The 263,402-nt window shown below is 40.5% G+C and overlaps 1 protein-coding gene and 2 long non-coding RNA genes across 6 annotated transcripts; 2 read left to right on the top strand and 1 right to left on the bottom strand.

The window, feature by feature from the left end:
* The first annotated feature begins 29,238 nt into the window (after nt 1-29,238).
* MAP2K6 (mitogen-activated protein kinase kinase 6) lies at nt 29,239-158,614 on the top strand. 3 transcript variants are annotated; one of them, XM_055240934.2, is made up of 12 exons: nt 29,239-29,575; nt 121,776-121,842; nt 132,650-132,698; nt 133,294-133,407; nt 135,122-135,241; nt 136,079-136,195; nt 136,857-136,908; nt 139,474-139,601; nt 140,862-140,939; nt 142,518-142,657; nt 152,407-152,452; nt 157,961-158,614. In XM_055240934.2, exons 1-12 carry the CDS (start codon nt 29,560-29,562, stop codon nt 158,036-158,038), a joined length of 1,005 nt encoding a protein of 334 aa, XP_055096909.1. In that variant the 5' UTR covers nt 29,239-29,559; the 3' UTR covers nt 158,039-158,614. The 3 variants fall into 3 exon arrangements, with proteins under 3 accessions (XP_055096909.1, XP_055096911.1, XP_063473600.1); XM_055240936.2 differs by lacking the exon at nt 29,239-29,575 and adding an exon at nt 118,042-118,389; XM_063617530.1 differs by lacking the exons at nt 29,239-29,575; nt 121,776-121,842; nt 132,650-132,698 and adding an exon at nt 132,942-133,091.
* On the bottom strand, nt 87,538-99,544 carry LOC134732438 (uncharacterized). 2 transcript variants are annotated; one of them, XR_010115601.1, is made up of 3 exons: nt 99,489-99,544; nt 99,007-99,107; nt 87,538-91,355 (listed from the first exon to the last, which is right to left on the bottom strand). It is a non-coding gene; the product is annotated as an uncharacterized lncRNA (long non-coding RNA). The 2 variants fall into 2 exon arrangements; XR_010115600.1 differs by having other exon boundaries at nt 89,713-91,355; nt 99,284-99,531.
* A 31,756-nt stretch (nt 158,615-190,370) lies between the features above and the next one.
* On the top strand, nt 190,371-234,845 carry LOC134732437 (uncharacterized). Its single transcript, XR_010115599.1, has 5 exons — nt 190,371-190,600; nt 192,803-192,900; nt 210,374-210,527; nt 228,412-228,518; nt 234,610-234,845. It is a non-coding gene; the product is annotated as an uncharacterized lncRNA (long non-coding RNA).
* Nucleotides 234,846-263,402: the final 28,557 nt, after the last annotated feature.

Here is a 263,402-nt window from a genome sequence, read left to right as displayed (position 1 = left end):
GAGTAGAACTTCCAACTCATGGCTTCATCAGGATAATAGAAATTAGTGGTTATAAATGATACAACTTTATATAGTTTAGTACACATTTAATTTATGCATATAGGCTGGGCTCAGTGGCTCACACCTGTAATCCCAGGTGTGATTACAGCTAAAGATGTAACCATGAATTGTAACCATTGCACTCAACAAGCTAAAAATGTTGAGAACACATTTTGTTCCCAATAGTCTAGTTAGAGGGAAAGGCTCTTTGGAGGAGAATGGCAAATAGATTTGGACAGGAAGTCAGATTATGACAAGTCTTATATACCATGCTGAAGAGTTTGAATTCTCACTGCAGGTGTAGGTGTGTAAGATGATGAGCCACTGGAACATAGCTTTACATTGCCATTTATAGTACGTTTGCATTGCAGAAGCTCCACAGATAACAGATGGGGACTGGGTGACAAGAAAGGGCCCCTGAAGTAGTATCCCTTCACTTCCTCTAATTCCTCTCAATCTGCAATGCAATCCTTGAGCCTCACAAATCAATTCCTCTGTACTACAGCCGTGCATTCTCTTTATGGCATGCATCGTACTCTATTGTGCTTATTTATTTATGCACTTGTGTCCTTAGCTAGATTGTAAATTTTTGAAGGCAGATGCCATATTGCACTCACTTTTGTACACTCAGGATCTAGCCTGACCTCTAGAAGATAGTAAGTATTCAATAAATTCATCATTGCATGCATCCAGTAATCATTTGGTGAGTTTCTACTACGTGTTTCCTAGGAACTGCTATAAGCACTGAGTGTATGACAGTGAACAAAATAAAGAAAAATCCATACCCTCATGGACTTTGCATACTAATTCAGAGAGACACCCAATAAATAAGCAGGTAAATAAATAAATAAATGAGTAAAATTTTAGTATATCAGATAGTAATAAGGGTTACAATAAAAAAGAAATGAGGCAGAAGAGCAGAGAGTGCAATTTGAAATAGGATGGCCAGAGAAAGCTTCACTATGAAGGAGACATTAGAACACAGACTTGAAAATTGAGAGCTCAAGCTTTACGCTATCTTAGGCGAAAGATTGTAGGCCAAAGGAATTGACAAAGGAAAGATCGGAAAGAGGACAGTGCTGGCTGGGCGTGGTGGCTCTTGCCTGTAATCCCAGCACTTTGGGAGGCTGAGGCAAGTGGATCACGAGGTCAGGAGTTCGAGACCAGCCTGGCCAACACAGTGAAACCCCATCTCTACTAAAAATACAAAAATTAGCCGGGCGTGGTGGCCCACGCCTGTAGTCCCAGCTACTCGGGAGGCTGAGGCAGGAGAATTGCTTGAACCTGGGAGCTGCAGTGAGCCGAGATCGCCCCACTGCACACCAGCCCGGGCGACAGTGTGAGACTTTGTCTCAAAGAAAAAAAAAAAAAAAAAAAAGAAAGAGGACAGTGCCAGGTTTTCAAGGAGTAGCAAAGAGGCCAGTGTGGCTGCAACAGTGAGTCCTGTAAGGCTGCTTTGAAGATCTGGTAATGATTTTAGCTTTTATCCGGAGTGGAACGGGAAGCCATTGGAGGGTTTTGAGCAGAGGAGTGCATAATCCAAATGACTAATTCAACATAATAACTTTGGCAGCCGTTCAGGAAGAGTCTGAAGAAGAACACATATTCTTCTGGGCAAGAAGAGGTTGTTTGGACCAGTGTGGATGTGGAGAGACGTGCTGAATAGTTTATATAGTTTGAAAGTGGTTTTAACAGGATTTCTGGCCAGGTGTGGTGGCTTGCACCTGGAATCTCAGCACTTCAGGAGGCCAAGACTGGCGGATCACGAGGTCAGGAGATCAAGACCATTCTGGCTAACACGGTGAAACCAAACCCCGTCTCTATTAAAAATACAAAAAAATTAGCCAGGCGTGGTGGCGGGTGCCTGTAATCCCAGCTACTGAGGCAGGAGAATGGTGTGAACCCAGGAGGCGGAGCTTGCAGTGAGCCGAGATCGCGCCACTGCACTTCAGCCTGGGCGACAGAGTGAGATTCCGTCTCAAAAAACAAAAACAAAAACAAAAAACAAAACAAAACAAAAAAACAGGATTACTAATGGCTAAATGGGACAGTGAGAGGGGTGCAGAGTGTCTCTAAGTTTTAGCATGAGCAACTAGAAACATGGAGTTGCTATTTACTCAGATAAATTGGGTGACCATTTAATTAACTGTCAAATTACAACTGTTGAGAATGAAAAGGGATGCCATACACTTGGGAAAACACCTGTAATCCAGGACTGTCTTAGAAAACTTCTTCACCCTTGGGCTGTGGTTCTCAATCAGAGGTGACTTTGCCTGCAATGGGACATTTAGCAACATCTGAAGATATTTTTGGTTGCCATGACTAGGGGGCTGCAGAGCACAGTCCTCTAAAACAAAGAATTATCTGGCACAAAATGTCGATAGCGCTGAGGCTGAGAAACTCTGCCCTAGAACTAGGAAAGAGAATGAGAGGCCTAGGTTTGCTGAAATGAATGGAGATAAAGATCATTAAAATTGAAGAGAGAAATTACAAGGATGCTTATTCTTCATTCATTGATCATTTCTACCCAGCATACTTTCAAAAAGATATGAGGCCATTTACCAAAAAAGGCATCTAGTCATGAATGTAGCAAAGTATTGATTAAGCAATTATACATTTGGAATAATTTATAGAGCCAATCAGTCTTAAGATTACAACTAGGGAAGGCTGGGTGTGGTGGCTCACACCTGTAATCCCAGCACTTTGGGAGGCCAAGGTGGGCAGATCACCAGGTCAGGAGATTGAGACCATCCTGGCTAATATGGTGAAACCCCGTCTCTAGTAAAAATACAAAAATTAGCCAGGCATGGTGGCACGTTCCTGTAGTCCCAGCTACTCGGGAGGCTGAGGCAGGAGAATTGACTGAACCTGGGAGGCGGAGGTTGCAGTGAGCCGAGATTGTGCCACTGCACTCCAGCCTGGGCGACGGAGCGAGACTCTGTCTCAAAAAAAAAAAAAAAAGGTTACAACTAGGGTTTTACTGGGAACCTCACTCACTTTCCTTCTTTCCTTCCTTATTTTTTATTGCATAAAAATCACATAACATAAAATTTACCACCTTAACCATTTTTAAGTATACAGTACAGTAGTGTTAACTATGTGCACATTGTTGTACAACGCATGTCTAGAAGTTTGTCTTGCAAAACCAAAACTCTATACTCATCGAACAATTCCCTTTTTTCCTATGCCTAGTCTCTGTAAATTACCATTATACTTCTGATTTCTATGAATTTGACTACTTTAGATACCTCATATAAGTGAAATCATACTGCATTTGTCTTTTTGTGACTGGTTTATTTCACTTAATATCCTCACAGTTCATTCATGTTGAGATATGTGACAGGATTTTATTCCTTTTTAAGGCTGAATCAAATCCCAATTGTATGTATATACATTTTCTTTATCTACTCATCTCTAGATGGACATTTAGGTTGCTTCCACCTCTTGGCTATCCGGAGTAATACGGCAATGAATATGGGCATGCAAATATCTCTTTAACATCTGTTTTCAATTCTTTTGAATATATACCCAGAAGTGGGATTGCTGAATCATATGGCAATTCTATTTTTAATTTTTGAAGGAAACTCCACACTGTTTTCCATAGTGGCTACACACTTTTACATTCTCATCAACAGTAGACAAGAGATCCAATTGGTCAACGTCATCACTAACAATTATTATTTTCTGTTTTTTTTTTTATAGAGGCTATCCTAATAGATGTGAGGTGGTATCTCATTGTGGTTTTGTTTTGCATCACTTAATTGTGGTTTTGTTTTGCATCAGCTGTCTTTTCTTTTGCCAAAGGCTCAGTTCACCTACAGTATCATTAGTTCTGATAGCTTCTTGGATTCCCAAAGTATATAGAAAAGGGGGCTAAGGGTAACTTTAAGCAAAATGATTGCCATGATCACCACGCCTCTAAATAGAGTGATCTGAAATTGGTTTTACAATCAAAGTTTTTCCTATCAGTGACAAGTGGGTAAACCTCTCAGGAATAATAAGATCATCAAGTCAGATGCCCAAACTCATTCTTTTTTTTTTTTTTTTTTTGAGACAGAGTCTCATTCTGTCGCCCAGTCTGGGGTGCAATGGTGCGATCTTGGCTCACTGCAACCTCTGCCTCCTGGGTTCAAATGATTCTCTTGCCTCAGCCTCCCGAGTAGGTGGGACTACAGGCATACACCACCACACCTGGCTAATTTTTGTATTTTTAGTAGAGATGGGGTTTCACCATGTTGGCCAGGCTGGTCAGGAACACCTGACCTCAGGTGATCTGCTTGCCACCTCGACTTCCCAAAGTGCTGGGATTACAGGCATGAGCCACCATGCCCGGCGCCCAAACTTATTCTTATCCCCACTTCATCTTCCCTGCAAAGCAGAATGAATGAATGGGTGTGTGAATGAATAAGTAAATGAATACATGAATGAATAAATAAATGACAACACTATTAACAATGGTAGCAGAATTCAAGAGACTGATTACCAGATCTCTGAAACTATCCTTTTCTTCTTTATCTGCTTGGACCATCTGTGAAGTTATAACTGAAACCTCACAATAGCTGACCTCAAAGCTCTCTTTTAGTCTCAGTTTAGGTGCTTGTATTTTTTTTTTTATTTTTATTTTTTTTGAGATGGCGTCTCACTCTGTCGCCCAGGCTGGAGTGCAATGGTGCAACTCAGCTCACTGCAACCTCCGCCTCCCGGGTTCAAGCAATTCTCCTGCCTCAGTCTCCCGAGTAGCTGGGATTACAGGTGCCCGCCACCATGCCTGGATAATTTTTGCATTTTTAGTAGAGACGGGGTTTCACCATGTTGGCCAGGCTAGTCTCAAACTTCTGACCTCAGGTGATCCACCTGCTTCAGCCTCCCAAAGTGCTGGGATTACAGGTGTGAGCCACCGCGCCCGGCCAGGTCCTCGTGTTTTTATCCCCCTCTCCTTTGTTTTCTCCAACCAAATTCAGTCATTGAATAAGACAACTCCAACAGTTGGATATACCTGATTGAACACGGTAGTACGTTAGCTGCTGGAATCTGAGATTGGCATGCCGGCTAACTATTAGCTATAAAGCAAATTATTTATTTTATTTATTTAATTTTTTGAGATAGAGTTGCACTCTTGTTGCCCAGGCTGGAGTTCAGTGGCGTGATCTTGGCCCACTACAACCTCCATTTCTCGGCTTCGAGGAATTCTCCTGCCCCAGCTTCCTCAGTAGCTCGGATTACAGGCACGTGCCACCACACTGAACTAATTTTTGTATTTTTAATAAAGACATGGTTTCATCATGTGGGCCAGGCTGGTCTCGAACTCCTGAGCTCAGGTGATCCGCCCACCTCAGACTCCCAAAGGGCTGGAATTATAGGCGTGAGCCACTGCACCTGGCCAGATTTTTTTTTCTGGTAGAAATTTCATGAAGGCTTAGATCGGCACCTGCCCCTTCCTCCTCCTAGCTTATGCTGAGGTACACGAGAGCATTTACGGTCATTACATAACATGGTACAAAGCAGGGGTAGGGTGTTTACACATGTGGAACTCTGCCGTGCATCTGGAATGTGACAGAGACGAGTTTAGGCAGAACTGTGCCCCCAAAGATAGGAGAACTTCAGGGGAAGTTGGTGGAGAGAGTAATCAACCAAGCTCTGTGTTCTGTTCATTCGGGTTAGATTTTATGAAAAAGAAAGAGAGCTATAAAATATCTGTGCTTCTTGGCAATACATGGGTTTCTGTATTTGATTATTAGTCGGGGGGCTATGAAAATGTTAACATGAATACTATTTCTATGTATGCTGCATGTATTCTACAGCACAACACCACTGGCACAATTACAGAGCAAACAACTCCATGTAAACATTAAAGGGAAAAACAGAAGGAACAAAGATAACGTGGCTACTTTTGAACTTTGGAATCTCCCGCGTTGCTATTGCATGCTTAACAGCATGCGATCATCTTGGGTAGAGTCATGAGGGTCCAAATGTGTGGCAATTCCACCCTCAGCCCGACACATCCACTCAAAGGAAAACAAAATAAGCAAAATGGCTATCATGTGCCAAAAGGATTAATATGTCATCCTTACTGGACCCTTTTCCTTACTTCCATTTGAAGATATCAGGTGGCTCATTGCAGTCACACACTGATTCATGTTCCCATCCTGAAACTCAGACACAAGATAAACAGATCAACTGAATACCTGTTTTTCCAAGAATGAAAGATACTCATGTTCAGAAGCTGAGGTCCAGATCCTGCTTTCCCTCCATCTTCCCCAACACTCACTGTTTAATTACAGTTTGTCGATGCTTGTTAAGAACTGCCTACATCCACTTTTGGAATCTCAGAATAAAATTCACATACACCGTGGGCATACTTCCTGAGAGTCATTGTGGAGATGCTGTAAACCTAGCACATTTCATTATCTAAATGTGACAACATGAAAATAATATTTTTTTTTTTGCATTTGTAACATTCAAGAATGCTCATAACCTTCGGGGAAATAGGTCTTTGTTCCTGAGTATTACAAATGAATTGCATAAATTGTCTGTTCCGATGAATACGGAAATAGAACTAAGAGTGTGTACATATAGCATCTTGAAAAATGATTTCATATTACTTGTTATTCTGCTTCCAAAGCATTATACAAAATTGATTGAAGAGGAAACTGGAATAGAATACCATCCAGCACGGATGAAGGTTTCTGCTTAGTTCTTCATCCCCCTCACGACATTTGTAAAGTGCAGTTATTATTGTTATGTATTATTATTTTTATTTCAATAAGTTTTCGGGGGAACAGGTGGTGTTTGGTTACATGAATAAGTTCTTTTTAGTGCTGATTTCTGAGATTTTGATGAACCCGTCACCTGGGCAGTGTACACTGTAGCCATATATAGTCTTTTATCTGTCACCCGCCTCCCACCCTTTCCCGAGTCCCCAAAGTCCATTTTATCATTATTATGCCTTTGTGTCTTCATAGCTTAGCCCCCACTTACGAGTGAGAACATACAATGTTTAATTTTCCATTCCTGAGTTACTTCACTTAGAATAATGGTCTCCAATTCCATCCCAGTTGCTGCAAATAAAGTGCTGTTTTTAAGACACAAAGCTCAGTTCATTTTCTGGAAGGCACCCCAATAGATTATTTGCTCAGCTCTTGCTGCAGAAACTTTTTTTTTTTCTTTGAAGGAATCTCAGTCACTGTGAACATGAAATCTTAAAAATACTTAATTTTCGGCTGGGCTTGGTGGCTCATGCCTGTAATCCCAGCACTTTGGGAGGCTGAGGCGGGTGGATCATGAGGTCAGGAGTTTGAGAACAGCCTGGCTAACATAGTGAAATCCCATCTCTACTAAAAATACAAAAAATCAGTCGGGCGTGGTGGCGGGCACCTGTAATCCTAGCTACTTGAGAGGCTGAGGCAGGAGAATCACTTGAACTCGGGAGGCGGAGGTTGCAGCGAGCCGAGATTGCACCACTGCACTCCAGCCAGGGCGACAGTGCGAGACTCCGTCTCCAAAAAAAAAAAATTAATTTTCTTCACTTGGGATCTACTCAAAACTAGCATTGATCATAAATTTCTAAAAAATGCACTATTTGAAAGTTAAAGTTAGATTAAAATTAAAAGATTTAAATTAAAAGGGGTTAAATGTAACATTTTTAGTCAAGTCAGAAATTTAACTTTAGAATCTATAAGAACCCAAGAATATGATAAAAATATTACGGAAAGAAAGCAATGGAGCATGCTACCTGTAGGTTGGGCTTTAAAGTCTTTTTGAATATATTAAAGCTTCAATATAAGTCTATCAATATCTTTTTGAAATCCTGCAGATTCTTACAGGATGGCTTTCACATCTGGCTTTCTCTTAATATTGATAAAGGAAGAAGAGTTATTTTCTATGTATGTTTTTTAATTCATTATGATGAAAGGTAAATATTTCAGCTAATACAAAATTATCTAATTTTTCTGTGTTTTCTGGTTCTTCTTACCTCTAATCCCAAACAATCCATGCGGATCATTCTGGATAGATAATAAACAATTATTTTAAACACAAATTCAATGAATAAATCTTTAATAAGAATTTCTCCATTTTTAAATAATAATAAAATATCCTTAATACATGCCTAAACCCGTCTGTTATTTATTCATCAGGTAACCAGGCCACTAGGGAAAACATATTTTGATGATTTTAAAAATATGCCTAACAGCTAGGTGCAGTGGCACACACCTGTAGTTCCAGCTACTCTGGAGGCTGAGGCTGGAGGATTGCTTGAGCCTAGGCGTGTGAGACCAGCCTGGGCTACATAGCAAGACCCCTATCTCTAAAAAATAAATAAATACATACAATGCCTAACATAAATTTTTTAACTGAACTAATTGGTTAATTAACAAGTTAACCAGTAAAAAGGCAGCAAACATTGGTAATGGTTACAAGGAAAAAACTAATAAAAAGGTAATGGGGTAGCACACGGTGGTTCATGCCTGTAATCCCAGCACTTTGGGAGGCCAAGGCAGGCGGATCACTTGAGGTCAAGGGTTCAAGACCAGCCTGGCCAACATGGCAAAACTCTGTCTCTATTAAAAATGCAAAAAATTAGCCAGCTGTGGTGGCAGGCGCCTGTAGTCCCAGCTGCTCAGGAGACTGAGGCAGGAGAATCGCTTGAACCTGGGAGGCGAAAGTTGCAGTGAGCCAAGATCGTGCCACCACATTCTAGCCCGGGCAACTCAGTCTCAAAAGAAAAAAAAAGTTAATGGGTGTAAGAAATATATAGCCAGAATAAATAAAATGGAAGAATGTTGAATCTTAAGGTCCTAATGTACTCAAATGGTTGGAAAGACCAAAATAATGTCATCTATATCTGTATCTATCTATCTACTATATATATATATATATATGCAAATATGTGTGTGTGTGTGTATATATATATACATACATATATATATATATAGAGAGAGAGAGCGTTTTTTGAGACAGAGTCTTGCTCTGTTGCCCGGGCTGGAGTGCAGCGGTGCAGTCTCAGCTCACTACAACCTCCATCTCCCGGGTTCAAGCGATTCTCCCGCCTCAGACTCCTGGGTAGCTAAGATTACAGGCACCCGCTACAATCCTCCGCTAATTTTTGTATTTTGGTAGAGACGGGGTTTCAGCATGTTGGCCAGGCTGGTCTTGAACTCCTGACCTCAGGTGATCCTCCCGCCTCGGTCTCCCAAAGTGCTGGGATTACAAGCGTGAGCCACCACGCCTGGCCAGTATATTTTTTTTAACGGGGAAACACGTCATAAACACCCATCCTTGAAGCTGGACAACTCTTACCATCTCTCATTAACCACCACTACGCCCCCTGCCGTTCACTTTGTTAATCTACGACATTATATAGCCAAGGGCCTATATAACGCACGCCCAGGCTATTCAGCTGTCTTTAAATCCATTCCACACTGTGGAATGGAATTGTTTTCTCCAGATGGCCTCCATTTCATCTTCACAAGCATCCAACAGTGTTTTGATTCCACTCAATTAAAAAAAAAAAATCTTCTCCCTTTCCCTTTCATTAGACTAAGCATTTCTATTAATATTTCCTCACATTGGTGTTAACAGTTCTCTAATTTCAGAGCTTTCTTATCTCTGGTCTTAAAATATTTTCTTTTATCTGCCGGGCACGGTGGCTTATGCCTGTAATCCCAGCACTTTGGGAGGCTGAGGCAGACGGATCACTTGAGGTCAGCAGTTTGAGACCAGCCTGACCAAGATAGTGAAACCCTGTCTCTACTAAAATTACAAAAATTAAGCTGTGTGTGGTGGTGCACGCCTGCAATCCCAGGTACTCAGGAGGCTGAGGCTGGAGAATCGCTTGAACCTGGGAGGTGGAAGTTGCAGTGAGCCGAGATCGGGTCACTGCACTCCAGTCTGGGGGACAGAGTGAGACTCCATCTCAAAAAAAAAAAAAAGATTTTCTTTTATCATTTGGTAGGACACATGTTCTTACATCCCAGTTTTCTTCTATATCAAATACTATATCTTTGTTCTCAAGAAAGGAGCCAATGCGTGGAAATTTAATACCAATAATAATAGCCAAAACCTCAATAGCTAATAGCTCTTAAGCACATAGGCACCAGGCACTATTTTGTACCCAGCACTCTTTTTAGTGCTTTAAGTGTAATGAATTCACTTAATCTTCTCAACCACGCCATGAGGTAGGTACTATTATCATCAACTTTTTGCAGGTGGGGAAGCTGAGGCATAGAAAGTGATTTGCTTAGTTTGACATGACAGAACTAGCAATTTGGGAGCTGGGAGTCCAACCCAGGCAGTGTGGCTTCAGAGCCTGTGCTTTGATCCCCTCACAACTATGGCCAAACTATATAGCTATAGTGTAGTCAAATTACATCTATGGACAACTGAAGAAGATAATGGAAACCAGAATGGGTGATGGAAGCAAGTGCCAGCATTGTGTCAATTTATCTGCTTCTATGGAGTACAGTACAGGAAAATAAAATCTTCCAAGCATATATTCTTGCCATTTGACACTTTACTATATCTCTACCAAAGTCTTCAAAATGGAAAAGCGGAGCTCCAAATTCACATTCGCTTGAATTTTTATTGTATATAATGCTTCACAGTATTTACAGCCTAAATCACAATGAATAGTATCTGGTCAGCTGAACCGTCTTAAGTCTTAACCATCATCTAATGGTTCAGCTGAATGAAAACAATGATGATCATAAGTGGAGCTGAAATAACAAAGAAGCTCATTTACTCTGAGATATGAGGCAGGGACAATTACTTCCCATGAAATGAACCTAATTTTTTCCCTTAATCTGAAATTGATTACTTTGCTTTTTTGGTATATTAATTTGGTGTTTAAGGTATAAATTCCAAGAAGATCAAATACACTTTAAACTATCTGAGACTCTTATTTTTCTTTGTTAATATCTGACCATATCTACTAATTTACATGAAATAGTTGCTTGTAATTTAATATGATATACTGTCATCTGGATATTTGCTACTTTTTCCAGCCTAAACTGGGTTCAATAAAGCACTTGACTTTAAGAAATGCTCATTGTATCTAATCTTCTAATTTTTTTTTTTTTGAGATGGAGTCTAGTTCTGTTCCCCGGGCTGGAGGGCAGTGGCTCAATAATGGCTCACTCTAACCTCCTCCTCCCAGGTTCAAGCAATTCTCCTGCCTCAGCGTCCCGAGTAGCTGAGACTATAGGCACGTGCCACCACACCTGGCTAATCTTTGTATTTTTAGTATAGATGGGTTTTACCATGTTGACCAGGCTGGTCTTGAACTCCTGACCTCAAGTGATTCTCTGCCTCAACTTCCCAAAGTGCTGGGGTTACAGGCGTGAGCCACCATGCCTGACTTGACTCTTTTATTTACATAAACTTTAAAAAAGATGTTATTTGTAATTGACACATAGTAATAGTACATGTTTATGGGAAACTGTGTGATGTTTCGATACATGTGTACATTGTATAATGATCAAATCAGGGTAGTTAGCATGTCAAGCACCTCAGATCTTTATCATTTCTTTATGATGATAACTTTCAAGATCCTATTTTATAGCTATCTTGAAATATATACTATATTAACCTTAAAGATATGTAGGATAGGTATTAAATACTAATATCCCTTCCCAAATCATATGTGAATGGGAGAAAAAACTAGCAAGCAGCCTTAGAATAATTTTTTTATGCAACATTTGTAACAAATGGTGTTTTAACATTTGTTATAATAAATGGGTTTCAAACATAACATACGAAATATTTTATTTAGAAGGACACTTGAAAATCACTATCAGCCAATAAATTCCATATTTTAGAGTTACCTACTGCCCTTCAAAAAACCATGGCTATTGGTTATGTAAAGACTTGAATGTAAAATAACTAAACTTCTTTGTAGAACACAAGATTTATGTGTCTGGGCTGTGAGATGTACTAATATGTTTGTAACATCCAAATAGCTTAATCTTATTTTAATCATATTTTTAAAACACTTTTTTCTCTGATACTTAATTTTAAATATAACAGAATAGTCAGTAATGATTTTAGTTTCATTTTACCTCGATATTACTTCTAGATCAACATTATATAAAATCAGGCCACTTCAAATTGTGACAATGAGGATTCTCAGTTTGCAGATTAAAACAGTGCCTTTAGCCTACCAAATGAAAATCCGAATCAACTTGACTCCTCCAGTGTTGATGAACAGATCAACAGTATCTATAGATAAAGGAATAAATAGAGCAATGTAATTTACATTGAGGGTGCCATTTTGCTTACATTTTGTGAGTTTTAGTAATTTTATTTTATTTATTTATTTATTTTGAGATGGAGTCTTGCTGTGTCACCCAGGCTGGAGTACAGTGGTATAGTCTCGACTCACTGCAACCTCTGCCTCCTGGGTTCAAACAATTCTCTGGCCTCAGCCTCCCTAGTAGCTGGGATTACAGGTGCCCGTGACCACACCTAGCTAATTTTTATATTTTTAGTAGAGATGGAGTTTCACCATGTTGGCCAGACTGGTCTCAAACTCCTGACCTCGTGATCTGCCCTCCTCAGCCTCCCAAAGTGCTGGGATTACAGGCATGAACCACTGCGGCCGGCCGAGTTTTAGTAATTTTTAAAGTCCTAGCTAAGTAAGTAGTTAGATGTCATAAGCAATGTATATTTGCTGTTTGATACTTTACTATCTCTATCAAAGTCTTTAAAACACAAAACTGGGACCTAAAATTAGTAGTACCACACTTTCTTTCTTGATTCTGTAAGAATCAAATATATATTGTGGACTGACTTCAGTTTCCCTAGCTTCAAACTGGGAGGCACTTTGGTTGGCTACCTCATTAAGATGGGGTCAGAATGAACGCAGGCATGCCTTGTTTTATTGTGCTTTGCTTGTTGCACTTTGAAGATATGGCATTTTTTTTTTTTAACAAATTAAGGTTTGTGGCAACCCTGAGTGGAGCAATTCTATTGGCATCATTTTTCCAACAGCATATGCTCACTTCGTGTCCCTACGTCACAGTTTGGTAATTCTTGCAATGTTTAAAGCTTTCTATTCTTATATCTGTTGCAGTGATCTATGATCAGTGATTTTTGATGTTATCATTGTAATTTTGGGGGGACATCTTGAACCACCCCAGTATAAGACATTGAACTTAATCATAAAAGTTATGTGTGTTCTGATGGCTCCACCAACCCACTGGCCATTCCAGTCTCCTCTCTGTTTCCTCTAGCTTCACTATTCCCTGAGACACGATGGTATTCAAATTTGGTCAGTTAAGAACCCTATCATAGCCTGTAAGTGTTCAAGTGAAAGGAAGAGTTGCAGATCTGTCATTTTAAATCAAACCCTAGGGGCTGGACACTGTGGCTCAGGCCTGTAATCCCAGCACTTTGGGAGGCCAAGGCGGGTGGATCACCTGAGATCAGGAGTTGAAGACCAGCCTGGCCAACATGGCAATACCCTGTCTCTACTAAAAATATAAAAAATTAGCTGGGCATGGTGTAGCGTGCCTATAATCCCGGCTACTAGGGAGGCTGAGGCAGGAGAATCACTTGAACCAGGGAGGCAGAGGTTGCAGTGAGCCAAGATCGCACCATTGCACTCCAGCCTGGGCAACAAGAGAGAAACTCCATCTCAAAAACAAAACAAAATAAAATAAAATAATAAATAAATAAAAACCTAGAAATAATTAAACGTAGTAAGGAAGGCATGTTGAAAGCTGAAGTAGAGCAAAAGCTAGGCTTCCTGCACCAAACAGTTACCCAAGTTGTAAACGCAAAGGTAAAGTTCTCGAAGCACATTAAAAGTGCTACCTACTCCAGTTCCAGTGAACAAGCGAATGATAAAAAAGTGAGTGGTTCACGCCTGTAATCCTGGCACTTTGAGAGGCTGAGGCGGGTAGATCACTTGAAGCCAGGAGTTCGAGACCAGCCTGACCAACATGGTGAAACCCTATCTCTACTATAAATACAAAAAAAAATAGCCGGGTGTGGTGGTGCATGCCTGTAGTCTCAGCTACTTGGGAGGCTGAGGCAGGAGAATTGCTTGAACCTGGGAGGCCGAGGTTGCAGTGAGCCAAGATCATGCCACTGCACTCCAGCCTGGGCAACAGAGTGAGACTCCATCTCAAAAAAAAAAAAAAAAAAAAGAAGAAGTGAAACAGCCTGACTGCTGATGTGAAGATAGTCTCTGAGTGATCTAGATAGAAGATCAAACCAGCCATAGCACTCCCTTAAGGCAAAGCCCAATCCAGAGCAAAGCACTAACTCTCTTGGATTCTATAAAAACTGAGACAGGTGAGGAAGCTGAAGAAGAAAACTTTGAAGCTTTAAGAGGTTGGTCCATAAGATTTAAAGAAAGGAGCCATCTCCATAACACAAAACTGCAAGATGAAACAGCAAAGGCTGATACAGAAGCTGCCATAAGTTATCCAGACCATCTAGCTAAGATCATTGATGAAGATGGCTACACCAAACAACAGATTTTTTTGAATAGATGAAACAGCCTTCTATTGGAAGAAGATGCCATCTAAGACTTTCATAGCAAGAAAGGTGAAGTCAATGCCTGGCTTCAAAGCTTCAAAGAACAGGCTGACACTCTTGTTAGGGGCTAAAGCAGCTGGTGACTTAGGTTGATGCCAGTGCTTCGTTACCATTCTGAAAATCCTAGGGCCTTAAGAATTATGCTAGGGTTGGGTGCGGTGGCTCATGCCTGTAATTCTAACACTTTAGGAGGCTGAGGTGAGTGGATCACTTGAGCCCAGGAGTTTGAGACCAGCCTGGGCAACATGTTGAAACCCTGCCTCTACAAAAAAAACAAAAACAAAAATTAGCCAGGCATGGGTGGTGGCATGCACCTGTAGTCCCAGCTACTTGGGAGGCTGAGGTGAGAGGATCACTTGAGCCCAGGACGTTGAGGCTGCAGTGAGTTGTGATCACACCAGAGTGAGTCTGTCTCAGAGAGAGAGAGAGAGAGAGAGAGGGAGAGAATTATGCTAAATTTACTCAGCTTGGACTCTATTAATGGAACAACAAATCCTGGATGACAGACAGCACATCTGTTTATGGCATGGATTACTGAATATTTTAAATCCATTGTTGAGATCTACTGCTCAATAAAATATTTTTTTCAAAATATTACTGCTCATTGACGATGCACCTGGTCACCCAAGAGTGCTGATGGAGATGTACAGAGATGAGTGTTGTTTGCATGCCTGCTAACACAACATGCATTTTGCAGCCCACGGATCAAAAAGTGATTTTGACTTTTTAGTCTTATTATTTAAAGAATACATTTTGATGGCTACAGGTGCTATAGATAGTGATTCTTCTGATAAATCTGGACAAAGTAAGTACATTGGAATCCTTCCAGAAAGCCTTCATCATTCTAGCTGGCATTAAGAACATTCATGACTCATGGGAGGAGGTGAAAACATCAACATGAACAGGAGTTTGAAAGAAGTTGATTCCAACTCTCATGGATGACTTTGAGGGGTTCAAGACTTCAGTAGAGGAAATAATTTCAGGTGTAGTGGAAATATGGAGAACTAGAATGAGATGTGAATTCCGAAGATGGGACTGAATTGCTGCAATCTCACGATCAAACTTGAATGGTTAAGGAGTTGCTTCCTCTGGAGGAGCAAAGAAAAGTGTGTTCTTGAGATGCAACCTATTGTTAGTGAAGATGCTGTGAACATTGTTGAAATGACAACAAAGGATTTAGAATATTACATCCACTTAGTTAATAAAGCAGCAACAGGGCTTGAGGGCATTGACTTCAATTTCGAAAGAAGTTTCACTTTGGGTAAAATGCTACCAAACAGCATGGCATGCCACAGAGAAGTCTTTCATCAAAAGAAGCCTATTGAGGTGACACATTTCATTGTTGTCTTCTTTTAAGAAATTGCCACAGCCACCTCAACCTTCAGCAACCACGACTTTGATCAGTAAGCAGCCACCAACATCAAGGCAAGACTGTCCAGCTGCAAAAAAGATTATGACTTGCTGAAGACTCAGGTGCTCATTAGCATTTTTCAGCACCAAAGTATTTTTTTTGTGCTGGGCATGGTGGGTCACTCCTGTAATCCAAGCCAGTCTGGAGGCTGAAGCGGGAGGATTGCTTGAGCCCAGGAGTTTGAGGCTGCAGTGAGCTATGACCATGCCACTGCACTCCAGCCTGGGTAACAGAGCGAAAGCCCATCTCTAAAGAGTAAAAGGGCTGGGCGTGGTGGCTCACACCTGTAATCCTAGCACTTTGGGAGGTCCAAGCGGGTGGATCATCTGAGGTCAGGAGTTCGAGACCAGCCTGGCCAACCTGGCGAAATCCCGTCTCTACTAAAAAATGCAAAAAATTAGCTGGGCATGGTGGCACACGCATGTAGTCCCAGCTACTCAGGAGGCTGAGGCAGGAGAATCTCTTGAACCTGGGAGGCAGAGGTTGCAGTGAGCCAAGATCGCACTGTTGCACTGTAGCCTGGGCGACAGAGTGAGACTCCGTCTCAAGGAAAAAAAAAAGTATTTTAAAATTAATGTATATACTTTTTTATGAGCACAATTCTATAGTGTCAACATAACTTTTATATGCACTGGGAAACCAAAAAACTCGTGTGACTCACTTTATTGCAATATTTGCTTTACTGCAGTGGTCTGAAACCAAACCCTCAATAGCTCTGAGGTATGCTTGCATTACGACGTTCACAAATCCTTTAAAAATATTTTACATAGCATATTTTAAATAACTACTGTTAGAAGCCCCTATTGTACAAAACAATGGATTTTTTTTTTTTTCATGGAGTCTCACTCTGTCGCCCAGGCTGGAGTACAGTGGTGTGATCTCAGATCACTGCAACCTCTGCCGCCAGGGTTCAAGTGATTCTCTTGCTTCAGCCTCTTGAGTAGCTGGGAAGACAGGTGCCCGCCACCACGCCCAGCTATTTTTTCTATTTTAGTAGATACGGGGTTTCACCACCTTGGCCAGGCTGGTCTTGAATTTCTGACCTTGTGATCCACCCACCTTGGCCTCCCAAAGCACTGGAATTACAGGCATGAGCCACCGCGCCCGGCCCCGAAGCAATGAATTTTTAAAAGTTAAAAGCCAGGCATTATATTTTTTCTTAAAGGATTATCTGAGTATTAACAAAATTCATCCAGATGTCTATTGGAAACCTGTATAATCCTAGATCTCATAAAAATAAGTTTAAGAAAATTATGCACAAAATTTCCTACATTTTTCTTTGAAATTTCCACAAGCATCCCAAAATTTATTCATCATGCCAGATGGTGTTACCACACTCCACACAGTTTCTTTATATATAGTAGCATCCGATTTGGCAATATGCCCCCAAAAGTGTTTAATAAATTCATTTTGATATTTATTTGGGTCAAAAAACAAACCAGAACCAAAAGAATAAACAAAGACCTATAAAATGGACATCTTCAGTTATCTTCAGCAAACATGCAGGGTTTCTAGGTTCTCTTCATTTTCCATCTAAATGCCAGTAAGTTAAGGCTGCCAGAAAGGGGTTCCAGGACACACTTCCAAAGAATTCTGGTGGCCGTAAAGTACAATCTAATGTCTCTGCCGTTTTACTTCTTATACTGCCTGATACAGAATCATTAACAAATGTACAGTATGTAGCTCATGCTGCCACGCTGCAAGGTTAGCCATAATCCTTATGGATAATAGGAAGCCCAATTTATACAACGCCATTAGTGTTCATTATACTCTCAAATAGCTACTTTCCAATACTATACAGCCACATAATACTGATAAAATACTAACCAATTGTGTGATATGTTAATTAAAAAACATTTAGAACTAGGCTGGGTGCAGTGGCTCATGCCTGTAATCTCAGCACTTTGGGAGGCTGAGGTGGGCAGATTGCTTGAGCCCAGGAGTTTGAGACCCGTCTGGGCAACATGATGAAACTCCGATTCTACAAAAAATATATATATATATAAATTAGCCAGGTGTGGTAATGTGCATCTGTAGTCCCAGCTACTTGGGAAGCTGAGGTGGGAGGATCACCTGAGCCCAGGAGGTCAAGGCTGCAGTGAGCTATGATTGCACCACTGCACTCCAGTCTGGGCAATAAAGTGAGACCCCGTCTCAAACAAAACAAAAAAAATGAAACAAAAATCCCAACAAATAAAACTGATTGGTTTTTTGACTTTGGTCTACAGATACAATTATTAGTCTACCAATCTCAAAAGAGAATAAATATTTAAAAATCAGTAGTATTTTCTACTTATCTGCCATATATTGTTAATTATAAAACATTCACTCTAGATGCAAATCCAAATGGAACAGCTTAAGAACAAGTTTATTTGTTATATTGACTATCTGATTATTTCTACACAATTGGAGTTCAGACAACTTCATTTTCTGTGGACTTTTAAACTTTTTCTATAACTTACATATGTCACTTACCTAAAAAATTTCCCAGAATATTTTATAGTTTTTTAAAAAGTGCAGTAGTTCAGTATGACCTGAATTATTCAGGTCTGTGACTGAAGCTGAGAACCATCTATTAATATCAATGTAAACAGACCAAGGAGCCTTGAAGGTCACAACACTTTGTCCTATATCAGTGTTTCTAACTCATCCTCAAATAGTACAGCATTTATTGAATTGTCACAGTGTATTGGCCAAGGTACAGAGTGTTAAGGAGATAAACAGATTTGCTGTGGACTTTGTAAGTGCTGAATTGAGCTTGTCCCATTAACAACTAATATAAAATGAGCCAGAATGTTGCTAGACGACTCTTAGCCTGAAAAGGATACATTTCCAGGGCACTTAGGAAAAGTTACCTAGCTTAATACTAGATTAGATCGTTTAAAGTAAGGAAGTAGGAATCAGAAGATACATTTTTACATCTGCGGTCAAGATGGTTTCAAATCACGGATTTTTCCATCTTGCGAAAGTAAAGCACCCTGAGGTGATGATGACAAACTGGGCTGTTGAACAACCCATTTCACAGCGTCATTGTAAGGATAAAATGATATGGTGTGTGTGGAAAGAGACCGTAAACTGTAAAATATTACAAAAATGTTATTAACATTACTCATGGTGTATAGCAGGGTTTCTCAGAATTTTAAGCTTCTCTGACCAGAAATCATACTTTTGCATTTTTGTAACGTATACCCTATCATTATTGTAAGTCTTAAGAAAAGGCTTAAGACTTAAGACTTAAAAAAATGAAACATAATAAACTGAGGTGCTTCCCTCTTATTTCTTTTGGTCCCTGAGATTAAAAAGCAGATTTGCGAGATATGTCTTTTACAGCTGGCATTTCTTAGGCTGAATTCTGTATTTTGACTTTTCCTAGTCTCTCTCCAAATACATAGACCTACTACTTAAAGGTATCAGGACTTGGACATCCTGAGAGATAGGTAAGAAAAGTAAAATAGGTGGAAAGTCAGATATATACTCAAGGAAAACTGAGAAATCCTTTTGTCTGTTTATAAAATTTTATTTATTTATTTTATTAACTTTTTTTTTTTTTTTAAATAGAGACAGGGGCTCGCCATATTGCCCAGGCTGGTCTCGAATCCCTGGGCTCAAGCAATCCTTCCACCTCGATCTCCCAAAGTGTTGGGAACACAGACATGAGCTACCACACCTGGCCAATCCTTTTTTCTTACGTTGTAAGATTCATGACTTATAATGCATTTATGAGTAACTGGAGTTTATGGAAACATGTAGTCAAGACCAGTCTGTAAAGCAGGGATCTACACATTTATCCTGTAAAGGACCAGACAGTAAATATTTTAGACTTTAGGGGCCGGATGCTCTCTGTTGCTAATATTCAACTCTAGGGAAATACAAAAACAGCCATAGACAATACTTAAATGGATGGGCATAGCTGTGTTTCAGTAAAACTTTACTTATGGCAGGGCATGGTGGCTCATACCTGTAATCCCAGCACTTTGGGAGGCCACGGCGGGTAGATCAGCTGAGGTCAGCCTGGCCAAGATGGTGAAACCCTGTCTGTACTAAAAATACAAAAATTAGTTGGGCATGGTGGTGGGCACCTGTAATCCCAGCCACTTGGGAGGCTGAGGCAGGAGAATCGCTTGAACCTGGGAAGCCGAAGTTGCAGTGAGCTAAGATCGCGCCATTACACTCCAGCCTGGGTGACAGAGCAAGACTAAAAAAACAAACAAACAAACAAAAACAAAAAAGGATTTACTTATAATAAGAGCCGGCGGGCTGGATTTGGACCATAGGCCACAATTTGACAACCCCCATTCTAAAGGAATTCTCTCTGCTCCCTCTATAACTTAATAAATGTTCACTACACACCCCTCATGTCACTGGGCATCCATCAATCACCCGGAGCCCTCTGTAGTATATTACCTTTGAAAGCCGAAGTGGTAGCCACAGTGAGATTCTTCAATTCTTTAAGTTTGAAAAAGAAAGTACAGTATAAACACGAGGTTATGAAGACGTCCTCTCGGGGAGAAGGGGTAAAGCGAGAAACTAGGACTCTGGGTGACCAATGTGCAATTCTTTCTCAATCACCCTGTATAAGACAAGCCAGTTATTACTTAAATATGAAACTGATTAGGTGAGTTACAAAGGAGTTCCAAACCTAAGTGTAACTGGAACTTTACAGACAGAGCACAGCCATTTATTTGGCATTCTGTAGAGCTCTGGTGTCTTCAGATTTTCTGAAGCCAGGCAGGGCAGGACCAGCAGAAAATGAGTGAGTGTGGTAAGAAAGAGAAAAATACACACAGTTGTGTGGTATGTGTATATATATTTCCATATATATATATATATATATATATATATATATATATATATATATAGTTGGCTCTCCATATACAAGGATTCAACCAACTGTGGATCAAAAATACTCAGAAAAAATTTCCATCTGTACTGAACATGTACAGACTTTTTTCTCTTGTCATTATCCTCTAAACAATATAGTCTCACAACTATTAACATAGCATTTACATTGTATTAGGTACTATACATAATCTAGAGATGATTGAATGTATATGGGAATATGTGTGTAGGTTATATGCAAATACTATGTCATTTTGCATCAGACATCAATCGATTTTGGTATTTGAGGGAGGCCATGGAACCAAACCCATGGATACCAAGGGACAACTGTATAAGGAAAGAGAAAATGATTGATTAGAGTAGAAGAGAAAAATATATGCTGTTTGTGAGATTAGACACCATTCCAATTTTCTCTCTTAACAGAACTTGAAATTTTTTGTGTGCCCTGTATTACTCAATCTAATGATTCAGCGTAGTTCACTACTTGCCAGTGCTTTAACACACAGATGATATGCTGACACTTTTAAAGAGTGAATGCTAGGCTGGAATAATGTCTATTCTTACTTTCCCAGAACCTACATCTTGTAGTCAATTGGCTCATGCTAACATGCCTGTCCAAGATGCAATGTGGTTTTGAGGAAAAGGTTGTAACAGCATCACACTGGGGCTCTAAATGGCTATTTAATTACTAAGAAATGTTGAACATTCAGTTTATACATTTTTTAATTCAATGAGAATGTCATCCAATAAGAACTCTACATAGTTCGTTGGCATTTCCATAAGATATATTAGGCACTGTTAATTATAAAGATTTGTTGACAGTAATTTGAAAATCTAGAATCGTACTGGGAGTTTCAAGAAAGTATTAGCCAAAATGTTTTTAATAAGATATTATAATTAAATACAAATTCTTAGGCCGGGTGTGGTGACTCACGCATGTAATCCAGCACTTTGGGAGGCCGAGGCGGGTGGATCACGAGGTCAAGAGATCTGGACCATCCTGGCCAATATGGGGAAACACTGTCTCTACTAAAAATACAAAAAAATTAGCTGGACGTGATGGCGTGCACCTGTAGTCTCAGCTACGCGGGAAGCTGAGTCAGGAGAATCGCTTGAACCCAGGAGGCGGAGGTTTCAGTGAGCTGAGATCACACTACTGCACTCCAGCCTGGCAACAGAGCGAGACTCCAAAAAAAAAAGAAATTCTTCTTCTTAGCAAATCTTTATGCTGGTGTTTCTTTAACTTTTAACAAAGAAGGCTAAGATAAGCTAACAGATAATCAACCTATTTTAGATGAATTCATTCAGTAGATAATACATCCATGCAAACATCAGATAAATATTGGTTGAGCACATATTATCTGCATGACAAATGCCGGACCTGGGGCTACATGATGTTGATGAAACCGTCCCTGCTTAAGCTTAGAGTCAAGAGCCAAATACAGACCAGCAAGGTCTTCCCAGAGGAGTAGGTTAGGAAGGTGCAAGGAACACACCATTTTGTAGAAAAGGTAAAATTTGTAGTCAAGTAATGCTACCGAGAGATAATATCAGATATATGGCACATAAGAGCTAATGGGTGCCACCAGAATTTAAAAGGGTGGATACTCCTTAACGGGACAGAGGGATGTGATCAAGGACATCTTCATGGAAGAGATGACCTAGAACCTCAAATGAAGAACAGAGTTTAGAAAACAAAGATGGCAGTGGAGGCCAGAAAAAGGCAAAGTCATAGAGCAAAGTCATTGGACGGTATGTACTAAGGTATAGAAGTGGTGCTATGTCAATTCATGGCTCAGTGGGATAAGTAATCCTGTTTGGACTGGATTGCTTAAACAAAGGAATCCTATGGTGGAGGAATGAGAGATAAGGCTGAACAGCTATAGCCAGCCATATAGTAAGTTGAATCATACTGAGATTTCTAGAATTTCTGGTGGCAATCATAGTTCATTGTGACACTTTAGTGCAGTTAAAAAAAAAAAACTGTACTTAAAAATATTTAACCATCTCAACTTGCCATCCAGTCCCTTAAATGAATCCTCCACCTGCTTCTCCCCCATATACTTCACTATAGATAACACACCTGTATATGCAATGATTTTCTAGAGTCTGGAAAAGTAGATATTTAGACTTGAGTTCTTAGCTTGAACTTTGGTAGCTTCCTTTCTCTTGTTTCTGACATCTAGTAGACACTGTTGGAAAACATTCATAAATGTCATGTGCAGATTTGCATTACTACTTCGAAGGCAGTATTTCAAATTGTAATATGAGTATTTCTTGTCTCATCTTTTTTAAAATTTTTTTATTTATTGTTAATTTTTTATTTTTTATTTTTTATTTTTTTGAGACAGAGTCTCGCTCTGTCACCCATGCTGGAGTGCATGGCGCAATCTCGGCTCACTGCAAGCTCTGCCTCCCGGGTTCATGCCATTCTCCTGCCTCAGCCTCCTGAGTAGCTGGGACTACAGGAGCCCACCACCACGCCCGGCTAATTTTTCTGTATTTTCAGTAGAGACAGAGTTTCACCATGTTAGTCAGGATGATCTCGATCTCCTGACCTCGTGATCCGCCCGCCTCGGCCCCCCGAAGTGCTGGGATTACAGGCGTGAGCCACCGCGCCCAGCCTGTCTCATCTCTTAAGAGACGTTGTTATGAGAGTCATCAGTGGCTTGCCAAAGCAAGGGATCAGGAAGATGTTTAGCCAATGTATAAAATAGAATGTGTGATCACAATTCCCCTCTCTCTTTAAATCATTAATGGTTTTAATCAAACAGGTGAGTTGGGTTTAGAGACCTGGAATGTTAAAACTGGAAGAGGCCTTAGTCTGAGTCTCCTTATTTTATAGTGGAACTAAAAGAGGCCCAGAAAGGTAAAATGACTTGCCTTAGGAGACACAGCTAACTTTTTCTACAGCCAGAATTAGAATCCAAATATCTTAGATTCTAGTGTTTTTCCTATGTCAAAATATCCCATTACTAAATCTCATTAGCTTTAAATTAACTTAAAAGTAGAGCATTTAGGCCAGGCGAGGTGGTTCATGCCTGTAATCCCAGCACGTTGGGAGGCTGAGGAGGGCGGATCACCTGAGGTCAGGAGTTCGAGACTAGCCTGGCCAACATGGTGAAATCCTGTCTCTACTAAAAATACAAAATAAGCTGGGCATGGTGGTGCACACCTATAATCCCAACTACTCAGGAGGCTGAGGCAGCAGAATTACTTGAACTTGGGATGCAGAGGTTGCAGAGAGCCGAGACTGCACCACTGCACTCTAGCCTGGGCAAAAAGAGTGAAGCTCCATCTCACAAAAAAAAAAAAAAGTAGAGTGTCTAGTAACTTTCCATGGTACGTAGCAGGGTTTCTCAAACTCAGCACACTATTGACATCTGGACCAGATAATGCTTTGTTGTGGGGGCTTTCTGTATGCTACAGTATGATTACCAGTATCCCCGTATACCAGTATACCCATTAGATCCCAGTATCACACTCTCTCTCCCTATTGTGATAACTCAAAATATTTCTAGACTTGCCAAACATCTCTTGGGAGGCAAGATTACCCCCAGTTGAGAAACACTGATATTCAGATATTAAGTCACAGGTACTGTTCCCGGCCTGTGGAATATATGTGACACCTCCCCGACCTCCTCCTCCCTGCATATGCCCCTAGAATAATTCCTTCAGATGCCAGTCTGACCTAACCTAAGGGCCTCCTTCCAAGGATCTCACACCTTGAACCTGACAGCACAAGGCTCTTTCCAGGTGAGGTGCTCAAGTTTCCCTGCCAGTGATAACTCCCTTGTTGGAATCCAGGGTGATGTGTTACAGAGGGTGGCTGAGAAAGCCCAAAGGACGTGCCCGCTAAGTCTTCAAGGACAGGTCAGAAGGAACTAGAAAGAAACTGGAAAAGTCTTGCTAGACAGAGAGCGTGTACCAGGCTGAGTGCGGTGGCTCACGCCTGCAATCCCATCACTTTGGGAGGCCGAGGTGGGTGGATCACTTGAGGTCAGGAGTTCAAGACCAGCCTGGCCAACACGGTGAAACTCGTTCTCTACTAAAAATACAAAAATTAGCTGGATGTGGTGGTGCATACCTGTAATCCCAGCTACTCGGGAGGTTGAGGCAGGAGAATTGCTTGAACCTGGGAGGTGGAGGTTGCAGTGAGCAAAGATTGTGCCACTGCAACAGAGCGAGACTGTCTCAAAAAAAAAAAAAAAAAGAGAGAGAGAGCGAGCATGAGAGCATGTACCTAATGGCAAGGAGTGAGAAAACCTGCCTTCTCCTGACTCAAATGTCAACATACGATGAGAAATGAAGCTGGAGAGAAAGCAGGGCCCAGGTCTTGAGGAACCAATTATACCATGCCATGGAGTTTGGAATAGATCCTGAGGATATTTAGAAGCTGAGAGGAGAGTGCATCTGACTTGCATTTTAGAAAGATCTGAAGTACAGAAAATGACAAAGATTGGTGCCTGTAATCCCAGCACTTTTGGAGGCTGAGGCAGAAGGATTGCTAGAAGCCGGGACTTTGAGACCAGCCTGGGCAACGTAGCAACTCTATCTCTACAATAAAAAATAACAAAAATTAGCTGGGCATGGTAGCTCACGCTTGCAGTCCCAGCTACTTGGGAGGCCGAGGCGGGAGGATCTCTTGAGCCCAGGAGTTTGAAGCTGCAGTGACCTATGATCAGGCCGCTGCACTAAAGCTTGGAAGACAAAGCAAGACCCTTGTCCCTAAAAACAAACAAACATAGCCGGGCTTGGTGGCATCCACCTATAATCCCAGCTACTCTGGAGGTTGAGGTGGGAGAATCTGGGAGGCGGAGGCTGCAGTGAGCTGAGATCTTGCCACTGCACTCCAGGCTGGGTGACAGAGTGAGACTCTGTCTCAAAAAATTAAAACAAACAAACACAAACAAAAAGATGGGGGAGGCCAGGCGTGGTGTCTCACGTCTGTAATCCCAGCACTTTGGGAAGCCAAGGTGGGTGGATCACTTGAGGTCGGGAGTTTGAGACCAGCCTGACCAACACGGTGAAACACCGTCTCTATTAAAAATGCAAAAATTAGCTGGGTGTGGTGGCGGGCGCCTTTAATATCAGCCATTCGGGAAGCTAAGGCAGGAAAATCGCTTGAACCTGGGAGGCGGAGGTTGCAGGGAGCCGAGATCGCGCCACTGCACTCCAGCCTGGGTGACGGAGCGAGGACTCATCTCAAAAAAAAAAAAAAAAAAAAAAAGATGGGGGATTTAAAACAGAAGCATGGGCCACCTGAAGATAAACACTTGATGTGCATATAAAAGGAGAGTCTCGCCAGAATTCACTCTTGCCTTCTTACGCCACAATGGGGAGGATTCTCCTCCTAGTAAAAATGATACCACGAAGACTGGCAAGAAGAAGAGCACGGGTACCTCCTCTTCCACCACCCACGTATGTGGGAGAGGAAACCTTTGAACACCAAGGCAGGAAGAAGAACTTTTTCTTCTGGGAACTAAGACTTCACAGAGAGGTTGAGTTCCCTGTCATCCCAATTTCCTACTTGAAATTCAGGATACATTTTTCCCAGAAAGAAATATGATACAAAATTTTGCTATTTTAAAATAGACGATTCAGCCAATTTATGGATGACAGGTGTTTTGTGTATGCATGTGTGCTTGTGTGTGTATATTAGCTGTTGAACATATTGTTGGTGCTACGGGAAAATGAATTGCAGACTGACTTTCAAGCTACAATCCATTCGCCAGCTGTGGACTCTGTACGCCTATGCAGAGAAAGTAAGAGCAGTAATGACACTGGCAAAATGCACCAGACAAGTTGTGATTAGAACTTTTCCATAAAGAAGGGAGTCTGGGGCTACTTTTTTTTGTTTGTTTTTTTGAGACGGAGTCTGGCTCTGTCGCCCAGGCTGGAGTGCAGTGGCGCGCTCTCGGCTTACTGCAAGCTCCGCCTCCCGGGTTCACGCCATTCTCCTGCCTCAGTCTCTCCGAGTAGCTGGGACTACAGGCGCCCGCCACCACGCCCGGCTAATTTTTTTGTATTTTTAGTAGAGACGGGGTTTCACCGTGGTCTCGATCTCCTGACCTCGTGATCCGCCCGCCTCAGGCCTCCCAAAGTGCTGGGATTACAAGCGTGAGCCACCGCGCCTGGCCGGGAGTCTGGGGCTACTTAAGAGCAATGCAGCTGACCACATAAAATGCAAATTAAAGCAAGCTCTAGGTGGCTGTTCAGGCCCTGCCTGGGCTAAGCCAGTTTACAGAAAGCTCCAGTAGCTATCCCAGGGCCTGGCTCCATCAGTGTTTGGGAAAGTGAACTAGATTTTCACACATATGTCTCCTGGTTAAATGAGACTTAGGAAACCATGCTGGTTTGAGGGGGTGCTGAGCTTGTGTGTATAAGGTAGGAGGGAAGGGACAACATGGATTAGCCTAGAAGGACAGTCAAAGAGTTAGAAAGTCCTTGCACCTGTGTTCATAGATCAGCAATGCCTTCCTCTTAGGGGCAGAAGCTAATTTGGAGATTAGATTGCCTTGACTAATTCTCAAGAATGTCAGTAAAGGGGACCAACTTAAGTAAATTAATGTTAGTCCCACAACCTATTGCATATTTAAGATTTGATCCGCAGATTTGCAGCTGAAATAAGACGGCTTCCTTCCCTCTAATGCATCCCTTATGCAGATGGTCCTGGCTTCCAGCATTCTAAATACAATTCCAACAGTTTTCATTAGTAATCATCAAATCTAGCTGAATCTTCTTTCAAAGTGCCTCTTTTTGCCTTTCATTACTGACCTGACCTATCTCTAGCCTCTCCCAGTTCCAACCCACCTTGATTGCTGAGGGCAAATTTACTTTCTTAAAACAATGCTTGGATTAATTTACGCCCCTTTCAAGACCCTTTCACCTCCCCGCAAGTACCTGCAGAATAAAGTCCAAACCTCTGGCCCACCTCTTAAGGCCCGGCGGAGTCCTCACCTGTAAATTCCCCCCGCCCTCACCACTTCTGCACACAAGGCAACAAGGTCTCCTTGGCATCCTCTGAGTAAGGTTGTCCTTATTTCTGCCACGGTGCTTTGTCCACACCTCCTTGAATTCCTCAATTCCTCCCTCTCTGTCTTAAAAGAACATTTCTGAGTCTGTCTGCTCCAAGAAGCAGAAGTCTGAGCTCATTTTTGCCCATGCCCTGCTCACTCCTCTCCATTCCTTGCAGTGAATTGTTCTAAGCATCTCTGGCTTCCTTGTGAAAAAGGTGATGCTGTTCTCCACCAGGGTGCTGTCTACCCGCTATGTGTGAGCGGTACAGAATGAATGAACACTCCAGGACCCTAGAAAGGTGCCTGGCACATCCTGGACACTCAACAAATATCTGTTAATTTTAATGAATAAATTCAAGATATTCGACTGCATTCATTTTCCATCCACTTTCCCCCTAGGCCAGGGACTCTTCTCCCAGGTGAGAAAAAATCATCTAGATACCTTAATTTTGATAAAGTTAACTTTGACGTATAAAAAGCAGAACTTCCTCTGTAACCCTGTGAGAAATGAGAAGCCTCCAATCTTCCCCACACCTACCCCCTATTGAGTTTCGGGTTCCTTGGAAATAACTGACCTGGATCGTTTCTGACAAAGTAAAACTTTGCATCTTCTTACAGAGCAAAGGTAACCTTACCTCCAGCCAGCCAAATCATCCATACATTTTCATACTAGAAAAAAAATGTTTTTAAAAATGGAGGTGTGGCCGGGCGCGGTGGCTCACGCCTGTAATCCCAGCACTTCGGGAGGCCGAGGTGGGTGGATCACAAGGTCAGGAGTTCGAGACCAGCCTGGCCAAATGTTGACACCCCGTCTCTGCTAAAAATACAAAAAAAATTAGCCGGGCGTGGTGGCACATGCCTGTAATCCCAGCTACTTGGGAGGTTGAGGCAGGAGAATTGCTTGAACCCGGGAGGCAGAGGTTGCAGTGAGCTGAGATCGCGCCACTGCATTCCAGCCTGGGCGACAGTGCGAGACTCCGTCTCAAAAAAACAAAACAAAACAAAACAAAACAAAAAAACCCAAACAAACAAAAAACGGAGGTGTGAGGGTAAAACGTCTACGGGCCAGAACAGCACAACAGGTGTTGAGCTGCAAAATTAACACACTAAACTCCCAAACAGACCTTCTAGACAAGCCAAAAGCTCTTTAGCTAACCTAATATTCTTTAGCTGTTGTTTCAGAGGCTTTTCGAGAACAAAACTGCCGCCCCGTCTTGGCCTTGCCGCTTTTCACCCATCACTCTACTGAGTGTGTGTCTGGCTTGTTTATCTGGACGCAATCTTTGTCGCACCCAGTTATCTCGCTCAGCGACCGGGGCAACCACGTTTCCTTAAATCAGAGCTCCGTGGACTCCGCCGGAGAACTACATTACCCAGCGGCCTTCGCGCCCTTCGCAGGAAGGACGTCTGCGCACTAAGATACTCAGTTCCAAGTTTGGAGCTTTTAGCTGCCAGCCCTGGCCCATCATGTAGCTGCAGCACAGCCTTCCCTAACGTTGCAACTGGGGGAAAAATCACTTTCCAGTCTGTTTTGCAAGGTGTGCATTTCCATCTTGATTCCCTGAAAGTCCATCTGCTGCATCGGTCAAGAGAAACTCCACTTGCATGAAGATTGCACGCCTGCAGCTTGCATCTTTGTTGCAAAACTAGCTACAGAAGAGAAGCAAGGCAAAGTCTTTTGTGCTCCCCTCCCCCATCAAAGGAAAGGGGAAAATGTCTCAGTCGAAAGGTAAGAGGCTATTTGCATTAGTTGCAAAAATGCAAAGGGTTGTGCATGCATTTATGAATGCATGGATGCAATTTTCGCCTGGCGAGTGCATTTTTAAGTTTGAGGTTTTCCACAGCTCAGTTGCATTTCCTGTTTAGTATGTGTCTTTTTTTGCAGACACAGAGAGTTCCTGTAAGGCAGGGCTTGCAGTTCAGCTGTGCATTGACGTTATTTGCATTCTTCTGCTAGGATTACTGAGCTCTTTTTGCCTTTTGCACAGTCAGGAGAGACAGAGCAGGTTGGTAGCGTCTAAATGTGCAAGGCTTTATATAATTGTAAAATTCTTTACTATGCACACATATTATAAGTAATTTTGTATGCAACAGGAATAGAAACTTTTAAAAACTCTATAGGTGAAGATGAAAGGTAAAACTTGAGTTAAACTACTGGGAAATTAATGTAATCTTATATTCTTTGGGGAATAGACCGTTGCGGTGCCAGTATTTAGCTAAATTTCCATTGATATCGCCTTGAACATTAGGTAACTTTTGATTTTTAAAGGAAGTAAAGGTGAAGGGTGAATAACAGTATATCACAAAAAAGGAGACAAGTCTTGCTCTTCTGAGATTTTGCGCTTTACACCAATTACTTATTGGCTCGCAAAATTTAGAAGCAGCAGTGAAGACCTCAAGTTTTATGTCTGCCCATTTGGGAGATGCTTTGCATCTTGGGGGAAAATATTGGGGGTAAAACTGTACTTTTAAGCATTACAGCAGTGTGAAGGGACTGCACTGTTTCATTGACAAGCATAATGAAATATTTTAAGTGTGTAACTGCGTGTATTTAGTCAGCTATAATAGGTTGGAAGTTCACGTTATGGTTGTTTTCTTTATGTTCTTTTATTTTCTTTTCTTAATTTTTGTTTTTCAACACAGTTGTATTTTGCAGGCTTAATGTCACCCTGGGAAGGGGATTTAAAACATTCCTGATATGACATCAAAGAGCAGACTAGGTGCTGTCAGGTGCCCCTGGGACCCCAAGTCACTTGTTTCAGAACAATTGTTTCTTTACCATGGAGAAAGCATATGCCATATAAGAAGTATGGAATGATGAAGAGAGGCGTTAGATACTATTGAATTAGGCTACCCGGGGCACTATTTGAGTAAGACATGGTGAAATTAAAGGGTCTAACAAGCTTTTTGCCACTTTTTTGGGAGGGTGTGTGGGGAGTTGTTGCACCGCTTTTTAATTCTACCTGATGGGAGTCATATATCTCAGCAGCCCAAGAAGGAAGTAGTAATCTCAAGCATTCAAAGTAGCCCTCTGCTTTTCTTTGAGTACTAGGGGAGAATGGAAATCTGAAAAGTTAAGAGTGCTGAAGAACCTAGGAACTGACATATCAGGTGGAGATGTTCTTTAAGTAGGGAAAATCTAAAAATCTCCTTATTCAGTAGAGAAATAATAGTTCAGAAGAGGCAGTCCATGCTTTGATGTATTAAAGAGATGGCATTTAGTTACTTTGTATTTGGTAAACATTTGCTCATTCATTCAATTCAGTTTAATATATGTGTAATATATTGTGATATGCATGTATATACATATGTATGTATGTATATATATATGCATGTATATGTATGTATTGTGTGTGTATGTGTGCACATGATTTGGGGACACACAAAAATATTTAAAATGAAGTTTTTCCTTCAGGTTGGTGAAAACAAGAATGTAAGGAAATCATTATAATACAAGATAATAGGACAGGTATTGAAGAGAAATGGTGCTATTGGAGTTTAAAAATGGAAGTGATTTATCTATTTGGGGGATAGTCAGGAAGGTTTATGAAGAAGGTGGTGTTTACTGTGATCTTAACTTTGGACTTTAGGGTCTAAACTAAATCAGGCTCCTTTTTGCATACTTTTGGGCTCACTATGCACGTAGCTTCCTCTTAGTAGAGCCAGTTTTTGAGTTGAGAAGCCAAAGGAGATATTAGCACTGCACTCTTCCCTATGGATGTGTTTACAATGGATCAGGTATTGGTGGTCCTTCAAATCAATTCCCATTTACCCAGATGAGTTTTCTTAATTGGATTCTGCTTGGAAAGTACATCTGGAATGAACATGGGGTTCTTGTCCAAAAGGAAAATTATTGGTAGAAAGAAGTGGGTGATCATTTTAGAAATGGCAAAAGAGCCAGCCGCCTTGGCCTGGACTTTAAATGTGGAATTGGCCTTATTCAGCTACGCTATTCTCAAATGGCCAAAATACTTTTTGCAGTACCAAACTTCTTTTTTAATATTCTAACCAAAGAAATGGGAGGAAAAGTGAAAGGTGGATACAATCTCATAGTATTGAAGAATTTAACAACATGTTCAATTCAAGGACCTTTACGAACTTTCTAGATCACTGTAATTCGGTTTAACAGACCTCTAATTTAAGGCACAGCAGAGGCAAAGGAATTATAGACTCCCTGGAAGCTGGAAGGACTGGGTTACTGCTCCACAGCCTTACCAACAGTGAGATTCCGAGAAAGAATTTCTTAAAAAGAAATTTTGTTTTCCACAGTTGTAACTTTAGGTGGTATGCTTTTCAGCTTGTTTATATTAGCTGTCTGGGGTTGAGTTGACATTTTTCAAATATTAAAGCAGTAGAATGCCTTTTGAGGAAATCTGAAATGTATGTTAACAGGAAGGGCACCCAGAAAGTGCAGGAATTCCTGCACACTACAGGAAGACAAGCTACAGGAAAAATGTGTCATCTACACTACCCGGGAGAGAAAAACTATTGTTATCAGCCATAATGATCTTCGGAGGGAGGGAGAGAAAGAGGGAGGTAGGCAGATCTGGCAACCCCCAGTTCACCTGAAAATATACAAAAAGTTTGACCCTGTTAAAATACACTTTTCTCACTTCTCCTCCTATTCACCTTTAAAAAAATATTAGTTTATTTTAGTTTTAGAGAGCAATAAGTAAATCATGTAAGAAATGCCTATAGGAGGCACAATTCAGAAGCATATAGCAGAGTGGTAGGAAAGGTCTTAACTCTACTGGGGTTCTTTGCTTCTGTAATTCATTCCACCCTGGGAAATGAAATGTGTAAATTTCTTGTTCTCTATAAATTCCTTTGTTAGGTTGTACCAGACGGACTTGTCATGCTTAGCCTGTAATCTGAGCCAGTATGTTTTATAACCCCGTACATCTCAGGACACAAAATCGGAATAGGTAGCTTGGGTTTCCTGAACTTGCTTTGTGTTAGTATTGCATTCAGTTCTTTAGAGCATGCGGCGTGTTAACTGTAGGGGGCTTCAGGGGTCTCTGGGTGGTAAATTTAATGTTGGAGAAAGGAGTTGAGATTCTCTTGTCTTTGTTTTTCACAGATTAGTGTTGCTTTAATGACTCCCCAGTATTTTAAAATCTGAAAGATCTACAAGGAATATTTTTAAAACTTAAAAGAAATTTCATAAATAACCCTTGTTCATTATAGAAACATTTCATAGAAAAGGAAAAATAAGAATGACTAGTTACTGCAGTCTACACTTTGGCATTTATTCTCTTGGACTTTTGTTTCTATCTATGTGTATGAAGCATCCAAAATGTGTGTAAAACTAAGTCTATTTCGTTACCTCTTGTTTCACTTACCAATATATGGCAAAATATTCCCAAGTTTATCTATTCCTACATTCATAGTATCCTCTTCCATTGTATTTATTTAAATGGAATCTTAATGTTTATTAACTTTCACTATTATGAATATTTCTGTGATGATCATACCAGTTCATACATTATCATGCGTACTATGCCCTTAGATTAAATTCCAGGGAGCAAAACCACAGGCTATGAATGTCCAGTTCTTCTTCACTCTCCATTCTCTTTTCTTCCTTCTGAAAATAGCTTTTTATTATTGCCAAAAAAAAAGACATATGCTAATCAAAAAATTCAAACCAAAGATAAATTCACAATAAGAATATAAAACTCACTCAAAGTCATACCACCCAGAGCTAATTACTGTTCGTTTTTTGGGTACTACCTCCGTATTTGTATGTACATGTTATTTTACATACTATATATTGTATTTTGTAACTTGCTTTTTTATACTCTACCATATATTTTGAATATCTTTCTGTAGTAGTACACATAAGGTTACCTATTTTTTAACAACTGTGGATTTTAATTTGTAAGAATGTAGCCGTTTACTTAATGTCACATTGAGTTTTCAAATAGTTTCCAATTTTTTTGCACAGCTATACACAGTGCTGTAAGGAATACCTGGAACAGACATCTTTATACATTTGCCCAGTTATTTCTTTAGGATGATTCCTAGAAGTGGAAGTCCTGGGTCAAAGGGCATGTATAGATATATTGCTAAATTGCCTTCCATAGAGGTAACACTAATTCTTATTTCTACCAATAATATTTAGATGTGCCCATTCTCTCCTTTCAAGCATTATGGTAACTATTGCCAAGTAAATTGCTCTTCAGGAAGATGGTACCTTTCTTCATCCTGGGTATAACAATTTGAAAAAATCTTTGGCAGTTTGCTGGAAGCTATTAATATTCTACTCTAATATTATTGGTGATAAGGCAGTTGCATTTTTCACTTTTTTTGACATTTGTGTTTCATATGCCCAAATTTCTTTTTTTCTCATGAAATATATCCTTAAAATTTTAATTTGGGTGGCCGGGTGCGGCTCACACCTGTAACCCAACTTTGGGAGGCCGAGGCAAGTGGATCACCTGAGGTCAGGAGTTCAAGACCAGCCTGGTCAACATGGTGAAACCCTGTCTCCACTAAAAATACAAAAATTAGCTAGGCGTGGTGGTGCACACCTGTAATCCCAGCTTCTTGGGAGGCTGAGGCAGGACAATCGTTTGAACCTGGGAGGTGGAGGTTGCAGTGAGCAGAGATCGTGCCACTGCACTCCAGCCTGGGTGACAGAGCCAGACTTCATCTCAAAAAAAAAAATTAATTAAATGGGGATCAAATTATTTTCAAAGTTAGCCAGAACATAACAATATTGTAGAGGTTAGGTAATCATGGACTGATAGTTGGGTTCTGTGTATCTAAACAATTTAATTCCTTGATGAGTTCTAATTTTAATTTTAACCTAATGTCTTAAGCTGCTATCACATATTTTATAAACTCATTTTGTTCATGTAGTCTATAGCTATCCAGACCTGTATGAAAATAATAAGAAAAATGTAGTGATCTGATTAAATTCCAGTCTGAGAAATAGCTTACTTTTGGGCATTCCTGCATTTTCAGTTATCTTTTCAGGCAAAATTAGTTTTTCTTTAGTTTTATAAATAATTCTTACATAGCACCTGGTTGTGTTATATGCACTGTTGCAGAGAAATTTAATCTAATTTTTTTTAGCTTCATGTGCAATGCCTAATCACAAAAGGTGGTTGACTTAAATTTCCTAGATTTGTTAAAATAATTCAGTCTAGAATCTTTAAGGTTCTTGTTGAGAATCAATTTTAATGACCTCACAAGTAATATAAGTCAGTCAGACTTCACATATGCTTAACATAGCCTTAATAAATGTGCCTATTTTTGCATCCTGATATTAAGTGATGGAATTTAGAGCTATGAAAAGTTTTATAGTCCAATCACCTCATTTTACAAATAAGCTAACTGAGGCCTTGGAAGTGAGTGACTTTCCTGAAGGCAGTAGAGGTGGAGTCCCAGGTAGAAGTTAGATCTACAGATTCTCCGTCCGTAAGTTCTTTTCACTAAACCACACACGAACACTAGTAATCCACATTTATAAATTTTTTTTTTCTTCAGAATCTTTGGTATATTTCACATTTTTAGCTTTGCTTGTTTTTGTGGGGAGCAGGCTGGCAAGGGGGAGCTGATGGTATAATCAGCAGGGGTTATTTTTCTGTGTCCAAGAAACGGTGACATGTGAATCATGGTGGTGGGGTTTCTTACCAGTTCGCTGCCAAAGGGTATTTTGCAAATGCTCTCATTTTGATTCCCGGTGTCTACATAGTACAGCTGCAAGTTTTAACCACTGTAATGGTTGTTTGCCTTTTATGGACTGTCTTGTTTGAAAGCCCTTGCTGGGTAACTAAACTTTTTCTTATATGTCTTTACATCTCTGACTCTTATAGTATTGTCCTTATAAATAATAGGTGCTCAAAAAATGTCTGACAATGAAAGTATTTTTCATCAGTAGGGATAAGCTCTCATTTGCTCCTAAGTTTTATGAAGATTTAGGGTAATTGAATTATAATGCAATTTTCTTCTTGTGCTTCTTCTTTGTTTGCAGTGATATTCCCATTATGTATTTGCTTAATCATTTGGAAGTTGCAAGAACAGCATGAAAAGCAACTTATAATGGCTGGCGAAGTGTCATTTCTCCTACCTAAGCCTTCTGAACAGATTTAAAGTTTGCACGATTCTCTGCTAACTTTCTTTTTAAAAAATATGAGAAGATGAATTGTCCAAAGAATCCCATCCAACAGAATTGAGGTGATTTCTCCATCCTGTGCCGGTTTTAGGAGGTGGTTTTTAAGTCTATGAGGCCTCTGAAGGATTGTCAGAGACAAAGTTTTTTTTTTTTTTTTTTTTGAGACCGAGTCTCGCTGTGTCGCGCAGGCTGTAGTGCAGTGGTGCGATCTCAGCTCACTGCAACCTCCGCCTCCTGGGTTCACGCCATTCTCCTGCCTCAGCCTCCCGAGTAGCTGGGATTACAAGTGCCTGCCGCCACAACGCCTGGCTGATTTTTTTTTGTATTTTGAGTAGAGACGGGGTTTCACTGTGTTAGCCAGGATGGTTTCGATCTCCTGACCTTGTGATCCACCCGCCTCGGCCTCCCAAAGTGCTGGGATTACAGGCGTGAGCCACCGTGCCCGGCCCAGAGACAGTGTTTTTAATAGCTGGCTGTCCTCTAACAAAACAGGGAACTCTGCAAGGATCACCTCCCAGCGAAATGATTCTTCACTTCCTCCTTGACCACCTCCACTGCCTCTGCCCAGCCCCTTCCTCCCTGGCTTGTTCCGCACTCTGTCTCCTTTGATGGTCTTCCTGAATTGGCCCCTGCGGTTCAGTATGTAGTCCATAATCTCCCTCTTTCTGAGTTGAAGAAGATATTCAGGTTATAATCCCCACACAATGAAGTCTATCAGAAATCATCGTAATTTTTTTTTGTTTGTTTTTTTGAGATGCAGTCTTGCTCTGTCGCCCAGACTGGAGTGCCGTGGTGCAACCTCAGCTCACTGCAACCTCTGACTCCCAGTTTCAAGCATTTCTCCTGCCTCAGCCTCCCAAGTAGCTGGGGTTACAGGCGCCCACCACCACACCAGGCTACTTTTTGTATTTTTAGTAGAGACAGAGATTCATCATGTTGGCCAGGCTGGTCTCAAACTCCTGACCTCCGGTGATCCACCCGCCTTGGCCTCCCGAAGCGCTGGGATTACAGGCATGAGCCATCACGCCTGGCCAAATCATCGTAATTTAGTCAGCTCCACTCTGAGTTGAAGCATTAAATAAGCATTTGCAGCATCCCTGTCATCTGTTTTACCTTCTGGTCTGTACATCCCTCCTTAAGTCAGATCCTTGAGATCAGTCTTCTTCGGACAGACCATTAGCCCCAGATGGAGCTGCTGATCACGACCCTCCCTGTACCACAAGGCTGTTGTCATCATCACTTACCCTACGCCAGTTACTATTCATATAGTATGTTTTAGGATGTCCCATAAACACTATGGAGAAAGGTGATGTTATCCTTAATTTACGAGTGAGGAAATCAATTGTTGTTAACCAATTTGCCCATGGCTGGATAGCCAGTCAGTGGCAGAGGCAGGATGGATGTCTGACTGGAGGGCCCGTGCAGCAAACTGCAGCTCCTGGGCCAAATCTAGCTTCAGCTGGTTTTTGTTTGTTTGTTTGTTTGTTTTTTTGAGATGGAGTTTTGCTCTCGTTGCCCAACTGGGAGTGCAATGGCGCGATCTTGGCTCATTGCAGTCGCCACCTCCTGGATTCAAGCGATCCTCCTGCCTCAGCCTCCCGAGTAGCTGGGATTACAGGTGTGCACCACCACACCCAGCTAATTTTTTGTATTTTTAGTAGAGACAGGGTTTCACCGTGTTGGCCAGGATGATCTCGATCTCTTGACCTTGTGATCCGTCCGCCTTGGCCTCCCAAAGTGCTGGGATTACAGGTGTGAGCCACCGCGCCTGGCCAAGCCTCAGCTGTTTTTAAGTACAGCCCATGAGCGAAGATGGTTTTCTCATTTTTAAATGATTGAAGAAAAATCAAAATCAATATTTCATGACACATGAAAATGATACAAAATTCAAATTCAGCATCCACAAACAAAGTTCTATTGGAACACAGCTATGGTCATTCATTTATATGTTTTCCATGGCTGCTCTTTGCTCTACAGCTGTCGAGTTGAGTAGTTGCACCAGAGCCCCTATGTCCCACAAAGCCAAAAATATTTACTATCTGGTCCCTTGCAGAAAATGTTTGTTGACCCTTTCCTTTATGACTTTATTCCATTGAATACTGGGGTCTCTTCATGACAGAGCTCCCAGAAACATTCCTCTCTGGCTTTAATTGGAAGTTGTTAACCTGGATAACTACTAGTCTGCTGCTCAGCCAGAGACCTCTTGGGCCCAGCCCACAGGAAATGTCTGAGTGGTGTCTCTCCTACTTATAAGAATTGTAGGTCATTGCTCATTTCCTCTGAACTAAGTTACCCGTCTCCTTTTGCCCGTCCTGGGGTCTTTTCCCCTTAGTTGTGTTCTTCCTGTTTGCTTTATATTTCTTTTCTTTTTTTCTTCCCTTCGATGAGAAGCTGCTTATTAATTCTTCCCTGAGACTCTTCATTCTCCCCTTATTGATCCCACATTTCTTTAGAAAGTATTAGGTTGGTGCAAAAGTAATATTATTTTTTGCCATCACTTTTCATGGCAAAAACCACAATTACTTTTGCACCGACCTAAGAAATCAAAAATAACTCTCCTGCTACCACCATTGCCTGGCTTGTTGGTTATCATCATGACCCAGCTCAGAGGTTCCATCATTTCTTTTGTGTAAATGTGAAAGCCTCCCTGCATGGGACCAGAGAGGTTTCCAGTTATCAACTCCTGCAAAGTTTAGAGCTGTTTTCTTACATTAACCTCCTAACCCTGGGTGGGCAATTTTCTTTTGAGGATGAATATTCTTTGTGCTCACAGAGTCGCTTACATCATGGATATTGGGTATATTTAGGAGAGAAGGTTTTGATAGAGGGTCTGAAAATGAAGGGAGGTGAAAGCTACATGTAGACAGAGGAGCTCTGGTAGAATGAGCCCAGATTTGTTCACCACATCCAGAATGATGTAAATTTAAGTCACGTACAAAGAAGTGCTAATTTCTACCATCCCAGATGGTATCACTGCTGTGATTCTTTCTGTGCTCCAGATACTGTGCTTAGTGATGAATGTGAATTATATCATTTACTCTCACTATGGATCAGTGAGGTGATATCCCATTTTGTAGATCAGCAAACTGAGGCCGGAGAGGTTAAGAACTTGCCTCAGTTACCAAACTATCTGCCACGATAGTGGCAGAGCAGAGGTTTTAGCCAAGGCCTGTCTGACCTGAGAATCTGAGCTCCTGGCTACTCCACTTGAGACGTCACTCCAAAATAAGGTATGAAATCCATTACACAAAAGACATGGTCGAAGAATGAAAAACGAATGTATTCTGTAAGAATTTGGATAGATTTGGGCATACTAGGGCCAAGTATGGTAATTAAGAAGGGCTGACCTGTGTCTAGCTATTTATAGGTTCTTTTTGACATGTCCCTTTATATGTCTTTTGATCACAGAGGACAGAGTCTGACTCATTTTGACTCTTAAGGTTGAGTTCCAAGTAGAAACTGCCCATTGGTTCAAGGAGGCTGATTACAATTGGCCCACTGATAGTTATTGGCCTGGATATACAGGAAGGTTATGTTAAAATGTAGGTAACAAATATTGCTTCCATTTGCTGTTCTGTAGGTTGTGTCACACAGAAACTAAGCCGACTCAAACCTTGTGTGTTTCCTTACACATGTAAGTTAAATTGTATTAAAACAGTAACAAGAATGTGGCCAATGTGGCAGCATACCTAAGTGTGGGGATTCTGCAGCCCTTTTTTGGCTTAGTGACTTTTTTTCTTCCTGGTTGTTTCTATGTAAATGTAACAATTTCCTTGAAGCGATGAATGAACCCACATCTCCAATGTTTTCCTCTTGTACTGGACAGAGTGGAGGAAACTGGAATTGCCTGTTTTTGTGGCAGAGGAGGTAGATGGGGATGGAAATGAATTTCCTTTTAAAGCAATGAATTTTTTTTTTTTTTTTTTTTGAGACGCTGTCTAGCTCTGTCACCCAGGCTGGAGTACAGTGGTGCTATCTCAGCTCACTGCAACCTCCACCTCCAGGGTTCAAGTGATTCTCCTGCCTCAGCCTCCCAAGTAGCTGGGATTACAGGCGCCCACCACCACACCCAGCTACTTTTTGTATTTTTAGTAGAGACGGGGCTTCACTGTGTTGGCCAGGCTGGTGTCGAGCTCCTGACCTCATGATTCGCCCGCCTCGGCCTCCCAAAGTGCTGGGATTACAAGCATGAGCCACCGCACCCGGCCTAAACCAGTGAATTCTTTCTCGGGTTTCTCTCCAGCCAAAGCAGAACAGCTATACCTATGCCTCAGTTGTTTTTCATGATCCCATGCCGAAGCTGTGGAAATAGATGGTCTGGTTGTTGAGTGACAAGTTATTTATTCCCTTCCTTTATTCTCCCTCCTCCAATTTCAAATGGGATGAGAGGAGATAGCCATAAGTGTAGGGCTAGAATCTGAAGAATCAGTGGGAACAGAATAGTTAAGAGTATGGAAATTATTTTGAAGTAAATGTAGAGATAACCTTTTTGTGATATTTGTAAACCTTGCGAGGCAGTCTTCACAGTTTATTTACCCCTTCTTGTACCCTAAACACCATTGCCATTTGAAAAAAAAAATATCACAAACTCTGGATATACCTAAAAAGAGAACTTGGATAAGGAGTTTGTTGAGATCAATTCGACAAAGTTTTTTTATTTGTTTATTTGCTTTTCTCATTCAGGGTCTTCTATGTGGCCCAGTCTGGCCTCAACTCTTGGGCTCAAACATCCTCCTGTGTAGCTGGGATTACAGGCAGTGCCACTGTTCCCGGCTCAGTGAATACATTTTTGATCTATTGTTATGTTTAAGGCATCATGCTGGGTGGAAATAGACAGAAATGCATTTCACTTTACTCTTCCACTGATTAGCCATGTGGCCTTGGAAAATCTACTTAACCTCTAGCTTCGGTTTCCTCACCTTCTAAATAAAAAGACTGACACTCATTCACGAGGTCTTTATGAAGATTAAGCAAGGTCATATATGTAATATGCTTTGGCCAGTGCTTGGCATTCGTTTATTCAACAAATATTTATTGAGTGCACTTTATGTTTGAGGTACTTAGCTATAGTACTCTCTCTATAAACATACATTTGCTTCACTCTTCCTTTCCTTCCAGCCCTTAAGGAGCTTATTGTCTAGGAGGAGGTAAGAAAAGCATAAAAATGTGTAGAATCTAAATTGGAATCCTAGATTAGCTTAAAGGAGGTACTATTGAGTAGGAAAGTCCTATGAATAAGAGAGAGATCAGGAAAGTGTTGACAGGTGTGGAGGTATCAATGTGATTTTTAGAATCAATGAGGAAATTAGATCCAACATAGGTACGGGAAGGACTCTTGACTTCTGGTATCCAGTGGCACAATAGAACAATAAAATGGAGCAATTCTTTAGAAGGATTTAAAAAAAAAAAGAAAATGCCCCAGCAAAATATCCGAAGCTTAAGAGACCTTACTTGTGTTTTCTAAGAACTTCCTTTTTCTTACCAAGATTAATACTGTAGCTATTGCTTGTGATTGCAATAGGTGAATAAATGGAATATATCATATCTCATACTTTTAGGTGTTTTTTGGATTGTGGAAACTCCAGGAAATCTAGAGGTTAATAGTTAAACAAGTATATCATATCAACCAGGTTTATAGACACACTGTAATTATATAAGCAATCTGTTGGTTCAATAATCAACGTCTAGCTGGGTCAGGGAATATTTTCCAGAGCTTGGCCACAGCTGTAATTTTCATTTTTTATAACCTGCTAACATGCCAACCTGCCTTTTCCATTTCTTTTTGTTTTTCTCGAATGATCTGAAATCAGTGTAAGAGAAGGAAACCTGTTCAATGTACTTTTGAATTCTCATTTTATTTACCTCAAGTAAAATAGTGTTCTGGAAAGTTCTTTGTATTACCAAATTGACTTTCTCAAGCATGATATTGGATATTAGCAAGGGAGCTCATCATTTATTTTCTATTTTTAATTTCAGAAAAATACAGTTCTAAGAGATAAAAAGATAAACATATAAAAATAAAAAGGAAGATAAAAATACAGGATAAAAGATAAAATATTTAATACAATTAATAGATTAAAAACATTTTTTCTTTTATTATTTTGGTTTCAAAAACAGAGTGACATAAAGCTCTGGGGCTCACAGTGGGCTGTTTCTCTGTGAACCTAGCACTTAATCACCTTCTTTCCCTCAATAACTCCATTCAAACAGAGTCAGTACAGTGTGAAGGAGGTGAACTGAGTCACCCCTACTTAGATTCACATAAGCCACAGGGCAGTTTTGGCCTCACTTTGCTATGTGGTTAAAGATAACATATGACCCAGCCAGGTAGAAGACCTGTCAGCCATATCATCTCATTCAAGTGGCCTGCAAAGTCTTCTTGCTTGGGACTTTGTTCCTGAATGAGCCTCTATTTTTCTAAGGAAAGTAGAGGAAAACAATGCAGATTTAATTCTGAAACTGGTTTAAGAATGGGATTGAGAAATTTTGATATATTCAGTCTAGAATAATTGTTTTCCATCCCGAGTTTCATTCTTTCTTTTTGATATAACCCTATCTAAGGACAAGATAGCTAGTCAGTGTTAAGCAAGACATGGGAGGTAGAGGACTAGCTGTTTCTGGATTGCATTTAACAAGCATTATAGAACAACCAAATAAATTATCTGTACCTCGCTCTGTGCTAGATTGATACAAAAATGAATAGAATCCTCTTACTACCCTCAAGAAGCTCATATTCTAGTGGGATGTCTATGTTTGCTAGAGCTACTGTGACAAAGTACCACAGATGGGGTGGCTTAAACCACGGAAATTAATTGTCTCGTAGTTCTGGAGGCCAGAGGTCCAAGATCAAGTTGGCGGCAGGGTTGGTTCCTTCTGAAGGCCATAAGGAAAAATCTGTTTTGTGCTTCTTCCCTGGCTTCTGGTGTTTGCTGGCAATCTCTGCATTTCTTCCCCTGTATACTCATAGCCCAGACTTTGCCTTCATGTTCACATGGCATTCTGCCTGTCTGTGTCTGTATCCAAATTTCCCCTTTTTATAAGGAAGCCAGTCATATTAAAGTTAGGGCCCACCCTACTCCAGTATGACATCATCTGTCATCAAGTAAGGTCCCATTCAGAGATGCTGAGGGTTAGCTGAGGGTTAGGACTTCAGTATATTAATTTTAGGAGGACATAGTTCAACCCGTAACATGGCAGGCAAACATGGTCAGCAAACTAATGCTACTCTGTGTGAAATGCATGTAAGTTTTGGTATAAGATACGAGTAGGATACCAAAGAAGGTGGGTGCGTAATTCAGCCTGGGAAGATCAGGAGTCTGTTGGTAGAGGAAGGACCTTAAGTTGGTATAGCAGAACTTGCAGTGTGGTTCTCAGGAGAATAAGGAAGTAAAACAAGAGACTTCCCATCTGGTCCTTGAACGGACAGACTACCTGCCCTTTCTTCTGTTTTTTTTTTTGTTTTGTTTTTTGTTTTTTGTTTTTAATTGTTAATGACAGACTGGATGGTTCTAAACTGGGGTATGTTAAATTAGAGAACACACACACACACACACCCCACATGATGTTGTTGTATTGATTCCCAAAACTGAATTTGTGTTTAGTGGTAATGAGACCGACACAACACTCCCTGTGGTTGTCACAGGCAGCTTTGATGTATAGATACAGGGACAGGACTTGGTGGTTGGGAGAAAGGATCATGCTTCCCATTGTAACATGGTCCTAGTCCTATTGGGACAAAGTTTCAGAGGGAGAGAGTGGGCTGGGCTGGTGGCTCGTGCCTGTAAACCCCAGTCAGGCTGGAGGCTGAGACAGAAAGATCACTTGAGGCTAGGAGTTTTGAGACCAGCCTGGGCAACATAGTGAGACCCTGTCTCTACAAAAAGTGAAAAAAAAAAAATTAGCCGGGCATGGTGATGCGTGCCTATAGCCCTAGATGCTTGGGAGGCTAAGGTGGGAGGATCACTTGAGCCCAGAAGTTCAAGTTTGCAATGATCATTCCACTGCACTCCAGCCTGGGCAACAGGGAGAGTGAGAGGGAGAGAGAGAGAGAGAGAGAGAGTAAGAACCAAGCCATGGCAAAGCTTATTTTTAGATAAGGCCTGTCAGTCTTAAAAAAAAAAGTATTCACGTGTTACCAAGCTCTTGCAACATTGATTATTAACAAAGGTCTTTTCAACTATGTGTATATTTCCTAGAGCTAATATGCAGCTTTATTTTCTTTATGTGATCTGGGTACCTTTAGTATAAAATTATGAGTAAAATATCAGGAGCTGTTTCAGTAAGAAAGGACACTAAGGAAAGAAATTATTAGGCATGTTGTGTGAGGTGGTTGGGGGTCAGGTCAGTGGAAAGGAACTTTTCCAGCTGAGAATCGATGTCCATCATCCATCAGATTATCCTCCTGGGGTGTTGATGGCAGCAGGCTTCAAGTGTGGGGGCCAGGTGGGCAACCCAGAGAAAGTCACAGGAAGGTGAGGCTGGGACGTGGGGCCTGGGCATCCCTTGGAGCTAGATGGAGGGAGAGTCGTGGGACAGGTGATCCGAATAACAAAAGAACAGGTGAGCAGCAGAGGCTCAGCAGAAAGTCAAGAATTAGATGAGTCAACGTGGAAGGGGAAGAAAGAAAAAATAGGCCGGGCACAGTGGCTCATGCCTTTAATCCCAGCACTTTGGGAGGCTGAGGCGGGTAAATCACTTGAGGTCAGGAGTTCGAGACCAGCCTGGCCACCATGGTGGAACCCCGTCTCTACTAAAAACATATTAAAAAAGAAAATTAGCCAGGCGTGGTGGCACATGCCTGTAATCTCAGCTACTCTGGAGGCTGAGGCATGAGAATCACTTGAACCTGGGAGATGGAGGTTGCAGTGAGCCAAGATCACGCCACTGCACTCCAGCCTGGGTGACAGAGCGAGACTCTGTCAAAAAGAAAAAAAAAAGAAAGAAAGAATAAAATAGAGAAGCCAATTGGAAACCAGGAATCAGAGAGTGAAAAGATTCAAACTCATGTGAGTTTTTATTCCATATTAGTTCTGCCTGTAAGAAATGATTATACATCTCTGATTCTTTCAGCTTCAGCAGCAATCTTTGTTCATCCAGCTATTATGTGAAGATGTATTCATAAGAAGCCTGAGTAGGTAGGGTGTAGAAGGACACACAGAAAAAGAGCAACAGAAACTAGTTTGGGGCTTGTTTCAAACAAGCCCAGACTTATCTTCCATGCTGAGTACCTGTACACAGCTCTCTAAGTGGGACCAGTGGAGTCAGAGGAAAACAGGAAGCAGTGAATCAGCTGGACTGTCAAGCCACTTCGTTTAAGACAGAAACCAGCTACTGGTTTTCTCTGTCAGGTTAGAGGGAGCACACAGTCTAATGTGAACAAGCAAACCTGAGCTCTAAACTTCTACGTTCAAGGCAAAGCTGGATAGAAGAAACACAAGTGCTAGAGGAAGGGTTATACGCTATTCTGCTCTAACAATGTATCAGGGGGATATAGAGCGACTCACTCAGTCTTTGGGAAAGCATTTAGCCCGTATCAAGAACCTGGACAATTTTCATACCCTTTGATCCAGCATTTTTATTTATGAGAATCTAGTCTATAAAAGTGATTATTGAGTGCTTACTGTGTGCAAGGCTTTGTGATAAACACTTTATTAATTAGGTCTAATCCTTCTCAAAACCTGGGCAGTAGGCAATATTTATCTTCTTTTTACAAAGGAGGAAGTTGCAACTTTTGTGCACAACTTGTCTCAGATTATACTGTTAATGGGTGCAGAGCTGGGATTTGAATCTAGTTTATTTAAATACTAAAGTTCATGCTTCTTTCTATACCACTGCTGTGTCCAAACAGTGAAAAATAGAAACACCCTTATTGTATAATATACAATTATACTATATTGTATATTATACATATAATTATATCATAATTATATATAATAATTATAATAGTAAGGGGATAGCTTAAGTTATCCAATACTCATTTGATGTAATAGGTTGTAAGCAGAGGGCAGTACCATTAATGGCAAGATGCCTGTGACCCAGGAGGAATGGATATAAATGTATCTGGAGTGTGATTACAAATAAGTGCATGTGTTTGTGTATTTATGTGTATTTTGTTTTACCTTAAGTAAGAGTCTGCGTTAAGGAGAATTTCATGGAGTCCAGTTGCAGGAGGTACAGCTAGGCCTGGTAGGAGCTAAGTAAGGCATTCTCTGACTCCCTCCCTCTTTCTTTATCCAGTCAATCCCCTCCCTTTGCAGGGTCCCTCATTCGGCTTTTCTCTGAGGGTCTTCTCTGCTTTCTGCCTTCCTTGTGGACCAGGCTTTTTGCTCACTCATCAATCGACATGCACATAGTTTAAAAGACTCACCTTCTGTGACTTTCTTGCATCTGTATGATGTGTAGTTGTTTCAGGACCTACCATATTTTGGCTACTTACACTTTCTGGTCTGAGATTACATTCTCTGTCTTTCAGAAAAAAAGAGAAAAATGGGATAATGTGATGAGGAGTGGCTGCTGGATTGGCTGGATCTGAGTCAGGTGTTCACCCCTTTGCATATGGGGCGTTACCCCATGGCTCACTACCCACTTGGAGGTGCTGTAGATCCAGCTTATCTGGGTAGGGGTCACAGAAGGAACAGTCAAATGGCTGATGTTGTATGCAGATTGAAAGGAAATGCATTAAGCAAATGAAAGGAACAGATATGGCTGGTTAGACTGATATTTAAATGAAGCTTTGTAGTGTTGTGATCCGTAGCGTTTTACATCATTCTTTTAATACAAACTCTGTATAAGGTTACATACTATTAATCATTAAGAACTTGGCTTTTACTCCAGAAATACCATTTAACCCAGCAATCCCATTACTGAGTATATACCCAAAGGAATGTAAATCACTCTATTATGAAGACACATGCACACGTATGTTTATTGCGGCACCATTCACAATAGCAAAGACTTGGAACCAACCCAAATGCCCATCAATGATAGACTGGATAAAGAAAATGTGGCACACATACACCACGGAATAACTATGCAGCCATAAAAAGGAATGAGATCATGTCCTTTGCAGGGACATGAATGAAGCTGGAAACCATCATCCTCAGCAAACTAACACAGGAACAGAAAACCAAACACCGCATGTTCTCACTTATAAGTGGGAGCTGAACAATGAGAACGCATGGACCCAGGGAGAGGAAAAACACACATCGGGGCCTGTCGGGAGGGGTGGGGGAGGGAGAGCATCAGGACAAATAGCTAATGCATGTGGGGCTTAATAACTAGGTGATGGGTTGATGGGTGCAGCAAACCACCATTGCACACGTTTACCTATGTAACAAACCTGCAAGTTCTGCACATGTATCCTGGAACGTAAAATTAAAAAAAAAAAGATTTTGGTTATTACAGATGCATCTCCTTGGATTTGCTTATATTCTTTGTGAGGGGAGGAGACTCAGACCATATATGCTATGATTTGTTCTGTTGCTGTTTACCTTTATAACAAGCCCAGTGGAACAGTAAAAAGGGCTACAATACCCTCTGGTGAACAAACTGAGGCAATGCTCTTGAACAAAGAGAACCAGAAAAGGCACACTGATGCTCTCTAATGGTTAAGTGACAAGTACAAGCTTAATTGTCCAATGATGAGACAGTTGCCCAATTATATGTGGTACAAAGAATCAGGGCAAGAGATATCAGGCAAAATCTAAAGACGAGACTTCAGAATCGTGGAATATTACACGTAGAAGGGACATTGGAAATCAGCTAGGCCAACCACCTCATTTTATACATGCAGCAATTATGACCGAGAGAGATTAAGTAACTGGAAAGGCCAAGGTTGCGGCAAGCCAAGTATGGAACACAGATCTTGTAAAACTCATGCCTGGGCTGTTGTTAGGATCTCAGTGCGTCTTGAAGCTAAGTTAGACTTTGACTCTCTGGGGAGCCCTTATAGTCTTCCTATAAAGACAGAAACTAACTGCTGAGGCTTAAGATATAAAACAAACAAGAACACCAGGCATGGTGGAAATCAGGACCTCTGTTTATTCAGTCGGTCATCTGCTGATTGAGTGGGTCTGTTCAATCGTGCATGTAGCCGTTCCTCTATTTATTAATTCCTTGGACATGTATTAGCTGCTTCACTGTGTGGTTCACTGCTAGGCATGGAGAGTGTAAAGAGAGATGATTCCTACTTTCCAGAAACTCACATTCTAATGGGGGACAGATGTCTTTGCCAATATTTGTGATGTAATGATACCTCAAAGGGAAAGTGATTATTAACTGCTTGGATCTTGAAAGGTGAATGGGAGAATCAAGGATTGGGAGTGGACAGTCAAAGCAGACACAGCTTTGGTCTGTTGGGCAGGGTGAAATGACACGAGTTTCTAGAAAATTCTGAAGTTCTTTATGGTTGGGATGTAGGGGTCACCTAACAGACCCGTGAGAGATGAGAAAGGAGAAATAGACAGGACCCAGGGTACAGAAGGCCTTGCAGTTGAGAAGGCATTCATTGCTTGACTTCAATATACTATGAAGTGCTGCCGAGAGAGGGTTTCTTCCAGCAGCTAGATTAGCATCATTTTGTATTTTAGACTCAACTATGCATCTATGTCCCTTAGCAACAGGTTTTTGTTAATATTCTGAGCTCAGAATGGAATGGATAGCCAAATTGGCTTTGAAGAGCTTTCCTCTGGCAAATCTACCCCTAAAAGATACCAACCTTTACAGAGAAGAGAGTTTGCACGGGTTGATTAGTACTGGATGTAGTTTTCTTTAACTACCATTTGATGACTCAACTCATAATGACATTTTGTTGGCATTTCTCCAACTTGCACTTGCCTCTGTTCAACAGGGCATGCCTTGAGGTCTGATTATACGGTTTTCATTCATACGACATGTCTCCCCCTCTGCTTTTTGTTTTTTAGCTAAGTAACTTAACGTTCCTGCCTGCCAAGAACGAGGGAGCTTGCTGGCTCTCCCCATTGGCCTCTTCCATGAGGTCATGCGAGTGCTGCTCACTCACACTTGAGTGCCTGCCACTCTGGAGGTTTTACAGAACAGAAAACTCAGCCTCTGTGTTCTAGAACTGGAGCTTCTGGGCCTTTGGAAGTCAGTCTTAATCTCTGAAACGGGAGAGTGCTCCAGGGTTCCAGAGTCTTACAAAAGTGCAGGAAAATGCACCGAGGTTTTGATAAAATCAAAGCCACACCTACCGTAGGCTCTTCCAAATTTCATAAGCAGTTCACATTATTTTTTATTTTTCCACTTTCTTTTTTTTAATCTTGAAATTTCCGAAGTCTGTATCCACAGCCTTGCATAGTTCTTAGCAACAAACTTAGCAACAAATCAGAGAAAAAAATCAGTTATCTATATTTTTAACAAGATCTGTGATCTCCTCCACATCCTCTAACCGCCTTGGGCCTCAGTTTTTTCGTCTGTAACTGGACGGTCACTACATACTATTATTTAAAGAATTACCTAATTTGATTAGGAAAATCCATTAAGGCCAAAAAATGTGAATACAGAGATATGGTACAAAAGCAAAAGTGTAAAATTAAGACGGGTGAATGCTAGCGGATGAAATATCTCAAACATTTTACCTTTCCTGCACTCCAGCTGGGCTCAAGGATATCATCCATGCTTTTGTTTTTGGTCGAAGCTTGAAAAAATGAATGACTTAAACCATATTCTAATAGTAACCTGAATTTATATATAAAACCGACCCATGTTTGTTTTCCAAAATGCATTTTTCCATTTTCACTCTGCTAGGAATAAAAGATAAACAATGGAGATAGAGGAGGAATGGCCTTTGGATAAGAATTGTAAATGCGGCCGGGCGCCGTGGCTCAGCCTGTAATACCAGCACTTTGGGAGTCTGAGGCAGGCGGATCATGAGGTCAGGAGTTCGAGACCAGCCTGGCCAATATGGTGAAACCCCGTCTCTACTAAAAATACAAAAATTAGCCAGGTGTGGTGGCACATGCCTGTAGTCCCAGCTACTCAGGAGGCTGAGGCAGGAGAATTGCTTGAACCCGGGAGGTGGAGGTGGCACTAAGCCGAGATCACGCCATTGCACTCCAGCCTGGGTGACAGAGTAAAACTCCGTCTCAAAAAAAAAAAAAAAAAAAGAAAAAGAAAAAAAGAAAGAGTTGTAAATGGTAGAATGTAAGATAAGAAAGGTTGTGAAGTTTTCAAGGAAAGAACAGCACTGGCTTTGTGAGTTGGTTTAGATCTGATGTTCGTAAAAGTTAAAAAAAAAATTTCTTTTCTTTTTTAGACAAAGTCTTGCTCTGTCGCCCAGGCTGCAGTGCAGTGACGTGATCTCGGCTAGCTGCAACCTCCACCGGGTTCGAGTGATTCTCCCGCCTCAGCCTCCTGAGTAGCTGGGATTATAGGCACCTGCCACCATGCCTGGCTAATTTTTATATTTTTAGTAGAGATGGGGTTTCGCCACGTTGGCTAGGCTGACTTCGAACTTTTGACTTCAGGTGATCTGCCCTCCATGGCCTCCCAAAGTGCTGGGATTACAGGCATGAGCCACTGTGCCCAGCCAAAAAAACAATAATTTCAAATATATTCCAATCATTTGGAATCGATTTAAAATAAAAAAAACAAATGTGCTGCCAGCATTAGATTGTTAGACTGCAAACAACACTTTAAAAGAAGTGAACAGCTGTCACACTTCTCTGTCCTCTGTAGAGATTTAGCTTTGGAAAGATAACAAGTTTGTAAATTGAGATCTCATCTAAATTCCATCCTTTTTCTGGAGCTTCTGCCATCCTAATCCCTCCCCCTCCAAGAGCACAGCCCTTTGATTTACTTGATCCAAAGAACTTTTACTTCCTTTCGCTCACTGTTGGATATGCTAATAGGCAGGGTTAAATGAAAATTGATGAAGAAATACTATAATTATGTTTTATAATAGTGATTGTACAGTAAATATTTTTGATATAGTTTTACAAAAATACCTATATGGGAGTTTGTGCTTTGGTTATTTAAACCTTGGAAAGAATTGTAAGAATTTAAGAATTTTCTATCTTGTTTACAATGTTTTATCATCAGATTCAGGCTCGGTGCCTGGCACATAGTAGCTGGTCAACAAGTACCTTTAGAATAAATAAATTATTTTTATCAGTATCCAGGGCGAGCCTTATGCAAACTTGTAAAGTGGACTAAGTTGGTTTTTGCTAAATTCATCCTCCCTTTTCTAGTCTTTCCTCTTTCTTCTTCTCGTAGGAGAATATCTTGTCACACCTGCAGAATCCTCATGTGTCCTCTATATAGTTGACCCTGAACAACGTGAGGATTAGGGACACTGACCCCCCTGTGCAGCTGAAACTTTGCATATAATTTTTTTCTCTCTCTTTTTTTTTCTTTTCTTTTTCTTTTTTTTTTTTTTTAGACACTGTCTCACTCTGTCACCCAGGCTGCTGGAGTACAATGGTATGATCTCGATTCACTGCAACCTCCATCTCCCAGGTTCAAGTGATTCTTCTGCCTCAGCCTCCCAAGTAGCTGGGACTACAGGTTCCTGCCACCAAGCCCGGCTAATTTATTTTTATTTTTAGTAGAGACAGGGTTTCACCATGTAGGCCAGGCTGGTCTCAAACTTCTGACCTCAGGCGATCCTCCTGCCTTGGCCTCCCAAAGTGCTGGGATTACAGGCGTGAGCCACCGTGCCCGCCTGTATATAACTTTTGGCTCCCCTAAAACTTAAGTATCAATAGCCTACTGTTGACCAGAAGCCTTACCAATAACACACACAATTGATTAACATATATTTTGTATGTTATGTGTATTATGTACTATGTTATTACAATAACCTAAGCTAGAGAAAAGAAAATGATATTAAGAAAATCATCAGGAAGAGAAAATATATTTACTAAGTGGAAATGGATCATCCTCATGGTCTTCACATTGAGTAGACTAAGGAGGAGGAGGAAGAAGAGGGGTTGGTTTTGCTTTCTTGGGGTGGCAGGGGTGGAGAGGAAGGCAGGAGAGGCAGACGCATTTGGTGAAACTTATATTGAAAAAAAATCCACGTATAAGTGAACTTGTGCAGTTCAAACCCTTGATGTTCAAGGGCCAACTGTATATGTATATATTTTTATTGTGGTTAAACACACATAATGCAAAATTCACCATTTTAATTATTTTAGAGTATACAATTCAGTGGCCTTTTGTTTATTCACAAGGTTGTGCAATCATCACCACTATCTAATTCCAAAACACTATCATCATCACAGAAGGAAGCCCTGTACTTATTAAGCTGTTGCTCTTCAACCCTTCTTCCTGCAGTCCCTGGAAGCCACTAATCTACTTTCTGTCTCTTTGGATTCACCTATTCTAGAGATTCCTATAAATGGAATTATACAATGTGTGGCCTTTTGTGTGTGACTTCTACCACTTGGCAAAAAGTCTTCAAGGTTCATCCATGTTGTAGCATGTATCAGTGGTTCATTCATTTTATAGCTGAATAATAATTCTGTTGCATTGCTTTACCACATTTTTCTCTTTATATTTCCTATGAAAACCTGGCATCTAGAGAGCCGCTGAAAAAGTAGCAAATAAATTACACATAAGTTTAGCTAATAGAAAGTGAGTTGAGAACTCATCCAGGGGAATGTGCATTGCTCCTGTGGTGAAATCTCAGGGATGAGGAAACCTTTCCGAGGGGGACAGGAGACTTTCTGGTGCCACATGAATGGCTGACTTGTTGTAAAGCTAAGTCTACCAATAGCTATGGGACTGGAAAAAGCATTGCATTGAGTAGGTGGTCACACAGGTTTTGATTCTTGTTTAGATGTTAACTAATTGGGTTGCCTGCATTTCCCTGGGTCCAGTGTTTCTGCTTGCTGTTTTGGTTACCTTGGGTTTGGCTTTCTATCAGGCCTTCCGCTAAGCTCATTTACCTGTATTATCTCATTTAATCTTCACAAAAATTATATGGAAGGCATAGAAGACTAAATACAATAGCTGAAGTTTTACTTTTAGTGAATTGTGAGGGAGAGATTCAAACTCATGTCTGACTCTCTTTAGCCTGAGCTCATAATCACTGTATGGTAGGAGCTGGCAAACTGTGAATCTCTGCATTTTTTTGTACGTCCTCTGAGCTAAAATTGTTGATACTTTTCTTTTTTTTCTTTTTAAGATGTGGTTTTGCTCTGTCACCCAGGCTGTAATGCAGTGGCACCATCTTGGCTCACTTGGCCTCCCAGGCTCAAGCCATCCTACCACCTCAGCCTCCCAAGTAGCTAGGACTACAGGTGCACCACCACACTGGGCTAATTTTTATTTTATTTTTGTAGAAATGGGGTCTTACTATGTTGCCCAGGCTGATCTTGAACTCCTAGGCTCAAGAGATCTTTTCACCTTAGCCTCCCAAAGTGTTGGGATTGCAGGCATGAGCCACCATGCCCAACTGGTACATTTTAAAATGCTTTACACAAGTCAAAAGAATATTTTATGAACCTGAAAATTACATGGAGTTTAAGTTTCAGTGTCTATAAATAAAGTTTTATTGGAACACAGCCCTACTTGCATAGCTCTGTGTTTGTACTGCAATGATAGAGTTGAGTTATTGGCACAGAAACTCTTTGGTTCAAAAGCTCTAAATATTTACTATCTGGCCCTTTAAAGAACAAATTTGCTGGTTATCATTCATAAAATGGAGGCAGAGAAAGAATTAAGTCATTCCTCAGGTCCCTTTCAACTTAAATGTTCTGAGAATTGCAGAGAAAATTGCTTACATCTTCTGTTTTCCTATGAGGTCTCCATCTCTCCCTGCCCTCTCTCATTCTCAACAGTTGAGTTTGCCTCTTTTCTTAAAAAGATTGAGTCTATCTAAAATAGATGCCTCATCTCCAGCCATACATCCATACCCTGACTTCCCATCTCTCTCTCTGTATGTGTCCTTTCATCAATTCTCGATTTCCTCTATTCTGAGAAATAGCAATATTATCATTTATTAGATGCCCGAGATTTCTAGCATTCTATAGAGTTGTGAAGAAGGTTCAGAGATGATAAATGTAAGGTCAGGCTTATTATTTCCATTTCTGGAATGAGAGAGTTGAAGGTTGGGGAGGTCAAATTGCTTTTCTAGGATGTGTCAATTAGTAAGTTGTGGTGCCAGAGTTTGAACACGTCTTTCTGATCACAGGGACTTTACTTCTCTTGTCTGATGTTATCTTTGCGCTCTGTGTACCTAAAGTCATCTCCTCCACACCACACTCCACCCTGTTCTTCTGTGTATGTCCTCTTGATTTCTTCCCTTCTTTTTCTAATCATCTTTTCTTTTGGTATTAAGTTTGCCTCCTGAGAACAACATTCCCTTAGGCCAGCTCCTCTTCTAGCTAAAATAGCTACTTTAGCTACTAAGAATAGGAATAGCATTTCTTGAGCCATTACATTCACACAGCAGACACTGTGCTAAATACTGTATAAGTGTTGTCTCATTTAAATTTCATAATAGTTTTACGAAGTTGCTACTATTATTACCATTAAAAAGGGGGGAAACCAAGGCTTGGAAAGAAATTATCTTTCCAGAATAAGAAAGAATAATTTCTTGGTAAGAAATTATCCAAGGGCATATAGTTGGAAAGAGGCTGAATAGAGACTTGAACCCTCTGTACTTTTTTTTTTTTTTTTGAGATGGAGTCTTGCTCTGTCACCCATGCTGGAGTGCAGTGGCATGATCTTGGCTCACTGCAACTTCCACCTCCTGGGTTCAAGTGATTCTACCATCTCAGCCTCTAGAGTAGCTGAGATTACAGGTATCTACCACCACACCTGGCTAATTTTTGTATTTTTAGTAGAGACAGGGTTTCGCTGTGTTGGCCAGGCTGGTCTTGAACTCCTGACCTTAGGTGATCTGCCTGCCTTGGCCTCACAAAATGCTGGGATTACAAGCATAAGCCACCACGTCTGGCCTAGACTTGAACCCTCTGTACTTTCCAATCAGTATGCCTTACTTCCCTATCCCTACCCCAGCCTCACTCCATATAACTCATCTCCTGTTGTGAGTTACAGTGGTCCCCTCTGGCTTCTTCCTTTTCAATACCACCCATTCTGTTCTACATCTCATAGTCTGACACCTACTTTCTCTATAATACTGACATTGCGTTCACAGCTCACCTGTGACTTCTTTTATCATTTCTTTTCACTTTAGAGAACTTCTTTTAGCCATTTTTTTTAAAACAGTAGATCTGCTGGTGAAAAATTCTAGAGTTGTTCTTTATCTGACAATTTCTTGATTTTTCCTTCATTTCTGAAGGGTATTTTCTCTGGATATAGAATTCTGGGTTGACAGGTTTTTTTGTGTGTGTTTTCTTTTTTTTTCACATGAAAAATGTGCTGAATCCTTCTAGCCTCCATTGTTTCTGATTAGAAATCTATTGTTACTCAACTTATTTTCTCTGATACATAATACACTGTTTCTTTCTGGCTCCTTTCAAGATTCTTTTCTTTAGTTTTCTGGTTACTATTATATGTTTTCATTAAATGTCTTTGAGTTTATCCTGTTTGGAGTTTGCACAGCATGAATCCATAGGGGCACATGTGTGAGTGTGTATATATGTGTGTGTGTGTCATATAATATATACCTTTCTCAAATGTCAGCCATTACATTCATGTGTTACGTGCCTATAGGTATACTAAAAATATGGCATTATACACTTATGGGGCCACCATTGTATATGTAGTCTGTCACTGACTGAAATGTCATGATGTGGGGTGTGACTGTATTTTTTTTTTAAATTTTTTAGTCCCTCAATTAACCAGTGAAGATTGTATTTCTTTGAATACTTTTCAGCCTCAAATTCTTTCTCTTCTTTTGAGATTTCAAATGTTGTATCTGTTGTTATAGTTTCATATGTCCCTGGATATTTTTTTTTTCAGGTCTATTTTCTCTCTATTTTTCAAACTGGGTAATTTCTATTAATCTGTCTTCAAATTTATTGATTCTCTGCTTTGTATCTTCCATTCTGCTTGAGACCATCCATTGAGTTTTTAAATTTTGGTTGTTGTATTTTTCTAGTTCTAAATTTTCCATTTGGTTCTTCTTTATATATGCGATTTCTTTGCTGAGATGTCCTCTTGTTATTTGTTTCAGGCATATTCAAATGCTTGTTGAAGCATTTTTGTGATGGCTGCCTTAAAATTCTTGTCAGGTAATTCTCACTTCTGTGTCATTTCAATGTTGATTGTTTTTCTTATTCAGTTTGAGATGTTCCTATTTCTTGGTATGACAAGTGACTTTTGATTGAAATCTGGACATTTTGTGATATCTGATTCTTACTTAATTCTTATGATTCTTACCTAAACCTTATGATTTAGAAGATCTCTTCTGACACTAACCTGGTGGGTGAAAGAGGGTGCTGCCTCCTTACTGCCAGGTGGGTGTAGACATCTAGATTCTCCACAGGGCCTCTGTTGACACCTGGAGAGAAGGGACTCCCTGTTACTGATAGGTGGGGGTGCTTCAGCCTTCCTCCTAGGCCTCCACTGACAGTTCTCTGGCTGGGAGGGCGAAAGGCACTTGGTTTCTACTCCCCATCTGGCCTCTACTGATGCTGTAGAGAGGGTGGTTTTGCTACCACTGAACGGTGGTAGAGGTCTTGATTTTTGCTAGGTCTTATCTGACACTCCCCCTGTGGGGAGAGGAAGTAACTTTCTTCTGGACATTTTCTTTGATTTGTGCTATCTGTATTTATTGAAAATCCATTTAGTTACCTTTTTATAAACACAGTGCTATTCTTACTTTCCTGTTAGTTTCGTTATTCCTTCTGTTACCTCTTGGCTCCTTCTTCATCTTCTACCTCCCAAATGTGGACCCTTCCCAGAATGGCTTTTCACTTGAGGTATGCTGTTGCTCTAAGAGCACTTCACTGTTTCCAGACCTCTGGATTTTACCTGTCATCATGGCAACTTCCAGATCTTGCTCCCTAGACCTTGCCTCTCCTTGGATCCTTAATCCTGATGGTCTCCCTCCTTGAAAGACACTTCTGACTTCATCTGCCACCACTTCATACTTGATAACTATAACAAAAAATGCAGTTGTTTTGCTTTCTTTATCCCAATTTTGTTTCCTTCTCAATTTCCCAGCCTGTGTCCATAATAGCATTGTTTTCATAAGCCTGTGGACATTAAATCATCTGGTTTCTTTCTTTTCATTCACAATATATATCACACAGTGAACCACAGGGATGGAAGGGGGAAATCCAAAAGTAACTAAATTGCAGTTCAGTGGTACAGAAAGACAAACCTAGTTCCCTTTGTCCCTTTGTCTTTCAACATGCATTACCTAAGGTGTGTATTTAGGGCAAAAAGCACAAGTTAAGTCTGGTTCTGCCAATTGTAAGCTGTGTAACCTTGAATACTTAACTTCAGTAATCTCAGTTTCCCCATCTGTAATGGGGAGATGATGATAATAGCAACTGCAGAGGTTTGATTCAAGGATGAAATAAGATTATTTATGTTTTTAATACCTAAACATATCTGGCATCTAGTAGAGATTCAATAATTCTAGCTCTTGGTCTTGTATTAATATAAAACAGTATTTTCCATCCTATTGCTCAGTCCCAAACCCCAGAATTTTCCTGCTTGATTTTCCAAGGTGTTTTATTGTCTCTTCCCACCCAGACCATCCAGTTTATATTCAGCTTATTTTTCACACCCTAACATGTATTCTTTCCTCTAGTCAGCCTCTTATCTTTATTTACCTTGAATTTATTGTACCTCTCTCATACCTTATGTTTATTCTTAGAATGACCATTCCCCCTCCGTCCCCTTCAAATCCCATCCATGCATTTGTCAGGCCTCAGCACAAGTGCTAGAGTCTTCTGTGGCTGTTCCCTCCTGTCCTGATCTCTTCCTCTGTGAACTTCCTTTGAACATGGAATAACCAAGCCATAGACCATGGCAGTGTAAGGCGCCATGGAGCCTGTGTAGTTCTTCCCATTTGGCCAGGTTACAAGCTTCAGGAAGGTTATCCAACCTGTTTGTGGTACTGTTAGACCCTGCCCTCTCTACATCATATAAAATATTCTCTGAATCCTATACACTTTGTTATATTATTGACCATTCAGTTGATAAAAATCTGAGTGGTTATTCTACGGTAGTTCTCTGACGTAGTTACTGAAGAAAGAAAGATGGGTAAGGACCAATTTTATGTACTTGCATAAAGTTTGTGCCCTAGGTTGCCACACTTGTCTTACCCTAATCCTTGCCCTGGTAAGACTTTCACTTGTCTTGGGAGCTCATCACTGGGGTTTAGGGTAAAGGGGTTGACTGACACTCTCAAAACCGAGGAAAGCACAGTGGCCACGGTAGAGATTCCGATAACACAGAGAAAGTAGTGATAAGTTGGTGGGGGCGGGGGGAAGGGAAATTAAGAAAGATTCACAAAGGAAGGGCTTTTTGAGCTGAATTTTGAAGGATAAGAGTTCTCCAGAAAGAGAAATGCATTTTAGTCATGGTGATAAGCCTGGGAAAAGCAAAGGAGGCATAAACGTGTCCTGTGTGGGGTGTCAGTTTGTTGCCACAACTGGGATGTGTCTGGGTGTATTGTTCTTAGGATATTGAAGGACAAGAGATGATGAAGGGAATGACCAAAACTAGATTTTTAAAGATTATTTCACTAAAAAGTCCATGCTCTTCTTCTAACATCCCATTCTGCTTCCATTTAAAAGGTCTGAGTAGGATTGGTCCTAAAATATTTTAGATGATCTAATCTCCTAGGTTTGTGTTTCTGTACCATTGAACTACAATTTGGTTACTTTTGGGATTTCTCCCTTTCATCCCTGTGGTTCACTGTGCGATATATATTGTGAATGGAAAGGTTGAATGGAGTCAGGAGGTTTAGTGGCACCTCACTGGGAGGTTTTGGGACAGAGCGGGGTACTCTGCTGGTCCTGGTTGATTTCTTGGCCTTGAGGATGATTTCTGGGTCAATGAGTTTTTTTGTTAAAAGAAATGGATTCTTGCCGATTTTGGCAAGAAAAAGAATCCATCAAAAGAATTTGGGGTAGCTCACTCCACAGGGCCAGAGAACTAGAATCAGAGGTAATCCAGCTGGAGTGAAGCCCCGAAGCATATCAAAGGAAGGGGTCTGGTGCAATATAACACAGCTACCGTCAGTTCAACAAAACTGCTGCCAATAAAGCCTCCCCAACTGGATGGAGCTCCTGCTATCATTGTCAAGTCCCAAAATGGATCCTTTGCAGCCCCTCCATGTCTGCATCACTGGGGACTGATTCTGAGGTTGCAGTGGTTGCCCAGGGCCCACACTTTAGCTGCAATGAATGCTGGGAGATGAGTATCCAGCACTTTTAGCTTCTATAAGGAATGGCAGACTCTGCCTCAAGAGGTGGAAGAGTCACCAAACATAGAAGGGAATGAAGATGGCAGATGCATGACAAACGTCCACTGAATTCTCCAAGTTGGCTATTGCATACATGCCACTAACTTTCATTCACTGGAGACTTACGGGAAATCCAAATCACATTTTCTTTTCTTTTTCTTTTTATTTTTTGAGACGGAGACTCACTCTTGTCACCCAGGCTGGAGTGCAGTGGCACGATTTTGGCTCACTGCAACCTCCGCCACCCAGGTTCAAGCGATTCTCCTGCCTCAGCCTCCCAAGTAGCTGAGATTACAAGTGTGCGCCACCACGCCCGGCTAATTTTTGTATTTTCAGTAGAGACGGGGTTTCACCATGGTGGCCAGGCTGGTCTCAAACTCCTGACCTCAGGTGATCTGCCCACCTCGGCCTCCCAAAGTGCTGAGATTACAGGCATGAGCCACCACACCGGCCCCAAAGTACATTTTCATCAGAAAGAAATTTTACCAACTCCAAGCTAGAGGAAGGAAACTTGACTCAGGGAAGTTAAGGAGTGGAGAGAAAACTCTTGGGTCTTAGATTACTTCCTGACCTCAAAAGCAAAAGGGCTGGCTCAGCCTTAGCTAAATCTGTCTGTCAGTAGGCTAATTCTGGTTCATTTAACAAAAATGAAATTGTAAATGTGGACAGCCCTGCCTTGATTTGTGAACAATTTTCAGAAATCAAAGATCAAATCATGGATAAATGTTGTTTGGTTCATATTAAAAAGTTAACAAAGAAGAATACATATTTTTCTTGTTTTGTAGATGGGAAAACTTCTGCATATTTAAAGGAAGTAACTTGTTTTGGGGTTACATGACTACCAGGTGGTGAACCCAAGGCTAGGACCCAATCTCTCCATTTTATTTTATTTTTTAATATTCTTCTCACTGAACCATGAGTATTTCCCTATAAGAATTCTCTTTGGGTAACAAATGAATTGTTTCTAAAGACTGCGTCATTCAGAATACTAAAAGAGCTCCTGATTTATGTGTAATAATTGGGTTGACGGGACATACACACTAACTTTATGTCTCATTAATAGTTATTTAGATGAGAGATATGGTGTATTTCTCTAATCTGGCTTGGAAAAGTAAAGCTTGTGCAGGTCTCTTTTTCTTGTTTTGAGATATTTATACTATGAGCTTCAGTTTCAAATGTATCAATCTTAGGTTTAGTTCAAATTTACTTCAATTTATTAACATATGTATTGAACACTGCATAAGGAATCAAATGGGTACACATACACCTAAGGAGTTAAGGGTTTTAAGCGAGCAAAGAAGTGCTTGTTTTATACCCTGCAATAAAGGTATTTTGGGTATGCAGCATGTTGTTTTACCAGCTGCTACCTTAGCATTATATTTACTTTTATTGCTGTAGTCTCTTCCAGTGATTAATGGACACCGGGATGGGGGAGGGTAGATCTATCATTTGGCCTAAGAATATCAAGAATCAAGCCAATAATTGACAGTTTTCCATTAAGCAACAGAATTCTAGCATTCTGCTAGGGAATGGGAATACAATACAAGGATACAGCCTGGATTTACATTAGTCAACAAGTTTTCTGAGTGACACACACAAAGCCTAAGCTATACTAAATGTTAAGAGATTGAATTGCTGGATTAAGAATCAGGTTACTCGGGCTAAATCAGAAGTAGGAGGACTGGCTGAGCTGAGTCATTTTCTGTACCTCAGTTTCTCCACCAATGTTGATAGATATTTACTGTATTCCAGAACTCTCATGTGTATCAGCTCATTGCTCCTTCACTACTAACCTATTAGGTCTGTGTTGTTTCTTCCTTTCACAGGTGAGGAAACCAAAGTTCAGGGAGGTTGAGTAATTTTCTCTGAAGTCACAGAAGTAGTTAATTGCAGAGTCGGGATGCCAACTTCGATCAGGGGCACTCCAGAGCCACTCAGTCTCCTTACTTCTGCTTACCCTGCCTTTTGGGTGTCATTTGAGTACCCCCCACAGACGCCAAAGTACATGCATGAACGCCTCCTCCACCCTTTTACAATTGCTGTGCTTTGAGCTTATTGCAGAATGGGTACTGGAAAACACAATTGCTAGACTTAAGAATAAGGCTTTTTTTTTTTTTTTAAGATATTGAATTATGCAGTTATCTGAAGTGGTCATTCATTGGATATTTGTAACAGGTTTGATGTTGTGGGCGATTTATATAACTTGTATTTTATTATGACCTTTGTTTCTTTTCTTTTTTTTTTTTTTGAGACGGAGTTTCACTCTTGTTGCCCAGGCTGGAGTACAATGGCACGATCTCAGCTCACTGCAACTTCCGCCTCCCAGGTTCAAGCAATTCTCCTGCCTCAGCCTCCCTAGTAGCTGGGATTACAGGCATGCGCCACCATGCCTGGCTAATTTTTTGTATTTTTAGTAGAGACGGGGTTTCACTATGTTGGCCAAGCTGGTTTCGAACTCCTGACCTCAGGTGATCCACCCGCCTCGGCCTCCCAAAGTGTTGGAATTACAGGCGTGAGCCACCACGCCCAGCCTAACCTTTGTTTCTTACATACGAAATAGTTTCATGTAGAAGTACGTTTGGGAATTGGATTTTTTTAATGTCATTTTTATATTTTTGAGATGGAGTCTTGCTCTGTCGCCCCGAGTGGAGTGCAGTGGCATGATCTCGGTTTACTGCAACCTCTGCCTCCAAGGTTCAAGTGATTCTCCAGCCTCAGCCCCCCAAGTAGCTGGAATTACAGGCACCCACCACCATGCCTCGCTAATTTTTGTATTTTTAGTGGAGTTGGGGTTTTACCATGTTGACCAGGCTGGTCTTGAACTCCTGACCTCAAGTGATCTGCCCATCTAGGCCTCCCAAAGTGCTGGGATTACAGGCGTGAGCCACCGTGCCTGGCTAGGAATTGGAATTTGATGATTGCATGGAAGTCAGTTGAGTAAAAGGCATTGGAGGAGGAAGGAGATGAAGAAAGAAAGAAATAGAGCAATGGCTCAGTTTGGGCCATTGGGGCATTCAGAAGGGTGAGTGAGCATTAGCGGACCAGGGAAGAGACGGTTAATGAAGGTGTACTAGGAGTGAGCAGGAGCTGAGGGATGCTTATTCCTAGCGGGGAGCCCGTGCTGGGGAGACTTGCTAAAGGAGAGACTGGGCTGAGTCCAGGGGAGTGCAGAACTGCCAGACTGTTGAGGTCAGTTGGCAAACAGGGCTGTTTCAACCCGAAATTGAGAGGCTGCATCTGGAATAGAGCAGAAAGAGGACTGAGCCGCTCTTGGGGTAGAGATGAAGGGAAGTAAGCCTGTTAGCCTGGGACTGAAACAGGGAGGCATCTTTAAATGCCTCTTCCATCAATAAACCCTGATAAACTCACCTAAATATTGTTACAGTGTTTCCCTAATTTGTCTTGTTGTTTCTAATTTATATCCCCAGGACTCCTTACCCCACTAGCAATGGCTCAATTATCTAGCCCTGTAGGGAAATATTGTAATATGGTTTTTTTTTTTTCAAATTCAAGTTTAGCTTTCTGAGTGCAGAGGCCTAATTTGACTCTGTTTTTCACTGGACTCTTTCTAAAAAATCACTGTCTTTTTTTTCTTGTCACTTAAATGTAATCTAACTTTTTATTTAGGAAACACAGTCATTTTGCTGGTCTGCAGTGCATGGAGAGCCCATTAAAGGTTGCTAAGGTGCGGACCTTTCTGTTCCCAGCCCGGGGTTGGAGGTCTGTGGTTCCCCCATTGCTGTCTTGCTGCTTGCTGCCGAGTCTGCCCATCACTGCCCTGGCCTCACTCCCAGTTGCAGCCGGCCCTGGCCAAGGCTCTTTTCATTCTTCATTGTATTTTCTTTCTGCTTTTTTTCTCAGCCACATCTCCGCTCTTGACCCCCTGTGGCTCACTCTTTTAGCCATCCCCAGGTAATGAGAAGTCTCCTTCTCCCTGGTCAGTGAACTGATTGTTTGCAGGGCCGGATGTCCTCCTGCTGCTTTGACTCATCCTGGCGCTTTGCAGCATTGCTCAGAGGATTTGTCTTCATTGCTGGAGGTGGAGTTGCCTTTCCTTTTTCGCCCCTCTTTTCTTCTGTCCTTGGGATTCATGGCATTTCCACACACTGAAGTTGTTAAAAATAAAGGCTCCCTTGACAACGGAGGTGTTAGTAGGTGTAGGGCTGGCTGGGTGTAGCTGTTGCAGGTGATCAGCCATGTGTGACGTGCCAAGGTTAAGGGCAAAGGCCGGCACTCCCGGGTTACAGTCTTTGAAAGGGATACTACCTATCTTTCGATGACAGTGGTGAAAAGTTGTAAAGGAGCCTGTTTTTGTCTTTCTTTTAGCATTATGAAGGGCATGGATTTTGGAGCCAGACTACCTGGGTTCAAATCCCTGCGCTTCCACTTACTAGCTGTGTAGTCTTAGGCAAATTACTTAACATCTCTGTTTTTTAATCTGTAAAATGGGGATGATACTGGTATCCATGACATAGAGTTAATATTAGTATTATATGTTATATAATATACATCATATAAATGTTACATGTAATATATAGTACATAAACTATACATAGATAGTTAATATAGGTAAAGGCTTTAAAAAAGAGGTGGTACACAGCAAGCAGGTGCTGTGGAAGAGTTTACTGTTATTTTTCTTTGCTTTGCAGAAGTTTTTTTTGGGTGGGGAGGTATATTTGAGTTAAACGCAGGGATGATTATTACTCTTCAGAGTCTTCTGAGGTGTCGGTTGTCATTTCTATCTTTATTTATTTATTCAGAGATGGAGTCTCACTCTGTCACCCAGGCTGGAGTGCAGTGGCGCGATCTTGGCTCACTGCAACCTCCGCCTCCCAGGTTCAAGTGATTCTCCTGTGTCAGCTTTCCAAGTAGCTGGGACTACAGGTGTGCATTACCACACCTGGCTAATTTTTTTTTTAATTTTTATAATTTTAGTACAGATAGTGTTTCACCATGTTGGCCAGGCTGGTCTCGAACTCCTGACCTCAGGTGATCCACCTGCCTCGGCCTGCCAAAGTGCTGGGATTTCAGGCCTAAGCCACCACACCTGGCCTTTCTATTCTTATTTTAAAGATACAGCATTTTACAAGCACTAGACACTGCATGAGTGCATGTAGTTTCATTTACTCAAAATGTAGTTTCATTTACTCAAAAATGAATCACAGTAAAGTACTTGGCTTGACTCTGAGTCTGAGGCAGTAGCATCCGAAAAGGTTGGTCTCCAAGTTGCCTGGCCAGGAGGTAACCAGATGGTGCACCTGCACCCTCCCCTTGGACCAGCAAAAATTGCTCCTGTTTCCACAAGTGCTTTCTTTCTTGATGCAGAGACCCTTGGGTTTGGGATGAAGCCTTAGAGGTCATGCCCTGTCCCAGCCGTCATCCATGCTTTGCCTCTCTGAAACATTCTGGAAGTAGGACGTGGGAGGTCAAACTTATGATTCACATTTGGGGCAACGAATGTCTTTTCCTTGAGACATTTTTAAGACTTGTACTTCATGATAAAATGGAGCTAGAAAGTGGGGACAGTTTTTTTTTTTTTTTAGTTTATTCATTAAACACATCTCATGAGTATACTTTTTGCCAGTTGCTAAAAATATAAATAAGACCCTGCCCTCAGAGTAGTTACAGTCTAGACAGTAGCGTTTTGTAAACAGAAATATGTAATAAAATATAAGAAGAGCACTATGATAGAAAGTATTTATGACACATGCAGACACACAAAAAGGAGGGTTGTGTTTCATCTTTGAGTGAAATGGGATGGGTGGAGGTGAATCCTGAAAATGTTTATGGAAGAGATTTTATGTGAGCTGGATCCAGAGCATTGAGTAGGTTTGCATGAGTCAGACAGGGAAAGGAAACATACTCTAGACAGAGAAAACAGCGTGAATAAGGGCACAGAACCTCAGCGCATCCTGGAGATCTGAGATTTGCAAGAATTTGTCATGGCTGAAGTGAAGGCAAACAATTAGAGTTAACAATAGTGAATGGTCAGGGGCTATCAGTGGTGTGCTCAAGCTGGCTTGTGTCTGGCTTATGGGAGCTGGTTATTAAATAGCCAGTCATTCTGCAAGCCGGTTGCAAACCGGTGGTAGCTGGAGATCAACAGTGGTGGAAATATTTGCACCATGGAAATCAGCAAATGCTACATATTAGGGCCTTCTCTCCCCACCCCACAAACCAAAGAGCTGCTTTAGCAGCAGATCACTGATTGTGATTCCTTGTATGCGACTCCAGAAATTATTTTAGGACTCTTCAGTGCAGGCGATGAGAAGTGAATGTGGAAAGGTTGGCAGGGAAGAAACATGGTCAGGTTTGTAATCTAGAAAGACAGCTCTGTGTTTTTGGTCTTGCCCTTCAGCAAAGAGACCCAAGAGGGAGACTTGCATGCAGGAGGTTTACTGGGGAGTGTTCTTGGGACGAGCATTTGAGGGGACACTAACAAAGCAGGTTTAGGCATAAGGAGGAGTTGAATGAGGAACCAGCTGTAACAGATTCACCTGGTCCTACAGGGAAGCTTTGGAGGTGGAGTGGCCCTATCCAGAGAGGCAGAGAGGTCAGGCCTTTATACCCCTGTGCTGAGCATGACTGGATACAGGCTGCCGCTGTATCCAGGGGCACATAACCATAGTGAAGTGGTTCTCTTTCCCTGAGGGCAGTTCCTGGAGAAGGCTCAGCAACTAGAGGAGAGAGTGCCTCAGGCTGAAGGTGATTTTGGTGGTGCACTCCAGCATCCACTGCACACCGCTGGCAGTTTGGAGAATGTATGAGATCCCTGGAGGTGGGTGGCAAGGAGGCTGGTGGGAGTGTATTGTAATAGTCCATGTTGAAGATGATGAAGGCCTGAGCTAAAGTAGCAGTGGTGGGGATGGAGGCAGTAGGAATGCGGCAACAAGGGTGTAGGTAGAATCTATGGACAAGTTCCCCTAACACAGTGCTTCGCAACTGAGGGTGGGAGGTTACCCCTAGGGTACACTTACAACATCTGGAAGCAGTTTAGCTTTTCATAACTGGGGTGGAGGGAGGGTGTTACTGGCATCTAGTGTGTACAGGCCGGGGATGCTGCTGAGTATTTTATACTGCACAGGACTGTCCCCACAATAAGAATGGGCAAACTCAAAATGTCAGTAGTACTGAATTTGACACATTCTGCCCTAATGATATTAGGAGTAAGGGAAAGGAAGTATAAGATGCCTACCTTCTCTGTTCCTGCCTTGGATGTCTGAGTATTGAATCCACAATTCATTACCAGATAGCTAAAGGGAAGATAATAATTTACAGGTGGATAGAGAAGAGAAGAACTTTCGTCCTGTAAGCAAATGCTTATCACATTGTTTTTAAAGCCCTACCTGCCTCATAGGAAAATTTCAAGAAATCTAGATAGCAGTAGATTCGCATGTCTTTCCCACTGTCTTCCTTCCAGAAGATTAAAGTGGAGCTTCATTTCTATTTAAAAACACAGAGATAGATGCAGGTGAAAGCAAGCAAATCATAAGACAGATGAGGGGCTCTTACGATAGCCTCGGTTTTTTGCTACTGTAGTAAAAATTTTGCAAAGAAGTAGTAGAACTATGGGGATAATTTTAAAATGGATTGTTTAGGTTTTAGCAAAGTAGTAAAGCAGATGATGATGATTAAATTTAATTAGGCAAAAGCAGAAGTTGATTAGGGCGATGAGAATTTAGGTCGTACCAAAGCATAATATAAAATGTCTTTGTGTCTTAACATTGGCATATTCTATTATAGTCAGTTGGTGACGACTTTGGTGCTGTCTTTCATTTGGCCGAAAGCTGGTTATTGCATGGAGTGACAGCCTCAGCCAGGTGCTCTGTGATGTCCCTGTCATAGCTAAGAAGCCAACACCATTTAAGCGTTGGGACGAAGTGACTCATGGAGACACTTTGCCTTTTGCTGGGAATTGCCTGATGATGCAGAGCAGGAGTTTGGCAGGAACAGGAGTGCAGATTTCTGGGATAGGCCCTAGTGGGAGGAGAATAAAAGGGAGATGCATTAATTCCTGGCATGACAAACCACATGATAGAACTAGAGCAGTGGTCTGAAAACTTTTTCTGTGAAAGGCCACATAGTAAATATTTAAAATTTTGCAGGCCATATAGTCTCTGTGGCAACTCTGCTGCTGTGAAGGCAGGCAGATGACAGGCAAATGAATCCAAGTGCTGTATTCCAGTAGAACTTTATTTACCAAAAGAGGTGGTGGGCCAGATTTGGCCCTTGGACGGTAGCTTGCTGTTAGGTGTACTTGAAAAAATGATTTTGCTGCACTGTTTAAGGAAGGTGTGGACATGGAGATGTAGGTTCAACTGTAAGATTGATGATTAAGGGGGTCAAACACATTCATTTTCTTTCCTTTATTTTGGCCTCTTTCTCCTGCTCACCTCTCTCCTTTTAAGTAATTTAGAATGCATATGTATGCATATATATATTTGAATTGCTTATTGATTGATAATTATTTTTCTGTTCTTTTTTGGAAGTCTTGAATAGTTGGAGAAACCTTTTCTAGTCTTCTCTTTTAGCCCTTTGTAAATGCAATTTAGCAATTTCTGTCTTGGGTATAGTTCTTAGTTACATTTTCTTCTACTTACCATTGACCTTGGGTGTAAATTACAATCAAAAGACATCTCAGTGCCCAGGCTCAGTTTGGAACAATTAATCAGAACTCCAAGGATAGCCCAGGCATCATTATATTTTAAAGCTTCCCGGGGGATTCCAATGTGCAGCCAAGGCTGAGAATCACTTCCTTGGATTTAAAGAAGAAAGAAAAGTCCTGAACATTTGCTTTAGATGTTGGAATAAAGAAGGAAAATTTACCTGTGTAGGTAACCATTTATGGCCCTCCAGTTATAGCCACAAACATAGGAGTTTTCAGATTTTAAAGGCTACTTTCAGAGAAACGTATTTCCTAGTGACACGGTCAAAAACTCTTTGTTGTGGTTTGGTAGGAGCAATAAAAGAAATATCAGGAAGCTATTGGGATTTGACTGATGTCTGTGTTTCTAGTCAGAAGTGCTTTCTCCATCAGTGAGTGTGGTGACAGCCTGTGAGCTTTGTGAAAGCTTCCAGGTTCCAGTGATTAAGCCATTACTCCTAGAAGCCAGTCTTACCAGAGAAAATGATCAGGGTAGATGTTCTCACTGTGTCCGGAGGGCATAGCCTTCTAACATTATCATGGGTGCATACATAATTGATGATATTTCTTTCTTTCTTTTTTTGAGACCGAGTCTTGCTCTGTTGCCCAGGCTGGAGTGCAGTGGTATGATCTGGGCTCACTGCAACCTCCACCTCCCAGGTTCAAGTGATTCTCCTGCCTCAGCCTCCTGAGTAGCTGGGACTACAGGCATGCATCACCATGCCCAGCTAATTTTTGTGTTTTTTTTTTTTTTTTTTTTTTTTTTAGCAGAGATGGGGTTTCACTATGTTGACCACGCTGGTCTTGAACTCCTGACCTCGTGATCCACCCACCTCTGCCTCCAAAACTGCTGGGATTACAGGTGTGGGCCACCATGCCCAGCCTAATTGATGATATTTCTTAGAGATAACCTATTTGGCTAAGCTAAAGGTAATTTTTGTTATTAAGGCAACATAGGACAATTCAAAAGGTAAATTCAAGGACTGTTTGATAAAAATATGTGGAAATTCATTTGAAGATATAGACGTGGGTATAATAATATTTTGCAAGTAGGAACATTTTAAAGTGATCTTCTGGCATTTTGCTTACAAACGTGGTTCTTTTCGTTTTACAAATAGAAGGTCTAATCTTACGACACTGAATTGCTCAAGTATTTAATAGGCTAAATTTCAAAGACTTAGTGCTTTCCTTCCTAAGCAAGAGTTAGAGAGTCATTATTACTATTATTTTTTTTTTGGTGGAGGGGAGGTAAGGGTACAATGTTCTGAAGAATTTTCCAGCTAGGAGCAAACTATTTTTAATGCCTATTGCAACTTCTCAAGCGCCATTATATTGGAGATATGAGAGTTGCTTCATTTAGTAAGGGATAATGGAAAGAGATTAGGATTCTGTCCACTGCATGTAAACAAACACCCAACAAAAGTGGTTGCAACAATAGGGATTTATTACACCCTTTATGAAGATAACTGGATTTATACTGTTCCAGGGCTGGTTAATTCAGTAGTTTAGCCATGCCCTGGTGAGGGATGGTATCCCTGCAATTCCTGATTACCTGACTTTTTCTTTCTGGTCACAGGAGGGCTACTGTAGCTCTAAATATCATGATGTAATATGACAACATCAAAAGGCAGGAAGAGAGGACAGTATTTCTCCCCTGAGTCTCATTATTTATAATCAGGAAGGAAAATCTTTCCAGGAGCTCCCAGCCGACTTTCTCTTAGGTTTTGAACCTGGAGCCCAAAGCTATGCCACTTTTTCATTCTCAAACCTGTCCTGTCAAAGGGGGGCATTATGGTTGGCATAAACTAGGAATTAGCAAACTTTTTCTGCAAACGATGAGATGGTGAGTATTTGAGGTGTTGTGGGCCACATACGGTCTCTGCATATTCTTGTTCGTTCTTTTTTTTCCCCCCTTAATCCTGTAAAAATACAAAAATCATTTTTTGGAACTTAAGTTCTAAAAATCGATTTGTTTAGTTATAGCATGACCAACCCTACAGATATGCCTGGGACTGAGTGGGTTCCTGAACTTTCAGTTTTTTTTTTTGTTTATTTTTTTTTATTTTTTTTTTAAGACAGAGTTTTGCTCTTGTTGCCCAGGATGGAGTGCAATGGTGCGATCTTGGCTCACTGCAAACTCCGCCTCCCGGGTTCAAGCGATTTTTCTGCCTCAGCCTCCTGAGTAGCTGGGATTACAGACGCATGCCACAACGCCTGGCTAATTTTTGTATTTTTAATAAAGACGTGGTTTCACCATGTTGGCCAGGCTGGTCTCGAACTCCTGACCTCAGTAGATCCGCCCGCATCGGCCTCCCAAAGTGCTGGGATTACAGGCGTGAGCCACTGCACCTGGCCTGGCCTTTCAGTATTAAACCCAGAAACATCCAGAGCAAACTGGGTGTAGTTGATCATCCTGTTTAGTGGAACTTCTAGGAACCTGGCTGTGGCTGGTCTGGAGGGGTGAGTGCCTATGCTTCGGGCTTCTTTGACGGAAAATAACAGCTGTGTCTTGAGATGTCTCTTCTGTTCCATTACAGAGAAGAAACTTGATTAGGGATGGCCTGGGGTTTGTGTTGAGTCTTATTTTAAAGGAAGGCAATTTTTTGTCTTTAGAACTTCAGGAAATCATTGATTCTAGAAAATGGCTTGAATTAACCTTCTCCTTTGTAATTATCAGATATTGAAACTCATTAGAGTTTGGTCTACTCAGAGCTACCCAACTGTGATGTTCATAAAGTGGATGGTAATTGGAGGGTGAGGTGTTGTTGCGTAGAGATTTGCTTGACTGGACCAATTGTTTTCTCAGTGGGGTCTAGGCATCTCGGGTGATGTCTGCCCTAAGTGATTTTTCCCCGCTGGTCTGTTACCACTAAACCCTGTTATTTCTACCCAGAGATGTCTCCCCACCTAGCCTTCCTCCTTCATTCTAGTTAATTGCTTTCTTTTGGGTACTGACCATTTCATGAGTACTCTTACCCCACCTGCCCTTATATAGAGACATTTTTCATCACTCTACGAATCCCTCCCCTGCACTGATGCTGAGTATCTTTCTACAACTCATCTATCCCCACTTTTCTACTTTAAAGTTGTCCCTGCTGCTTGCTTTCGACACTTCCATTTGACTGATAAACGCCAGCTTCTTAGCTTGGACGCTCTAACCTGACCTACTGCTTCACGGTCGCGCATACGGAATCCTCTCACAACCCACATTTTTGCATATGCTGTTCCCTTCTAGAACATCTCCTTTTCCTTGTGGAACCATCCTTTCTGACCTAAATCAAATATCTTCTCTGTGAGACTTCCTCAGCAAGAGTTCCTACCCCAGAGAGACCTCAGCATCTCTCTACAATGGTGGTTTCTTCTATTGAAGGATGCAGCTTGGGATTTAGCAGATCAAGGCATGGCCCCCTGCTAGTCCTTCTAATTACCTTTGTGCATTAATAGGAAGCATTTGAGGAAGGACTGCCACTGCCAGCACCATTACACTATTTTCCCTGTCTTATCTGATGCCTGTGGACACGTTTATCCCCCAGGTTGAGTGGTATTTACCTGGAAATCTTCAGCGTTTGGCCCACCGTTGGTATTTGTATGAATGTCTGAATGAACAAAGGAGCTCAAGTTGGAATTTTCATAGGGGATCCTCTTCTTATTAAAGTCTGTCCTTCCCTGGGGGCTTGCTACTCCAAGTATCGTCCCTGGACTTGCAGACCAGCAGCCTGGCAGCATCAGGGAGCTTGTTAGAAATGCAGGATTTCAGCCGGGTGCGGTGGCTCACACCTGTAATCCCAGCTCTCTGGGAGGCCAAGGCAGGAAGATCACTTGAGCTAAAAACAAGCAAACAAAAACCAGCTGGGCATGGTGGCCTGTGCCTGTAGTCTCAGCTATCCAGGAGGCTGAGGCTGGAGGATTACTTGAGCCCAGGAGATAGAGGCTGTGGTGACCTATGATCACACTACTCCAGCCTGGGTAACAGAGCGAGATGCTGTCTCAAAACAAAAACAAAAACAAAACAAAACAAAAAAGGCAGGATCTCCAATCTCACCTCAAAGCTGCTGCATCAGGATCTGTATTCTAGCAATGTCTGCAGAAGATTCATGTGCACATTAAAGTTTGGGAAGCACTGCTCTAGGCTGGTCTCAAATTATGGCCCATTACTACCTATAACACAATACCTTAGAATTCAGTGAGTCCTAACAAAATGGCAACTGGCTTTCTTCCTTCCTTCCTTCTGTCCCTCCTTCTTTCTTTCATTTTTTTCTTGGAGGCAGAATCTTGCTCTGTCGCCCAGGCTGGAGTGCAATGGTGCCATCTCGGCTCACTGCAACCTCTGCTTTCTGGGTTCCAGTGATTCTCGTGCCTGAGCCTCCCAAGTAGCTGGGACTACAGGTGCCCGCCACCACGCCTGGCTAATTTTTGTACTTTTAGTAGAGATGGGGTTTCACCATCTTGGCCAGGCTGGTCTCAAACTCCTGTCCTCAAGTGATCTGCCTGCCTCGGCCTCCCAAAGTGCTGGGATGCCAGGCGTGAGCCACTGCACCCTGCCACTCCTTCTTTCTTAAAATGGACATTCAAGGACCTACCCTCTACCTACTGAATCAGAATCCCAGTGGGGAGGGCCACTGTATTTTAAACAAATACCTCAGGAGATTCTTATCACCCTGAAGTATAAGGACCACATTCCAGGGCACATTTTAACTCTTTAGTTGTCTCTGATTTTCCCCAAAACCGTGGACTGAAGATGCTCACCTTCAAAATTAGTGTTAACTCTGTTGTGGTCTATACCCGTCTACCTTTCCAGTTTCCCTGTTGCTGTTAATAGTACTGTCGTTCTCCTACTGTCCTTAGATTTCCACCTGGCTTTCATTCCCATTATTGAAATACTCTTACCTTGTGCAGTGTCTCCAAGTTTCAGGAAAGAAAAGAAGAAGTTTCTGTTAGTATCTGTGGCCTTTTCTAGGCCTATTTCTTTGCAGGTGTTACTTTCCTGTCAAGTTCATGGTGTGTCGCCCCTGTCCCCGTTCTCTGTTGTAGTCTGCCTTCTCTTCCCACTTCTCCACCAAAACTCTTCTCTCAAAAGTCACCAGGGACTTCCTTATTTTCAAATTCACTGACCTTTTGGAGCACATTAAAGCAAATCTCTTAGAGGTTGGCAATCTTATAAAAAAATTTGTATTTGGTTCTAACCTCCTTTGCTGGTGTGCAAAGTTGAACATGAATAGCAACCTCTAAGCCAGAGAGAAATTGGATCTTACTGTGTCTTTACTTGCCAGCCCCCAGGGTAGGAAAGTAGTTGGTCACTGAAAGTTTTTATACTTAAAAACGTGTTTTACAAATTCAGGTTTACTGTGATTTTTTTTAACCATTAAGCTAGTTATTTTAATTTCTAATTCCTTTGATTACTGAATTCCTTCAGGCAAATAATTGCCTGTACTTTTCTTGTGATGGTTAATATTATGTAGTTGATTCTAACTAGAATTTTCCCTTGTTTTCTGGAATGCACCCATATTCAAAGTAACTAAATAAGTCATTATCTTTCCTTTGAGAATATGTGAACTAAATCTTTACAATTCAAGGAAAAGAGAAGAACTTAGATTAAAAGGAAATAGAATAAGAAATACATACACTGGGAATCATGCCTGTAATCCCAGAACTTTGGGAGGCCAAGGCAGGTGGATCACCTGAGGTCAGGAGTTCGACACCAGCCTGGCCAACATGGTAAAACCCTGTCTTTACTAAAAATACAAAAATTAGCCAGATGTGGTGGTGCGTGCCTATAGTCCCAGCTGCTCGGGTGGCTGAGGCAGGAGAATCGCTTGAACCCGAAAGGCGGAGGTTGCAGTGAGCCGAGACTGCACCACTGCACTCCAGCCCGGGCAACAGCAAGACTCCGTTTCAAAAAAAAAAAAAAAAAAAAAAAAAGAGGAAAAAAGAAATACACAAGAAATACACAGATCGCAAGGTGTCTTTCTTAAAAAAAAAATATTTTGTTTCCTTCCTCCCTGCCTCCTTCCCTCCCTTCCTCTTTTTCTTCCTTCCTCCCTTTCCTTCATCCTCCTTCTGCCTTCCCTTTCTCCTTCCCTTTTTCTTTCCTTTTCCCCTCCTTCCTCCCTCCTTTCCTCTTTTTCTTCCCTCCCTCCCTCCCTCCCTCTCTCACTTTATTCTTTCCTTTTACCCTCCTTCTCTCCCTTCCTCCCTTCGTCTTTTCTTTCCTCCTTTCTTTCTTTTTACATATTCATCAGACACATCCCAGACAGCACATTAGGCTCTGGGGATAGAGCAATGAAACAAAAGTGGCCCCTTGCCTTTGAGATGCTTCCAGCTTAGCATGGGGCAGTCCTGTCATCAAATAAACATAACAGATTGCTAAACATACAGTGAAAGTCAGGGTCCAGTGGCGAGGGGAGGGTGTCATGAAGGTGGGGTACATGGAGAAAGGGTAGAAACTCATATTAGAAGGACAGGTTCTTGAGCTGAATGCCAAAAGTTTGCACCATTAGGAAGACGGAGGTATTTAAGGCACTGCAGATACATGAGCAAGACGCAGAGATGTGAGATTACCTGGTGCAGCTGAAGGAGTATTGAGAGATGAGGCTGGGGCAAGCAAGGGGGAACGTGTTGGGATTTTAATGTGGGAAGTAGCATGAACATATGTCTGTGATGGAGGACAGTGGATAGGAGAAGTGCAGTCCTCAAAAATGAGAGATCAGTAAGAAAACCAGTGCAAAAGTCTAGCTAAGACTTGTTAGACCAGGGCATAGTATTTTGTTGTTGTTGGGATAGGGTCCCACTGTGTCACCCTGGAATGCAGTGGCATGATCATGGCTCACTGCAGCCTGGACCTCCTGGGTGCAAGTGATCCTCCCACCTCGGCCTCCCAAGTAGCTGGAACTACAGGGGTGTGCCATCATGCTTGGTTAATTTTGGTGTTTTTGTAGAGAGGGGATGTCCCCATGTTACTCAGGCTGATTTTGAATTCCTCGGCTCAAGAGATCCACCCTCCTTGGCCTCCCAAGGTGCTGGGATTACAGGCCTGAGCCACCATACCTGGTCGGGGTGCAGTATTAAGAAGTGACGTAGAGTGGTAGAAACCTGGAGAATAGGTTGCCATGGGTGAGCCGCACAGGGAAAGAATAGGCTGAAGACAGAATCAACTTTTGATCAGGAGGAGTGAAGGAAGAGCTCCTTAGAGAAGTAGGATGTGATACAGATTCAAAACACTCACTATCCCTTTCTGACTAACAAGAAAGTCCTTTTTCTACTATAAAAAGCATATAGTAAAAGATGTGAGTGGTATTCTCTTCTTCCTTTGCCTTCTGGAGTAACAGCAAAATGACTCCCCTTTCAACATGACAGCTGTTGAAATGATTGAAAGAAAACTCTCATGATTTTCCTTAATCTCTTCCTCCCTGGTTTATGTACTCCTGGGTGTCCTCACTGCCCTGTATGTGACATGGTTTCTAAACCACTCACCTGCCCTGTGAACATAGCCAGCAGCACGTGGTCCCGATGCAATGGAAAGAATGAGGGCAGTGACTGGCCCTGTCTTCATCCTTTTCTCCTTCAGCGGAGATTTATTTCTTCCAATTTCTGCAGCCAACTCTGTGGGAGTTGTTGGGTTGGTGAACCCGAGGGGTGGAAGAGACAGCTCTGGGACCACTGAATAGCCTAGCTTTGTTTAGGGGCATGTTTTCCTGACTGTTTATGGTGCCTGACAGGGTCGTTTTTGTTCTGGGGAGAGCTCATTTGATAAAGCAGGCTGCTGAGAAAGCTGTGGGGCTCCACTTTTTCTGGGGATATCTCCAAGGCCCCCCAGAGAGCTGCAATTTAGCATCCCGCAGGCACCCCTTGCTCACGGAGGTCATCTGAGGCCCTTTGCATCCTTGTCCCAAGTCTAACTCAGATAGTGGAGGGGAGAGAAACTGTTGCCAAACTCACCAGCTTAGTAGTCAGGAAGGAGTTCAGGCCAGCAAGATTCCATTTTAATCGTCAATCACACATTACCAAATAAAAAAGAAAGAAAAAGCTGCAGCTGTGTGCCACTCTTCATAACTTTTCCTCCGTGGTTGGCAGTCAGATTGCTTTCTTTTGCAGAAAACACGATGTCAGGTTTAGTCAGAATTTATGTGTAGAAATTCGCAAGGAGGCAGTTTGGAAAGGAAGGTGAAATTAGTGAGGTTTTAGTTCGCACTTGGGACGAATTACAGACATTCGGGATGGTGGCATGCAAAAGTATGCTGCATTTTCCTTCTCAGCACCCCCTGCTTCATCTCATAGCCCTGGGCACAGTGCAGAATCCTTCACAGGCAGGGTTTAAATATAGCAAGGCACAACACTGGCCATAGAGGACACGAGAACCTCTACCTCAGTTAGCAGGGAACAGGTTAGCACTTCCTCTATCCAGGGGATGGACTCTGGTCAGCTGACTGGTGTGGCACGTACATTCTTCCGAGAGTAAAGAGATGCTTGGCTGGTCTCTGTGGGCTCCAGCACATGCAGTCCCTCCACAAAACGACAAGAGAACACAGTGTGCTACTGAACGCCACTAGATCTGTATTGAGCCATCTACGTTTTCCTCTAGAGCCCTGACAAAGGTGGTTTTTCAAGTGAATTCTAGACCAGCCATCTAAGGAGCTTTAGGTTCAAGTCCCACTTCCACCCCATTTGAGTTGGATGGCCTTGGGTCACCTTCTCAACCACTCAGAACTACAGTTTCTTCTTCAATATGTGTATAGGCCATGGATATTTTTGCCCTGCATACGTGACCCTGTGTGATTAAGTCTCGGCCTCATTTCTGGGCCTCTCCTGCACTGTTATCCTTTTTCACACTCTGGGCTTCAGCTAGACGTTCTGCAAAGCCCTTGGATTTTCCACCTTCATGCTCTTGTTCTTGCTGCTTTCCTTCCCCTTGCCCTTAGAATGCCCTTTTCTCCATATTTGCCTTTAAGAAGTCATGTTTTTGGCCGGGCGCGGTGGCTCACGCCTGTAATCCCAGCACTTTGGGAGGCCGAGGCGGGCGGATCACGAGGTCAGGAGATCGAGACCATTCTGGTCAACACAGTGAAACCCCATCTGAAAGAGGACCAGCAATGACTTGTCTTTTTTGTTTTTTGTTTTTTTTGCCTTTCATGGACAGCACGCAGGGTGCTCGCTGGCTGATAAATCCATATGGTCAGGATTGGCTGACCCCTTCATGTCTTAGGTGGTAATGGGAGATGTATTTGACGCTGCTGCCCCTGCTGACCTGTGGGTGCACCAGCCACTGGGGCGCCTCCATGAGTCACAGTGTTAGAGGCTTATGGCTAAGAAACTGATTTGAAGTGTGTGAACGTGTGCCAAGAAAAAATGATTCGGCTTTTGTTATTTTATAATGTTCAGATAATCAATATGAAGCATTTTTTTTACATTTTGCTTTCATGGACATATATGTTTGTGTGTATATATATATGTGTGTATATATATGTATGTATTCACTATATAATAGTGAATGTATGTATATTATTCACTAATATACGTGTGTGTGTATATATATACACACACATATATATGCACACACACACACACATATATGTATATATACACACGCAATCTTGGCTCACTGCAACCTCCACCTCCCACGTTCAAGCGATTCTCCTGTCTCAGCCCCCAGAGTAGCTATATATGTATATACACACACACACACGTATATACATACATACACATACACATATGTATATATACACACACACATATATATACACACACATACATATATGTATATTAGTGAATCTACTTAGAAAGAATTTTATTTTGAAACTAAGCTATAACCAGCAATTTGGGAGGCTGAGGTGGGTGGATCACCTGAGGTCAGGAGTTCAAGACCAGCTGGCCAACGTGGTGAAACCCCATCTCTACTAAAAATACAAAAAATTAGCCAGGCATGGTGGCGTGTGCCTGTAATCCCAGCTACTCTGGGGGCTGAGACGGGAGAATTGCTTGAACCTGGGAGGCGGAGGTTGCAGTGAGCCGAGATTGTGCCATTGCACTCCAGCTATACATTGCATAGGCTCACCAATGCAACAAAACCAGCTTATTGATTGATAAATAAATATTTAAAATATTGTGTGTTTTTATTTTGTTTTATTTTTTAATTTATTTACTTATTTTTTTGAGACGGAGTCTCACTCTGTTGCTCAGGCTGGAGTGCACTGGCGTGATCTCGGCTCACTGCAGCCTCTGCTTCCTGGGTTCAAGCGATTCTCCTGCCTCAGCCTCCTGAGTAGCTGGGATTACAGTGTCTGGGTCTTAGGTTCCTCATCTGTCAAATGGAGACAGTAATAGTTGATTACATGATTTTCATGAAGATTAAATGAGTTATTGCACTTTTAGTATAGTGCTTTCTCCTTATCAACACTCACTACTTATTTTTATTTTTTATTTTTTACTTTTGAGACACAGTCTTGCTCTATTGTCCAGGCTGGAGTTCGAGTCCAGGCTGGAGGGCAGAGGCGCAATTTTGGCTCACTGCAACCTCCACCTCCCAGGTTCACATGATTCTCCTGCCTCAGCCTCTTGAGTAGCTGGGACTACAGGCGTGCGCTACCACGCCTGGCTAATTTTTGTATTTTTAGTAGAGATGGGGTTTCAGTATGTTGCCCAAGCTGGTCTCAAACTCCTGACCTCAAGTGATCTGCCCATCTCGGTGCCCCAAAGTGCTGAGATTACAGGTGTGAGCCGCCACTACTTATTTTTGTAAGATGTCCTTTTATCTTTGCTAGATTGTGTACTTATTTATTTATTTGAGACAGAGTCTCGCTTTGTTGCCCCGGCTGGAGTGCAGTGGTGCGATCTCGGCTCACTGCAACCTCTGCCTCCCGGGTTCAAGCAATTCTCCTGCTTCGGCCTCCCGAGTAGCTGGGATTACAGGCATGTGCCACCAGGCCTGGCTAATTTTTGTATTTATAGTAGAGACGGGGTTTCACCATGTTGTTCAGGCTGGTCTAGAAACTCCTGACCTTGTGATCCCTCCGCCTCAGCCTCCCAAAGTGCTGGGATTACAGGCATGAGCCACTGCATCCGACCAGATTGTGTATTTAACAGAATACATATTTTCTTTATTTTTACAGACCCCCACAGAGCCTGATGCATAATAGCTCCTTGATAATATTTGTTGAATGAATGAATGATAGCTATTTTAATGGTCAGAGCCACCTGGACTCATTTGAGTTGCAATCTATGCAATACGAGATTGGACCATATCCAGGCAAGAATTCCAGATTCATCCTGTCCTTGTCGGTACCCTAGTTGGGTTAACTGAAATGACTGCCTGGAACACAAAGTCTTTAATAAAATGATATTACTATGCTCTACAAATCTATAAGTTACGGCCTGCCCTCATTTCCCTTATTTAAATTTTTCCTGTCTTCTTGCATTTTGTATCAAAAGCAACCTAAGTTTAATAACTTAAGCAAAGGTAAACATTTCTTCCTTTTGCTTTAAGATTCCCAGTGTATGTGTATTCAGTCAGCAAACGTTTGTGAAGCGACCTACTGTACACTTGGCAGCAGGCTGAAAGACAGAAGGCCACCTCCTGATGCATCCTCATTGCTGATTTTGTTAATGGTAGAGGTGACAAGATAGGGGATGCAGAGGAGGGATTTGCCCTTCCTGGTGATGTTTTGTTTTTTTCTTTTTTTTTTTGGAAACAAAGTTTTGCTCTTGTTGTCCAGGCTGGAATACAGTGGTGCAGTCTCGGCTCACTGCAACCCCTGCCTCCCGAGTTCAAGAGATTCTCCTGCCTCAGCCTCCCAAGTAGCTGGGATTACAGGCCTGCGCCACCATGCCTAGCTGATGTTTTGTATTTAGTAGAGATGGGGTCTCACCATGTTGGCTAGGCTGCTCTCAAACTACTGACCTCAGGTGATCTGCCCGCCTTGGCCTCTCAAAGTGCTGGGATTACAGGCATGAGCCACTGCACCCAGCCCTGGTGATGCTTTTTAGTGCCTCTAATTCTTCTGAGCCTTTTCTTCCACTTCTTAGAAATATATAGACCTCCGGTTGGGCATAGTGGCTCACGCCTGTAATCCCAGCACTTTGGGAGGCCAAGGTGGGCGGATTACCTGAGGCCAGTAGTTTGAGACCAGCCTAGCCAACATGGTGAGACTCTGTCTCTCCTAAAAAAAAAAAAAAAATGCAAAAATTAGCCAAGCGTGGTGGCAAACACCTGTAGTCCCAGCTACTCGGGAGGCTGAGGCAGAAGAATAGCTTGAACCAGGAGGCAGAGGTTGCAGTGAGCCAAGAGCAAGCCACTACTCCAGCCTGGGTGACAGAGGAGGACTCTGTCTCAAAAAAAAAAAAAAAAAGAAATATATAAATATATAGACCTCCTCTTTCCACTCCCTTCCTCTAGTAGCTTGTCCATTATCTTCTCTTCCTCGATGGAAAAGCATATTGTAAATTAAAGAAGTCAAAAACGCAAGAAGGTATTCTGTATTGTTACTTTTACTATGATCTCCGTTTTCCCAGAAAGTGTGTAGACCCTCCTTATCATCCCTCAGCTCTATTCTTTGGCCCATTCCTTTCTGGAATTTGTTTCTCAAGCCATCGGCACTGCATCCCCTCCAGTGGTTTGAAACTGGGCAAGACCTTGCATTCCGAAGCAAAAGTGGAAATCGGATGCTCTTAGCAATCCCTGTGAATGCGGGGAAATCCCGTGGCAGTTTCTTACAGAAACAGGTTATACTGGGTGGATGGGTTTAAAGCATTATTCACAGGACTAATTGTATGACTTGGAGCAGCCTCGGTTTCCTCATCTTTCCTCATTTTTCCTCATAAAATGACTTCTACTCACTTAAGGCTTGTTCCAGGTTCAGAGATCTAGGATTCACTTATGTTATCAGTTAAATAGGTTTTTGTTGGGCTGATGTTGGAGGCTCCCTATTGAAATATTGTGTATCTGAGAAATATATACAGAGCTAAACAATCAGATTAACGAGTGAACTTTTGATGTGCCATCTGTTTATTATGGTGGTTCTACCATGAAATCTGTTGCAAAGATAATACTAACAAACCAGAAAAGTGCATCTTAATATTTACATGGATTACAATAAGAATTGGTAATGGCTCATGAACTGGTAATCTCACTGGCCCCCATTCTATCCTTCTGGTTAATGCTTTACTTGAAGCTGAGTTTTGTTCCACCAATTATTTCTTCATACCTGCATCCTAGGCAGTAATAAAGGGGTCCCTATATAAGGCAAAGAATACGGAATTAAGTAACTGAGGTACCATATATGAATAGGTACAAGAAGAGACTGGAACATGTTAGAATTTGTGTTTTGATATTTTTCAGGGAGAACTCTTGGGATGATGTTTTACCTAATACTTAATGATATCTGACTGGTCTGCTCTGCAGGGAACACAGCCATGTGGTGCTCATTGGCTGCTGTTTGTTAGGACGTGGGCCATCTGTAGCCAGGAAGGGTTGAGATAATCAGGAGGGGGAAAGTGGGAGGAGAATGGGTTGTATGGAGCTGTGAAATGCCATTGTGGTGAGTTTCCTTTCATTGTGTATTGATTTGGGTTTTCTAGAGGACGGCTCTGGACTGAGTCTTTTTCCATTTTCACTGTTGCTAGGTTGACTGTTAAGTAATGCTTTTAGACTTCTTGGTGAGACAACTGAGAACATCCTGGAACTACCATACTATAAAAATGTTAATGTGTACATATCTATGTATAATAGTAACTCCCAAATCTCAGTTTTTATTCAGTCTTTTCCTTGAAGCTTAAGACTTGAGTAAGCAGTTGTTTGCTGGATTTCTTTTCTTAGTTTCGTGGGTTTTTTTGTTGTTGTTGTTGTTGTTAGACAGAGTCTCGCTCTGTCACCCAGGCTGGAGTGCAGTGGCATGTGATTTCAGCTCACTGCAACAACCTCCACCTCCCAGGTTCAAGCGATTCTCATGCCTCAGCCTCCCAAGTAGCTGGGATTACAGGCGTGTGCCACCACGCCCAGCTAATTTTTGTATTTTTAGTAGAGACGAGGTTTCACCATGTTGGCTAGACTGGTCTCGAACTCCTGACCTCAAGTGATCCACCTTCCTTGGCCTCCCAAAGTGCTGGAATTACAGGCATGAGCCATCGCAACTGGCCTTGGATTTCTTTACCTGGATGGTGCCTGAATCTTAACCTGTTTCAGCCCAAGTGCACCCCTTCCCACATTCCTAGATTGCTTCTCCTGTGATGGCGTTTTCAGTTGTTACCTGCTATTTCCCTAGAAGGACCTTTAGTGTAATTCAGAGTTCCTTCTCCCCATCTCTACCATCACTAATCCAATCCAGGCCCTTCTCATCCCTCATTTGAGCCTCTGCTGTAATCTCTCAATGAGTTTTCCTGACTCCAGTCTCATCCTCTATTTGACCCACTCTCCATCTGCCACCAGAATGACTAAGGAAGTAATTCAACAACCATTTATGAGCCAATTACTCTTTTCAGGGCTGGGATAACATAGCCAACGAATCACTGTTTCTGCTCTCGCAAAACTTAGTTCCTAGTACTGAAGGCCAATAAAGCCGTGTACGCAAACATAACTAATGTGTTTATAAACTGTTGTAAAGGAAACAAACAAGGATTTGAGGTGGAGGATGAAAGAGAAGGTATACTTTGCATAGGGTTGATGAACAAGGGCTCTCCTTGATGATGACATCGAAGCTGAGTTCGAAAAGGTGCGAAGAAACTAGAAGAGGAATGAAGGGAGCCAGGGGTGTCCAAGGGAGAGAATACAGTTATGGGTTCTTAGTTTCTGTTTCTGGTTGGGCCAGTAAAGCCCCTTCATCATCCCTCTTTTCTGCTTATCACTAGAGACAGAAACTAAAAACCATGGTTTCAGGCTGCAAAAAGCCCAAAACAAAACAAAACAGAACAACAACAACAACAACAACAACAACAACAACAACAACAGGCAGGTTGGACAAGCAATCTAGACAGAATGAACAGTTTGCAAAGACTCCGAGATGTGTAAGAGCTTATTTGTTTCAAAGAACTGAACACTAGAAGAAAGTGATTAATGCACAGAGCAATTGAAGAAGTCATAGGAGATGGGATCAGAAAAATGGGCAAGAATCGTGTTACAGAGGCCCTTGTGGTCTGCAGTAGAGAGTGCAGGACCTATTTTCTAGGGGAGGATAGATCCCACTTTCTTGTAATTGTGGAAATGAGATCCCTGTTTTCTTGCTGGCTGTCAGTTGAGGACTGTTGCTAGGTTCTAGAGGCCACATGCATTCCTTGAGTTCTGTCCCCTTCCTTCATCTTAAAAGCCTGCAAGGCTGGTCAAGTTCTTCTCACATTGCATCTCTCTAACCAACCCCTCTACCTTCCTCTTCCACTTTTAAGGACTATTTTGAGCCCGCTCAAAATATCCAAGTAATCCTGATCAATCGTTAACTTTAATCATTTCTGCAAAGATCGTTTTGTCATGGAAGGTAACATATTCACAGAATCTGGGAAGTAGGGCATGGACAGCTTTGAGAGTGGAGTGGATATTATTCTGCCTACCACAAAGGTAGAGTCAAATGAGAAAAGTATCTATAGGGGGCCAGGTGCGGTGGTGCACACCTGTAATCCCAGTGCTTTGGGAGGCTGAGGTGGGTGGATCACGAGGCGGGCGGATCACGAGATCAGGAGTTCGAGACCAGCCTGGCCAACACGGCATGGTATTTTCCGTGTCTATGAAAAATACAAAAAATTAGCCAGGCATGGTGGTAGATGCCTGTAATCCCAGCTACTTGGGAGGCTGAGGCAGGAGAATTGCTTGAACCCGGGAAGTAGAGGTTACAGTGAGCCGAGATCACTCCACTGCACCCCAGCCTGGGGGCAATGGAGTGAGACTCCATCTCAAAAAAATAAATAAGTAAATAAAGAGAAAAGTATCTATAGGGGTGGTTGATGACCTTGACAAGAGCTTTTTCGGACATATGATGGCAAAGGAGAGCCATATCATGGCTGGTGGAGCAATGAAAGGGGAAGTTAGAAAGTAGAAACAGTGGGCCTGGCATGGTGGCTCACGCCTGTAATCCCAGCACTTTGGGAGGCTGAGGCGGGTGGATCATTTGAGTCCAGGAGTTTAAGACCAACCTGGGCAACATGGTGAAACCCCATCTCTACAAAAAAAATCCAAAACGTTAGCTGGGCATGGTGGTGTGTGCCTGTAGTCCTGGCTACTCAGGAGGCTAAGGTGGGAGGATCCCTTGAGCCCAGGAGGTAGAGTTTGCAGTGAGCCTCATCACACCATTGCACTCCAGCCTGGATGACAGAGTGAGACCCTGTTGCAAAAAGAAAACCATAAAGTAGAAACAATGTAGTGTGTAGACAACTCTTTAGATAACTTGGATTATGGCTGGAGGGGATGTGGAATGAAATGAAGCATTTTTTTAGGCAAATACAAACGATGTTTGCTGATAAGAATAAACCAGGCAAAAGTAGCATGATGATGATACTTGGAGCATCACTAAGATGAGGCCCTGGAATCCTTCATCCAGGGAGGATAGATGCTTCTTCCATCAGGGAAGGGAGGAAACCCTGCAAGGAAGCACTGGAATCTTTCCTAGGACAAGAGTGGATGAATCCAGAGCCAGCAGAGAGCTTGACCTTTAATGGGAGGGACATGCCCCCTTGTGTATAGAAGGGAAGATGGAGGATTTGGATGCTTTGTGACATTGTGATGGGAGATAAGTGAAGTGCCATCTCATGGCTTTTATTTTGTCAATGAAGTATGAAGCAGGGCATCATCTAACAGAACTGTGACCATACCAACCTTGCTTCAAACTCCTCAACGGCACTACCTGCTTACCTCTGTTTTTGTTTCCTGGTGCTGTCTGCCTAGAACTTGACACTACCTCCTCACGCATTCTGCCTAGCCCTCTGGACACACCACACCTCTTTGCTTTTGATGGTGTGTTTGCTTATGGCCTTTACCAGAATGCCTTGCCTCTTCTCACTTTCCCTTTTACCATCTCCCATCCCCACCTCCCAATGCACACTCCTTTTCCAGGAACCAGCCTTGAAACACACCCTCACCCTGGCTGTTTGTAGGGGCAGAGGCCATGGTGCGTTCATTGTGAAATTCACAGCACCTAGGACGGTGTCTGCACATAGGAAGAGCTCAGTATATGTTTTTCAATATAATAACTTCATTGCAGGTAAATTAATTGATTGAGCATGTATCTCAAACTATCAAAATAGGGTAGGAAAAAAATGAAATGTATTAAGTGGAAAAGAACTGTTGTTATACTCTTTGCTGACTTGGTGTAATTTCATTTTGCTCACTCTCAACCACCAGCTTTCAGTGGCCTCAAGCATTCAAAATGTCAGCTTTACAAAGTCATGAAATCAACCTAAGCATCCATCAGTGGTTGACTGGATAAAGAAAGTGTGATATATATATATATATATATATATATATATATATATATATATGCCATGGAATACTATACAGCCATAGAAGAGAACGGAAGTATGCCTTTTGTAGCAACATGGATGGAGCTGGAGGCCATTATCCTAAGTGAAGTAACTCAGGGACAGAAAATAAAATACTGCATGTTCTCACTTATATGCTGGAGCTAAACAGTGCGCACATAAAGATGGAAATAATAGACACTGGGGACTCCAGAAAAGGGGAGAGTGGAAAGTGGGTAAGGATTAAAAATATTACCTACTAGGCACAGTGTTCACTATTTTGGTGATGGGTACACTGGAAGCCCAAACCTCATCATTATGCAATACACCTGTGTAACAAACCAGCACATGTACCCTTGAATCTAAAATAATAGAATACAATAAAATAAAGGAAAACAAAAAAAAACCCAAAATAGCAAATAAAAAATTCCATAAATAAGCAATTCATATGTTAAAAAACACAACAAAGTGTCAACTTTAAATCTGTATTATTCTGTAGGCTGTAAAGTCTGTGAGAGAAAAGATTATGGTTTAGCCCTCCTTGTATTGTCAGTGCTTGACACAAATATAAAGCCTGTAGAAAGTATTAAAATGTTTAGATGAATGTTTTCGTATGATTTAAAAATTACTATCTGTTTCTAGAAGCTGCAGTGTCTAGCACATCTTCCCCCCAGGGATGTCCTTCTGTTCTCTGATTGGCCTTTAGAGAAAGTGGTCTGATACCACCCTGATTTTTATCTCTTTATTCATTTCAGAGGCCTTGGGTTATTCTGAGCATGTTGATTTCAAGTCCTGTAAAACTGAGTGACTTAATATATCGTTCTTCAACTTGGTGTTTTTAAAGAGCCAAACATATTCACACATGCTACAAATGCATGCTAGCTCTGCATTTGGTTACTTGATGAGTTCAATAGAAGCCCAAATCTCAGCATTAAGCAACATACTCCCTGTTACAAGGCCGCACAGGTACCCCCGAATCTAAAAAAAAGTTTAACATTAACAATAATAAATTACAAATAAATACGCATCGTTACAAGCAAGATTTGTAGTGCAGTAGGTCCTTGAATAATGCCATTTCATTCAACATTGTTTTATTATAGTGTTGATGAGAAAACAAAGTCAGTTCCCAACCAGGGCCGCTGTCTGTGTGGAGTTTGTAATTCTGCCCGTGTCTGCAAGGGTAACCTCTGGGCACTCAGGGTTCCTCTTACATCTCAAAGATGTGCATGTGGATTAGTGGACGTGTCTGCATCGTCCCCATCTAAGTGAGTGTGGGTGAGGGTGGGTGCACCCTGAGGCGGGATGGCATCCTGTCCAGGTTGGGTCCCAGCTCAGTACTCTGAGCTACTGGGATAAGATCTGGCCACCTTGAACTGGAGTAATTAGCAACATCATTATCTTACTTGTTTTATTCTTTTTTTTTTTTTTTTTTTGAAATGGAGTTTCACTCTATTGCTCGGGCTGGGGTACAGTAGTATGGCCTTGGCTCCCTGCAGCCTCTACTCCCTGGGCTCAAGCAATCCTTCCGCCTCAGCCTCCTAAGTAGCTGGGACCACAGGCATGCGCCACTATGCCCATCTAATTTCTGTATTTTTTGTATTTTCAGTAGAGATGGGGTTTCACCGTGTTTTCCAGGCTGGTCTCGAACTCCTGGACTCAAGTGATCCACACACCTCGGCCTCCCAAAGTGCTGGGATTACAAGCATGAGCCAATGAGCCTGGCCTATTCATCTTTCTTAAATGTATGCACGGCCCACTTTCATTTCAGTGTTTAATATTAGATGTGTCTTGGTCTTTATTTAGAAATCTGGTTATTTTTTGTGATCAGAAATATGCCACAGGAAACTTATTCTTGTTTATATTAATTAGCCTGTGGTAAAATTGATTTCATTACATGTTGTTTTGCTTAAAGTCACAGTTTTCAAGAAACTGTTGAAAATGTTAAGTGAGTACTTAACTGTATTTTGAGTGGAATAATTTGCAACTGAAAAAAGTTTACAAAAATAGGATTAATTCCTGCAGAAAATGTTCACAATAAAATGCCAAGGGATAAAAGTGGTATTAAAAATTATATACACAGTATGGTCTCAATTTTATGAGAAAATTCTATATCTATGTAAGCATATGTAGTTACAGGTTTGTGTACAAAAATGGCTGTAAAGTAATACATCAAAATACTAATAGCAGTTTTGCCTGGTTAGTGGAATTTGGGTAATTTCAGCTTTCTTCCTTATACCTTTCTTTATTTTCTAAATTTTATGATAAATATCTTCTTTTTGAACTTAGGAAATTATGGTATTTATTTTTAAAAGTACATTTTTTTTTAAGCATCAGTGGTAAAATTACTTTTGTCCCCCTCCAGTGTTGAAAAGTGCAAGAAATTGGGAGTCCTAGGTTTGAAATGTTTTTAGCTAAGAGGACTAGAGAATGGCAGTTAATGTACATCAATGATTATTGATCCAGGAGACACTTTGGAGTTGACTTAAAATGTAAAAATATGTTCAGCGTTCAATATATCTATTTTCAAGGTGTTATTGATCAGATCTGTTTGGTTTCATCACCTCTGTCAGATGTTCCAGTGGTTTCTTAGGAGAGCCTCCCTCTACCCTGGTATGTGTGATCGTAAGCCAGACTTTCTGAATGCAGCTTAATGCCCAAGACCAAAATAGACTAATGAGTCACTTGGACATATTCTGAATCAAAGATTTAAAAACCAAAGCATGCAAATAAATGCTCCTAATGCCTTAGCTCAGAGTAAACATCAGTTAATTTTAATTTTAGGGCTAGCCAAATGGCTATTGCTCAAGGCGGCCAGAGTAATGTTAATGTGAAGAGCTGGCTCCGTATGGGCAAGGACTACATGTTTTGGTGTGTTACGGTATTTATGGTATGCTATTTCATTTTAATTAATTTTGCATATTCTCTATGATACTAACACAATGTTGGGCATATGCAAAGTGCTGAGTCAATGACAGAGACCAGAGCAGAGGAGAGTAATATAAAGTACTGATTGATGAGGATGTCATAGGTTGGCTGAGACTGCCCTGCTTCGTGGCTTTTGTCTTGGTTTAATCTTTAATAGTATCCTCTTTTACTCTCAAAAGTCTTTCATTTGGATGATCGTTTTATAGGGCCACTTTTTGACTGAGGTGGCTGAGTAAAATCTTCTAGATTCCATGCATTCATCTCTGCCCGAACAGCAGTTGTCTGCCTGGCAAAAATGTAAGAGCCACACCCAAAAGCACATGCTTTTTAATGCTCCCTCTCTCCTTCTTACCCTGCATAATGGCTGCAGTAGATGCTTTTGTACTAAGCCTTTTCAGATAGATTAAATAGAACTGTTGAAGAAGCCCTAGAGGATTAAAGCTCTGGACAAGTTGATCTCTTTCTATGACCACAGCTGTTCCAGATGGTGGTAATACTTCTAGGACCCTGAATGCTGCATTTGGGGCCAACGGGATGAAATCCCAAGGGCACATTGAAACTGACAAGCTGCCTTGACATTTGCTCTTTAGCTCCTAAGCCATGGATTCACTTCTTCTTTATGGCAGTTTGCACTTCTGTTTCCTTTATTCCTTCAGGGACTCCTGCTCCATCCCCTTTTTTCTTTAGAAGAATGAGAATTTAAAAGGCAGCATGTCTAATTCGCTGAGGATTCAGTGCCCCTTAATTGCCTTAGAAGCCTGAAAAGTCAGGCTCTAGGAACAAGCTCAAAGAGGACTGAAATTGAGACAAACATTTGTATTTTGACAAAGCCTGTGCAGTCTTCTGATTCCTGCCCTCGAAGCAGAGTGTAATAAATGAGATTGCGAAAACACTTGTATTTTCTGAATTAGGGTTTAAGTTCCTGGAAACCTCTTGTTCTTGTTCAACTTAAGATTGAAATCTGTGTTTGTTTAAAATGAAAATGGTTCTAAACTTTTCTTGGGTCACTGAGCCCTCTGAGAAAATGATGACTGAGGATTTTCTCCTCTCACGTGTGTACACGCAAAGAACATTTTATATATAATTTCAGAAGTTTTATGTTGCCTATTCCACTCTGGATTGTGGGTTAATATAGGAGATAGTTTGTTGCCTTTCCCATAACCATGTTCTGTAGCCTGCATTCCTTCTTCCTATGAGAAACCTTATTATCTTCAGGCGGCTCACCCTCCTCCATGGGATGGTGTGTTTGAGAGGGGGCCCTGGCGTCTGGTCCCAGGGGTGGTGGGGATGGCGGAGAATGATGGGTCTAAACCAATCATGATGGTCCCCTGTCTCCTTTGCTAGAGACTGGTTCAGCCATGGGTATGTGATACATTTCTCACAAATAAGAGGAGTGTAATCCTGCCGGGTAGCTTTGGAGCAACGTTTCATCACTCTTAAGATGAGAACCATGCAGTAGTATGGATGAAGCAATCTCGAAACCCTTTTTAGGTGTGTAATAAGGTTGAACAAATGAGAAAAGGCAGAAATAGCCCTATGGAGTGGACTGGAATTGGCATATTGGTGTGAATTGAATTTATGATTTCTAAAATATGCAAGAGTGAATGCATATATGTGTGTTTATGTGCAGATGTATGTATATGTATATTTATAAATATGTGTGAAGACATATATATGTATAGGTATACATACAGTCATATATTTCCTAGCTCTGCCTGTTAAAAGGACCAAGAAGAAATGATATCCCAATAACAATGAGAACACCTGGTACGCAGATTTTGACACCATTCTTCACTAAAAAACCCCTCGAAAACAAAACCAAAAAACCAAGCTTCCTTGCAGAAATTCCAGGGCTGGGGCGTGAATCAAGGTGATACTGGAATCGCAGATTGTGTTTCTCAGGCTAGTCTCCTAACTAAGCCTTTAACAGGCCAATCCAGTCTTCAGTTAAGCTGGATGCTTGTGAATGAGGAGGTATATGAGAAAACTCATGGAGTCCCTACTCATACACTCATTGCTGCACCTCCTTTGACATATATCAATCCCTGGGTCTGAAGCAATGTTGTGTGGGATACTACACTGGTAGATTAGGCATTCTTATGTTCTCAAATAGTGGCACTTGCAGAGACCCTAAAGGCAGAGAAAGCAAACCCAAAACTGGAGTACATGTCAATTTATGTAAGCATGAATTTCTATCTCCCCTCTCCTTTTTGGGGTGGAAGTGGTCTGTTATGATCAGCCTTTCCCCAAGGGCCTGGCTGATATTGGTGAAGGTGCTATAGAGATTGGCATGTCCCTCTGCTATTGGTTGGCTGGACCATTCAGCAGTGGTAATAGCTAGGTCATTGCTAAGAGAAAGCCCACAATGCCGAGCCCACATACAGCCTTTATCCTGCCACCTGAGCCATCTCATCCATGGGGCCATTGTGCTAGCACTGGGTGTCTGAGAAGAAGACTCTGGCTGACATCCACAGGGGAGTCATGCATTCAACCAGCCACCACTGGATCTTCTCATTCACATGGCTTGAGTGACAAGGCAGATTGTCACAGCCTGCTGCTGCTGAGTCCTCTCCTGCTTTGGACCACATTTCTGCCGTCTGCTAACTGAATATAGAGCTTGAAATAGGGAATTGCATGAAAGAGACTTATTTGTCAATGTGATCCCAAGGTGTAGGAGGGACGAGGGGGGATGAAATAGGGAAGGAAGGAAAGCCAGTACAGCGGTCATTCTAGGGACAACTGATGTTCGATCCCATCAGATCTTCTAGGAGACTCATGAAATTTATCTCAGCACTGTAAGGAACTAGTGGGGTTATCGTCTCCTGTCCATCATTGTTCATTGGTCACAGCTGGTCCCACATGTTTTAGCTCCCAGGTTGTGCATGTCAGCTGTCCCAGAAGCTTCCTTCAGGTGTCGGAGAAGTCTGAGGGCAGGAGTCCAGAGATAGAAGGCATCTGGTACAGCCAAAGATGAGGTGCTATCAAGTTGCACCTGTTTGGAAGTTGGTTGGAACCTCTGCTGGATTGGAAAGCCACATCGGGGACTGAAGTGGGAGGTGAGAGGAGATAAATTAGGAGTGTTACATAACTTGTATCCCATGCACACACTACACTCCAAAGGGTCTAATGAGGAAAATGCAGGCTTTGAGCAAGCCACACCTAGCTCCACTCTTATCTAGTTGTAATACTTTGGTTTATTTACCTGACTATTCTAAAGTTCAGTTTCTCATCTGCACAATGAGGATATCAACTCATTATGCAACTGGGAGAGTTAGCAGATGTGACATCTGTTAAGTTCCTGCTTTGGGCCTAGTATGACTATGCAAAGTAGCAGATGCACAGATAACTTTCTAGTCTTGTAGGTGGAAGGGAAGGGAAGGAGATAGTAGACGAGGGACGGGTTCATAGGAAGAGGGCATTGGACAAAAATGCCGGAAAAAGAACTCTTCATAGACAGAGAGCGGTTTGCATGTGTTACAGGGAGAGAGGACAGGTAAAGGTGTTAAAGGTGGCAAGATTAGTATGGTCAAAGTAGAGTCCAGACCAAGATTGGGTGTGTTCCGGGAAACAGCGGGACTTCCATTTGAGTACCTTGTAGTTATTTCTTAGGAGTGGACACAGAAGACAGCACAGCTGGGGTAGGCGCTTGAATGCCAGTTTGAATAGTTTGAATTATACTTGGTAGGCAGCGTGGAAGGAGCTATAGACAACTTCTCCAAAGACTGGGAATTCAACCAAAGAGGCCAGTTTGCTTTCTAGTTTCCCCATTCCCTCAGCTCATTCAGGCCATGCAGGAAGTTACCATTGCATATGTGTCCTTCTTGTAGCCTCTGGGGATATCACTGTGTAACTTAATCATTCCAGAAGAGACATATGGGAAGATGGGGGTGGACAGGAGTAGGGGGCTGGCTCTCATTCATATTTTACTTTCTTTCTTTTTTTGAGACGGAGTTTCACCCTTGTTGCCCAGGCTGGAGTGCAGTGGCTCAATCTCAGCTCATTGCAACCTCTGCCTCCCAGGTTCAAGTGATTATCCTGGCTCAGCCTCCTGAGTAGCTGGGATTGCAGGCGCCTGCCACCATGCCCAGCTAATTTTTTGTATTTTTAGTAGAGATGGGGTTTCATCATGTTGGCCAGGTTGGTCTCGAACTCCTGACCTCAGGTGATCTACTCACTTCGGCCTCCCAAAGTGCAGGGATTACAGGCATGAGCCACGGTGCCCGGCGTCATATTTTACTTTCAAGGTGTAGTGTATAGTGCCCAGCGCTAACTAACGTATAGTAAGTATTGAGTAAATATTTGAGGAGAGGATGAGTGAATCAAAGTGCTATGTATTTATTTCTTCCAGTTCTCTTCTTGATGGCACTGTTAGCTTACGTGGCTCCTTGGGTAAGACATTTGCCTGCCTTGTGCCAGAGCCAGCCATGAGCTAGCACAGGGGCGAACTTCTCTTAGGTTCTGAGGTTGAAGACTTTGGACAGGTTTTGAGCTTAGATGCATATTGAACGTGTGTGTCTCCATTTTTCTTTCTAGGTCTGATGTGGCTGTGTTTCAGCCTGTGCTTATACAGTATTCAATTCACTGAAAAATAATGTGGTTGTGTAAACACTCAGAAGGAAGTGTGGTGTGACCGGTGATCACAGCTTCTGCCAGAATATCTAGAACAGGATGCATTCTGCGACGAAAGAGATGACTACAATAGCTGTAGCTATTTATTTTATAAAAAAAAAAATTCTTAGCCCTAGTTCATGGCCTACTTCTTCCAAGCAGTGCAGGTCAAGCATCCCTAATCTGAAAAGCTCCAAAATGTGAAACTTTTTGAGCACCAACATGATGCCACAAGTGAAAAATGCCACACTCGGGTACTTAACACAAAGTTTGCTTCGTGTGCAAAATTATTTAAAATAATTGTATAAAATTACCTTCAAGCTATGTGTAAAAGGGTATCTGTGAAACATAAATAAACTTTATGTTTAGACTTGGGTTTCATCCCCAAAATATCTCATTATGCATGTACAAATATTCCAAAGTAAAAAAAAAAATTCAAAACACTTCTGGTCCCAAGCATTTCAGACAAAGTATACTCAATCTGTATTAAATGTAACAAAATTTCAGTAACATGACAGAATCTGAGCAATGACTTGGAGGCTTATGTCACTGATTTTACCTTACTGTGTGGATATTTGGGGAGCTGAGCCCAGGAAATGTACTTTTCCTTTTGTTCTTTTTTTTTTTTTTTTTTTTTTTTTTGAGACAGAGTCTCGCTCTGTTGCTCAGGCTGGAGTGCAATGGTGCGATCTCAGCTCACTGCAACCTCTCCTGGGTTCCTCCTGCCTCCAAGCAATTCTCCTGCCTCAGCCTCCCGAATAGCTGGGATTGCAGGCACACACCACCATGCCTGGCTAATTTTTGTATCTTTAGTAGAGGCGGGATTTCACCATGTTGGCCAAGCTGGTCTCGAACTCCTGACCTCAAGTGATCCACCCGGCTTGGCCTCCCAACTCTGGCTGCAGAGTTACTTAGCTCTTGGCTCTTTCACAGTATAAAGGGATTTGGAGAATTAATCTGATATTCCCAGGTTGAATGTTTTTTTATTTGTTCATAAAATTTAAGCAAAAAGTATTTTTAAAAATCTTCCAGCAATTCAGGGGCTTATATTCTGGAGAGTCGAGCATTCTAAAGAACGTAGCATCATTTCCTAGAATTTTGCATCGGTACCCTGAGCTCCTTCATGTTCTTTCACTTTCGTTCCCCAGCACATGAAACACTATGGCAGCAACCCGTATTGCTCGTGGCTACCTCTATGTCCCTCCTTTTTTTTCACAGGACATTCCGTTCTTCTCAGCAGCCGTAACCTGTTTGCCACTTGGCAAGCACGGGGAACAGGACTCTCCACATAGTCTTACCCCGGGGACTAGTTTCAGCTTTTCAGAGAGCAAAGCTTCTGGTCCAACAGCATTTGGAAATTGAGACAATTGAGGAGAAGTAGTAATGTGTTTAACTGCAGAGAATGTAGCCTTTGGCATACAAGGAGGAAGCTGTCTTGGCATCTGTCATTAGAGCCACTGGGTATTTTGGAAAAAGCCCATTTCGTTCTTCCTCTTTTTGGATCCCGAAACAAGAGGCTATAGTGCCATCAGGAATATAGAGATTGGGAAGCATGGGAATGATTCAAGTAACCTTCTGAAGAAAGCGTACACCTCCAGGGTAGCTAAACAAGCAGAATGCTTGTTGGGGAAGCAAAATCATCTGAAAACAACCTGAATTTGGAGATAATTTAATGGTAGGATGGAAAAGCAGTACTTCTAGCTTGGTTTGGGATTCAGACCTGGATGGGAATACCAACTGTTAGAACTTAAGAAAAGAATGTTAGCATCTAAACCTTAGTTTCTGAACCTGTGAAATGAGAGAATAATAGTTCATTTTTTTCCTTTTGAAAGATGTTTAAATTGTGGTAAAATACAACAACATAGAATTATCATCTTAATCATTATAGTATAATTCAGTGGCATTAAGTACATCCACATTGGTATGCATCTGTCTCCAGAACTCTTTTTTGATTTTATAAAATTGAAAATCCACACTCATTAAACAGTAACTCCCCAATATTTTCCCCCTCCTCCAGCCCCTAGTAGCCATCACTTTACTTTCTGTCTGTATGAATTTGACTACTCCAGGTACCTTGTTTAAGTGGAATCATACAGTATTTGTCATTCTATGACTGGCTTATTTTACTTAGCATAATGTCTCCAAGGTTCATCCATGTTGTAGCATGTGTCAGAATTCCCTTTCTTTTTAAGGCTGAATCATCTTCCATCATCTGTGTGTCGTCTGTATCTACCATATTTTGTGTATCTATTTACCTGTCAGCGGACACTTGGGTTGCTTCCACCTTTTGGCAATTGTGAATAATACTGCCATGAACATGGGTGTACAAATATCTCCTTGAGACCGTGTGTTAGTTTGCTAGGGCTGTCATAAAAGAGTCCCTAGACTGAGTAACTTAAATAACAGAAATTTATTTTCTCATAATTCTGCAGGCTAGGCATCTGAGATCAAGGTGTTATTAGGATTAATTTCTTCTGAGGCCTCTCCCCTTGGCTTATAAATGACTGTCCCTCTCTATATCTTCAAGTGATCTTTCGTGTGTGTGCGTCTGTGTGTCCATGTCCAAATTTCCTCTTCATACAAGGACACCATTCATATTAGATGAGGACCCATCCTAAATACCATATTTTAATGTAGCTACCTCTTTAAAAAGGTATTTCCAAATAAAATGATGTTCTGAGGTACTGGGAGTTAAGATTTCATAAATTTTGTGGGAATACAATTTGGCCCATAATACCCCACTTTCAATTCTTTCGGATATATCCCTAGAAGTGGAGTTGCTAGATTATATGGTAATCCTATTTTTAATTTTTTTTAAAGGACATAGTTCATTTTTATAGGGTGGCTGTGAGATTTAAATGCCTGTAAAAGTTCTAATGTAGGGTTGGCCCCAGAAAAAGTTGACTTCAGTTAGCTGTATGAACGGTAAAGTTAACTATTCTGATCCCTGTGTTTTTAGACAAAGAAATTGAGTCCACAAAAGTTAGGCAACTTATGTCTTCAAGTTTCTGGTTAGCATCAGATTCAGAAAAAGAACCTAGGTTTTGGCAATGTCAGGACTGTTGATACCATCATGCACCGTTTCTTTTCAGTCCTTCGTAGACTGTTCAGTTATTTGCTATTAACTATTTTCTGGCTTTTATGGTACGTGATTTATTACTTATTTTTTTAAACTTAGTTTTCTGAATAGGTACTATATTCACTTGGTTCAAAAATTGCGAAAGTTTATGAAGATTTACGGTCGAATGTCCTTCTCTTATGTTTATCCACAAGCAACAGTGTGCCTTCCCCATAACCAGCTGATATTACCAGTTTCTAATGTGGTCTTCCAAAGATATTTTATGCATGTATAAGCAACTCCATTTGTGTATTTTTTTGCCATTTTCTTATACAAATCGTAATTTATAGTCTTCTGCATCTTATTTCACTTCATGTATTTTGGAGATTGTACCACGTCAATACATAGAAAGACTTCCACATTCTTTTTTTGGCTCCATAGCATTCCATTGTGTGAATGCCCTGTTCCTCATTTAGCCATCTCCCGTTGTTAGACAGTTGTTATTACAGACAATGCTGTGTTTAAAAAACTTGTACATACATCATTTTGCATGAGTGGGAGATGTTATATCTTTAGTATGTATTCCTAGTGGTAGAATTGCTGGGACAAAAGGACTATGCATTCATAAGACAGATTTTTGCCAAGCTTTCCTTCAAAGGACTTTACCAATTTATATTTTCACTATCATCTTATGGAACTTTTAATGATGAGGAGAAATTCCTATATTAGACCAGGCCCTAATTTATTAATCTAGTGATGACTGTCTTCATGAGGGCTTGGCAGGAGTCAAAGCAAAAATCAGAGGACATCCCCATAGATCAGGAACAACATAAGGATGTCTTTTCTTGCCATCTGTGTTAAACATTGTACTGCTAGACAAGAAAATGAAATCAGAAGGATCCACGCTGGAAAAGAAGAAGTAAGATGATCTCTGTTTGTAGATAACACAATCTTATATATAGAAAATTCTAAGGAACCCACTAAGAAAACTATTAGAACTTACAAGCAAGTTCAGCAAGGGTGCAGGATACAAGATTAACATACAAAAATCAATTGTATTTTTATACACTAGCTGTGATCAATTTGTAAATAAAATATGGCGAAACAATTTCCTTTATAATGGCCTCAAAAAGAATAAAGTACCTTGGAATAAATTTAACGAAAGAAATGCAAATCTTATACTCTGAAAGCTATACTGTTGAAAGATTATTAAAGAAGATCTAAATAAATGCAAAGGCATATCATGTTCATGAGTCAAAAGACTTAATATGGTTAAGATGGCAGTAGTTTCCAAATTGATCTAAAGATTAAATGCAATTCTCATGAGACTTTCAGCTGACTTCTTTGCAGAAATTGATAGGCTAATCCTAAAATTCATAAGATAATTTAAAGGCCTCAGAATAGCCAAAACTACCTTGGAAAAGAATGAACGTGGAGGAATCACACTTCCTGATTTCAAAACCTACTGCAAAGCTACAGTAATCAACACAGTGTGATGCTGGATTAAGGATAGACATAGACAAATGGAATAGAATCGAAAGTCCATAAATAAATCCTTGCATTTACAATCAGTTGATTTTTGACAAGAGTGCCAAGACAATTCAGGGGGGAAGGAGTAGTCTTTTCAACAAATGTTGCTTGGACTGCTGGATATACATATGTAAAAGAATGAATTTTGACCCTTACCTCCCACCATATACAAAAACTACTTCACAATGAACCAAATATTTAAATATAAGAGCTAAACATGTAATACTCTTGGAAGAAAACATAGGTGTAAATTGTCACAACCTTGGATTAGTCAATGGTTTCTTAGATATAATAGCAAAACTGTAAGCACCTATGAAAATATAGATAAGCTAGATTTCATCAAAATTAAAAATTTTTCTGTGGCAAGGATACAGTCAGGAAAGTGAAAAGACAACTGACAGAATGGGAGAAAATATTTATAAATTGTGTATCTGATAAAGGATCTGTATGTAGACCATGTAAAGAACCTTTCATTTAATACTAAAAAGATAACTAAAAAAATGAGTGAAGGATTTGAACAGACATTTTACCAAAGAAGATCTATAAATGGCCAATAAATACATGAAATTATGTTCAACATCAATGATTATCAGGGAAATGCAAATCAAAACCCCAGTGAGATCTACTTCACATGTAGGATGGCTATTGCAACAAAAACAGAAAATAACAAGTGTAGGTGAGGATGTGGAGAAATTAGAACTCTTTACATTGCTGATGGGAATGTAACATGGTGTAGTTGCTTTGAGAAACAGGTTGGCAGGTTCAGGAAAGGTTAAATACAAAGTTACTGTTGGACCCAGCAATTTCACTCATAGGTATATACCCAAGAGAATTAAAAACATATGCTCACTCAAAAAACTTGTACATGAATGTACTTAGCAGCATTATTTATAATAGCCAAAAAGTGGAAACAATACATATCTGCCCATCAACTGATGAATGAATAAATAAAAGATGGCACAGGTATTCTATACAGTGGAATATTTTCAGCAATAGGAAGGAAGAATTACTGATACAAGCTACAACACAGATGAACTTTGAAAATATTTTGCAAAGTGAAAGGAGCCAGTCACAAAAGTGCACATATTGTATAATTTCATTATATGAAATATCTAGAATAGGCAAATCTGTGGAGACGGAAAGTAGGCTAGTAGTTGCCAGGGGCTAGAGGGAGGGGTGGTGTTGAAGGAAAAGAGGGAGTGACTGATAATGGGTATGGTGTTGTTTATGTAGGTGATAAAAATGTTCTAAAATGGATTGTGATGATGGTTGCACGACTCCGAATATTCTAAAAGCCATTGAATTGTACAATTTAAATAGGTGAAATACATGTTAAATAGGTGAATAGGTAAATTATATCTCAATAAAGCTATTTTAATAAGAATCAGAGTGCAAAAGTAATATCATGGACCAACTCTGAAATTAATAATTCAAACTCTTAAGTAGCAAACATTCTAAAATTTCTAGAAAAGTATCCCATACTCACATCTCATACTCACATGTGTCTGCTGAGACTCGTGGGTAGTTCTTGAGATGGGAACGACTTCTGAGTCATTTTTTTTTCAGGTTTTAGGATGAGCAACTTTGGAATGGAGGAGGCCTTTAGAAGAAAGAAGGAAGTTTTAGTTCATGCCTGCAATTCAGCCTTGCAGAGTTGTTTGCCTGTTTCAATTTTCTCTTGTCTCTATGGAACACCGACTACTTCTTCAGAAGCTTATACACTGTTAGAGTACTGGGTAAAATTTCATTTGAAACTACGGGAACTCCTTTGCTGACCTATTGTGGCTGTTCCGAATGTTTCTTGGCTTCATGTTGCCTAGGACCCCATGGGAAATCTTGGCAGAACACCCTGTTATACATCTATACTGAGTGCCTCTCTCGGCTTCCCTTCACATCGGATTTTTCTCTTTGTCACCCCCTTTTGCCCCTCTTCCTTCTTGTCTTAAAGAGAGACATCCTTCACTCCTGTCTCTGAGGCTACCTGTCTCCTGTGTTCTTGATCCCACGTTGTCCCTTGGGACACTGCTTCATCATTTCTGTGTACCTCTCTGGCCTCTTTTGACCCTTTCCCTCATGGGCTTTTTTTCTTGGCTTGACAGTTGCTCAAATTTCCCATCTTTTTTTTTAGAAAGTAGTAACAAATGTACAAAAAGTCCCAAGCATCAAAACTTTCCTTAGATGTTTATGTCTTTCTCAATAGACTACAATCTTTATTTTCTCACAGTCAACTTTTTTTTGAAAAGTCTGTGTATTTTCCTATTTCCATTTATGTAAACTTTGAATGAAGAGACCAGAGTTACAAAGCAAAGAGCCTTGTGCTAAAATTAAGTCTAGAACATATCATACTTGGAAGCATTCTGCACGTGAAGGAGAAGTGCGGTGGCCACAAGGAGGAGAAGGCATTTTCTAAATTGTTTTTCCAAGTTGTGGTACTTGAAGCCCAACAACTGTAATTAGACTCATATTCTGGCTACAGGGCTGGATGCAGTGAGAGTGTTATTTGGTGTCCCACTTTGTTTGTTTATATTTTAGGCATTGGAGAATGGGCCAGTTTCTTGGGGGAGAAAGTACCGTTCTTGAGATTAAGAGATGGAAGTTCTCCCTGTACAGAAAATGCCCTGAGAGAGTCATCAAGATGTATTTGGTTAAGTGTGTTCATTTCATTTTGAATGTTAAGGTTTCTGGCACGAAGCCAGATTTCAGAGTCTCAGTGATCTTGAGTGTTTAGTCTAGTCTGAGACTGATGAGTGTTCTACCAGGAAGTGAGAAGCATCAGGTTGAGAATATCATTGGGATAAGGAGAGCAGGGAATCCATTAAGGGACTAAGAGCCCTTTACTTTGATATTGAGAGGGGACATTGCCACACATAACACAAACAGCACTGATCTTGCTCAGCATCTGCAAATAAGGATCACAGACACAACTTTTCAAATAGTCACTTCAGCCTTACCCTTCTGCTAAAGTAATTTATGTCAAGTAGGGAATAGGCTTTTCAATGTCATCCATACCCCCTGCTTAGGGTAGGGGCATTCGTTTGTAAACACACCACAGAGCTATTGAAGAATACAAAACTTGGTGACCTTATCTGTAAAGCTGGTGTGGTACCCTTCTCAAACACCAGAGCACCGTTTAGTGAGAAAATTAGCTAGTCAATTGCCCAAATGTTTTCCATTTTAGCATCAGGGGAACCAAAGTCCAGGAAGGTGAAAATACACTGGGCAAAGGTCGTGGCAATTTAGTTTTTTGATTGAGTCTGGATCTCCCTTGATAGACCTTCGTGTCGAAACAGTTTCTAGTAAACAGTTTTATAACCTGCCTGTGTGATCCAGAAGAGCCTGGACATGTGAGTAGAAAGCCTGTACAGTGGCTTTAGTCCTGGACTTTTTCCTTTGGATACCAGAATTTATATATAGCCCTGACATAGTTCAGCAATAATCCTTACACGAGCTAGTGGAAACAGACTTGTGACGAAGAGTAATTTCAGCTGAGGGACTAAATACAATTATATGGGAAAGCCGACTGCTTACATCTGTACAAGCTCTGTGTATTTGGACAAGGTCCTTGAAACAGAGGAAGTAATACCCTATGCAGCTGTAGTGATCATTAAATTAAGCAATTCGTGTGAAATGCTGAGAACTGTGCCTTACATGTAACACATACGCAATAAATTCTAGGTGCTATTATTATTCTCGTGAGCAGCCACTTGTTAATAAGAAGGTACCTGCCAGAAACAGCAGTGTAGCTGACTGGTAACTTGCAGCGTTCATTTATCCCAGACATATCACAGCATATATTGATTCGCTCCTTTAATGCCACCAAGGTAGATATTGGTTTTCCCATTTTAAGGGTGGGGCTTAGACTAATAACATCCCAAGTTTTCACTGCTAATAAGGGGCTTGGTGCTTTCCCAGTAGGTCTCTTTTTCACAGGGTCTTGTTGTGTTGTTTTCCAATTTACTACATATAACTTTGTTGACTTTAAAATCATCTGACTTTGTATAGATATGAGTGGGTACTTCCTTCAGTCTTTAATTCTGCTTCCCAATAATAAAGACTTGTGAGAATTTCCATCAATAATATTTACTTAAAATCAATCCAATAAAAAGCTACAACTTTAAGAAAATCTTATGAAATTACTGTATCCAGGAAATATTATAAATTATCTCCTCGTATTTTTGATTAGCCATTAAAATCAGTTTGGGAATTAAAGAGCTTCTGTATAGCAAAAGAAACTAACAATAGCGTAAACAGACAATCTACAGAATGGGAGAAAATATTCTCAAACAACGCATCCAACAAAGGTTTAATATCTAAAATCTATAAGAAACTTAAATCAACAAGCAGAAAACAAATAACCTCATTAAAAAGTGGGCAAAAGACATGAACAGACACTTCTCAAAAGAAGACATACAAAAAAATGCTCAGCATCACTAATCGTCAGAGAAATGCAACCAATACCACGAAGAGACAGTCAGAATGGTTATTATTAAAAAGTCAAAAAACGAGATGCTGGTGAGGCTGTAGAGAAGAAGAAATGCTTATACATTATTAGTGGGAACGTAAATTAGTTCAGCCACTCTGGAGACTAGTTTGAGAATGTCCCCAAGAACTTAAAACAGAGCTACCATTTGACCTAGCAATCCCATTACTGGGTATATATCCAAAAGAAAAAAATGGTTCTACCAAAAAGACACATGCCCACATATGTTCCTTGCAGCACTGTTCACAGTAGTAAAGACATGGACTCAACCTAAATGCCCATCAATAATAGACTGGATAAAGAAAGTGTGGTACATATACACCACGAAATACTATTCAGCCATAAAAAAGAACAAAATCATGTCCTTTGCAGGAACATGGATGCAAGCAAGTCAGTGCAGGAACAGAAAAGCAAGTACTGCATGCTGTCACTTAGAAGTGGGAGCTAAACACTTATGTCCACTTGGGTACTCGTGGACATAAAGATGGCAACAATAGACCCTGGAGACTAGTAGAAGGGGGAAGGAGGGAGGGGAGAAAGGGTTGAATAACTAACTGTTGGATACTGTATTCACTACCTGGGTGATGAGATCAGTCCAAACCTCAGCATCATAAAATATACCCATGTAACAAACCTGCCCATGTACCTCCTGAATCTAAAATAAAAACTGCAGTTATAGAAATAAAATAAGGCTGAGTGTGGTGGCTCATGCCTGTAATCCCAGCACTTTGGGAGGTTGTGGTGGGTGGATCACCTGAGGTCAGGAGTTCGAGACCAGCCTGACCAATATGGTGAAACCCCGTCTCTAGTAAAAATACAAAATTAGCCAGGTATGGTGGTGCATGCCTGTAATCCCAGCTACTCAGGAGGCTGAGGCAGGAGAATCACTTGAACCCGGGAGATGGAGGTTGCAGTGAGCTGAGATTGCGCCATTGCACGCTAGCCTGGGCAACAAGAGTGAAACTCTGTCTCAAAAAAAAAAAAGGAAAAATTAAATAAGTTTGGGAACATTGCATAGGTTACAGTGTATATGAGACTACATGGAACATATTTACTCTAATACATTTCACCCACATTTCTGTGATCACATAGGTGGAACATGGTTCTGGTACAATAGAGAATTTATATACTTTTTCTTGTGCTCAGTCTTTGCGATTAACTGATTTAGATATTTCAAGGTGACCTGCCTGGAAAAACTTCCAGACTTATTACCTAAGACTACAGAACTCCACTTCTTTTGACACCCTGAGTTATGGCATTGCCTGAAGCAATATTTGTTAATTACGGTAATGATTATCTCTTCAGGAGTTAAAAACTCAGAGTTTAAATCTTTCTGTAGGACTGTGGAATTTTCACTTTAAGGGTTACGTGAGGATCTTAACTAGTTACTATTGAAATGAGTACACTTGCATGAACCAAACTACAGTACTTTGAAAATAAGTTGTTTGCTTTTGTAGATTAGCGTTCTCTTTTTTAGAAAATCTCAGATTTAAATTTTATGATTTTCTTGAAGCAATTTCTTTGTCTTTGCTTTTTAATTGGGCATCCTGAACCCCTAGCCAGAAGTGTCACCAGTGGGAAATGCACTAAGCCAGGAAAGTATGTAGCCAAACAAAAGGCAAAGGCCACTGTGTTCTTTTGCTAGGCTATGGTTTGCAAAACATGACTCTCACAAACGTACAGCTTCTCTGGAAAGAAAGGTAACTAGACATTGCAGAAACAGCCATGGGGCAAAGGATTAAACTGAGGTTTTCAAGGTTGCAGGGTTTGAGTTACAGGGTAAAGAATCTTGCCATACATTTTCTATTATTTTGGCCGCGGTTTCTTTACCCTCTTGTTTCTTGTTGGCAGGGAACATGAAGAGTTTCAGAATTCATGAGGAATTTCAGGCCTGGGGAAAGGGCTGCATTTCTTCCTTATGCTTTTTCTTCCAAGATGGCATTGAGTTAGAAAGACCTGGAAGGGGGTCAGCATCTCCTCCTTCCTTGCTCCACTGAAGAGCAGGAGGGACTCGTCTGCTAATATCCATTCTTTATAGTTTGCAGTTAATTTCTCAACTTTGGTTGTTTTGCCTTCTTATATTGTCAAATGGAGACTCTGTAGATGTTTCTTGAGTCCAGGGATTAGCCAGTTCTTTGTTTCTCTCGCCACTGGCAATGCAGGATCACAAGATGCTTCTGAGGGCCAAATGCTACAGCAGTTAAGAAGGCAAGAGAGTGAAAGTGGGGTAGGGAAAGGAAGAGAAGAGCATGGGAAAAGTAAGAAATACATTTGTTAGAGAATGTGGCAATGTGGGTGTGGCAGGAAGGATGCTGCATTATTTCAATAACTGTTGAAAGAAAATTTGACAAAATTCATTGTCCATTTCTGATAGCAGCATATTGTTCAATAATTTTCTGTAGCTGCTGTAATAAATTACCACAAACTTGATGGTTTAAAACACCAGAATTTTTTTTTTTAAGTTTTGTTTTACATTCAGGGGTACATGTGCAGGTTTGTTATATAGGTAGACTTGTGTCATGGGGGTTCGTTGTACAGATATTTCATTACGCAAGTGTTAAGCCTAGTACCCATTAGTTATTTTTCCTGATCCTCTCCCTCCCCCTCCTTCCACCCTCTGATGGGCCCCAGTGTGTTTTGTTCCCTCTGTGTGTCCATGTGTTCTCATTTAGTTCTGATTTATATAAGTGAGAACATGAGATATCTGGTTTTCTCTTCCTGTATTAGTTTGCTGAAGATAATATCCTCCAGCTCCACCCATATTCCTGCAAAGGATGTGATCTCGTTCTTTTTTATGGCTGCATAGTATTTCATGGTGTATATGTACCACACTGTCTTTTTTCCTTCCTTCCTTCCTTCCTTCCTTCCTTCCTTCCTTCCTTCCTTCCTTCCTCCCCCACTTCCTCCCCCCCTCCTTTCTTTCTTTCTTTCCTTCTTTCTTTTTTTGATGGAGTCTCACTCTATCACCCAGGCTGGAGTGCAATGGCACGATCTTGGCTCACTGCAACCTCTGTCTCCAGGGTTCAAGCGATTCTCCTGCCTCAGCCTCCCGAGTAGCTGGGATTACAGGCACGTGCCACCACACCTGGCTAATTTTTGTATTTTTAGTAGAGACGTGGTTTCACCATGTTGGCCAGGCTGGTCTCGAACTCCTGACCTCAGCTATTCTGCCCGCCTCGACTTCCCAAAGTGCTGGGATTACAGTTGTGAGCCACCATGCCCAGCCCACATTTTCTTATCCAGTCTATCATTGATGGGCATTTGGATTGATTCCATGTCTCTGCTATCGTGAATAAGTGCTGCAGTGAACATATACGTGTATGTGTCTTTATGGTAGAATGATTTCTATTCCTCTGGATATAGACCCAATAATGGCATTGCTGGGTCAAATGGTAGTTCTGTTTTTAGCTCTTTGAGGAATAGCCATACTGCTTTCCACAATAGTTGAACTAAGTTACACTCCCACCAACAATGTATAAGCGTTCCTTTTTCTCTGCAACCTCGCTGGCATCTGTTGTTATTATTATTATTTTTCCCTTTTGCATAATAGCCTTTCAGACTGGTCTGAGATGTTATTTCACTGTGGTTTTAATGATCAGTGATGAGCTTTGTTTCACATGCTTGTTGGCCACACGTATCTCTTTTTTTGAAAAGTGTCTGTTTGTGTCCTTTGCCCACTTTTTAATGGGGCTGTTTACTTTTTTCTTGTAAATGTGTTGAAGTTCCTTATAGATGCTGGATATGAGACCTCTGTCAGATGCATAGTCTGCAAAAATTTTTTCCCATTCTGTAGGTTGTCTGTTTATTCATAATTTCTTTAGCTGTGCAGATGCTCTTTAGTTTAATTAGATCCCATTTGTCAATTTTTGCTTTTATTGCAGTTGCTTTTGGCATCTTCATTATGAAATCTTTGCCCATTCCTATGGCTGAGTGGTATTGCCTAGGTTGTCTTCCAGGGTTTTTATAGTTTTGGGTTTTACATTTAAATCTTTAATCCCTCTGGAGTTGGTTTTTGTATATGGTATAAGGAAGGGATCCAGTTTCAACCTTCTGCATATAGCTAGCTAGTTATTCCAGCACATTTTATTGGATAGGGAGTCCTTTCCCCAGTGTTTGTTTTTGTCCACTTTGTCGAAGATCAGATGGTTGTAGGTGTGCAGCCTTATTTCTGGACCCTGTATTCTGTCCCATTAAAACACCAGAAATTTTTTCTCTGACATCTGGAGGCCAGAAGTCTACAGTGAAGGTGTTGGCGTGTCAGGCTCCCTCCAGAGGCTCTGGGAGAGAATCCATGCCTGTGGTGGCTGCTGGCCTTTGGCATTCCTTAGATTGCAGCTGCATCACCGGAGTCTCTGACTCAGCCTCTCTTTCTCCTCTCTGCATGTGTCTACTCTCCCTCTGCCCCTCTGTGGAAGGACACTTCTGATTGCATTTAAGTCCCACCTGGATAATTTAGGATAATCTTCTCATCTCAAAATCCTTAATTTAATCATATCTGCAAAAAGTTATCATGATAACATTCATAGGTTGCATGGATTAGGATATGGGCGTGTCCTTGGGAACCGTCTCAGCCTAGCCCTCTCAGTAAAATGTAAATAGTGAAATACCTCCTCAACATGAGAAAAATCATTCAGTTGGTCTATTCAGCTGAATCCAAAGCCAGCATCATTTTTTTTAATTGTGAAAAGCAAGAAAGAGTTCTCTTAAAGTGAGGATCAAATGAAGATGTCTACATGAATATTTCATATGTTTTTTAGACACGTCAGCCAATGAACTTATTATACAAAAGAATAAGAGGCTTAAATATTAAAAAGTTGCATACAATTCATTTGGAAACAAGTAGACAGATTAATAGGTGATAATGGAAGAACTATCCGGCCATTGGGGAAGCGGAAAGAATGTTTTTACCTTATGAAAATGCAGAGAACATGAAAGAATGTAAAAATTTAAAATTTTATATAACCAAAAAGGAAAAAAAAACAGCGTATGTGTTTGTGTGTGTGTGTGTGTGTTGCAACACTAACTACAAAAGGGGCAATGCCTTCTTTTACAAAGAAAACAACAATAATAATAACCTGTTATAAAAATGAGCAGATGACTTGAACAGGGAGTTCACAGAAAAATGAATACAGATGACAGTGGATATATAAAAAATACTCAGCTGCAGCCGGGCATGCTGTCTCATGCCTGTAATCCCAGCACTTTGGGAGGCTGAGGCAGGCAGATCACCTGAGGTCAGGAGTTTGAGATCAGCCTGGCCAACATGGCGAAACCCTGTCTCTACTAAAGATACAAAAATAAGGCGAGCATGGTAGTGTACGTCTATAAAAGGAGAATTTCTTGAACCCGGGAGGCAGAGGTTGCAATGAGCTGAGATCGTGCCATTGCAGTGCAGCCTGGGCGACAGAGTAAGACTCCGTCTCAAGAAAAAAAAAAAATATATATATATATCTATATATATACTCAGTTTCATTAAATATTTTAAAAATGTGATTCAAAACAATGAGACACCCCTTGTACCCTTGTACCTATCAGATTGACAGAGATGAAAATGTTAATTACCAAGTGTTGCTGAGGGATTATTCATTTATATTTATTCATTTTTCCTTTTTTCATTAAGAGTTTAAGTTAGCTTGCTAGGTTGCATAAAATTAAGCAATTTGGCGTAAATTAAAAGTAAGTGAGGCCACCTACAAAGTAGTCTTGCCAAACAACCTGATCAAGTTGAATCTGATCAATTTCTAACCAACAGAGGGATGTGTGAGTCAATAATAAGGGATAAGAGCAGCAGAATCCAGTGGAAAAAACTACAGGACACATGGCCAGCATTTCTTCAACAAAATAATTGCATGAAGTTGCAGGAGGAGAGGAAAGGGAGAGGCAAAAAGAAATGGAGGGAGGTCAGGTGCAGTGGCTCACACCTGTAATCCCAGCACATTGGGAGGCCAAGGCAGGCAGATCACCTGAGGCTGAGAGTTTGAGACCAGCCTGGCCAACATGACGAAACCTCATCTCTACTAAAAATACAAAAATTAGCTGGGCATGGTGGCACATGCCTGTAATCTCAGCTACTTGGGAGGCTGGGGCACGAAAATCGCTTGTACCCAGGAGGCAGAGGTTGCTGTGAGCCAAGGTCGTGCCACTGCACTCCGGCCTGGGTGACAAAGTGAGACTCTGTTTTTTAAAAAAAAAGAAAGAAAGAAAGAAACAAAATGAAGGGAGAGCCCCTTCATTAAAAGGGAACTAAGAAACTTAACTGCTTATGAGGCATGGTCCTAATTTTGATCTTGATTCAAACATACAGTAATTTAAAATTATTTGAGATTTTTGTGAGACAATTAGAATTTTGAACACTGAGCAGATATTAAGAAATTATTTAAGTGTGATAATGCTGTTACGGTTACTATTTTTTCAATAGTCAGTTTCTTTTAGGGATATTTGGTGAAGAGTATCTGGATGAAATAATTTGATGCCTGGGAAAGAGGTTGGGATATAGACTAAACAAAGTGTCCATGAGTCAATATTGTTGAAGCTGGGGAAATGCATATACAACGGTTGATTATAACTACTTTGTTTATTTTCTCCTATGCAGTGATTTGTTGCTTAATGATGGGGATAAGTTCTGAGAAACATTGTTAGGTGATTTTGTCGTTGTGTGAACATCATCGAATGTACTTACATAAACCTCAGTGGCACAGCCTACTACACACCTGGGCTATATGATATGGCCTATTGCTCCCAGGATACAAACTGGGACAGCGTGTGACTGTGCTGAAAACTGTAGGCTCTTGTAACAAAATGGCCAATATTTGTGTATGTCAACATAGAAAAGGTATAGTAAAATATGGTATAAAATATAAAAAATGGTTCACCTGTGTAGGGCACTTACCATGAATGGGGCTTCCAGGACTGGAAGTTGCTCTGGGTGAGTCAGTGAAGGAGTGGTGGGTGAATGTGAAGGCCTCACATTACAGTACATGACTGTAGACATTATAAACACTGTACAGGCTACACTGAGTTTATAAATATACTTTTCTTTCTTCAACAATAAATGAACCTTAGCTTATAACTTTTTAACTTTCTAAACTTTGTAATTTTTTTAAAACTTCTGGCTCTTTTATAATAACACTCTACTTAAAACACAAACGTATAGTTGTGCAAAAATATTTTCTTTTTTATATCATTATTCTCTAAGCTTTTTGTAGATTAAAATTATTTTAATTTTTACTTTTAAACTTTTTAAAAAACCAAGACACAAATACACCTATCAGCCTTGGCCTACACAGGGTCAGAATCATCAATATCACTGTCTTCCACCTCCACATTCTGTCCCAGGTCTTCAGGGGATAATAACATGCATGGAACTGTCATCTCCTGTGATAACGATGCCTTCTCCCGGAATACCTGCTGAAGACACTGCCTGAGGCTGTTTTACAGTTAACTTAAAAAAAATAAGTAGAAGGAGTACACTCTAAAATAACAATACAAAGTATAATATAGTAAATATATAAATTGGTAACATAGTCATTATCATTATCAAATATTATGTACTGTACATAATTGTGTGTGCTGTACTTTTATATGACTGGTAGTGCAGTAGATTTGTTTACACCCATAGCACTACAAACATGTGTGTAATGAATTGCACTATGACATTATGATGGCTACCATGTCACCAGGTGATAGTTGACCTAAACATCATTATGCAGTGTATGCCTGCATTTAAAATGTCCTATAATAAAATGTTATTAAAAGAATGGATAAAACAGAAACGAAGTAGACCTGCAAAAAAAACAGTGATGCAGAAATGAATATGAATATAATTCCTAGTTTAGCTCTAAGCTTTTTAGCCATTAATCCAAGGAAGGAAACATCATTCTCATTTGCTGTAGGCAGGAATTGATCAATTATGCAGGAGAAGCCAATTCTTTCTGCTACTGATACACATTTTTTTTTTCCCCTGAGTCTTTATAAAGAGAATGTTATGTAGGGATAATGCAAAACATCCTCAGGGACATGCATTCCAGAGGCCTCTTTGTAAGGTGCACTAATGTGTACCCCAACAAGGGCCAGTGGCATCGGGATAGAATGCAGCTCCAAAGAAATCAGATGGAGCTGGGTGGGAGGCAGAATAAACCCTGTACTGATAGCATTCTAGGGGAGGGGTTGCAGATGAAGCACTTTCCTTTGTTTTTTTATTACCCCTTAGTCTTCAAGCAGCTGGTTGAATTAAAGTTACTATCTTGGAGTTTCCTTTGGTTAAAAGGAAGGTGATCAGAGTGCTAATAAAATTGTGGACCGGGCGCGGTGGCTCACGCCTATAATCCCAGTACTTTGGGAGGCTGAGGCGAGTGGATCACCTGAGGTCAGGAATTTGAGACCAGCCTGGCCAACATGGCAAAACCCCGTTTCTACTAAAAATACAAAATCAGCCGGGCATGGTGGCGCACGTCTGTAATCCCAACTACTCGGGAAGCTGAGATAGGAGAATCACTTGAACCTGGGAGGTGGATGTTGCGGTGAGACGAGATGGCGCCATTGCACTCCAGCCTGGGCAACAAGAGCGAAACTCTGTCTAGAAAAAAAACCAAAAACCAAAACAAAACAAAAACCCAAAATCGTGGTCTTGGACCAGAGGAAAAAAAGAATCCATTACTTCCACATAAAAAAAAAAAAATTCACCCCTCTTATTCACTATGCCACTTTTTAAACTATTAAAACAGAATTTTCTGTGATTCTGTTACTATTTAAGAACATCTTTATATATTGGTAAATTTCTTTTTTTTTTTTGAGATGGAGTGTCGCTCTTGTTGCCCAAGCTGGAGTGCGGTGGTGAGATTTCGGCTCACAGCCTCCACCTCCCAGGTTCAAGTGATTCTCCTGCGTCAGCCTCCCAAGTAGCTGGGACTACAGGCGCCCACCAACACGCCCAGCTAATTTTTAAATTTTTAATAGAGACAGGGTTTCACCATGTTGGCCAGGCTGGTCTCAAACTCCTGACCTCAGGTGATCCACTCGCCTCAGCCTCCCAAAGTGCTGGAATTACAGGCTTGAGCTACTGCACCTGGCTATTTTGGTAAATTTCAAACATATTCAAAAGTAGACTGTGTAACTGCCAGGTATCTAGCACTCAGCTTTGACAATGACCAACTCATGGCCAATCTTATTTAATCTGTATCTCCATCCCCCACCTTGCCTTTTTTTTGAAGCAAATTCTAGAATAATATCATTTCACTCGTAAACATTTCAGTATTATCTCTAAAAAAAAAATATGTATTTTTTAAAACCTAACCAAAACCCAGCGTGTATTTTGAAAAGCTCGAGCACGCCACTAAATTTCTTTGCAACCCGTTGCCATATTTTTATTTTAAAGTGATGTTTTTAACACCCTTATGACTACATTTCCTTTAGATCAATGCTAATGAGTGAAGCAGCCCATAAATGAGGGAGGAGATCAACTGAGACAGTCGGAGTTCCCTACTGCCTGCCTCCTGCCTTCTCCCTGGGCCTAGAACATAACTCAGGGCATTGCCTGTGATTTGCTTTTAGGTTCTTTTAAGAACATGTTAGTCAACACCAAATTGTTAACATGACATAAAAGGTCTACTAGGATTTTTTTTAGCTTTAATCACGTGAAGCTGTAAGAAAACCCATTTGAGCACTTTTATTCTCTTAACGTGGGGCCATTTCCCAATTAGCAGGTGGACAGGCTGGCTCATTCTCCTCTGACAGGAACGTAATTCTTTGTGTCCTTCACCGATTCTTCAAAATGTTCTTAGCTTGGCTGGCTGCCTTCCCTTCTTTTTTTTTTTTTTTTTTTTTTTTGAGAGGGAGTCTCGCTCTGTCTCCCAGGCTGGAGTGCAGTGGTGCGATCTTGGCTCACTGCAACCTCCGCCTCCCGGGTTCCAGCGATTCTCTCGCCTCAGCCTCCGGTGTAGCTGGGATTACAGGCGTGTGCCCCACACCTGGCTAATTTTTTGTATTTTTAGTAGAGATGGGGTTTCACCATGTTGGCCAGGCTGGTCTCGAACTCCTGACCTAAGGTGATCCACCCACCTCAGCCTCCCAAAGTGCTGGCATTACAGGCATAAGCCACCTCACCTGGCCACCTTCTTTCATTCTTCTTGTTTCCCTGTCTGTCTCAGGCAACTTTCTACCTCTCTGTTTGTCATTCCCAGATCTACACATTTCCTCCTGTCCCTCTCTTAAGCTCCATTTGCCTGCTTGAATTCTGCCATGTGTCCCTGCAGCATCTTGTACTGAATACATCTGAATTGGAACTCATGATCTGTCCTTTCCCCACTGGCCACCCCCACTGACCTGACTTTCCTCTTTCACTTAACTTCATTTAGGGGTGGAAAAGCCAGATGACGAGCATCATTTTTACTGCCACTACTACTACTAGTAGCAATACTTCTACTATTACTATTACTGCTACTACTAATACTTAGCTTCTGTTCCTTTGTTCCTCTTATGCAGTGAGTGACCAGAGCCTATAGATTTTGCCTCTGCAAAATTCAAGCAGCTTATTTGTGAGCCAGATTGCTGTGGTCTCTATCTCTTATTTTTGGGTCTAGTGCTTAAACTCTGTACATAGGTAAGAAGAGATGGGCCCTGACTTCAAAGGGCTTACATTTTTAGTGGAAGACATGGATGAACAGATGGGTTCACTTAATCAGCATGGGAAGGTTCAGGGTACTGTGGCAACACAGAGTATTGTATTGGGGACTTTCATGGAAGACTTCCTGGAGAAAAACATACTTGAGCTGAGTGTCGCAGTTGACTGGGGAAAACAGGTAATAACAACATTCTGAGGAAAATAAGAGCAAAGACCTGGAGGCATAAAACATCAAGGCATGACAGTATGTGGGTTTATGCACGAGTGTGTGTGTAGCACAGTTTCAAAACATCCTGATATTAGATCAGTTCACCTTGTTACATCTTTTTTTTTTTTTCCGAAGCATGGATGTGGCATGACGTTCCTCTACTGAAAAACATAAATGACTTCTCTTTTTACATCTGAAATTTAAACTTTATTAGTTACAGTATTTTGATCTCTGACTCCAACCTCCTCCTCCAGGTTTCTCTCTCCACCACTTTTCACTTTGTCCAGAGTAGAAAACTCAGAATTCTTTGAATATACCACAGTGCTTCTCCTTACAAAGGTATTTCATCCTCGTTTTACTTAGAATCCCCTTATTGTCTCTCTAAGTCTTGATTGTCAAAATCCCACCCATTATCGTTTTAAACTTTTGATTTTGGAAACATTTAAATATATATAAAGGAGACATAAAGTATAACAAACCCTCAGATACCCTTAAATCCTACCAAAATCAAAGGGCCACTTCAAATACCACTTCGTATGTGAGACCATTTTTCAGTGTTGCTTGTCTTGCATCTTCTCTCCTGCTTTCAGGGTGCAATGCTTGTATTGCACATCACACATACCCACTGTTGTTATGGAGTTGGGTTTTCATATCTCCTGATGCTTCGATGGCAGAATTTGCATCTTAATAAATTTTGACCCTTGCAATGTGTACCCTGGGGAATGACTGACAATTTCAGCTCAAAGATGGAGATAACACCATGAGGAGCTAGCTTGGAATTTAATTCTTACTAATCAGAAAGAACTGGTGGGTTGTGGGGGAAGTGACAAGAGCCTGGGAGGAAAGTGACATTGGCATCATAAAGTGAGAAATGGTAAAACAAGACAAACAAACAAACAAACACAAAACAACTTTACATAGACATATGGTAGACAAGGGCTACTTAACTGTGGCTGATTTCTCAGACACTTGTGAAACTTAAAAAAATATATGGATCCTGAAGCCTCACTCTATCAACTTAGCTGGTAACTACTGTCCCCAGTAGCTGAGAGACCTGGACAAAAGGGCATCAGCAGGGGACCTACCTGCATGGGTCCTTTTGGGGCAGCTTCACCCGTAGGGATAAGATTGCAAGTGTGGCTTCAGTGACACAACTACAGTGTGAGATTTTAAGACTTTTTAGCACTTAGAGACTCTGTATGGCACCCAGCATGCCTGGAAGCCAGACACACACACACACACACACACACACACACCCACACAGACAGAGAGAGAGAAGGGACCAGTGAGCCAATGTCTTTATTGGGTATAGGGCGTTATCCAGTTTCCTGCAGGGAGCTTTAATTGCTAGGCTTAAAGCAAGCAGGCACTAGTTCTAGGAAGTCACAGTGTGACTGAGAGGTGGTCATCTTAGGTTTGTGGGCAAATGTCTGCATGGTCTGTTTAAAGGAAGTGGCAGGAAAGTAGGGAGGCCAGCCTGCTAGGCAGGAGAGATGTCTCTAAGTTTCATCTCTGGCCACTGGTTTGGAGCCACTCTGGTGGAGTATGGTATTAGCAACCGTGTCAAGAGTCACTGAGCCCTGCCTCTGATGAGGTAGTTTAACCGAGGCTTAAAAATGGAACTAGAAATACCATTTGACCCAGCCATCCCATTACTGGGTATATACCCAAAGGACTATAAATCATGCTGCTATAAAGACACATGCACACGTATGTTTATTGCGGCACTATTCACAATAGCAAAGAGTTGGAACCAACCCAAATGTCCAACAACGATAGACTGGATTAAGAAAATGTGGCACATATACACCATGGAATACTATGCAGCCATAAAAAATGATGAGTTCGTGTCCTTTGTAGGGACATGGATGAAACTGGAAAACATCATTCTCAGTAAACTATCGCAAGGACAAAAAACCAAACACCGTGTGTTCTCACTCATAGGTGGGAATTGAACAATGAGAACTCATGGACACAGGAAGGGGAACATCACACTCTGGGGACTGTTGTGGGGTGGGGGGAGGGGGGAGGGACAGCATTAGGAGATATACCTAATGCTAAATGACGAGTTAATGGGTGCAGGAAATCAACATGGCACATGGATACATATGTAACAAAACTGCACATTGTGCACATGTACCCTAAAACCCTAAAGTATAATAAAAAAAAAAGAAAAAAAAAAAAATGGATACTGAGGCAATGTAAAATTATAAGCACTCACTACACTCAGTCCCAGAAATCCTGAGTCTATAGACCTGGAGAAGTTCCCATAGTCAGTGGGCGCAAAGAGAGGTAGATTCAGGATTGATGAGATGTTTGAAAAATGTCATTCTAGCGTAAATAACACAAAAGAGGGAGAATGGAGCACGGAATTTGAAGAAATAAGATGCCATCCAGAGAACATTTCTGCTTAGGTCATATTTTAAAAATATAAGCACAAACATGGAAGGGAGAAAAGAAAGCATTTTTTTTTTTTTATTTTTTGTTTTCAATAAAAAGAAAGCATTTATTGAGCACCTATATTATGCTACACCCTGCTGGGCTTCTTCACACACACTGTGTCAATCGAGTCTCTTAATGATCTGGGGAGACTGTACATCATCTCCAGTTTGCAGGTGTGGAAACTTAGTTTAAGATAAGAAACTTTCTCAACGTTACGTCACTAAGTGGGACAGCTGGGATTTGAAATGATTCTTATTGATGCAGAGGTTTGTGCAATTTCCATTCCATTCTTGGTGGTTCATTTTGTTTGTTTTTTGAAGAGCTCTGTACAAATGTTCAAAACAGTTGAGAAAAGAATAACAAACATTCAGTCAACAAATATTTATGATGTGCAGGTGCTGGGTAAAATCGTTGGCCATCATGGAACTTGTATTCTAGTGGAGAAAGGTAGATAACCAAGTAATAAATAAATATAGAAGTAAATAAATAAATACAAAAATAAAATAATTCTAGATTGTGAGAAAAGGTATGCAGGAAATGAGTGGAAGATGGTCATGGAGATCTATTTTAGAGAGAGTGGACATTTTTCAACTAAAATATCAAAGTTTCAGGGAAGCTGCTTTGAGCTCATATGGTGTTGCAGGCCCAGTGTAAGGTGCCAGAATGTGAAAGCAGTAATGTGTGGATAGTAATCCTTAGGTTGTGTTCAGGAAGCTCTGGGAAGGTTCTATGAGGGAGGTTTTGAATTTGGAAGGTTGAGTCCTTGTCTGCAAGACAGCTAGAGCCCTCCAGGTAGAAGGAACAGTATGAGCAAAGGTAAGGTCTTAGGAGATTCATTCTGACTCTGAAATCAAACTGACTGCAGGTTTTAAAATGAGCTTTTCAGCTGTGCACAGTGGCTCACACCTGTAATCCCAGCAACAGCACTTTGGGAGGCTAAGGCGGGCAGATAACCTGAGGTCAGAAGTTTGAGATTAGCCTGGTCAACATGGTGAAATCCCATCTCTACTAAAAATACAAAAATTAGGCGAGTGGGGTGGCACGTGCCTGTGTTCCCAGTCACAGCTACTTGGGAGGCTGAGGGCCATGAGAATTGCTTGAACGTGGGAAGCGGAGGTTTCGGTGAGCCTAGATAGCACCACTGCACTCCAGCCTGGGTGACAAACCGAGACTCTGTCTCAAAAAAAAAAAGGCCAGGCATGGTGGTTCACGCCTATAATCCCAGCACTTTGGGAGGCCGAGGCAGGTGGATCACGAGGTCAGGAGTTCAAGACCAGCCTGACCAACATGGTGAAACCCCATCTCTACTAAAAATACAACAATTAGTCGGGTGTGATGGCAGGTGCCTGTAATCCCAGCTACTCAGGAGGCTGAGGCAGGAGAATCACACGAACCTGGGAGGCGGAGGTTGCAGTGAGCTGACATTGTGCCAGCGTACTCCAGGCTGGGTGACAGAGCAAGATTCCATCACAAAAAAAAAAAACAGCTTTTCAGCTTTTCTTCTCTAAACTTTATGTAATTCCAGAGAGATTTGTCCTCAGTGGTTGGAATCTCAGTGGTATATAAGAGCCAGTGGTTTTGGAAGATTGGAGGATGGCAGGGTCCCCGTTCACTTTTACATTGCTGTTGCAAAGCCAGCTTTCTTCCTGCACGCCTCTTCTCCTGCCCTGCTTCGTTCGTTGCTTTGCATATGATGATTGCAATTTAATAACACTGAATGATACTTCACTGCTGATTTTATTGCCAACTACCCTTGGAACGTAAGCCTAGATGCAAGTAGTAAGGAGAGGGCAGCCAAGGCCTCTAGATTGCCAGTTACTTGGCTGGAAATCCTATTCATATTGGGAAACAGATTTTTAAAATAAATTTGGCACTGGAAACACTGCCATCCTTTTGTGAAGCTGTGTCAATAATCATAAACTCTCATAATCATGCCCCCCAACCCTCGGCCAAGCTAACAAATATTTAGGCATCAGCGTATCTTCACGATGCCACCTTCTGCTGACCGCGTGGGCTTCTCATGCTGTTTGGGTTGGCAGTGGAACTTAATCTTCTGTTTTATGTAATGAGGAACATCAGAGGAGTGCTTTGTGCTTACCCTCTCAGAGTGTGTGCAAGACCTCTCGTGTACCCCATCATTTTCGGTGCAGTCAAAGCTAGCGAACATTTCTGTGGCCTGGGAAATATTTTCTAACTGTTGGCAAGGCTTTTTCAATTTTTTTTTTCCAGTGCCATTTTGCTGCACGCCAGGATTATAATGACCCAGCTTTGCTTTGGTTTAAGATGAATTTTGCAAATATATGTGCGTGGTGGGACTACACTATTTTCAGAGAACACAGTCATGGGTGTAACAGGGTCTGATGCAATATAGTGCTGCATATGCCCAATCAGGCCGACGAAGCTTACCCTTTGCAGACTGTGCTAATAAGCAGTCGAGGCTTGTTGCGATCTGCAGAAATCTACAGAATTCTCTCTTTCTGAGAAGGCTTGTTGCTAGCATGTGACATCATAGAAAGCCTTTTTTTTTTTTCTGACATTTTTTCTGCTTTGCTTTAGAATATCAAAGGCAAAGACTGTTGAACATAGTTGGCCACTTAGCTTTATTATTCATAGTGCTCCCTCCCCTGTTTTTTTTTTTTTTTTTTTTTTTTTTAAACAGTGTTCAATGTTAGCGTCAGGTGTTGGCTGCCTTCCTGGGGGAACAGATTGCTGTGAAGTAAACACAGCTGGAAACTGACCACATATTGTTTCTCTTTCTTTTAAGAAATGAAAGAGGCATTTATAGAAAAGCTGCAGAACATGGTACTGTCCAGATTTATAGATTTATTCCTCCAAGTCTGGTTAATGATTAATGTCACGCCTGGGTGTCCACATAGACCCACTTCCCTTCTCCCTTCCTGAAGCTGCAATTTCCTCGGAACAATGAACTTGCAGAGGTTTGCTGCAATCCGAACTTGAGGAGGGGGTGGAGTCTGTTCAGTTCTGTTTCTCCCTGCTGAAGTGTGGTCTTTGGAGCTAAGTGAAGAATGATTTCTGTTAGGCTTTCCTCTGCCGGCCTTCCTTGCAGCCTCGAAAACCTCACCAGAGTCGCCTCTGCTGGTCTCTTACTGTGCTGCTCTGTCAGAGATGGGCAAGTAAGTGAACTGCAGAATGTTGCTGTGGGTGCTTGTGATTTGTATTTTATTTGATGTACTTTTTAACGTGAAGGCAGAGTATTTTCTAACACTGTAATTCAACTAGGTTTTGTGTCTCCTGCATCTATTTTTTTTCTCGTTGTTCTGAGGAGCTGATATACTTGGAAATATTAGGTTTAAGATATGCAGATGTCCAACTTATATGTATAGTCAAGGGTTTAGAGTCTGGAGACATGGGGCTGGCAATTTCAACTAGGAGGCAGTAAATTCAGGGTAAGAATGATGTTGATGTGGGGGGCTGGGTGTAAAAGTGATTGGGGAGAGAATCAAAGGCCTTCTCCTCCCACTTTGAAGACTTTATTATTATTTTGGTCTTTTATTCCTTTGGTCTCTGTGCCAAAAACTTTCTCTCTCTTTTTTTTTTTTTTTTTTTTTTTTTTTTTTTTTTTACTATTTCTTTGTATAGATGTTTTGGTGATTTAAGTTATGGTGTAATAATTAATTGCTTTTAAGAATTGCTACTAATCACTTGCTATATTAAGGTTTTCCAAAGGGCTTTTCTCAATAAATAGCTATTTCTCTTTACATCTATCTTATAAGAACTGAGTTAGAGGTAAAGAAGAGAAAGATGTAGGAATTTAAGAGTAACTTCTCCTTTTGGTTTGCTTAAATGACAACTGGAGACCAGTTTTCATAGGCAAAATATATGTTACTTTAGTTTTTGTTTTTGTTGAGAGAACTGTAGGGTTGCCTCTTGGGATTACCTGAATTATCTGTCACCTGTACTGGAATTTGTATGTAGTTATCTGTATAGTTATCTAAACAAGTTGAATCTGTCATTCATTCCTCACTGAAGAATCTCATCAAAAATAACATTCCCTGTCTGTTTGGCTGAGGGGCATGGATGGGAATTGTTGGAATTAGGCCATATTTGGATTCTCATAACTGGGTCCAGCACCTAGCATAGTTCCTGGTACATAGCAAAGCTCTATGTGATGTCAATAACTGACCAATTTAGTAACATCCTTAACAGCTGTTTGAGTTCCAAGAGCAGGAAAGTGAATGGTGAGTTTTGAATCTTATAAAATACGTAAGTAAACCCAAATGAGGAGAGAATTGAGAAAGCCTGTTATTCTGAAGGTGGTCCTAAAAGGCTTTCTCTAGGCTGATTACTGCGAAGCATATTTTTTCCTGGCTTTATACAACTTGGCAGAATTGATCTGATTTTGGATTCTGAAGGAATAGAAAGAAAAAATTTCATTATACATTACAGTGGGCTATAATCACGTGGCCAATTCTCTTCATTAATTTTTTTAAATGACTTTTTAAAAAATGAGACAGTACTGGTTGTTTCCCTAAATGAATCTAATTAACAGCTGCTTAAGGTATCTTAATGTTTTTTTCACATATGTTATCTGCTTTGATTCTCCTATCAGTCCAGTGAGGTGAGTATTGATGTTACTTCCTCATTTTACAATTGAGAAAACTGAGAGTCAGATGAAAAGTGATTCTAGAAGTTGCGTGGTGCGTGGGAGAACCAGATGTCAGCTGGGTATTTTAAAACTCAAAATCCCCGTGTACGTCTCACCTGCTCCCTCCCCAGTCATCTCTAAACGTCTTCTATTGCAGGATAGTAGAAACAACTCCCACCTGGGTGTCAGGAGACCTGGATTCTGATTCTGACTGGGTCATTGCTGACCTCTGTGATGTAGAGCAAGTCACTGAAGTCTTTGGATGTCATTTTTCTGCAAGGAGGTTATTTGAATTGATTTCTTAAGTTTCTTTGCAGCCTTAGGATCTATCCAGGGCCATATCCAGGGCTTGTGTTATCTCTGGGTGCTCACCTGCAATGTAGAGAAGAGGTGGGAAAGGAGGTAGGATTCTTTTTTTTTTTTTTCTGAGACAGAGTCTCGCACTGTCGCCCAGGCTGGAGTGCGGTGGCGCGATCTCAGCTCACTGCAAGCTCCACCTCCCGGGTTCACGCCATTCTCCTGCCTCAGCCTCCCCTGTAGCTGGGACTACAGGTGCCCGCCACCATGCCTGGCTAATTTATTGTATTTTTAGTAGAGACGGGGTTTCACCGTGTTGGCCAGGATGGTCTCAATCTCCTGACCTCATGATCCACCCGTCTCGGCCTCCCAAAGTGCTGGGATTACAGGCGTGAGCCACTGTGCCCGGCCAGGAGGTAGCATTCTTTGCAGCTGTTCTATCCAGCTCTCCCTTGGTTTCTCCTGCCAAGTGCAAAGAGACATAGGATCTCCATGGATGAGGAACACTCCAGGCCCTTGTTTGCTCTGATCTGCTTCCTGAGCTGGCATTTCTCAGTCTGTTCTTTTTTACTCATCAACAAAAGCATTCGAGCCAAATTCTCTTGTAATTTCAGCCCAGGTACGATCAACATCAAGTTACCTTTCCATTTGGCCCAAGAAGAAGTTCTAACCTCCTTGCATAAGCTCATCTGTTATCTTAATCCTTTCCGGAACAGGGCAAATGCAAATAAGTATTACTCTATCCCTCTCAAGTTTTTCAAATTACAGCAGGTGGTTGGGAAAAGGGGAGGGCAGAACAGTGGAAAAGCATTTTTTATTCCACTTCCATTGCTAACTCTTGTAGTTGTTAACAGATCGATTTAGAAAATAGTGGGATACTGAGATAAGGGTGACTACCCTTTACTAACACTAAAAAGAAAAAAAAAGCTATAACCAAGTGTCTGCCATCACCATTATAGTGTAAAAGAAAAAAAAAAAAAAAAGAAAAAAAACAAGGCCAGGCATGGTGGCTCATAGGCTGGGCATGGTGGCTCATGCCTGTAATCCCAGCACTTTGGGAGGCCAAGGTCAGCGGATCACCTGAGGTCAGGAGTTCGAGACCAGCCTGGCCAACATGGAGACACCCCCGTCTCTACTAAAAATATAAAAATTAGCCGTGCATGGTGGTGCACGCCTGTAATCCCAGCTCCTCAGGAGGCTGAGGCAGGAGAATTGCTTGAATCCAGGAGACAGAAGTTTCAGTGAGCCGAGTTGTGCCACTGTACTCCAGCCTGGGTGACAGAGTGAGACTCTTGTAAGGAAGTTGCAGTGACAAACTCTCAGTGGAGAGAAAGGGAAGATCTTCCTAGGAAAAGAGAGTTGGCATTCTCATCCTGATGTTTGCCCCCTGGACTGATGAAAAACCTCATTCATGAGCACAGTGTGTATTTGGGAAGCTCTGTTCTACCTGATGCTTGAGTTCTCCACACTCACAGACTTCCTGGGTAGGAAGTGGCGCTTTGAATGGAGACATGAGAGCTGTGTGTGCAGGTCAGCTCTTTCCTTTGCCGCAGTCTCTTTCTCTGCTATCTTGCTATGATTTAGTCCTTAACTTTTTCCTTTTGTCTTTCCCCATAGGCAAGAAGCGAAACCCTGGCCTTAAAATTCCAAAAGAAGCATTTGAACAACCTCAGACCAGTTCCACGTAAGTTGGCAAGATCATCATCTGAATCCAAATCCTTGTACTTTCAGGTTTCTCCTGGGGGTTTATTTTTGGACTGGTGAGCAGTGCCTTGACTTTAGAAGAGCCCTTTAAGGGGGAAGCCATTTGCTCACTGTTCTGAGACCTGAAATAATCATCTTGTCAGTCAGTTACGTTGAATGGGTAGTTTTGAACTCAGTGTCTTAAGTTATTGGTTGAGTAGGAAGTGAATGTCACATATATTTGGCAGATGGGGCTCTGTGTAAGGCCAGAAAGGCCCCTGGATGTGAACGTTCTTGCCTTTTCCCTGTAGATTGGAGCAAATCCCTGTGAAAGCCACTACTATAAAACTTGGGTTGAGATGGATAGTTGGTATTTGGTGAGGACCCACATCCTGACACTTAAATTCTGTCCCATATAAACAGAAGGAAGAATGAGGTAAAGGAACACTTTTTTATTAGCTGAGGTTTTGGCCCAAATCCCTAAGTCAGCTCAAGTCCTAATGAAGGGCATCGTGTAAATGACATCCTCTCTGTGAGGATGTCTCCTTCTTGTTTTTTTTTTAATTTTTTAATTTTTTTTACCTGTCTCTGTGTGGTGGGAACGGTACTTCCCTGTCCAGCTGGAGGTACAACCACCTACCAAGGTATCTGCATGAGAGGAATGGAAATTCCAAGGAAGCTCACAATAGAGGTGTTAGAGAGACAGGGCAAGGGCAAAGAGAGGGCATCCTAATGGCAAAGTGAGTTGGTAAGGCTTTTGTTCATGTCTACGAAAGTGCCTCCCTTTGTAATGGGTTTTGATCTTAGCTGTGATCTTCTATCAGGAAGTGCACCCCCTAGTGTTGGAATGTGTTCTTAAATGGGATCATGTCTGCTCTAAGACTTTGTGAAAGCCACTGGTCCTTGCATCGTGTGAAGCAGTATACAGACACTTTCCATTGGAGAATTTTTAAGGACAAAGTAGAGTTGAGGGCTACTCTTCAGGGTTCTGGACTGTAGCTCAAGAGTCTAAACTCAAGATAGAATGTTCCTTTCGTTAGAATCTGCAGGAGGAAGATCCGTCTTCCCATACTTGCTATCAAGATTGTTTTTTTCCTCTTTTTTTTTGGTCTCTCTGAGCAATTATTTTTTTCTCGTAGACCTGTGAACTGTGTAATTACTATTGTTTCCTCTCTGACTGGTTTCTCAAGAGCTTACAGTCAAACATGTGGCCTACTTTTACTACCTGTGTAGGAATTTATGGGATATACTTTTAAACCGTTTTATTTTGAAATAATTGCAGATTAACAGGAGGTTGCAAAGAAATGTACAGTAAAGTCCCATAGACCCCTTTCCCCAGGCCATGCCAAACTCCCCCCATCCCAAGTTAACATATTACACAACTATAGTACATTATCAAGATCAGGAAAGTGGCAGTAGTGCAAATCATAGAACTTAATTTTGCCAGCTATGCAAGTATTCATTTGTGTGTGTGTGTGTGTGTGTGTACGTGTAACTCTATAAAGTTTATCACATGTTTAAGTCTTGTGTAAGTACTATTATAATCAAGATACTTCACTACAGCAACATTACAAGACTCTTTTATGTTACCGTCTTATAATCACACCCACCTCTTCTCCCCATCTCCGTCCTTAATCCCTGGCAACCACTAATCTGTTCTCCTTTGCCATTTTGTTATTTCGTGATTGTTATATAAACAAAATCATGCATCTCTTTTTGAGTTTTTTTTGTTCAATGTAATTTTATTGAGGTTCATTTAAGTAATTGCATGTATTGATGGTTTGTTCCATTTTATTGCTAAGTACCCATCCGTGGTATGGTTATACCACAGTTTGTTCAACACCTTAGCCTTTGAAGGAGATATGGGTAGTTTTCCATTTTTGGCTATTATGAATAAAGCTGTTATGAGCATTTACGCATAAGTTCTTGCATGAGAATAGGTCTTCATTTCTCTGGGGTGTAAGCCCAATAGTGCAATTGCTGGGTTATATAGTAAGCCCATCTTTAGTTTTGAAAGAACTGCTGAACTATTAGCCAGAGTAATTGTACCATTTTATGTTCTCAGCAATAATGTCTGAATAATCCAGTTTTTCTGGATCTCTGCATCTCTGCCAGCAATTGGTATTATCAGTAGTTTTCATTTTAGCCATTCTGATGTATAGTGATATATATGTAGTTTTTTTTTTTTTTTGAGACGGAGTTTCGCTCTTGTTGCCCAGGCTGGAGTGCAATAGCGTGATCTTGGCTCACTGCAACCTCCGTCCCCTGGTTTCAGGTGATTCTCCTGCCTCAGCTTCCCCAGTAGCTGAGATTACAGGCGCCTGCCACCATGCCCGGCTAATTTTTTTTTTTTTTTTTTTTTAGTAGAGACGGGGTTTCACCATATTGGCCAGGCTGGTCTGCTGGTCTCGAACTCCTGATCTTAGATGATCCACCTACCTTGGCCTCCCAAAGTGCTGGGATTACAGGCATGAGCCACCGTGCCCGGCCTATATGTAGTTTTAATTTGCAATTTCTCTAGTGGCTAATAATGTAGAATATGTTTTTAGGTGTTTATTTTCCATATACATATTTTTGGTGAAATGTCTGTGCATATCTTTTGCCCATTGTCTAATTAGATTCTTTTTATTGTTTACTTTTGAGAGTTATTTGTATATTCCGGACACAAGGACTTTGTCCAATATATATGTGATATGAAAATATTTTTCCCAGTTTGTAATTTGTCTTTTTATGCTTTTAGCAGGGCCTTTCACAGAGCAAAAGTTTGTTCAACTTATCAATTATTACTTTTACAGATCATGCTTTTGATGAGAAGTCTAAGAACCCTTTGCCTAGTCCTAGATCTGTCTAGAAGTTTTGTAGTTTTGCATTTTGCATTTAAGCCCATGGTCCATTTTGAGTTAATTTTTGTTCAAGGTATGAGTTTAGGTTGAGCTTTATTTTTTTGGCCAGTGGGTTACCAATTATTCTAGCACCATTTATTGAAAAGGCTATCCCTCCTCCATTGAATTGCTTCTGCTCCTTTGTCAATATCAATTGGGCATATTTGTTTGAAGTTATTTCAGCGTTCTCTATTCTGTTCCACTGATTTATGTGTCTGTCCCTCTGCCAGTATGACATCGTCTTGATGACCACAGCTGTAGAGTAAGTCATAACAGGAAAACATGATTCCTCTCACTCTGTTCTCTTTCAGAACTATGTTGACTATTCTAAAGGCCTTTCTCTTTTCATATAAGTTTTAGAATAAGCTTGTCTATGTCCACAAAGAAACTTACTGAGATTTTAGTAGGAATTGTGTTTAACCTATAGATCAATTCAGGGCGAATTGACATTTTACTACATTGGTTCTTCCCATCTGCAAACATGGTATATTTCTTCAACTTTAAACATTTTATTTCTTTCATCAGCATTTTTATAATACAATTGCTCTATATTAGATTTCGTTAAAATTTATACCTAAGTGTTTTTTGGAGCAAATTTTAAGTGGAATTTGATTTGTGAGCTTGGTTTTCACTTGTTCATTGTCAATATATAGAAATGCAATAGATTTTTTTCTGTATTGATCTTGAATTCTGTGGATTCTGCAATTGATCTTCTATTCTGTGACTTTACTAAAATCACTTATTAGTTCTAGAAGCTTTTCATCAATTCCTTAGGGTTTTCTATATAAACAATCATGGGATCTGTAAACGGAGACTGTTTTATTTCTTCTTTTCCAATCTTTACTTTGATTTTTTACTTTCATTTTCTTGCCTTATTGAAGTGGCAAGAATGTCCAGTCCTATGTTAATAAGGTTGATGAGAGCAGGCAAACTTGCTTTGTTCCTCATCTTAGAGGGAAAGCATTTAGTCTTTCACTATTGAGTATGAAGCTAACTGTAGTTTTTTTGTAGATGTTACTATATAAAACCTCTCAGTATACTGAGAGGTTCTTTTGATTGTTTGTTTTTGTTTTTTTGAGACAGGGTCTCACTCTGTCACCCAGGCTGGAGTGCAGAGGTGTGATCATGGCTCACTGCAGTCTCAGCCTCCCCTGGCTCAAGTGATCCTCCCATCTCAGCCTCCAAAGTAGGTGGAACTACAGGTACATGCCACCACACGCGGCTAATTTTTTTTTTTTTTTTGTATTTTGTAGAGGTGGGGTTTCGCCATGTTGCCCAGGCTGGTCTTGAACTCATGGGCTCAAGCAATTTGCCTGCCTTGGCCCTCCCAAAGTGCTGGGATTACAGGCGTGAGCCAACGTGCCCTGCCTGAGAACTTTTATTATGAATGGGTATTGAATTTTGTTGAATGCTTTCTCTGCATCAATTGATATGATCATAAGATTTTTCTTCTTTGATCTGTCGATATGTAGATTATGTTGATTCATTTTTATGTACTGAGCTAGCCTTGCATACCCCAAATAAATCCCAGTTAGTTATGGTATATATATTTTTGTGCATTGTTGGATTTGATTTGCTAAAATTTTGTTGAGGACTTTTGTTTCTAGGCTTTTGGGAGATGTTGGTCTGTGGTGGTTTATTTATTATTTCTCTTGTGCTATTATTTTCTAGTTTTAGTATTAAGGTAATAACGGCTTCATAAAAATGAATTGGTAAGTGTTGCTTCTATTTTTTGGTAGACACTGCATAAAATTGGTGCTAATTCTTCTTTGGATGTTTGCTAAAATTCTCCAATGAAAGAAAATGAGCCTGGATTTTTTTTTCTGGGACTTTTTAATCACAATCTCAATTTCTTTAATAGTTATAGGACATTCAGATTATCTATTTCATCACAGTATGTGGTTTTGAGGAGCTGGTCCATTTCTTCCAAGTTGTCACATTTATGAGAACAAAATTGTTCATAGTGTTTCCTGCCTATCCTTTAAGTGGCTGCACAATCTGTTGTGACATCCTTTTTTTTTTTCCCTGATACTGATAATTTGTGTTTTCTTTTGTTAAATTTGTCAATTTTGCTTGAGGTTTATCAACTTTATTGATTTTTTTTTCTTCTGAAGAACCAGCTTTGTTTTATTTTCCTATTTTCAATTTTATTGCTTTCTGCTCTTATTTTTACTATTTCCTTTGGGATTTATTCTTATATCAACCTGCCAGGAGTCTTATATCCCTTCCCCTTACAATTTTTATTCTTTACCTTTTATCTTAGTTTACATTATAGCATAAATTATATGTTAATGTTATAAATTTTATGAATTTTGGAAGGCTACCATAAACCCTTTCTTGGTATAAACAAGGATAAAAGCAGTTTATATTTTGTTTTTCCCTCGTATGGTATTAACAAGGTATACTGTGAATATACTTATCTGTTTCACTGCGTGAAGCAAAAAGTATCACTTCATTATTGTAGAGTATACCGCTGTAGCTCAAAGAGTCTCCTTGTTATTACTTTAATGCCGAGGCTTAAATTTATACTCCTAAAGAAGTAGCTCCCACATTTTGTGTTTTTCTTGGCAATTTTTGAAGGCTGGCTTGGTGATTTCTTCCCATTCATACCCTGCCTCCTTCTGCTGCGCTTCACAAAAATAAATAGGCCTTGACAAAGCTCCATTCTCCCTAGTTCAATGTGTGTGGCCCCTCTGTTTGAGCTCTTGCTTTGAGCTACCGATGCCAGTGTGAGCTGTCCCTTCTCTTGATTGATAGTGACCAATTCTAAATCAGTTTGATGCTAGTTCATATGATTTCATTTAACCACCACAAGAAACTCAGAGGCAGTGTTTGTTACTCTCACTTGACATGTGAACAAACAGAACGATGCAATGGCCAGGTGCATTGCTCCAAGCTGTTGAGCATAGCTTCATGGGTAAGAGTTCAGGGTCTGGAGCCAGAACACTTAGGTTTATATTTGGGATCTAAACTTCACTAGTTGAACACCTTAGGCAAAATACCTAACTGCACTAAGCCTTAGTTTCCCCTTCTAAAAATACAAAAAATTAGCTGGGCATGGTGGTGGGCGCCTGTAATCCCAGCTTCTTGGGAGGCTGAGGCAGGAGAATCACTTGAACCCAGGAGGGAGAGGTTGCGATGAGCCGAGATCGTGCCATTGCACTCCAGTCTAGATGACAGAGTGACACTCCATCTCAAAAAACAAACAAACAAACAAAACTCAGGAACCTCTGACTCTCAATTATGTACACATCAGACTGGTAGAGGCTGTGAGCAAACAGTTTATGGCTAGTGAAATGAGAGGTAGTATCCTTTATAGCATACTATGCATGAGAAGCCATCATGGTGCAGCTCTGGGTTCTAATCTCATCGTCTCTCTAAGTGTTTTTTGTTTTTGTTTTTGTTTTTTTTTGAGACAGAGTCTCACTGTGTTGCCCAGGCTGGAGTGCAGTGGTGTGATCTTGGCTCACCACAACCTCCACCTCTTGGGTTCAAGCGATTCTCCTGCCTCAGCCTCCCAAGTAGCTGGGACTACAGCTGCCCGCCACCATGCCCAGCTAAGTTTGTATTTTTAGTAGAGACGGGGTTTCACTATGTTGGCCAGGCTGGTCTCGAACTCCTGACCTCGTGATCCACCTGCCTCAGCCTCCCAAAGTGCTGGGATTACAGGTGTGAGCCACTGCGCCTGGCCTGAGTGTTCTTAAATTATTTAGTCACTTTCAATATTAATTGTTGAAAGAGGCATTAATGAGGTATTATTACCTTGATTTCAATTCATACCCTATTCTATTTCAATAGAGGTAATAACACCTCTGAGAGTTGTAAAAATTAAGGAAGCTATTTTATGTAAATGGTCTCACACAGTCTCTTGCCCAAATAGGTGCTTAATAAATATTTCTGAATAAATGAATAATAATTGCGATAGTAAACAGTGAACTGATTCCTCATGTAAAATTATAAATGAATAATTATCGTAGTAAACCGAAGCTGGTTGTTCATATAAAAAAATGAATACTAGGTGACCTTTGGAAGACCTTTGGTCTTCCAGGGGAAGAATTTTTGTAATAAGCTTGGTTCTTTCCCCAGAGGACTAAAATATTGAATAAGTGACAGAGAACATCCACCCACAGTATAAACTTCCTGCAGAATCGCAATGCCCCTGGCAAACTAATATGCCCAGCCCTGGACAGAGCACAGTGGCAACTAATCCAATCTGATTTGTCAGTCTTGGCCCCGTCATTTGATATTTTTGGCCCACTTGATGAGCCCAAGGGCCTGCGGCACAGGCGAATTGATTATTTTCATTAGAGGAGGCCTGGGTATTGGGAGCGAGTTCCTTGTATTCAATCTGCCTCGATGGGAATCACGAGAGCAGGTAAAAAGCTCTTAGCCCAGTTTTTTATATTTGCTTCTCTTCTTCCTCTTTCTCCTCCTTAAATCAAGGCTGAGATTGAGGCGACTTGAGTTTTATTTTCAGCTCTGTTGATGACCGTATGGCTTCAGAAAATCACTCAGCTTTTGTGGGTTTCATTTTTCTTAATCTGGAAAATGGCACCAGACCCTTCTATTAGGTCCAGGGGTAATGCAAAGTTAGTATAGAGCCAAGGTCAGATAGTAAATATTTTAGGCTACGTGGGCCACAGAGGATGCTGTTGTTTATTTATTTTTTTTTTTTTATTTTTTTTTTTTACAAGCATTTAAATTTGGAAAAGTCATTCTTAGCTGGACCACAGGCTATAATTTGCTGAGCCCTGGTATATATATAAAATATAAGAATATTAGACTTGGAAGAACTCGTTTTTCGATAACCTCATTGGATGGCAAAAAAAACAGTCGCAGCCCCAAATAATTAGTGACCTTTCTGTTGCTTCATATTTTTAAAAAGTCGGGGTGGTGGCTGATGCCTGTTACTCCAGCACTTTGGGAGGCCGTGGCAAGCGGATCACTTGAGGTCAGGAGTTTGAGACCAGCCTGGCCAACATGGCAAAACCCTGTCTCTACTACAAGTACAACGATTATTCGGGTGTGGTGCCTGTAATCCCAGCTACTTAGGAGGCTGAGGCAGGAGAATTGCTTGAACTCAGTAGGCAGAGGTTGCAGTGAGACGAGATCGCACCACTGCACTCCAGCCTGGATGACAGGAAGAGACTCTGTCTTTAAAGAAAAAAAAAAAATCAAGGTGTTGAATAATTGCAAAGGATTTTTGTTGTTTATATTAGTCACGTTTCAAGTCATATCTGCCTTTATTTCAAAGTGCCATTACAAATTAGTACAAGCAAATTTTGGCAACTGAGGAAAAATAGCTTTGGAAATCTTGAGAAAGAGGAATTAGAGTTTTAGAAATTTGATTCTTCCAGAAACCTTTTCTGAAGAAAGATTCCCTGCTCAGAAACACAAGATATATAAACACATCACTGCTGTTTGTGGGGCATGTGTGTGTGTGTTTTGTTTTGTGTTGTTTTTTTCTCTCTCTCCCTCTCAGTCCCCAGTTTTAAGTTAGTATAAAAAAACTTGAAGTATTCTATGTATTCCAAAAGGATTTTGAGGTGAGAGAAGGCTTGCCATTAAAATCTTAGAGTCATGTTTATATCTGTATTTGTATTCCTCTTTTATTTTGTTTTGTTTTGTTTTGTTTTTTGAGACTGAGTCTCGCTCTTGTCACCCAGGCTGGAGTGCAGTGGCACAATCCTGGCGCACTTCAACCTCTGCCTCCTGGGTTCAAGTGATTCTCCTGCCTCAGCCTCCCGAGTAGCTGGGATTACAGGTGTGCACCACCACACCTGGCTAATTTTTTTATTTTTAGTAGAGACGAGGTTTCATCATGTTGGCCAGGCTGGTTTCAAACTCCTGACCTCAGGTGATCCGCCCACCTCGGCCTCCCAAAGTGCTGGGATTACAGGCATGAGCCACTGCACCTGGCCCGTATTCCTACTTTTTAATTTTATTTATGTATTCAATTTCAGCAAAAGGGTTAGAATCATAATACCTGAGAGTTGGAAAAAATCCTCATTGGCAAAGGTTTCTTTTCTCTCTCCCTTTCATCTTTCCCTTTTCCTCTCTCTTGCCATTTTCCTTTGCCTTTTTCTGGCATGGAATGTGCTTCCAGAGAGACATGAGTCTTTACCTGTCTGCTCACCCTCTTTCCCTCTTTTCTGGCATCACCAGGATTCTTTTGTCTTTAGCCTCTAGTTTTTCTTTTTGTTTGATCACATTAACAATATATTTCTTGGTATTTGCTATTTTTTTTTTTTTTTTTAATACAGAGTCTCACTCTGTCACCCAGGCTGGAGTGTAATGGCACAATCTCGGCTCACTGCAACCTCCGCCTCCCGGGTTCAAGCGATTCTCCTGCCTCAGCCTACCAAGTAGCTGGGATTACAGGCGTGGGCCACAATGCCCGGCTAATTTTTGTGTTTTTGGTAGAGATGGGGTTTCACCATGTTGGCCAGGCTGGTCTCGAACTCCTGACCTCAGGTGATCCGCCCGCCTCAGCCTCGCAAAGTGCTGTGATTACAGCTGTGAGCCACCGTGCCTGGCCAGCATTTGCTGTGTTTATCGTACTACTGTTGGTACATTTCTTTCAGGAAAATTCCTTTCTCAGCTCCTAGTTGTGTGCACAGCCAAAGCCAAACATTTTTCTCTTAAGTAGATTGATACCACCTGAGAGATCATTGAAGTGGTAGAAATAAATACTCAGGAAGTGACTATAGAAACAAAATCAGCAAACCTCTGGCTCCTAAGAAGACCCCGGAATTATACATGTGCTGTGCACAGAAGAAATATTGCTGGGCTTGATGAGACAGCCTGGTAGAGAGGATGCAGAACTGGAAATCAGGAGACCTGGGGCAGCTGTGGGCTGGGGGGAGTCACTATACCTCTCTGGACCTTCTGTCCATCTATAAAAGAAGGGACGAGATTTGAAATTCTTATGTTCTATGAATTTTGTGAGTTAACAGAATATATGCCATTACTATTTGTTTCTTAAAACAATTGTGAGACACGTGGTGAAATAATTATATATATTGGTGCTCTTCGAGGAAAGAAAAAGCTTGAGACTTACAGCTGTAGCACAATGACCTATATCAGCGGTCTCCAACCTTTTTGGCACCAGGGACTGGTTTTTTGAAAGACAGTTTTTCCATGAACTGGGTGGGGGGATGATTTCGGGATGATTCAAGCACATTACATTTATTGTGCACTTTATTTCTATTATTATTACATCATGAAATAATTATACAACTCACCACCATGTAGAATCAATGGGAGCCTTAAGCTTGTTATCCTGCAACTAGATGGTCCCATCTGGGGCTGATGGAGACAGCGACAGATCATCAGGCATTAGATTCTTATAAGGAGTACACAACCTGTATCCCTCATATACACAGTTCACAGTAGGGTTTGTGCTCATACAAGAATCTAATGCCACCACTGATCTGACAGGAGACGGAGGTCAGGTGGTAATGTGAGCGATGGGGAGTGGCTGTAAGTACAGGTGAAGCTTCTCTCCTTCACCCACCACTCATCTCCTGCTGACTGGCATTAGCCCGTGGCTTGGGGATTGGGCACCCTGATCTATATAATTGCACATGTATGGCTCATACGAATTAGATATTTACTGTATGCCAAACATTCAGCTAAGCATTTTACTTGTATTATCTCATTTAATAGTCACTCCTGCTTCACAGTGCAGGTATATTAATATCCCCATGTTAAAGAAGAAATGGAGCCCCAAAGAGATTAAGTAATTTAAACCCACATGTAATTTATTTCAAATCCCCTCTTATTCACACTCATAGGCTGCTTTAGTTTACTCATGAACTTCCACTTTCCTCTTGACGAAAAAATATCCTCAGTGGTGTGTGATTTGGAAAGGACATAATTGACTCAATAGCTTATGTTTCTTCTTTTCCCCCTTATCTTTCTTAGACCACCTCGAGATTTAGACTCCAAGGCTTGCATTTCTATTGGAAATCAGGTAAGAAAAAGTCATGTCTGCCAGCTAATACGTTGGGCATTTTATATGTATGCTTTCTGACTGAAAAATTTATTTTCCCTAGCATGCTGTCGGGGATGAGTCAAAAAAGGTTTGCATTTAAAGGGAAGTGGTATGCAAAGTTTTTGCTATTTTGAAAAAATGTTGAATTGAAATCAGGCTATTGTGGTTTTGATGGAAGGTATTTGAAGAGAGTAATTGGTTCTCTTGGGAGGGCATTTCTCAAAGCTGAGACATAATCTAGTTGCCATCAGTCCATAGTGGGTTACAGACACAATGAAGGGTCATGGCTAAAGAACTGCAGTGAAATAGCTTCAACTGAGACATTGGCAAGCTGAGTCCAAGTTGGGTTTCTGTGTTGCCTGGGACAAGCAGGTGGGCTACCGTGGGAGCTCCTAGACATCTCTTGGCCCTTCTTGTAGCTTCTTGCTTTCAGAGGCTACTTTGACATGCTAGAAAATCTTCTGGCCCAGAAATAATCCTTAGAACATTGAGAGAAACGAGATAGAGGATAATGTGCCCTCTGTTCCGTTTACTTTTCTCTTTCCCGTTGCATTATTCCTTTTCTCTCTTGCAGAACTTTGAGGTGAAGGCAGATGACCTGGAGCCTATAATGGAACTGGGACGAGGTGCGTACGGGGTGGTGGAGAAGATGCGGCACGTGCCCAGCGGGCAGATCATGGCAGTGAAGGTAGAGTTGACATTCTCCCAAATGTTTTATATCTGCTGTGTGTACATTTGTCCATCTCAATTGTCAACCAGCCCTTTTAATAGAAGCAAAACCATCTTCCGTAGGGTAAAACAGAAAAGATTATTTGCAGGGAACAGTATTTTCCTCCAAAGGTATGGAAAAGGCTTCCTTGGTGTGAGGTGTATCTACTTTTTATTCGTTTTTTTAATTCATAATTCTCCCTCCACCCATTCTTCTACCATTTTTAATTTTTACAAAGCTACCATGTCATCGTCACACTTAAAAATAATTAATGGGCCAGGCGTGGTGGCTAACACCTGTAATCCGAGCACTTTGGGAGGCCAAGGCGGGTGGATCACGAGGTCAGGAGTTCGAGACCAGCCTGGCCAACGTAGTGAAACCCCATCTCTACTAAAAATACAAAAAATTAGCCGGGCATGGTGGCACGCACCTGTAGTCCCAGCTACTTGGGAGGCTGAGGCAGGAGAATCACTTGAACCTGGGAGGTGGAGGTTGTGGTGAGTGGAGATCGTGCCACTGCACCCCAGCCTGGACGATAGAGCGAGACTCCGTCTCAAATAATAATAATAATAATAATAATAATAATAATAATAATAATAATACTTCCTTCAACTAATCCGGAGTCCAAATGAAAATTTCCTTGATCATCTCAAAGTGTGTGTGTTTGTTTTGTCCTGTTGGATTTTTAAATCAGCATCCCAATGAAAGTTTACGTATTGCATTTGGCTGTTATGACTCATAAATCTCTTTTATTCTATATTTTGTTGCTTTTAAAGAATTGCCTCTGAAAATCAAGAAACCAGAATTGGGAGAGAAAATTGTCTCCATTTGTGGAAAAAGGAGGGTAAAATATATCTAGAGTAAATTTGCATAGTTTTTGAGCTATGAAAGGAAATTTAAAATCATTTCATATTATTGAGTAGATGTTCGGAGGATCATAAAGAATTAACATCTCTAGCTGAGTTAATAGATTGGGGCTATTGTTAGGAATAATCTGGTGACTTGGATCCTTTTGCTTTTAAAGAATGGGAATACTTTTATCTTGTAGATTTTTCAGTCTATTCTTCTGCTGACTTGCTAAGTAGGCAAAAAGTGTGAAGGCCTAGTGATATGGTATCTCTCCTATCATTTAATGACATAATCATGTTTCTGTAGGGCTACATTTCCTAGTGTGACAGATTTTTCTTACCTCAGAAGCACTGGGACAGGAATGAACGGTTTCTCTATTTCTCTAATTCCTTCTATTTCCTATAGCTGTACCAATTTTCTTACAGTTACTATTCCTTCCAAATACTCTTACATGTTCCCAAAGAAGAGTTTTTGGCTTTTTATTTTCTTGGGACTCCAGATAAGCAGCAAAGTCCTTAATATCGTGTCCTCTTTGCACTGAACAGACATAATACAGTAAACCAGATTGTTTTTGTAACTTGGAAATACATTCCAAAACATTTTGCCATTCTCCAAAACATACTGTCAATTTGTTTCTTACCAGGACTATTCAGGAAATCAAATGAGTAACAGCCTTCCTTATTTTCATGTCACAAATAGCTAATCACTTAGGGTGGATATTCACAATGTTGTTGCCAGAAGTTGTGTTATGAACTGTACTGTTTCCACGATGGGACTCCTTCAGGTCCCTGCCTGCCTCATCCTCAGAGTAGTAACCATAAATTTTCCATGCATTTCCATTCAGCGGATCCGAGCCACAGTAAATAGCCAGGAACAGAAACGGCTACTGATGGATTTGGATATTTCCATGAGGACGGTGGACTGTCCATTCACCGTCACTTTTTATGGCGCACTGTTTCGGGAGGTAGGTGACCCTTCAATTCAAAGTCCAAGAAGAACAATAACTTAAAAAGAAGTTTCTTTGATCACGTAAATGCCATCACAATCACGGAGCTCTTTCTTGTTTGACACATCTTGTATACGGGGGTTTACGTGTATGCAATGATGACATGCCCTGGGGCAAGGTTGGATTGAAATTATGGTATTTTCAAATGTGGTTAGCCTTTTTAAGATGTGGAGTTTCTCTTATCCTTTCTTTTTTGTTTTATTTATCTTGGCAGAACTTTCTATATCGCCTGTAGACTGATTTGCTTAGATCTCTTATAATTCGAAATATTCTGGTCTTTCGACTGCTTTAGGAGCTTCATCTAGCCTACTTGTGTAAAATACAGACTTACTTTGATCTCTTTTCTCTACCTCTGTTTTCCACTTTAGCGTTATATGGATTATGAGGCTTCACCTCATTAAAACCAGCTTTTTGACTGGCTATTGCTGGTGTTTAGTGTGAGAGATCCGACATGGAGGAGGCATCTAGACCTAACTCCTAGACAGTGGTATCAGTAAAGGCCTGGATTTCTGGGGTTGTATTGCTTATGTCTGTTAGTAATTAGATTCCATTTTTCATTAAGGGGTAGGAGAGCACATGCAGGTTCTGCTCGGCTACCTACTGGTTTGCTGTTTGTAGATAACCTTATTTGTAAATTCCTTTATGATCTTGACAGAAAACAATATATTTCCCCCCAAAATTCAAGAAAGAAATAGTTAATTCTTCAGGACAGGGTTTACTGTTTTTTTTTTTTTTTTATTTTTCTTTCTCCCTTTTTCATCCTTTTAAACAATTCCCGAACCAAATGGTCTCCAGGGTGATGTGTGGATCTGCATGGAGCTCATGGATACATCACTAGATAAATTCTACAAACAAGTTATTGATAAAGGCCAGACAATTCCAGAGGACATCTTAGGGAAAATAGCAGTTTCTGTGAGTATATTTTGATCCCTACTGCAAGGATAATGTGAGAAATAAAGTCACTATGTGTCTTTGGACCTCGGTATGAAGAAATACTACCTGGGCCACAGCTACTATTCGTACATGTCTGTTGACGTTTATTGGTGGATGGATAAATACATGCTTTCCTCTCTGAGCACTGTGTAGAAGATTCTAGCACTGCTTTGGTTTGGCAGACTCTAGGTTAAATGACTCTAAGTGCTGCATTCATCAGCTATGACCACATTCCTGGTGTCTATATTCTGACATTAGTTTATTTTGATTTTCATTTATGGATTTTTAAAATGTTCTCTTAAGACTAGTAGGCATAGAAGAAAGCAGAAGGAAAATAAATAGAAAGAAGGTCTTCTACCTTCATGGCTATTCAGGCTCAGGAGGGTGGAGAGAAAAAGAAGGAGGGCAAATGAACAAGATAAGTGAGGGAGACTCCTCTCTGATATAAGATACAGTCCTCTCTGGTGGATGGAGTCCAATTTGTGTAACTTCCTATGTATTTGCCTAGATAGGACCACCACTATTTGAGGAAATATCTCACTGGTAACCTAAAGCCAAGGATAATAAACCTTGATATACTTAACATTCAATTTCTTTCCAACGATATGATAAATAAATCTATCTTGTGTTTCTCTTGCAGATTGTAAAAGCATTAGAACATTTACACAGTAAGCTGTCTGTCATTCACAGAGGTAAGCATCCATGAGCTGCCTTGGCTGTTCCTTTGATAAACTTCATTTCTTTCACCTGGAGTCCCTCCCTACCCCCAATCCCCCGTGGATGGAAATAGAATTGACTCAGGCAAGAGAACTAAGGGGCTTTCCTTTGAGATTGGATAGCAAACCATATAAGCAGTATTCCTTATCATGGCTGAGGACATAAGAAGAAGACATGATCTTTGTCTTGCATCCAAATTGAATATAAATACTTGTTAGCAAGCAGAGCTGTGAGATTGTATCATTGAGAATTTTAGAAAATACGATAAAAATCGATCTTGTATTGGCCATCACATGAGAGCTTGTTGGAAAAGAATCATGGGTCTCAAGATCAAATGAATTGGAATTTGCATTTTGACAAGATTTCCAGGTGATTCTTGCGCACATGAAAGTGTGAAAAACTCTGGTTTAAAGTAGAGCCCTTTCAGACAACAGGAGGCAGGATACAATGATTTATCTCTTCCTCTTTCCTTTTCTTCCTTTTTCTTGGCCTGTTATCTCTTCAATCAGCCATCCATCCATCCATCCATTCATTCCTTTTCTATCCACCCATTCATCCATTTATTCATCTTTTAAAATCACTTTTAAAATGTAATAGATCCCCTGAGAGGTATCTGAGAAGAAAATATATTCTGATTAAGTTATGCATCAGGATTCGTATAGGGAAGTAAGATAAATATACGAAAAAAAAAAAACCTTAGAAATATGAAAGTACCAAGCTGGGTGCCGTGCGTGGTTCATGCCTAAAACCCCAGCACTCTGGGAGGCCGAGGAGGGTGGATCACCTGAGGTCAGGAATTTGAGACCAGCCTGCCCAACATGGTGAAACCTCGTGTCTACTGAAAATACAAAAATTAGTTAGGTGTGGTGGTGGGTGTCTGTAATCCCAGCTACTTGGGAGGCTGAAGCAGGTGAATCGCTTGAACCTGGGAGGCAGAGGTTGCAGTGAGCCAAGATCTCACCACTGCACTCCAGCCTGGGCGACACAGTGAGACTCCATCTCAAAAAAAAAAAAAAAAAAAAAAATGCAAGTACCAAATACAGAAGTAGTGTAGATAATGTAAAGTAAGTAAGTGCTATGCCTTAGTGATTGTAGTCAGGGAAACTTCTGGGAAGAGATAACCTCAACCATGTCTTTGGGAAGAATAATGGAATGTATTGGTAAGTAAGAGGGCCTTGTGGTTTGGATAACTCTTAAACTCTCTGAGTAATGTAAATGCTTTCCACAGTGCGCCTATTATTGTTAGTTGTTATTATTAAAAATTGGAAAAATAGGATGAAGGAAGATGAGGAGAAGAAAATAGGAAGGAATACAGATAGGAAAAAGACTAGATTATTCTAGATTATTCACAACTTTGAAATTAACATTAAGGGTTATTTCACCATTATGAAATATGTAATTCATATTAGAGAATATATGTAAGGTATAAAAATAATAAAATGAAATTTGTATATCTTCCGCTTAAAGGGAAAATTATAAAGGATAATTTTTAAAACTTTTGTAATAATCTTTTACTTCCAATTTTATGGGTGTTGTGAAAAGTATCACAAAAGGAAAAAATTAGCTGGAATTTCGAATGTTATTATCCAGAGATAATCGTAGTTCCATTTTTTGGGCATATGGGGGGGTGGGTTAAATCTTTCTACTCAAAAGGATTCATGTAAAATCTGGTCTGTAATACTGCTTCTTCAGTAACCTGCCCTGTGGTCTGGAATACGTGGGTTTATGATCCTTTACACTATGTGACCTCTGACACATCACTTGCAGAGGTTTCAATCAAAATTTGTTGCTTTGGGCCAGGCTTGGTGGCTCACACCTGTAATCACAGCCCTTTGGGAGGTGGGGTGTGAGGACTACTTAAGGCCAGGAGTTCGAGACCAGCCTGGTCAACAGAGACATCCTATCAAAAAAAAAAAAAAAAAAAAAAAAAGAAAAAAGTTAGCTGGGCATGGTGGTGCTCACCAGTAGTCCAGGCAACTCAGGAGACTGAGGCGGGAGGATGATTTGAGCCCAGGAGTTTGAGGCTGCAGTGAGCTATGATCACACCACTGCATACCAGTTGAGTAACAGAGTAAAACTTTATTTTGAAGAAAAAACCAAACCAAACAAAAACAAAGGTTGCTTTGGTCATATTTGGTATATCATTGTGTCACAGTCTGCCTTTTTGTTCTTTGTTTTATTACTCCTACGTTAAATATCAATAGATCATTTTGAATTGGACATTTGATTCAGTAATAACTTTTTAGGCTCTTACTACAAGTATGAGGGTAATGAAGATCATAAAATCAGTGGAGAAAACAGTTCTTTGTATGGAGAAATTCATAATTCTACAAGGCATGAACAAAACATGAAATAGAAAATCAAGTTGAAAGCAATAAGCAGTTTATAACTATGGGTCAGGGATGGCAGTTACTTCTGTGTTGGGTAACTTGGGGAAAGGAAGATGAAGGACAAATGGAGATTTTAGGCCCTCTGGTGGCAGAGAAATGAATCTTGAAAGCAGGCTGAAATGATGGCATCCTGGTTGTTTTCGCTTTCAGACGTCAAGCCTTCTAATGTACTCATTAATGCCCTCGGTCAAGTGAAGATGTGCGATTTTGGAATCAGTGGCTACTTGGTGGACTCTGTTGCTAAAACAATTGATGCAGGTTGCAAACCATACATGGCCGTAAGTACATTAGCTAGGGTGGCATCTGGTAATGTCACTGCCGACAAATCATGCTGGGAAACAAGAAATCGATGGCCACAGAGGGAAAATGGAAATGTACCGAAGACTCCAGAAGTAGTCTGCCTCTTAGTTTTTCTCCAAAATTTCATGTCTGAAATCTTTACTCACTTGCTTCATATATTGTCTTAGTTTGTTCAGGCTGCTGTGGCAAAATAATGTAAGTCAGGCAGTATATGAACAACAGAAATTTATTTCTCACAGTTTTGGAGGCTAGGAAATCCAAGATGAAGTCACCAGAAGATTTGGTGTCCAATGAGGGCTCACGTTTCTCAGGATCATACATAGCACCTTCCTGCTCAGTCCTCACACGGTGAAAGGGGCGAGGGATCTCACTAGGGCTTTTTAAGTAAGGGCCCCAATCCTATTCGTTAGTGTTCCACTTCCATGATTCAATCACCCCCCAAAGGCCCTGCCTTCTGATACCACCACATGTGCGATTAGGTTTTAACCTGTGGATTTTGGTGGGGGCACAAACATAGTTACATACGTATTACTTTAAAAAAATCAAGTGAAGGAGATACGTTATTTGAAAAAATATATACACAATACATATAGCCTGCACAGTTTTCCACACTGTATTGTAGGGGAGTATTACCTTGTTTGTTGAGGACAAAATAGTAAGTAGAGCTTAAATTACCCAAACAAGGCAGTTAGATTAGTCATGAGAGGACCTCACAGCTGTGAAGATTCACTGTCATTAGCAGAGACCTTGCAATCCCCTTTAACTGAAGGAACGGATACTACATTCTATCTCGAAATGGACTTGTGCTTTGAATTGAAAAGCTTCCTGTCTGTGTTTAGCTAAAAATTGCTCAGGTCTATTAGCATGGGACAGTAGCCCAGTGACTCTTGTTTTATTGAGTTCTGGACTGTTCGTGTTTTAAACAAGGATAATTCTAGATGGGCAAAGTAGCTTTATAACGTATACCCTGTTTCTTCTTAAGGCAAATTTTAAATTTGTTATGAAAGGAACTTGATCCATTACTGTGTCCAAGAAAAGACAAACACAGAAGAAGGGAAACCCCATGGAGACATTGATATTTGTTGTAGTTAACCGAGTCTTTTTGGCCTCAGAGGCATGTTAACAGCTTATAACAACTCACTTGGCAGCTGATGCTACCCCCATCCCCAGAGACTGTTGAACTAAGAATGTTATCTCAATTGTCTTCCTAGTTTCTCAGTTGTCTGTCTCCTTTCCAGCCTGAAAGAATAAACCCAGAGCTCAACCAGAAGGGATACAGTGTGAAGTCTGACATTTGGAGTCTGGGCATCACGATGGTAGTGTATGCCAATCGTCATGAACTATGAGGTCGTGGGTAATGAAACTAGAATGAGGTGGACTTTGGGTTCAAGAAACAAATGCCCTAAATGCTGGTTTGGGGTGCCCTCTCCTGCTGAGATGGCAGGAGATTTTGACTAATAATTGTTTGTATTGTGGTGTAATAAAAACACTGATATGGGATTGGGAAACCAATTTTTCTCTTGATTCCACCTCTGACAAGCTGTATGCGTTGTTGGGTAATTGTTATAGTCACATGGCCTATCTTCCTATCCTCATCTGTAAAATAAGAGGATCTGACGGGATTCCTTATAGTTTAAAATTAAATTATTCAAGCCAAGGCAAGAAGCTTAAGCTGTGCAAAGAATGCTAATGTGTGTGAACACTGATAGGGCCGTGTTATCCAGGACATAGGCTATGCTTCCCAGGATATTTTTATTGGAGAAGTAGAAGTTAAAGTCTGATCAGCTCAGTGTATTAGTTCGTTTTCACACTGCTGATAAAAGCATCCCCAAGACTGAGTAATTTGAAAGAAAAAGAGGTTTAATGGACTCACAGTTCCATGCAGCTGGGGAGGCCTCACGATCATGGCGGCAGGTAAAAGGCACATCTTACATGGCGGCAGACAAGACAGAATGAGATAGCCAAGCAAAAAGGGAGATGCTTCATAAAACCATCAGATCTCGTGAGACTTTTTCACTACCATGAAAACCGTAGAACAGTATGGGGGAACTGCCCCCATGATTCAATTATCTCCCACTGGGTCCCTCCCACAACATGTAGGAATTATGGGAGCTACAATTCAAGATGAGATTTGGGTGGGGACATAGCCCAACCATATCAGTCAGGTATATCCTCAATACATGATAACCAATAAGATGATTTCCTTAGACACAGCCCTAAAGTTATATGATTTATTCATAACTTATTTATAACTTTGGTGATTGTAAATTTCATAACTTTGGTGGTCATACATTTTCAGTGGATCGCCAAGGTCTGGAATTATCCACTGTGGTCCTAGCTCCTCCCCAGGCACAGCAGCTGAATAAATCCCATGAGTTATTTCTCCTGCCTGCCCAGAAAGCACATGATCCTGTAATGCAAAGTGGCCTTTTCTCAAGTCCAAAAAAAGATCAGTCATTTGGTTCTAGGTTGCTTTTTCCCCCTGTCATTTCACCAAGAGACCTGCAGGTGGCTGTAGATGCTCAGCTCTGGAAAGGTCTTAGGCTGGGAATTACTTTGCAGACCAAACATTTGAAATCCTCGTAGTTTTACATCCTGAAGTTTAATACTGTTGGCTTACGATTTTTATGAAGTGCCACAGTGGGTTTTAGTGAGGGGCCCGGTTTTAGATAGGCTTAAGTGGCTGTGTCTAGTAAGTAATATTTAAAAATCCCTAGTACTAGGAATTTGGGGAAAATTGCTAGAGAACAAATTATTTGTTTATTTCCCGCCCCCCCGACTTATACTTGAACTTTGCATTGTGTTTTCCTCTGGCTATCCACGAATGAAACATGGGTGATTCCCTAAAGCAGCTCTGTTGAAACTGTTGTTTCTTTGTTTCCTCTCTTCTCCAGATTGAGTTGGCCATCCTTCGATTTCCCTATGATTCATGGGGAACTCCATTTCAGCAGCTCAAACAGGTGGTAGAGGAGCCATCACCACAACTCCCAGCAGACAAGTTCTCTGCAGAGTTTGTTGACTTTACCTCACAGTGGTAAGAGAGCCTCACCTCCCAAGTGTCAATGTGAAAGAAGATGAGTTCTCATGAATTTCTTCCATCGGGGTTGAATCCATCATGCATACATTCATTCCGAAAGCATTTGTGGAGTATGCCCTCTCTGCTGGAGAAGCAAAGATGACCGTGTCACACTCCCTGCCCTCACTGAGCCCAAAGTCAAGTAGAGAAGTCTCATAAATGAGTAATTATAGTCTAATGTGGCAAGTCCAGTGATAGAGATAGCATAGGGGATTTAAGGAACTCAGAGGGAAGACCTCAGGATAGGCTTTTCTGGAGGAGATAAATCTGGAGCTGAGATTGTGAGAGGAATTTTCCAAACAAAAGGGAAATAGGAAAGGAAACGTATTCCAAACAGAAGGAATATCATTCACAATGTCACAAAAGCAAGAAACTCCTTTATGTGAGCTTTAAGCAATTTGATATTGATTAGAGCATAAAGAGAAAGCTGATAGGACCCACTAGAGGCCTGGGGATAGGAAGTAGAGGCAAAGAGTTACTTTGGGTGAGAAGACAGTGGGCAGTTTGAGAGTGTTTCTTAGGTCCCCAGAAGTCTTGTAGAACCTTGGTTGCTACTGAGTACTTGCTAACTGTGGAGAAACTTGCCCACCATAAGAAACAATGCTGAAGTTCTGGGAAGGGAATCCAAAGAAAGTTGGACTAGAAAGAGGGAGGGAGCCATACTCATGTGGTAAACTATATTTTCATGAAAACTGCCAGGGCAGTCAAGAAAAGCAACAGAGGGGAAAGTATTCTCTAGACAATCCAGTAATTTCTGTCTGCATAGAGGTCATGATGCCTAGCATGACTTGATAGTAATGATAATGCCAAGTGATGCTGGAAGCAGGATGCCAGAAGTGAAGCACATCCCTGAGCCAGGTTAGTGTATTTGGCCATCTGGGAGAAGTAGATGAGAATTGGGAGGAAGGAGGCTCGGAGATGGTGGCAGGCCTAGCTGTGATCCTTGGAGTACTGATCCTTGGATCCGCTCTGAGTACTCGCTGCTGGGGAAGGGCCTGGAGCTCTGAAGGCTGTTTGAGGTACTGAGGAAGCTGAAGGAACATCTTCCCCATGGCTTCATTCCTTGGCCTCCATGCTTTTTAGAAGTGCTGTGAGGCTGAGCACCCACGCCTGTAATCCCAGTACTTTGGGAGGCCGAGGCGAGTGGATCACCTGAGGTCAGGAGTTCGAGACCAGCCTGGCCAACATGGTGAAAACCTGACTGTACTAAAAATACAAAAAATTAACTGGGCGTAGTGGTGGACAGCTGTAATCTCGGGAAGCTGAGGCAGGAGAACCGCTTGAACCTGGGAGGTGGAGGTCGCAGTGAGCTGAGATCACGCCATTGCACTCCAGCCTGAGCAACAAGAACAAAACTTCATCTCAAAAAAAAAAAAAAAAAAAAAAAAAAAAAAAAAAAAGCTGTGAATACAGCATTCATCAGGAAACATGGAAGAAACATAAAACAAAGCAACTGTCTGTTGCTTGTGAACCTAAGAGCTCTTGGACTCTTTGTCAGCCCAAGGCCCCTTCTCATTCCTGGTACTTTTCCCTGATGATGTATGAGGCTGGTCTGCAGTTGTTTGTTTTTGTTTTTGGCTGGATGACTAGAGAGGGGCTAGAGTCTCGAGCGCTAGTATAATAGTTGTTGGATGCCTCTTAAAAGATATATCTTCTAGGCTACTTCCTGTCTGTTTTCCTTGAGGGAGTGTGCTGGATGTGGTAGTACCTCTGCCAGGTTGACCTGGGTTCATGATTTTGCCTTCTGGATTCAAAAACTTGTTTTTTGTGGTTGGTTGGTTGGTTGGTTATTTATTTATTTATTTATTGCCTTATCCTCATGTTTAAGGTCACATCAAAAAAAAGGGATGAGGGGCTGGGCGTGGTGGCTTATGCCTGTAATTCCAGCACTTTGGGAGGCCAAGGTGGGCGGATCACTTGAGGTCAGGAGTTCGAGACCAGCCTGACCAACATGGTAAAAACCCATCTCTGCTAAAAATACAAAAATTAGCCAAGTGTGGTGGCGCGGGTACCTATAGTCCCAGCTACTCGGGAGGTTGATGCAGGAGAATTGCTTGAACCCAGGAGGTGGAGGTTGTAGTGAGCTGAGATTGCGCCACTGCACTCCAGCCTGGGTGATAAGAGAGAGACACCATCTCAAAAAAAAAAAAAAAAAAAAAAAAAAAAAAAAGGATGAGGCATCTTGGGTAGTACAGTAGTTCTCAAGACGGGTGGTAATGGGAAATGATGTTATCTAGCTAAGTCTCTTCAAATTATTCTCCCTATTACCTTTCTCCCACCTATCCCCTTTTCCCAAGATTCTGGGTGCTTTAGGAAATTTTGGTAATAATGAGGCTGGTGTGAAAAGTTTGAGAAAGCTGAGTCTACCATTGTGAATCACCAGTTTAATCCAATGGTTCTCAACTGTGGCTGCTAATTTATAAAACTCTAATGAGTTTTCAAAATCACTGTCCCCTAGGCCTCATCCTCATAGACTCTGATTTAATTGATCTGGGGAGGGGCCAAGATACTAATATATTTTTAATGTTCTCAAGTCATTTTTATGTATAGCTGCGGTGATAACCCCAGGTTTAGACGTATGATCTATGGACCTGCCATCAACTAGTTTCTGTTTAGAAGGCTTATTTTCTTCAATTTATTAAAAAAAAATCATCCAATTGCTTGATTTTTCTTTCACCAGTGTATTTTTTCTCTTACTAGAATTTTCTCCAAAGAATCAGAGCATTGAAACTTTTTAGAGATATTTTAAAAATGAACATCTTGAGAAATAAATGTTTTTTAATTTTTTTTTTTTTTTTTTTTTTTTGGAGACAGTCTTGCTCTGCCACCCAGGCTGGAGTGCAGTGGTGCGATCTCAGCTCACTGCAAGCTCCGCCTCCCGGGTTCACACCATTCTCCTGCCTCAGCCTCCTGAGTAGCTGGGACTACAGGTGCCCACCACCACGCCCGGCTAATTTTTTGTATTTGTAGTAGAGACGGGGTTTTGCCGTGTTAACCAGGATGGTCTCGATCTCCTGACCTCGTGATCCGCCCGCCTCAGCCTCCCAAAGTGCTGGGATTACAGGCGTGAGCCACCACGCCCGGCCGATTTTTCTAATTTTAATGTATGCACACATGTGGAAGTTCCAGATACCGGCATCATTGCTCTTCATATAATGACTGCCCTGTGCCTTCTCTCTCCTTGTAACACCCATGGTGCCTTCATGGCTGCCTGCAAAGATATCCCCTTCTCTCTTATTTTCTCTTAATTTTAGTCCCAGCTACCACAGTTCATTAATTAAAAAATTTTGAGCCGTAGACATGTCCCAGCTTTCCTGAAACTGTTAATTCTATTAATACTGTTTGCTCAGTGTCATTTCATTTCTACTCAAGTAAGTCAGTTTGTCTTATATCTGGGTATATTAAAAATAATACCCTGTCTCTACGAAAAATACACAAGTTAGCTGGTGTGGTGGTGTGCACCTGGGGTCCCAGCTACTAGGAAGGCCAAGGTGGGAGGACCGCTTGAGCTTGGAAGGCTGAGGCTGCAGCGAGCCGTAATTGTGCCACTGCACTCCAGCCTGGGTGACAGAGCAAGACCCTGCCAAAATAAGATAAAATTAAATAAATAACAAAATGTAAAATAAAATAAAATAAAATAAAATATGAAACTATCTAGAAACAAAACCCAAATCACTTTACCCTAGAAGTCATTAAAAGATAAATTTTCCTTCCTCAAAGTGTCAGTATTATAGTTCTGGTAGAATGCTATGCTTAAGAATATCAATTGTCTAAAATAGTCATTTTGTTGGTATGGGAATTAAGAAATAGAAGGGAATCGTTAATTCTGAATTTTATGAGCATTCTTACTTATCCTCAGTTTGGCTTTTTCAGCATGGAAGCTCTCCTATTTCAGATCCCAGGTCAATAATTTTTTTGCCTGCCACAAACCACCGATATATTTTCTTTGATATCCCTTAAGCACGAACATTATTTTTCAACTGAGTTGAAAAAGTCATCTTATACTCAAAAAGTAGCACTGATTTTCTTTTAGAGTTTATGACTGGCCTAGAACTTTACGGAAGCAATTTTATTTTTCATACATATATTAATATATGGGTACATACCGCCGTCCATTAGCAATCTAGTGATTTTACTTGTTTGATTACTGAAAGCTTGAGGTTTGATCTGGAGCTTAATGGAAAGAATGGAAAAGTGACTGTTAACAGAAGAGTACCTCTTCTACCTCTTCATGAACAGAGGGCTATTCCCTGTGCACGTAACTCCCCTTTATCAGCTATTCTCTTATTTTTCTCATGAATAAAGCTTATTATTGAGACATATCTTCATTAAAGGACCTTTTTTTTCGTGATCTCCATGTTTTTTATATTTTTATTACGTAGGCTATGGTCCTCCTAGACTTCTCAGAAAGGTCCAACTCTGTGTCCTAAGTGGGGAAGGGAGACTACGGATTTGGAAAGTGAAATATTTAATCTCGAATTTCAAGATAGATACATCTATGTTTTTATTGCCTACATCTGTCTTTGGTATGTAGAAAAAGAATACATTACCCACAGCCTAGGTAACTGTCAGAGTATTTGTGAACTTGTGTATCCTACCTAAGCATTCGATGTCACAAAGCTACTAGGTATCATACACCTGCACCCAAGGAATCAACTTGGCATGATGCCATCACCATGTTGCTAGGTACCATAATTCTGTATCCAGGGAATTGACTTGGTAGCCACTCTTGTCTGGCCCATCAGTACTGATCACTGCTTGTTAGTTGACAGTAAATCGCTTGGTTTGTGGGGTGAAGTAGAAAAGCTCTTACAGGCTATCATCACCACACCCAAAGTTAGACCTAGAGTCCAGAGTTCCAGTTTTTGCATTTCTTTTGCAGTAACATCTGACAATGTTATCTTGAAGGAGAAAGAAGAATTAGCCATATGAACGTAAAGGAAAAAAGCAAACCCACAATGGTTTCTTACAAGCCCTTCTTTTCTGTATTTATTTTGAGATAGGACTACAGAATGAGATTTTCTTCCTCTTTTTCCTATATATCTCTTTCTTATCATAGGGGTTTTAAGGAGTTCTTGGGTTGGGTTGTGTTGACCATGTCAGCCTTGTTTTGGGATTCATCACAGAGAAGTCTAATAGAGAAGTCTTGCTTTCTAGTCCTGCAGAAGGCTTAACAAACGAGTTCGCAAAAGATTGGAATCTTAGCCGGTTTACACTTTTCATCATAAACTCTTCCTATAGGTTCACAGAAGGAAGTCACTGGAAATCAACTGCCGAGTGCCAAATCAGCTGGACTTCCCTTTGGCTTTTACTCCAGGCCTATTTAAGAAGCTGTGGGCCCAACTGACCAGTCTGATGGCATATTGAAGGGTAGTGGAGGCCCACTCAAGCATCGTTATTGTCTGACTCAGAGAAACTAGCATAAAACACAGGCAGTCAAATACAGTCTCCTACTTGCGTAGGAAGGACAGTAAAAAGAGGCACTAGATGTTTATTTAGCTTTTGACAAATGTATGTCTTGAAAGGCGCAATGTGTTTTTATTCTGTGGATGTACCAAATAGCCCTTCTTGGAAATGATCAGGGGAATTCAAATAGGCAGAAATCCTCTGGTCAGCACAAACTACAAGCTAGCAATTCTCAAGACAGCATGAGCTGTTTTTTAGTGTCAGCTATGGTCAGAAGCGTGTGTTGTGGCATTTGGAAAAGGAATTAGGGCAGTTAGCTAATTGCACGCTTGAAAATGACAAGCTCTTTGAAAATTCAAGTCTGATTCCAGTTCAAAAAGAAATTGGTGTTGCTTTGAACTCCAAAGTTGTTATTGTATACTGAATTTCAACTACTTCCTACTAAACATGGAAAATTTGCTTTCCCCCCCAGCCTTATCCTGAGTATTTTGCTATTCTTAGCCCATGTTTTGAAGTGTTCTTGATTTAAAAGATAGAGAGAATGGGTTATGTCAGTTACATTAATTTAATAAACAGCCTTGCTTTGCGGTGTAAGTATTTTCCATTTATATTCTGCAGTAGTGTTTGGGGTAGATTGTGAGCTTTCTACTCAGGGGCCATGAGTCAAGGAATAGCCAATAGGCCAGTAGTTTTGGAGGTTTCAGGAATCTTTAACACTTTATGATGGATCACCTAGGGTACTTTCCCCATATTTTCTTTATACAGAGTTAACAAAAATCTGGAGTTGTTTTTTTTTTCTTTTTTGATACAGTCTCACCCTGTTGCCCAGGCTGGAGTACAGTGGTGCAATCTCCGCTCACTGCAACCTCTGCCTCCCGGGTTCAAGTGATTGTTGCGCCTCAGCCTCCCTAGTAACTGGGATTACAGGCTCCTGCCACCATGCTCAGCTAATTTTTGTATTTTTAGTAGAGTTGGGGTTTCACCAGGTTGGCCAGGCTGGTCTTGAACTCCTGACCTCAAGTGAGCTCAATTGATCCACCTGTCTCACCCTCCCAAAGTGTTGGGATTACAGGCATGAGCCACTGCACCTGGCCGAGAAATCTTTATAAGCTGTTCCAGAAGTGAAAAGATAAGATATCCTGACTCAAAATCAGTATTTTAAAAAATACAGCATTTAAAAAAATACAATATTTTTAAAAAAATACAGCATTTAAAAAAATACAGTATTTTAAAAAATGGAGGCCGGGCACGGTGGCTCACGCTTGTAATCCCAGCACTTTGGGAGGCCGAGGCGGGCGGATCACGAGGTCAGGAGATCGAGACCACGGTGAAACCCCATCTCTACTAAAAATACAAAAAAAATTAGCCGGGCGTGGTGGCGGGCGCCTGTAGTCCCAGCTACTCGGAGAGGCTGAGGCAGGACAATGGCGTGAACCCAGGAGGCGGGTGAGCCGAGATTGTGCCACTGCACTCCAGCCTGGGTGACAGAGTGAGACTCCGTCTCAAAAAAAAAAAAAAAAAAAAAAAAAAAAATGGAGATGCTTAAGCTCATCTATCTGTTGGAAAGAGACAGCCATTTTATCTTTTCTGCTAAATATAAAGTAAAAAATCAGCACATTTTTACATTTGAGAAACAAGCTTTTCTTCCTGACACTGCCTTGGTTCTGTTGTTGACCGATAAAAGCTAGTAACGGAGTGGGCCTGGGTCCTCAATGAGAATGTTCCAGATGCAATGCAGAGTTTAAGGCCTAAATAGAGACATGCAGAATCAACCATCTGAATATTGAGTGTGGATTTAATGTTGTGCTTGTGCTTTTTGTTATTTACTTAGCGTGTTACATTGTTCCAACGATAGAGAAGAATTTCTGGTTTTTGATTTGCTTGGAACAATAGTGGGAAATTCAGGGCTTCTAGCCTGTTTGTTTTTTTTTACCAGGGTCTGTGTGCAAGTCAGCAACGCTCCTGGGATCACATTGCTGCTTCTGTGTTTCTTTCTAGGTAAACTAGCTCTTGAACTTAGAAAGAAACACTTTTGCTCCCTGGGGTTGAGGGTTGAGGGTAGGAGACGGTCGTGGTGAGAATGTACTTAAAGACAGACAAACCAGCTGGAGATGGTCCTTTTAAGTGAAGGGGAGAGGAAGCTGCCACAAGGAGGGGCCACCTATTACACATAGCACAGCGTTTCTTAATCTCTGCACTAATGACATTTTGGGCTAGAGTGTTCTTTGTTGTGGGGGATTGCCCAGTGCATTATAGGATGTTTAGCAACATCCCTGGCCTCTACCTATTAGATGCCAGTAACACCCTGCCACCAGATGTAACAACCAAAAATGCCTCCTGACATTTTCCATATATCCCCTGGGAGCAAAATGACCTCCAGCTGAGACCCACCCACTTGGACTCTCAGCATCTAGGTACCTACAAAACCATCAGTGGGAGTTACGCAGACTCATTCATTTCACTCAGCACACATTCCCATATCAATCGGACTTTGCCAGCTGTTAATTCCTCTTTCTAATGTGCTCTTATTTTTATCCTCAGTTGAGATGAAACTTTCTCTCATAGGTTGTCTGGTCACTGAGGTCACTAGGTCCTAGGTCTGCCCTCAGTTCCAGGTTGAAACTTCTGTCCTCACATCTACCCGTAGCCTGTCTCAGGTTCCCTGGCTTCCACCCACAGCATTGCCTGGAACAAACTGGTAGGCTGATTTTAAGTTGTTTTGGTTCAAAAACTTTCTCTCTCTCTGTTTTTTTTTTTTTTTTTTTTTTTTAATTTTATTTCGTTTTAAACCACAGTTTCTCGAAGTGCCTGAACTCCTTCACTCTCTCATGGTTCTGTATCTTACCCTGTCATGCTTAGCTTCAGAGGGTGAGGCAGAGCTCACGTCACACGTACTAGGTCTCATTTGCTCAAAATGATCCATTAGCTCAAATCCCAGCAACCCAATAATCAGTTACATTTTGATTCCTCCAAATCCAGGCAAAATTCCTTTCCATTCCAATGCCAGGCAAAGCTCCTTTCCATTCATGTATGATTTTGTGGTCCATTGGGCACAGGAGTCTGTAGGTTGCCTTGCAAATCATAGTTTTCAAAATCATCTTTTTCTGCATTCTGTAACCTGGGATTCCAACTCCAAGTAAATTGTTTCTTTTCTTTTCTTTCTTTCTTTCTTTTTTTTTCATTTTAAGGCCAGAGTTGGATAGAGGATAGGGATGGGCTGATAATGGGATGATGGGTTGGTCTCTTCATCTTACAGTTTTATTACTGTTAAATAATAAGTAACAGCATTTATTGCCTCCAGTATCAAATATTATTAAATGTCTGTGTCAACGGAGAGCAGAATAACCAGAAGTCACCTGACAACAGCACATGACCATAAAGTATTTCTAACAAGAATAATTGCTGTCACTGAGCGCGCTCTCTCTTTTATCAGCTGTCGTAAACAGGTCTTATTACCTTTGTCATAAACAAGTAGTATTACCTTAGAAATGTTATGGGGGGTTGGGCACAGTGGCTCACACCTGTACTCCCAGCTCTTTGGAAAGCTGAGGCAGGTGGATCACTTGAGCCTAAGACTTCGAGACCAGCCTGGACAACATGGTGAAATCCTGCCTCTACAAAAAATACAAAAATTAGCCAGGCATGGTGGCACGTGCCTGTAATCCCAGCTACTCAGGGGGCTGAGTCAGGAAGATCACCTGAGCCTAGGGAGGTGGAGGCTGCAGTGAGCCGAGATTGCATGCCCCTGCACTCCAGCCTGGGCAACAGAGCCAGCCCCTGTCTCAAGGAAAAGAAAATTAATATTAGGGGTTTATTGCTTCTATCTCAGGCAGGTTTCGTTAGGACTATATAAAAGCAAATTATGCATTCATGGGAAACAGAAGCAAAAAGAACCAGGTACCTGACAGTGAAGAGGTAACAAATGGCAATGTAAGAAACACTTGCCAATTTCTTTGTCTGTGGAAATGGCATTAAAAGCTGCTTTGAAGGAAAGTAGATATTTTTGAAATACAATGGCTGTAGATCAGAAAAATTAGTGTGTATGTCATTGGTAAAGTATCAAAAGGAAAGTGCACACACACACACACACACACACAACTATTTTTCCCATTAAGGCACAACCAGGGTGATTTAAAACATAATACATAAGCGTTACAGAAGAGGAAAGTTAAGGTAGGAGGCTGTGTTTTCAATACACTTTTAAAGCTGATTATGTTTAGTGTTCTACAGGTTCTGAAATCCTTGTCTAATGAAAATATATATGGCTTCTAGATTTTAATGATTAATTTTTTTTCTTTAAGCTTAAAGAAGAATTCCAAAGAACGGCCTACATACCCAGAGCTAATGGTGAGTATTGTTAGCAATATAAACATGACTATACTAATAGCTATAAAAGGCAAAGTCACTAAGACCTAAATTATCATCACATCACAATATTGGAAGAGTTGGTTCATTGAGACATCAGTGACAGGACTTGAACTCCAGGAAAGAGAGTTAAAGAGTTCATCCTACATCCTTCTTAAATACAGGTTGGGACCTGTCACTATTCTTAGTAGTTTTTTTCCAGGCTAATAAACCTGTCATGATACAGAGCAAATTATGTATATACAATTTATATTTTTGAATTTAAAAGACATGAGAATCCTCATATTACTAAGAGAAAATTAAGGAAAGTATGATTTAAGAGATTTCAATAATGAGGAAAACTTAAATGCTCTTTGACTGATCAATTTTTGATCAAATATCTGGGCTAAATTAGATGAACAACTTTTTGGTGGGTAGCTAGGGAGGAAAAAAAATTTTTGCTTTTTGTTTTCACTTTGGTGGAAAAAAGTAAGACAAAGCATTATTAGTTTAAATTATACTCCCTCAGCATTCACAGTTTATCACTTGCTGTGTCTATAAAAAGCAAGAGTGAAGAAAGTAAGACTTAGCATTGTTGTATTAAAATAACGTTTCTTAAATTGTGGTAACTATAGGCAGGACACAGTGGCTGTTCATGCCTGTAATCCCAGCACTCTGGGAGGCCGAGTTGGGAAGATTGCTTGAGCCCAGGAGTTGGAGCCCAACCTGGGCAACATGATGAAACCCCACCTCTACAAAAAGTACAAAAAATTAGCCGGGCATGGTGGCATTTGCCTGTAGCCCAGCTACTCATGAGGCCGAGGTGGCAGGATCACTTGAGCCCAGGAAGTTAAGGCTGCAGTGAGCCGTGATTGTGCCACTGAATTCCAGCCTGGGCAACAGAGTGAGACCCTGTCTCAAAGAAAAACAAACAAACAAACAAAACTCTGATAACTACAATTCTAAGCTAATTACTAATGATTCTAAGCTAAATACAAATGGCAAGGACCTAAACTTGGCAATGCTTTGATTTATCTAAGTATATGTTGAATGTAGGAGAAACACATTTTTGAGGGGGAGAAATATATAAAATTCAGACTATTTGCTAATTTATGTTAACTCCCAGATTTGTTTCAATTATCAAGGTTTTCATTTTAGCAGGGGAAAGAAGAGTTACGTTCATGCACAATTTCAAAAGCAATAAAACGCTGACACCCTTTCTTACTGGAACACAGTTATTCATGAGGCATTAAATGCTTGCTCCTCTGCTATCCCAGCCACAAGCCCTGCTGTCTTCAAGACCAACTCAGGGCATGTCTTAGAAGCATGGATTCCTAGTGTCAAATGCTGTGGTGAGGTGGCTTAGATATGAGGAAGCACAGCTTGGAAATGTCGAGTCAGGAAGAGTTATAGAAAGCTGATCAGGAAGATGCATGATAGTTACAGCCAATCACATAGATTTTTACTTCTGCCACCTAAGCTTTGATTGAAGATTGAACCATTTTGCAACTGGATGAATTGGAGACGAGACCATCTCCTTGGGCCTCCATTGGGTCCATTAAAAGGCAGCCCCTGGTGCTCAGCACTCTACCATCTTTATTCAACTAAAACTCACAGTTAAAGAAGGAAATATGAGTAATGTTTGAGAAAATCGTAGCATAGTACATGTTTAAGTTGAATATTTTCTTCCTTATTATTTTTTAATAGCCAGTCAAAGGCTTTTTTGGTTCTGTTTACTCTTTTTTAATGTGCTTATGCACCCGCTAGGGCATTTTAAAATTAATTTCACATAAAATACAGTAGATGTAGAGTTATTCTTGTAGGATGCTATGGAGCCTGTAATCCTATTTTATTTATTTATATTTTAATTTTTATTTTTAGAGATGGAGCCTCATTGTGTTGCTCAGGCTAGTCTCGAATTCCTGGGCTCAAACAATCCCCCTGCCTGGGCCCCCCAAGTAGCTGGGACTACAAGTGTGCACCTGTATTCCTATTCTAAAGTTGCCATGTTTTGTAACTGTTTGGATAAGAAGAACATTTTCTATATATTTCCAGCTACTTTTTCTTCTTCCAAATGGTTTTGGATCAGAAATTTCACTGAAACACGCTTGAGAAAAAGAATGCTTAATATACATGGGCAGCTGATGTCAAATTCTACATTTGCAATATGTTCTAACCCTGTGATATTTTATGGCCTACATATATATTAATGTTATAAAATCATGACAGTCCCCCTTTTCTTCTTACAGCATTAGTCTTTGTGGTACTAGAAATGGACTTGCCTTTTAAGACTATAACTGTTCCCTGCTTTCCTGTGGAGTTGAGGTTTTCAAATGGAAAATCTGAGTCCAAACTCCCTGACTTTAGCATTGGGAAAACACTTGCTGAGAGGCAATTGTTTAGATTTTAGGAGCTGGTGAGGAAGTATGAAGGAAAAAAATAATCCTTTTTCCAGGTGAAGGACAATTTAATTAAGGCCTTAACCTAGACATGTCCCTCTTATAGAAATCCCAAATGTTTCTCTCCGTAACACGGATTGAAGGGTGTGCATTCTTTAAGATCATGTCATTTGCTTGTTCTCTCAAATGTCACTGGGGAGTATGACTCAGTAGAATTTGTTCTTCTAAAGTAGGTAGCAGCCAACGATTTCTGTAAAGGACTAAATAGTAAGTATTTTAGTCTTTGTAGGCTATACAGTTGCTGTTTACAATGGCTCAATTCAGTGTTGCAATGTGAAAGCAGCCATATCCAATGTGTTAAAAAAAAAATGGGGTGTGTGTGGCTGTGTTCCAATAAAACTTTATTTAAAAAAACAGGCAGTGGGCTAAATGTGGCCTTTGGGTCATAGGTAGCTGATCCCTGCCCTAGATGATAATCACCAGAAAAGATAACCAGTTCATTCAAGTGATTGCCCAGTGAAATAATTATGTTCTCCAATTATCTTAGGAAGCTCTAGATTGAATTGTATGTTAAACAAAGATGCCTGACCCATTCAGAACCATAGTCTTAAGGGATGAGGTGCTATGCATGGGACAGGGAGACCTGCTGGTGACTGTAGCTTGTCTGTCTGTTCCTCACAGTATGTTCATGGATCTCCATGTTTTCTTCAGGCACATCAGTGAGCCTAAATGGTATAAAGGCCTCCCTTCTTGTCTCCCCGGCTCCTCTTTTGGGAAACCCAGTCTGGGACTATAGTCTGAGTATTATTCATAGTCCCTCATTTGCCCATTTCCTGGTTTCTGCCCTTGCTAATCTTAATCCATTGCTTATAGGAGGGACTGGGTTCCCTCTTAACCTTTTACAGCCTCAAAACCCACACAAGAAGGCAAGTCACACTTTCCATTTGTCATGCCTACCCGTTTTCTCCTCCCCCGTGTCCTTCTGGCTCTCATAGCATTTTCTCAACCTGGGAATAAATGGAAAGATGCCTAGGGATTTTCTTCTTTTTTAATTAAAGACTTCAAGTCAGATTATTTAATTCATTTGCAGACTCAGGCAACATCTACTGAGCTAATAGCCACTAGCAGAACAAAAGGCAAGGTGGGGCTGGCAGGTGTTGGAAGCAGTCACCAAGATAATCTGAGGTTTGGCATGTCCTGTTTTGATAGTAAAAAGCTTTTAAGTACATTAAAAGATTTCCAAATGTCCAGAGGATGTGGGAAAGCTAATAAGCCTGATGGTCCTTGGTAAGTGTGCTGTGTATGTGGTTACTAATCAGAAGTATGGCTGCTATTTAGTTTTTGAGGGAGGTCAGGAGGAAGGACCTGGCACTCAGAGCTTCAGTTCATTTCATGAGTGTAAGGATCCGAGCCAACACCCAACCTGTGTCCTCAGATGGACAAAGGGAGAAAATCTCTTTTCCATTTTCTGAGTCATGATACTTAATCGTGACCAGCTACCTTCATTGGGGTTTTTATTTCTTTGTTCCTTTCCCATTTGCATTGTTTCCTAGAATTTCCATGAGTGGGAACTCAGTTTTCCATGGAGCTGACTCATCCAACCCTCCGCTGTCAGGTTTAAAACAAATATAATTAGAAAACCTACAGCTGGGCAACATAAAGGTTGTAAACTAAACTCCCTAAAGTCAGGGGAAACAGAGTGAGTCACTTACGTGTCTGGATGTAAAAATGCTTACATTTAGCTACTCAACTGGTCATTGAAAATAGTACTACCAGGCAGTCAAGGAAGTGAGCAGGGGAGGTGAGACACGTGGGACTAAGTTCTACCTGTAGGAATTATCCTTTTTGGGTAGGTTTGGTTGGTTCTATTTCCACTGTAAGAACTGTGGCTCCTGACCTGATGTATCTTTCTAAGTAGAGGTGGCAGCTTCCACTGTGAGAGCCGGGCACTTATTGTAACAAAATTGAGCAATCTGGGGAGAATTGTTCTAGTGCAGAGAAAATGGCTTCCTGTTCAGAATTGTTTTGAAATGCATGGCCTCTTGAATCACATACCATGCTTGTTCCCCTAGCAAAGCATAAGACTTGTTATGTTTTTAGAGTTTACTTGATCTGATCTGTGAAGATAGAGACTCTTCTTTTCCCTTTTCAGTCCTTAACCTCCGAGTTCAGTTTTCTCTGCACATAACTACAGTTTGGCAGTCTACATTATTTTTCAGATGGATCAACTCTTCACCAGGAGAGACATAAATATAACTCGTGGCTTGGCAAATGGCTTTAACTGTTTTAGTCTAAACCAATTCTCCAACGTCAAGGGCAAGGGCTACCTTCCTTGCACATTTACTATTCAACAAAATTGGCTTCTCATTCCATCGTCTTTTTCCTGAGAAATAAAAGTGCATACTGCTGGCCGGGCATGCTGGCACACACCTGCAATCCCAGCACTTTGAGAGGCTGAGGCTGGCAGATCATGAGGTCAGGAGATCAAGACCATCCTGGCTAACACAGTGAAACCCTGTCTCTACTAAAAATATAAAAAATTAGCCAGGCATGGTGGCATGCACCTGTAGTTCCAGCTACTCGGGAGGCTGAGGCAGGAGAATCACTGGAACCCGGGAGGCAGAGTTTGCAGTGAGCCAAGATCACGCCACTGCACTCCAGCCTGGGCAATAGAGCGAGACTCCATCTCAAAAAAAAAAAAAGTGCATACACCTATGAATTGTCTTATTATCTTACTACTGTATTAGCCTAAAATGACCTTGTGGGGCCCAGGGCTATTTGTAAATCAGAGTTTGGGTTGTTTTTTGTCAATCTTTGTATTTTGCTGTAGATGAGACTTATGTAGCATAATTACACTTTTTTTTTTTTAAATTTAAAGAATATAGTGGAAACCTAGAGATATCGAGATGGAAAGAGTGACAACTAAGAGATATCTTTAAAATGTTTGCATCACTAGATGTGTGCTTGATTTTGGAAAGGGTAGGAAAAGCCCAGTCTAGCTCTGATAGGGATACTTAATCCCTGTACCAAGCAGATCTATTCACTTGCTAATCTCATATATTGATTGTCAGTGAGAGATATTAATACCATGTTTTTTCTTTTTCTTTTCTAGCAACATCCATTTTTCACCCTACATGAATCCAAAGGAACAGATGTGGCATCTTTTGTAAAACTGATTCTTGGAGACTAAAAAGCAATGGACTTAATTGGTTGACCCTACTGTGGATTGGTGGGTTTCGGGGTGAAGCAAGTTTACTACAGCATCAATAGAAAGTCATCTTTGAGATAATTTAACCCTGCCTCTCAGAGGGTTTTCTCCCAATTTTCTTTTTAATCCCCCTCTTAAGGGGGCCTTGGAATCTATAGTATAGAATGAACTGTCTAGATGGATGAATTATGATAAAGGCTTAGGACTTCAAAAGGTGATTAAATATTTAATGATGTGTCATATGAGTCCTCAAGCTTCTCAGACTTCTCTTATTCTTTACAAAATGAATGCATTGGCCCTGACAAAAAGGTGCTACAGTAGTGATGAAATTATAAGTAGATTTGTAGTTTGTCCCATTTATTATTTTAATATTTATGTTTAAGTGCTTGGTTGAAAAGATTCCATTTTATACAAGAAGGGAGATTCAAAAAAAAAAAAGACAAGGTTGGGTTAGCAATATTTATAGGGCTTTTATTTTTTAAGTTCAATTGTGTCTGTGGTCCAGAAGAAATTATTTAATATGCATCTTTGAGAATATTATAAAAATATCAAAAAGGAGCTCTTCTTGTGAAATGTCTGTTCCAGCTGTTGTGACTGCTGCCATTTTTGCAAACATCTGCCCAATCCTGGGTGATCACCACATCTTTTAGGGGAAGTGGCAAGATGCTCTGGTCATATTCTTTTTCCCAACTTTGGAAAACATAAAAATCACTCATATCACAGCTCAAAGGGTAAAACATTTGGTTCTCCCGACACTTGTGGTATAGTATTAGTGGAAAGTGATTCGTAATATGATTTTATATCCACCTACCTATTCATCTACCTGTGTGTGTGTGTGTGTGTGTGTGTGTGTGTGTTTGTGTGTCTATTTGGCAATTCACAAGTCCTGCCAAGTGGTTTCTGTGAGCATCTCTGTTTGGTAAGGAGGACATTTGTCAGTTTTGAGGGGGAGATGTGTTAAACCACAGAAAAAAATGGTGCCTTCTTCTGCGTTTGTCCCTCCTGCCATGTGTAAGTTCTAAGGATTGCCTTTGTAGTTAATGTAGTCTTTGGCTTTGTTTGTTTTCTTGTTCAGTTAAGCAGCCTTACTATTCATAGAAGGGCTAGAATAGGAGAAAATTAAAGGTAGTGAGTAATTCTTTGATAAATGAGGAAATAATGGGAAAGGTTGAATTAATGCCTAGGCATGGACTACCAGATGACCACAAGTTGAGTTGAGGCCGCATCTTTCTTCAGCAGTGTGCAATAGCTGGCTCCTCTATAGCAGACGAGCTTCACTGGGAGCTCCTAGCAAGTTGACTAAACAGCAAAAGTTCTTTCTCATGGCTAAATATACCCACAGGTTCTATGATTTGTAGCTCTAGGTTTCTTGATGATCAAGGAGTGAAGTAATTGACAGGGAAAATATAGACCTATGATGAATAACCAGGAAGCATTGCTTTTGGACAAGGAAGGACAGAGGAATTTGATTTTAAAAAGAAGAAGAAAAAACCTTACGTTTTCTTTCTTGGCCTCACGTTCAATATGGAGAGGATTGCTTCCCTGAATCCTCTCTTCCTTCCCCTTTTAGATTTTGAAGTGCAATCATACATTTGTCTCTGTTTGCATTTTTTCCTCCTTGTTCTTGACAAGGAGGAGTTGCTCCTGCCCAGAATCAGTGTGACACTTCCGAACACTTCTTCATATTCAGTTCCAAGTTATATCTGTTTGATTAAACATGAGTTTCTTCTGCTCTGAAGCTACCTCTGTCCTCATTTTATTCTAGCTAGAAAAGGAGTATCACCCGAGTGATTATGGCTGTTCACTTCCCCATCTATCTTCCTAAATCTGGAAGTTCCTCTCTTTGAGATCAAGAGAAAAATTACAATTGTATTCCTTACTTTATTCACCCATCTATGAAAACAGGAAGCAATAGGAAAAAAAATCCAGTTACTCCATTTTAGCTTTTGATGAACGATGTAAAGCAAATTGTCTCTCTGGTCTAGGTCCGATTACTCTTACCTGTTTTTCCACTTTGAGACATTCTAAACAAAATGTGTAACTTCTCATATGTACGCCTCTCCCATCTGTGAACCTAGGCCAAACTTGCAAAAGCAATCATATTAATAGTAGGGTAGAGAACAAGTTAGTCTATGCTTCTCAACCCTGGTGCACATTGGAACCATCTGGGAGCTGTGAACACTGTCGCTGCCAGTGTTCCAGCCACCAGAGATTTGGATTTAACTGGTGGGGCGTAGGAATCGGTGTTTTTTTGTTTTTTGTTTTGTTTTGTTTTTTACACACCTTCGTGTGATTCTGATATGAAGCTGGGTTCAGAACACTGATCTAGTACCTTCTAAAGAGAACTGACTTAAATTTACTTTCTTTTGAACATTTGCAGGGAGTAACATGCCATTGCAGAGAGTAACAACAGCAGGTCCTATTTCTTTCCCTGTCCTCATCAGTGGAAATCTCTTTTTCACTATGAGCGAAGGCATGTTCCTGGGATACTGATAGGAAGTTTAGAACACCTTTTCCCCAGAGAAGCAATATTTTGCACTGTTATTAAATATCTTACACGCTAAAGTCAAAAGAATGACCTGATAGCCTCATGAGACTAAATTTTAGAGCATGGTTTTGTTTTTGGAAAACTGTGTTGTAAGTGCCAATCAACCAACTTTTGAAAAAGTCAAGATACCTAAACTATGTATAAATTGGGAGTATTCTGTACATATAGACTTACATATAAAGACATCTGTATTCACGGATGACCCTCAAAATAGTTAATGCCCCACCAGCGTAGACCATCTGAATATCAGCCCTGTCTACATCTATCAATGTATTACAAAATCAGTATAGCTCTACAAAAGAGATCATGCTTATTTCCCTAGGTGTATTTGATTTTGTATCATATAATTGTCCGTGTTATAATTTTTGAAAATGTTGATTAAAATAGCCATTTTTTTGATATTGGTTTAAGAGGTGTGCCAAAAAAGGAATATGTGTAACTTTTAAGACTATTACCCTATGTTTGTACATATCAATGAATATTGCCCACCAGAATAGCCACCTTGAGAGACTACATATTTATATAAATAATGCTATTAAATTATTTTTGCCCTTTCTCTTTCAGAAAAGGCTTTAGAATCCACTCCCTCCTCTGAGATGTGTGTCATCATTTGAGAATTATTACTTAGGTTTTGTTGTTGTTTGTTTTGCTTTTTACCAGGTGTTTCCCTCTTTGATTTACCTGCCTTGTTTATCAGATGTAGCACAAAGTTCTGTTTGATAATTTCTAGAAGTTAAATCTTCCCTCAGAGCTGGAGTTTTAGCATCATTGAATCTTTGTAAAACACCATGTCATGGGCTCTGAAGATAATTTCAAATGAAGATTGCCACACCCCGCCCCCACTACCCCTGCCCAAAGTGCATGGTTATTTTTTTATTTATAATTTTTTTGAGACGGAGTCTTGCTCTGTCACCCAGGCTGGAGTGCAGTGGCACGATCTCGGCTCACTGCAAGCTCCGCCTCCCGGGTTCACGCCATTCTCCTGCCTCAGCCTCTCCGAGTAGCTGGGACTACAGGCTCCCGCCACCACGCCCGGCTAATTTTTTGTATTTTTAGTAGAGACGGGGTTTCACTGTGGTCTCGATCTCCTGACCTCGTGATCCGCCTGCCTCGGCCTCCCAAAGTGCTGGGATTACAAGCGTGAGCCACCGCGCCCGGCCGTGAATGATTATTTTTAAGCAGAGTCATTCTTCCACCAGAATAAGTGTAATCTCCCAAAATGACTACTTTGAAGGAGATAGAACCCCCATAAAGGTATATTTGTTGATAAAATATCAGGTAGTCACGGATTTTGCACGTGAAAGTCACCTATTTTCTATGATTGAAGGTCCTGATGTGGGGGAATAATCTATTTTTTCTAAAGACTGTGTTTGGTCACACTGATTTAATCAGAACAAATGGGTTAAATAAGCAGCTTTTATCACAGTTAAGCCATCTGAAATGGAAACGAGTATGTATGGGCATGGCTTGAAATTGTTTGTATTTTACAGTTCTTGTATATCCTTCAAGCCTAACAAAAAATTGTATGTGCCAGAGATTCCTAAACTTTCTGTGTTCAGGGTGCCGTTAGTTGTCTTAGTAATTTTTTTTATGGTGCCCCAGGCCAAAATATATACTTAATAGTTCAGTGTTTTAAGTAATTAGGTCCCAACAGCTTAATAATAGCAGTTTGCACAGTGTCCTGCATATGTCACTATATTTCCCTTAAAAATTTCCAACATTGGCTGAGCACGGTGACTCACGCCTGTAATCCCAGCACTTTGGGAGGCTGAAGCGGGTGGATCACCTCAGGTCAGGAATTTGAGACCAGCCTGATCAACATGATGAAACCCCGTTTCTGCTAAAAATACAAAATTAGCTGAGTGTGGTAGCACATGCCTGTAATCCCAGCTACTCAGGAGGCTGAGGCAGGAGAATTGCTTGAACCCGGGAGGCGGAGGTTGCGGTGAGCCAACATCGTGTCATTGCACTCCAGCCTGGGCAACAAGAGCAAAACTTCATCTCCAAAAAAAAAAAAAATTACAACATCTTGCTTAGCCTGTGTGTGTTCTGTGGTGCCTTGGGTTATCTCAGTACATAATTTGGGGACCACAGATACCTATTATGCCAATGTTTGCACTGCCTGCTATTGGTGACCCTCAAAACGAAATTCTTGGCCACTCGACTCTCTACATTATTTCACTCTTTGTTTTGTTATTATTAGTATTGTTCTTGCTTGCCATTGGCTAATTCATTTTTTAACTGCAACCCTACTCTTCTTTGCTGTTCATCAGTCCTGCAATGCCATAGTGTCTTAGTCTAGAAAAATGCAATACTCATAAGCCCCAGCATTGGAGGAGGCTGGTGCTAAGATGGACAGGGTTCCTGATTTCTCCCAGTGAACTTGTTTAGTGTCTTGGGAATTATAATCTCAAAGGAGGCAGAGAGGGGTTAATGTTGCATAGTTTATCACTAAAATGTCTTTGGTGACCGAGGGGCTTTATTAATTATGCTCAGAGAAACAATTCTGTTTCTCTTAAAAGTGTCTAACAAAACACTTGTTTCTTTGGCCTGAAAGGACAATGGATACCTAGTTCCTAATTTCCTACCCAAATGCTGTTTCGGCTGTGTTACTCCCTCTGCCCTCGAAGGTAAGATTTGTATGTTTACAAAATTTATTGGAGCTGGTAGTCAGATCTAGTAAAATGAATTAAATGCCTATTGCGCTAGGATTTTGCCTTCTTAACATCTATCTATGACTTGAAGAGGGATTTGTTGGCTCAAAGGATCTTCTGCTTTTAATCAATTAGCAAGTGAAAAGGTGTTCGAATAAATGTCAACTTCATAGGACTTTTTTTTTTTTTAACTTTTCAAATGGAAGGTGCAGTTTTCAATTAGACCTCTGAAAATTTACATAGTCAGATGGAAAAATGCCAGAGTAAAATCTAGGAAGAAGGAGCTACCAGACCCGATAGAACAGAAAGAAAGCTATTTTATTCTAGGAGGTCTATGTTCCTCTTGTGTTTGAGTGGCTCTAGCGCTGTTAAATGTACTGACAACTAAAGATGCTCTTTGGGGTTTTTTTTGGCTTTAATTTGGGTACTATGGATTCTTTTGGGAATCTGTTGAAAGCTAGGACTTTTCCCTAGGAAAATTTACATTGTATATGAAACACATAATTTTGCAAACTTTTTATGGTTGTTGTTGGGAGGGGGTTGCAGTTTATATACTCCACAGGGTTAGTAGCTCTGTTCTGTAGAATATTAACTGTGACATTCTAGACCAGGGTTGGCAAACTTTTTCTGTATAGGACCAGATAGTAAATATTTTTGGCTTTGTGTTTTATACCATCTCTGTCACAGTTACTCAACTCTGCTGTTGTATCATGAAAACATCTATAAACAGTACACAAATGAATGAGCCTGGTGGCTGTGTTCCAATAAAACTTTATTTACAAACCAAGCAATGGGCCAAATTTGGCCCACAGGCCATGGTTTGCCAACACCAGTCTTAGAGCATTAAATATAAAACTCTAATTGATTAACTAGACGTGTAGAGCTCTTCCATTTTAGTGACTATTGAGCTCAGCTGCTGTTGAGGCAGATTAGGAAAATGGACATAGGAAACTGGATTCAGAAAGGATGAGGACTGTTTAGTCCCATGAAAGTTGCTTGTTAATGTCCTCAGGTAAGTATGAATTGTTCTGGAAGCTGATAGAACAATTTTCTTCAGATCAAACTGAAGTACTTACTTTTTCCATTTCTATGCAATCATCAACATAATTTACTTCAATTTGGAAATAAATGTCACAGTTCTCTTAGTTGTTAACTGTATCCTTGGCTTAGGTTATTTGCATTTTCTTTCTTTCTTTCTGTAGTGTGGTTTATACACAAGGAGAATCACGAACCCAGACACTAGTCAATCTCTCTATTCCCTGACCTGTACTGAGATTGGGAAATTTGGGAGGTCAGACTTACCTCAAACGTAGAAGAAGGCAGATAGAGTTCTTAACTTTTTCCAACTCATCCACCTCAATTATCTGTTCACATTTTAAGGAAGTAGGAAAGAGTAGTTTGAAGTCACAAAATTTGTTCTCAGGTGTTCTGAAAGCTCCCTGTTCTCACTGCGACAGAAGACTCAGGCCTACCCATTTTGTGCTGTCCCACAAAAGTGGGAGGAGTACTTCTTTTTTTAATCATCAGTAAATTTCAATTTTAAGGGGCCTATGCAAAATGCCTCCTTTCTGATGCGATTTTCTTGGGTTGCTGGCCCTAGTTGAATTTATGGGCCCTGTAGCCTCTAGTGGAAGTCCTGTCTTCCCTATAGAACTAGAACAGCTATGTAATTTGCTTCACCCTCTGTTAGGACTTGCACCCTCTTTGCCATACAGAATGCTATAAAAATGACAGTCTGCCAGTGACCGAAGCTTTCTCATTTTTTTTTCTTCCAGAACAATAGCACACATCTTGGTTAAAGCTATAGTCTCTTTATTATTCAGAAACATTCTTTTTCGTGCTGCACCATTAGGCAAACATACCTTATGCTTAGAATGATACTTGGAAACTCCTTAACAGGGCATATTGAAGTATTTGATCTGGCAATTTACCTAAAAGAATGTTTTCTCTTCACCTAGGGAAATAAAACCTGTATTCCAGAGTCTTCAAAATGAAATTATCCTCCCAGGGGAAGCACATTGCCACCAAATACATCACTCACTACCTGTTCCTGGTGACTACATAGAAGATATGTTATTTTTCTGAGGTTTAAAAGTCACTGTTTACAGCTATGCAAATATCATTGTACTATTATAGATTTTTCTAATGAAGTAGTTTGAAATCAAGACTTTAGTGGAAGGTAATCTTTTCAGTTTCTGACCCAAATTCCTTTTTCAAGCAAAACTCCTCTGAAAGCCTCTTTGCTATAGAGGTGATGAAGGCACTTGCTAGTCTAAGCAGAAACATAAAGTAAAAAACTTTGTAGTAGGGAATTTTTGTTGGTAAGAAATCAGTATCATCTTGTAACACAAACACGTGTTAATAGAACTTAAAAATATTCAGCCTAATTCCTTGGGACTTTGAGTATCTTGACATCACTTGTATTATCATTTGAACTTGGACATTGAGCCCTTTATTTTTGAGAGTTTACAGTTAAATTTTGGAAGAATTGTGTTGTATTTGTTTCTTAGATGTTGTCAATATGAACAGAATTTTTTTGTGGGCAGTTAATCTTGATGTGCTCCATAGCTTTCTCCAGTTTATACTTTTGCATTTCTGAGATTCAGGGTCTTTTTCAAGGAAGGAGGCTAATGTTTAAGGCCTGGAGGCTGAACTCAGGGAGAGTATCGGCAAGTTTAGGCACTTACTTGTGTCTTAATGTGGGAAACAGAACTTTCTAAGTAATCTCTGGAGTTTGTAACTTAGACCAGGCCTTCAAAAGTCTTTTCTGTTTTCCTTTGCTGCAGTTTGCTTGCTATTTCTCTGCTGGTCACAGATGACCTGGACTGACTTAATGCTTTTGTGGTAAGGAACTGATCTGGCCATTTTCATATAACAAAAATCAAAGTCAACAATTTTGTATCAGTCTGCCTAAATGAACCCTATTGTTTCCAGTTCTTAAAAATTTAAGGGCTATCTAAGAAAAGTTTAAGTGAAACCCTCATTCCAAACATGCGACCTTATAATAAGAACTTCCTTTAAAGATGAGCAGCAAGGTTGGGTATCTGATTTCACTAAGTAATATTCTATTGTGGTCACAAATGAGTAACTTGCTTCATTTGGTCACTACCAATATTTGTGTTGGAGTCTGCAAGATATTTCAACAAAGTAAGTCAAACCACTATCTTAGGGGATTGTTGCTGGACTTTGGAATATAAGGCTGAACAGTGATGTGAAGTCATGTCTAGGGGCTGGAAGAAGTGATAAATGCAAAGGTTGATGCTAAATTAGGAACCCCTTGAAGGAGCAAGCTGATTAAAAAAAAAGCTGGCAGACAAGTATATCTTTTAATTTATTTGCAGTGTTACTATATTATAGAGATGATTTCCTATGGGAAAACCCATTAAAAAGCCAAACCTTTATTGTTATTTTTCCTTAAAACTACTGAGCTATAAGAAGATTCAGAGAGTGGCATTAATTTGGATATCAGAACATTTTCTTTTGTATCCCTAGTGTTATTGATTTGAAAGAGTTACCTTTTCAGACAGATGGCTGAACAAAAGTAAATGCTTAACGGGAAATGTGCCTAAAGCATTTTGAGAATATACACCTCATTCATCAGCCACCTCTGGGTAAAGAAACACAAATACCAAAGCCTGAGCTCCTTAACCTTTTGTTCCAGACGGCAGACATTTTTAAGAAAGGTGGATGTTAGAGAAGGTTACCTGATGAGCAGGCTTCTTTCCCATAATGCAGAGAACTGTGAATGTACTTAGAAATACACTACAGATCTTCACCAGACGAACTAGATTTTATAATTTTAAAATATAATACTCAAAGCTAGTTTGAAGTTTCAGAAGCCATGAATTATGGGGAAGAAGTTGTTGTTTTATTTTATTTTATTTTTCTGATCTCAAGTTGTTTGTCCTGTTGTATGTTCAATACTTGGGGAGATAAGAGTGAGGTACAGCTGTGGTTTTCAGACCATATTCAGTGGTGCCCCTGAGGGTCTCTTATGAACAGAAGGGAAAGAGAATGTGATGAAGGTGAACTCTGCCTATCTGAACCTCTGTCAACCTCCAGTCAGAATATCTGCTTTCTAGTATTGTTCCTTTTAACCGGAAGTCTCTATGGCCATTAAAAAACTTGGGAACATTGGATTAAATGACCACTTTAGGACTTTAAACAGTCTCAAATATGGGAAATTTTATAGCCAACCATGGCTGTGAGTCCCTGGCTTTTGCTGTATTGAGTATGCTCACAGAGATAGGGAGATAGGTGGCAAGAAGACAGGGTCATTTAATTTTAATTGAGCATAAATCATTTTGAAAGAAAAGTGCAAGGAATTGTTGTATGACAGCTGTGCATTATAGATCCTTACATGGGGCATTTTCCTAAAGTGGTTGAGAATGACCTGATCTTTGTTCACTGTCTCAGTGACAAGGAGTGGAGTGACTGGGCTCTTCATATGCAGTGGAATTTTTGCATCTCTAGGTTTGCAGAGGCAGGAGTTACCATTTTTGTTCATTGACCTATCAGAAAAAAGCAAATCCTTTGGATAATGTTGACACAGACAGGGGTACGGTCTGTAAGTTTTTGTATTTTTAGCAGAGATGGGGTTTTGCCATGTGGCCCAGGTTGGCTTCAAACTCCTGAGCTCAGGCAATCTGCCTGCCTCGGCCTCCCAAAGTGCTAGGACTACAGGCGTGAGCCACCGCGCTTGGCCTTGAAATGATTTTCTAATGAGTCTTCAGGGCGGCTGATATGGTTTGGCTGTGTCCCCACCCAAATTATTTTAGCTCCCATAATTCCCACATGTTGTGGGAGGGACTCAAGGTAACAGAGGAGACTCCACCTAACAGAGCTACCCCTTGCTGCATTTTGCAAAGGTGTTGTATGTGGAGAAGGGTAATGGAAACCTGGTACGGCCTTTAGAAGCTTGAAGCTGTGGTGGTGTATCTGTCATGAGCTGCACACAAGGGAATGCTTAAACACCAACTGAGTCATATCAGGTGCCTTGTACACACACATAAAGAGTCTGGTGAATTCTGACAGTGTTATGTTTGCCACTAGAGCAAATTTAATAGCTGAGGTTTCACAGCAACTGTTTTAGAACACTATATGTGCCAAAACTTTACACTGGGCAGCAGTTTGTAGTGTTCTTGGCCAATATCTGCATAGAAGCCACTTGAGGAGGTTTGATTAAGAAAATTCTGTTTATCTCCTGTATTACCTCTGTGTTTGATTTATTCTTTAGCCTCAAATTTATTTTCTGAGTGGAGTGATTTTCTATATGAACTGAAATGATGTTTTAATAGAATAATAGGTATTTTTAGAGGAAAAGTATTTTTTTGTGTAATTCACTTACACAACTAGGACATACTTCCTATGATACTGAATCATCAAATTGAGTCATGTAAAGCTGAAAGAGGTGTTAGGAATGTAGTTTCACATTATTTAAATACATGAACAGTTTTCTATATATTTTGTGAAAATCTTGATGAGACACTAGAATTTCTTTATGGAATTGAACTTTACAAGAATTTTAATAAAAGAGGTGGATTTCTCCAGCTTTCTTTGTGCTTCAGTTTCATAGCTGAAAATGCTGCTTCCATTTATTAATATGGTCTTTGTAAGAAAACACAACAACACGTTTTCTTACCTTCTGTAAATTTTGTGATAGACACATGTTATTTGTATATATGATTGATTGTTTGCCTAGGTTGCACCCTAAAGTTATTTTCAAACCATGTTTATTGCAAAGAGAGCCTTTGAGCAAGTGGAAAATGCCCTGATGCTAGAATGAGGTAGTTAGGAGCTTGCTACCTCTTCTTGGTACCTGAAATATTCTGAAAGGAGATCGGAGAGGTCCTATGCACCCCTGTCTTCCAAAACCCACCTCCAGCACTTCAAACTGGTGTCTCTGGTGAGTTTAAAATAAAAGAATGAATGCTATTCAGTGGATTCCCTCATTGAGGCGCCCATCTTTCCTGCCAGGTGCAGCTTTTTCTGGTTGGAATCATTTCTTCTTTATGGATTGCCGCATTGTCTCTTTGTGAATGAGGCAGGCTGAACTGTAGAGCATGAAACTCATTAGAAGTTTATAAAGTAAAGACCTCTAAAGCATGGGGTGGATTGTTTCCATGCTCTTGAGGTGAATATTAAATTTAAATTCTGGCCTTTGGGAACTCTTTGCTTGTGAGCTGAAGAAGGAAAGAAGGAGTTGGGGGTGTATATCTAACTGTGTTTTTCTATATGGAAATATATGAGCATCAAGTGATAACTTCAGTAAGGCCTCAGGATTGTATTTAAAATACGTTTTGTGGGACAGCATGCCTTTGTTTTCTTTGCCTGTTGGCTTTGGTGGCTCCAAACATATTCATTTTAGGCTAGCTTTCCTGTCACCCAGGTTGTGTGCATTTTTTTCATTTGAACTATTGTTTATCATTATTAATGATGTTATCTCCAAATCCTAAAGCCAAGGAAATAGCCAGTATGCAGGACTTGCAGTAGATATAAGCATTGGTGTTAACGTAGGTCAAGTTTTAATAGTGTTCCCAGAAATATACTGAATTGAGGGATAATGTAGCTTTAAAGAAATTATGTTTGTTTTTAACATTTGGAGAAGCCACCTGTCCTGGGTCCCTATTCTTGAGAAATTCATCTTTTCATGCAAATAACATTGATGGGGGACAAGACTGGATGATTGACTTCTATCAGTCAATAGACAAGGAATTATAATAATTGCCAAAGGTGAGGGTAATTTTGCCTTACAAATATGTAGGTCATTCTGTGGTGAAATTTCCCATCACATCTAGTAAAAAACAGCCTTTTCATTTCCCTCCTTTCGAATCCAAGATCATATTTTTCAAAAGCAGGTTTCTGATGTGCCATGAAATATTTCTGTGAATCTGTGTTTTTGACCAAGGAAACGGCTGAGATGTTAAACCACGTGGTTGTTCCACGGTTCATCTGGCTACCGTTCTGGGTCGCCTCTGACCACCTCAAAAAGAAAATGAAATTGGGAGATTAAATCAAGCTTGACCTCCTCTTTTAATGAGGAACTTTCACGTTTACTTCCTATCTCAGGATATTCTTCAGTTTCATACTGCTGAGGAGAAAGGACCAAGCTGCAGACACTGTAACTGGTCTCCAGATGTGTGTATATGTGTGTAAAACTTCACACCGTGTGTGTTGTGTTCAATGTTGTGTCAATCTACAAGCTGACTCAAACAACAGTTTAATGATAGAGAAGACAGTGATAATGGCAAAAAATACCCAACCACCCTTTTCTGTCAAAGTGCTTGCTATGACTTTCATAGCTGGGAAAAGTAACATTAAGTATTCAGGAGCAAAGTGTTCTTGAAAGAAAATGGTGTGTTGATCTCACAAGAAAATGTACAACCAATAAAAGACATTTTAAAAAGCATAGTGAGTCTGTACAGTCTGTACATTAATTGAGTTGTTGGAAACCCTGTGTTCCAGGAACACGGTATAAAAGGCTCTCCCGGTAAAATTTCCTGGACTGTATATTCTTGTTATTCTTTCTCTATGCTTCTCCTGTTTCTACCACCGCACTTCCAAAACAGACTAGAACAAAACCTGACAACACAACAGTATTGCAGTCGTATTAGTCTGTTTTCATGCTGCTGATAAAAGCGCAACCGAGACTGCGTAATTAACAAAAGAAAGTGGTTTAATGTACTCACAGTTGCACATGGCTGGGGAGGCTTCACAATCACAGTGTAAGATGAAAGTCATGTCTCAGCATGGTGGTAGACAAGAGCAGAGAGAGAGAGCCCAGCAAAAGGGTAACCCCTCATAAGACCCTCAAATTTCTTGAGACTTATTCACTATCATGAGAACAGTATGAGGGAAACGGCCTCCATGATTCAATTATCTCCCACTGGGTCCCTCCCACAACACGTGGGAATTATGGGAGCTAAAATAATTTGGGTGGGGACACAGCCAAACCATATCAGCTGCCCCGAAGACTCATTAGAAAATCATTTCAACGCCAAGCACGGTGGCTCACGCCTGTAGTCCTAGCACTTTGGGAGGCCGAGGCAGGCAGATTGCCTGAGCTCAGGAGTTTGAGGCCAACCCGGGCCACATGGCAAAACCCCATCTCTGCTAAAAATACAAAAAATTATCCGGGTGTGGTGGTGAACATCTGTAATCCCAGCTACTTGAGAGGCTGAGGCACAAGAATTGCTTAAACCTGAGAGGCGGAGGTTGTAGTGAGCAGAGATCATGCCACTGAACTCCAACCTGGATGACAGAGTGAGACTCTGTCTCAAAAAAAAAAAAAAAAAAAAAAAATTTCATTTCTAGTCTACTTCAGACTCAATATATTTGTTTTTTTTTTTCTTCCCCGAGACAGAGTCTTGCTCTGTTGCCCAGACCTGGAGTGCAATGGCATGATCTTGGCTCACTGCAACCTCCGCCTCCCGGGTTCAAGCAATTCTCCTGCCTCAGCCTCTTGAGTAGCTGGGATTACAGGCATGTGCCACCACCCCTGGCTAACTTTTGTATTTTTAGTAGAGACAGGGTTTCACCATGTTGGCTAGGCTTGTCTCGAATTCCTGAGCTGGTGATCCACCTGCCTCGGCCTCCCAAAGTGCTGGGATTATGGGCGTGAGCCACCGCGCCCAGCTTCAGACTCAATATTGTTATAGGCAGCCTAGGTTGGAGGTGAAGGCGAAGATTTTATTATTAAAATCAGATGGCTTTTGGTGAGGATGAGTCCAGATGGATCAAATGAAAAGATTAAGACCAACTGTTTTTTGGCTTCCGTGTGTTGCTGACACTGAACTATGAGGCCAAACTAGTCATTCAAGTTTTTCCTGGTCCTATAGGTGTAATATTAGGATATTTGCTTTACATGATCAGTCAGTGCTATGATCCAGATGTTCTGGGAAAGAAAATCTTAGTACAAGTAAATATGGTTAAGTCTGCACAGTTCTCTGATTTCTCCTATAAATGGAGGGACTAGATCCATTTGACTTGTATCCATATTAATCCAGTTTAGAGAAAAATTGCTAGACCTGAGTGTTCCTGTTTGAGTGGATCACCAGTTATACCAGGAAGCACACATTTATCTCTAGCTTGCTTCTTTTGTTTTTCTCAAACTTTTTTTTAATTTTATTTTTATTTTAAGTTCCAGGGTACATGTAAAGGGTGTGCAGGTTTGTTACACAGGTAAACTGTTTGCCATGGTGATTTGCTGCACCTATCAACCTTCCACCTAGATATTAAGCCCAGCACGCATTAGCTATTTTTCCTAATGTTCTTCCTCCCCCCACCCCCCACCTCCCAACTTAGTGTGTGTTGTTCCCCTCCCTGTGTCTTTGTGTTCTCATTGTTCAGCTCCCACTTATGAGTGAGAACATGCGGTGTTTGGTTTTCTGTTCCTGTGTTAGTTTGCCGAGGATAATGACTTCCAGCTCCATCCATGTCCCTTACAAACGACATGATTTCATTCCTTGTTATGGCTGCATGGTATTTCGTGGTGTATATGTGCCACATTTTCTTTATCCATTCTATCATTGATGGGCATTTGGGTTGATTCCATGTCATTGCTATTGTGAATAGAGCTGCAGTGAACATATGCGTGCATATATTTTTGTAAAAGAATGATTTATATTCCTTTGGTTGTATACCCAGAAATGGGATTCTAGCTTGCTTCTTAAACAGACTGATGCTGCTGAATCAGAAGTAGACTTTTTAAAAAGCCCTTGGTGTTTCACGTCAGATTTAAATCATTTCAAGAGTTAGAATCCAAAGGAGAGGGCTCACTCTACTTCTGTGTACGTTACTCAAATGACTTCCCAGGGACCATGGACTCTATTATGCTGACTTTGGAGTCCTTCTCCCCTAAACTGTATCAAGACTGTCATAATCTTTCATCTTTCTTAAGTGACAGGCCTTCCTTGACATTACAAATTTTAAGTTCCTATAAGGGTGCAGGTATGTGGAGTGGGAGGGCATGAACAAACATGATTCTCAGACATCACATGTGAAGGTTATTTTATCCACTTCTCCACAGCCATTCCTGATTTTTATATAATTAGATTTTAATCTTATATAATAAGATTTTTTCTTTTGATTTGGATAATTCCATCTTTTCCCCTCCTCATGTTGACTGATGCTAATTTGCCCCATCAGAATGATTCCCTGTTTACTCAAGATCTTGTAGGAAACTGAATTAAAGTAGAAGATGGAGAAAGGAAATTGGGTTAATAACAAAAGCATTTTGGGGTTGTTTCTTGATGTTTTGGTTATGTACTTAAACACAGCAAACCCCAAAACTTAGTAGCTTAAAACAACAGTTTATTACTGACAATCTTGAGGGTTGACTGGGCTCAGCTGGGCGGTTTTGTTTGGTGTTTCTCATGCATGTGTTGTCAGATGGTGGCTGGGGTAAGAGTCTTGGAGGGCTTCTTCCATCACATGTCTGGTGTCTGGACTAGGGTGGCTGGAATATCTAGGGGCCAGTGGAGCATCTCTTGCTTCATGTGGCCTCTCTATGTGGCTAGATTGGCCTCCTCATAGCCTGGGCATCTCAGAGTAGTTGGAATTCTTTCATGGAAGTTGTACTTCCCCAGCTTCAGTGATACAGAAGGCCCACACAGAAGCTGCAAGTTAATCACATAGTGTAATTTCCACTGTGAATACTTGGAGGTTGTGCTTCATGGTGAGGATGTCTGAAAACTAATGACCATGCTTGGTTAGTCTAATACAGTTACAATATACCAGTAAACTTTAAAATCTGATCTTATTCCTTCTTTCCAAAATTGGTGGCCAAGAGGCAGTGGAAATGATGTATTAAAATCCGTGATGAACGTGGAAAAACAGTATTAAAATTAATATTAAAATTAGTTTCCATTTATTTATTATCTACAGTTTTGTCAAAGAAAGCACTTCGATCAAAATAATCTTATCCTAGAGGGTAAATTAGCCATCTCTGCCTGAAAGACTTAAGCCATAGTTGGAATTAAAATGACACAGAAGAGAATTAGATATTGACACAAATGACTCACAAATCTCCTATCTATACTTCCCCACCACCCCAGATGGTCATGGTTCATAAATACTTGCTGAGTAGGTGTTTTTCCTCCAAATGGAGATAGCTTTGTTTTATATTTTTTAAATAATACATTCTGAGAAAACCTAGAGAATACATACAGGGAAATAAACATTTTCTATGATTCTGAGTTAATTGTTTCTTTTTTTTTTTTTTTTTTTGAGATGGAGTCTTGTTCTGTCACCCAGCCTGGAGTGCAGTGGCGTGATCTCGGCTCACTGCAACCTCCACCTCCCAGGTTCAAGTGGTCCTCCTGCTTCAGCCTCCCAAGTAGCTGGGATTACAGACATGTGTCACCACGCCCAGCTAATTTTTGTACTTTTAGTAGAGACAGGGTTTTACCATGTTGCCCAGGCTGTTCTCAAACTCCTGACCTCAGGTGATCTGCCTGCCTCAGCCTCCCAAAGTGGTGAGATTACAGGTGTGTGCCACTGCGCCTGGCCAAGTTAATTGTTTATGCACTTAAAAATATATTACTCCATAAAATAATGTCTTTTACAACAACTTGGATGGAGCTGGAGGTCATTATTCCAAGTGAATTCACTCACGAATGGAAAACCAAATATCGTATGTTCCCACTTATACGTGGGAGCTAAGCTATGAGAATACAAAGGCATAATAATGATATAATGAACTTTGGGGACTTGGGAAGTGTGGGAGGGGGGTGAGGGATGAAAGACTACATCTTAGGTACAGTGTACACTGCTTGGGTGACAGATGCATCAAAATCCCAGAAATCACCACTAAAGGACTTATCCATGTAACCAAAACCCATCTGTACCCCCAAAATATTGAAATAAAAAATAAAATTATATATATAGTTCTGTATATTTTCCCCTACAACACACACACACACACACGCACACACACACACACACAATTTTAACTATTCGTGGTGAAAGTTTTGATTATTTCCTTTTGATTATTCTGAAAAATATTGTTACATCTTTATACACCAGTCGAATTGTTTTGGAAAAGTTTTAAAGAGCTGAAGGACCTCAACTATTTTCCAGGGCTGAGCACCAGCAGTATTTTGCTGGTCTCAACACAGCTCTCTCCATTTTTGTGGTGCCTACCCACTTCCAGGTCCAGCTTTAACAAAGAGATAAGATTTGCCCAGCAATAAACCAAACTCAGGAATTTGCAGTGCTAGAATTTGCCCACATAATCATGTCCTCCTGGTCCTAAAGGTGTATTCCTTGAGTACAATAGAGTATAAGCAACTCTTTCAGAAATGCCCACAGAGGAACAAATGTTCCGCAAGAAACACTTGAAAGAAAAGTACAGGGCATAGGAACAGAGAAATGGAATCTGCCACGGAGAAGCAAAAGGTTGCCTTTTTTAAACTAGCAGTTTTTGTTTAATGATTACATCATGCCAGTAAGAAGCAAGCAGAGAATTTCCAGTTTGTCTGGTTCACACTCTACCTGCTTAAGGCCACGTAAGTCTACGTGAAGCTAGAGCTAGAACTCTGCAAAAACAAACAAACAAAAACCACCACCACCAACAAAAAACCAACGAAAAAAACAACAACCTAAAAAAGCCCAAACCCAGTCATCACTTACTCAATGGTCATTAGCCCTAGAAACCCTTTCCAGATATGGCACAGCTATGCTAGTTTATTAAAAAATAAATTTTATTGTGTATATTTAAAGTATACAACATGATGTTATAAGATACATGTCGTTTATTTTTTTATTTTTATTTTATTATACTTTAAGTTCTAGGGTACATGTGCACAACATGCAGGTTTGTTACATATGTATACATGTGTCATGTTGGTGTGTTGCACCCATTAACTCATCATTTACATTAGGTATATCTCCTAATGCCATCCCTCCCCCCTCCCCCCACCCTACGACAGGCCCCGGTGTGTGATGTTCCCCTTCCTGTGTCCAAGTGTTCTCATTGTTCAATTCCCACCTATGAGTGAGAACATGCGGTGTTTGGTTTTTTGTCCTTGCGATAGTTTGCTGAGAATGATGGTTTCCAGCTTCATCCATGTCCCTATAAAGGACATGAACTCATCCTTTTTTATGGCTGCATAGTATTCCATGGTGTGTATATGTGCCACATTTTCTTAATCCAGTCTGTCATTGAGGGACATTTGGGTTGGTTCCAAGTCTTTGCTCTTGTGAATAGTGCCACAATAAACATACGTGTGCAAGGATACATGTAGTTTAAAAAGGTTACTCTGCTGAAGCAAATTAACATGCACATCATGTCACATAGTGACCCAATTTTTTTTTTTTTTTGGTTTTGTGTAAAGAGCAGCTAAAATCTGCACATTGGGCTTGAATCATATTTTGTTACCTATAGTCCTCATGTTGTTTGAGAAGCTCTACACTGTCCTGAAACTTGCCTTCTCCATCCTTGTACATCAATGCTGCAGCATCATTGCAATCACCTGGGAGCTCATTAACAATACAGAGAAGAATCTGGAGTTCAACACCATCCCCAGGTGATTCGTATTCAAACGATAGCTTAAGAAGTGCTGGTCTATTCATCTCATCCAGCTTTGAATGTTTGATTGTCAGACCTCAATTGTTATTGCAATACTTTTGATATTTACCCTGTGTTACAGACAAAAGGTGCTTCTGGTGGTGTTAGATGTGTAAAGTGCAGTATCTATATTCAATGGAAGGATTTTTGTGTTAAAGTGTATTTAAGTGTATTTGCACTCTGATGTTGGGTTAAATGCAACTTTTTTCTTTTTTCTTTTCTTTTTGTTGAGATGGAGTCTCACTCTGTCGCCCAGGCTGGAGTGTAGTGGCACAGTCTCCAGTCACTGCAGCCTCTGCTGCTTCCCGGGTTCAAGTGATTCTCGTGTCTCAGCCTCCTGAGTAGCTGGGACCACAGGTGTGTGCCACCATGCCCGGCTAATTTTTGTATTTTTAGTAGAGATGAGGTTTCACCACGTTGGCCAGTCTGGTCTCGAACTCCTGACCGCAGGTGATCCACCCACCTCGGCCTTCCAAAGTGCTGGGATCACAGGTGTGAGCCACCCCACCCGGCCTCTTTTTTTTTTTTTTTTTTTAATTGTAGAATTATTGAAAAGAAGTAATGAGAAGGGGACAAAGTGACCCTTATCGTTGCATACATTTATATCAGTTGTAGATAAAACTATTTTATAGATTCAAATTTAATGCTGTTTTAGGGATGCAAAACATTGTGTAGGCTTCATAGCGAAGGAAGTCTAGGAGATAGTGACCTCAAAGCTTAGAGATGATCTTCAAATTTAATACTGTTTTAGGGATGCAAAACATTGTGTAGGCTTCATAGCGAAGGAAGTCTAGGAGATAGTGACCTCAAAGCTTAGAGAGGATCTAAAAGAATGTTGCTTTTGCTCTCTCCAAATTCAGGAACTTTCTGGTATTGTCTGAGACTTAATGTGCCCCACCTTGGGTCCCTGGAGTTCCTTGCACTGACAGTCTGGTCAAAAACTTCCTTGGCAAGTGGTGGCTCCCTGCCCTCCAAGGAGAGACAAGAGGCAGACTTGGAACATAATGCTATTTGCCTAAAAGTAATCAGCTCAGCTCAGAGCATTTTCCTATGATCCAGAATGACCCTGCAGACTGGGAAGTGAAGAGTTGTTCTTAGACAAGGACTTGCTAAACCACTTGACCTTTCAACAGCTGCAGAACTGTTTATCGGGAGCATGCCATCTCTCTTGGCTCTTGCAATTTGGCAGCCAGAAAAGTCAAGCCAGTGACATCGTGTGCTTTAGAAAACTTCTGGACAATTCACAACTTCCACCATAAAGTGGCTAAATTAGTCTTGCTAGTCAGATAGTGATCTTTGGATGGGTCATCCTTTCCTTGAGCCGGTTGGCTTTTGGGACTTCTTCACTGGAATCAAATGAGTCACTGCTGGAGATAAACATAAATATCTGTTTGCCAGAGCCTCCAATTCCCTAAACCGTAGCTGATAAAGAAGGATAGATTAGCTCTGTTTCCAGACACAAGCCTAGGGCAAGTGGCAACTCTGTTTGCCAATAAGAAAGAGCATGAATTCTCTTCATTTATCTAAGCAATTTTTCAAGAATCAAAGGAGCCAGTGAGCTTTGATTTAGTTTCTCTGAAAGTTGTATTTGTGTGCAGAAATATCCATGATTCATGACATACTTTTGCATAATATGAGTTGAAATATGACTTGATAATGCTAATAAAATGGGTGAATAATAACTTCCAAACAATGACACTGGTTGAAAACTCACTCAACAAGAGATGGAGCTCCTGTTGATACTGAAACAAGGAAGGGCCAGGCACAGTGGCTCACCCCTATAATCCCAGCAATTTGGGAAGCTGAGGTGGGAGGATCTCTTGAGCCCAGGAGTTCAAGACCAGCCTGGGCAACATGGCAAAACCCTGTCTCTAAAACAAAATACAAAAAAATCGACCAGGCATGGTGTCATGTGCCTGTAGTCACAGCTGCTGGGGGAGGCTGGGGTGGGAGGATCGCTTGAGGCCAGGGAGGTCAAGGCTGCAGTGAGCAGTGATCATGCCACTGCACTCCAGCCTGGACAGGAGACAGAGTAAGACCCTGTCTAAAAAAAAAAAAAAAGAGAAAAAGAAAAAAGGAATAGGGCTCCAGTCTAGAGCTACAGCCAAGTATGGTGTTTAAAATCTTGGACACATGTCTTAAGCTCTCTGTGCCCCCAATTTATTCCTCCTTAAAATGGAGATAATCATAAGAACTACTTTGGAATTCTTATGAGAATTAAATAAAATATCATCTGTAAGTGTAAGCACTTAGTGTCTGCCACATCATTGTCACTCAATACATTTTTCTTAATATTATCCTCTAATCAAACCCCCTCCTCCCTCCCTCCCTCCCTCCCTCCCTCCCTTCCTTCCTTCCTTCCTTCCTTCCTTCCTTCCTTCCTTCCTTCCTTCCTTCCTCTCTCTTTCTCTTTCTCTCTCTCTTGCTCTCTCTTGCTCTCTCTTGCTCTCTCTCTCTCTCTTTTTTTTTTTTTGGCGGAGTCTCTCGCTCTGTCGCCCAGGCTGGAGTGCAGTGGCGCGATCTCAGCTCACTGCAAGCTCCGCCTCCCAGGTTCATGCCATTCTCCTGCCTCAGCCTCCCGAGTAGCTGGGACTACAGGCACCCACCACCGCGCCCGGCTACTTTTTTGTATTTTTAGTGGAGATGGGGTTTCACCGTGTTAGCCAGGATGGTCTCGATTTCCTGACCTCATGATCCGCCTGCCTCGGCCTCCCAAAGGGCTGGGATTACAGGCGTGAGCCACTGCGCCCAGGCGAGGATAAATTTCTTAAACGTTCTAAGCCTCAGTTTTCAACCTAAAATAAGAGAAAACATTAAGAACTATATGGAAGAGAGGGGAGTGGAAATTGTAAGAAGTAAAGAATCCGGCACCGTGCCTGTCATAGGCAGGCAAACCTCCCTTTGCAGGTGATGATCTTAGTTATCATTGAACCATGGAACACCGTTCCCTTGTATGTGCGTTTCAGTTATGCACATTTCTGCACATGTTGCAACATGCAGAACAACAAAATCTATAAAAAGTTTTTAATATATGGCAGTTTTATAATTTCAATATATTAAAAATGTCAATAAGAAAATATAACATTTTGGCTGGGAGTGGTGGCTCACGCCTGTAATCCCAGCACTTTGGGAGGCTGAGGCAGGTGGATCACCTGAGATCAGGAGTTTGAGGCCATCCTGGCCAACATGGCGAAATCCCATCTCTACTAAAAATACAAAAATTAGCTGGGCGTGGTGGCAGGTGCCTGTAATCCCAGCTACTCAGGAGGCTGAGGCCGGAGAATTGCTTGAATCTGGGAGGCAGAGGCTGCAGTAAGCTGAGATCGCACCCCACTGCACTCCAGCCTGGGTGACAGAGCAAGACTCTGTCTCAAAAATAAAAATAAAACAAACAAAAAGAAAATATAGCATTTCACTTTAAAAGGAAACATCTGAAACAATAATAAAATTAGCGACTGAGCATTGTTTCATTTAATCCTTACAAAATTGTCAACAAGGCGAGAACCATTACTGACACCCTTTTTACAACTGGAGAAAAGGAGACCCAGAGGTTCAATAACCAAGTTTACCCAGCTAGGCAACAGACGAGCCAGACAGAAGGGGCTAATCTCTCTATCTTGTCTCTTTTGGATTTGCGTTAAAACAAAGACAAGGTTTTCTCACTTTCTTGACCCTGAGACTAAGTTTTTGGGCTTTCCGTTTTGCAGGGGAAAGCAATGTTTTGTATGGGCCAATGTGGGGAGATGGATAAGCTGGGACTTTGGTACTCTGGGTGATCCAGAAAGGCAAAGCAATTCATTGAGGATCAAACTCCAGAGCAAATTGTTCCGGACCAAATCCCACGAGGGGTCAGGACTGGCTTAGCCAGTTCAACTGCAGAGGAATTGCAAAGGGTGGAATTAGGAGACTCAGTTGGATGGGCAGGTAGTATTCCAGTGGGCATCGGGGCAGATCACCAGGACTTCAGCAATTGGGCAGGATTTAGGGTGAGGCCTTGTTTTGTTAGAGTAGGGTCAGGCAGAATAGAGACTTGGATTTTTATCAGGACTGAGACAGGGTGTGCAAATAGAAACTTAGACCAGGGAACCAACCTAAGAGAGACAGAGAAGAAGAGTAAGTAGGAGACCTGAACTTTTCCCTCCATACTCGATCTCATATAAAAATGGCAGTGAAGGAATCTACCCATGTAACATACTTGTACATGCATCATCTGACTCTAAAATGAAAGTTGAAATTATTTTAAAAAATTGCAGTGGAGGAGATCATGGGACATCGAGCCAGATAGAGGCAACCCAGTGGCCCGGCAGTCAAGATAGCAGGGCCACCAGGTCTGAGAACAGGGCTATAGGCCAACTCCCGAGAGGGGCCAGTCACAGCCACGACTGGCAAGCTGAGACTGAGACCTAAGGTGAAAAGGACTGGCGGAGCTAACTAAGAAAAGGTAGGGGATTGAGGGGCTAGGAGCCAGAACCTATAAACTTGAGCTTGTACCAGTGGCAACAAATTCTGTTTCCCAGCTGGAGGGAATGGGTGATCCCACACTGACTCCATGCAAAGTGTAGGACAAGAGGATTGGGAAAAAGAGATCTCTGGCCATGTGTTCCTCCCTTTTGGGAACTCCTTAAGAAATGTGAAAGGTGAGGGCTGTCACCTGGCAAGATGTCTTTTTCCCTTTGAAACTTGGGGCTTGTTGTAGGCAGCACTGTCCATGCCATTCAGGTAGAGTGCAAAAAATCAGGTTCACTTGTTGAAACCAGTAGCTATAGAGCATGTGAACTACTTTTATGCCTCAATTCAAGGGAGCAAAAGAAAGGAATTCATTCTCTAAGAGCCATGTCAAAGACGGATTCCACGATTATTTGGAAATGCAATCGTGCCTCTGGACTGAAAAAATACCCAGTTAGGTTTAGCTCCTTTAAACAGTTACAGTGATTCATGAGATGGCAATATTTTCTAACATCAGATTGGAAGACCTGTGAAGGGATTAGTAGGGGATGGGGCTCAGCATTCCAATATGCAATTCTGTCCTGATGAAGACAGGAAAACAGCGTCTGTGTTCTGGATAGTCTGGTGTTAGTGAATGAATGTTTTGTGGTCAGAGTAAGTTATGGAAAATGTAAGTGTAATAACTTTTGCATGTGAATAGAGAAGTCATTCAGAGCTAAATTATACCAAACATTTACTAGGTGTGTGTGAGGTGGCAGGCAGGGGGAGGTGGGACAAACCTCCACTGAAATTCTACATGAACTCTCTTGTTAATCTGTAAAAGACTTTTGGGCATTCTCTTATGGAAGCTTCAGAAGCAGATGGAAATATTTTAAGATATATAATACACATGGGCCTGTAACATGAATTTTCATTTTCCTTACAGAAGTGAACCCTGTGGAGTGCTGCATTATCCTCCGTTAGTTAGCAAAAATCCAAAAGGGGAAATCATATTTTGTGCTATGGCTTCTAGAAGGTGTAGAAGCAACTCTCATTTGTGAACATGAGCAGCACAAAAGCTGTGCTTCAGTTCTTCCCGTTGTATTTCCGTGGTCATGATCTGCTTCATATCAGGTAGATGATAATTCTAACCTTTGCCAACAATTCAGCTAATGTAGCAAACTTCTTCTCTTCACCCCCGAAGGAATTATGTCTTTTGAGGCAAGAAATTATCAAGCTCATAGGAAATGGAATAACCATCTTTTTTCATCAGAAAACTGCATCTCTTTCAAATTGTAAAATTACGTTTGGTAACATATCCTGATTTTAATAATTTACTGAGGGTGTAGTGCATTCTTTAAATGATACTTTTATGTTGGTGTACCATTAGTGTTGACAGTAATAATAGCTATATAATAAAATCTATAGGCAGTATTTTCATGGACCTATGATTAGGGAAATCAGACTGTTTTGACATAAAAAAATCCTGAGTGAAATTTGAGTATGGCTTCCCAAGAATGACACTTTAGATGCTCAGCTTTGTACATCCCCATCACCACATAATAGGAACTGAAATTTACTCTTTTCCTCAGCCTGGTGGACTTGTGTTCTTTCCATCAATGCAAGCAGCCTCACTGGTGCTGAATGGACAGCTCTGGATAGCATTCAGATCAAGGTGGCCGTGGGTGTCTAGGACCCACGGATGGCTTCTAAGGAGCTGTGAGCCTCATAAAATTAAATGCAAAATTGTGTGTTTATGATTGTGTGCACATTTTCCCAAGAGGATCCATAGCAGTGAAACCTTGCAACCAATAAAATTAAAGGATAAAATCTATTGCTTTACTCCTATCAAAAGAAATGCAATTTTCATAAAGGGTACCCTAATATTTATAAATTATAGTAACGTGCCCCATCTCCTATCCAGACCAGGTAACTAAATGATTGTAACCTATTAATACCCAAACATCCATGTCAACTTTTCCACGAAGTAAAACAAAGTCTCTGTATGCATTGACTGCAAATTAAATATACCTTACATTCCTTAAATGTTTTACAATTATACCTTAATAAATTAACATAATATATAGGTATATTACACTTGGTATATATAATATACTTCACATATACCTTATATATTATATAATAATTTATATTATGTGATACTATAATATATTAAATATATAATCTACTATTTAATAATCATAATCATATATTATTTAATATTATAATGTATTAACATATGCTTAATATTATATTATTTAATATATTAGAATAGTTATATAAATAATATATGATATAACTATATTACATATCATAGAATATATTATTTATATACTTCATATATTATATATAATGACATATAAATATGTATTGATATATATTAATATATACTTCATATATGATGTATTATATGTGATCCATTATATAATATATAACAATATATAATATAATAATATTAATAATATTAAACTTTGGAGAAAAGAAATACTCTACATTGTGGAAGTTTATATTATATATGATTTACACTATATAAGATATATATTATATTATTATATAATATAATGCATATGAGGTACTATATAGACTTCATATATGTTATATATGAAGTATGTAATATATAACACCTTAATAATTATACTTTATAACATTTTGGCTAATCCAAAGGCAATTTATTTCAAAACTTAGAGTTTACTAACTTAATATAAGTGGGAGTGGAGGAGAGTAAATTTTGACAAAAAATGGAGCAGCAAAAAGTTCTTTTCAAATGTTTGATTATTGTTTCACAGTATATAATTGTAGTTCCTTACAATATCAGTTTTTTATCTGTTTCATATTTCTTGGAAAAAACCCTTTAATGTTAAGGCTCCTATGTAGGAATTCCGTGATGAGCGCAGAGAAGCTGGAGAGAAGAGGTTGATAAATGTTTAAATTAACAAACTTGATTTTAAACTATCCAATAATTATTTCTCTTAAAAATTTAGGCATATTTTGATCAGTTTTGTTCCTGCTCTATTTTTTTTCCTTTCTTGATCCGCTTCTCGGCTGTGGCTGCGATCTCTGGCATCTCCACAGCATTGATGAAAAAACCCTTTTAAAATGACTGTGTCTTGTGTCTTACGTGGTCTTCTCTCTTCTCTCTCAATTTAAAATATTAAAATTGTTTAACATCTTTCTAGGAAGCAGGTAACACAATGGTAAGTTTACAATCTTCCTCCTGTCCCTTTGTATACAGGGGTCAATTTATGTTGGTAATATGGTGAATGATCAAGCTCCAATATTAAACTTTGGAGACAAGAAATATCCTACATTGTGGAAGTTTGAATTAAAAGATCTGTTTCAAGTGCAGTTGAGAATTTAGCCATCACTCTATCACTCAGAGATAAATTAAAATTCAGTGTGCTAGTGTATGTGCATGTTTTACATCAAAGGCAATGGTACCGAGAATGCATACTTAACCTTCTGCCGTGAGGAGTTTGAATTGGAAAATTTTAATCCAGGTTATAAATCACTTGCGAGACATTTAAAATAGCCACAAGGGGGCAACAAAACACACAGGATTCCCGGAACCCACTGACGCAGGAACATTCCGCTGTGTCTTACGAAGGCAAACGAAAGAACGAATTAAAGTACCTGGCGTTTGAGCCGACTTCAGACACTGGCATTTCTAGTACAGATACAGTGAAGCTGGCAGGGGAGACACCATACTTCCTAAGATAACAGTAATATATGAGACACCAACTTTCTAAGTATTTCTTTTCTTTTCTTTTTTCTTTTTTTTTTTGAGATGGAGTCACCCAGACTGGAGTGCAGTGGCGCGATTTCAGCTCACTGCAAGCTCCGCCTCCCGGGTTCAAGCGATTCGCCTGCCTCAGCCTCCGGAGTAGCTGGGATTACGGGCACCTGCCATCACGCCCAGCTAATTTTTGTATTTTTAGTAGAGTCATGGGGGTTTCACCATGTTGGTTAGGCTGCTCTCGAACTCCTGACCTCGGGTGATCCATCCGCCTCGGCCTCCCAAAGTGCTGGGATTACAGGCGGGAGCCACGTGCCCGGCCGCTTTCTAAGTATTTCTTATGAAGGGCTACTGTGATTTGCACCCAGGGAGGGCGAAAACCTGGCAGTAGCTCCTGATACTTCCCGGTGGAGCAAATTGTAAATTCCTCTTCCTCCTTCTACTATAAAGATATCTCTGTATTCCAGGGGCAAATAACAATAGGTAAAGTATCAGTTAGATTTAACTTTTAAAAATAAGAAACAGACCCTCTTGCAGAAGCAGTAAATACTTATGAATCACCTGGCAATTATCAGGCACTCTTCTGCAGGGAAGAGCCCAGGGTACTGGTGGAACCTGGATTTTATTGTCAGACTTTCTTGGTGTGAAACTGTACAAGTTTGGGCAGATTTCTTTGCCTTTGGATGTCTTAGTTTCCTCACTTGTAAGATAAGGCTAATTCTATAGGTTGCTTTAAAGATTAAGTAAAATAATATATGCCAGCTCAGTGGCTGACATATGGTAAGAATTGAATTAACAGTTATAAAATTACTGTCATAGATGAGTGGCATGTAGTATTACTATTGTTTCTTGGTAACTAAATGATTATATGTAATTTAATTTAATTCTTACAACTAGTGTGAGAGACCCGTTTTATTTCCCTCCATTTTTATAGGTAAGAAGTTGAGGTTCAAAAAGACTGATTGCCTAATATACATAAAATGGAAAAGCTAGGATTTGAACCTATCGTTTTTCTGACTCCCAGCTCAGGTACTTTCAACCACACCGGTGTAGGTAGGCTGCCATCATTTTTCCCCCTCTTCCTGATAACTCCTAAAGTCACCCGAAGTCACCTAATAGATCTTGGAATGACTTAGAAGTTCCACTAGGCCAGAACAAGGCAGGATGGCATGAGTCTTCTCATGCACTAATCAGACCAGGATGTGGGGATGGAGGAGAGGAAAGACTTTCTAGCAATCATGGAGGAAGCAAGTATTACCCCCATGTCTCAAACCCAAATCAGCCTCACCTGGAAAAAATCTCTCTAAGGCAACATACCCTAAACTCATGAGCACTTATTTGTGTATCTTCTGCATCATCGAGTGTCATCCTTGTCTACGGGGGCAAGTGATCGTTGAAATGAGTTGCCTCATCTATGGTGAAGAGCTATATGGATGTCTGAAATCAGAATATGTTCCCGAAGTTTTTAAGTCTTGAAGAAATAATCAGTTAAGTGCATAGAATTTACTCTATTTGCTCTCTCTCAATATGGAAATGGAAAGATCCTTCTTTGTATGTTTAATTGGAGAAGGCACTCTTACTTAACAGGCCTACAGAAGCATGTCCTCACCATGTGCACTGAGAAACCACACTGAATATACTTTTAATTATTTTATTATTATTATTTTTGAGACAGAGTCTCACTCTGTCACCCAGGCTGGAGTGCAGTGGCGCGATCTCGGCTTGCTGCAGCCTCTACTTCCCGGGTTCAGGTGATCCTCATGCTTCAGCCTCCCGAGTAGCTGGCATTACAGGCATGTGCCACCACACCCAGCTAATTTTTGTATTTTTACTAGAGTCAGGATTTCACCATGTTGGCCAGGCTGGTCTCAATCTCCCGACCTCAGGTGATCTGCCCACCTCGGCCTCCCAAAGTGCTGGGATTACAGGCGTGAGCCAGCGCCCCTGGCTGTGAATGCACTTTTTAAATTAAAAATACAAACATACAAACAAAACAAAAAACACCCTCTCTGTGTAAAGCAGCTTAATTATCCACCAATTCTTTGTTATTGTAGAGCAGTAGTTAACGCCCCTAAGAGAGATGACCGCACAGAATTACAAAGAAAAAGCCTGCTGACCTATATACATGCTTATTCCTTATTTCAACTGACATTAATATGGAAATGATACAAGATACTCCCTTTAGTACCTATTGATTTTCCCACATTATTTTACAGAAACTCTGGGGTCCCCTCAGATGAATAAAAGCTGTCCTCAGATCGTCACTTATTCCTGTAATACAGTGTGCATCTCAAAGTAAAACAAAGTCTGAGCAAGATCCCTCTTGGTAAATAGTCTGCTGCTGAGAGTGCCCCAGGGCACTTGGCCACCATGACACCAATTTCAAAAGGTTAGATCTAAATGGCGAATGTTCTTAAAATATCTTCTTAATTATCTGTTGACTTTAAAACTCATATTTAACAGTAGTATTCATTTATGTCCTAAATGGGAATTGTCTTGTTTTTCTCTTTGGTGCCCTTGATATTAAATTGCTGTGGTTTGGGGAGAATTCTAAGTGGACCCTGTTTGTTCTTATTGAGGGTAGGCCTTGAGGCATATACTGACTTTCTGTGAATTTGTCTCTCTGCAGAGCAAGGGGTCTGGGTGACTGTGTCAGAATGTGGGGTAAGGTGTGGCGGTGCGTGGGTGGGATTAGAAGCCTCCAACTTGCCTAGGAACATCTCTCCATTCTTTAGTTTATTCTTGAGCCAGACCTACAATCTGAAGAGTACTCTCTGCGTACTTTGAAGAAGGCACCATGATGTTTCTTGGGGTGGTACACACTTGCAAATGAAAAGTCATATTATACTTGGTAGATTTCTCATCACTTATGGTTATTTAAGCAGATGGGAAGGAATTCTACAAAATAAGGACGTAGAAAGGCCGGCGCGATGGCTCAACACCTGTAATCCCAGCACTTTGGGAAGCCGAGGCAGGTGGATCACGAGGTCAGGAGATTGAGACCATCCTGGCCAACATGGTGAAACACTGTCTTTACTAAAAATACAAAAATTAGCCGGGTGTGGTGGTGCATGCCTGTAATCCCAGCTACTCAGGAGGCTGAGGCAGGAGAATTGCTTGCAGTAAGCTGAGATCGTGCCACTGCACTCCAGCCTGGCGGCAGAGCAAGACTCCAGCTCAAAAAAAAAAAAAAAAGTACATAGAATAGTCAGATATGAAAAAAGGCATAAATTATACTTTGTATAGTGATTACTCATTCTTCATAAACTGTAGAATACTGCTTCCCTTGTCACACAATCCTTTTAATTAAAAAAATGCAATGATATGCTTGCTGAATTTTTACAAGGAAGATTCTTAGGTCAGCCTTTGACATGGAGACATGTTCTTGCTGAATGAATAAATCAAGATTGAAAACCTTATTTATTTAGCCAGAAATGTGCTGTGCAGCTCCTCCTGGAGCTCCCAGAATTGCCCAGTAGTGGATCTCATAGAAAGAAGTCACAGGTGAAGCTTCAGTAGAAAAGGAACCAGAAAGACAATCACTAATGTTCTCCCCTCCCCTCCCCTCCCCTCCCCTCCCCTCCCCTTCCCTCCCCTCCCCTCCCCTCCCCTCCCCTTTTTTCCTTTCCCTTCCCCTCCCCTCCCTCCCCTCTCCTTTCCTTCCTTCTCCTCCCGTCCCCTTTCTTCCTTCCCCCTCCCCTCCCCTCCCTCCCCTCTCCTTCCCTCCATGTCCCTCCCTCTCTTTCTCGTTTTCTTTCTTATTTCTTCCTCTACTCCCTCTTCCTCCTCCTCCTTCTTTAAGAAATGATATAATTTAAGACACTGCTGCAGATGATTTAAAACATATATTTACCTTCCTTCTTTGGATATGACCTAAAAGGAAAAAGTGATATAAAGGAAGAAAACGACAGGTTAGAATAGCTCCTCCTCCTCCTCTTCTGGTTATAGAGATTGGTCTCCAGTAGCATAATATGAAGGGAGCTGGAGACGATCTGCTCAGTGTCAGGGTGGTGTTATGTGCTTGTCTGAAAAATGAAAAGATGATTTAATCTTGTGCGTGTGTTTTAACAGGATTAACTTCATGACCCCATGGGAGGAGGGGTAGAGTAAGGATCTCACACCAGTGGCCTAAGGAAGTACAATTATGGAAACTGGAGGGTGTATGCTAACTACCAACTAGTCTGGAACTTCAGTTATGTTCATAAGGGTCCACACAACAACCTTCACCCTCGCCCAGGCTGTAAACCTCATCTGGGTTATTTTGACTGTCCGTCCTGAAGTTATTTTTCTTCCCTAGTGCAGTTGAGAACTCTTTCATCAGGTCAGCAGGGAAAGGCATACAAAGCAGGATAATCTGGAAATGTACTGAGAGAACTCTTTTTGTCCGTGAGCTAAACATACCTTAATAACCTTACCTTTAAAACAACAAACAAACGAGTAAAAAGCATACATAAGAACCAGAAACAAAGAAAATATTAACAATGACAATAACCAAACTAAACAAAAACAAAAACTATATTGTACTTCTCTGGGTTGCAGATTTTTAACATAACTTTAAAAAATTGTTATTAAAATAAGAGATATTCATTGGGAAAATGTAGATAAGCAAGTAGAAAAAGATGAAACACAATCTTAGCATTCAGAAATAACTCTGGTTATATTTTTTGGGTTTAGACTCTCAAAGTGTGTGTGTGTGTGTGTATCCCTGTGTGTGTGTGTGTGTCTTTCTCCCCTACATACAACCAATACAAATATAAATTTATCGAAATGAAAACATATTTGCTCTTATTACTCTTAATAAGCATACTCATTCTTTAATAACTGCAAAATATGTGATCATATGAGTGTACTCTAGTTGAATGTAACTGGCTGTTACTACTCTATATGTAAGACGTCTTGCAATTTTTCTTTCTTATAAATTGCTTTATAAAAATTGTTCTTGTAGCCAAGTGTTTGTGACGTTACAAATGTTTACTTAGGATAAATTCCTAGAAGCAGGATTTCTATGTTAGAGGTTAAGGACATTCTGAAAGCTTTTGTTGTTAAGTAATGCGAAGACACCAAGAGGTCTCACCCACATGTTGTTTTGTCAGCAGTATATGAGATGCCTAGATTCTCACTACTCCTGAGGGTAATCATTGAAGTTAAAGGAAATACTTAAAAGTGGATTTTTAAAGAGGAATGACTAGGCAGTTTAATTGTGCCTTTTGGAATATTCAGACTTTATTGCTGGACCAGTCTTTTTCGGGAATTCACTTGTTACCAAATGACTTAGAGTCACACTGAAGGCTGAAGCCTATAAAAGGGGTCACGCCGATGGTATTGTTCATTCACTTATAAGAAAGATCACATCTTTCTTGCTTTATTCAAAGGAGCGGAAGCTGGCTTGCTTCCAGCTGGGATATCCTGATTGGAAGTCAACTCGGACAGTCAGCGTTGCTCCTTCCTTACCGTCCTCTTAGTGCAAGTTCCTCAAAGAAGACTGTGATGTGTACACAGGCTGGTTTGCACATACACAATGCATCGAACACATGATCTGCTTTGCTCATCCTGTGTGGCTTTGGGGTCCAAGGGGAGGGGAGAGGAAAGAGGCTGAGAAAATCGGCATTTCTTCCTGGTAAGTCCATATCAAAGATTAGTGTTTGGCTCACCAACAGCTGCTACACTAATTATTCATCTTAATAACAATGAGTAACGATGTTTAAAAATCCCGAGTGCGTACCAACACTACATTTAGTGCTGTATGATATGCTTAGCTGAAAGTCCTCGTTGGACATTTTATAATAGCCTTTAAAATAATATCTTACATTTTCAAAGCCCTTTACCGTGGACAAAGTGTTTTCATATTGATAAGTGAATGTAGGGTGGGTGGTCAGATTTGGTGGTATTCCATGCTTTTTACCTGTGTTTGAATAATGCTCAATTTCAGGCCTTCTGACGATTCCTTCTGTTTCACGTCTATCGTTTAAATCCTTACTTAAGAAAAAACAATGATGGGCTCAAATCTCTTATCCTATTTCTTAATGGGATGGGATAAAATGAAAGATGTGGTTAGCTGTGATGACACATTTAAATAAATAGAAAAAATAGAAAAGTCAATCGTGGCAAGATATGCTTTCACTTAGTGCCTTGTCCCCTGAAAGTCAACATGAAAAAGTGCTCTGGGTCTTGGATTAGAAAAAGCCCCAAACATCTTTCATGCATGGCTGGAAGCGTAAGACTCATTATCCTGGCTCTAATCCAGTGCAAAGGGGAATTTCAAGAGCTGGTTCACATATTTGTAATTTTCCGGTTTTAAGCATACACTTCCTATCCTGGCCATTTGTGCTTTCTGGGGGAAGCCAGCAAATTGCTTGTGAAGAGGGAAAATGCTTCTTGATATCTTAAAACCGTAAAGTGCTGTGGGATATTTTTGGATAAAGAGTACAGGGAGATCATTAATTTTGTAACCACTGTGTTGTCATTAGCACAGTTCTAGGCTTACAATGTTTTATTAGTGTGGTTTGCATGATTAGTTTACTTGGAGAATCATTATAAATTATTGATGCTGTCATTCTGCTGTGGGGAAGCCTAGCAAACTGGCGGAAATAAAAAAGGCATAGATTTTGTTGTTGTTGTTTTTAATCCTAGTTCATGAGCTGCAGTACTCACCAAAGTGCTTTGGAAATCTACTAAAAGTTTTGTTAATTCAGGAAAAAAGATACTGGTTCAGAGGACCAACAGAGGAAGCTTCAGGGAGCAGAGGGGCTCTGGAAGGTCTTTGAGCAGGAAGGTAGTACTATGAGCAACAAACTACCTTGTTTGATTGAAATGGAGCATTTTCTAAGAAGTTGAAAGGCAATGGGTCAAAAAGATAAAACTTAGAGTCATTTAGCTAAAAAGTTTAAGAGCAGCTTTCAAGGGCCAGGTGCGGTGGCTCACGCCTGTAATCCCAGCACTTTGGCAGGCCAAGGGGGGCAGATCACAAGGTCAGGAGATTGAGACCATCCTGGCTAACACGGTAAAATCCCGTCTCTACTAAAAATACAAAAAAAAAAAAATTAGCCGGGTGTGGTGGCGGGTGCCTGTAGTCCCAGCTACTCAGGAGGTTGAGGCAGGAGAATGGCGTAAACCCGGTGGGTGGAGCTTGCAGTGAGCCGAGATCATGCCACTGCACTCCAGCCTGGGTGACAAGAGTGAGACTCTGCCTCAAAAAAAAAAAAAAAAAAAAAAAAAGAGTAGCTTTCAAGAAGCCAGAGTTAAGTGCTAGGAGAAATCTCCCAAGAAGATGGACACAGGTGATATATCCTACATAGTAAGCCACGTGGCCCATCATGGCTGCTTGCTGCATGAGAGGCTGCCCTTCTTGCAACTAAACATGACGACCATGACTGACCAGAAGCCCTTGCTGGAGGAAGGAGAGAAGAGCAGAAGGCATTTACATGAAAGACACATCAGTATTTCTCATTGTGAAAATACACAAATAAACCCAAAGCCCTTGTCGATGGCCGACCCTCAATCCTGGCACTCTTGCTGGATTGACTTATCCTTCTAGATGAGCTATGCTCTTTTGTGATTTGGGCTTTCTGTACATGGTATCCCACTGCACACCCAAACATAAACGTGCTTGTAACATGTCAAGTATCTCTTGAGGCTCTTTCTGTATAAGTATACTCAGAACCACTTTTAATTTTAAACTGCAGGTTGCATTTTATAGTAGGATGTACTCTATATATGTGGTCATTCTCCTGTAAATAGACAGTTAGGTTTGTCTGATGCTGCCTGCCTGATAAGAACAATGTGGGTTCCAGGTGTTTAATGTCAGTTATTTTCTGCCCAGTCAGGTGAAGGAGAAGTGATATTCCACGAATGTCTAAGGTTGGCTGGCCAGCAGAGTTTGGATTGTCGAACACAGTTTTTGGCTCTGCCTTTTCATGGGTAAGTGCTTAAGACCCGTGTTGTTGCTCCTACTTAGCCTTAGAGGAAAATGTCTTAACTACAGTGTTGAGGGAACTATGTTCCCATCAGGGGACACTTGCATTTATTCCATAAGACAGTTAGGTTATGTTAATATTTTTCTGATTTTCCTCTCCTTTCTGTAAGGGTAAAGGAAAAATAATTTTTAAGCTATGTTTTAGACATCAGTGAGAACCCTCTCCTATATTCACCCTTTCATTACTTTTCAGTAGATTCATAGAGACGTCTATGTGGAGTTAACAGTTTGGCCATTAGCTTATGGTAAAGCTTAGGACATATTCTTCCTAGCGTAAGTGTGAGTATTCATTTATGATTTAAATGACTGTGTTGCCTTTTTGTTTTGTAACTGAGACAGGGCTGATACCGGTTATGGGATGTGTGTATCATCCCAGCTCCCATAAAAGGGGCTGATTTGCCTACTAAAACCATTAAAGAAGCAAAACCTATTATGGGAAATAATGATTAGATCACAACATCCATGATAAATAGAGAACTGGCTAGTTAAAATGACCTAGTTAAAAATGTTAATTTTGTTCATGGGTTTTAAAGTTTTATATTCCTGTTTAGCAGGAAGGGAGAATTTATTTAGGATTGAATGGAAGCTATTACAGGTGGTATTATTATTATAGAGTAACCCATGAAGAAGGATATTTTGTTTAAGCCTTCAATAACATACAATAAATATTAAGGATTTCATAAACAATAAAAATAGTATTTTCTCTGTTGACTTTGGTTACTGATACTATTTGAAATAGAATAATGAATTCAGTTCAGGTTATCTGAGAGCAAAGATTACAAGGGAAAATTGCTGAAGATAAACCCCCCTCTCCTGCAATCTCTAAGGGCAGAGTTTATCTTGTCTGGTCTAACTCATCTGGGAATTTCAGACATCTGAAAAAGTTCTGTTTGGAGTGAATGAGTGGCCTTGAATTTTGACCCTTATAACAGAGATAACTTGGATTTTTTGGGAAATTTGATGATGACGTATAGTGAATTTTCTTATCTGGGAAAGATGAGTTTTTGAAGTGTTGTTATGGAATGGGTCTTTCTGGAAGAGTCTAGTTTTGATTCAAGCTAGCTTCCCAAATGCTGCTTGAATTCATAACATCTTGGACAATGCTTGTACTGCTCTTAAGTAGGCAGGGGATCTTTGCTTATTCCCTGGCAGCGATGTATGGCATTTCCAGTTACTCAGGCTTAGGAAATAGAGCAGTCTTCTCCCGCAGGACTCAACTCTGCACTCTGCAAAAGAATTGGCCTCTTTAGGGTACTTTTGATTTATTGTGCTAGTTTAAGCAAGGGGCACTTGACTGGGTATGATTTACTTTGTGTTTACAAGAGAAAACCAAACAAACTTCCATCTCTATTAGGTAATCGACAAATGTTTATGGAGTGTTTACTGTGCACTTTCAATTGTGCCATGCCCTTTTGGGGACATAAAAATAAATTATCGGAGGTTTCTGAATTACTTTCCCCCCCAAACACCATTCTCTTCTCTAGGCAGGACTTTCCATTTAACTGTACCTAAAAATCCCAAGTCAGATAATTTTTGAGATTGTGTCTGCCTTCCCAGAAACATCAGCACATCTGGAGCTGTGGCCTTGGGGCTGCTTGAATTTGACTCCTTGCCCATTCTTCATGTCTGTGTTCTGGACCCCTTGCAGGTCAGCTTTTTGTTTTGTTCCTGTCTACTGCTGGCCTCTTCAGACCTTGCACTTGTCCATATGTCTGCTCCTGTCTGTTCCAAGTCAGGTTTCCAGCTTCACTGTCATTGGATTCAATTCCTATCAGCTACTGGGTCTGCTGCTGTCTTGGCCTTGCTTTGGTGACCCCCGTTCTATTCTTGGGCTGTAGATTCTCTTCCTTCTTTTAGCTCACAGCTTGGTGTTGAGCCATGGTTTATACCCATCATGACTTTATCCAGCTGTTCTCAAGGGGAGGCTGGGCAAGAGGATGTGTATGCCTTGGTGAAAAAGTATTACCTCTTTAGGGAAACTGGTTATACCGTCCAGGATACCTGTGAAAACACATCCATGACATTAATTGTGGCGATAGCATGGTGGTGAGGAGCACATTCTGGGAATTAGATAACCTTGATTCTCTGTCCTTTGCCTCCCATCTGTGTAGCTTTGTAGGGGTTATTAATCCTCTGTTTCCTTGTATGTAAAATGTGAATATGACAAATTTCACAGGGTTGTTGTGAGCTAGAAGATGCATAGGATATCCTTAGCATATAATAAATGCTCAGTAAATAATAGCTATTGCTTTCACTGTAAATGTCTGGGGAATTGCAAGTAGCTTGGAGTTATTTCATGCTTTAATAATGTGGAAGTTATGCTACAAGCTTTGGTTAGTCCTTCTAATTTATTACAACTGATATATATTAGGTATTTTCTATGAGCAAAAGATTATGTCAAGCACTTTCCAGGATGTAAAGTATAGAATATGATCTCCCTTGAGAGAGGTTGCAATTTATTAGGAAACAAACACAACAGTTTTATTAAGAGGCCAAATGTGACAGATGATGCAAGGGAGATGCCAAGTCTAGTGGGAGCAGAAGGAAAGAATGGGGTGTCTAATGACTCAGAGAATTGGAAAGGGCTCCATCAAGTAGAGGACATCTGAACTGGACCTTGGAGGATGTGAGTATTTCTGGAGACAAAGAAGGGAGACGTAGGAATTTGAGTAGGCAGATATTGACGTAAGAGGGCGGGCATATTTAGGGTAAAGTAATCTTGAGCAGGCAGATATTGAGGTAAGAGGAAATATTTGGGGAAAGTGCTCTTACAGTGTTGTTTAAATTGGGGGTCTTTGTAAATGTACAATTGGAGACCATTGTATGAATGCTCTCAAATGTCATGGCCAACAAATTTAGACTTTATTCTATGGCAAGTGAAGGGTGTTGAGCAGCACAGTGTTATAATCAGGTCACATTTAAGGCAAGATTGGCTGGAATAGATCATGAGATGAATTGGAGCTGCTGTATTAGACCTGCAGGCAGTGAGAAGAGAGAACAAATTATTGCATTTGTCTAGGTGGGAGGAATCCTAGATCGTATTAGGATATAAGAGAGAAAACATGTAAGAGTCATTTCAGTGGCTGAAGCAAGAGGACTGATTGAATGTATAAGGCATAGAAGGTGGATACAGGGGAAAACTCATTGGAGTCTGGGAGCCTGGGAAAACAGTGACATCATTAACACAGAAATGGAAGGAACGAAGAGGATAAAGAAAGATGATCAGTTTTGTTTAGTACATATAGATGTGGTATCTAGGACTAGTGGCACATTCTGATGGAAATATTTAGCAGCCAGTTGGAAAGACCTTGTAAGGTAGCACTGCTCAAATCCCGTTGGTATCTAGTTTGTTTTTAAATCCATGTAGGCTAGAATCCTTCTCATACTTCTTGTACTCAGTGTTGTTTTTTTTTTTTCACTATTCTCCTTAGCAGCCTCTAATACCAGTTTTCCCCTTTGGAGGTTTGCCCAGTGGTGCAGTTAGGGAAATAATGGTAATGATTCTGCCTTGTGTGTGTGTGTGTGTGTGTGTGTGTATTACAGCTCAATCTATAAGGGAACATGCAATCTTTAACTTATCTGACCTCTGTTTTCTAACTTGTAAAATATGATGAATAATAATCACCTTATCTATCTCCTAGAATAGTTGTACGTCCAAATTAGAATGTGACTAAAAATTAAAGTGCTATATAAATAAAATGAATCATTCTTACACTCATCATCAAAGTCCATAGCGGATGTCTTTCGTGTGACTTTTAAACCCATTCCCCCATTGCTTCCTATAAAGTAGGAAATCACCCAATGAGAACTCCCCCCTTTTTTTTTTGGCACTAGCCTGTGAATCATAGACTTATTTCTTCTAAAGTGACAATTAAAAGCAAAGAGAAAGAAAGCCCAACTGCATAAACACATCTATTTATATTTTAAACTGAAAGTGCATCACCCAAACCACAAAACCCCAAATCAAATTTTAGCTCCTTCCGAGCCCATGTCCAGCCCTTGGGCTCTCCCGGAGGTGAACTGCTGGGAAAGCGTGTGGGCTTCAAGCCCAGGATCGACTCAATGGCTTCTTCCTCTCCCCTCCCCACGCCTTCCCTCCAGCACACCTGCTTGCAGAACTTCTTCCTCTCTTGCCCAGGCATTTTGATTCTGGTCACGACCACCTGTGAAGGATGACGCAGATTTAGCCCTACGCACATCCTTGCCTTGTTGCTGTCTTCAGGGTACCAAACTGGGTTGATTCACCCCACAGGACATTATTTTTAGCCTTTATCTCTTAGTGGTTTTGTTTTCTTTCCGCCGCCTTTTGACCTGAGAGCTGGAAATAAAGTCCGCCTTCCATAAAGACGAGAAAGTTGTCAGTCATTTCCTTCCTGTTCACATGAAAGGCCGGCCCAACGGAGCTTGCAGAAGACGCTGAAAGTTCCAATTCACTGGGTCCTGAAAACACCCGCTCTTTAGGAGTGAATTTCATCTCTTCCGTGTAGACTAAGCAGAGAGGTTGCCTGGGATAGGCAGCTGTTCTTTCAAAGGGTCTTGAAGATGCTCAAGGGAAATGCAATGAAAGAAAACCACATTTTCCCTCTCCTTTTGATCATGGTTGCTGAACTCAAACACCTGGGCAGCCTGCCTACTTTTAAATATTTGAAATAATTAAAAGAAATTCACAGGCAAAACTAGAAAGTATTGCTTTTAGCATGAAATCATATCACACTATAACATCATTGGACAGAAAACTTAGTTTGTACTATGAAATAAAATATGAGAAATTGCTTTGCAAATTTTGTAAAGTGCTAGGTATATTAAAGATCTCGAAAATTACAGTTTGTTTTTTCTGATTCTGAAATGAATATATATGTATGTATACATATCTATTTCAAATGAAATAGAAATATATAAAAATAGAAAAATATATGAGCATGCAGTATCTTTTTCAATACTGGAATTCATTTTTTGGGCTATTATAATTCAACCAGTTGCCTATTGATAGCATTTTTGGAGAGGTATTATCAATATTAGTGCCACTAATTTCCTCCTACACTTATGAGTGAACTTTTCTATCATTATCATTCAGATTAAATTCTAAATGTGTAATTACTGACTCAAGGCATACACAATTAAAGTTTTAAAATTAAGTTATAGCTGATGAATGAAAATTATATATATTTATGGTATGCGACATGATATTTTGATATATGCATACATCGTGAAGCGGTTAAATGAAGCTAGTTAACATTTCCATTACCACAATATACTTACTTTTGTTGTGACAACATTTAACATCTACATCCTTAGCAGTTTTTCAAGTACACAGTACATTATTATCAACGATAGACACCTGTTTCTCCAGGAAGACAGTACCAATTTACAGTTTCTACAACGGTGTATATAAATTTCCATTTTCTCAAAGTCTTGTCAACCATGGGTTTTGTTTGCCTGTCTTCTTAATCTTTGTTACTTTGGCTGTCCTATTTGTTACTGGGTAACTTGAATATCTTTGTGTATATTTCTGAGCTATTTAAATCTGTCTGTAATGAATTGTTTAATCCTTTCCCATTGTTTTTTCCTGTGAGGTTATCTTTTACTAATTGATTTATAAGAATCACTTTCCTATTGGGTATTAATTATTTTTCTCTTATATATGCAAATATCTTCCCAGTTTGTCACTTGCCTTTTTGCTGCCATACGATGTTTTTTTATCCTTTGTTTTTAAGTGGCTAGGCCTATTCATATCTTTTCCTTTATGGTTTCTGCTTTTTGCATTGGACGGCCTTTTCTGTCACTGGATATGAGGCTTGCTTCTAGGCAGGCTTTGGAGCTGGACAGACTAACTTAGTCCTCACTTCTGTCTCACATTGGCTGAGACTCAAAGAGGTCAAATCAGTTGCCCAGGTCTGTAAATCGGGATAATAATCCCTATTTCACAGTGTTGTTCAATAGCGAGTGGGCTTAGGGGTCTAGAGCTCAGGACTAGCCTTGTCATAAATGAGGGGAAGGGTGTTAGTCTCCTTTCTCCCTCTTATCTTCAAAATGAACTGGATACTGATTTAGTTCCTCTAAAGAAGAGAACAACAGGAATGAGAAGGTCTCTTTTACTGTCTTGCTTTCAGTTAATACTAATAAATGCTCTACAGGGGAGTGGTTCTCAGGATGTCCTATGGGTATCAAGGGAGTGCCCATCTCTTTCCTGCTTTAGCATCTTGTTTTGGTTTTTTGTTTTTTTTTTTGAAAAAGAAAGTAGGTAATTTCTGTTCCTGTATTTTCACCAAGTTATACATTTTTTTTGAAAGAATAATTAGCCTCATGGCAAAATGCAACTCTCCTCAAAGATGAAAAACTAAAAAGATTGAATGTAGATGCTCGTGTGAAGGTCACAGGTAAAACAGAGAGAAAAGACGAAGCTGAGGCATCCAGGAGATTCTCGGGAAAGAAGGGCTTTTTCCTTGTAGAAGAGACCTCCTTGGGACTTTATTATTTCTACGTATGCTTTTGTGTTAACAAAATCTAGGCTCAGTCATTAAAAAAAGATCTGTTTCTGCAACAACCACCATATGCATTAGCATGTCGAAAACTTTAGTTTTATATTGTATAGATAGAATGAAATATGAAAAGATGCCTCAGTAAGAGGTTTACTTGTTTTCACCATCCAACATCTACCTACATCTTTTCATTCTCTCCAAAAATAATGAAGTCATAACTATCATCCTTTGCAAAGAAAGTAAATTTTCAGGGAAGCTCCTTTACTCTGCCGAGTGTAAATTTTGAAACACTCCTCGGTTAGGTCTGCATGCACAAAGTAATGGAGGAAATACAACCAGCCAACAAGCTAATCCAAGAAACAGGAGCTCCCGGTTACTTTACTTACCCGGATATCTAAAATCTTGGTTATTTCAGCCTGAATTATACAGAATTATTGAATCATTTCTAAGTCATTTTGTGTGTGTAGGCATGGTCTATTTTAGGGCTCTATTCTTTATATCCATAATCAGATGAGCTAATGTATGAAATATTAAGCTTTATAACTCTTGTTTCAATTTTCTTAATAATCTATCTCCTGCTTCTGATATAATAAAATTTAAATTTCACAAACTTATTTGAAATCATCACTATAGTGGGATTAAGGATAAAAATTCAGCATATGTTATTAAAATATAATCCAGATATGGGATGGGTATGCTTTTTGTTTTTGTTTTTGTTTTTTTAGTTGGAGTTTTGCTCTTGTTGCTCAGGCTGGAGTGCAATGGCCCGATCTCGGCTCACTGCAACCTCCACCTCCTGGGTTCAAGTGATTCTCTTGCCTCAGCCTCCCGAACAGCTGGGATTACGGGCATGTGCCACCACGCCTGGCTAATTTTGTATTTTTACTAGAGACGGGGTTTCATCATGTTGGCCAGGCTGGTCTTGAACTCCTGACCTCAGGTGATCCGCCCGCCTCGGCTTCCCAAAGTGCTGGGATCACAGGTGTGAGCCACCACACCTGGCAGGATGGGTATGATTTTTAAAGCCCAGAGTACAAATAATAATAATAGGGATAATAAACTATATAAATTAATTATTAATAAAAATAGTAGTCAAATAGTATTTGAGTACTTAGGCTTGCTTGGTTGATTGATTCATTCATCAAATACTTAGTGAGTGCCTACTATGTGTCAGACAGGGTTCTATATACTGAAGACAGAGTGGGAAGCAGATAAGATCCTTGCACATGCAGAGCTAATTATCCTGTAGCCAATGGGGAAACATAACAAATGGGAGAATGCAGAAATGAGGTGACTGTAGGTAGTAATAAGCCTATAAATAAAATAAAATTGGGAGACATAAGAGATCATGTTGTGGTGAGGAAGGTGGTAAGGAAAATGCAATACATAGGTTGGGCAGGGAAGGTCTCTCTGTAGAGGTGACATTTGTGATGGGATCTGAGTGATGAAGCATGTGAGAGTGATGAAGCATGTAAGGAAGAGTTTTCCAAACAGAGGGAACAGTGGCTCTAATGCCCAGAGGAAAGAATGAGTTTGGTGGTTGTATGTATGATGGTTAATTTTATGTGTCAACTTGGCTACACCATGGTAGCCAGGTGCTCAGTCAAATACTAGTCTAGTTGTTGCTGTGAAGATATTTTCTAGATGAGATTCTGTGTAAATCAATACACTTTTGAGGACACGAACAGACACTTCTTAAAAGAAGACATACAAGTGGCCAACAAACATGAAAAAATGCTCAACATCACTAATCATTAGAAAAATGCAAATCAAAACCACAGTGAAATACCATCTCACACCAGTCAGGATCACTATTATTAAAAACACTAAAAAACAACAGATGCTGGTGAGGCTGTGAAGAAGAGAGAATGCTTATACACTGTTGGTGGGAATGTAAATTGGCTCAGCCACTGTGGAAAGCTGTTTGAAGATTTCTCAAAGAGCTTAAGATAGAATTACCATTTGACCCAGCCATCCCATTCCTGGCTATATATCCAAAAGAAAATAAATTGTTCTACCAAAAAGACACATGCACTGTTATGTTAATCACAGCACTACTCACAATAGCAAAGGCATGAACTCAACCTAGGTGCCCATCCATGGTGGACTGGAAAATGATAATGTGGTAGATATAAAAAATGGGGTATATGTCATGCAATACTATGCAGCCATAGAAAAGAACAAAATCATGTTCTTTGCAGTAACATGGATGGAGCTGGAGGCCATTATCCTAAGTAAATTAATGCAGGAACAGAAAACCAAATACTGCATGTTCTCATTTATAAGTAAGAGCTAAACACTGGGTAATTATGGACATAAAGATGGCAGCAATAGACCCTGGAAACTACTAGAGTGGGGAGGAAAGGAAAGGAACAAGGGTGGAAAAACTGTTGGTTGCTATGCTCACTACCTGGGTGACGAGATCATTCATATCTCAAATCTCGGCATCACGCAGTATACCTAGGTAACAAACATGCTCATGTACCTCCTGAATCTAAAATAGAAGTTATTCTTTAAAAACCACTTTGAGAAATGCAGATTACTCTTGAAAATGCAGGTGAGCCTCATCCAATCACTTGAAAGCCTTAAGAGAAAAAAGGTTGGTGTTGCCTCTGGAAGAAGAAATTCTTCCTGCAGACTGTCTTTGCACTTGAGCTGAAACATCAGCTTCCCTGGATCTCAAGGTTGCTACCTTACCCTACAGGTTTTCACCTTGCCAGCCTCCACAATCATATGAGCCAATTTCTTAAAATAAATCTCTTTCTCTCACACACATGCTGTTTGCTCTGTTTCTCTGGAGAACCCTAAAACACTACATGAATAATAAGTTGAAAGGAGGAGAGACTAAAGTGACAAGAGTAAAGATGAGAAGAAATGGGTGGTGTGGTGCATGTTGAAGTTACAGGTCATAGGAATTACTCATGAACTTAATGTATGAAGTGAGTGAAAGCATGAAGTCAAGGGCAATCCTTCTGCTAGGCACTGTGCTAGGGGCTGTCTCTCTATAATGCCTTATTTTTACAATAATCATTATCACATTTTATTTTATTTTATTTTATTATTTTATTTTATTTTCTGAGATGGAGTCTTGCTCTATCACCCAAGCTGGAGTGAAGTGGCAAGTTCTCGGCTCACTGCAACCTCTGCCTCCCGGGTTCAAGCAATTCTCCTGCCTCAGCCTCCCGAGTAGCTGGGATTACAGGCACACGCTGCCACGCCTGGCTAATTTTTGTACTTTTTAGTGAGACAGGGTTTCACCATGTTGGCCAGGCTGGTCTCAAACTCCTGGCCTCATGATCCGCCCGCCTCGGCCTCCCAAAGTGCTGGGATTACAGGCGTGAGCCACTGTGCCTGGCCTATCACTTTATACATGAGGAAAGCAAACGCCAAAGTTTTGAGTCAAATAACTTTTCAAAATCATGAGCCTATAGATGTCCACATTTGTAGATTTTCTAAGGATCATTTGAGACCAAATGCTAAGGAAAATACTTTTCAATTGGTTTCTATTTCGTGACTTGAAGTTGGGGGCAGGGGAAAAGATGGATTGTTACAGTAGTTTAAGACCCTATTGGTCACATGTAGGTCAGTTTGTCCTATTAAACACAATACAGCCTTCCTAGCATCTTGTTTTTCTTACACTTTCTTTGTATCTTTGCCAGCCAATGACTCTTCATTTAATTATTTGTATATTACTTAGTTGTTACTTGGTTTCAATCTATTGTTTAACACATCTGTGAGTGGTTAGAAATTTTTCAGAGTCACGATCATATTAGTGATATCCTTGAGGGAAGAAAAGTGATAAAGTGCTTGATCAACTCCAGTCATATACACATATTTTGTTATTTCATCCTTCCATGTATCCTCCAGAATCCATGCTACCATTCCCATGTTGCAGAAGATCAACCAGGGGCTTGGAGAAATAAAGTATGATTTTTCTTAGATTACAGAAATAACAAATGACAGAAACAAGGTACAGAGAAGATATGCTAGGACACTCTCCATCATTTCATGCTATTAGTGTTTCTGAATTTTTTCTACTTTTTTCTATTATCTCTCCTCTTCGGTTGTTTCATACAACAATCTTTACCATCTGCCACACTAAATATATATTAAAAATATATTCCAGTTAATATACAGTTTGTGTGTGTGTGTATGTGTGTGCATGTGTGCACATGAGCACCTGCACTGGGACTCTTCAAATTTAAATGTAAGTGGGATTTTTTTTTTTTTTTTTTTTTTTTTTTTGAGACAGTCTCTCTCTGTTGCCCAGGCTGGAGTGCACTGGCGCAATCTCGGCTCACTACAACCCTGCCACCCGGGTTCAAGCAATTCTCATGCCTGAGCCTTCCGAATCCCTTGAATTACAGGCACGTGCGACCACACCGGGCCCTATGTTTTTTATTTTTAGTAGAGATGGGCTGGTCTTGAACTCCTGACCTCGTGATCTGCCTGCCTTGGCCTGCCAAAGTGCTGGGATTACAGGCTTGAGCCACTGTGCCCGGCCATAAGTGGGACTTTTATTTACACTGATTCGGCAGCTTAAAATCACCCTTTCCCCTAGAAATGAACATACATAAAAGGAGACCATTTGACTTTCAAGACAAAGCTTGCTTTACTTCCTTTGCTTTAGTATGATATTAGTTCTATTAAGAGTTGTCTTTTCAGTTTATCTAATTATTCTTGAGTAATGACATTTCCTCATTTTTGCACCTTTGAGTTAACAACATTCCCAGGATTTTTCTCTTATGGTCTTCATTATATATAGCAAGCAATGTGTTTGTTAGGAAATCATTCTGTAATTCTAGTGTTTACCTGAGTTCAGCAACCCCTCAGCATAATACAGTATTAATGAGGACTTTCAAACAAGAGAGATAAAATGTTGAAATCTTCACGTGCTTGTTTGCAGCTTTTGGATACAGGAGATCATTTAAAATAGACTTTTAATTTTATTTATTTTTGATTTCTGATAACTTTCTAGGTGACCTTGGTGTGTATGAACAGCAGGGGCCAAGGAACTGTTTTTTTTCCGGCTTTCAGACGTCACATTGCTTCCTTTCACACCTTGGAATGTCAGAAATTTACTGACTTCTTTCTCCCTGAGATGTTTTTCTCTTGCAGTATTATTACGGGGACAGCAGTATTCTGTTTACTTGTTGCCGGGTGGTTTTTCAGACTCTGTTGCAATTGAAACAACAAACCAACCAACAAAATCAACCCTTGCAATCACTTCTGTCACAAACAAAATGTCACATGAACCTTCTCAAAGGCTGGAGATTTAATGCCAAAATGCATTGTGACATTTATAGGGTTTACCTTAGGTTTAGAACAGAGACCTGAATGCCCTAAAACTTAGTCGTGTGGCTAAGGATCATTTGAGACCAAATGCCAAGGAGATACTTTTCAATTGGTTTCTATTTCATGACTTGAAGTTGGGGGTAGGGGAAAGGATGGATTGCTACAGTAGTTTAAGACCCTATTGGTCACATGTAGGTCAGTTTGTCCTATTAAACACAGTACATGTGTATGGGGGAGTCTTAGTATGTATCCAATTCCATTCTCTATTAAATGACAATCTTGATAAAAGTTTATGGGTTTTTACTAAACAAAAACCAGAAGAGATTTGGTGGCAGAGATATTTAGTGTTCACAAAATATCAGGGCTTCCTTGCCTTCCTTTCTCAGCCTTGCTTGCGATTAAGTTCGAGCTGTCGACCTGTTTTGACAAATGGGTTGCGAGCAGAAGGGATGTCTGCTCCTTTCATTTCTGCCCCCCGAATCCCTCCATGACTCTTGGGTTCTTTCCTCCTGTGCTGCAGAGGCCTTGGGAGCTGAGATGGGGAAATGATGGCAACATAAGATAGAGAAGTCCTGGAGGGAATTTTCCTGGAAAAAATTCTGCATTGGACTTAGCATGAGCAAGAATTGAACCTTTGCGGCGCAGAGCCCCCCCACCCCCATATTTTGGGTTTCTCTTGTTACCTTACCAGAGGGAAGGTTAATTTTTCAAATTTGTATAGTATCAGGATGACTGTCCAAATTTTTATCATAGTTCTGAAATGAGAAAGTTCCCTGACCCCCCTCGCAGGACATGCGACAGGGGTGTGGCTCATCTGTTCGGTAGCTGCCACTGCTTAAACCCCTTATGGGAGGGGGAGTACGCAGACAAACAGGGGTGGGAGCCCAAGCAGGTGTGTGTTATAGTGAGCTCTTTTAACCTTGCCGTCCATTTAAAGCTTAAGTGTTAACCAGCTCAGTGGACCCTCTGCCTTTTTGCAAGGACAGAGGGCCAGAGTGACAGCTTTCTGTATTCTGAGCTCTTGTCCAGCATCCCAGAAAAATTGAGTCACAGACGGATTCGAAGGATGGTGAATGCAGGGGTTTTATTGAGTGGTGGAGGTCGTTCTTAGGGGGTGAATGGGGAGCTGGCAAGGGGATGGAGTGGGAAGATGATCTTTCCCTGGAGTTTGGCTGTCCAGTGGCTGATTCTCCATCCGTCCCCAGCCGAACTCCTCCCGACATTCCTTCTTTTCTCCCCTTCTCTACTACTCTTCTGCTCTTCTCTTTGTCCACTTCTCTCCTCCTAGAGCTGGGGATTTGTGGTTTATATGGGTACAGGATAGGGGGGTGTGGCTGGCCAAAAGGCAACTTTTGGGTGCAAAAACTGGAATGCCTGTTCCCATTTAGGGCCTCAGGTATCTAGGCTTGAGTGTAGGACCTTTGCTGGGGACCCTACCCTCCTGCCTCTTGTCCATATCAGTTCTAAGGCATTGCCTTGGAAACTGTCTGAGAGGTAAAGATTTTATTTCCACAGTCTCATAATTCACATCCCAGTTACTTATGCATATGTCTGGACAAACTTTTGTTGGTGTTTGGCAGCTCTTTGTGCTCTGCAAAGTATTTCTGTGGCATTTGAAATGCTCAGACAACCCCAACAATGTGGGAGTTGAGGAGGAGAAAATGTAGAAGCAATTTCCCTTCAGAGTTATGCATTTTGCACACAATGCATAGTAGGAGGAACATTTATGTGAATTGTGCTTTTGGGGCATCATTGAAAGTTATGGCCTGTAAGAAAATGGGAATGAGTTTTATTTAAGTTGGTCTTTAAAAGGCAGCCCTAGAGGAAATTTTATCCCCCTTGTCTCTGTCAACTGTAATTTTTATGTCTTGCTGCTGACTGTCTATTACACTCCTACCTCTCAAGTCATCTTCTGTATCTACATGGCATTATTCCACTTGGGCTTCCTCCCATAATTCATTTTCTCAACTTTAAATTGATTTGTTTTTTAGAGATAGGGTCTCCCTATGCTGCTCAGGCTGGTCTTGAACTCCTAGGCTCCTCCCATCTCAGCCTCCTGAGTAGCTGGGACTAGAGGAGTCACGTACCACCATGTTTGGCTTTTAACTCTTTGTTTTTGAAATTATCTCAGACTTAAAGATAATTTGTAAAAACAATACGGAGAGTTTCCATATATCTTTCACCAGGTTCCCCAAATATTCAAATTTTAGCTTGTTTATTACTTGTCTTCTTTTTCTTTCTCAGAAATTTTTGGGAGTAAGTTGCAAATATGATGTCTTTTATCCTGAAATGCTTCAGTACATGTTTCCGAAGAACAAATGTTCTTTCACATAACTGCAGTACAATAAGCAAATTAGGAAATTAATATTGATCTAGTATTAATTTAGTCCAGCGGTTGGCAAATGTGCCTTCCCATTTATGTTTGTAAATAAAGTTTGATTGGAACACAGCCATGCCCATTTGTTCATGGACCATCCTTGGCTGCTTTCTGCCTACAATGGTATTGTTAAATAGTTGTGATAGAGACTACATGGCCTGCAGTCTCTGAAAACATTTACCATCTGATCTTCTAGAGAAGACACTTGTGAAGCTTCATCTGGTTGACAGATCTTATCAAATTTTATCATTTGTCCATAATGTCTTTTACTGCAAAAAAAAAAATTCTCATTTGGTATCCTGTCCGTGATCACATATTATATTTGATTGTTATGTCTTTTTATTCTCTTTCATTGTAAAACAATTATTTGGTGTTTCTTTATTGTTCATGACCTTGATACTTTTGATAAATACAGGACATTTATTTTGTAGACATTTCAGTGTAGGTTTGTGAACTTTTCTCATGATTTGATTTACGTTACGCATTTTTGGCAATACTCAGATGTGATGTTTTGTCTTTCTTAGTGCAATCTAACAGGGCACACGTGATGTCTATTTATCTCATTATTGGTGGTAATTTTGATCCCTTTGGTTAAGATGATGGGGTTTCTCCACTGTAAAATTGTTTTTCCCTTTGTCCTTAATACGTGTCTTGTGGGAAAATGCTTTGAGTTTATGTAAGTATCGTTTTTTAAACCAAACTTCCACCAGTAGTTTTAGCATCCACTGATAGTTCATCTCTATAACAGTTACTATTATGGTGGTTGCCCAAAGCGATTTTTTTTTTGAGACAAAGTCTCGCTCTGGCGTGATCATGGCTCACTGCAACCTCCGCCTCCCGGGTTCAAGAGATTCTCCTGCCTCAGCCTCCCCAGTAGCTGGTATTACAGGCACCTGGTACCACACCTGGCTAATTTTTTTATTTTTAGTAGAGATGGATGTTTCACCATATTGGCCAGGCTGGTCTCGAACTCCTGACCTCGTGATCCACCCACCTTGGCCTCCCAAATTGCTGAGATTACAGGCATGAGCCACCGTGCCTGGCTGAATAAAGGAATTTTAAAATTCGCTTTGGTGGCTCACACCTGTAATCCCAGCACTTTGGGAGACCGAGGCGGGTGGATCACGAGGTCAGGAGTTTGAGATCAGCCTGGCCAATATAGTGAAATTCCTTTATTCTTTCATATTTACTAGTGTGAAATCTATTCTTAGCAAGGATCTTCCTCCCTCCCTTCTTTTTTTTCTTTTCTTTCTTTCCTTTCTTTCCTTTTCTTTCTTTCTTTCCCTTTCTTTCTTTCTTTCTTTCTTTCTTTCTTTCTTTCTTTCTTTCTTTCTGTCTGTCTTTCTCTTTCTTTCTTTCCTTCTCTCTCTTTTCTCTCTTTCTTTCCTTTCTTCTCTTTCTCCCTCCCTCACATCTTTCCTTCCTTCCTCCCTTCCTCCCTCCCTCCATTTTTTTCTTCCTCTCTCTCTCTTTCTTTATTTCTTTCATCCCATGGATTTTTAATTTTATTTTGTGGTCTATAATCTATAACTATCATTGTTTATTTTGATGCTCAAAATGTTCTAGGAAAATTTTTACTTCTAACAATGATTCATTAGGTAGTAACTTGACATACTCAGGGTCAAACGCTGTGTTTCAAACATCTCTGCATAGCCGTTGCCTAGTATAGTGCAGGGAAATGTTAGGCATTCAATAAATATTTTTTTGAATGCAGGTCCTAACTCAAATGACTAAACCACTAAATATGGAATGTTAAACACTGGATTAGACAATGTATTAGGCATATGTTGGAGTATAGCTTCAGTATTATAGCCATTGTGAACATAAACTGTGATTTTTTTTTCTTTTTTGATTACTATTTTCTGAGTAGCGAGGCTCAGATTTTTAAAAATTTAATCAATTTTTTCTCACTTGCTTTTGGGACTGAAATCTCTTTATCAGAAACATGGCTTTCCCTAGACATATTCTAGTTCTAGCTTAGTGGGAAGTGTTCCAAATTCCCTTGTGGTCTAAAACCTCCTTAGTGTTATCCAAGTGGTGGAAAGTGATTGTCTTAGGGATTCAGGAAAGATCTTTACCTGACTCCAGAACAACTGATTCAGAATAAAAGCAGTTCTATGTATTTTCCAAATCTCTATTTTCTGACATCTGTAAAAACTGATCACAATAGTACTTCTAAGAAATAATAATGATATTCTCTTATTCAATATCACCCTCTTTGGCTCCATTTTTTCCCCTAATTTGTCAACAAGGGGGAAATTCCTGTTGATGCTTTGCATTTTGCTGTTATGACTACCATTTGCGATTTGCCCTTGAAATCAGTGAACTGGTTTTGGGTAGGACAGGCTGGTTTGGGAATTATAGGAATGTTACTTGAGGCTGTCTGTGCCTGGAAGGAAGCCATGAGTAGTGAAGAGGAAATAGCTGAGATTGGCTTAGAGGAAGTGTAACGAGTGATATTTTCCCTATTCCTAAGTCAAGTCTTTGCCGTTACCGTCAATAACTGCTAACTCAGAGGATGCAACCTTAGTAATTCATTTCCTTAAGTAAGTGGATTCTATAGGCATGGTGCTTACTTCTTGGCAGATATTGAAGTATCTAACAGGGCTTCAGTGGAGCTTCCATATTGTCAGTTTCTGTACCCCTGTGAGCCTCTGCCCTCCTGCTAATCTTCCCAGTCTGGGAAGTAAACTTGGACAGAGATCGATCTTCCTTTTGGCTCTATGGCATGGCATAGCTGAATCAGGAGGTTTAGATGCATAATTAAGCATCCTTGCTTTCTGATTAGGTCATGAATTGCCTCTTAATCCTTACAGTAAAATTGGTCCATTTTGTCTCAGTTTTGGAGGTTAATTATCTAAGAAGGTAACAACATTTTTTCTTCGAGGTAGGTGTTCATTCTATTTGTGTAGCTGAACCAAAGTTGTTCTTGGGAGCAACATGACCATCAGATATGTGCAAAGCAATTTAGAATTAATTGTACAGGGTGTCATGCATTCATTATTTTCCCCAGAAGCGTTAGGCATTGTATTTTAACTGGTGTTTACAGCATCTGACTGCAGGAATTCCCTTGAGCATCTCATTTGCCCACTGTCATTATCTTTTTTCCCCCTTCTGAGCCCTCCTCCAGCAAGAACTCTGTCTCTTCTATGTGCCCTGTGACACATCATATAAATTGCTGCACCAGATTGTGATGAACCTTGATATTCATGGAAACTGCAACCCAGGTGGGAGATAACCTTTGACAGGCTCTCTCCTATTCTTTAGTGGCCAGTTTCACAAAGAGGCTGCAGGAAGCTGCTTCCAGCAGGCTGAGTCCTGAGGAGGAGACGATAACAGTGGGAGAAGCACCTGGTAACAGCGGCACTTCATCCAGGAAGAAAACAGGATCTAAAATATAAACAACATCCTTACAACACAAGTAAGTGCACAGTTCACTCTCGAGTGTGTTCGACTATATTCTTCCAAGAGTCTCATGAGAATCTTACTGAAACAGGAAGATGGTCAAAAGATGAATCGAAGTGTCAAGATTTCCAGTAGACACCATCAAAAAGGTTTTTTTTGTTGTTGTTGTTGATCTTTTCTTTTTAAACATGAGTATGACCAACCATGCCATATCTACAATGTCAAACTTTTTTTTTTAGCTGAATAAAAATTTAAATACCTCAGAACTGACACTATTTTAAGGGAAATGATGTAAATGGGAACAAAACAAAAAGAAGAAAGAGTTTTGATGATCCTGTCTTTCTAAAAGCATCTCTTCCAAAGCAGATGTTATCTTTATTAAACATCATAGGATCAGTAAAGATGACATTTATTAAGTGTTTGCCATTCCAGGCACTGTGCAAGGTGCTTCCTGGGTAGCATATCACTTAATACTCTGGAAAGTTATGCACAGACAGGGTAAGTAGTTTTCCTAGTGTCTCACAGCTAGTAAGTGATGGACCCAGGACTGAGACCCAGGCAGTGTGGCTCAGAGCTGGCTTGCTTGTCCTTTACACTCCTGCCTATCTGTACCATTTATACATTTTAATAAGAATTGTATTGATAGAGGCATGAGGCAGAGAAATTCTAGGCAGACAGAGGTAGGTCCCTGGCAAAATCCCACCTTCAAGTCGAAAATCCTGAAACCCGTGGCCCAAAAGTGAGAATTTCTATCCCTATTTGCTCACTCTTTCTCAATTGGTTCTTTCTGAATAATGTCTTTCTAACAAGCAAATACTGCCTTTTCCAAAACTACCTATGGCCTGTCAGGATCCCCATCTTGTGCCTATAAAGACCCCAGACTCAGTCAGTAGAGGAGAGAAGCACCTTGACTAGAGAGAGGTGACTTGACTTCAGGGGGATGGCTGGACTTTGAAGGAGAGACAGCTTAACTTTGGAGAGGAGCCCGCCAGAGACAGCCAGACATCAGGGAAGATTATCAGCCCTACCGTCCCCTCCCAAGCGTCCCTCTCTGCTGAGAGCCACTTCCATCACTACATAAAATTCTCCACCTCCACCAACCTTCAAGTGTCCATGCAACCTAATTCTTCTGGGATGCCAGACAGGAGCTTGGGACCCACCGAGTGTGGGTACCCAAAAAAGGCTGTCACACTGGCTGTTTGTTTTCACTAGTGGAGGGCAGCTGACCCACACAATGAGTCAAGGAATCTACTGAGCTGATAACACTGCCGTGCATGGACGGCGGAGCTAAGAGAGGATTGTAACATGCCCTCTGGGGCTTCAAGGGTCACAGGCATCCCCACCCTGGCATTGCCACGGGGCCTGTATGGAGCCTGCTCCTGCCAGCATCCAAAGCAGCTGTCTGGAACACTCACTCATTCATGCACTCCCTCCCGCAAGAGGTTGAGTGCAGTGGGCCAAATAAACAGGGCACCTCTGTTGCAAGTCCAACGGAGGGGTCGAGAAAAACTCCTGCATCAGTATTATGTCCATACTCTTTTAAAAAGACCCTGTGGCTGGTAAATAAAAAGCCATGATCAGTATGCTAATTTTGTTTCTTCAAATTATCAATGTCTTTTAGTTGTAGACTCAAAACACCAATAACATTTCATGCCAAAAGCCATTTCCTTAATATTTCTTACGGCCTTCAGTCGATGCCACTACATAGTTTTTAAGGATCCGGCCCAAGACCTTTTGCTATCAATTATCAAGAAAAATCTGCTGGGTGTGATGGCTTATGTCTGTAATCCCAGCACGCTGGGAAGCCAAGGTGGGCAGATTGCTTGAGTCCATGGGTTTAAGACCATCCTGAGCTTGTCTCTACAAAACAAAAATAAGGCCGGGCGCGGTGGCTCACGCTTGTAATCCCAGCACTTTGGGAGGCCAAGGCGGGTGGATCACAAGGTCAGGAGATCGAGACTATGGTGAAACCCCATCTCTACTAAAAATACAAAAAATTAGCTGGGCATGGTGGCGGGCGCCTGTAGTCCCAGCTACTCGGAGAGGCTGAGGCAGGAGAATGGCATGAACCCGGGAGGCGGAGCTTGCAGTGAGCCGAGATGGCGCCCCTGCACTCCAGCCTGGGTGACAGAGCGAGATTCTGTCTCAAAATAAAATAAAATAAAATAAAAAGAAAGAAAATGAAAAGTAATATCTCTACTTTAGAACTTCTCTATAGTTTCCTTGTTTATTGCAAGGAAAAGAAACTGAGGCAGAAGACAAATTGAGAAGGGAAATGTCAAAAGTAAATGTGTCATTCTTACCTCTGAACAGGTATAAAACTATCATGAATTTTTAAGAATGGTGGACATCCAAGCTGGTTCCTGTTATTCAGAGCAGAACCCTCCTATGACTTCAGCTGTTTCTTCAGTTGGGTTGCCACCAACATTTCTGGGATGACCTGAAATCTCTAGAGATTAAGGCTTTCAGAACTAGATGTACCTGACCATCTTGAAAATGTACCCGCCCACCTGGTCTAATTAGAAAAGTTACTATTTTAAAAAATAGCACATTTTTCTAAAATGAAATGGGATAAAATAGCTCAAGATTTTAAGACAGGTGCTAAATTCTATCTTGTTGTAGTCATCTTCATGTTATTAATTTATCCATTCATATAGCAAATGTTTACTGAGTATGTGCTGTGTACCAGGCATTTTTCCAGGGTTGAATGCAGCATTGAACCAATATAAAAACTGCTGTCCTTCAGTATCTTATATTCCAGAGTGTTATTAAGTGGTCTACATTTTATTTCTACTCCATAACTGTAGATCAAAAGAACAAATGATGGAACATGATAATAATAAAAATATAATTGCTTTGTTAAATTTTAACAGGTATTAGCAATGTGCCAAGCACTTTATATGAATTAGCTCCTTAATCTTTACAAGAAATTTATGTAGATTTTAATCTACAAAAATGGCTAAGTTTTTGATTCAACCAAATGCACTTATTATTCCCATTTTAAAGATGAAGAAAAAGAGAAATCCACTCCCCAACCAATAAACAGATTTCCTAAATATCATGTAGATAAATGTGTTGGAACTGGGATTGAAATGAAGGGGCCCCTGACTCCAAGTCCACACAATCTGTCACCATGCTCTACTGAATCAGAAGGGTAGAACTTACAATTAAATATGTCCAGGTGAATATAATATTAGTTTAAAGGAAAATTGGCAACTGTTAATATAATCACTCTAGATGTTAATATAATATATCCAGCTCCCACTGGCTTAATTTTATTTTCATCATCATCTTTATATGCCAATAGCATTTAGCCCTTGTAATGATTTTCAGATGCCAAGATAAGCTCTGGAGAAAGAGCTTCCTTTTGCAGTGAACCTAGTGAATCATTTATCCTTCCCCTAAGATCAGGAACTATTTTAAGTATCTGACTTCCAGTGAGTGTTGTGGAGATTGACAGAGGTGCTGGTTGTATTTTGCACAGTTTTATTAACTCACCCACTCTGACTTTCCCCAAGGCACATAAATAAGATGAATCTATCTACAAAAGTTTCCTTGTGACTCTTTTATGTGGAGTATGCCTGATTCTTGCAAAAAAAGCTAAAGGGCCTTAGTTTCCTGCAGGAAATCTGTGACTAAATCCAGGACCTAGAGCGGAAACATTAAGTGTATCGTGGGAGAAAAGGAAAGCAAAGTGCTAAAGTTGTTACTCTGAACAGAGGATATCGGAGCATCCTGCAAAAAACTTCCTGTTTAGCCAGGAGACTAGAAAACAAGATGAAAAACACTTAACTTCAATGACTATTGTGTAAATATATTTTTATACTTTCATTATCTTGGGCAGGGCTTACTCACAAGAACTCATGGTTTCCCAAGGTGGAGAGTTAGTCACTGAGTCACACCCAGCCTCCCATCTTCCTTGTTTTGACGGCCACACTAAGACCTTGTGTCATTTGTATAGGCTATCCCTAGGCCTGTACCACATCCTATGCTGAACTTTCTTCTTGGAATGTACTTCCTTCAACTCGTATTAAACGGCCTGTGGGACAGATTCAGAGAATGCATGGGAAGTAACCTGCCTTCAGCTATCCTGCCTCCTCCAAAATCAGGCTATGGGAACCAGTGGCTCAGTAAAGAGCAAGAAACACTGTTGGATGAATAAAACGAAGCTGCTAATTATGCTTTCTATTCTGAAACACTTTCAAATGGTAGAATAAGATGAAGTTCAAGAAGGAAAATTGGAGTTTGTAGGGAATGATGGAAAATGTAAATGATTAGAAAAAAAGAAAAATTGGAGTTTTGAATTCCTTTATTATGACAATTTTAGATACTTGGTCAAGCACGTCCCAAATGGTGTTATATTGTGTTAGATGTTAGAGTATGTGTTATGTGCGATGTCGTACAGGGAGTGACTCTGAAAAGAGACATTCTCAGTTGTTTCAAACTTATCTCACTGGATTGTTTTGTATGGAATAAAGTAGAAATGGTTTAAATGGGAAATAATGGAAAGCTAGTCCCTTTTTCTTTATGTTAGCTATTGAGATTTACTAGTGCATCTATATCGTAGTCGTGTGAGGGCTGTTTAGCCGTCTTCCTTCTAAGATCTTCTTAATCTTCCTTTTCTCCTTCCTCTCCATCCTGTAAATCAGGATGACCTCATAATTATTGTTTTTTCTTGCACCATCAGTTCTGAAATTTCCTCATTAAAAACACTAGCAACAAATAGATAAAGACAGAGAAGCGCCTTCCATATAAATCAGTAAAGATGAAAAAGCGTAATTAGTGGCATGATGTGGTTTGGTTCTGTGTCCTCACCCAAATCTCATCTCATATTGTAATCCCCAGAATCCCCACATGTCAAGGGAGGGACCTGGTGGGAGATGATTGGATCATGGGGGGCGGCTCCCCCATGCTGTTCTTGTGATAGCGAGTGAGTTCTCACGAGAGCTGATGGTTTTATAAGTGTCTGACAGTTTCTCCTTCACACACACTCCTCTCTCTTACCTGCCGCCATGTAAGATGTCCCTGCTTCCCCTTCCACCATGAGTTTCCTGAGGCCTCCCCAGATGTGTGAATCTGTGAGTCAGACTCTTTCCTTTATAAATTACCCAGTCTCAGGTATTTCTTTATAGCAGTGTGAGAATGATCTCATAATGCTGTGTCTGAAATCCTGTTTTCTCTTTTGTTCTTTCAGACATCATAGATTTGGATATAAGCTAGCTTTGGAGACAGAACTCTGTTGGTACTACTTTTGTAAGATAATATTTGTTTGCTAAGACTCTGATTCTGTTCTACATATAGTTTTATATATTTCTTGTAGTCCTTAAGAATGCTGTGATGAGTTATAATAATCGCAATAAAAATAACATCTACTGGCCGGGCGCGGTGGCTCACGCTTGTAATCTCAGCACTTTGGGAGGCCGAGGCGGGCGGATCACGAGGTCAGGAGATCGAGACCACGGTGAAACCCCGTCTCTACTAAAAATACAAAAAAAATTAGCCGGGCGAGGTGGCGGGCGCCTGTAGTCCCAGCTACTCGGAGAGGCTGAGGCAGGAGAATGGCGTGAACCCGGGAGGCGGAGCTTGCAGTGAGCCAAGATCGCGCCACTGCACTCCAGCCTGGGCGACAGAGAGAGACTCTGTCTCAAAAAAAAAAATAAAAAAATAAAAAAAATAACATCTACCTATTGTTGAGTTCCTTTCACTGGTTGTTAATTTTGATAATCTCTTTATCACAATGACCTCCTCTATACTGCTTTCAATGACTGTACCTTGGGCCATGTTGACAATTTGAGTTGTTCCACTTTAGAAACCCAGAGTTTCCTCTCTCTAACTCTGATCACTTATCTTCTGCTTAACTCCTAACAGGAGCTTCTGTTATACCTGTTCTTTGGGCCTCTCGTGACCTCTGGTCCTTTGAACATTTCTAAGTTCTATCAGGTTCCCTCTGGTCTTTACTTCTCTTCTTGCTTAGCTTAGCTTCACACATTTCATTTCTTGACTCACTTCTTTTGCCAGTATCCTAGATACCTTTGCTCTGGTTGTCATTGTTTTGTTGTTTGACCTCATTTCCACAAGACTGAGTTGTTAGTATACGTATGGGTAATCCAAGCAAGTTTCCTTCTTCCTCTAATCACATTTTTATTATTCAATTATTTTCCCCATCCTCTTCCATCCCTGATCCATTAACTCTTCTTGACATATGGCACCTGTGGATTATATTAGGGGATATCGCCTCAATCCAATTTCCACAGTTGTATTTTGACTCGAATATATCTAACCACCTGTTAGATTAGGGTCATTCCTTTTGCTGTTTTCTCTACCTGGAACATTCAGCCTTCAGATTCCTAGAGAGTTTTCTCCTTTAGTTAAGTGCCATCTCATTAGCAAAGCTTCTCTGAACACTGTATTTAAAATTGTAGCACATCTTATGATAACTTTTGAGGACAAGCATCTCTCCATGTAAATAGCCTGAAAATGTAAGAGGAATGGAATAGTTAATTAAAACATGACATGCTCATAGATAAAATATAGGTAACCATAAAGATATGTAAATAAAGTATATAATTCTAAATATGCTTGGGGTACTAATGCATGTATACATATATAGCTACTTCCATGGTTTTTTTTTTTTTTTTTTTTTTGAGTTGGAGTCTCACTATTGCAGTGGCACAATCTTGGCTCACTGCAAGCTCCGCCTCCCGGGTTCACACCATTCTCCTGCCTCTGCCTCTCAAGTAGCTGGGATTACAGGCACCCGCCACCATGCCCGGCCAAATTTTTTTTGTATTTTTAGTAGAGACGGGGTTTCACCATGTTAGCCAGGATGGTCTCGATCTCTTGACCTCGTAATCTGCCTGCCTCGGCCTCCCAAAGTGCTGGGATTACAGGCGTGAGCCACCATGTCCGGCTTCCGTGTTTTTATATACAGATACATACCAGGAAACACACACACCTGCATTCAGGACTCTGGCTACATAGTTGTAGGGCTCTTTGCAAAATAAAAATTTGAAATCTCTTTTCCAAAAATTATTAAGAATTTCAAGATGGTGATAGGAGAGGATTAAACCAAGAATGGGATTCTTCCGAGTGTGTGGCCCTATCTGACTACACAGTGTATAGTCATTAAAGTCAGCTATGGATGAATATGTTGACAACAAAATTACTGCAAAAAGGTTCAGATATTTCTTGTAGCTACCCTTTGTGATAGCATTAATGGATGTTAATTATTTTCTTCCTACTACTTTTTGATATTACCTACAATTTTCTCAATGGCCATGGGTTGCTTTAATAGTCAGAAACAAGTCCAGGCACAGTGGCTCACCCCTGTAATCACAGCACTTTGGGAGGTAGAAGCAGGCAGATCACTTGAGGTTAGGAGTTCGAGACCAGCCTGGTCAACATGGCAAAAACCTGTCTGTATTAAAAATATAAAACATTAGCTGGGTGTGGTGGCATGGGCCTGTAGTCCTGGCTACTCATGAGGTTGAGGCAGGAGGATTGCTTGAGCCTAGGAGGTCAAGGCTGCAGTAAGCCAAGATCATGTCACTGCACTCCAAAGTAAGACTGCCTCAAAAAAAAAAAAAAAAAAAAAGAAAACAGTTATTTCTAAAGGAAAGTATGATTTTAAAAAAATCATGCAAAGCTGTGATATATTCCCTGAAATTCAACTGTGAGTTTTCCTAGACATGCATATACTTTGCTGGTGAATACCCAAAATACTTCGTTTTGCAGATTTGGGTATTTCTTTTTCTTTTTCTTTTTTTTTTTTTGAGATGGAGTCTCGCACTGTTGCCCAGGCTGGAGTGCAATGGCACGATCTCGGCTCACTGCAACCTCCGCCTCCGGGGTTCAAGCGATTCTCCTGTCTCAGCCTCCTGAGTAGCTGGGATTACAGGAGCACGCCGCCGCACCTGGCTAATTTTTTGTATTTTGGTAGAGACGGGGTTTCACCATGTTGGCTAGGCTGGTCTCTAACTCTTGACCTCGTGAGCCACCCGCCTCAGCCTCCCAAAGTGCTAGGATTACAGGCGTAAGCCACCGCGCCCGGCCAGATTTGGGTATTTCTTTTACAGTTGCCTAGAAGCAACAAAATTGGTCAAAATTGATTGACGTTGATAAAGGTTGTCTTTATTGTCCTTCTGCCTTTCATTTTTTCTCCCTATGAAGGTCTCTCTCGGCATTTCCTTTTAGCAGTCTACTAACTTCCTGTTTTCTAACACATCCCCTTTATGAGAAGAGAAAAAATAGTTATCATTTGTTAGAAGGTTACTATGTGTAAAGAACCACACTAAGTAAATTATAATATCTCCTTTAGTCTTTTTAACAGTCTTCTCAAGTAGATAGTGTTATCCTAGTTTTATAGGAGAGGATGTAAAGGCATAGAGATTATGTATCTGTGGCTAAGGTCATAGTATTAGTAAGAGACAGAGCTGGGATTAGAATTCAGGTGAGGTAGGTCAGTCTCTAAATATGGCCACCAACAATTCCTCCCGTCTCTGTACATGCCTGCAGGGTCTTAGATTAAGAAGAGGAAATTATTTCCCCACCCCTTCATCTAGAATACCTTCATAACTTGCTTTGCACAATAGCATAAAATAGAAACGACTTTCTAGGACTTTGGCATTTAGGCCTTAGGATAACTGGCAGCTTCTGCTTCTTAGGCCTTGAAACCTAGCCACTATGCGGTAAGGAAATTCAGGCTAGACTACTGAATGATTGGAGACCATATATAGAGGGGTTGAGAATAAGCAGGTCATAGTGTTGCACGTGTAAACCTCACAGCCTAGCGGGGGAGACAGCTCCATAAACCAAAAACCACAAAGTATTGTAATGTGTATTGTACTAGAGGTGAGTAAAAAATGTTGTAGAAGCCAGAATAAAGTGGTAGCCTCGGGTGTGAGTGTGTGTGTGTGTGTGTCTGTGTGTGTGTGTGTGTAGGGGTGTGTGTGTGTGTGTAGAAGGCAGCTTCGTGGAAGTGGTGACAGCACTTGTCCCCCATCTCGAAGGGTATGTAGAGATTTACTAGGTAGAAAAATGCATCCCAGGCTAAGAGAACAGTATTTGCAAAGTTATGGAAGTGTAACAAAAAAAGACATGCTTAGGAAATGGCGAGTCAATTGTACTTTCTATAGTTTCGTTGATTCTTATACTTCTAAATTTTAACTGCTTTAAAAGATGTAAACTTTCTCATTGCAGCTTCCCATGCTCGTAGATGTGGAGGATGGATGTGAGGAAAGGCTTCCTCCGCTGATCAGTGGAGAAGATTTTTTTTTTTTTGAGACAGAGTCTTGCTCTGTCTCCCAGGCTGGAGTGCAGTGATGCGATCTCGGCTCACTGCAACCTCTGCCTCCCAGGTTCATGCAATTCTCCTGCCTCAGCCTCCCAAGTAGCTGAGACTACAGGTGCATGCCACCACGCCTGGCTAATTTTTGTATTTTTAATAGAGACAGGGTTTCATCATGTTGGCCAGGCTGGTCCTGAACTCCTGACCTCGTGATCCACCTGCCTCAGCCTCCCAAAGTGCTGGGATTACAGGCGTGAGCCACCGCATCCAGCCAGGATTTGTTTTTAACCATTCATTCCTCTTAATTGATTTTTTTGTTGTGATATTTGAATGTACTGTATTAGTTTCCCAGGGCAACTGTAACAAATGACCACAAATGTGGTGGCTTAAAAGGACACAAGGTGGGGAACATCATACACTGGGGCCTGTCATGGGGTGGGGGGAGGGGGGAGGGATAGCATTAGGAGATATACCTAATGTAAATGATGAGTTAATGGGTGCAGCACACCAACATGACACATGTATACATATGTAACAAACCTGCACGTTTTGCACATGTACCCTAGAACTTAAAGTATAATGGAAAAAAAAAAAGGAAAGAAATCTATTCTCTCACAGTTCTGGAGGCCAGAAGTCTGAAATCAAGGTGTTGGCAGGCCACTCTCCTCTAAAGATGCTGGAGGAAGGTCCTTCCCTGCATCTTCCAGCTTCTGGTGGCTCCAGTTGATTTTTGGCTTGTGGCAGCACCATTTCTGTCTTTCTTTCGGCCTTCAATGGCCTCGTTCTCTGTGTCTGTGTTTTCTCCTCTTCTTATAAGGATATTGTCTTTGCACTTAGGACCACCCTAATCTAGGATGATCTCATCTTGAGATTCTTAATTACATCTGCAAAGACGCTTTCCCCAAATATAGTCACCTCTATAGGTTCTGGGTAGATGTATATTTTGTTGTGGGCCACCAATTAACCCAGTACATATAGTAACAAACATTTCCCTTTGCTAATGGTTTATATTTAACAATAATTTTTTTTAAAAAAAATCTTTGTTTTATCTTTTATAAATTTCAAAAAGTTTAAAACTCTAACATGTTTAATTCCAAATGTGACTTTGGCTGGGTCTCTCTCCTAAGCAGCACTTTAGTAGATTTTTCTCAGGCAGAATGCAAAAGGTCTACATCAGAGTAGAACTGGCCCTGTGATTAGCTATGCTAAATTGAAACCTTATGAAATATAGTGTGGTTACATTAAATGGCAGCTAGAATGTGGTCTACATTATTACAAATAAATGTTTTTCATCATATTTTACTGTCAGAAAATGCTGGTATAAAACTCATTGCCATTCCTCATATGGCTACCTTGAAGGGAGTCAGAAAATACATTGGCATATGAGATCTTCATGTGAATTATTTTGAGAATTCCAAAGACTCCAAACTCAATTCAAAAAAACATGATGGAAATTTCATGGGCTTTTAATTGGATTTCATCTTTGCTTCCTTTGTCAGTAAAGAATGACTGTCCTGGAACTTGAGGTTGTTGCTAGACCCCCTTCTTAAAAAAACAAAACAAAACAAAACAAAACAAATCCTAAAGGTTCTATAGTTAAAGCCTCTTGGGAGGGGAAGAAATCTCACTCAGTGTACAGAATGATAAAATTTTACTTGCCGAGGTAACATACATGACTTTGGACAGGTTTAAGCTGCTTTTTCATTGGAAGGAAGAGAACTTTTAGGCTTGCAGGTGATATTTCTTTCTTCTTCCAATTGCTACAACTGGAAACTGTAGTCATTGTAGGGTTTTCCTTAAATAAGTCCAAGTCTACAGGAGGCAGCAGGGAGTCTATTCCACTGAAGCCTTCCTATGAGGATTGAACAGCTTCTAATTCCTTGATCATTCTAATCATCGTCACTATCTGGAAAATTTCGTCATTAAACTAATAGTTGGTAATCATATTGTCCTGCTTCCAAAGTAAAACTAAACGAAAAGGCCTTCCAGACAATCCAAGTAGGCTATTTGTCCAACTGCTCTATTTATGTGCCGATTTCATTAATATATTTCAAACACCCACTGCCTCTAAAGTATACCGAATCATGCCCTCAAGCAATTGGTCTCATCTACAAAGAATGAGCCTGACCCATGATTCTGTGCTCCTCTGTTTCTCACGTTATGGTCATAATTTAGCCCAAAGATAGAAGCATATGATGCTTTGGATGAGATCTCTGTTATCTTTTAAGGAGATAAGAATCATAAACTCCATTCAAAGGTGACATCAGAACAACGAAGGACATTCTGAGACAGAGCAAATGACCTCATGCCATTTTCCCTAGATTTTCTAACTTTTCTCCTGTTTAGTAATCAATCATTCACTGACTCTAAATGTATGGGAGGTAAAACTTTTTCTTTACTTTCTTATATTCTGAGGGTGGGCCTGCAAGTTAAACTGACAAAGATAGATGAATGGAAGAAGATTGTACACATTGTATGTGATGTTAATATTCTTATGTGGGCAGGGTTTTCATAGAAAAGAAGTGAAAATCCCCCAAAAAGCAGGTAAACTGGAGGGCATCTATACCATTTTAGCAAAGGACGATAACCTGGGGAGAAGTGACTATGAGAGAAGAAAGAGGGTTTGGGCGTCCAGGGGTGCTGAATGGTGGGAAGGTAAATTTATGAGGAAAAGCAATAATAAACAAGAGTTATTTACTAAAGTTTGCTTACACAGCACATCTTGGTGCTGTCTCCATCTCCTGATAAGCGTTGTTCTCCTCTTTCTAACAGGGGAGGGTGGGGGACACCTTTGTTTAGCCTAAAGGTAAGGTTTCTCCATATACAGTGAACTGTAACTCAAGGGGCTGTGGAAATATAGACGGTAACCTATTGTAACAAGTAGCCAAGTTTCAGCCAATCACAGCAGCGGAGTTTCAGCCAATCACGGGCAGCCAACTGTCCAAACTGCGTTTAAATAAGGCAGATGCTGAGCTGTAACCAATCCAGCTGTTTCTGTACCTCACTTCTATTTTTTGAACCTCACTTTCCATTTCCTGTTGATTAATGTTATCTGACCATGTGGCAGCCCAAGAGTCGCTGGGAACCTATTTTGCTTCCGGGAGCTGCCTGATTCATGAGCTTAATTAAATTGTTAAATCTAATTTGTCTAAAGTTTTTCTTTTAACACCTTCACGCGGCGAAATTTATGCCCCGCAGAGGCAGAAGGCAGAGCTCTTCTGTGTCTGCTTTTTCTCAGTTGCCCCCAGCTCAAAATAATTCTTATGCCGGCATATTTTGGGGTGACATATTCTGATCTTCATTGGGAAGCAGTCCCTGAGTGTGAGCCTAGCAAAGACTCTCTTCTTAGAAACCCTCCCTAATTTAAAACATAGTGGTTAAAATTCAGAAGCTGGGTCTCTATGCACATTATCTAACTGCTTGGCACACAAAAGTTTGTCAAATAAAAGACAGGCAGGCGATGAATGCATTGAGAAACGTTGTCAATCCTACCTAAAGTTCCACAGACTTAGAGAACATGGCTTTCTACCTGACAACCATTCAGAGCAGTTTGGCCGTTCCAACTCGCGTCCTGAATTTCATCACTCAAAATCTGTGAGACCGATACTGAGCTCTCATGGAAGACTGGCTCATTTAATTGTACAATTTGGAAAACTGTTGAGTTGAGGAAATGTATACAGAAGCTAGGTGGCGCTGGCGGCCACAGGCTGCACAAGATAATCCTCTGCATGTCAGAACATGCCCTGTGCCCAAAGGACACAGCTGTGAAACCTTTCTGAAGAGTTTAGTACTAGATACAGGGAGAATGATTTGAAACAAAAGAGAAACACAGAAATTCCACAGCATCACTTTCAGACTCTCCAACATTACCCATTCCTTCTGACATAAACATGAAAACCCATAAAGCACAATTTGTATTTATCTATTTTCTAAATAAACTCCTGGTCATTTGCTTTTTGAATATTCCGTTTGGTCTTTTTGGTTTTGCAATCACCACTGACTTGGAGCTCCACAGAAAAACCAGAAGTTCCAAAATAGCAATCGGAAGAGAACTTGGTTTCAGTTCCTTTTCCATTAATGCCTATTTTCCACAACCACATAACCTGTGCATTTGGAATATTTTCCCAATAGCACTGGCTTTCATAAGCTGTAGTGACTGTCAGGAAATAAAACTGCTTTGGTGGAAAGACCAGAATTATATAGCCGAGAACACAGGAATGTTAAACCAGCCTTCGAAGTCTTGCAGAATAGGAGAGAACAAAAGTGGGCTGTGTCAGTGAGGCAGGTTTAATAGAAATAGAACATTTATGAATTTCTAGTCACATCTTCTGACCAGATAATCTTCTACAGAGTCACTTAGCTTATGTATAGGAGATATGAATCTTACAAGTGGAAGATGACCATGCTTAAGTCAGAATATAATAGTCTGACAAAATTTTCTGCTTTATGTATGCTTATGGAACTTGTTTTACGTCTAGACATATTATATCACATTTATATAGTCACTTAATAAATTTCATTCATTGAAAATAATACAAATGCATTACAATGAAAACAATCATTAGGTACATACTTTTGGTTAATATTTCCAACTGTCCTGAAAGATGTGGTATAAATATATCTGTAATCCCTAGGGGTTTATTGCACAAGAAAAAAAGCAGAGCACACTGTTGATTTTTTTTTTTTGAGACATATTGGCTGGTAAAATGTTGATACTAATTAATTCTGAAGTGGAAACAGGCTTACAGGCTGGCAGACGGGTTATAAAATTTTTTTTTCCATTGGTCTCAGAATTGCTAGAATCTTCGTGTTAGCACCAGTAGCTCTGGTCCAGGTTAATATTTCTGCCTCCACTCAATACCACGTTATATACCCTCTTCCCTACTGTCAAAGGTGCTTGTTGAAGATAGTTTCTTTACCTGAGAAAGCACACCATTATCCTTTACTCCTCTTTCACCATTTCTCCTCTTCTACCTGACCAGCGTACATATTTGTAAACTCTTGTTCCAACCTGTCAGCATGTTACTGATGGAGGGCTTCATGGAGGAAGCGTGGAGTTGAGAATTTCAACTTTTACTTCTGTTACAGGAATGGCCTTCAGCCTCACTTAGATAGAAAGGGCCACAATAAACTCAGAGGAGAAATAGGCTCAGAAATGGTGGACGATGTGTTCATCTTATTTATCACTGGGTTTCTGGCCCTTGATGTAGTACTTGGTATTTAGTAAGTGCTCCTTGCTAAGCTTCTTGTTTGTGTCTGCTTCCACATTCCAAAGATATGAGGATATGAGTTTGAATAGAGTATGAGATAGTTTAACAAATATGAAACCAGTGGTATTGAGCACCAACAACATACAGAGCTGTATTAGAAACTGAGAATTGCAAAAAATGATATATTTGTCTATGTTCCCTAAGAGGTTACCTATTAATACATGACTACATATTTGTAAGAAGACATTGTAGCATATTGCCTATGAACCATCTGCCTCAGCTTCTAGTTGTTTCCTCTGATTCAGCTAGCCAAATGCCACAAGAAACCACAAAGCCAATTTGTGTTCTTGGATAACTGCGTGCAACACCCATTAGCTTTCTACGGGCAGGATTTGGCGCAGAGAACTCATCTGTTGCCAGTGCTCAAAAGAAAGTCAGGATTAAATAAACCTATTTCTGTACTCCTACAGGCGTGCCTATGAATCCATGAGGCTACAGTCACGATGGCATACTTGGCAAGCTCAGGGCACTGTTATCTTTTGAATTAGTTTTAGTGACCTGTTATAAATGCAAGTTCCCTTACTGTGTTTCAAAGCCTTTTTGCTCCCTATCCCAATGTCACAAGTTTTCTTCCATGACAAAGATCATGTTAGCTTCTTTTTTTGCTATAACATGATTTTGTTTTGATATTGCATTATAGCTCCTTCCCCTTTTGGCATACATGCATTCACAGCTAAATTATGGAGTGACTGGGGTTTCTCTCCCTTTGCACTATTTACCTCTGGGTCAGATTATTCCTTGTTGTGGGGGGCTATCTTGTGCATTGTAGGATATTTAGTAGCATCCCTGGCCCTTGCCACTAGATGCCACTGAACTTCCTGCCCCTAAAATGTCTCCAGAAGTTGCTAAATGTTGGGATAGGGAAAGATTGCCACCTGTTGAGGACCACTGATTTATACTAATGTAGCTTTTCTGCATAAAACCATTAAATACCATTACCCAAGGGATATAAGTTGGCTAATGATTTTCTCTGTGGCATTTAGCAAAAAAATCCATCTGGTGAAAATACCAGTGAAGAGGAACAGAAACAATTGTAAATCTTCAAAAATTATTCCTTGAGCAAGAAAATACCTTGGGCTAGCCACTACCTTCCCCATTCACCCTGACCCCCACCCCAAATACAACATTTTATTTTTAACCATCTAAGTAAGGCTGATGTTGCTGATGGAGAACAGCTGCTGTATTAGTCTGTTCTCACACTGCTATGAAGAAATACCCAAGACTGGGTAATTTATAAAGAAAAGAGGTTTAATTGACTCAGTTCTGCATGTCTGCGGAGGCCTCAGGAAACTTACAATCATGGTGGAAGGCACCTCTTCACAGGGTGGCAGCAGAAAGAATGAATGCAAGCAGGGGAAATGCCAGGTGCTTATAAAACCATTGGCTCTCTTGAGACTCACCCATTATCACGAGAACAGCATGGGAGAAACTGCCGCCATGATCTGATTACCTCCACCTGGTCCCACCCTTGACACATGGGGATTATTACAATTCAAAGTAAGATTTGGGTGGGGATACAGAGCCAAACCATATCAGCTGCAGAGATCTCTGGGTGGAGTGTTATGTGAGTGAGCTTGCTACAGATTGGAGTGAGCCACTGAACTGTTAGGGGCATTTTTCTGATTAGAATTGCATTCTGCTGTCTTTGAGTTTCTGCTGAGGTTGCTTGTCATTACATTGGCAGGCAGATAGAAACTATGAGCTATGCTATTGTGAATGCACTATTTTCTCTATTATTTATAGCTGTGAGTAGGTAGTGATATAGGTGGTAAGAAAGCAACATCACAGATTTGATATGGTTTGGATCTGTGTCCCTGCCCAAATCTCCTGTTAAATTGTAATCCCCAATGTTGGAAGTGGGGCCCGGTGGGAGGTGACTGGATCATGGGGGTGGAATTCTCATGAGTGCTGTAGTATCATCCCCTCTTGGTACTCTGTTGTAAGTTCTCACGAGATCTGGTTGTTTAAAAGTATGTAGCACCTCCCCCCACCCTCTCTTTCTTGCTCCTGCTCTGGCCGTGTGAAGTGCTGGCTTCCCCTTTGCCTTCCACCGTGATTGTAAGTTTCCTGAGGTCTCCCTAGAAACCAAGCAGATGCTGTCATTCTTCTTGTACAGCCTGCAGAATTGTGAGCCAATGAAACCTCTTTTCTTTATAAATTACTCACTCTCAGGCCTTTCTTGATTTCTTATTTCTTTTTCGTTCATTTGTTTTTGAGACAGAATCTGGCTCTGTCACCCAGGCTGGAGTGCAGTGGTGTGATCTTGGCTCTTTGCAACCTTCATCTCCCAGGCTCAAGCCAACCTCCCACCTCAGCCTCTAGAGTAGCTGGAACCACAGGTGTGTACCACCACGCCTGACTAATTTCTGTATTTTTTGTACAGACAGTGTTTCACCCTGGTCTCAAACTTCTGAGCTCAGGCAATCTACCTGCTTCAGCCTCCCAAACTGCTGGGATTACAGGCGCGAGCCACCATGCCCAGCCTAGGTATTTCTTGATGGCAGCGTGAGAACAGACTAATACAAGATTGAAAGGAGGAAAGCCAAGGCAGGTGCTAGTAGTTAGATATATATAAGTGCAGTCAAGAATCAGGAATAAAGCCCTACCAACTGCCCTCTGAGTAGTTTAAAACCTTCGGAAATCTAAATTTAGCAGTTTTATAGGTGATTACTAAGAATTTGTCTCTGCCAGCCAAAGTCAGGAAAGCAAAGAAGAGAATCGTGGTTGCCAGGGGCTGAAGGGAGGGAAAATGGGAAGTTGCTAATCAAAGGGCATAAAATCAGTTATGCAGGATGCATAAGCCCCAGAGATCTGCTGTGCAACATTGTGTATGTGCACGACAGTTACTATATTGAACACTTAAGAATCTGGTAGGAGGGTAGATGTGGTAAGTGTTAAGTGTTCCTTACTACGTTACAATTTAAAAAAGAAAAACCCAGTATGTATGACCTTGTGGGGAAAAATAAAAAACCTTTAGGTAAAAGAGGTCAGTTTTTTTTTTTTAAATTCAAAATTTTCTGACCATTGTGAATGGAAGTGGCTTTCAAAGATGGGGCTATGTATCTTTTGGTCTATTCTAGTCCATTTCCTTACAATCTATCATTATAAGGCTAAAATACCATGGGGTACAGAAAGAAAACTGAAGGAGAGAGGGTGGGGTTTGGAACAGAATTAGCATTTGTTGACCAGGTATCAGTTGATATTATCTCATATATTGTTTGTAAGAAGCCTGTGTCTATTTCCTGTTTATAGATGATTAAACCAAGGTGAGAGAAGTTAATAAACATGTCCAGGTTGAGAAAACTAGGAAGTGGCTGAGTTGACGTTCGTATCTCTTTTTGTAGGACTCTAAACCCCACCCCCCCCTTTTTTTCCCCATTACACCATGAGGCCTCTGGACAAGGTGAAGTAACTGACCTTTCAGCTTCTGGTACTGACGAGAGCATTGCAGGTAGGCATCCTCTTTGATGAGATATGAAATTTCAAACCGACATATTATGATTACATGCTATATAACTTCAAGACATTTGTATATATTGATTATGATCTGGCTACAGCACATAATATTTGACTGCCAAAGATTAAAGTATATTTCTTCTTCTTTTTTTTTTTTTTTTTGAGATGGAGTTTCACTCTTGTTGCTTAGGCTGGAGTGCAATGGCGCCATCTGGGCTCACTGCAACCTCTGCTTCCTGGGTTCAAGTGATTCTCCTGTCTCAGCCTCCTAAGTACCTGGGATTACAGGTGACTGCCACTATGCCTGGCTAATTTCTGGCATTTATAGTAGAGATGGGGTTTCACCATGTTTGCCAGGCTGGTCTTGAACTCCTGACCTCAGGTGATCCACCTGCCTTGGCCTCCCAAAGTGCTGGGATTACAGGTGTGAGCCACTGAGCCCCACCTAGTTAAAGTATTTTCTATTGCTTGTTACTTAAACACATAATGCTTAGAAAAGGAAAGGCTGATTGAAGCACACAGTTACATGAAAATTTTCCAGATATGTTATTTTCTATTTAAAGCGACCATTTAACCTTTTATTTGCAGTTCCAGAATTTTGTTTCACAAATATTTCTGAGCCTCACAGAGGCTTTAGATGTGTTATGAAAACTTTACTGAAGTGAACACAGTGGTGAATTACTAAAGGATGGGTGAAACATAGACCTTTTTTTTTCTAACTACATTTCTTATCAATAGATTGAACCCACCTTCTTTGAAGCCCTATTCCTGAAACTATAGATCAGACCCTCAGTGTTGTTATGGAATGTGCTAACATAGTCCTCTACACAGTCCCATCCTTCCCATGCAGGCTACTAAGCTAAGACCTATGACTGCCTCACCTCCCTTCAACCCTACCCTGCAAAGAAACTACCTTTGAACTTCTTAGTGATGGCAGTCTGTCCCCTCGTCACCAGTGCATTCCTGACGACCTTGATGAAAGCTATCTATGATGTTCTCTGGGCTTCCCATGGGACATGCTCATCTGGCAGACCTTCTGGACTCATGTCATTTATCCGTTTTAGCAAGCATATTCCCTTAGCTCCTTCATTTCTTCCTCTATCACCAGCTAGGGAAATGCAGGCATTTCTACATTGCTGAAAGCTGACCATTGTTTTTTTCCAGGCTTCTAAGAGCCACAGTAGCAACAAGTTTGTCTCATTCCCTCCAAACCTTGCTAGAACATTAAACTGTGTTAAATAAAATACTTCTAATTCAATGAAATCTTGCTTATCCAGCTTTACTTTTTTGTCTCCTTGATCAAGCATCCTCAAATTCAAATCACAGGAGAACTTCCCTGACTCCTGCAGTTCTTAGGGATGTAGTCTTTTAGGCATATAATTGCTTTCTGCTTCTACCAGACTCAGCATATCCCTAGCCCGGCTATGATGAAATTTTTCCCTATTTAGCAGCCCGGAAGGCAGAAGAGAAGATGTGGCAGCTCTTGAGTGGGGCACTGTATTAGTTTCCCATGGCTGCTGTAATAAATTACCACAGGCCACTTTGGGAGGCCGAGGCAGGTGGATCACGAGGTCAAGAGATTGAGACCAACCTGACCAACATGGTGAAACCCTGTCTCTACCAAAAATACAAAACTTAGCTGGGCGTGGTGGCACATGCCTTTAGTCCCAGCTACACAGGAGGCTGAGGCAGGAGAATCGCTTGAACCTGGGAGGCGGAGGTTGCAGTGAGACGAGATCACGCCACTGCACTCCAGCTTGTCGACAGAGTGAGACTCTGTCTCAAAAAAAAAATTTTTTTTTAAAAATAAACAAATTACCACAGGATTCGTGACATACAATAATACAAATATTTTATCTTCTAGTTCTGAAAGTCAGAAGTTCTAAAATCAAGACGCTAGCCGGAGAGAAGTTGTTTCTTTGAATTTTCTAACTCCTGGAAGCCACTTGCCTTTTTTGACTTATGGCTCCTTCCTCCACCTTCAAGTCCTGCAGCATAGCATCTCAATTCTCTCTCTCTCTCTCTGACTTCTGCCTTACTCTCTGACACTGACCCTACTGCCTTCCTCTTACAAGAACTTTTGTTAATATTTAAATACTTTTTGATGCATTATATTTGTACATATTTATGGGGTACATGTGAGATTTTGTTATATGCATAGAATGGGTAATGATCAATTCAGGGTATTCAGGGTATTCATCACCTAAGGATTTATCATTTTTATGTGTTGGGTACATTTTAAGTCCCCTTCTGGCTATTTTGAAAAGTACAATACAGTGTTGTTAATTATAGCCACCTTGCTTTTCTGTCAAAGATTGAATGTATTTCTTCTATCTAACTGTGTTTGTACCCATTAACCAACTCTTTTCATTCCCTCTTCTACACATACACCCTTTCCAGTCCCTGTTATCTATTATTCCACTCTCTACCTTTATATGATCATTTTTTTTTTTTTTAGCTTTCACATAGGAATTAGAATATGGAATTCTTGTCTTCTGTGCCTGGCTTATTTCACTTAGCATATTAACCTCAAGTTCCACCCATCTTGCTGAAAATGATGTTATTTCATCCTTTTTTATTGCTAAATAGTATTTCATTGTATATATATACCACAGTTTTTTTGTTTTTACCCATTCATCCATTGATGGACAGTTATGTTGATTCCATATCTTTGCTATTGTGAATAGTGCTGTAACAAATATGGCAGTGTGGTAATCACTTTGATATATTGATTTCTTTTCCTTTGGATAAATACCTAACAGTGAGACTTCTGGGTTATATGGTAATTCTATTTTAATTTTTTTGAGAATCTTTATACTGTTTTCCATAGTGGCTGTATTAACTTACATTTCCACTAACAGTATATAAGAGCTCCCCTTTCCCTTTTCTCTGTAATCTCATCAGTATCTGTTATGTTTTATCTTTTGGTAATAGCCGTTCTAACTGTGGTAAGATATCTCACTGTGGTTTTGATTTGCATTTCTCTGGTAATTAGTGATGTTGAACATTTTTTCATATACATGTTGGCTATTTGTATGTCTTCTTTTGAGAAAGGTCTATTCATGTCCTTTGCTCATTTTTAAATGGGATTTTTTTTTTTTTTAACTGTTGAGTTGTTTGAGTTCCTTGTATACTCTGGATATTACTTCCCTGTCGAATGAGTAGTTTACAAATATTTTCTCCCATCCGAGAGTTTGCCTCTTCACTCTGTTGACTATTTTCTTTGCTGTATAGAAGCTGTTTAGTTTAATGTAGTTCCATTTGCCTATTTTTGTTTTAGTTGCCTATGCTTTTGTGGTCTTAGCCATTAACTCTCTGCCTAGATCAATATGCTTTTAATAGGTTTATAATTTCAGGTCTTATGTTTAAGTCTTTAGTCCATCTTGAGTTGATTTTGGTATATGGTGAGAGATAGGAATCCAGTTTCATTCTTCTGTATATGATTATCCAGTTTTCCTAGAATCACTTATTGAAGAGGGTGTCCTTTTCCAGTGTCTGTTCTTGATGGCTTTATCAAAAGATCAGTTGACTATAAATGTATGGATTTATTTCTGGGTTCTGTTGCACTGGTTTAAGTATCTATTTTGATAACAATACCAGCTTTTTTGGTTACTATAGTTTTGTAATACATTTTGAAGTCAGGCAGTGTAAGGCCTCCAGCTTTGTTCTTTTTATGCAGGATTGCTTTGGATGTTCTGGCTATTTTTTGATTGCATACGAATTTTAGGATTTTCTTTCTATTTCTGTTAAGAATGACACTAGTATTTTGACAGGAATTTCATTCAATGTGTACATTGTTTTGGAAAGTATGGTCATCTTAACAATATCAATTATGCCAACCCATGAGCATGGAATGTCTTTTCATTTGTTTGCGTCATCTTCAGTTTTTTTCATCAGTGTTTAGAATGCTTTGAGCCCATCCAGATAATCCAGGATGATCTTCATACCTCAGTATTCTAATTAATTACATGTGCAAGATCCTTTCTGCCATGTAATGTAACGTATTCAAAGATTGTAGAAATTAGGACCTGACATCTTTGTGTGTGTGTGGCAGGGCAGTGGGGGGCGTGGGGCTATTATTTCACTTACCACTGGCCTGTGTTGTTTTATGGGAGAGGGGCTTCTGCAGTGGGAAATGCTAGTCCTTATTAGAGGAATGGTGGGCTACCTCATGCCAGCGATTATCCATGCCTCTCCTTCCAACTAGGATGCTGTCTTCTTCCTCTGCTGGGTGGTGGGTTAGCCAGTTCTAATCCTCAACTCATTGCCTGTTTCTGAGGATCACTCCTGGCACCACTTTTGTTATTCCAGGTCTTCTGGGAAGTAGATGCCAAGACTGGATTAAACATGTGGGGAAACAGCTGGAAACATCTGGGAAAATGCCATATGAAGGAAAATGGGGAGGGGACTGGGATAGACTTGGACAGCCTTCACAGTGTGAAGCAAGTATGACCCTGAGAAGCAAGTGTGACCCTGAATGGATATCCCCCTCCTTCTGAGGGAACTTCCGTAGTGCCCTTGGGGGGGTCCTAAATCAAAGCTGGCCATCAGAGGAGAGCCTTTGTGTCCTAAGAATGGGTTACCCTTGATACATTCAGTCATTGGCAAGGAGCAGCTTATGGGAGGTATACCCTTGGCACAAACCTGATGCTGGATTCCAGAGCTTGTTCTATTATCCTCCTGTCCTGGAAGATCTGTGAGGAACATTCTCATGCTGCCACAGACATAATTTTGGCTTTCAGACATTAGGGTATGTACTTTCAATCGGGTACAGTGGCTCACATCTGTAATTCCAGCACTTGGGGAAGCCGAGGCAGGCGGATCACTTGGGGTCAGGAGTTCGAGATCTGCCTGGCCAACACGGTAAAACCCCATCTGTACTAAAATTACAAAAAATTAGCCAGGTGTGGTGGCAGGAGCCTATAGCCCCAGCTATTTGGGAGGCTGAGGCAGGAGAATGGTGTGAACCTGGGAGGCGGAGCTTGCAGTGAGCCGAGATCATGCCACTGCACTTCAGCCTGGGCGATAGAGCGAGACTCCGTCTCAAAAAAAGAAAAAAACTTAATAAATAAAAATGCAAAAATTAGTTGGGCGCATTAGTGTGCGCCTGTAATCCCAGCTACTCAGGAAGCCGAGGCATGAGAATCTCATGAGCCTGGGAGGTGTCACCCTTGCCAAGATGGCTCCACTGCACTCCAGTTTGGGCAACAGAGCGAGACTCTATCTCAACAACAACAACAACAACAACAACAACAACAAACATTAGGAGATATACTTTAGACAATAAACATGTAACTATAAAATTACCACACAAGCCTCAAGAATGTAGTTTAAATACTGTAAAAAAAAGTGTTGTAAACATCCTTGAAAGTTAAAAGAAAGAGCACAAGCATTTAAAACAAGGAAAACATCATGGGTGTCTGTGATGAACCTTGAAGGATGATTGAGATTCTGATGGATTAATATTGGTTGAGGGGAGAAGGCATCCTTCATGGAGCAAATGATTGAACATAATTTTAGAAGGAGGATGGTATGCATTGTGTCTGGGAACCATGAATGGTACAATGACCTGAAGCATCGGGTGTCTTCAGGGAAACAATGATTGATTTGGTGATTAGCTGGGGCCATATGGTGGAGAGCAAGGATGGACAGAATGATTACGAATTAGTCAAGAAATAAGGCAGGGAAAAATGTTCTAGGAGAAGACACAGCAAGTGCAAGAAGAGGTAGATTTGAATAAAGATGATGAGGTCTAAGGGAGAAGAGTGAATACAGCCATATTAATCAATACTAAAGGTAGGATTGTTATTAGATCTTTGGGATCTAATAAGAAGATTTGTTTGGGAATTGTGAGAATCATTATGTTAAAATAATTTTAACATGGTCGCTGATTGTATTAGGGAGTAATGGCCAGACGAGAGTGGAAAGAAAGACTCCAAGCCAAAAGTTGGAGCGTGAGGGATGAAAAATGTTGTGGAATTCTGTAGATTATAATAAAGATGAAAAAAAGAGGCAGACATAAGTAAGTGGCATGAATTACTAAAGAGTTGTTGGGGTAATGAAGTACCCTGTTTCTGTTTTCCCAGAATATGAGCATCTATCATGGACCAACCAATAACTGCAATAAAAGTGTGATAGATGCTCTATCCCCTGGCAGATGATGAGTATCTTCAAGATGGTGAGTATCTTTAAGATGGTATCTTTATCTCTGTATCACCAGGACCTGCCTAAAAAAACAGGTCCATAATATAGTCTATAAGAAACTATTAAATAAATGAATGAGAAATGGATATCAGGAAAGGAAAAAACCAATTATCGATCGGGTATGTGCTGAGAGATGAGCACTCTCAGGCACTTTTGCCTACACCATTTTACTCATTTTCCAACAATTCAGTGAGTTAGATATTATCCCCATTTAAGAAATGAAGATATTGAGGTTTTGAGGGCTTAAATAATGACTCAATTTCCCATGATTAGTAAATGGCAGAAACACAGGGCAGGATGCTGGGTTGGGCGGGGGATGACAGCAGGAATGTTCTCCATTGAAGAAGGCTTTGATATGGTTTTGAAGAAACCTGGTTTTGGTTAACACTAGGAAATTGAAGGAGTTTGTGAGAAGAAAGGTGCAATTTAGTGGTGAGACAATGAACATCCAGATGATGCAGTGAAAATGAGACTTTTCATTGATACTGAGTAGGAGCGAGTAGGGTTAGAATGGTCCAGTAATTGAACAGCGATGAGAGGTTGGAAAGATACAGTTTCAAGAAAGGATTTGAAAACCCAGGATTTAGGAAGCGTTTATTTGATACCACTTGCAGTTTGCTGAGGAACTGGGGCACAGAATAGGAAACAGTGGATCAAGTAATATCATGTATTGTTATCTATTGCTATGTAATAAATCATCCCTGAAGTTAGTGGATTACAAGAAGAATATGTATTGTCACACAGTTTGTGTAGATCAGGAATCTGGGAATGGCTTGACTGGACCCTCCAGCCCAGGGATTCTCACAGGCTGCAATCAAGGTATCAGCCAAGGCTGTGGTCATCTCAAGGCGTAACTGGGGCAAGATCTGCTTTCAAGCTTACTCACAATGCTGTTTGCAGAATTCAGTTCCTGCTGGGCTGTTGGACCAAGAGCCACAGTTTCTTAGTACTTAGCTTCTCCAGAGGGCAGCTCACAATAGAGTAGCTGGCTTTATCAAGATGAGAAAGTGAGAAGGAGCAAGAGAGTGCCAGCAGGATAGAAGTCACGGCCTTTTATAACCTACTTTCAGAAGTAATAGCCCATCACTTTTGTTACTTAGAAGGAAGTCATTAGGTCTAGGCCACCCACGGTGAGGGGTTATATAAGGTCATACCTACCAGAAGGCAAGGATCACTGGGGGCTATTTTAGAAGTAGTCTACTCCAAAGTGATTCACCAGAAACGAGTTGCTCTTTCTCAACGAAGAATTAGAGGTAACGTTGTTGAGAGAGAGTTTAACATGACATAAAAGAATTGGTTATGAATCATGGCATTCGGATCTATAAGGAAGTAGAATGATTTATCGGACTCAGATTGACCCTTTAGATTCACTTTCTTCAGTGGGCTTTCTGGAAAGAAGTTACCTGCCACCTTACCTGACCCTCTCTCAATTGAAGTGTTGGTTAAGGTAGAATGGCCTCACCAATCTTTCAGTGTCTCATCCTTATTTGAACAACTGATCGTATAGTAGATTTGCAGTCTTATAGTGTGTCAATGACAGCACCACTTTTTCCAAATCTTATCCAGTGATTCAATAATAAAGGCATTTCTTGTGATTCTGGAGCCTCAGCTAAGCTTTGAAACACACGTTCTGTGGCAGGGCAAGTTTTTTCATGGTCTTCAGTGGCCAAAGAACAACAGTGATTGTGATAAGTTCCTAGATGGAATGATAGTCTGTTGCAGGTATTCAATAAAGAAGAATCCAAACATATTAGTTTTTAAATTTTTGTTTAAATTTAATTAATGAATTAATAAATTAATTAGTTTTCCAGATGGCATCTCAGTCTATTGCCCAGTCTGGAGTGCAGTGGTGCAATCATAGCTCACTCTAGCCTCAAACTCCTGGGCTCAAGCAGTTCTCCCACCTCAGCCTCCCAAGAAGCTGGGAGTACAGGGTGCACCACCCTGCCTGGCTAATTTTCTTTTTTATTATACTTTAAGTTTTAGGGTACATGTGCACAATGTGCAGGTTTGTTACATATGTATACATGTGCCATGTTGGTGTGCTGCACCCATTAACTCGTCATTTAGCATTAGGTATATCTCCTAATGCTATCCCTCCCCCGTCCCCCCACCCCACAACAGTCCCCGGACTGTGATGTTCCCCTTCCTGTGTCCATGTGTTCTTATTGTTCAATTCCCACCTATGAGTGAGAACATGCGGTGTTTGGTTTTTTGTCCTTGTGATAGTTTGCTGAGAATGATGGTTTCCAGTTTCATCCATATCCCTACAAAGGCCATGAACTCATCATTTTTTATGGCTGCATAGTATTCCACGGTGTATATGTGCTGCCTGGCTAACTTTTTAAAATTTCTTTTTAGAGATGGGGTCTCACTTTGTTGGTCATGCTGGTGTTGAACTCCTGGCTTCAAGGGGTTTTCCCTCCTCAGACTCCCAAAGTACTAGGATCACAGATGTGAGCCACCACACCCAGCATCTAGCCTATTAGTGGGGAGAAGGAACACCTTTTTTTTCAATACTCTGGAAACCAGAAACTTGTTACTGTGGATTTTAAAGGAATTTCAAAAGTCTTCTACATTTTTGTGGGAGACAAACTCAACCAAAACGCTTCCTCCTCATGAGAGTACTAAGACAACTCAAGGGTAAAATAATAGTTTTTTTGTCCTGGTGCGGTGGCTCACGCCTGTAATCTCAGCACTTTGGGAGGCCGGGGTGGGCGGATCACGAGGTCAGGAGGTCGAGACCATTCTGGCTAACACGGTGAAACCCCATCTCTACTAAAAAAAAAAAAATACAAAAAATTAGCTGGGCGTGGCGATAGGCACTTGTAGTCCCAGCTACTCGGGAGGCTGAGGCAGGAGAATGGCGTGAACCCAGGAGGCGGAGCTTGCAGTGAGCCGAGATTGTGCCACTGCACTCCAGCCTGGGTGACAGAGCAAGACTCTGTCTCAAAAAGAAAAAAAAAAGCAAACAAACAAAAATAATAGTTTTTTTTTTAATAGTGCTGGACAAGTGGTATCCACATGTGAGAGAATATAGTTAGATCCCTATCTTATACCATACACAAAAATTAACCAAAAATAGATCAAAATCTAAATGTAAGAGCTAAAACTATACAACTCTTAGTAGAAAACAGAAGAGTACATCTTTGTGACAGTGGATTAGGCTGTAGTTTATTAGACATAACCAAAAGCAACAAAAGGAAGAATAGATAAATTTGACTTCATCAAAATTAAAAACTACTGTGTTACAAAGGATACCATCAGTGAAAAGACAACCCCACAGATGGGGAGAAGAGATTTGCAAGTCGTGTATATGATAAGGGATTTGTATCCAAAGCATATAAAGAACACTTACAACTCAGGGGAAAAACAGAAAAGGCACAGAACCCAATTTAAATTCAGGCAAAGGATTAGAACAGACATTTCTCTAGATTTGACATACAAATGGTCAATACACACATACAAGGATTCTCAACATCATTAGTCATTAGGGAAATGAAAACGAGAACCACAATGAGTTAACACTTCACACCTGCTAGGATGGGAATAATAAAAATGACAGATAATAAGAAGCATCAGTGAGTTAATGGAGAAATTGGAGGCTCAGACTTTGATGGTGGGAATGTAAAATTGTACAGCTGCTTTGACAAGCAGTTTGGGATTTTGTCAAAAAGTTAAACATGGGCTGGACGCCATGGCTCACACCTGTGATCCCAGCACTTTGGGAGAGCAAGGCAGGCAGATCACTTGAGGTTAGCAGCCTGACCAACATGGTAAAACCCTATCTCTACTAAAAATACAAAAAATTAGCTGGGCATGGTTGTGCATGCCTGTAACCCCAGCTACTCGGGAGGCTGAGGCATGAGAATTGTTTGAACCCAGGAGGCAGAGGTTGAAGTGAGCCATGATCGCGCCACTGCACTCCAGCCTGGGTGATGGAGTACGACTCCGTCTCAAAAAAAAATAAAATAAAATAAATTAAATTTAAAAAAAAGTTAAACACAGATTTGCTGTATGATCCTGTAGTTCCACTCCTAAGTATATACCTAAGAGAACTGAAAATACATGTCCACACAAAATCTTGTACATAAATATTCATAGCAACATTGCTAATGTAAAAACAATCCAAATATCTATCAACTGATGAGTGGATAAATAAAATATTTGTTCTTTTTTTTTTTTTTTTTTGAGACAGAGTCTCACTCTGTCCCCAGGCTGGAGTGCAGTGGCTTGATCTTGGCTCACTGCAACCTCCGCCTCCCTGGTCCAAGCGATTCTCCTGCCTCAGCCTCCTGAGTAGCTGGGACTACAGGTGCATGCCAGCACGCCTGGCTAATTTTTGTAGTTTTAGTAGAGACGGGGTTTCACCCTGTTGGCCAGGATGATCTCAATCTCTTGACCCCGTGATCTGCCTGCCTCAGCCTCCCAAAGTGCTGGGATTACAGGTGTGAGCCACTGTGCCCGGCAAACGAAATATTTATAATACATATAAACATTGGATTATTATTTGGCCATAATAAAGAATGAGGCACTGACACATCCTCCAACATGCATGGGCCTTAGAGACATGATGCTAAGGGAGAAGAACCAGACGTGAAACACCACACATTGTATAACTGCATCTATGTAAAATATTCGGAATAGACAAATTCACACATATGAAGTAAGTCGGCAGTGGCTGGGGCTGAAGGGAAGGGGGAGAGGAGAATCAACGTTAACGACTATGGGGTTTCTTTCTGGGGTGACGAAAACATTCTGCAAATAGATAGTGGTGATCAATGCACAACTTTGTGAATATACTAAAAAAAATTACTGAATTGTACACATTAAAAGGGTAAATTTTATGGCATGTAAATAATATTTTCATGAATGTATTATTTTAAAATAACCCTCCTTTCATCTCAGCTCTTCTGAGTCTTGAAATATAATTAGACAAATGATAGTGTGGATTGTGGTGCTGGAGCCTCTGACCCAATGGTAACCAGTTTAAACTTTTAGTCGTTAACACTCCATTATGCGTTTCTTGTTTTTCATTTTTGTTTCTGTTTTTACTTGAGACAGAGTCTTGCTCTGTCACTCAGGCTGGAGTGCAATGGCATAATCACAGCTCACAGCAGCCTCAACCTCCTGGGCTGAAGAAATCCTCCTGTCTCAGCCTCCGAAGTAGCTGAGACCACAGGCATATGACGCCATACCTCGCTAATTTTTACATTTTTTGTAGAGATGAGGTCTTACCGTGTTGCCCAGGCTGGTGTCAAACTCCTGAGCTAAAGCAATCCTTTTGCCTCGACCTTCCAGAATGCTGGTGTAACAAGTGTTAGCCACCGTGCCCAGACCCATTACATGTTTTTTATTTATTATATCCTGTTGAATGTATCTGACTCCATCACAAAACCCCATCCCATCAACCTAGCTGGGTATCATTCAATGAATTGTACACTTCCATTCAGTATGAATACAAAGGCCAGAAAAATCCATTTTTTGTTATTTCAGTCCTTTCAGTTTTCATTAATATTTTGTTTCTAAAGATGAATAATCTAATGAATGTAATTAGATGAGATGCTAACACATGTCACATAAAATCTAAGACAGAGTTCAAGTTCTAACTTCCCATCCCCTGAATTCTCAATTCTGTTTTTAACACTGGAAATAATTGTTTCTTGGCACTGGATCAGATGTATTTAATATATTTGAAAGCACAAGATGTACAATGACAAAAATTAAAAATGCCCCAAAGAGGAAATTACAGCACATGATAGCTTATTATTATTAGTTTTTTAATTTGGCAGTTTTCTGCTAACTTCAAAGCAGCTGGGGAGAGTAGCAAGTAACAAAGTGAGACAGATTTATGAAGCCCACACTTGGCAATATTTTTGTGTAAAATTAGTCAAAATCATTATACTTGTAGATGAAGAAATGAATTCCAACAAGTTTGCATTTTTTTAAAGAAAAATCATATTTTGTCTAAGTGAACTGGAAGAACTGAGCAATTTATTGGATTAGTTGATCACCAGCATTGTAACTCATAATAAAATTTGAGGATGTCTGCCAAGCATTGGCTCTCAGAAGAGTAGGATAATAATACACTGATTTTCAAAAAGTAGAATTTAGCCCATATTACAGCCTATCTTCCTATCCAAAGAACTGAGGGGAAATAAGCCATTAGAAGAATTTTCCACTGAAACTTCTTTCTTTTGCTCTAATGTATTACTAAAATTTTCTGATAACAAAGAATGAGACAGATATAAATATGCACCATTTTAATAAAAACCCAATTACAATACATCAATTTAAAAATATAATTGAAATGGCTGATTTCAGAGCTGGGGCAGGATGGGCACAAGATGAGCCTGAAATATATTGTTATGCCATAAAATAAAAAAGCACTACATCCATCTACCTATCATGACCTGTCACCAGGAAAAAAATTCAGCTCAAAGGGGCTACCACTCAGAAAATCTAGCTTGATTTGAGCATCAAATAATGGAGTACAATAATAAAGTATAAATCACTGGGAAAAAAGAAACTCATGGGTTTATACCAAAAATAAATAGATAAATAAGTGGGAGAGGAGGGCTCTTGCTAATAGCAGAATATCGAGGGCCAATTGGTAAGTGTTGGGGGAGCACTGGAGTTGAAAACTTATCATTTTCCAACCATCGTGGTATGGATTGGATCCGATAAGAATTATCTTAATCTTAGAAGAAATTTTGATGGGAAACAGAACATTTGTATGGTTTCAAAGTGTCTCTCTACAGACTGCTTATCTATCGTAAGGAAGTATGATGGTTGATAGAGTGTCAATTTGATTGGATTGAAGGATGCAAAGTATTGATCCTGGGTGTGTCTGTGAGGGTGTTGCCAAAGGAGATTAACATTTGAGTCAGTTAGCTGGGAAAGGCAGATCCACCCTTAATCTGGGTGGGCACCATCTAATCAGCTGCCAGTGCAGCTAGAATATAAAGCAGGCAGAAAAATGTGGAAAGACTAAACTGGCCTAGGTTCCCAGACTACATCTTTCTCCCATGCTGGACTCTTCCTGCCCTCGAATACCAGACTCCAAGTTCTTCAGTTTTGGGACTTGAACTGGCTCTCCTTGCTCCTCAGCTTGCAGATGGCCTACAGTGGGACCTTGTGATCATGTAAGTTAATACTTAATAAACCCAGATATACATATATGTGTATCCTATTAGTTCTGTCCCTCTAGAGAACCCTAATACAGGAAGACAAAAAAATACAGTAATTATGCAGCGGAGAATCAGATCACACCTAAACTGCACCTTGACCAGTGGTCCCAGTGACCATCACCCATGAACAGGTGGCCTTGTGTCCCTCCAGGTGTGACACTCCTGGAAGGACACCACGTTACCTATGCAGTATTCCATCTGAGAACACATAACTTCAGTAAAATCCAAAGGAGAAACATTCTATGAAACAAAAAGAGGAATGTATTTTCCAAAGCGTCAATGTCATGAAAGACTGTGGAAATGTTTCAGATTATAAGAGGTCAAAAATAAAAGATAAGTGTTGATAAGGTTATAAAGAAAAGGGAACCCTGGTATACCATTAGTGGAAATGTAAATTAATACAACCATTATAGAAAACAATTGGGGGTTTCTCAAAAAATTAAAATAGAAATACCACATCATCAGATAAGTAGATTGCAAAAATTTTCTGCCATTCTGTAGGTTGCCTGTTCATTCTGATGGTAGTTTCTTTTGCTGTGCAGAGGAAGCTCTTTAGTTTAATTAGATCTCACTTGTCAATTTTGGCTTTTGTTGCTATTGCTTTTGGTGTTTTAGACATGAAGTCCTTGCCCATGCCTATGTCCTGAATGGTATTGCCTAGGTTTTCTTCTAGGGTTTTTATGGTTTTAGGTCTAACATTTAAGTCTTTAATCCATCTTGAATTAATTTTTGTATAAGGTGTAAGGAAGGGATCCAGTTTCAGCTTTCTACATATGGCTGGCCAGTTTTCCCAGCATCATTTATTAAATAGGGAATCCTTTCCCCATTTCTTGTTTTTGTCAGGTTTGTCAAAGATCAGATGGTTGTAGATGTGTGGTATTATTTCTGAGGGCTCTGTTCTGTTCCATTGGTCTATATCTCTGTTTTGGTACCAGTACCATGCTGTTTTGGTTACTATAGCCTTGTAGTGTAGTTTGAAGTCAGGTAGCATGATGCCTCCAACTTTGTTCTTTTGGCTTAGGATTGTCTTGGCAATGTGGGCCCTTTTTTGGTTCCATATGAACTTTAAAGTAGTTTTTTCCAATTCTGTGAAGAAAGTAATTGGTAGCTTGATGGGGATGGCATTGAATCTGTAAGTTACCTTGGGCAGTATGGCCATTTTCACAATATTGATTCTTCCTATCCATGAGCATGGAATGTTCTTCCATTTGTTTTTGTCCTCTTTTATTTTGTTGAGCAGTGGTTTGTAGTTCTCCTTGAAGAGGTCCTTCACATCCCTTGTAAGTTGGATTCCTAGTTATTTTATTCTCCTTGAAGCAATTGTGAATGGGAGTTCACTCATGATTTGGCTCTCTGTTTGTCTGTTATTGGTGTATAAGAATGCTTGTGATTTTTGCACATTGATTTTGTATCCTGAGACTTTGCTGAAGTTGCTTATCAGCTTAAGGAGATTTTGGGCTACAATCTACTCAACTGACAAAGGGCTAATATCCAGGATCTACAAAGAACTCAAACAAATTTACAAGAAAAAAACAAACAACCCCATCAGAAAGTGGGCAAAGGATATGAACAGACACTTCTCAGAAGAAGACATTTATGCAGCCAACAGACACATGAAAAAATGCTCATCATCACTGGCCATCAGAGAAATGCAAATCAAAACCACAATGAGATACCATCTCACACCAGTTAGAATGCCATCATTAAAAACTCAGGAAACAACAGGTGCTGGAGAGGATGTGGAGAAATAGGAATACTTTTACACTGTTGGTGGGACTGTAAACTAGTTCAACCAATGTGGAAGTCAGTGCGGCGATTCCTCAAGGATCTAGAACTAGAAATACCATTTGACCCAGCCATCCCATTACTGAGTATATACCCAAAGGATTATAAATCATGCTGCTATAAGGACACATGCACAGGTATGTTTATTGCGGCACTATTCACAATAGCACAGACTTGGAACCAACACAAATGTCCACCAATTATAGACTGGATTAAGAAAATGTGGCACATATACACCATGGAATACTATGCAGCCATAAAAATTGATGAGTTCATGTCCTTTGTGGGGACACGGATGAAGCTGGAAACCATTATTCTCAGCAAACTATCGCAAGGACAAAAAAACCAAACACCGCATGTTCTCACTCGTAGGTGGGAATTGAACAATGAGAACACATGGACACAGGAAGGGGAACATCACACTCCCGGGACTGTTGTGGGGTGGGGGGAGGGGGGAGGGATAGCATTAGGAGATATGCCTAATGTAAATGACGAGTTACTGGGTGCAGCACACCAACATGGCACATGTATACATATGTAACAAACCTGCACGTTGTGCGCATGCACCCTAGAACTTAAAGTACAATTAAAAAAAAAAAAGAGAAATACCACATCATTCAACAGCTCCACTTCTGAGTATATAAACAAAGGGAATGAAATCAGTATGTTGAAGAGCTGTCTGCACTGCCATGTTCATTGCAACACTATTCATAATAGCCAAGATATGGAATCAACCTAAGTGTTCATCCATGGATGAATAAAGAAAATGTGGCATCTACACACAATAGATTACTATTCAGCTTTAAAAAAGAGGGAAAGTCTGACATTTGCAACAACATGGATGAACCTGGAGGTTGTTATGTTAAGTAAAATAAACCAGGCACAGAAAGACAGATATCACAGGATCTCACTCATCTGTGGAATGTAGAAATGTAAGCTTCATAAAATCAGAGAGCAGAATGCTGATTACCAGGGGTTAGGGGGAGAATGGAATTTGGGAAAAGGATATAATATTTCAGTTAAACAGGAGAAATCAGTTCAACAGATCTATTTTACAACATGGTGATGATAGTTAATAAAAAATTAAAAGAGGCCAAAGAGACATGACAAGTAAATACAATACCTGATCTTAGACTACATTTTGTACTGGAGTGGTGGGTGGGGCAATGTGATATATGGCCCTGTTAGATCAAGTGAGAAAATTGGAATACAAAGTGTAGAGAAAAACATTTGCCGATATTAAATTCACCAAAGTTGACAACTTTTCTTTGGTTATATAACAGAATATTCCTATTGTTAAGAAATACACACTGATATATTAATAGGTCGAAAGCCATGATCTATTTACTTTACCATCAAGTGTTTCAGAAAAGAAATCAGATGTAGCTAGATAGCTACATACGTTGACAAATAGTCTTAATGATAGAACAAATGGGGTAAAATGTTAAAAATAGGTGAATCTGAATAAATAGGTGGGGATTTTCATGTTATTTTTATTTCCACAATTTATCTGTAAATTTCAAGTTATTTTCAAATAAAAAGTTAAAAATATATCATTGATTTGGGTAATTTGTGTTTCTGTTGGCAAAAGGTTGCTTTCTTCTAAAGAACTCAGCAAATGAATCCCTGGACTCGGGAAATCCACCAGTACTTTTCAAATTATGATGACTTCGCGAATTAAAATTTGGAAGAAAGTTTGGGATTATGTTGAGAAGGAAAGGCAAAAGGCTAATTTTATTTCTGTTTAAGAGTTATTTGGTTGAAAGAAAAACAAACTCATATTGGCCAAAAGGAAATTTATTATAAGTAAAGAAGGGAAATTTCATGACACCCAACTGTGGGAAGTACTACTGGCGTCATGGGAACTACGAAGATATCAGACGCTTCTCTATCCCTGTCTCTTTCTTTCCTTCCCTCTCCTATTTAGCCAGTTCTGGTCAGAACTACAGGACAACCAGGTCAAAAAATTTGGCAACTTCTTCAGCAAAAGTGACAAAAACATTTCCAAATAAGAGGACATGAGCTGTGCAGACACCTCATGTATTTTATTTTACGTTGAAATTAGAGAAGAACAACTGACCTAATATTTGACTAATAACTTCATGAATTTTAATCTATAATTAATAATTTATCTTAAGGCCAATATAAGATTAAACATATTAATGTGAGCAATGATATTCTTAGATTCTCCTCCTTTTATAAATATCACATGGGCACAGAATGGAGAATGGATTTTAGAGAAATGAGAGTGAAGTGGGATATCATTTAGATGATGTTATCATGGTCCAAGCAAAACATGGTGGCTTGGATGGGTATAAAAATAGCTGTGGAGATGGAGAGAAAAGGGTAGATAAGGAATATCTTTAAGAGGTACAACTGAGAAGTCTGTGTTGGGTTGAATGTGAATGTTTGAGGAAGAGGTTTTCAAGGATGTCTCCCAGGTTTCCAGTAGGAGTGAATGGTAGAGACATTATGGAGATTGAAAACATTAGGGGAGGAGTAATTCTGGGGAGAAAAAGTCATGAATTCAATATAGGCCTTCTTTTAGTTTGAGAAACTAGTAAGATACAAATGGAGTTCTCAGGTTGCTAGATATATGGGTTCAGGGCTTGGAGCCCCAAAGAAAGAGCTGGTATAGAGAAAGAATCTTGAGAAAGGTTGATAAGTGTGTGGCATTTGAAGCCATGGAAATGTATGCAACAACTTCATAAGAAGGGAAAGAGCCAAACCTTGAAGAACTCCAACATATAAGGAAGAGATGAGAAAGAAAGCTCTCCAACAAGAGACTGAAAAAAAAAGAGGTGGGAAATTAGTAGGGTCTAATTATAGGTGGGAAATTAGTAGGGTCTAATTTTGTCAAATCCACTGGAGAAGGCGAAAAATAAGCTAGTAGTCACCTGTGTCTCATAGTAGTGGGACCAGTAAAATGGGGCAGGTATCGTGCTTACCCTCTTTTTGGAAATGAAAAAACGATTGAGGCTCAGAGAGCTTAAATGACCCACTCAAGATCATGGGGCTACTAGGTAATGAGGCTGGGATTTGGACTCATGTACTCATGTGTCTCTGACTTTAAAGCCTATGCTTTTAAGCATTGCCTCATTGATTTCATCAACAAAGATTGATTGCATACTTACTATGCATAATGAAGCCTGAAGATACTGTAACGAATAGGGCCTATATGATTTAGAGCCTGTACTCACTAAATGTAATTTGTTGCCAATTGAAAGTTGTGATTCCTGGGAATGGGTAAAAAAGGCTACGTGAGTTTTCTATTGCTGCACACCGAATTACTGCAAACTCACCACATGAAACAACTTCCAATTATCATCTCCCAGTTATATAAATGAAAAGGGTGGATGAGAGGGCCTGACGGGGTTCTATGCTTAGAGTTTCACAAGACTGAATTCAAGGCTGGCCTGTACTCTTCCCTGGAGACCTGGGGAAGAATCTATTTCCAGGTCCATTCAGGATGTCGGCAGAATCCAGTCCCTTGCTGCTGTAGGACAGAGAACCCTATTTCCTTACTTGCTTTCAGCTGCGGGCCTTTCTCAGCTCCTAGAGGCCCCTTGCAAGCTCTTTGCCATGGACTTTCTCCCAGACCCTCTCATCAATTAAGCTTAACTTTTGAAGGCTGGTAGCAGCATCTCTCAAATAGAATCCTCTTGAAATTTATAATCATTTGACTTCTCTTTTGCTACTAGCAAGCAAAATCTCCCTACTTTTAAAGGCCTAGTGTGATTAATTCAGGCTCAACTGCATAATCTCCCTCTTGCCTTATAACCTCTCATCATATTCACATGTTCCACCCACATTCAAATGGCTGGGGATTGGATTATACAAGGGTTAGGGTCACTGAAGGTCAATCTTAGAATGCTACCACAGAGGCATAAAGCCCTTGTTGCTTCCTTCTTCCCAAGCTCTCTGTTCTCCCACTTAAAAATTTCATAGTTTGAGAGAGAAGAATGCATATAGGTGATTAGTCCATTGATTTGACAGTAATACAATCAGCGCTCTAAAAGAAAAATTGCCTAGTGTCTTTTCTCTGGGAATCAGCTTTCAAAGTGGAAAAAGCTAAGATGACTCTACAGCAGTGGGGATGTGCTTCATTTCCCCAAGATACCACAGCTGGGAAGCTCAGCTGCCTTTCTGGGAAGAGGGACTGCTCTGTTCTGCATGGAAGGCCACCCACGAGGGAGCACATCCATGTGAGAATCTGAGGAAACAGTGCAACGCCATCAATATGGCATCAAATTCTACCACAGCTGCTTTGTTGCCTCTCCCAGAAAGATCAAGACAGACCACTGTCCAGAGAGAGAGAGAGAGGTGATTAAGGGAATAATAACGCTCTGGGTATGAGCAACACCAGAGACCTGCTGACCAAACTCTCAGTGAGTTTTCAGCTTACAGCTTTTTGAGTTGTACCAAGATGTCCTTTCTTTGGATAAAGCAGAGAGAGAGAGAAAGAGAGAGAGAGAGAGAGACAGAGACATGAACAATGCATTTAAGAAGGCTGCCAGCCTCTGAGAATCTGGGGCTTGGACTCTTGACTTTCAGCTGAAAAGCCTTCAAAAGGCCAGGGAAGCGTTAGTGAAAATGAATGGAAAGCCTCTGACGAGCATGCTATGTGCTGTGGAAATTGCAAACAGACTTGGCATGCTTACTCAGGAGCCCAACAGAATCTGAACATCACTTGGTGTTATAAGTCGTGGGACAGCAGGCACTTGTTTCACTGGAATGGACTTTGACATTAAAGAAAAGAAAAAAGTTCACCATCTGTCTTTTTTTTCTGGGCCGGGGCGGGGGGTGTAATTCAATGCCCTAGGGAGGGACTTTGTTGTTGTGTGTGAGTCCTGCGCCTCTTTTGTAGTGCAGAAGAGTCACGCAGTAGAATCAGTAGGTGTCTTGAAGTACTGAACAATGGAGAGAAGCAGAAGTCTTTACATAAGGGTGTTTGGATAAGAGGGCTTCAATATAGACAGTCAGGCCTGGGTTCAAACCTTTGTTCTGTCATCTACATTCTGGGTGATCTTAAACATGTTGCTTTGTCTTTGTGATTCCCAATTAGCTTCCCTGAGTTGCAGTTTCTCATCAGTAAAATGGGTGGCAGGGGATGAAATAATGTCTATGAGCTATGAAAATAAACTGACATAGAGAAAGCATTCAATAAATAGTAGAATCTCAAATGTAGATAGTATCCCATCCTACATTCAAAGAACCTGTTGGCTGCCTACGCAGCACCTGTTCCTCCTACTTTCTTCATGGCTGGCAAAGCTTGTCTTCCAGTAAATATAATGAAAAGGCAAAACCACTCGTTTTTCTAGCTTCTCTTACAGTCAGGACATGGGCCTGTTACCTGATTCTGGCCTGGATCTGCTACAGCCACCTTGAAACTTTAAGGGATGACACAGTGGTCTGCAGAACAAGGAAAAATGGAAAAAGGAAATGCTTAATGTTCCATGACATTGCAGAACTGCTGAATTAATCCTGGAACTTCCTTCCCGTATTAGTTAGGATTGTCTGAGTTACGCCGAAGAAATAAGCAAGACCTGTATCTATAGTGGCTTATAAGAGCAATGTTCATTTCTTGCATACACTATATGTATAGTGTGAACTGAATAGGGGATTTGTTCCACTTTTCCTTACTCTGGAGGCCAGGTAGATAGAAAAGCTGCATCTTAAGCATTGTAAAGTATTGTTTCAGAGGAACAAAGCCATCTCTAGAGGGTCTATAAGAATCCTCTAAATTGTCTTCCTGTCTGCAGTTTATTCCTTATTTAATCTGTTGGTGGACTGACTTTTCCAAAATTCCACTTTCCACTCTTATTAGACAGTTGCTGCTGTAGCAATGCTGTGTGTGTAACAACCACCCCCAAACTTCAGTGGCTTACAATAATGAATGTATTTCTTACTCACTCATAGGTCTGTGAGTCAGTAGCGGTCTTGGAGGGCTTACCTAGGGTTGCTTACCTATTCTTGACTTCACATATGTATTGAATTCAAGTCTGCTCTCTGTAGTTCCTTATTTGTGGATCAGCTGTTACCTAGTATATGTTCTTCTCATGGCTAAATAAAGACATGCAAACAAACCAATCCATGCACTCACGTGAACATCCCTGCTGGTATTCATAGAGTTAACATTTCACTGGTCAATTCTCATGACCAATCCCAAAGTAAAAATGGCAGGCATAATTATGCTGTCTTCTCTACTGGGAGGCACTGATAAGTCATGTGGAAAGTGATGTGGATATAAAATTTTAATACAAAGAAGAAGTAAGAATTAACACAAAATTGCAATCTACCATACATGTGCCAATCAACTGATCACAGTCTTCAATGGATCTATCTCTCCAGCAAAACAAAGGTGAAGATCCTAAATTGGGCATTCGAGACCTTCTGTGTTCTGGCTTTTTCCTTCTGTCTATCATTTTCTCCCATGCCTCCTTATTCAAACCGACTGATTTATTTTATTAATTCCTAATCATCCATGTGTGGCCATAGTTTTTATTGTTTTTACATTTTCCCGTTGAAAGAAGTCATATTCTTCTTCCATACTTCAACCTAAAGCCCAAGATACCTTTCTATGCCTTCAGTCTCCTTGTGTTTCTGCACCATAGCATCCGTTTGGACTGTTTGTTTGGTGCTTAGCATTTGTGATCTTGGATAAATGGTTCTTTAACCCACATAGAAACAAAAACTTTGAATCATACAGAATATCCTGGACACTTGGAATTGAAATTCTTGGCTTTACTAAAGGGGAATATTCACAGGCATGCGGGCCAGCAATCATTTTCACTTCTTTGAGATGTAAACTTTCGGTGGTAACAGGACCTTGTTTTTCATTAGCCATGGACATTTGGAATCCTTGGGTAACTGAAATAAAACAAAATGCAATCCTGTTCTTATAATCTTTGGAGATTTAGTTGATTGTGTGACATTTGATTGAATAGGAGCCTCTCTTCCACTGAAATAGACGAGCAATGCTAATAAAAAGAAAAAACCTTTTCCCATTACAGTGTTTTATTTACATTTCAGTCACCTCCCAATACCCAGAAAAAAAATGGTTTTTGAAAAATGTTAGTCCACTGTGAACATTCGTTGCCTAGAAACATTTATCTCCACAATTTGGCTTTAGGAAAGCTCCTTTATGTATGTCTAGCATCAATTGGTTAGTGTTCAAATACTTAAAATTACATAGACTGGGCATAGCTATCTTTGGCAAGGGAAATGGCATTCGAGAAAGAGAATTTAATGTATCCCAGGGTAGCTGTCTTTGGTAAGGAAGAGAATGTTAAGTGTTGCAGTATTGCTTAACCCTGAAGAAGTTTGTGTTAGTCAGGGCTCTTAGGAGAAACAGAGACAATAGGATGTGCCTGCGCGCGTGTGTGTGTGCGTGCGTGCGTGCGTGCGTGCGTGTGTGTGCGTGTGCGTGCGTGCGTGTGCATGTGTGCATGCGTGCGTGCGTGTGTGTGTGTATACCCACACATAATAGGATCTATATCTATATCCGTATCTATCTATATCTATAAAGAGAGGTTTATATGAAGAAATCGGCTCACACAGTTTTGGAGGCTGGCAAGTCCAAAATCTGCAGGGCAGTCTGGCAGGCTGGAAATTCTGACATGGGCTGAGCTGTAGTCTTGAGTCCAAAGGCGATCTGGAGGCAGAATTCTTTCCTTTTTGAGGGACCTCAGTCCTTTCCCTTAAGGCCTTCAGCTGGTTGGATGAGGCTCACTCACATTATGGAGGGTCATGTGCTTTATTCAGGGTCTAATTACATCTGATTTAATATTAATGACATCAAAAAAATACTGTCATAGAAACATCTAGACTTATATTTCAACAAACGACTGGATACCATGGACTACTCAAGTTGACACATAAAATCAATCATCACACAGCTTTAATCCCAGATTCCTGATATTGAGGCAGTAAGTTCAGAATTAAACACCTGGGCAGCTTTCAAGGCAGGAGAATATAAGTTTGCTAGGACTCTGATAACCCTGCACTAGTGTATACTCTCTGTATTCCAATTACAAATGCCCGGTTTATAAAAACCTTTCCTAGCCCCTAAAGATTGAGAATAGCTATTCTGAGAGCTATATATAATTTACTTATCTTTTATTACTTCCTACAAAACTGTGTTTTGAGAATATCTTCACTGGCTTCGTTTGCCACCTCCTTTTTTCCCCTGCTTTGTCCATTCTGATAATAATCTTAAGCCATTCCCAATAATCCTCTTTTTCTAATTTGATTCTAACTTTTCTATAGATGGGAACTATAGCCTTTACCTTTTTATGTGGCCTATGAAATGAAGAGGTGCTTGTTAATAAGTTATATCTATTAACAATGTCTTTGCACAATCAATATTCTGAAAGGTTGACAATTTGTTTAAGGGGAATTGAGGAAACACTTGCAAGGTAAGATTTGGGAATAGGCAATTTCTAAAATTAATCCGAATTAGGTGACTTTAGGTGAAGTTAAAGTCTGTTTATTAAATTATAATTAAAGGAAGGAAATATTTTATTTCAAATAAGTGATAAACAATAACTTTGCTCTAATAGCATTCATTTTAAAGCAGGATGATACTCCAAAGAGCATCTAGCTACTGTGCAAGGGTGAAATGAATAGAAGCTTTTCATATATTTTAAAATTCCTTCTCAAGTTATTAAGATATTTGCATATTCTCTCTTTTCCAAGACTTTGTAATACCTAAACACTGTGCATTAATTTAGTCAGAAAATCAGTGTGCACAATACTTTATATTTCTTTTCCTTGAACCAACTTACTTATGACCCTAACCTCATCTTGCCCTTTGCTAAAGAAAAATAATATAGGTGGGGGATTAGGGGAGGGATCACATTAGGAGAAATACCTAATGTATGTGATGGGTTGATGGGTGCAGCAAACAACTATGGCACGTGTATACCTATGTAACAAAACTGCACGTTCTGCACATGTACCCCAGAACGTAAAGTATAATAAAAAAATTTTAAAAAAGACATCCAACTAGGAAAAGAAAGCAAAAGATCTCTCTTTACTGATAATGTGATCTTATACATAGAAAACTCTAAAGACTCCACCTAAAGGCTACTAGAACATCTCCAGTAAAGTTTTACGATACTTTAAATTAATGTACAAAAAAAATCAGTAGTATTCTTTGTAGTATTCTTCTTCTTATTATTATTTTTTTTGATGGAGTCTCACTCTCACACAGGCTGGAGTGTAGTGGCATGATCTCAGCTCACTGCAACCTCTGTCCCCCGGGTTCAGGTGATTCTTCTGTCTCAGCCTCCTGGGTAGCTGAGATTGCAGGTGACCACCACCATGCCCAGCTAATTTTTGTATTTTTTTGTAGAGATGGGGTTTCACCATAAAAAAAGAAAAATAGGCCGGGCGCGGTGGCTCACACCTGTAATTCCAGCACTTTGGGAGGCCGAGGTCAGGAGATCGAGACCATCCTGGCTAACACGGTGAAACCCCGTCTCTACTAAAAATACAAAACATTAGCCGGGTGTGGTGGCGGGCACCCGTAGTCCCAGCTACTTGGGAGGCTGAGGCAGGAAAATGGCATGAACCCAGGAGGTGGAGCTGGCAGTGAGCTGAGATCGTGCCACTGCACTCCAGCCTGGGCGACAGAGCGAGACTCTGTCTCACAAAAAAAAAAAAAAAAAAAGAAAGAAAAATAATATCTCAATAATTTTGAAATCCTTCCCTGTCTTTCCTATTCTCTTCTTCCCTCTTCTCATCCACATTCATTAGCATTGCATAAAGATGCCAATGTCAGCACAGCATCCAGTGGACATGGAGAAAGGAAATAGATAGTTCCTTCTCCTAATCAGTCAATATTGGTTACCCCCAAGATACCTTTTATCCTCGCCTCTATGTTCCTTCAGAGCTTGTCCTCTGCTATTTCTGTGCCACACTGGGGCACAGGCATCTTTTCCAAGGCTAGTAGACTCTCCACCTTGGGCCTAACATTCCTAAGGCTCTAAGTCCCACCCTCTGAGGTCTCGCTGTCTAACAAGCAGTGTCCAAGCCCAACCACTCAGTGGACTGTCAAGTGGACTGAGAAGTGATCTCATCTCCATTTGGGTGAATTTCCCTTCTCTCTTCTTATCACTAGCCTTCTGTCTCTGTGCGCATCAGGTTGAGAGCCTCTAACAAAGTCTCATCATATATTCCAGGCTTTACAAACATAAGAAACTGTCAGGAATTATCTGCTGGTAAGAGAGATTGAAATGGGCCAAGCTGCCCTGCTGGAATAAGGAAGAAGAAACTTTGGGGAGAACTAATTTGAAATGAGTTTATCTTGTGGCACATGGTACATGCTCTGGTGCATTCAAATTGTTTCTGCTTTATTCATTTTCCCTGCTAGACTGAAAACTATGACAGGTCTGTATAGTTCCTTCTAACTCTGTACACATGATCATACATATAGCAAGCTCTCAGGAGATATTGTTGAATGACTTAATGCAGAAAAGGAACAAAGCATGGGAAGTAATCTAGAAATAGAACCATTTTTGGCCAACAAAATCACTTGGGGAGCGTTTACAGATTTCACTTCTGGGCCTCATGCCTGAGGAGTCTGATTTAATAGGAATTGAGGTGGGGCCCAGGAATCTGTATTTGCACAACACCCTAGCAGAGCTGTTTAAAGGAAAGAATACAGTCATAGGTTCTTAGTTTCTGTTTCTGATTGGGCCAGTAAAGCCCCTTCCTCATCCCTCTTTTCCGTTTATCACCAGAGACAGGAACTAAAAACCATGGCTTCAAGCTGCTAAAAGCCTAAAACGAAACAAAACAGAACGACAACAATAGCAATAACAACAAAATAAGGCAACTTGGACAAGGTTGCAGAGATTTCCAGTTAAATCACTAATATAAAATAATAATTTCATTTTACAGAAGAGAAAAATGAGGTCCAAAAAGGTTAAGTGACTTAGCAGACATGTGACAAAAATGGCAAATGGATCCAGGTTTGATTTACATTCATTTTTAATAAATATATTATTTTTGTTACAAAGATAATACATCTTTATGCTAAAAAATTGAAATAGTACATAGAAGTGCAGGGTGAAAAGTAACTTTCCCCCTTCATCTCTCAGCTTCCCATTTTCACCCAAAGAGCTAATCACAAATTGTTTTTTTTATCTTTTCAGACATTTTATATACAAAGGTAAAAAATGCACATGCAGATGTAAATCATGTTTTACATAAATGAGATTATAGTGTGCCTAGTCTTTTTCTTTTTCTTTTTTTTTTTTTGGTTGAGACGGAGTCTCTCTCTGTCGCCAGGCTGGAGTGCGGTGGCACAATCTCGGCTCGCTGCAACCTCTGCCTCCCGGCTTCAAGCGATTCTCCTGCCTCAGCCTCCAGAGTAGCTGAGACTACAGGCATGCGCCACCATGCCCAGCTAATTTTTGTATTTTTAGTAGAGGTGGGGTTTCACCATGTTGACCAGGATGGTCTCCATCTCTTGACCTTGTGATCCGCCCCTCCTTGGCCTCCCAAAGTGCTGGGATTACAGGCGTGAGCTGCTGCGCCCAGCCCATAGTCTCATATATAATTATAATAATTTGTTTTTTCCACTCAAAATCTTTTTAAATCAACACTTATAGATCTACTTCATTTCCGAAATAAATTTCTCTTTTTTAAGGTGTGAAAGCATTAGATAAAGTGGATATTTATTCTCTGACATTTTTCAAATATAGGCTGGCTATCAAATATAGGTTTACTTATATTTGTTACCAATGAAAATATCTATACCTCATGCTCGTCCAGGTTTCCTTGCCAAATTTTTAAAGACTTTCAATTTTGAACAAATTTTGTAGAGTCTCTTTCAATTTGGGTTTGTCTGATGTTTTCTCCTGTTTGGAGTGAAGTTATTCATTTTTTGGCAAAATATTGCACAAACGATACTGCATTCTAAGCATGAATTAATAAGAGGTTCATGATGTTGACTTGCCTTGTTGCTGGTGATGTTGACCTTGATCACTTGGTTAAGGTCATATCTGCTGGGTAGACCGATTGTAAAGTTACCATCTTACCTATTTGGTGTTAATAAATACCTTTGAAAGAGGCACTGTGAGACTATGTAAATCCTGTTTCTCCTAAAATTTTTGCTCACCACATTTAGCAGTCATTGGTCTTGGCATATTTTTAGCTGGAGTCACCTTCAAGATGAAATATATTCAAATAACCCATTTGCCAGACTGTATTTAATATACTTTATTTTACAATTTTTAGTGCCACAATATACTAGATTTTGTGGAAATTTTGTTTCTTTGAACAGAGAAATTTTACAGAAACAAGTATTAAAAAATATTAGGCTGGGTGTGGTGGCTCACACCTGTAATCCCAGAACTTTAAGAGGCCGAGGCGGGTGGATCACGAGGTCAGGAGATCGAGACTATCCTGGCCAACATGGTGAAACCCCGTCTTTACTAAAAATACAAAAATTAGCTGGGTGTGGTGGCACATGCCTGTAATCCCAACTACTCAGGAGGCTGAGGCAGGAGAATCACTTGAACTGGGGAGTCAGAGGTTGCAATGAGCTGAGATCGTGCCACTGCACTCCACCCTGGCAAAAGAGACTCTGTCTCAAAAAAAAAAGAAAAAAAAAATGTATGTATATATCTTAAACATGACAACTAACATGTATTTAGTGCTTTATATAGGTACTATGTTAAATACTATACATTATTATTGCATTTAAGAATTGTATTAATCTTGTTAGTGATTATTATAAATCCATAAAATAGGTGAATAATTTGAGACACAAAGAAGAAAACTCCCCCAAAGTACACCGCTACAGCATCGCACAACACAGATTGGAGCCTGACTCCTTTTACCACAGAGCTTCGTTGCATCAGTAGTACTCAATTCTGTCTTTGTGTATAGCTAGTGAGAATTAGTGTGACAGATTCTTATAGAAATAGCAGTTTGAAATTGATTTTAGCAGCATATTACATTACTACAGCATAACAAGTACGACCATAAAAATAACTTTCCTTCAGATTCTTAGATAATCCTTTTCAATATATCATTTTCTCCTTGTAAAGACGGTTTTAGTCTATTTAATGCTGTAGCAAAATATGTCTGCTATTTAGCATTGATCTTCTCATAAAATGCTCATGCACTTCGATGATGACATATGTCAGAGCAAAAGTCCCCAACCATTTAGTGTTCATCACAGTCTGCTAGATTGGCCTCAGTTGGCACACCTGTATGGTTCCTCTCATGGGAAATAGGAAAGAACTCTGAGGAGGACTCTTCCATTACTCCAAAAGAGAAAATGTAGGATTCCTGGAAAGATATGTGAGTTAGTATAAAATTTGTCTATGAGTGACAGATAATTCCAAATAATGTGGCTTTAAGAAGAAAAGAGCTTATTTCTCCCATATAAATAATGCTTGAGGGTGAGTGGGTTAGGAAGATGTGGCTGCTTTTCTCCATGGAATCTTCAGATGTAGGTTCCTTCCAGATCTCTGATGCCTTGTCCCAAGCCTTTGTCTTCATGTTCCAGAATATCAGTGTCTGTGTCCCAGTCAGCAGACTGGAAAAGAAGAGAGCAAGGGGTTCATTCATATCAACCATTCTTAGGGAAGCTTCCTACATTCTTTTTTTAAAAAATAACAAATAGCTTTATTGAGGTGTGTACTGAGCTTTATTGAGTTTAACTGATAAAGAACTTCACATATTTAATGTGTACAATTTGCTGAGTTGGGACACATACCATCACCACAATCAAAGTGACAATCTGACTCTGTGTCCCCACCCAAATCTCATCTCATTGTAATCCCCATAATTGCCACATGTCGAGGGAGGGACCTGGTGGGAGATGATTGGATCTTGGGGCAGTTTCCCCCATGCTGTTCTCATGATAGTGAGTGAGTTCTCACGAGATCTGATGGTTTTATAAGTGCTTAACAGTTTCTCCTTCACACATGCTGTCTCTCCTGCCACCATGTAAGATGTACTTGCTTCTCCTTCACTTTCCGCCATGATTGTAAGTTTCCTGAGGCCTCCTAGCCGTTTTTTCTGTTACGCCTGCAGAACTGTGAGTTGATTAAACCTCTTTCCTTTACAATTACCCAGTCTCAGGAAGTATTCTGTATAGCAGTGTGAAAACAGACTAATAAACAAGGTAATAAAGTTTCGTTGTGTTCCCCCTCATTTTTGTGGTAAGGACACTTAAGATGAAATCTATTCTCTTAACAAATTTGAAGAACACAATATTATATTGTTAACTATGGACACTATGCTGTACAGCAGATCTCTAGAACTTACTCGTTTAACAATCTGGTTCATATCAGAGAGTGCCTTCTGCTTTTTCCTTTTAATTGACCATAACTGGCTGCAAGGATCATGGAATCTCTATTACGAATGGCCTATGTCGAGCCAAACATACTATTACAATTAAAGAAGAGGGAAATGAGTACCATGGGTCCAATATCATTGTCTGCTATAGGATAATAGAATACAATTACAATCTGGGAAGGAAGTTATGGAAAAAAGGAAATAATTTATTAAGCACTGAATATGGCATGTAATAAACCAGGTTTTTTGTTTGTTTGTTTTGTTTTGTTTTTTGAGATAGGGTCTTGCTTTGTCACCCAGGCTGGAATGCAGTGGCATAATCATAGCTCACTGCAGCCTCAAACTCCTGGGCTCCAGTGATTCTATTGCCTCAGCCTCCTGAGTAGCTAGCACTACAGGCATGTGCTACCATATCAGGTTAATTTTTAATTTTTTTTTAGAGATGGCATCTTGCTTTGTTGCCCAGGCCGGTCTTAAATTCTTGGCCTTAAGGAGTCCTACTACCTTGGCCTCCCAAAGTGTTGGTATTACAGGTGTAAGCCATGGCATCCAGCCCCAAATGCTTTTTAGTGTAATACATGCTGCTCATCATCCTTTTGATGGTAGTATTAGGCTCATTTTATGTAAGATATGATTGAGACTCAGAAAGGCCATGTTTCTTACTCAAGATCATATGGTAGATGGTAGAGTTGGGATGTGAACCCAGGTCTGATTGTACCCACCAGTTGTATTTTTGCTTCTGAGCCATGCTGCCACTCTGGATGGAGCACCAGGGTTCAAGTGAGGGGAGTTGGCAGTTGAAAGACTGTGCCACTGGGAAGAGGAAGTGGGAGACAAACTTTGCCATTGGAGTACCTTTCATGCACAAAGCCTCATGTTCATGGCAAAATGTGTTCAACTAAAAAAAAAAAAGAGATACATTTTATGCAAGGGGTAAGAGAATTTTATGAAGGAATAAGAGAGAGTGAGCAGGCAAAATAGAAAGTTGAGCAGTTAATAAATTATTGGTTTATACAACTTTTGAAAATAGATTTGTATCAAAAATAGTTTAGCAAGAACTTACTCTGGACTTGACGACATGTTAGTTTTGACCAAGAAAACCTAGTAATGCAGATATTGTAGAACTTTGGGAGAAAATGGTAATATTCATATTATTACCAAGTTTATAGCAATAAAAAGAGAAATCTGGTTATGGGTATAAGAGTTGTTGGTCTTTTAGTGTATGTGTTCACACATTTGAAATCTTATCCTTTGCGAACTCATGTTTTTATTCACTGAAGCTTCTGGCACTCAGATAGCATAATTTACAATGAAGGATGTAGGTCCCAGTTGTAATGCATTGCATTTATTTGTTCCAAAGTTCCCTTTTTATTTTCATTTTGAAAAATGGGGTCTCACTATGTGCCCATCTTTGAAAAATTATTCTTCAACTTGTAATTTAAAAGAAAATCAAGTTGTTTTGACCTTTCTTATTATGGTAAAATATATATAACAAAATGTACCGTGTTAACCACTTTAAAGTGTAAAATTCAGTGGTATTAAAGACAGTTGCAGTATTGGGTAATCATTACTGCTATCTATTTCCAAGACTTTTTCATCATCCCAAATAGAAACTATGTACCCATTAAACTCTAATGCCCCTTCTTCAAACCCTGGTAACTTCTATTCTACTTTTTGTCTTTATAAAGTTGCATATTCTAGGTATTTTATCTAGATGCAATTATACAATAGTTGTCCTTTTGTGTCCTTCTGGCTTATTTTATCTACCATAATGTTTTCAAGGGTCATCCAGGTTGTAACACATATCAGAATTTTATTGCTTTTTGTATCTGAATAATGTTCCATTGTATGTATATACCACATTTTGTTTATCTATTAATCTATTGACAGTCGGGTTGTTTCCACCTTTTGGTGGGAAAATAGGAACAATAACGTAAATAATGTGAATATTGTGAATAATGCTGCTAGGAACATTAGTGCACACGTATATGTCTGAGTCCTCAATTTCAATTCTTTTGGTTATATCCTTAGGAGTGAAATTGCTGGATAGTATAATAATTCTGTTTAACTTTTTGAGGAACTTCCTGTTTACCATAGTGGCTGCATTTTTACATTTATATTACCAGTTTGCAAGGGTTCTAATGTCCCCACATCCTCACCAACATGGGTTATTTTTAGTTTTTGTTGTTATAGTTGTTGTTGTTTTGTTTTGTTTTCATAAGAGCCATCCTTATGAGCATGAAGTGATACCGCACCGTGGTTTTGATTTGCGTTTCCCTAATAATGTTGGGCATCTTTTCATGTGCAATAAGCGCAGTGAATGATCATTTGTGTATCTTCTTTGGAGAAATGTCTATTTAAGTCCTTTTGCCTATTTACAAATTTTTGTGGTTGCTGTTGTTGAGTTGTCCAGAGTATACCCTTATATTATTTTTTTTGAGACAGAGTCTCACCCTGTTGCCCAGGCTGGAGTGCAATGGCTCAATCTCAGCTCACTGCAACCTCCACCTCCCGTGTTCAAACGATTCTCCTGCCTCAGCCTCCCGAGTAGCTGGGATTACAGGTGTGTGCCAACACGCCCGGCTAATATTTTTTATCTTTAGTAGAGATGGGGTTTCACCATGTTGGCCAGGCTGGTCTCGAACTCCTGACCTTATAATCTGCCTGCTTCGGGGTCCCAAAGTGTTGGGATTATAGGCATGAGCCACAGCACCTGGCCACTCTTCTATTATTTTAACTGCTGTTGTTGGCCATGCACCCTGCCAGAAAAATATACATCTGATCATTTAGCTTATTGGAGAGCTTGGAGGTCTTGAGAAACCTTCACTGGGTGCAGCATATTCTGTTATTCCCAGTCTACATTCCCTCAGGCCTGATCATGGTTCCAACTCTTTGACAGCTTTCTCTGGTGCACAGGGCATTCTGGAAGTGCTTGAGAAATAACCCCCTACCTTGACAGTCTCAATCAATGACTGATGGGAATTAGTGTATAATTAACTAACTAGGATGGGATAACGCTGAGACACAAATTCTACACTGGCTCCCAGAGTTCCCCAGCAGGATTATGTTCCATTTACTCTCAGCAGTAACTACCTTAATAATGCACCTTTTATTTATTTTCCTTTCCTGGCTCACTTTCCCATTTTTCTGGCGTTTCCTAGCATCTCCTCCAAATAAACAACTGACACTTGAGCCCTTGTCTCATGATCTGCTTCTAGGAATCTGAACTAAGGGAAGAACAGATTATGTGCAGGGCACAAATAAATAGATGTATTGGATTTGGGCAGAGGGGGGAGTTTCAGCACATTCCTTCCATTACTGTCCTTCCCTAGGATCTTCTTCCTGGAGGCCCCTTTCCTTGTTGGGGTAGAATGGGAAGCACATTAACAATGCCTTACTTACCAGACTATCAGTGGGCAATTAAGCAGTAGTTGCAACTCTCAGTGACATAATAAGATCATTTACTCTTGTTTTCCATTGCAAACTGCTTTTGGCGGACTAATTTTTAGTTTCCGTATACTTTCCTAATACAATATTCCTTAGTTACATCAGAGAGTGGCTTAATATCAAAGGCTGGACATTGTCTTAAAATAAGATGGTCTTCCAAAGTTTTGAGTGGTAGATAAGTATGACCTTATAGTTAGGAATTTCACAGGCAATTTGTCATTTGCTCTTTGGTACTATTATGATTATTTCCATCTTAAAGATGAGAAAACTGAGACTTAAAATAATATTGGAAACACAGTAGGCACACAATAAATCTTAACGTTTATTTTTTATTATATTGAAATTTTTGATTCTATAACGTAAATGTCATTTTAATCAACAAATGAGACAAAGAGAAAAGGCTCACTTATCAGACCTGCTTTTGGAAGAAAAGTGGAGGGTACAACTAATTTGCTAGTTAAAAGACTCAGGTTTCAAATATCCTGACATTTTTAATGTAGGCAAAAAAATTATAGCACAAGTATAGGATGTGGGAGCCCTGGCTAGACAGCAGTTGACCACAAATTTTATATGAGCCAACAGTGTGATGTGGTTACTCTAATGCAATGTCCAGCATCATTCTATGAAGGCATCTGTCCAGAAAATGGGTGTATTCCTCCTTGGTCAGATCAAATGTGTTCACTGGAAGGATCAACATTTTAAGCGAGATGTTGCTGAAGTAGGAAGCTAGCAGAAGACTTTGAGAATGCTGAAACATTCTGGAAACCCTGCTGACTGAGAAACACTTGAGAGCACTAGTGTTAATTCACCTGGGTCTGAGAGATACAGTCCAATGATGAGCTTGGGAATCAGACTGATCTGCATTGAATTTCAGCTTCTCTACTTTATAGCTTTGTGACCTTAGACAAGATACTCTCTCTGTACTTCAGTTCTGTTTTCTTTAATATGGGGAAATAATTCATGCCCTCACATACCCTAGAAAGTCCAAATAAGAGACTATGAGCAAAATAATTGGCTTATACCAGGTGTACAGTAAATATCAACCTTCATTTTTTCAAATATTTGGAGAGTTGTCATGTGTATTAGTTCATTTTCAGACTGCTATGAAGAAATTTCCAAGACTGGGTAATTTTTAAGGAAAAAGAGGTTTAATGGACTCACAGTTCCACATGGCTAGATAAGCCTCACAGTCATGGCAGAAGGTGAGGGAAGAGCAAAGGCATGTCTTACACGGCAGCAGGCAAGAGAGCATGTGCAGGGGAACTGCCCCTTATAAAACCATTAGATCTTGTGAGACTTACTCACTATCATAAGAACAGCACCGGAAAAACCCGCTCCCATGATTCAATTACCTCCCACTGGGTCCCTCCTCCCCGACACATGAGGATTATGAGAGCTACAATTTAAGATGAGATTTGGCTGGGGACACAGCCAAACCATATCATCACGTGAGAAATGGTCTTTCCTTTGAAGACAAAACTAGGACTAGTGGGTAGTAATTACAAGGAGAAAATTTCAGTTCAATATTATGACTAACCTACTAATAATTTAATTATCTTACAAAATGCAGATGCTTAAAAATATCTGGCCTCTATCTGGAACATCTGAATTGTTTGGCCAACTCCCTAAATGGCAGACATCTCAAACAGAGTGAGGTTAAAGCAGAATTCTTGGGTTACTTTCATTGCCTAGAAACCTAGTCATCCCCCAGTTTTCTATATGTCAGTAACTTGTACCATCTCCTGCTCAGGTGCGCAAGCCGGGTATCTTGACAGTGCATATGATTCTTTTTTTTTTTTTTTAACTCATCCCCAACCCCTGCTGCAAAGTCAACCTAGCCAGTTGTGCCAATCTAACCTCCCCAAAGCATAATCCAAACTCTTCCACTTCTCTCCATTTCTTGCATCACCACCACAATCCAAACTATCAAAATC

The sequence above is a fragment of the Symphalangus syndactylus genome, chromosome 14 (genome assembly GCF_028878055.3).
Source record: "Symphalangus syndactylus isolate Jambi chromosome 14, NHGRI_mSymSyn1-v2.1_pri, whole genome shotgun sequence".
Lineage (NCBI taxonomy): Eukaryota > Metazoa > Chordata > Mammalia > Primates > Hylobatidae > Symphalangus > Symphalangus syndactylus.
The sequence above is the reverse complement of the archived record's forward strand: the minus strand, read 5'-3'. Positions and strand labels throughout refer to the sequence as shown.

Excerpts from the sequence above, each read along its gene's own strand:
- MAP2K6 (XM_055240934.2), top strand. Across the intron at positions 121,843-132,649 it reads CAACCTCAGACCAGTTCCAC|ACCACCTCGAGATTTAGACT; the intron begins GTAAGTTGGCAA and ends TATCTTTCTTAG. Across the intron at positions 132,699-133,293 it reads GCATTTCTATTGGAAATCAG|AACTTTGAGGTGAAGGCAGA; the intron begins GTAAGAAAAAGT and ends TCTCTCTTGCAG.